Here is a 262,225-nt window from a genome sequence, read left to right on the forward strand (position 1 = left end):
CCTCCTCCAACATAGCCTGAGTGCCAGTCGGTTTATGTACTGTTTCCAACTCCTTGGCATGATAGCAGAAAGTGAAAGGAAAAGGGAAGGGGATATCTAGTCAGTTACATAACTGAATGCATTCAACTGAAATGTGTCATCCGCATTTAACCCAACCCCTCTGAAATCAGAGAGACAAACATACGGGCACTCAGGCTACCTCCAATATGTCCGTTATAAAACTGTAAAGATCTGAGAAAATCATTTGTACACCATAGTTAAGAATAAAACGGCTATTGAATGATGTAGTAGAGCATTACTGAACAGCGTGGAGTACGGATCACCTGTGTAGCAGAAAGATCATCCAAAAGTTCTGAAGTTATTAATATTGTCTATTATTAAGACAAAAGTGATATTCTTTATTCCAGGATGTTGACAGTATAGCACATTATAGTTTTAGAACTGAGTTTGTAACATCTAACAACTTCAGTGTCACAGGTTAGCAAAAGTAAAAATAACTCATTTTCAGTAAAAACCCATCTGTTTTTGATTTTCAAACCATTTTAAAACCTATAACCCCAATATCAGACCCAGTTATTGTAAAAAAAATGAAAATAAAAAAAATAAGATTTCTGTCATTGTAGATTTTAGTTGTGCAGTTATTAGTTACAAGAAGTTGTAACAATTTCCTTGACACCCAGCTTCATAACACACTATGACAGGGTCATGACCATGTCAAAATATGTCAAAACAGCTGAAATAACTTGTTATAATATGGTCATAACACTGTCATGACACATTTTGTTGGGCCTTTTTTAGGCCTGTCATGTATTGCGTTATTTTATGGCTGGTTGTGACACCTACACAAGACTGTAAAAACCCACACAACCTACCACACAATGCTAAACATTTCACTACATCATAGCCTATGTGTCAACAGTATGTTTCTGATATATATTTTTAAATTGACCATATTAAATGATCATTGTAATTGTGCACAAGTTGATGTCAGACATGCACCTACCCCTATGCTCTGTTGCTGATGAATGGGATGAATTCAGGAGCAGATTTCAGAAGCAGGACAAGACACCCTCTTTTTGACTGGTGACTTATATAAGGGCATGTTTGTGATAGGCATATTTGGCTTATATGATTATGATGGTCATAATGCTTCATGACAGTGTCATAAAGTGTATGTTCTACAAGTTATTTAAAATATGATTTTTTTAAAAACATGACTGAAAGAATTCATTACATCAAAAACAAAGGATTTAAGAGACAAACTTTCAAACAAAAGGAAACTTCTTTGCAATTAAAATAATTATTGCAGGAATCATAACCAGCAATAAAATAACACAATATGTGTCACAACAGGTGTAAATATATGGGTCATAATAGTGTTATGACCATATGATGTCATCTTATGTCAGTCTGTCAAGTTATGTAAGCTGTTATAACATATTATGACATAGTTATAACGTGTTATGACACTGGGTGTCAAGTTAAGTGTTACCCAAGAAGGTATCACCAGATAATGCTGTTTTAGAGAAATGTGTCTTTGTGGCTGGGTGCACATTACTTTGACTCAAACTTCTAGAAAAGTTTTCTGTCTTTCTTTTCCTGTCTCTGCTACTCTGCTGTAAAAACAGACAGACAGACAGAGGTCAGTGAATAAGATGACTGAAGCTAATACAGCATATTCCACTGAAAAGACTTAAAAACAAATCATTTTTTTTAATCATAAAAAAAAAAATGCTACCCCCTTTTTTCTCCCCAATTTCATGGTATCCAATACAGTCTTGTCTCAACGCTGCAACTCCCGCCATCCACCACCCAACCAAGCCACACTGCTTCTTGACACAATGCACATCCAACCCGGAAGCCAGCCTCACCAATGTGTCGGAGGAAACACAGTACACCTGGCGACCTGGTCAGCGTGCACTGCGCCCGGCCCACCACAGGAGTCGCTAGTGCGCGGTGAGACGAAGGATATCCCTGCCAGCCAAGCCCTCCCTAACCCGGAAGACGCTTGTCGTCGCCCCACGGGCCTCCAGGTCGCAACCGGCTGCGACAGAGCCTGGGCTCAAACCCAGAATCTCTAGTGGCACAGCTAGCACTGCGATGCAGTTAGCCTTAGACCACTGCGCCACCCGGGAGGCTGACTTGAGCCAAATCCTACCTTGAGATACTTCTGTATTTGTGGTGTGTGTGGACACCCCTTCAAGTGAGTGGATTTGGCTATATTAGCCACACCCGTTGCTGATAGGTGTATAAATCAAGCACACAGCCATGCAATCCCCATAGAAAAACATTGGCAGTACAATGGACCTTACTGAAGAGCTCAGTGACTTTCAACGAGGCACTGTCATAGGATGCCACCTTTCCAACAAGTCAGTTCGTCAAAGTTTTGCCCTGCTAGAGATCCCCTGGTCAACTGTAAGTGCTGTTATTGTGAAGTGAAAACTTCTAGGAGCAACAACGGCTCAGCCGCGAAGTGGTAGGCTACACAAGCTCACAGAACGGGACCGGCGAGTGCTGAAGTGCGTAGAGCGTAAAAATGTCCTCGGTTGCAACACTCATTACCGAGTTCCAAACTGCCTGGAAGCAATGTCAGCACAATAACTGTTCGTCGGGAGCTTCATGAAATGGGTTTCCATGGCCGAGCAGCCGCACACAAGCCTAAGATCACCATGCGCAATGCTAAGCGTCGGCTGGAGTGGCATGAAGCTCGCAGCTATTGAACTCTGGAGCAGTGGAAACGCGTTCTCTGAAGGGATGAGTCACCCTTCACCATCTGGCAGTCTGCCGGACGAATCTGGGTTTGGCAGATGCTTGGAGAACGCTACCTGCCTCAATGCATAGTGCCAACTGTAAAGTTTGGTGGAGGAGGAATAATGATCTGGAGCTGTTTTTCATGGTTCAGGCTCCTTAGTTCCAGTGATGGGGAAATCTTAACGCTACAGCATGCACTGACATTCTAGAAGATTCTGTGCTTCCAACATGGTGGCAACAGTTTGGGGAAGGCCATTTCCTGTTCCAGCATGACAATGCTCCATGCACAAAGCGAGGCCCATACAGAAATGGTTTGTTGAGATTGCACAGAGCCATGACCTCAACCCCATCGAACACCTTTGGGATGAATTGGAACGGCAACTGCGAGCCAGGCCTAATCACCTAACATCTGTACCTGACCTCACTAATGCTCTTGTGGCTGAATGGAAGCAAGTCTCCGCAGCAATGTTCCAACATCTAGTGGAAAGTGTTCCCAGAAGAGTGGAGGCTGTTACAGCAGAAATGGGGGGACAAACTCCATATTAATGCCAATGTTTTTGGAATGAGATGTTGGAGATGTCAACAGCCATGTTCAATGTTTCCACATACTTTTGTACATGCAGTATATCTAATAGTAACTCAAACTTGTGTACAACATAACATGCATTCATGTCAACAGGGGATTGTTGAGAAAGTTGACATTGGTGTTTCAAAAACAGACAACTAGAGAGACTGTAACGATTCTCCTCCTCTTCTGAGGATAAATAGGAAATATTGGAGCAATGCGCAGCGTGGTACGTGTCCATGTTGAATTTATTAACACTGAACACAAAAACAAAATAACAAGGAGAACGAACGAAAACGAAACAGTTCTGTCTGATGAAGACACAGAGACAGAAAACAATCACCCACAACTAAAATGGGGAAAACAGGCTACCTAAGTATGATTCTCAATCAGAGACAACGATCGACCGCTGCCTCTGATTGAGAACCATACCAGGCCAAACACAGAAATACAACATAGAAAAAAGAACATAGACTACCCCCCCCCCAACTCACGCCCTGACCAAACTAACACAAAGACATAATAAAGGAACTAAGGTCAGAACGTGACAGAGACATTCACCTGTTTGATTAGTGAGAGAGAAACCTAATGCCTTTTGGATGAGTTTGAACCATCATCAGAAGCTACAAGGAAAACAGACACAACAACATTGTAAAATGGGTACAGTCTAACACAATACATCCAAAGTCAGATGATAAATAATGAACAACTACAAGATGAAGCATTTTCTTTCAGTTTCAGTGATGACGTCAGAAGCAGAATAAAGGCATCCACTTACTGTTGTCCTGAATAAATCCTGAAACAGAGATAAACATGCTGAATATATTCTGATGTTGAGGGTTCAGTTTCAATGTTTAGGGTTTGATCACCTGTCAGCCTTTCACACAGTGTTCTGTTCTTCATCTCTGTTCTGTTCCTGCTCTGTCACACACAGTGTTCTGTTCTTCGTCTCTGTTCTGTTCCTGCTCTGTCACACACAGTGTTCTGTTCTTCGTCTCTGTTCTGTTCCTGCTCTGTCACACACAGTGTTCTGTTCTTCGTCTCTGTTCTGTTCCTGCTCTGTCACACACAGTGTTCTGTTCTTCGTCTCTGTTCTGTTCCTGCTCTGTCACACACAGTGTTCTGTTCTTCGTCTCTGTTCTGTTGCTGCTCTGTTACATTAAGATCATGTTTCTAAACAGAACAGCGTCTCAAATAACATCACTCCTCTGCTGAGCTGAGTGTATGCTGTTCATTATTACAAAATATCCTACACACAGCTTCATGGACTTCCTGTAAGGCTGTGTAGTCAGTCCCTGAGTGTATAAAGCTAGTAGGTGAAGTCTGACGCCTGCTGCCTGACCTGGGAAGTCCCTAGACAGCAACAGGAGATAAAAATCTGTATACAGCATTGTGTTAGTTCTGGTCAGGCCACAGGAATAAGAGCTGCCAAAACCTTGCTTTGGTCATAAAGCTGCTGCTCACTGGGGGGAGGGGTCACAATACATATAACAGGAAGTAAAAATGGGTGTCTCTGAAGCCTACTGAATTAAGTCATGCAGATGCTGACACTCAATAACACCTATGGTGCACTTTGTGTGTTGTGACAATAAATTATGTTATTTTGTGTCATCACAATCTCCATATAATACATTAATTACAGCTTAATAAAGTGATGTCATTTGACTGTTCTAGGTGGTAACAGAAACTCAAGAAAATCTAGAGAACATATATATAGCCTGATGTAGTCCTCCTGTCTGGTGATGATCTACACAGGACACACTACAGTACACATGAGCTCAGGTAATTCATGATGACATTCCAGAGGTCAGGTAGTTCCTGCTAATTTCACGCTCATTGCATTGACCAGAATGTACAAATACACAACATGGTATTAACAATCAAATTTTATTGCTGAAAATCCCTTTTACATAATAGAAAAACATGGTAATCTGCCGTCATGAATAGTTTGTGGTATATTTTGAATCTCTTGTGGAAAATAATAGATAATGTATGTAAATAATTAATTGAAATAATTTATGTAAATAATGAATGTAAGTAATTATGTAAATAATGTTTGCAAAAAAAGAAACAAGCAGTACTGCCATATGATGTCATCTATAAATATGGGTGAATGCCGATTGTTCTCCAAACGCTGACGAAGCTTCCGCCTAAACGTGTCCATTTGTTCCGATCTCTGCTGCTAAAAAATGCATGAAAACTTAAAGAATATTTCAGTGACGGCGGGTTTTTCCTATATTCAAGTACTCATAAGAGCTGTGACGTCGGATTTGAGCAGACATGGTGTTCATCATGAGATGAAATATCCTATTGTTCGGTAGCACTTTTTAGCTGGCCTCACTGTCCTTCAATAAAGGTCCTCTTTTCTCTGCTTCCTCCTGTATGAGAGAGAGAGACACAGACAGACAGACAGACAGACAGACAGACAGACAGACAGACAGACAGACAGACAGACAGACAGACAGACAGACAGACAGACAGACAGACAGACAGACATAAAGAGACAAACATTTGGGTAGATAAAGGAAAGATTGAGATTTGAGTTGCAGAAGGACGGACAGACAGACAAGCATAATCTAATAGGAGTACAAACCACTTGATGCCACTGGACCTTTATAGATACAGTACATTACCTGTTTGATTAGTGAGAGAGAAACCTCAAGTTGTATCTGGTTCTGCTGTGTCATGGAGGGGTTGGAACCATCATCAGAGGCTAATACAAACAGAGGGAGCCAAATAGTTAGACTCCTTTAAAAGCTGAATTAAGCATCAACACTGTACATCCCAACCCACGCCAGGTTCAAATAAATGTGGGCTTCTCCAGGCTTCTTCAACTCCATATGTGACACTAAGACAGCTTGAGAAATATTTGTAATGTACTGTACTCATCACATATTATTTATGTTGTTGCTCACCTGTACTCTTCCTGTTCCACATAATAAATGTAATTATGGGGACGAGGACTAGGAGGATGACAGCTACCACTCCTACTCCAATAATGATGGGGACATATTCAGAAGGCTTGACTGAGTTGAGGAACAGACACCCATGAACACACAGTGAATATTACAGTAAATTATGTAATTCTCTGTCATAATGTAAGATGTTATTAATCTTACCACTGTTTGTTTTTATCACAGACTGATTCAGTCTGATGGCGATGATGTTCTCTTTGTGCTCAACCACACAGGTGTAGTTGTTGTTCTCCCACTTCTCAGAGTCGATTGTGAGGTGGGCACTTTTCTGGAAGGTTCCATCACCGTTGAGGAGAATCTCTCCATGCAACACATCTTCATGCTGTTCTTGCCCATCTTTCTGCCAGGACACCATGACTCCACTGGGGTAGAAACCTGTAGCGTGGCAGGTCACTGGAGAGGAGGGGGTCTTCTGGAGCAGAGACACTGAGGGAGGGACTGGAGAGAAGTAAGGAGAGGAAGGAAGAGGGATCGAAATATGAATTCAAAATAGCATCTAGCATTGGGGAATGATGTTGTTGTGCCTCAAGCCGGAAACAACCGGTAATAGGTTTTGATTGAATTGGATGCCATGTGTCTCAGACAGTGTCTCTGTACCTATCTTCTTCAAGACGCTGCTGGCGAAGTCCACATACTTCTTCAAAGTGTCAATACACTCCTTAGTGAAGTACCATTTGAGATAGTGCAGATCCTTGCTGTTGTCGTCCCACTTCTGTTTGATGGTGTCTGCCTGCTGTACGGAGGTTATCCATCTTACGGTCTTCATGTCTAATGAAATGAAATCCTCACCATCGTATCCATAGTGATGGAAATAATCTTGCAGTTCAGTCTCATCATTCCACTCACAGCCGTACAAGTTCTGGATTGTGTGAACACCTGAGAAAGAGTGAGAGAGAGGTCTATCTTCAGTAAACCTTTATTACATGGGCAACGGCCATATAATACTAGCTATAAACTGCTTTATTCATTTATGTAAGTGTGTGTGTGTGTGTGTGTGTTTGCATGCACGCCCATGTGCATTCTGCTACCTTTTGACTGGGTTTGGTTAAACTGCTTCTTTGCAAACGTAATAAGGTTTTTGAAGCCTTTGTATTGGTTAATCAGGGGCTCATTGTAGAGATCATTGTAGTATTTTCCTGTCTTATTCATCCACTCAGCGTCGTTGACCAGTGTCTTGGTGTTGCTGCCAAAGTGCACAAACTGTTGGTCGTCCAGCAAACCCACCACCGTGAACTCTGGGAAGTCAGTATCACCTGAGACTGCAGTGTATAAGTATTTCAAAGAGTGGGGATCTGTGAATAAATTATTAGAATTATATGATTGATTATGTAATATCATATAGTATGGAGCTGTAATAGAATATTATAATTATATGATTGATTATGTAATATCATATAGTATGGAGCTGTAATAGAATATTATAATTATATGATTGATTATGTAATATCATACAGTATGGAGCTGTAATATAATATTATAATTATATGATTGATTATGTAATATCATATAGTATGGAGCTGTAATAGAATATTATAATTATATGATTGATTATGTAATATCATATAGTATGGAGCTGTAATAGAATATTATAATTATATGATTGATTATGTAATATCATACAGTATGGAGCTGTGAATATAACATTATAATTATATGATTGATTATGTAATATCATACAGTATGGAGCTGTGAATATAACATTATAATTATATGATTGATTATGTAATATCATACAGTATGGAGCTGTGAATATAATATAATAATTATATGATTGATCATGTAATATCATACAGTATGGAGCTGTGAATATAGTACTATAATTCAATAACGTAACATAGATGATCTGCATGTCTTCTGTCATTTCTGACATATTTGTAAAACCCCTATCGTCAATTGATTGAATACCTACGGCTCGGCCTATGTTTAAACACAGATCCTCACTCTACAGTGAGGAAGTACTGACCAAGTAGTTTTCTGAAGTTCAAATAACTAGCAACTTGATTCTAGCAACATGATTCTAGCAACATGATTCTAGCAACATGATTCTAGCCACATATCTGTACTGACCTGCAGACGTTGAAGGAATCCAGAGAAACAAGAGACAGAAGGAAATCATTTCTTTATCGGTTTAGATGAGATTGAATGGTAACGCTGGGTTGAACAACACAACTGTATACTTTCTTTCACTATTCTCACCATCATGGCAAACAAACAGGGTCATAACTTGTTAATGTTTAGCCATCAAATGTAATCTTTAAGGAGTGACAAAACGGTGCATACAAGACCTTCCGTTATTCAACATGATGAGTCACTTGACTTTTGTGTGTCTCTGTCGCTCCGGGGTAAAGTTTCCACAAGGTACAGATCTAGGATCAGATTACCCTCCCACAATACTGACCTTAACTGAAAGAAATATCTGACCCTGTATCAACTTCTACCAACTCCCTCTGGCATAGTCCATCTTTATTGTCAACAGAGAACTGGCATTTGATTGGGCACACACCAGGAAGTAAGATGGCCAGAGCAGAGACCGAGCTTGCCTTGTTTATCAGATAAAAGTCCCAGGTCATGGAATCCTTCTGGCCACCTTGTTTCTCTGCATTATTTAAAAAACAAATGTTTACCTTTATTTAACTAGGCAAGTCAGTTAAGAACAAATTCTTATTTTCAATGACGGCCTAGGAACAGTGGGTTAACTGCCTTGTTCAGAGGCAGAACGACAGATTTTTACCTTGTCAGCTCGGGGGATTCGATCTCGCAACCTTCCGGTTACTAGTCCAATGCTTATGATCCAATAGGAAATGCTAGTAAATGTAATTGATTATTGAGATGTTAAATGATGATACTGATGAATAAATAACATTATAGCTTGTTTATAGTTATAATATCTATATGTCTCAAGCTATATCATGGATGGTCAGTCCTTAGATCCATAGCTCTGTCTATGAATTTGAGAGTGGTAACATTTCTCCAGGCCCGCAGCTTTTTACCAAAACAGGGACATGGAAGACCCCTTATTGTTTCTACTGCTTCATATTGTAACCTGCAGTACGTTATCTATGTTAGTGCAGTATAATGAAAAGACTGGCTCCTACTACCCTGACCAAGGGATTTTGGTCTTGCTGGCAAAGGCTATTTCCCTGTCGGTGAAATCAAAGGACTGAAGGCTCTAGTTCAAAGACTAGGAATCACTTACATACACCCATGTTAAAATGTAATATTTTGTATATCTTTCTTTTTGTTGTAGGAGACACCTCATAACGGCTAAGATCAGGGATACCCTTGTGTCTTATCATGAACGGGGTATGAAAAGGAGGCAGTCAGCCTTGGTGACGGAGGCTGCTGCTGCTAGAGGACTACATGTGTCTGTAGTTAAGGTATGAAATGGAGGGAATAATGAGTTTTTCCAGAGTATTCCTTTTTTAGTCAGAAAAATATGATATATTCCTCAATCAAATAAGACTGTTTCCTTCTGGATTCTTTTTTTAAAGGCGTTTTAAAGTAAAAGTATTATTTAAAAGCGATATTATCTGCCCAACGACATCTTATTTTTAATTTTTTCCCGATTCACTAATAATAATTCATTTTAATTTGCCGGATGCCTTTCAGGACACTCAAGGACATCTTACATTAAAAGTAGGCCTACATAAAATTAAGTGTGATGCATGAAGTCATAAAATCAAGTGCATCAATCAACAGTGGAATATAACATCTAAACAATCTCAAATCAAAGGACCAGACAAAACAGGACAATTAAAAAGAGAAGGGAGGGGTTGGGAAGAGGATACAAACACGGGTTAGGGTAAGGGTTTGGTTTAAGGTGGTAGGCTACCCGGGTTAGGGTAAGGGTTTGGTTTAAGGTGGTAGGGTTGGTTTAGGGTAAGGGTTTGGTTTAAGGTGGTAGGCTACCAAGGTTAGGGTAAGGGTTTGGTTTAAGGTGGTAGGCTACCCGGGTTAGGGTAAGGGTTTGGTTTAAGGTGGTAGGGTTGGTTTAGGGTAAGGGTTTGGTTTAAGTTGGTAGGCTACCCAGGTTAGGGTAAGGGTTTGGTTTAAGGTGGTAGGCTACCAAGGTTAGGGTAAGGATTTGGTTTAAGGTGGTAGGCTACCCGGGTTAGGGTAAGGATTTGGTTTAAGGTGGTAGGGTTAGTTTAGAGTAAGGGTTTGGTTTAAGATGGTAAGGTTGGTTTAGGGTAAGGATTTGGTTTAAGGTGGTAGGGTTAGTTTAGAGTAAGGGTTTGGTTTAAGGTGGTAGTGTTGGTTTATGGTAAGGGCTTGGTTTAAGGTGGTAAGGTTGGTTTAGGGTAAGGGCTTGGTTTAAAGTGGTAGGGTTGGTTTAGGTTAAGGGTTTGGTATTAGGGGGTAAGGTTGGTTTAGGGTAAGGGTTTGGTTTAAGGTGGTAGGGTACCCGGTTTAGGGTAAAGGTTTGGTTTGGTTTAAGGTGGTAGGGTTGGTTTAGGATAAGGGTTTGGTTTAAGGTGGTAGGGTACCCGGTTTAGGGTAATGATTTGGTTTGGTTTAAGGTGGTAGGGAGGTAGGGTAAGGGTTTGGTTTAAGGTGGTAGGGTACACAGTTTAGGGTAAGGGTTTGGTTTAAGGTGGTAGGGTTGGGAATAGGAGCTAAATGGCACCCATGGTAGAGAGGAGGAATGGGGGGGAGACATGGAGACCAGCAGTAGGAGAAGGGGAGGGAGCAGGAGAGGGCATAGACTGGGAGAAGATCAGAGAGGTAGGTGGGTGCCAGGATGTAGAGGGCTTTGTAGGTGAGGAGGAGTGTTTTAAAGTTAATACAGGATTGTACAGGGAGCCAAAGTAGATTGACGAGGATTGGTTTGATGTGTTCTGTTGATCTGGTGTGGGTGTGGATTCTGGCAACGGAGTTCAGAACCAGTCTATTGATGAGTTTGATGGGGATCCGATGAGGAGAGTGTTACAGTGGTACTGGGTCAGGAAGTAACAAAAGCATGGATGAGGGTGGTTTTGGTGGTGGAGCTTGACTGTGAGCGGCGGAGCCTGGAGATATTGTGGGGGTGGAAGAATGCTGTCTGGGTGCTGGTTTTTACGTGGGGTTTGATAGAGAGGGAACTATCCAGGGAGACACAGAGGCTTTTGACTTGTGTTTACAGAAGGACTGGGAAACCATCTACGGTGATGCTTGGAGAGAGTGGATTTGAAGCGGATGAGCATGAGCTATGTCTTGTTGATGTTGAGTTTGAGGAGGTTCATGTCTTGTAGGCAGCTGATGAGGAGGTGGGAGGGAGGGAGGGAAGTGGTGGGTTTGGTGGAGAGGTAGAGCTGTGTGTCATCAGCATAGTAGTGGAAGTAAACTTTGTGATGTTAGATGATCTTGCCCAGGGGTAGGGGGTGTATGGATTTGTCTGACAATAAGCATTCATGGTTGAGGAAGGTTTTTGAACACTACTGAGTAATTAACAGGGATGAGGCCCATGGTTTGAATCATAAGTGAAACGTATTCAGAAATCTATTACTCAAAACGATGAGGTTCACTACAAATCGCTTATCAATCCATAATCATTTAGCGGCAGTGAGATGGATGCCTATACACTGTATTAATGACAGTGTATCTAGTCACAGTGCATCAAGCTGCCCTCAAACCTAGATATCTAGTACACAGTAATAAATGTTGTATCAACATTGTTCTGAAACATGTTGGTTGTTCTCTAACAACCAATACCAACTGTAATTACATAGCAGTTATTATGTAAGTACAAAGTACCAAAGCATATTCATCCAGCCCGGCACTATCACACCTGATACAGCCTAATGCAATGAGTTGTATCTGATGTGCCTGAGATGGATTTCAAATAGACAGCAGATTTATTTTCTGAAGCACCAATATCTTTCGTCACCAATATTACTGAGTCACATATCTATATTCACTATTAGAGCGCTCAGCAATAATATCACACAATCTTCAGCGCTAACGCTCATACAATGATCCTATCACCCACACGCACTTATTAGCTTTCACTTTAAAATAGAAACAGCAATACATACAAACGTCATAGGTTTAGGGAAAGGTGCCCAGGGAGAAGGAGAGTTGATCCTGGCTGGAGGTCATAGGTTTAGGGAGACGTGCCCAGGAAGAAGGAGAGTTGATCCTGGCTAGAGGTCATAGGTTTAGGGAGATGTGCCCAGGGAGAAGGAGAGTTGATCCTGGCTGGAGGTCATAGGTTTAGGGAGATGTGCCCAGGAAGAAGGAGAGTTGATCCTGGCTAGAGGTCATAGGTTTAGGGAGATGTGCCCAGGGAGAAGGAGAGCTGATCCTGGCTAGAGGTCATAGGTTTAGGGAGACGTGCCCAGGGAGAAGGAGAGTTGATTCTGACTAGAGGTCATACTTTTTCCATACTTACTATTCAACTACCAGGCAGCCAGTACTGGAAATTTGGTCTAAGGCACCTCACTTCTCTTGTCCTCTCAAGGCACGCCAGCCTTTACAAATAAGCACCAATATTACAGAGTCACATGACGAGATGCACCTGGGCACAATCCCAGTTAGGTAATGCATGTCACACCAATATAGCAGTCGACTTGAGTATTCCGTAATGTTAAATTAGAGAACTATTTAAAAGTGAATTGTTTTATTACACATGCAGTCTTCATTACATAAAGCATATTTAGGTTAAGCTACACATGACTTAGTCGCTTAAAAGTGTCTGCTTAATGGCATATATTATTAGATAATATTATATGTGGAATATAATATATTTTTAATATTGATACAGTCATGGGTCACGTGTGTTTATAACCTACTGTATCTGGCCTGTTAGTCAGTTGACTATCTGGTTAAATAGTGAAACAACATTGTGTGCTCGCCTTTGCTATGTCATTGAAGAACTGTAGCCTGTGGAGCTGGAGAAAGAGCACCTGCTGTTTTGTACCACCACATCTGTACAATAAATCAGAGATTCGTTCCAGTTTTTATACGTTTTTGTTTGCTATTTTGGGAAGCTGCACTGCTAAAAGCAACGTCTCCTATGGAGCTTGAAGTGGTGAGGGCCAGCCGGGTCCCAGTCGACCTCCAGTGCCCCCTAGACGTATTGAGGGCCAGCCGGGTCCCAGTCGACCTCCAGTACCCCCTAGACGTGGTGAGGGCCAGCCGGGTCCCAGTCGACCTCCAGTGCCCCCTAGACGTGGTGAGGGCCAGCCGGGTCCCAGTCGACCTCCAGTGCCCCCTAGACGTGGTGAGGGCCAGCCGGGTCCCAGTCGACCTCCAGTGCCCCCTAGACGTGGTGAGGGCCAGCCGGGTCCCAGTCGACAACCAGTGCCCCCTAGACGTGGTGAGGAACAGTCTGGCCTTAGCAGACCTCTGGAGCCCCCCAGACCCCTTTCTGCATCCACACCTGATCAGCCGGTGGGTCTACATTCTCCCCAATCATTTGAAGGTCATTTTCCAAAGTCTGTCCAAAAACACGCTTCTGCAAACACATGGCAACTAGAGAAGACCCTGTAGCAACAAGAAAAACAGGGTTGTTGACACATGTTCAGTCGACTAATTACAGTGCCTTGCGAAAGTATTCGGCCCCCTTGAACTTTGCGACCTTTTGCCACATTTCAGGCTTCAAACATAAAGATATAAAACTGTATTTTTTTGTGAAGAATCAACAACAAGTGGGACACAATCATGAAGTGGAACGACATTTATTGGATATTTCAAACTTTTTTAACAAATCAAAAACTGAAAAATTGGGCGTGCAAAATTATTCAGCCCCCTTAAGTTAATACTTTGTAGCGCCACCTTTTGCTGCGATTACAGCTGTAAGTCGCTTGGGGTATGTCTCTATCAGTTTTGCACATCGAGAGACTGACATTTTTTCCCATTCCTCCTTGCAAAACAGCTCGAGCTCAGTGAGGTTGGATGGAGAGCATTTGTGAACAGCAGTTTTCAGTTCTTTCCACAGATTCTCGATTGGATTCAGGTCTGGACTTTGACTTGGCCATTCTAACACCTGGATATGTTTATTTTTGAACCATTCCATTGTAGATTTTGCTTTATGTTTTGGATCATTGTCTTGTTGGAAGACAAATCTCCATCCCAGTCTCAGGTCTTTTGCAGACTCCATCAGGTTTTCTTCCAGAATGGTCCTGTATTTGGCTCCATCCATCTTCCCATCAATTTTAACCATCTTCCCTGTCCCTGCTGAAGAAAAGCAGGCCCAAACCATGATGCTGCCACCACCATGTTTGACAGTGGGGATGGTGTGTTCAGCTGTGTTGCTTTTACGCCAAACATAACGTTTTGCATTGTTGCCAAAAAGTTCAATTTTGGTTTCATCTGACCAGAGCACCTTCTTCCACATGTTTGGTGTGTCTCCCAGGTGGCTTGTGGCAAACTTTAAACAACACTTTTTATGGATATCTTTAAGAAATGGCTTTCTTCTTGCCACTCTTCCATAAAGGCCAGATTTGTGCAATATACGACTGATTGTTGTCCTATGGACAGAGTCTCCCACCTCAGCTGTAGATCTCTGCAGTTCATCCAGAGTGATCATGGGCCTTTTGGCTGCATCTCTGATCAGTCTTCTCCTTGTATGAGCTGAAAGTTTAGAGGGACGGCCAGGTCTTGGTAGATTTGCAGTGGTCTGATACTCCTTCCATTTCAATATTATCGCTTGCACAGTGCTCCTTGGGATGTTTAAAGCTTGGGAAATCTTTTTGTATCCAAATCCGGCTTTAAACTTCTTCACAACAGTATCTCGGACCTGCCTGGTGTGTTCCTTGTTCTTCATGATGCTCTCTGCGCTTTTAACGGACCTCTGAGACTATCACAGTGCAGGTGCATTTATACGGAGACTTGATTACACACATGTGGATTGTATTTATCATCATTAGTCATTTAGGTCAACATTGGATCATTCAGAGATCCTCACTGAACTTCTGGAGAGAGTTTGCTGCACTGAAAGTAAAGGGGCTGAATAATTTTGCACGCCCAATTTTTCAGTTTTTGATTTGTTAAAAAAGTTTGAAATATCCAATAAATGTCGTTCCACTTCATGATTGTGTCCCACTTGTTGTTGATTCTTCACAAAAGAATACAGTTTTATATCTTTATGTTTGAAGCCTGAAATGTGGCAAAAGATCGCAAAGTTCAAGGGGGCCGAATACTTTCGCAAGGCACTGTACATTTCACCTACATTACTGTAGGGGAGGTGTTGTGGGGGCTGTGCTACAAAGTAGTAGCACCTACCTGTTTGTGAATGCAGGGGAAAGGCTATGGGCCATATAACTGCTATGATGTATAAAAAGTCGCATTCTTTGTTTCAGACCTTTGTGGTTTCTACTGGGTATCCTCCCGTGGAGACTTTTTTGGTGGGTCCATTTCTCTTCGCTCCACTGATAACCAAAAGGCCATATATTTCCTCATCGTCCTTGCTGGTTCAGCTAGTAGTCCACTACACCTGTCACTAGTATAAACAACCCCAAAACACTAGAAAGATGAATTATAGTCAAATTAATTCAAATCGAATCAAATGTATTTATAAAGCCCTTCTTACATCAGCTGATATCTCAAAGTGTTGTACAGAAACCCAGCCTAAAACCCCAAACAGCAAGCAGTGCAGGTGTAGAAGCACGGTGGCTAGGAAAAACTCCCTAGAAAGGCCAGAACCTAGGAAGAAACCTAGAGAGGAACCAAGCTATGAGGTGTGGCCAGTCCTCTTCTGGCTGTGCCGGGTGGAGATGAATTGTTTTGTGTATGTAGGCCACATGCTATCACATGCATGTGATGGTATTTAACTGCATGGCAGTACATGTTACTGTAGTATTTTAGTTAATTTCCTAACTATACTATAGTCCTAATACAGACATTTGTGTTACAGACACCCTAATGTCATTGGACATCTCCCAACTTTATGCACATTTCAATTAAAAAAAATATTCCTATTTGTATTTTCATATTTTGGTCGTTAATTTAGTGTTAACAGACAAGTTCTCTGCTTTCTCACTTTTCACTTGCCTCCTCCTTTTTTTTCAGTAATGCCGCAATCAGTTGATTTTATGTATATATCCTATTCATTATATTGTAAAACAAAGATTATTTGTTTTTGTTGGCATATAAGTATTCATATTGCTCATACCAACTGAGCCATATGTTTAAAACTGTTAGCCCTGTCATCCGTGGTCCAGACAGAATGACATTTACTGTAAACGTTTCTTATAATCATCTTAGCTGACTAAATTCTGGAAGCAGTAGGCATATCACACATGCTGTCACGTCCTGACCTTAGTTCCTTTTTATGTCTCTATTTTAGTTTGGTCAGGGAGTGAGTTGGGGTGGGCATTCTATATTTTGTGTTCTATGTTTTCTATTTCTATGTGTTTGGCTTGTTATGGTTCCCAATCAGAGGCAGCTGTCAATCGTTGTCTCTGATTGAGAACCATACTTAGGCAGCCTGTTTTCCCACTATTATTTGTGGGTAGTTGTTTTCAGTCTCTGTGTCTGCACCAGACAGAGTTGTTTCGTTTTCGCTCGTTCTCTTGTTTTGTGTTCAGTTTTAATAAATATTAACATGGACACGTACCACGCTGCATATTGGTCTGACCCTTCCTACTCCTCCTCAGATGACGAGGGATATCGTTACACATGCATACTACCTTTACTCCAGTCACTGTCCTTATTGTCATTACTTAAAGGACTGTGAAAACAATGAAAATATATTTAGGGATACAAAAAACAGATATGAATCATGTGTTGATCTATTGTGATGGACGTAACATCTTCCTTTCCCAATCCATTGGCTAATTACATTAAACTGCATGTTTCTCACATGATGATTTAGGATGTTAACTAATGGGCTGTAAATGATGACCTACAATATCTACATCTCACCAGATAAAGGGTGTGGTGGAGTGTTCTTTCATGTACTCTAAGTGTTCTACTTCAGCTAGAGTGAGGTCTAGCTGTCTGTCAGTCATAGGTCTGTGTGCAGGAACATTCATGTGTCTTCCTGTCAACATTTAATGTGGTGTACACCCCAGGCCTTTATTAACACCCCAGCCTTTAATAACACCCCAGGCCTTTATTAACACCCCAGGCCTTTATTAACACCCCAGGTCTTTATTAACACCCCAGGCCTTTATTAACACCCCAGCCTTTAATAACACCCCAGGCCTTTATTAACACCCCAGGCCTTTATTAACACCCCAGCTTTTATTAACACCCCAGGCCTTTATTAACACCACTGCATATTTTTATTTTAACACCAGTGGTAAACAATCCACCCAAAATTTCTTGTTGGAGTGGCATGCCTTCGCTAACCCTTGTTTAATGGATTGGTTAGCTCTCCTGGTAACCCCATTACTCTGGGGGTGGTAGATAGACACAAACATCTGGTCCACTCCCATCATTATGGCTTCCTGCTTCATTACATCACCAGTGAAGTGGGTACCATTGTCTGCAGATAAAACCTCAGGTATTATCTCCCTCACTAGTAGCTTTGCTACTGTCTTAGCTTTAGGGTGTGTGTTCGGAAATGCTTCCACCCACCTGGTGAACCTGTCAACAAGGACTAAACAGTATGGTCCTTTTGGCGTAGGGAAATTACCTGGTTTCAGAGGTGTTCCTTTCATGCACGTAGCACATCGAAACAGAGACTGTTTCACATGCTGAGTCAAATTTGGACAAAACCAATCCAAAGAAATTGCGTATCCCCCCTTGACAAATCTTCCATACCATGTGCCACTTGGCAAACAGAGGCAATAAGCCAGACAGTCTGTCTCCAAATTTTAGAAACGGTGTCAAGTTTACAATCCCGCTGTTGCCATACCAAATGAGAACCACCATTCAAAGCCTGTTTAGATGACAAATCATCAGTGTCTTTCCCAACAGTAGCAGAGAAGAACATGGAGTGGCTATGACACTTTGAGGCAGCCAAATTAGCAGCCTCATCTGCCATGGCGTTACCCAAACTCACACAATCTTTCCCCCCAGTGTGACCAGCAACCTTCACAATAGCCAAAGCAGAGGGCAGCATCATAGCCTCCAAGAGATCTAAAACCATAGTTCTATTACGAATAGGACTTCCACATGCATTGTGAAAACCCCTACTCCTCTAGACACCACACCAGGAGAGACAAACCCCTACTCCTCCAGACACCACACCAGGAGAGACAAACCCCTACTCCTCTAGACACCACACCAGGAGAGACAAACCCCTACTCCTCTAGACACCACACCAGGAGAGACAAACCCCTACTCCTCCAGACACCACACCAGGAGAGACAAACCCCTAATCCTCCAGACACCACACCAGGAGAGACAAACCCCTACTCCTCTAGACACCACACCAGGAGAGACAAACCCCTACTCCTCTAGACACCACACCAGGAGAGACAAACCCCTACTCCTCCAGACACCACACCAGTAGAGACAAACCCCTACTCCTCTAGACACCACACCAGGAGAGACAAACCCCTACTCCTCTAGACACCACACCAGGAGAGACAAACCCCTACTCCTCTAGACACCACACCAGGAGAGACAAACCCCTACTCCTCCAGACACCACACCAGGAGAGACAAACCCCTACTCCTCTAGACACCACACCAGGAGAGACAAACCCCTACTCCTCCAGACACCACACCAGGAGAGACAAACCCCTACTCCTCCAGACACCACACCAGGAGAGACAAACCCCTACTCCTCCAGACACCACACCAGGAGAGACAAACCCCTACTCCTCTAGACACCACACCAGGAGAGACAAACCCCTACTCCTCCAGACACCACACCAGGAGAGACAAATCCCTACTCCTCCACACACCACACCAGGAGAGACAAACCCCTACTCCTCCAGACACCACACCAGGAGAGACAAACCCTTACTCCTCCAGACACCACACCAGGAGAGACAAACCCCTACTCCTCCAGACACCACACCAGGAGAGACAAACCCCCTACTCCTCCAGACACCACACCAGGAGAGACAAACCCCTACTCCTCCAGACACCACACCAGGAGAGACAAACCACCAATCCTCCAGAAACGACAACACGAGAGACAAACCCCTACTCCTCCAGACACCACACCAGGAGAGACAAACCCCTACTCCTCCAGACACCACACCAGGAGAGACAAACCCCTACTCCTCTAGACACCACACCAGGAGAGACAAACCCCTACTCCTCTAGACACCACACCAGGAGAGACAAACCCCTACTCCTCCAGACACCACACCAGGAGAGACAAACCCCTACTCCTCTAGACACCACACCAGGAGAGACAAACCCCTACTCCTCCAGACACCACACCAGGAGAGACAAACCCCTACTCCTCCAGACACCACACCAGGAGAGACAAACCCCTACTCCTCCAGACACCACACCAGGAGAGACAAACCCCTACTCCTCCAGACACCACACCAGGAGAGACAAACCCCTACTCCTCTAGACACCACACCAGGAGAGACAAACCCCTACTCCTCTAGACACCACACCAGGAGAGACAAACCCCTACTCCTCTAGACACCACACCAGGAGAGACAAACCCCTACTCCTCCAGACACCACACCAGGAGAGACAAACCCCTACTCCTCTAGACACCACACCAGGAGAGACAAACCCCTACTCCTCCAGACACCACACCAGGAGAGACAAACCCCTATTACATAAGCAGAATCAGAGAAAATTGTAACCCTTATCGACTGTTCCTGTAATTATCAACCCCATGAGTGAGGTGCCACTTACGTTCTGGAATGAGTCATCAACTACACGGTGCTTTTTCTAATTTCAGACTTTTGACCTTATAATTTGATGCGCTGCACAGTGGGACGAAGATCATCCAGACTCAGCGGTCACTCACTCCGGCAAGCTCGCCAAATGTTGTGCGATCCTTTGCATGGGGGTGATGTATGTTTCCTTCAACAATCAGTCTTCCAGATAGATGACATAGACACAGTAACCTTGGTATAAAACTCTTTAGTCATAAAATTGCAGACAGAGTTTCACACACAGAATACCTCAGTAGTCTATAGTAAAGATCTGTGTGGCGAAACAGGAGACCACACTCTTTATACAACCTACCGTCAATCATATCTTAACATTGTTGCATTGGATTAGATACAAAGTATCTAAGATGAGAAAAACATGTCTAGACTGTGGTTTCTCACTCTACTATATCTGCCTTGACCCTGGGTGACTATCAGCAGGTGCAGATGATTCTCAGCCTGAGAACTGAAGCAGTACATCTCCATTACCCAGTACTTTTCCATCATTGCGCATTGCAAGCATACAAAGGTTATCACATATATACAGTAATTATGGCACTGGTGTAGCCCCACACCCAACCCCCAGGGTAACCTCCAACAATGTTACAGTGGAATTTAGATGTAGGCTACAGTATAGTCACATGGTATGATGTTAAAATATTAGAGAAGCACATTGGTCGGAACAACGTCTAGCCTCTTAGTGAATGTCTCAATGAAAAAACAATCATAACGTATGAGAAAATTGTATTTTGAAATGCAAATACTATTGAATCTGTAGGCAAATTTCCATAGTGATTCTGACATCAGTGGACCTGCATGAGGGGTGTGTCAGATGAATGTAGGGGTTTTGAAGGGGCTGTATGTTGTAGTCCTACTTTCCCTGATGATTTACATGGGTTTGACAGATAGACAAGAAGTCAGAGAAATATACAGTAAGCAAGCAACCTCAAAAAAGAATGATAAAGACAAATTATTGGCCTAACATCCAAAACATGCAGCTGCACAACAGTATACTGGTAGTCCACTTTCCATTATATTAGCCAACAGTGGTGGAAAAAGTACTCAATTGTGATACTTGAGTAAAAGTAAAGATATCTAAATAGAAAATGACTCAAGTAAAAGTGAAAGTCACCCAGTAAAATACTACTTGAGTAAAAGTATTTGGTTTTAGATATACTTATGTATCAAAAGTAAAAGTATTTACCATTTCAAATTCCTTAAATTAAGCAAACCAGACAGCACATTTCTTTTTAAATTGACGGATAGCCAGGGGCACACTATCACACTAAGACATAATTTACAAACCGGCATTTGTGTTTAGTGAGTCTGCCAGATCAGAGGCAGTACAGATGACCAGGGATGTTCTCTTGATAAGTGTGTGAATTTGGCAATTTTTCTGTCAAAATGTAACAAGGATTTGTGTGTGTCAGGGAAAATGTATGGAGTAAAAAGTACATTATTTTCATTAGGAATGTAGTGGAGTAAAAGTACAATTTGGAAAAAAATATAAATAGTAAATTACAGATACCTTCAAAAACACTTTAGTACTTTCAAGTATTTTTACTTAACTATTTACACCACTGCTTCAGGCCAATATGTTTAATTGATTAGAAACAGGGAACAACAGTCGATCTTATTAAAAGGCAGACTTACCTTCAAATAGCCTATGCAACAGCCTATCGGCCTATGCGATAATAAGCACATAGTGGAGTTTATTGTAGGCGCAAGGATGCGACAGGTGCATCTATCTGCTTGGGCTCTATAGGCTACAACTTGACGTTGACCTACGTCTATATGTCAACATAGTCTATATTAAACCCAAATAAATAAGTGCATGTTCTAACATGTATGGTGATAGGCTGCTAGCATCATATACCGATACAGCATATAGGCAATGTATGTGCCTGGAGAACGTGTACATTTGCTTGAGCCCTACTTGTCCTTAGCAAACATCTGCATGATAATGAATTCAGTGCATCATTGTCAAGCAATATCTTAAATAGACGTAAAGCCTGTGCTAATGCCCCTGTATAGACTATAGGGGGTTTAATGGCCACACATATAATATAAAGCCTAAATAATTATTTTGTTTTGTTTTTTCAGGCTCAAATGTCGATATAATTTAGATTTTATATATACACATGTACATACTTGTTTGACCTATTATTCAGCTTTTGACACTCTAAAATCCTATGTGCTTATCAAGCCAGATCATTTAAGCAAAAACTGACTTTCTTGTCTTTTGGTACAAATACATCTTTGGGATGACTCTGAGGTAGTTTTCCAACCCCATAACCCTGGTGCACATGGGGGGGATAGATTGACATATCATAACATAGCTGCATCTGAACGTTCACTAAGGGACACTTATTAAATAATGTCTTCAGAACAGCGTTGAAGGAAACTAACAAGGTGATAGAGATCAACCCTTACCTGCTGGGGACCATGTCTGGTAGTGCTGCTGACTGCCAGTACTGGGAGAGACTGCTGGCCAAGGAGTGCAGGTCTGTTGAAACTTGTCTCTGTTGGATTGAGTCCCGCTATACAGTTACATGGTGTTGATATCACAATCATTGATGCCTGTCTGGGTAAGTATGTTTGGCTGTCAAGCAGTGGCATGTATTCATGAGTGCTAAGGGAGGCCAGTCCCCCCCCCCCCCCCACATCACATCAAGACAAACACTTACTTTGACAGGAGAAAACCTTGAATTGTTGCACCTCGTTGTGTAGTGTGGGAGCAAAAGGTACATATAGGGACAAACATAATACTATTGAGCAAAGAAAGGTGTACATTAGACCACAAGAGGAAGAGGACACACAGGAAAAACAGGAAACCAAGAAATTACAGACGTAATGGCCAAAGCCATAAAATGCATAAATGTTTAGGGTAAAATGCATTGTCTATTGTATAGGACAGGAAACCAAAGCAAGGCCATGAGAGCATAGGACAGCTGGACATACCGAGGTCAGAGGGACACACAAAGGAGGGGGTCAGGCAAATGACCAACGGATGGACTATAGACATAGGACATATATTTTTAGGACAGGAAGAGAAGAGACACATAGTCTACTGGTCCTAATAAGGACAGACATACCAAAGAACACACCAAGCTAAACATAAGGGGCCCATAGGATAAGATGGGCATGTATTATTTTTGGGACATGAAGAGGTCCTGCCACCATTATAACTTAACTGAAAGCAGATATGGGCGTTATTGGGCGTGAACAAGCAGGAAGCACAGATTGAAAGATAATGGTGGCAGATGGACTGAGGGAAGTAACTTAATTTGCATGTGGGATGGACTCATATGTTGTATGTGTATAAATACAGAGCCAGCGCTCTGGAAAAGTGTGTGTTCCGCGGACCATCTAGGCTTCTGATATGTTTGTATTAAAAGCCTATATTGAATTCACAAGTTCTTGTAAGTGTTATATTTTGAAACGATCCTCCACGACACTAGCTAGCTAAAATTGTCTCTTTCCTAAATTAGCCATGGGAATTTGGACTGATGGTTTTACTTAATTCTCCAAACTGGACAATGATTATAATGTAAATTCTGATCCAACCATAAATTCATACATTGTGCCTCTGGCCTGAGAGGACGGATGTTCCGTATCAAATCAAATCAAAGTTGATTTGTCACGTGCGCCGAATACATGCTTACTTACAGGCTCTAACCAACAGTGCAAAAAAGGTATTTGGTGAACAATAGGTAAGTAAAGAAATAAAAACAACAGTAAAAAGACAGTAAAAAATAATAGTAGCGAGGCTATATATAGTAGCGAGGCTATATACAGACACCGGTTAGTCGAGCTGATTGAGGTTGTATGTACATGTAGATATGGTTAAAGTGACTATGCATATATGATGAACAGAGAGTAGCAGTAGCGTAAAAGAGGGGTTGGCGGGTGGTGGGTGGCTGGACACAATGCAGATAGCCCGGTTAGCCAATTGGCAGAGGTTACTTTCACTGATTGGTCGGCCCAATTGAGGTAGTATGTACATGACTGTATAGTTAAAGTGACAATGCATATATAACAAACAGAGTAGCAGCAGCGTAAAAGAGGGGTTGGGGGGAGGCACACAATGCAAATAGTCCGGGTAGCCATTTGATTACCTGTTGAGGAGTCTTTTGGCTTGGGGGTAAAAACTGTTGAGACGCCTTTTTGTCCTAGACTTGGCACTCCGGTACCGCTTGCCATGCGGTAGTAGAGAGAACAGTCTATGGCTGGGGTATTTGACAATTTTTAGGGCCTTCTTCTGACACCGCCAGGTGTAGAGGTCCTGGATGACAGGCATCTTAGCCCCAGTGATGTACTGGGCCGTACGCACTACCCTCTGTAGTTTCTTGTGGTTGGAGGCCGAGCAATTGCCATACCAGGCAGTGATGCAACGCGTCAGGATGCTCTCGATGTTGCAGCCATAAAACCTATTGAGGATCTGAGGACCCATGCCAAATCTTTTTGGTTTCCTTAGGAGGAATAGGCTTTGTCGTGCCCTCTTCACGACTGTCTTGGTGTGTTTAGACCATTCTAGATTGTTGGTGATGTGGACACCAAGGAACTTGAAGCTCTCAACCTGCTCCACTACAGCCCCGTTGATGACGATGGTGATGTGCTCGGTGCTCCTTTTCCTGTAGTCCACAATCATGTCCTTAGTCTTGGTTACGTTGAGGGATAGGTTGTTATTCTGGCACCACCCGGCCAGGTCTCTGACCTCCTCCCTATAGGCTGTCTCGTCGTTGTCGGTGATCAGGCCTACCACTGTTGTGTCGTCTGCAAACTTAATGATGGTGTTGGAGTCATGCTTAGCCATGCAGTCGTGGGTGAACAGGCAGTACAGGAGGGGACTGAGCATGCACCCCTGGGGGGCTCTAGTGTTGAGGATCAGCATGGCAGATGTGTTGCTACCTACCCTTACCACCTGTGGGCGGTGAGTCAGGAAGTCCAGGATCCAGTTGCAGAGAGAGGTGTTTAGTCCCAGGATCCTTAGCTTAGTGATGAGCTTTGAGGGTACTATGGTGTTGAACACTGAGCTGTAGTCAATGAATAGCATTCTCACATAGGTGTTCCTTTTGTCCAGGTGGGAAAGGGCAGTGTGGAGTGCAATAGAGATTGCATCATCTGTGGATCTGTTTGGGCGGTATGCAAATTGGAGCGGGTCTAGGGTTTCTGGGATAATGGTGTTGATGTGAGCCATTACCAGCCTTTCAAAGCACTTCATGGCTACGGACGTGAGTGCTACTGGTCTGTAGTCATTTAGGCAGGTTGCCTTTGTGTTCTTGGGCACAGGGGCCATGGTGGTCTGCTTGAAACATGTTGGTAGTACAGACTCAATCAGGGACATGTAGCTCAATGTAGTAGGCTAATGTTAACTAGCTGGATAATCATTTCCCATGCATGAAAGGAAGTTAGTCTAGCGAGCAAGCATTTTAGCCAGGTAGACTAGGACAACAAAAACTAAAAGTGTATGACAGGGTGATCGACCGTTTCGTCAACATGAAACAGAGGAGGATGGCATTGGTGTTTCTCTACAAGTAGGGTGTTTAACTTCTACACACACACAAACATAAATCAGTACCATGGACAGCCACATAATGTTTAGCATATGTTGATTGTTTTTAGAATATTTTAGTTGTCACTGTATTAGACTAAGCATGGGTGATTTAATGATGTTGAAGTTGAAATGGTCCTGGAATAGTGGAGGCATCTCCTGTTTTCTTTGCAACTTGTTCTAAATAAATAGTTGTTCACTAGTCCGAAAATGTTGGAAACATTAACTTGCTTGACCATGTTGTCGGTCATGTAACTGTTAGTACATGCAATATGCTTTATGGACTTCACTGGACAGAGGTTACTTTCTAGTTTTATGATGAAACAAAGATTTGGTTGAATTTATTCTGCCACTGTGTCTTCTTATTGTCTCTGCCTTATACGTGTATACAGTGGGGCAAAAAAGTATTTAATTGTGCAAGTTCTCCAACTTAAAAAGATGAGAGAGGCCTGTAATTTTCATCATAGGTACACTCCAACTATGACAGACAAAATGAGAAAAAAATCCAGAAAATCACATTGTAGGATTTTTTATGAATTTATTTGCAAATTATGGTGGAAAATAAGTATTTGGTCACCTACAAACAAGCAAGATTTCTGGCTCTCACAGACCTGTAACTTCTTCTTTAAGAGGCTCCTCTGTCCTCCACTCGTTACCTGTATTAATGGCACCTGTTTGAACTTGTTATCAGTATAAAAGACACCTGTCCACAACCTCAAACAGTAAAAAAAAAGTTATATTTCATCTTTTCAAGTGGGAGAACTTGCACAATTGGTGGCTGACTAAATACTTTTTTGCCCCACTGTATATATCACAGTCGCAAGGCATATGAACTGACAGGTTATAGAGCAAACAATGCAATCATCACACAACATAGGTTGTAATATGGCTTTTTTTCCTGGCTTGGCTTCCCTGGTGATTTTACCCACACACCACTACTGTGGATGAAGAGAAAATGAACCAATCAATTTCTATACATTCAATACAAATACATGGGAAATAAAGTAAGCACCGCATAACCATACCAATATCAACCAGTAACTCTGTAGTTACCATCTACTTAACGTGTTGGCCATAATGCTTATCTAGACTAGCCCTCTCCTGTATTGAACTTCTTGGTCTTAATGCCTTCATGTCTCTGGAGTGTTAAAATGTATCTGGAAGTAAACCAGTGTTTTAGCACTCTGACTGCCTTGTCTCATACAGTGACTGACCATCTCTTTGTGTCTCAGTCTGTACAAACTGAGGAACAAGCAGAGGATCTCAGTGTCTGCAGCCTCTAAGCTGCTGTGTAACATGATGCTGGGATACAGAGGCATGGGCCTCTCCATGGGCAGCATGATCGTTGGCTGGGACAACAAGGTACAGGGTGGGAGGGAGGAATGTGTGTGTGTGTGTGTTTATTTGAAAGCCTTGTTCTATAGCCTACATTTTCATCTTCATGGTTCCCAACATTTTTTAGTATCATTGAAGTGTCAGAACTGATCCACTGCTACAGGAAGGGCATGTTCTGATCCCAGATCAGCCTTCACATCTACACAGACACTGTGTTCTGATCCCAACACTGCTCCAAAGAAAGACAGTTTCAAACTGCATACTCTTGCCTCAATTGTTTAACCTGAAGGTCTTACATGCCTAAAAATGTTTGTATCTCAGGTTTACATACAAAATAATACAAAATGCTCTGAGACCAGGTTGATTCAAATGTACAGCATATGATAATCTACAAGTTATTTCCTAGTGCCAGTTATTGGAAAACATTTGTAGGATTGTTTAATACCGTCAGGGGTGCGTAACTGGTGGCAGGGAAGTCAAACGCAGGAGTACAGAACTTGGTAAATAGCCAGACATGTTTAATATACATAACTATCGGTATACAAAAAAAAAAAAACACATGGGCACCAGTCACAGAATGCACACGTGCTACAATAAACAATTCCCGACAAGGACATGGGGGAAACAGAGGGAACATATACATGTAATTAGGGAATTGAAACCAGGACAAAACAAATGGAACTTGAAAAATGTATCGGCAATGGCTAGACGACCGGTGGCGTCGACCGCCGAACACCGCCTGAACAAGGAGAGGAACTGCAGGGTAGCCTAGTGGTTAGAGCGTTGGACTAGAAACCGGAAAGTGGCAAGTTCAAACCCCTGAGCTGACAAGGTACAAATCTGTCGTTCTGCCCCTGAACAGGCAGTTAGCCCACTGTTCCTAGGCCGTCATGGAAAATAAGAATTTGTTCTTAACTGATTTGCCTAGTTAAATAAAGGTTAAAAAAAAAGACTTTGGCAGAAGTCGTGACAAATACATACCTTGACTTTAATTTTCTCTTTAAAGTGGGATGAGAGTAGTAACTTGAAGAGGTTCAGTCAAATGCTTTAGGTTAAGGTTAAGTAGAAAGTAAAATGCAGTCCTTATTGTTCTTATCCAGCATATCTGCCTCTTAACAAACTGTTTCCTGAAACACAAATACATGCCCCAACCAACCAACCGGATGTGTTCACCCAGATATATTTTGGTTGGCAACATGCTTTTGTACAAATTCTACAAACCAAATGTTTGCGCTATCAAAGGACTTTTACTGTGACATGTTCTAATTAGGAGCTTACATTTTTGGAATGAATTTGCCATAAAACCTGATGTGGCCTATTCCTCCTGTAAAATGTTCATTTTCTCAGTTGATAAATGAGTCACTGTGGATATGAATAGTGTGGCAGTAGTTACATGGTGAGCATACTATAGTTCCCAATGGGTTATTATAAAGAGAATTACATCCCTTACAGAAACTACATTCCATAAAATGGGCTACTGTTGATACTGAAGACTATTGTTAGAGTTGCGTCAATTCGAATCTGGTATCAGGATAAATATGACATTGAGTCACCAATTGTATACTATGTATTTTTTATTAGCTAAGCAATAAGTGGTAAATGTAATTTTCGTATATACGGGCTCTCTGTCCCACCTCGCAGGGCAAGCAGAGAACTGACAAGACGTATGTAAAACAGTATTCTTTATACTGTGATAGACAGTTCCAACCCGTCTGTTGGCCTATCACAGTAGAGACTGGGCGTGGTTTAAACTCACCCAGCCTATTATTGATTGTTGTCGTACGAGCTGGTACCAGCCCTCGGGCGCTCCAGTTGATAGATGTAACTTGCTGTGTCGAGTATCTATGCGCTCATTCCCTAGATACCGTTATCACATATCTGGTTTCTGTTATTGTTAAGTTTGAGTTCTAACAAAAACAGTCTGTGGTTTGCTACACTACGTTCTGTATGTGTCCGTTTTTATGTTATTCTGTATCATGAGAAAGGCCCATGGCCTTGAAACTGTTAACAATGTTTCAAGTCAGCTATGTTGCATAACACATACAAACATCCACACAAGCCAACAGCAGATAATATTCAATCATATATATGGTAATGGGCTATAGTGCATAACACAGAAACCTCATACTATTTAAAAATGTACCAACATTTATGTAATCGGTTGCCAGGCAGGATTCAGGTTTTGATAGCACTGTTCATTTCACCTCTAGAGGGCCAAAGTACTGCTAGTGCTGTTTTCTACCTGGCTGTTTATTGATCAATAAATAACATTGATTCATTCGTAGGCCAGAGTTCACTCACCTGTTTTCCAGGTCTGAATCAGTCACGGATTAGAAGAAAATAATGAAAACAAGCAGTGCTGTGGAACTCCATACAAGTCAAGTGCCTTACTCAAAGACACATCGGCAGATTTCTCACCTAGTCAGCTGCAGTCAAGAGCACAGTATGCGTTAAAAAAATAAAAAACGCAGTATAACTGCAGTTCAACTGTTCTGCAAAATCCCAGTCAACTGCAGTTCCATTGTTGAAAGTGCAGTACTTTCGGTTACTTGCCCGAAGCACTTAACCACTAGGCTACCTGCCGCCCCATCAACTTCATACAGGTCATCAAAATATACACCTTCCTAATATTGAGTTGCACTAACTTTTGCCCTCAGAACAGCCTTAATTCCTCTGGGCATGGACTCTACAAGGTGTTGAAATCATTCCACAGGGATGCTGGCCCATGTTGACTCCAACGCGTCCAACAGTTGTGTCAAGTTGGCTGGATGTCCTTTGGGTGGTGGACCATTGATACACACGGGAAAGTGTTGAGCATGAAAAACCCAGCAGCATTGCAGTTCTTGACACACTCAAACCAAACCTGGCGTCTACTACCATACCGTTCTAAGGCACTTAAATATGTCTAAAAAACCCTCTTTAACCTGTCTCTTGTCACTTACAATACATGTTGACTTGCCCCATCACCAACTACAGAAGGTACAGTCAAAAATGTGTTATGCCACATCGGGAGTGGTTCTATGCCCTCCCAGGCCCACCCCTTCCCAGTCATATGAAATCCATAGATTAGGCCCTAATGAATTTATTTAAAATTGATCAATTTCCTTATATGAACTTCAATTCAGCAAAATCTTTGAAACTGTTGCGTTTATATTTTTGTTCAATATACAGTGCCTTGCGAAAGTATTCGGCCCCCTTGAACTTTGCGACCTTTTGCCACATTTCAGGCTTCAAACATCAAGATATAAAACTGTATTTTTTTGTGAAGAATCAACAACAAGTGGGACACAATCATGAAGTGGAACGACATTTATTGGATATTTCAAACTTTTTTAACAAATCAAAAACTGAAAAATTGGGCGTGCAAAATTATTCAGCCCCCTTAAGTTAATACTTTGTAGCGCCACCTTTTGCTGCGATTACAGCTGTAAGTCGCTTGGGGTATGTCTCTATCAGTTTTGCACATCGAGAGACTGACATTTTTTCCCATTCCTCCTTGCAAAACAGCTCGAGCTCAGTGAGGTTGGATGGAGAGCATTTGTGAACAGCAGTTTTCAGTTCTTTCCACAGATTCTCAATTGGATTCAGGTCTGGACTTTGACTTGGCCATTCTAACACCTGGATATGTTTATTTTTGAACCATTCCATTGTAGATTTTGCTTTATGTTTTGGATCATTGTCTTGTTGGAAGACAAATCTCCGTCCCAGTCTCAGGTCTTTTGCAGACTCCATCAGGTTTTCTTCCAGAATGGTCCTGTATTTGGCTCCATCCATCTTCCCATCAATTTTAACCATCTTCCCTGTCCCTGCTGAAGAAAAGCAGGCCCAAACCATGATGCTGCCACCACCATGTTTGACAGTGGGGATGGTGTGTTCAGCTGTGTTGCTTTTACGCCAAACATAACGTTTTGCATTGTTGCCAAAAAGTTCAATTTTGGTTTCATCTGACCAGAGCACCTTCTTCCACATGTTTGGTGTGTCTCCCAGGTGGCTTGTGGCAAACTTTAAACGACACTTTTTATGGATATCTTTAAGAAATGGCTTTCTTCTTGCCACTCTTCCATAAAGGCCAGATTTGTGCAATATACGACTGATTGTTGTCCTATGGACAGAGTCTCCCACCTCAGCTGTAGATCTCTGCAGTTCATCCAGAGTGATCATGGGCCTCTTGGCTGCATCTCTGATCAGTCTTCTCCTTGTATGAGCTGAAAGTTTAGAGGGACGGCCAGGTCTTGGTAGATTTGCAGTGGTCTGATACTCCTTCCATTTCAATATTATCGCTTGCACAGTGCTCCTTGGGATGTTTAAAGCTTGGGAAATCTTTTTGTATCCAAATCTGGCTTTAAACTTCTTCACAACAGTATCTCGGACCTGCCTGGTGTGTTCCTTGTTCTTCATGATGCTCTCTGCGCTTTTAACGGACCTCTGAGACTATCACAGTGCAGGTGCATTTATACGGAGACTTGATTACACACAGGTGGATTGTATTTATCATCATTAGTCATTTAGGTCAACATTGGATCATTCAGAGATCCTCACTGAACTTCTGGAGAGAGTTTGCTGCACTGAAAGTAAAGGGGCTGAATAATTTTGCACGCCCAATTTTTCAGTTTTTGATTTGTTAAAAAAGTTTGAAATATCCAATAAATGTCGTTCCACTTCATGATTGTGTCCCACTTGTTGTTGATTCTTCACAAAAAAATACAGTTTTATATCTTTATGTTTGAAGCCTGAAATGTGGCAAAAGGTCGCAAAGTTCAAGGGGGCCGAATACTTTCGCAAGGCACTGTACAAAGCATGTAGAAGTCTGTCATTTTTATAATAGGTACACTTCAACTGTGAGAGACGGAATCTAAAACAAACATCCAGAAAATCTCTCACAGTTGAAGTGTACCTATGATGAAAATTACAGACCTCTACATGCTTTGTAAGTAGGAAAACCTGCAAAATCAGCAGTATATCAAATACTTGTTCTCCCCACTGTATATGCCAAATCGGCATATTCAGAGGTGATGCGCACGGTGGAGACCTGGTCTGGACTTTCCACCGTAGTAGCACCGACGGAAACTCCTAAACACCTCCCTAGCACTTTCGTGACCACCCCTTGAGAGCCCTCTGTTGCCACGAAATAGCGGGGTCATGACAGGCCCACCAGGGTAGGCCCAGCACCACGGGAAACGCAGGAGAATCAATAAGGAAAAAACAAATTCTCTCCTTGTGACCCTCCTGCGTAACCATGCCCAGTGGAGCGGTGGCCTCCCCAACTATCAAGGGCGTGCACAGGGATGGGCATATCCACAGGAACAATGGGGATCCCTAAACTATGGGCAAATGCTCTGTCAATAAAATTCCCAGCTGCACCTGAATCTACGAGCGCCTTATGCTGGGAATGCGGGGAAAACACAGGAAAATGTATAAACAAAAACGTGCGCAACAGGGGGCTCTGAGTGAGCCTGGTGCTGACTCACCTGGGGTGACATGATAGTGCCCTGTCTGCCGTCTCCACTCCCAGAAGAACCTCCACAGCACCGACCAGCAGTGTGCCCTCTGCGGCCACAGATGGTACAGGGAATGGCCCTTCCTCCGGTCGCCCTAAGCACAGCTCCTCCCAGCTCCATGGGCGTTGGAGCGGTGTTGCTGGGGGATGGAATTGACAGACCCCGATCCGGACGTCCGCGGGTAGCCAGCAGGTTATCCAGTCGGATGGACAAGTCCACCAGCTGGTCAAACGTAAGAGTGGTGTCCCTGCAGGCCAACTCCTGACGGACGTCCTTGCGCAGACTACACCGGTAGTGATCGATCAGGGCCCTGTCGTTCCATCCTGCGCTGATGGCCAGGATCCGGAAGTCCAAGGTGAACTCCTGTGCGCTCCTCGTCCCCTGTCTCAAGTGGAACAGACGTTCACCCGCTGCTCTACCCTCAGGTGGGTTGTCGTGTCCGAAAGCGGCGGGTGAACTCTGCGTAATTGTCCAACACCGCTTTTCCTTCCCCCCATACGGTGTTGGCCCACTCCAGGGCTTTCCCTGAGAGACAGGAGATGAGGGCAGACACACTCTCACATCCCAAAGGAGCCGGGTGGATGGTTGCCAGGTATAGTTCCAGCTGGAGTAGGAACCCCTGGCATCCGGCAGCTGTCCCATCATTCTCCCTCGGGAGCGCGAGCCGAATCCCACTGGGACCGGGTGAAGGAGGGATGAACTGTGGTGCTTGTTGTAGTGGTGCTGGTGGAGGCGCTGGCAGAACTCCTACTCTCTCCCATTGGTCCCTCGTCTGCAGCACGCGATCCATGGCGGTGCCAAGATGTCGCAACATGGTCGCATGCTGCTGGATGCGATCCTTGACCGCAAAAGGGGGGTTGTCTGCCATTTACCGACCCCTCCTGTCTCAGCCTCCAGTATTTATGCTGCAGTAGTTTATATGTCAGGGGGCTAAGATCAGTCTGTTATATCTGGAGTATTTCTCCTGTCTTACCTGGTGTCCTGTGTGAATTTAAGTATGCTCTCTCTAATTCTCTCTCTCTTTCTCTCTTTTTCTCTCTTTCATTCTCTCTTTCACTCTTTCTTTCTCTCTCTTTCTTTCATTATTTCTTTCTTTCTCTTTCTTTCTCTTTCTTTCCCTGACCTGTTCACCGGACATGCTACCTGTCCCATACCTGCTGTTTTCAACTCTCTAGAGACAGCAAGAGCGGTAGAGATACTCTGAATGATCGGCTATGAAAAGCCAACTGACATTTACCCCTGAGGTGCTGACCTGTTGCACCCTCAACAACCACTGTGATTATTATTATTTGACCCTGCTGGTCATCTATGAACATTTGAACATCTTGGCCATGTTCTGTTATAATCACCACCTGTCACAGCCAGAAGAGGACTGGCCACACCTCATAGCCTGGTTCCTCTCTAGGTTTCTTCCTAGGTTCTGGCCTTTCTAGGTAGTTTTTCCTAGCCACCGTGCTTCTACACCTGCATTGCTTGCTGTTTGGGGTTTTAGGCTGGGTATCTCAAATCAAATCAAATCAAATGTATTTGTCACATACACATGGTTAGCAGATGTTAATGCGAGTGTAGCGAAATGCTTGTGCTTCTAGTTCCGACAATGCAGTAATAACCAACGAGTAATCTAACCTAACAATTCCAAAACTACTACCTTATACACACAAGTGTAAAGGGATAAAGAATATGTACATAAAGATATGAATGAGTGATGGTACAGAACGGCATAGGCAAGATGCAGTAGATGGTATCGAGTACAGTATATACATATGAGATGAGTAATGTAGGGTATGTAAACAAAGTGGCATAGTTTAAAGTGGCTAGTGATACATGTATTACATAAAGATGCAGTGGATTATATAGAGTACAGTATATACATATACATATGAGATGAATAATGTAGGGTATGTAAACATTATATTAAGTAGCATTGTTTAAAGTGGCTAGTGATATATTTTACATCAATTTCCATCAATTCCCATTATTAAAGTGGCTGGAGTTGAGTCAGTGTGTTGGCAGCAGCCACTCAATGTTAGCGGTGGCTGTTAAACAGTCTGATGGCCTTGAGATAGAAGCTGTTTTTCAGTCTCTCGGTCCCTGCTTCGATGCACCTGTACTGACCTAGCCTTCTGGATGATAGCGGGGTGAATAGGCAGTGGCTCGGGTGGTTGTTGTCCTTGATGATCTTCCTGTGACATCGGGTGGTGTAGGTGTCCTAGAGGGCAGGTAGTTTGCCCCCGGTGATGCGTTGTGCAGACCTCACTACCCTCTGGAGAGCCTTACGGTTGTGGGCGTAGCAGTTGCCGTACCAGGCGCTGATACAGCCCGACAGGATGCTCTCGATTGTGCATCTGTAGAAGTTTGTGAGTGCTTTTGGTGACAAGCCGAATTTCTTCAGCCTCCTGAGGTTGAAGAGGCGCTGCTGCGCCTTCTTCACGATGCTGTCTGTGTGGGTGGACCAATTCAGTTTGTCTGTGATGTGTACGCAGAGGAACTTAAAACTTACTACCCTCTCCACTACTGTCCCATCGATGTGGATAGGGGGGTGCTCCCTCTGCTGTTTCCTGAAGTCCACAATCATCTCCTTAGTTTTGTTGACGTTGAGTGTGAGGTTATTTTCCTGACACCACACTCCGAGGGCCCTCACCTCCTCCCTGTAGGCCGTCTCGTCGTTGTTGGTAATCAAGCCTACCACTGTAGTGTCGTCCGCAAACTTGATGATTGAGTTGGAGGCGTGCATGGCCACGCAGTCGTGGGTGAACAGGGAGTATAGGAGAGGGCTCAGAACGCACCCTTGTGGGGCCCCAGTGTTGAGGATCAGCGGGGTGGAGATGTTGTTACCTACCCTCACCACCTGGGGGCGGCCCGTCAGGAAGGACGATATGTACAGCGCTTTGTGACATCAGCTGATGTTAGAAGGGCTTTATAAATACATTTGATTGATTGATCACGAGTCACTTTAAACAATGCCACTTTAATAATGCCAACATATCTTACAGTATATACATATGAGATGAGTAATGTATGTATCTTATACCATCTACTGCATCTTGCCTATGTGTTAAAGGAATTAAATTTCTCTATGTTTTAATACCCAATTCAAATTAAACACTCTGTCAATTCATAAAGATTTGTAATTCCCTTATTTTATAGTAATAGACAGAGCCCAGTCTTAAAGTCAAACAGCAGAGTTTATTCACGAGAGTACTCCCTACGATACAGTTTACCACAGGTTATAAACTTAAAATAACGTCATTAGTTCCAACACCAACCCGTGCCATCTCCGTTTCTAGTACAAAGGCTATATCTCAAGCTTTCCCACATCCGCCTCCCTACCAATTTAATATAATTTACGAGTCAAGGTTTTCTTGTGTAGATAAGCATTCTAGCCGGTCTGAAGATATAGTTAATTCATTTCTACCAAGGAACAGACAGTCATTGTTCTAAACTCTTGACCACATTCACACACATTATATTCAGTACTGGGATCAAGAAAGAAAACTCATACACATACAGAATAGTGTTCTGATTAGTACATATACAGTAACATAATAGTATTCGGATTAGTACATATACAGTAACATAATAGGATTCTGATTAGTCAGTCCTGATTGAAATGTATACATAATTAGTCATCATTGATAAAAATTCCCTTAACACTATGCTGCTTGGCCATTGCTCATCCATATACTGTATTTATATGTACATATTCTTATTCCATCTCTTTAGATTTGTGTGTATTAGGTAGTTGTTGTGGAATTGTTAGATTACTTGTTAGATATTACTGCACTGTCAGAACTAGAAGCACAAGTATTTCGCTACACTCACATTAACATCTGCTAATGTCTAGATAGTGATGCAAATCATTTTTCATGGTCAGATTAGTCATCACTCGGTTTGAGGCTGTTCTCCATCTTTACTCTGTTGCTGCTGTCTCTCTGTTACATTATATGAGTGTATCTAAACAGAGCAGCGTCAGGCAGAATAGAAACATACAGTAAGTGTACAAGCATGTGAAATATAAGTTTGACCTGTATAATCAGTTTTGGAGTTGCAAAAAATAATTGCCAACATAATTTATTTTGAGAATAAATGCAACAACACTTGCAAGGACATAATGTGATGTGTGAATAAATTAAACACCTGCAAACATGTAACTTGATGTGTGAATAAATTCAATAAGATTTTCAAGAATGCAACTAAATTTGATAATGAATGCAAGTCAAATTTGACTAAACTTGTGAGTGTTGGATGTTCTTTTGTGAATCAAAACAACATTTGCCGATGTTGACGCTTTGAATTTTGTCACTAATTTCAAGTTCCAGGAAGATGGCAGCGAGTGCAGACGGAATTAAAGCTTGTTCCGAGTAACCTTAACTTTTATCCCTGTCCAACTTACTTAAATGTAACAAAACTCAGTTTATAGTAAATACAACAGTTAAAAAACACCTTATGGAACAGCGGGGACTGTGAAGCCGCACAAACATAGGCACAGACAGATGCATACACACGATAACATGCGCACTATACACACACGTACACATGGATGTTGTACTGTAGATATGTGGTAGTGGTGACTCCTGGAGAAGAAATGGAGGAATCTGGACATTCGGTTGATTCAGAAACTCCAGTCCTGCACCCAAAAAGACACAGAAATAATTTTCTTTGCGCGAACTCCAGTTCAACATAATCAGTGCTGTCTCTGCAAAGATAAATGAAACTGCTTGTTCTGCGTGATTTCCTGCGAGGCAGGAATGTCAGTGTCCGGCCATGGCCAGCGAAGAGCCCGGATCTCAATCCCATTGAGCACGTCTGGGACCTGTTGGATCGGAGGGTAAGGTCTAGGGCTGTTCCTCTCAGAAATGTCTGGGAACTTGCAGGTGCCTTGGTGGAAGAGTGGAGTATCATCTCACAGCAAGACCTGGCAAATCTGGTGCAGTTCATGAGGAGGAGATGCACTGCAGTACTTAATGCAGCTGGTGGCCACACCAGATACTGACTGTTAGTTTTGATTTTGACCCCCCCGTTGTTGAATCTTGTTATGCTCATACAAATATTTGCACATGTTAAGTTTGCTGAAAAAAATGCAGTTGACAGTGAGAGGACATTTCTTTTTTGCTGAGGTTACATCTCAATTGTCAGTAGAAACCACATTTGTTTAAGCAAGTCAGCCATATCAGCTATGTTTTTTATAAAGGCAGTAAATGAGGCTGAATTAATTGTTTCACTGCCAGACTCATTTGTGCTAGAAAGAAAGCTCTGCTGTTAGGACAGCTTTATGTAGGCCCTGTTACAGTGATGCTTGTACGAACTCACACACAGCAAGCAGAGGTAAGGGTAAATCCAGATTTTTTTATATTTTAAAACATTTTTTATTTCACCTTTATTTAACGAGGTAGGCTAGTTGAGAACAAGTTCTCATTTGCAACTGCGACCTGGCCAAGATAAAGCAAAGCAGTGTGACACAGACAACAACACAGAGTTACACATGGAGTAAACAATAAACAAGCCAATAACACAAACAAGTCAATGACACAGTAGAGAAAAGAAAGTCTATATACAGTGTGTGCAAAAGGCATGAGGAGGTAGGCAATAAATAGGCCAGAAGAGCGAATAATTACTATTTAGCAGATTAACACTGGAGTGATACATGAGCAGATGATGATGTGCAAGTAGAGATACTGGTGTGCAAAAGAGCAGAAAAGTAAATAAAATAAAACCATTATGGAGATGAGGTAGGTAGATTGGATGGGCTATTTACAGATGGACTATGTACAGCTGCAGTGATCGGTTAGCTGCTCAGATAGTTGATGTTTAAAGTTGGTGAGGGAAATAAAAGTCTCCAAATTCAGCTATTTTTGCAATTCGTTCCAGTCACTGGCAGCAGAGAACTGGAAGGAAAGGCGGCCAAATGAGGTGTTGGCTTTGGGGATGATCAGTGAGATATACCTGCTGGAACGTGTGCTACGGGTGGGTGTTGTTATCGTGACCAGTGAACTGAGATAAGGCGGAGCTTTACCAAGCATAGACTTATAGATGACCTGGATGACCTTTATTTAAAGTCTTGACAGAAACAAGGCCACAGCACAAGAGTGCACTAAACAAAACATAAGGCAACCAGGTGCACAGAGAAGGTAATCAAAACCAAGTGGAACCAATAAGTAATCATTTGGGCAACCTGGAAACTAGAAAACATGGCAAAGGTGCCCTCCAGTGGTCACCCAAGGGAACAACAATCAAACAAACAGAACCTGTGACAGGCCCTAACAATTTGTGGGCACCTCTTGTCACCCTTATATTGCAATTAATTTATTGTTTATTGTTGTGTTGTGTAATGTCTTTGCTGGTATGCATCTCAAACATTTTTGAGGAGTTTGCCCCACCAAGATGTACATGCTAAAATCCCCACTGCTATTTTGTAGCAGGGTAGCCTAGTGGTTAGAGCGTTGGTCTAGTAACCGGAAGGTTGCAAGTTCAAATCCCCGAGCTGACTAGGTACAAATATGTCGTTCTGCCCCTGAACAGGCAGTTATTGTCATTGTAAATAAGAATTTGTTCTTAACTGACTTGCCTGGTTAAATAAAAAAAATTGTCCTCCAAATGACTTAGTTCTGGAGGAAATTCTTAAAAGTCTTCTGAGAAAATATCCATCCAGTCAGATTATAGTTGGGGATATGGTTTATTATAATGAGACTGATAGATTGCCACATAGGCAACAAATTGGTGAATTTCTGCCAAAGCCTTAACTGACATATGGAGAGTTGAAAACCCTGGAGAGAAACAGTACACATAGAGTAACAGTGATAGTTCACTACAATGAAGAATGTGGGTGATAGATAACCTCTCGTCTTGAGTCCAACACAGTAATACTTCCTCCAGTCCTGATGGATCATAAAGTCATATGGCTGACTAAGAATGTGCAGTAATGATAATAAATGGTTATTGGAAATTAAATAACTTATTGCATGATGATTTAAAAAATGTGATTAAGAATCTAATTTCTGTTTACTGGAATTTAGCTATCTCTAATGCAGAATACTGGTAAATACTGGGAACTGCTGAAATGTAAAATCGCTCAGCCTATATTACTTATGGGATACGGCTTTCTTTAAGAAGGATATGTGAGGCAGCTCTCTAAGAAAATTGCGGATATCACAGAGATGGAGCATCTTTATCTTAATGAGAAAGCTAAATTGAATGATTTACAGGATCAACTAGATACATTTTATGAGGGAAGGGCTAGAGGAGCCTTCACAAGATCCAGAAAACAATGGCTTGAAAAAGGCAGAAAAGAACAGTAGATACTTTTTTAATTTGGAAAAGAGGTGAGGGGAAACTACAATGAAATTGTAGTGAAATTGCCAGCTTTTCACAAGCAGGCTTTAATATGGTGGGCTTTGCTGTATAAACACAACTTTTCACCTCATAAATGTTTTATATGGAATAATGGGTCAATATTGCATAGAGACAATATGTTATTTTACTGTAACTGGTTTTCAAAAACGTTGTCCCTGTCAGCCAATTAGTTAGTATTAGTGGGAATCGTAGAGATAATTTATGGAAAGATACAACTTTGAGGTTTCAAGCAACTTCTTAGGGCTACAATTTCCGGTGAAATTGGAGGGCAGGCAATTCAAATAAATAATCATAACAATTATGGATATTAAATATGTAGGTACACACAAGTGTCTTATATCGGTTAAAAGCTTAAATTCGTGTTAATCTAACACAGAACCAAAACCAGTTGCGCGCGTGCTCCATTGTGCATACATTTATTTTGTCCCCCACACCAAACGCGATCACGACACGCAGGTTAAAATATCAAAACAAACTTTGAACCAATTACATTAATTTGAGGACAGGTCAAAAAACATTAAACATTTATGGCAATTTAGCTAGCTTGCACTTAATAGCTAATTTGTCCTATTTAGCTAGCTTTCTGTTGCCAGCTAATTTGTCCTGGGATATAAACATTTAGCTGTTATTTTACCAGAAATGCACAAGGTCCTCTACTCCGACAATTAATCCATACATAAAACGGTCAACCGTTTCTAGTCATCTCTCCTCCTTCCAGGATTTTCCTTCTTTTGACTTTATATTGCGATTGGCAACTTTCATAAATTAGGTGCATTACCGCCACCGATGGGCGCTCAAGATGGCGGCATGAGAGGGTGTAACATTTCTAGCTGAGGAACAATTTTATGGTTTTCTCACAAAGTTTATAGTTTAATACTGCAGTTGCAATTTGTTTAAAAAAAAAATTATAACTATACAATGTAGCTATTTTGAATAATTTTGTATATACACAAATATTTTTTTTTAAGTGACCGGGATTACACAATAAAGTTGGGGATTTATTTCCATTGTTAGCCCTATTTTTCACGTAAATAAATATACAATTACATAGATAAAGTACCTTTATAGAGATAGAGACAAAAAATGCTCAATCTCCAGATGAATATGAGGGGAGAGTTTAAGTACAATTTATACGAGCTTGTTAGAATGGTAGTTTATTCTTTAGATGTTTGGGACTGCTGGTGAACCATGACGTGCAGGCATAATCTGTAACGGTCGTCGTGGCTGGAAGAAGGTGAGGACCAATGCGCAGCGTGGTAAGTGTCCATATTTTTAATAACGAAATAGAACACTGAACAAAAACAACAAAGTGAACGAAACGAAACGAAACGAAACGAAACGAAACGAAACGAAACGAAACGAAACGAAACGAAACGAAACGAAACAGTTCTGTCTGGTGCAGATACAAACACTCAACAGAAAACAATCACCCACAACCCAAGGTGAAAACAGGCTACCTAAGTATGGTTCTCAATCAGGGACAATGATAGACAGCTGCCTCTGATTGAGAACCATACCAGGCCAAACACAGAAATCCCAAATCATAGAAAAAGGAACATAGACTGCCCATCCCAACTCACGCCCTGACCGTACTCAAACAAAGACAAAAACAAAGGAACTAAGGTCAGAACGTGACATAATTAAAGTAACACTGGACTAGCGCACTTGCCAGAGTCTTTTGGGTGTCTATAGCTAGGTTTTCATCCAGTTGGTGACACATTTTCATGTGAATATTCTAAAATCTTTATAAAAACAATATGCCACTTCAGAGTGTCCTTTAGGAAAATTTGGTGCCGGACAACATGACCGGTTAGATTTTAATTTAACGAACATTTGAGAAATTCTATGGACATCCATATGCAAACGTTTGTAGCCTAGTTCTTAGGGGGGGTGGGGGTTAGGCAAAATTCCAACCACAGTAATTGATAAAGCTATACCAATTTAACAAATCACAAAAATCATTAAAATAAACAAAAATGCTATTTCTTCATGTGGAATAAGTTAGTACACCGCTACCTTTGCCATCACATAAAATGTAAAAAAAATGTGAATAATGTGAACCCAAACAGGTGCAAATGATTAGAAAATTATTAGAGAGAAACTTGGGGAGGATCCAGCCTTCCATAAAGATTATAAACTTGTTCTGGTTTGGTCTTAACCATATGGGTGTGTGGTAACACATCATGACAAACTCAAAAGACCTATCCAAGGCCCTCTGAGGAAATATTATTGATGCCCGTGAGTCTGAGAGGGGTTACAAATCCATTTCCAAGAAATTCGAAGTACATCCTTCCACTGTTCGACAGATCATCTACAAATGGAGAAAATTCCAGACCACTGGCAATCTACCTAGGACAGGTTGATCCCACCAAATTCAGCCCAAGAGCTGATCGAAAGATGCTCATAGAAGTCTCTAAGAACCCCAGGGTAACATCAAGGGATCTTACAGGCCTCTCTGTCCACAATCAATGTCAAAGTGCAAAAGTGGGAGCAGGGGCGTCTATTGATAGATGCCAAGGGAAGCCAATTTACCCAACGTTTTTTTACCAATAAAAATATATCTTTCGTCTCTCTTGTGTTTCATAATTTTCCTTAAATTCGCAAGAAGCTAAATTGATCTCACAGGAGAAAGCATCCGAGCGAGCAAAATAGCGTCCCTCTGTTTCTCTACGTGTAGGCCATCTATCTGATGCTGTCTGGTTCAAAAGAGTATGACATTGTTGCCGCCCGTAGCATTGAAGGCAAGAGAAGCCAGCTAGCATCTCGCCTCCCTTGATAAAATAAGTATAAAAAATGTGCCAATCAGCATTGAGCTCTACAGTGAATGGTCCTGGGACAACAACAAAAAAGTGTCAAGAGAAGCCAGCATGGATTTGTCGTCACTCCTATCAAATCCCATTTAGAGCATATGTCATTGACAGAAAAACTTGAATTATTGCATCTTGTTATGTTGTTGTCCTCCGGTGGCTAGCTAGTCAGCTAGCTAAAATTGGCCCTTTCCTAAATTAGCAACGGGTGGAGATAGGGATTTGAACTTGTGGTTTTACTTAATTCTCCGTACTGGCCAATGACAATAATGACGATTCTAATCCAACCATTAATTTATACATTGTTGTGCTCCTGGCCTGAGAGGATGGAAGTTCAATATGTATGTCACACCCTGATCTGTTTCACCTGTCTTGTGATTGTCTCCACCCCCTCCAGGTGTCGCTTATTATCCCTGGTGTACAGTGGGCCAAAAAAGTATTTAGTCAGCCACCAATTGTGCAAGTTCTCCCACTTAAAAATATGAGAGAGGCCTGTAATTGTCATCATAGGTACACTTCAACTATGACAGACAAAATGAGAAAAGAAAATCCAGAAAATAACATTGTAGGATTTTTAATGAATTTATTTGCAAATTATGGTGGAAAATAAGTATTTGGTCAATAACAAAAGTTTATCTCAATACTTTGTTATATACCCTTTGTTGGCAATGACAGAGGTCAAACGTTTTCTGTAAGTCTTCACAAGGTTTTCACACACTGTTGCTGGTATTTTGGCCCATTCCTCCATGCAGATATCCTCTAGAGCAGTGATGTTTTGTGGCTGTTGCTGGGCAACATGGACTTTCAACTCCCTCCAAAGATTTTCTATGGGGTTGAGATCTGGAGACTGGCTAGGCCACTCCAGGACCTTGAAATGCTTCTTACGAAGCCACTCCTTCGTTGCCCAGGCGGTGTGTTTGGGATCATTGTCATGCTGAAAGACCCAGCCACGTTTCATCTTCAATGCCCTTGCTGATGGAAGGAGGTTTTCACTCAAAATCTCACGATACATGGCCCCATTCATTCTTTCCTTTACACGGATCAGTCGTCCTGGTCCCTTTGCAGAAAAACAGCCCCAAAGCATGATGTTTCCACCCCCATGCTTCACAGTAGGTATGGTGTTCTTTGGATGCAACTCAGCATTCTTTGTCCTCCAAACACGACGAGTTGAGTTTTTACCAAAAAGTTCTATTTAGGTTTCATCTGACCACATGACATTCTCCCAATATTCTTCTGGATCATCCAAATGCTCTCTAGCAAACTTCAGACGGGCCTGGACATGTACTGGCTTAAGCAGGGGGACACGTCCGTCACTGCAGGATTTGAGTCCCTGGCGGCGTAGTGTGTTACTGATGGTAGCCTTTGTTACTTTGGTCCCAGCTCTCTGCAGGTCATTCACTAGGTCCCCCCCGTGTGGTTCTAGGATTTTTGCTCACCGTTCTTGTGATCATTTTGATCCCACGGAGTGAGATCTTGTGTGGAGCCCCAGATCGAGGAAGATTATCAGTGGTCTTGTATGTCTTCCATTTCCTAATAATTGCTCCCACAGTTGATTTATTCAAACCAAGCTGCTTACCTATTGCAGATTCAGTCTTCCCAGCCTGGTGCAGATCTACAATTTTGTTTCTGGTGTCCTTTGACAGCTCTTTGGTCTTTACCATAGTGGAGTTTGGAGTGTGACTGTCTGAGGTTGTGGACCGGTGTCTTTTATACTGATAACAAGTTCAAACAGGTGCCATTAATACAGGTAACGAGTGGAGGACAGAGTAGCCTCTTAAAGAAGAAGTTACAGGTCTGTGAGAGCCAGAAATCTTGCTTGTTTGTAGGTGACCAAATACTTATTTTCCACCTTCTTGGTAAAATAGCCCTTACACCACCTGGAGATGTGTTGGGTCATTGTCCTGTTGAAAAACAAATGATAGTCCCACTAAGCCCAAACCAGATGGGATGGCATATTGCTGCAGAATGCTGTGGTTGCCATGCTGGTTAAGAGTGCCTTGCATTCTAAATAAATCACAGACAGTGTTACCAGCAAAGCATCCTCACACCATAACACCTCCTTCTCCATGCTTTACGGTGGAAAATATACATGCAGAGATAATCTGTTCACCCACACCGTGTTTCACAAAGACAGTTGGATCCAAAAATCTCCAATTTGAACTCCAGACCAAAGGACCACATTTCCACCGGTCTAATGTCCATTGCTCGTGTTTATTGGCCCAAGCAAGTCTCTTCTTCTTATTGGTGTCCTTTAGAAGTGGTTTCGTTGCAGCAATTTGACAATGAAGGCCTGATTCACATAGTCTCCTCTGAATAGTTGCTGTTGAGATGTACCTGTTACTTGAACGCTGTGAAGCATTTATTTGGGCTGCAATTTCTGAGGCTGGTAACTCTAATGAACTTATTCTCTGCAGCAGAGGTAACTCTGGGTCTTCCATTCCAATGGCGGTCATCACGAGAGACAGTTTCATCATAGCGGTTGATGGTTTTTGCATCTGCACTTTAAGAAACGTTCAAAGTTCTTGAAATGTTCTGTTTTGACTGACCTTCATGTCTTAAAGGGATGATTGACTGTAGTTTCTCTTTGCTTATTTGAGCTGTTCTTGCCATAATATGGACTTGGTCTTTTACCAATCAGGGCTATCTTCTGTATACCCCCCATACCTTGTCACAGCACAACTGAATGGCACAAAAGCATTAAGAAGGAAAGAAATTCCACAATTCACTTTTAAAAAGGCACACCTGTTAATTGAAATGCATTCCAGGTTTTACTTTTTTGGTTACTACATGATTCCATGTGTGTTATTTCATAGTTTTGATGTCTTCACTATTATTCTACATGGTAGAAAATAGTAAAAATAAAGAAAAACCCTTGAATTAGTAGGTGTTCTAAAACTTTTGACCGGTAGTTTATATATAAATATATAGGAATATATATATATATATGTTATTATAATATTTTATGTTAATGCTATTAATATGCATCTTGTCAGTCTCAGAAACATAAAAAGCTGACTGGCAAATTGAGACACTTTGGACAAAACACAAGTGAATAGCCAATGATCGACGACGTTACTGAATGACAACCAACCAATGGTAGGCATGAATGTTCTCGCGCTGGGAGAAATTTCGGTGTCGAGCGCGTAAGTTGACTATCATTGTTTTGTCCATAGCTAACCGTATAACCACTGCCTGAAAACAGTAGCTGTATTATATACATCTGCATTTCATACATAAATATAGTCAAAGTATTTGTTTACATGTTGTCTTTGTCACACCGATACCATATTACCCAGAGATGTTGGCGCTTTCCTGACCAGCCAGCTAAAGTTAGCTTGTTGCTAACTAACGTTAGCACGCTAGCTAGCTAGTCAACAGCACACACAACAATGGTTTTTGGAGTGTTGCTGCAGTTGAGGTTGACAGTAAACAATCTGGTAAATGTGGTATTTTCCTGATAGGTTTCAATCAGCGCCTTCTCGTTTAATCACATAATACTTCTCCACTTTAGCTGTTAACGTTACGCGCTAAGTAATTAAGTTAGCTAGCAAGAGTTCCTTACGTTTAGCTAGCTAAGTTAGCTAGTTAACGTTACTGACTGAGCTGATGGTCCGTGTACAGTCTATTTTCGTTGTAGATAACGTAAGCGTACAAACAATGTTTGTTCTATTTGTTGTGATTCGTGCGTGTGAAAAAAAGAAAGGGGTGGAGATTGCATTGGATAATGTGTAGCAAGCCCTGGCCTAGCCAGAGCTATCCAGGGGTGTTTGTGACTGTGCCTGATCCTGTGTCATTCTCATATTGTAAAAATGGTTGACCATAAATGTAACAAAACGTTGAAGGGCGTAGGCCTTGCATTAGATAGACTCACTAAACCAACACCTTGTTATTTGAACTACAGTAGGAATCACTGAACAGAGCAGGATATAGGCCTAGGTTTCAGATTGCATGACAGTGATAACAGTGCTATGTTACTTTTGAATTTGCCTGAGGCATCATTTTAACACCATTGTTTTTGCCTTTCCTCAGCAAAGAATAGTCCCTATCTGATGGCGGTTGCCTCAGCAGCAGTGATGGACAGTATTGTAATCCTTGATGATGATGAAGAGGAGGAGAGGCCTCAGCCTTCTTCCTCCACCACCTCCTCTAAACTCTCAGCCAATCAGCGTACTCCCCCCAAAATCCAGCAGCCCGCTCCTACTCACATCACCCAATCTCCTTTCGCCATGGTGAAGAAAGAGAGCCATGTTCTTCAAGCAGAGAACCAGAAGCTCTTTACTGAGGTAAGAGGGTACATTAATGGATGGATAGTGGGGATGATTGGTACGGTCACACTACAAATACATGAGTTGCGCTGCAACACTGGCAAGCAACACTGCTAATGTGACTGAGTCTTTGCTGGCTATTAGTTCATCACAATGTTGTCAGATCACTGAAATCATAACGTGATTGTGCGTGATACTCTCGAATTTGGAACTTCTTAATCAGTGTTTTTCGAATCCCATAGTGTGTGCAAGCTTCTTTTCCAGCCCAGCACTAACACACCTGATTTATAACTAATCCACTAACTTTAAGCCCTTGTATTGAGCTGGAACAGAAGTCTGCACCCACTCTGTGGGTCCATCCTGGAGCCCCCCCGCTCCGGCCCCGCCCCCCTGTCCCAACCAGTGCAAAGATTGAAGAACACTCCTCTAAACCTCTCTCCCTCGTTCACTCCCTTGCCTCCATTTGTTCAGTTTGTAGATTACTGCTCGGCCCAAACGCAGGACTGCCCCGAGGTCATGACCTTCCTGCACGCAAAGCACTCCAAGGCGTCACCGGACTTTCTGTCCTCGGTGGAGTTCCGCAACACGCTGGGCCGCTGCCTGACGCGCGCCCAGGCCAGCCGCACCAAGACCTTTGTCTACATCAACGAGCTGTGTACCGTCCTCAAACAGCACTCGGACAAGAGGAGGCAGAGTGTTGTGAAGGTGGGGCCTACCGCTGGGGAGATGAAGGAGGAGATGGAAGAGGAGGCACCGACAGAGGAGCTACCGTCTACCTCAGGGCAGCAGGAAGAGGAGGAGGCGTTGGAGGACGAGAAGGAAAAGAAGACGAAGAAGGCTTCCCGGAGACAGGTCAGCAGTACCATAGATGGACAGTGTCCATGAGTTCTCTATAGCTTTATCCCCATTCCTTTTCTTTTGAAAGTGTGCACTTGGTCACCCTCAAGGGTTTAAAAGCATTGTATTGGTCTAGATGAAATATACCATCACTCTCGGTCTCTCAGATTGCGTACCTGGAGAACCTGCTGAAGATGTACAATGATGAGATCCGGCGGCTGCAGGAGAAGGAGCTGAGCGTCAACGAGCTGGAGGAGGAGGACTCCAGCTATATCCAGGAGCACAAGCTAAAACGAAAGGTCAGATCACCAAGGCCAATCGCTCAGTTGGTTGGAGTGTGGTGCTTGTAAAACCAGAGGTTTGTTTGATTCCTGCATGAGCCACATAGTAATACATGTGTTAACTGTACGTGGCTTTGATAGAAGTATCTGCGAAACGACTGTTTTTTGAGTCACTGAAAATCTCTCTCTCTCTCTCGTATAGATGATGAAGATCTATGATAAGCTCTGTGAGCTGAAGGGCTGCAGCAGTCTGACAGGCCGAGTGATCGAGCAGAGGATCCAATACAAAGGGACACGCTACCCTGAGGTCAACAGAAAGGTAACCAACACGTGACATAATCAACTGACTCATTGTTTGACAACCCAATGCTTTTTGACCACTGTTCATTTAGTTAAATAGACTACGGGTGAAAATGAGCTTTATAACTAACCAAGTAGGAGAGAAATCAAGGAAATAAGTATAACTAGGAAATAAATGCATGAAAACATAACGATATACTCTGACCCTTTCCCACCTCCAGATTGAGCGTTTCATCAATAGTCCCGAGGCTCAGCTGAATCCCCCCGACTACACGGACATCCTGCAGCATGTCCGTCGGGCCAACGAGCGCCACGGCCTCAACCTCAGCAGAAAGCAGCTGACCCAGATCTCCCAGGATGCCTTCCGCGAGACTGGAAACCGACTGCAGGAGAGACGCCACCTCGACATGGTCTACAACTTCGGCTCGCACCTCACAGACCTCTACAAACCCGGTAAGAGAATGTAGTATACACACATCTCTACATTCCTGGTTGTGTGTGTGTGTGTGTGTTATTCTGTCTTTCTGTGTCAAAGAATAAAGAGAATTACACACTAGGGCTAGGAATTGCCAGGGACCTCACGATACGATGTCAAATCAAAGTTTATTTGTCACGTGCGCCGAATACTACAGTGAAACGCTTACTTACAGGCTCTAACCAATAGTGCAAAAAATGTATTTGGTGAACAATAGGTAAGTAAATAAATAAAAACAACAGTAAAAAGACAGTGAAAAATAACAGTAGCGACGCTATATACAGTAGCGAGGCTATATATAGTTCGAGGCTACATACAGACACCGGTTAGTCAGGAAGATTGAGGTAGTATGTACATGTAGATATGGTTAAAGTGACTATGCATATATGATGAACAGAATAGCAGTGCTGTAAAAGAGGGGGTGGTGGGTGGCGGGACACAATGCAGATAGCCCGGTTAGCCAATGTGCGGGAGCACTGGTTGGTCGGGCCAATTGAGGTAGTATGTACATGAATGTATAGTTAAAGTGACTGTGCATATATGATAAACAGAGAGTAGCAGCAGACAAAAGAGGGGTTGGGGGGCACACAATGCAAATAGTCCGGGTAGCCATTTGATTACCTGTTCAGGGGTCTTATGGCTTGGGGGTAAAAACTGTTGAGAAGCCTTTTTGTCCTAGGCTTGGCACTCCGGTACCACTTGCCATGCGTTAGTAGAGAGAACCGTCTTTGACAATTTTTAGGGCCTTCCTCTGACACCGCCTGGTGTAGAGGTCCTGGATGGCAGGCAGCTTAGCCCCAATGATGTACTGGGCTGTACGCACTACCCTCTGTAGTGCCTTGCGGTCAGAGGCCGAGCAATTGCCACACCAGGCAGTGATGCAACCGGTCAGGATGCTCTCGATGTTGCAGCTGTAGAACCTTTTGAGGATCTCAGGACCCATACCAAATCTTTTTAGTTTCCTGAGGGGGAATAGGCTTTGTCGTGCCTTCTTCACGACCGTCTTGGTGTATTTGGACCATTCTAGTTTGTTGGTGATGTGGACACCAAGGAACTTGAAGCTCTCAACCTGCTCCACTACAGCCCCATCGATGAGAATGGGGACGTGCTCGGTCCTCCTTTTCCTGTAGTCCACAATCATCTCCTAAGTCTTGGTTACGTTGAGGTATAGGTTGTTATTCTGGCACCACCCGGCCAGGTCTCTGACCTCCCTATAGGCTGTCTCATCGTTGTCGGTGATCAGGCCTACCACTGTTGTCGTCTGCATACGTAATGATAGTGTTGGACTCGTGCCTGGCCATGCAATCGTGGGTGAACAGTGAGTACAGGAGGGGACTGAGTACGTACCCCTGGGGGGCTCCAGTGTTGAGGATCAGCATGGCAGATGTGTTGTTACCTACCATCAGCACCTGGGGGTGGCCCGTCAGGAAGTCCAGGATCCAGTTGCAGAGGGAGGTGTTTAGTCCCAGGATCCTTAGCTTAGTGATGAGCTTTGATGGTGTTGAACGCTGAGCTGTAGTCAATGATTAGCATTCTCACATAAGTGTTAGTTTTGTCCAGGTGTGAAAGGGCAGTGTGGAGTGCAATAGAGATTGCATCATCTGTGGATCTGTTTGGGCGGTATGCAAATTGGAGCGGGTCTAGGGTTTCTGGGATAATGGTGTTGATGTGAGCCGTTACCAGCCTTTCAAAGCACTTCATGGCTACGGACGTGAGTGCTCCGGGTCTGTAGTCATTTAGGCAGGTTGCCTTTGTGTTCTTGGGCACAGGGGCCATGGTGGTCTGCTTGAAACATGTTGGTAGTACAGACTCAATCAGGGACATGTTGTTAATGTCAGTGAAGACAACTGCCAGTTGGTCAGCACATGCCCAGAGCACACGTCCTGGTAATTCATCTGGCCCTGCAGCCTTGTGTATGTTGACCTGTTTAAAGGTCTTACTCACTTTGGCTACAGAGAGTGTGATCGCACAGTCGTCCGGAACAGCTGATGCTCTCATGCATGCCTCAGTGCAGCTTGCCCCAAAGCGAGTATAGAAGTGATTTAGCTCGTCTGGTAGGCTCGTGTCACTGTGCAGCTCGCGGCTGGGCTTCCCTTTGTAGTCTGTAATAGTTTGCAAGCCCTGCCACATAAGACAAGCGTCGGAACCGGTGTAGTATGATTCAATCTTTGCCCTACATTGACGCTTTGCCTGTTTAATGGTTAGTCGCAGGGCATATCAGGATTTCTTGCAAGCTTCCGGGTTAGAGTCCTGCACCTTGAAAGCGGCACCTCTACCCTTTAGCTCAGTGCGAATGTTGCCTGTAATCCATGGCTTCTGGTTGGGGTATGTACGTACAGTCACTGGGGACGGCGTCCTCGATGCACTTATTGATAAAGCCGGTGACTGATGTGGTGTACTCCTCAATGCCATCGGAAGAATCTCGGAACATGTTCCAGTCTGTGATAGCAAAACAGTCCTGTAGTTTAGCATCTGCTTCATCTGACCACTTTTTTATAGACCGAGTCACTGGTGCTTCATGCTTTAATATTTGCTTTTAAGCAGAATCAGGAGGATAGAGTTGTGGTCGGATTTACCAAATGGAGGGCGAGGGAGAGCTTTGTACGCGTCTCTGTGTGTGGAGTAGAGGTTATCTAGAATTTTTTTCCCCCTCTGGTTGCACATTTAACATGTTGATAGAAATTTGGTAGAACTGATTTAAATTTCCCTGCAATAAAGTCTCCGGCCACTAGGAGCGCCGCCTCTGCGAGTGGTTTCCTGTTTGCTTATTTCCTTATACAGCTGACTGAGTGCGGTCTTAGTGCCAGCATATGTCTGTGGTGGTAAATATACAGCCACGAAAAGTATAGCTGAAAACTCTCTAGGCAAGTAGTGTGGCCTGCAATTTATCACAATATACTCTGCTTCAGGTGAGCAAAATCTAGAGCAGGGGTGTCAAAGTCAAATGGACGGAGGGCCAAATAAAAAAATCAGCTACAAGACGAGGGCCGGACTGTTCGAATGTTCATTGAAAAATTTTTAAATGACGCATATAGTCTAGTGAACCTAATTGAACCTACTGAAAACCTAACAAATATATTACAATATGATCAGATAAATAAAGCAATATTTTCTTATGGCTCTGTCAGTAATCTTTAATTTTCAACAGACACAAAAGACAAATTTCCTTTATATAAATATCCCCATAACATGAACATTAAATGAAAGAAACCGGTATTCAAGGCACCATCAGTAGACTATATTTTCTATTTTAGCAAAAGTGGGCTAAATTTACTTCAAAGAAAAAACAATAATAGCAATTTTCTATCATCCACTCAACTGAAATATTTTTAAAATATAATTGGATTGAAATACAAAAAAATAAAGTGCAAAAATCTATTAATCAAAAACAACACTTTGTTTAAGGAGAAGTAACATGCAGTGAAAACAAATATTAAATTTTAACTTTTAAACTTGAACTGAGTAAAAACTCTAAATATGTGATTGCACAGTAATGTTCACTTGTTTGAGGTTGAGGGTGATACTTGGTGGTGTCCCATCTTTTCCACAAGTTCATCAATGTTCGGGGTAAGGCTCTGAGCTGAAGAAATCCTCAGAATTGAGTGGAGGTGTTCAGCAGTAAGTCGACTTCTGTGTGATGTTTTGTTCAGGTTCATCAAAGAAAACAGTTGTTCACACAGGTATGTGCTGCCAAACATAGACAACGTTTGAGCAGCCTGGATGCGCAGCTGGGGCATTGTGCCGGGGAGGAAACGGGCGAACTCCGCAGCACCCACTGCCGCATATTTTGCCCTCAGTGCATCATTGCATTGGAGGTCAATCAACTCCATTTGGAGGTTTGGTGGTGAGCTTTCCACGTCAACAGCAAATGGGTTACCGAGCAGTTCCAACCTGCTTTTTTGTGCTTCAAAGTCAGCAAATCGGCGTCGAAAGTCAGCGGCAAGCATACCTATTTTATCAGCCAACTGTGTGCTCGGGAACGCACTGGTAGAGAGCTTCTCTTTCATGGTCTGGCAGCTGGGAAAGTGGCTCAAATTTTCTTTCCGCATCTGCGTCTCCCACAGAGTCAGTTTGGTTTTAAATGCCTTCACTGTACTGTACATATCAGAGATGACACGATCCCGACCCTGCAGCTGCAAGTTTATTGCATTCAGATGACTCGTAATGTCACACAGAAAAGCCATTTCACACAGAAACATTTCGTCTCGGAGTTGTGTTGTGTCTTTCCCTTTGCTGTCCAAGAACAGACAAATCTCCTCACGAAGCTCGAAACATCTTTGAAGCACCTTTCCCTGGCTTAGCCATCGCACCTCTGTGTGATAAGGCAAATCACCATGCTCCGTTTCTAACTCCGTCAGAAATGCCTTGAACTGGCGGCTCTGATAAAGTTAACTGTGCGCGTGATGATGCTCATTACATGCTCCATTTTCAAGGCTTTACCGCACAACGCTTCCTGGTGTATGATACAATGATAAGCTGTCAGCTCACCTGTCGCGTTTTCCTCTTGCATCTTTTCCCGTATCTTCGCCACCAGTCCGCTCCTGTGTCCACACATCGCAGGTGCTCCGTCGGTTGTCAAACCCACGAGTTTTTCCCAAGGCAGCTCCATCTCATTTACACATCTTGACACCTCTTCATACAAATCATGCCCCGTAGTTGTGCCATGCATAGGACGTAAAGCCAAAAACTCCTCTGTCACGCTTAGGTTGGAGTCCACTCCGCGGATGAAAATTGACAACTGGGCAATGTCAGAAATGTCGGTGCTCTCATCCACAGCCACATGCAATAAAATCTTTTCCCTTTTTCACAAGCTGCTCTTTTAGATTGATGGACAACTGGTCTACTCTCTCGGCAATGGTGTTTCTGCTCAGACTCACATTTAAAAAGAGTTGCCTTTTTTCTGGGCAAACTTCGTCACAAACTTTAATCATGCAGTTTTTGATGAAATCCCCCTCCGTAAATGGCCGGGCTGATTTAGCGATCTCTTCTGCCAAAATAAAACTGGCCTTGACAGCAGCCTGGCCTTGTGATTTGGCTTTTTTGAACAGAGCCTGTCGAGATTTGAGGCCTCGTTTTAATTCCTCTGCCTTTTGTAGCCTTTGTTCCATGTCCATATTCTTGTTTTTGTCCGCGTGTTTCGTTTCATAATGTCGTCTCAGATTATACTCTTTCAGTACCGCCACACTTTCTCCACACAGAAGACACACAGGTTTTCCAGCTACCTTCGTGAACATATACTCCGACTCCCACCTTGTTTGAAACCCCCGGTTCTCAGTATCCACCTTCCGTTTTGCCATTTTTGATGGGTATCTGAAAGTTAATTTTACTGTGATGCTGACGACTGCTGTGCCAATAAATATTGAAATGAAGCAGCCTACTGCTCGGTGCGTCACCTTTGCATTGTGGGAAATGTAGTATTGGTGCGTGTAAAAGATCTGCGGGCTGCCGGCTTGCTGCGGGCCGGTTCTAATAATAAATCAAGATCATCCCAGGGGCCGTAAAAAACCTTCTTGCGGGCCGGATGTGGCCCGCGGGCCTTGACTCTGACATATGTGATCTAGAGATTTCGTGCACCAGCTGTTGTTTACAAATATGCACAGACCCCCCCCGTCTTACTGTGCTGTTCTATCTTGCCGGTGCAGCATATATCCCGCTAGCTGAATATCCCTGTCGTCATTCAGCCACAATTTCGTAAAACATAGGATATTACAGTTTTTGATGTCCCGTTGGTAGGATATTCGTGATCGTACCTCATCTAATTTATTGTCCAATGATTGCACGTTAGCGAGTAATATTGACGGTAATGGCAGCTTTCCCACTCGCCTCCTGCGGGTCCTCACGAGGCATCCCGCTCTGTGTCCTCTACCTGCGTCTCCTCCTCTTGCAAATAACGGGGATGTTGGCCCTGTCGGGTGTTTGGAGAAGGTCCTGTGCTTCCTGCTTGTTGAAGAAAAAATCTTTGTCTAATCCGAGGTGAGTGATCGCTGTCTTGATATCCAGAAGCTCTTTTTTTCCGTAATATACGGTTGCAGAAACATTATGTACAAAATAAGTTACAAATAACGTGATAAACTCCCACATAATAGCACAATTGGTTGGGCATAAAACTGCTGCCATTTCTTCCGGCGCCATTTTCTTTTTCTTCCGGTGCCATTTATGTATTGCAAGAAGATACTGTGTAATAAAATCAATCTGATTTTCCAAACATATTGTTCACCATCTGTCTGCAGCAGAGGGACAAGAGAGAGCCACGAGAGAGTTTTGATCAGTCATGGAAATAAGTGCTGAAAACCAATTGGCTATTTAAAAATAAGATGGAGAACCAGCTAGGATGGAAAAATACTGGAGTTTTGGTGCAGGTACAGCCAACTAGTGGAAAAATAATATTGTGATATTGTCAAAACTATACGATATAACGTAAAAAAAAAAAGGTAATATCCCGATATGTTGCTGTATCGATTTTATTATTTAAAAATAGCTGTAACACTCTTCATTCACCAAGCTGTGAAAACCTGGTAGTTGATACAGTGACAGCAGTATGCACCAGTACGTTGTCTCTACCTTCTTGCCCTTTGTGCTGTTGACTGTGCCCAATCATGTTTCTACCATGTTTTGTGCTGCTACCATACTGTGTTGTCATGTGTTGCTGCCTTGCTATGGTGTTGTCTTAGGTCTCTCTTTATGTAGTGTTGTGATGTGTTTTTTTTGTCCTACATTTATTTGAATAAAAAATAAATAAAGATCCCAGGCCCCCGTCCCTGCAGGAGGCCTTTTGGTAGGCCATCATTGTAAATAAGAATTTGTTCTTAACTGACTTGCCTAGTTAAATAAAAGTAAAAAACAAAAATGCATTTCGGGTCGAACGTGGGAAAACTATTTAGGAAGATTTGACTACAAAGTTACTAACTCCCACCATTTTTTGTCCCGCTTTCATTTTGCCCACTCTTACCAGCAACTGACCCTGCCCTGTTGGACCCCACGTTGGCCCGTAAGCTGCGCTCTAACCGGGAGGTGGCTATCTCCAGCCTGGAGCAGGTCATCTCCAAATACGCCTTGAAGCAGGATGACACGGAGGAGGAGGAGAGGAGTAAACGGATAGAGAGAGACAGGCAGAAGAAAGAGGTAAGAGATGTAGAAGGAGAAATGTGGTGTCAATTCTGTAGTGGTCACCTGTTATTATCAGCCAAAGCTTTTCCAAATCTGCTTTAAAAATGATTTTTCCAACAATTGATTAGACACATTGAGTTATAAGTGAAATAATCTATCACAATTCCAGTGGGTCAGAAGTTTACATACACTAAGTTGACTGTGCCTTTAAACAGCTTTGAAAATTCCAGAAATGTATGTCATGGCTTTAGAAGCTTCTGATAGGCCAATTGACATAATTTGAGTCAATTGGAGGTGTACCTGTGGATGTATTTCAAGGCCTACCTTCAAACCAGGAAGTTGAAGCTTGGTCGCAAATGGGTCTTCCAAATGGACAATGACCCCAAGAAAAGTTGTGGCAACATGGGTTAAGGACAACAAAGTAAAGGTATTGGAGTGGCCATCACAAAGCCCTGACCTCAATCCTGTAGAAAATTTGTGGGCAGAACTGAAAAAGTGTGTGTGAGCAAGGAGGCCTACAAACCTGACTCAGTTACACCAGCTCTGTCAGGAGGAATGGGCCAAAATTCACCCAACATATTGTGGGAAGCTTGTGGGCTACCCAAAATGTTTGACCCAAGTTAAACAATTTAAAGGCAATGCTACCAAATACTAATTGAGTGTGTGTAAACTTCTGACCCACGAATGTGATGAAAGAAATAAAAGCTGAAATAAATCATTCTCTACTATTATTCTGACATTTCACATTCTTAAAATAAAGTGGTGATCCTAACTGACCTAAGACAGGGAATTTGTACTCGGGTTAAATGGCAGGAATTGTGAAACGCTGGGTTTTAATGTATTTGGCAAAGGAGTATGTAAACTTCCAACTTCAACTGTAAATGAATGACTTGTGTCACCCCTCGGCACCACTCACTGTCTGTTCTGTGTGTCAGTCATTGGCGCAGGAGGCCACCACAGCCGATGACAATCCCTTGACGAAGGGAGAGGATGATTGTGAGGAACAAGCTGAGGAAGAGGATGATGAAGACGATGAGTCGTCTGATCCAGACATCGAGGAGGAGATCCAGGCCAGCAAAGCACAAGCAGGGCCAGGTGATGATGATCATTTGCATTTACATAGCACCTTTCTCAAATTGTTTTAACACGGTTTGGCCTGGGTTTTGGCGACAACATAGATAGATAAAATAAAAATCTAGTTTCAACTGATTTGAGTTTTATTTTTTTCAGAGGAGGAGGAGGACAACAAGGTAGAGGCAGCAATCGAGAGTGAAACCGAGGTGGATGGGGGGAGTGACGGAGACCAGGATGGAGGAGAGAAAGAAGAGAACGCTGAGGAGGACACAGACTCTGTGACGAGAGGAATCAGCCCCGTCTCCCGGGGTGACACCCCGCGGATCTCCTCCTTAGTCGACCAATCCCCCACAGACAGCCCCAGCCAATCGGAGGCGATGGAGGCCGACAAGGGGAACGAATCATCCGATACCAACTTGAGAAAGGAAGACGTTGTTTCCTCCAATCACATTTCGGCTGTCTCTGTAAGCACTAGTGTGGAAACTAAGGACTCCTCAGCCTCCCCCATGGCGGCGAATCAGGTCTCTTTGCCTCCGTCACCAGTGCTGATTTCGACCAATGAGGACTCCTGCACGGTCATCACTGAGACGAGGTCAGCAAATTGCAGCCCCAGGCCACCCAGTCCCAAAGACACCTCCAGAGGCAGGAAGAGAAGGAGGAAAGAAGAGGTGGAATCCAGGAAGCTTCACAACGGGGATCTAAGGCACCACAATGGGAGGTGAGTCTAGCACCCACATTTAATTATGTTTAAATAAAGTCCATGGACGATATCTATCCATCTTCAACTGTAGAGACTTGAATGAATTAATTATCTCTCTCTCCATCTGCAGTCAGAGTGACATCCCTCTGGACATGGGCGTGGTGACCAGTAGCCTCCTGCAGGCAGACTCCACCAGGGCAGACACTCCCACCCAGGAGATGGTCACCAGCTCCCAGTCCACCCCGCCACCGAAGAAAAACAAGGTGAGAGTAAATTATATCACTACACATTTTTCCCCACGTATGCTCAGCACATCGTACCCTTGCACTGAAACACGTCTCGCCCCTCTAAAAAAAAAAATACATCTGTCACCTCTGTGTGTCATGCACATGCTCCGCAGCCATGACATGTCACTAAAAACCTTTGTTTGTACAGTATGCAGACCTCTTACCAACGTCCATTTTGTGTCATTTTCAGGTCAACGTGGCCACCCAGTGTGACCCGGACGAAGTGATCGTCCTATCGGACTCGGAATAACCTCTGCCCCCACCGTTCTGGGTGTTCACGCTTCCCATTACTAGTCTGAAACCAGGTCTGTTTATGCTGCACAAACAGATCTGAGACCCGGCTATCCCACTTGACTTCCAAACTAGTGCCTGCTAATGTGAACTCTTGAAAATGTACGCATTTTCAGACGGGAGAGGGCAAACCTTTCACTACAGATTTTAAACTGGCGACGGACGTGGTAGTTTACCGCCAATGTTTACATTCATATTTATATGCCAATTTTATTTCCCAGTGTCTGGATTGAGCAGGGAGGGAGCAGCATCACGTCAGGTAATTTTTTTATTTTAGCTGTAAAAATGAGTTCAATTAGATATTATTTGACCTGTTTTCTTTGATTTTTTTTTTGTGTCTATTATTTTAGATGGGTGAATGAATGGGTGTCTGGGGTTAGTATGCTAGAATGCTGGCAATAGAAGATGAACGAGTTGAACACAGGAGTACTGTAAACTTAGATTTATACAAGGCCAATACAGGATCTACATCAACTTTGTCATGGATCATTTGTTGTACGTTTGTTGTTGCTGTGTCCACATAGTGACACCTAGTGGCCTGAATGCCGCTATTTCACCCAAGTAATATGCAATCGCAATATGTTGTCAGACTGGCCGTCAGTTTAATCGTGTTCAAGATGCCAAACGAATACAATTAAGCAGATGCGTTGCCCTAAATGACCAGGTACAGCTTTGCATTAACGTGAACTGTAGAGCGGTGTCCTACTTAATGCAGACATAACCCCCACATTGACTTTGCAGAAATAGTTGTGTTCAGGGTGATGGACTACACCTCCAACAATGCCCATCTCAGCATGTAGTAAGGTGGTGTTTGGGTTGGTTTGCATCAAAGGAACGTTCAGAATCGCTCTTGCTTGAGACTGCAAACAGTGGTAATGATTAATCAAACTCAATATTTTTCAAATCTCCCTAAGCTGCTTTGGTTGGATTCCCTTGTTTTTACCAATTCAAATAAGATTACGGGGGAAGACCGCTTAATTGTTATCCATTTTTCCTTTTAGTACACTGAGAAGCAAAGGGCACATTTCCTTTTAAATAAACTTTGATAACGCTCACCAGGTGCTTTGTGGGTAAAGGCATAAGGTAAAGTAAAACATGAATTGTACATTTGGAAAACAAGAAGAGTGACATGCTAATACAGATTACAGAAATGAACTTTGAAGACAATTTTTTTTATTGAACCTTTATTTAACAAGGCAAGTTAATTAAGAACAAATTCTTATTTACAGTGACGGCCTACCGAGAGCCAAAATGCCCCCTTGTGAGGACGGGGATACAAAATGTAGGACACATCACGACAAAAGTGAGGCCTAAGACAACACAACATGGTAGCAGCCCAAACATTGTTATGCACAGACGACAGCACGAAGGACAAAAAGGTAGAGAACGCATCACGGGAAGCAGCCACAAGTGTCAGTAGGTGTCCATGATTTGAATGTAGCAATGGAGATAACTGTCCAGTTTGAGTGTTTTTTTGCAGCTCGTTCCAGTCGCTAGCTGCAGCGAACTGAAAAGAGGAGCGACCCAGGGATGTGTATGCTTTGAGGACCTTTAACAGAATAAGCATCAACCAGCGGGGTCTTGTGATGGGTATACGGAGATGGCCAGTTTATAGAGTTCAGTGATGTGTCCTATAAGGAGCATTGGTGGTAAATCTGATGGCTGAATGGTAAACATTACATCTCTGTAATCTAGCATGGGTAGGATGGTCATCTGAATCGGGGTTGGTTTGTCAGCTGGGGTGAAAGCGATTTATTATAGAGTAAACAGTCTACATTTAGCAGCTTTTGGTATTTTATTAGGATTCCCATTAGCGGTTGCAAAAGCAGCAGCTACTCTTTCTGGGGTCCACACAAAACATGACATAATACAAAACATTAATAGACAAGAACAGATTGGATATGTGCTGAGGGGACAGTACCGTCTAGCCATACTCCCAAGTACTTGTCATGCTTTACACCCTCAGAGGTAGTCATCACACCAGTGGGGAGAGGAGCATTCTGACCAAACCACATTACCTTTTGTTTTGGAGGTGTTTAGAACAAGGTTAAGGGCAGCGAAAGCTTGCTGGAGACTAAGAAAGCTTTGTTGTAGAGCGTTGTAGATCTGAGGGGCCAGCTGAATATAAGACTGTATCAAGACAACTGAAGGGCTTTAAGAGAAGTTGAGATGTTTTTTTCTGAAATAGATCACACAAGCACAGCTTGCTAAATTACACCAGTTTTATTTTTGCCTTTTGATACAGATTAGTAAAGATAACATTGATGTACTTAGACATTGTTACCGTAGGCCAAGAAAGACAACTCCGGCTCTATAAGCATATGCAACAACAATCGTGTTCAATATCAAATAAAATGTAACCCAAAATATGCACTATTCAGAAGATGCAAAGAACAGTAGCGTTGTGTCAGACCTAGTGTGCAGCAGCTACAAGCTTTCTACATGTTTCCTTTGATGAAAAAGGTATTTGTCCTGCCATAAAGACGACAACTGAATAACTGCTGCTAAGCCTCAAACAAAGGTACGAACTTTTGAGATTTGATGAAAAGGTGCTACAGTACATGAAGTTGAATTCCTTATGTGGTGTAAATGCTATGAAATGCAGCCAGGCAAGTTATTGAACAGTCAATGGAATTCCCTTTCAGTCCCACACAAATAGCAGCCAACTTGACTATTAACAGGGAGTCTAGACTTCTTTCTTTTGAGCCTGTGACTCACACCTGTCAATATAATACTCACTATTGACCAGAAGCACTTTATATCTATATACAGTGAAGTCTGAAATTAGACAACCTTGATAAAGATCAGCAAAAATTACAATTCAAATACTGAGCTATATTGTATGTAACAAGAAATGGAAATACAATTGCTCAGAGAAATTGCTTTTTGTTTAATACATTTTTTACCCTTAGAGAAAATAAAGTATACCTGTTTTCAATACCTCACCTTGTGGGGATAATGGCACTGAGCTGTTATCAAAAAAATGCTATGAGTTGGAGAACACATTGGGAGGGATCTTAGACCATTCCACCATACAGGATCCTTCCAGATCCTTTGTCTGCATTTATGGACTGCCCTCTTCAATACAAACCACAGGTTTTCAATGGTTTAAGTCTGGAGACAGATGGCTGTTGAAATGTTAAAAAATAAAAATAAATTAACCCTTACTTTGTGGATTTTGATGTGTGCTTGGGGTTATTGTTTTGCTGGAAGAGCCACTTGTGGACACGTTTTATATTCCTGGCAGAGGCAACCAGTGGTGGAAAATGTCCCCAATACTCATACTTCAGTCAAATTAAAAATACCTGAAATATGAAAATGACTAAAGTGAAAGTCGCCCAGTAAAATACTAGAGTAAAAGTATTTTGTTTTAAATATAAAGTAAATGTAATTGCAAAAATATACTAAGTATCAAAAGTAAAAGCACAAATCATTTCAAATTCCTTATAATAAGCAAACCTGACAGCACCATTTTCTTTAAAAAAAAAATGTATGAATAGCCAGGAGCACACTCCAACATAATTTACAAATGAAGCATTTGTGTTTCGTGAGTCCGCCAGATTGAGGCAGTAGGGATGTTCTCTTGATAAGTGTGTGAATTTAACAATTTCTATGTCCTGCTAAGCATTCCAAATGTAATGTACCTTTGGGTGTCATGGAAAATTTATGGAGGTAAAAGTACATTATTCTCTTTAGGAATGTAGTGAAGTAAAAGTTGTCATTAATAGTAAAGTACAGATATTCACAAAAAAAATAAAGTACTTTACATCACTGGAGGTAACCAGGTTTTTGGCATACATTTCCTGGTTCTGGGTAAAGTTCATGATGCCGTGTTACCTTAGTCTGTCTCCGGACAGCACAGACAACGGATATCAAGGATTTGTATGGAGGAATGGTCCAAGATCCCTCGTAACGTGTTCTCCAACTCATAAACCATTTTAGAGAAAGGTTCAGTGCTGTTATCCTCGCAAGGTACTGAAAACAGGGGTGTCAATAAGTTTGAGCCCTACCTTTTGAGAACGAATACTACTTGTTAAACAAAATCTCTCTCTGAACAATTGTATCAGTATGAAATCATTTCCCAATTATTTGGGGGGGATACAATATAGCTCAGTATTTCAATTACTTTAAACAGTCATTTGTTGCTCATCTTTATCAAGGGTGTCAATTTCTAACCTTACGCCCACTGTATGCTATAGTAAGGCAGTCAAATGACATAAATTAGAGTTAAATAGTTTGATAAATCTATCTTTATATACACTTAGTTTAAGCTCACTTCAAATCAAATTTCATCCATCAAACTGCTGCAAACACGAGCTACATCTTTCATACATTTTACCAATCCTGACCTAACAGATACACTGAAAACAACACGTCCTTCTCTTGGATCCAGACCAGTTTTTTTCTCCTGCAGAAAAATACATCCAGAGCCTTCATAGAAGGTAAAACCTGGGTTAAAAACATACAGAATCACGGTGGATACTTCTTTGTTTAGCCACCCTACTGTTAATAGTAGTCATTGTCTCAAGGCAAGCGTTGGAATTTGGCAGTTTGAGTGAGGAAAGATCTGTAAGAAACCTAATCTCCAGACTAATGCTTTTGTCTACCATCAATACTTATGAGGATTACTTGTAAAAACGCACTATACACTGTATAGTTTTGCACCTATCGTAATGGTAACAGATTAGTAACTGATAATAGGATTATATTTACAGTAATACTGTACCACAACACTGAAATTGGATAGTGGACACATCACCAGTGTGAAACAAGATGGCAGTACTGCAAGTGTCTTCTTCAGACACTTTTACTTGAAATGCACATTCTCTGGCTGAAAAGGCGTATAATATCATAGGACACATCACTTACAACAGCAACTTTCCTCTCGAACTCTAGTTAACATTTTGCCAAAGCTGTCATTGGTGAGTTCTCTTGATTTTTGGTTTTCTTGACATAATGTGCCACTAAACAGTCATACAGAGAATAAACTTGAAATGTAAGAGTATACTGAACTAACTGTACAATGGTCCCAAGCCATTTGCCAAAGGGGGCACTTTCCAATGGTCATTGGAATGCCTCTTCAAAGCCTCTTGTCTTAACCAAACGGGTGAACAACACGAGTGTTTAAGTGACACTATCATTAGCACCAACTTCACACACTTCCTCCTCACACCCACCTCGGCTGACCCCCAGACCAAACACAGATGAACCTTGACCCTGCATCACGCTCTGAGAGTTGACCCCTAAGAGCACTCCAGAACTGGCCATGGTAAGGCAAGAGACCGCATTACTGCTGCTACCTGTACTGGAATGATGTGGGGACAAGACAGAGTTCCCATTCCTGCCACCAACGACACCGTGACCGGCCTCGCCGGTCGAGAGAGGGAGATGAGGGAGATGCTGTGGGGAGATCCCATCAGCGCGGTCGGACCCTCCCCCATCCTCGCTCCTGCCAGCCGCTCCGCTCCGTCCCTCGCAGTGGGAGCGGTGCCGCATGAAGCTGTCGCGCCACATGAACTTCTTGCCGCAGCCGTGGCAGTCGTAGGGCTTGAGCCCCGTGTGGGTCTTCATGTGCTCCGTCAGGTGGTGCTTCATCTTGAACTTCTTGGCGCAAACCGGGCAGTTGAAAGGCCGCAGGTCCAGGTGCATGTTGATGTGACGGTCGCGCATGCTCTTGTGGGTGAAGGTCTTTCCACAGTGGCACATGAACACCTTCCCTGAACTCCCGCCACCACCCCCGTCCAGTCCATCTAAGCCACCGCCCAAACCCCCCTGTGCTGACAAATGGACTGCTCCATGCTCCAGGTTTGGCCCTTTAAATGGTGCCCCAGCCATACCACCTCCCATTCCTATGGGTTGAGAGGAATCTAGAGATGATTGTCTGTACATGAGGATCTGGTTGCCTTGCATGTCTATGGGAAAGAGCTGAGCTCTAGCAGCAGCAGCAGACTGGACTTGGCCTAGTAGGGCTGAGACGGTTCTGCCACCACCCTGACCAGCGCTGTCATGAAGGTGCTGTGGGGGAGTCTGGTCCATCAAACCACTGTCAAACTTGAGGTAGTCTTCAGAAGACTGGCAGTAATCCATCTATGAGAGAAAGTGATTCAGTTTGGTAACGATCCAAAAATACAGAAACTGACACTCATTCCAAATGCACCAACCAAATACAGTTGTCCTCCTGATAAGTTAGAATGGTAATTAGCCACGTCCACTGACAAACATATTTTGCATCAAGGGTTTGACTAACCTGTGTCTCCATCTCATGGTCCGCTTTGCTGCTCAACTCTCCAGACAGAGTCCTAATGTTGGATATGTTGAACGTCCTCTCCCTCTCCCTCAGCATCTCCAACTCTCTCTCCTCTTCCTCATCTGGTCCTTCCTCACCCGACACCACGATCAGGTCATCGTCCTGGGGCCTCTCTGTTTTTACCACCACCCACTGCTTCCGGGGCATGATGCTGGGCTGGCTGTATGTGGGCCGCTTCTGGAGAGGGGAGGCGTCCCCGTCTTGGTAGGACGACACCCCGAAGCTGTCGCTGACTCCAACCTCTTGGTCTGAGACAGAGGCCGTCGGCTTCCTCCTGCTGCTCCCTCGCTTCCTATGGTATAGGAGCTCTTCTTCCTCTTCTTCATCCTCTTCTTCGATGAGGAAAGCCTCTTCGCCCCCAGAAGGGGTGCAGTAGCTGGGGGTGGAGTTCACGCCTCCCTCCCCTGCAGCTCCAGCGGCCGCCGCTCCCCCTCCGAAGTTAGTGTCTCTGGGGCTGAAGTAGTTGGTGCTGCTGGGAGACTGGCTCTCACTCAGGGACGGGCGGCTGGGAGGGGGAGGGGCTGGCTGGGTGTTGCTTCCCCCAGCTTGGGCACTCCCAGCCCCTAGGGAGCTTTCACTGCTACTGCATCCAGGGTTCCCCTGCGCTCCCCCAATGACACCCTGGATTGCACTACCACTCCCCGTCACCCGCCCCTCTTTGAGGAGCTCTGTGCACTTGTCCACGATGTGCCACATCTGCAGCACGCTGCCCACGGTGAGGTAGTTGACGATGTCTTCGCGGAGCATGCGCAGCTGGCCCGTGTAGGCACAGCTCAGGACGCTCTCGAACGCCAGTGGGTCCATGACGGCAGGGATGGAGACAGTGGACATGTTCTTCAAGAGCACCTGGGGGGAGGGGGTTGATGAGACCGTTAATGATGGTTGGCAACATCAATGCACAGGATCAAAGTTATTGATGTAAACTCTCACGTCAGTGTAGCAAGTTGCAATCGGCCTTGGATGAAAACCATCTAGATGAGACACAATCAGTGGCTGTTAGAGTTCAACTATACTGAACAAAAATATGCAATATGCAACAATTTTACTGAGTTACAGTTCATATAAGGAAATCAGTCAATTGAAAGCCTGGCTCCCAAGTGGGTGGGCATATCAGAGTTTGGCACCCCTCCTCAGCTCATGAAACATGGGACCAGCACTTTGCATGTTGCATTTATATTTTTGTTCAGTCCAGCTATGCAACGTCCCAGCAAACAAAACGACACACACCTGGTCGTGAAAGTAGGGTGAGGATGCAGCTAGCACACAGCGGTGGGCCTTGAACACCTGCCCCTGGACCTGGATGGAGAGGTCACAGAGCTGGCCCTCCTCACGCTGCCTGTTCAGGCTGTCCAGTACAGACGCCTGGGAGCTGGGGAAGCACACCTGTACCACCGAGCCAGAGGGGGCACCTGAGCTGCTGCTGCTACAGCCCTGCCCCATGGACAGAGAATGCATCTAGGCTTTTGAAGAGATGGAAAATGTAGTTTGTGAAGGAATAATTCATTACAAGACGTGGTGGATGAATAGTGTATATCCTTTCATTTACTTACACAAGTAGCTAACCGTTTTCCCGAGATTAACCCTTAGTGCTTATTACTGCCTACAAAAACAAAAAAAAGTCAACCACATTCCCAAAACAGTCATATGAAATTGCTCTAGTTGGTCAATCAACCAATCAAGACCCCTTTTATGTAAGCTTTAAAAATCACTACTGATGCTTTCTTATAATGCACTGACTCAAATGTATCTGAATGACAGACACCACCTTGCTTGAGACTCAAAAACATTTACGAACACTGTGGGGGAAAAAACAATATTGTTGATAAATAATGCAACAGCCTACAGCAACTGGCAGTAGACAATTAAAACGTGATGCGTAGTAGTCTTTATTTTGCCACATGCATAGCATATTGTAATGCAATTAGTTACGTTAGGTAGCTTAGCACATTCTTGCAGTCAATCAATTCTGCTAACCAGCCAGCATTTGTAGCTAAATATAGCGAATAACAAAGCAAGCTGGTTTGTCAGCAGTCTGCGACGGTGGACATGCATTGAAAAGGCAGTGTTGTGAGTTTCTCTCATGACAAAGCATAGATAAGTAGCTTCAAGCTCTCAATCATGAGAGCATAATTTAGCTACAACTAAAAACTGCCTTAAATGTCTCTCTAGCTAGCTAACGTTAGCCTGCTAAAATGTATCTAGCTAGCAAGCTAAACACCACTTACCGTTTAAAGAATGTGCACCTTTGAAACAATTATGTAAAGCCAGACTCTCTCTATCCTGACAAGCTATTGTCTCTCCGTTGATTACATATACATTTCCAATTATATGATTTGTTTCCCATCATATTTGGCAGACAACCCGTCATGCACCGCCTTTGACGAAATGTCAGACATACTGACCAGCCGACTTAAACCAAGCTATGACAAATACGACCTCTTGTGGCGTTTAGTCAAATTGGTAAAATGTTTATTAAACCATAGAGGTGTATATAATGACGAGATGCTCATGTCTCCACCATAGACTGAAAGGCAGGACACAAGTTTAGGACTGCATATTAAACCCAAAGAAACGTATTGGGCTTATTCTAGACATAATTTGGCGAGAGTGAGCGCTCTCGCTTCGACTTTCCCACTAGGGCGGCGCACAATTGGCCCAGCGTCGTCAGGGTTTGGCCGGAGTGGGCGGTCATTAAAATAAGCATTTGGGATCGGCGTTCTGCTTGGCGGGACGCATAAACTAACATAGGCTACTGTGATTAGCATGAGGTTGTAAATAACAAGAACATTTCCCAGACTTATTTGGTATGGGCAGAAAATGTAAATTATTGTTAAACTACACTGTCCTACACTGTCCAATTTACAGTCACTCCATGCTATTGTTTGAGGAGCATGCAAATTTATGAATTTGAAAATGTATCAATAAACCAATTAGGCACGTTTGGGCAGACTTCATACAACATTTTGAACAGAAATACAGTGGTTCATTGGATCAGTCTAAAACGCTGCATACAGTAGATGGCAGCAGAGTACAAAATCTAAATTGCGCCTAAACTACTATGTGATTTAAATGGCCTTTCTCTTGCATTTCAAAGATGGAACAAAAAAAGGGTATGCTTTTTTTTCTTTGTATATTTTACCAGATCTAATGTGTTATATTCTCCTACATTAATTTCACATTTCCACAAACTTCAAAGTGTTTCCTTTCAAATGATATCAAGAACATGCATATCCTTGCTTTAGGTCCAGAGCTACAGGCAGTTAGATTTGGGTATGTAACTTTCAGAGAATATTTTTTTTAAAGGGTCTGATCCTTATTAATAACCGACTTACCGAGTTAATTTTTTTTAAAAATGTAATGAAGTATTTCAGCTTAACATCTGCAACAGATCTGGAATGCAACATTACCAGGGGCGGCAGGGTAGCCTAGTGCGTTGGATTAGTAACCGGAAGTTTGCAAGTTCAAACCCCCGAGCTGACAAGGTACAAATCTGTTGTTCTGCCCCTGAACAGGCCCATTACATAGGCTGTCATTGAAAAGCTGTCAAAGGACACCAGAAACAAAATTGTAGACCTGCACCAGGCTGGGAAGACTGAATCTGCAATAGGTAAGCAGCTTGGTTTGAAGAAATCAACTGTGGGAGCAATTATTAGGAAATGGAAGACATACAAGACCACTGATAATCTCCCTCAATCTGGGGCTCCATGCAAGTTCTCACCCCGTGGGGTCAAAATGATCACAAGTGAGCAAAAATCCCAGAACCACACGGGGGGTTCTTGGAATGAGCTGGGACCAAAGTAACACACTACGCCGCCAGGGATTCAAAATCCTGCAGTGCCAGACGTGTCCCCCTGCTTAAGCCAGTACATGTCCAGGCCCGTCAGAAGTTTGCTAGAGAGCATTTGGATGATCCAGAAGAAGATTGGGAGAATGTCATATGGTCAGATGAAACCAAAATATAACTTTTTGGTAAAAACTCAACTCGTCGTGTTTGGAGGACAAAGAATGCTGAGTTGCATCCAAAGAACACCATACCTACTGTGAAGCATGGGGGTGGAAACATCATGCTTTGGGGCTGTTTTTCTGCAAAGGGACCAGGACGACTGATCCGTGTAAAGGAAAGAATGAATGGGGCCATGTATCGTGAGATTTTGAGTGAAAACCTCCTTCCATCAGCAAGGGCATTGAAGATTGAACGTGGCTGGGTCTTTCAGCATGACAATGATCCCAAACACACCGCCCAGGCAACGAAGGAGTGGCTTCGTAAGAAGCATTTCAAGGTCCTGGAGTGGCCTAACCAGTCTCCAGATCTCAACCCCATAGAAAATCTTTGGAGGGAGTTGAAAGTCTGTGTTGCCCAGCAACAGCCCCCAAACATCACTGCTCTAGAGGAGATCTGCATGGAGGAATGGGCCAAAATACCAGCAACAGTGTTTGAAAACCTTGTGAAGACTTACAGAAAACGTTGCCAACAAAGGGTATATAACAAAATATTGAGATAAACTTTTGTTATTGACCAAATAGTTATTTTCCACCATAATTTGCAAATAAATTCATTAAAAATCCTACAATGTGATTTTCTGGATTTTCTTTTCTCATTTTGTCTGTCATAGTTGAAGTGTACCTATGATGAAAATTACAGGCCTCATCTTTTTAAGTGGGAGAACTTGCACAATTGGTGGCTGACTAAATACTTTTTTGCCCCACTGTGTGTGTGTGTGTGTGTGTGTGTATATATATATATATATATAAATAAATTACCTCAATAGCGGTTAAAGTGTCCTACATGTCAAACACGGGAGGTAGAGCAGTTCTCTGATTAACCTGTAGTGGAGGTTCAAATCACTTTGCAATATATGTTTTCTTGTCTCATACACCAGAAACGTGCAGTGAAATGTGTTTTTTTACAGGGTTAGCCATGGTATATAGTACAGCACCCCTACAGCAATACTGGTATGCATTTGTACACACTAGTGATGTGCAGTTTTAACTACTTTTCACAGACTTGAGTCATGATTAATTTTTTCTGACTGACTCGTTCATTTTAGTCGTTAGTTTGACCTGCTAGTGCTGGCCGCAGCGACTCCAACAGCAGGGTTGATACACCCTCCCCCAGCTCAGAGGCTCAAGACGTGCTCCGACCACCAACTAACAGTCTGTCATATGCACGCAGAAAAATACATGTTTAGAACTGGTAATGGACCGAATGGTGTAAGGATGACTGCAATTCATTGATTATTGAATGTTATAATGGACACAACTCCGTTCAACAAACTCAAAACAAATCCCTGGAGGGGCTGCAGTTCGCAAATGACTGTGTCCGCCACCTTGCATGCTGCCCAGACTCCTTGAGCCAGCCAAATGCTACGCCACGCCCACAGACGCTAGTTTCTTTTCGGCATCATGAGAAGCATGTTGAGAACGACAGAGCGGCAGAATAATTTAGTGCGAGTCGTGAGATTACTTTTCACAAGCAATGCATTCTGCCAAGAGTGGTTTACAATATAGTCCGGCTGCGGCCAAAAACTAGACCTCGTTTCAAATGTACCAAGAAATAATCATATTTGTATGCCTAGCAATCAAAAAATCTACATTGTTTAAAGCACACATTTACAAGTCAGTCACAAATGACAGCTCCAATAAGCTCCCTATGGTGAAAGACATATTGAACGAGAAGCTCGTGGAATCATGACTCTTTCATGTTCAGGTCATCATTCGCCATTCGTTATTTTTACGGAACATTTCGAAATGATCCAGTCGTGAAAACATCACTAGTACATACCTATACATTAATTCTAGACAATTCTCCATGTCTCTCTGGATAAATGCCATCTAAATGAGGTAGACTCAGCAAAATTACATTGCCACAAGCAGCACCGCAGATATTGTGATGAGTGAGATGCACAACTTCGCTTTCACACAGCATCTGTGCATGTGCATGGGCTCGCTTCACGCTTTTACAACATGGTAGCCACAAGACCAAAACAATTGACCCCCTAGGAGGGTTTTTTTCTGCATCTACATCATATTGCTGAGTCTACCTTTAAATCTAAAATGTACAAATACAATACATCTAACAGTCAAATTTAGGCTAATATGGGTGTTGAAATGACCACATGTTCAGAGTTGACCTTCTGGTAGGTCAGATTGGTGACAGTGACCTCGTTGTAGGCACTTTTGCGAATCTCGTGCTCCGGTCTCTTGTCGGCCTTGCCAGTGTAGAGGAGATCACGCAGAGTTCCATTGAAGATCAATGAAACTGGCACTAAATGTAAACTGGAAAAAATGAACAAGAATCCAGTCAAAAAAGTGAAATGTTGCAAGTACCATGCATTCACACCAGCATCAACTCATTCCACTTCAATGGGAAATACATCATCTGAAAAACAGAAACGCATTGATACAGTAAATGTCAAATGAACCAGTTCAAATTCCGTGCTCAGTGTAATAGAACTGTTTCAGCTGAAGAGACAGCTACCACGCATACTGATGAAAACCAACGGCATCATCACTACCTGCCATCCCTGCTCCCGTAATTTCTTGGAGGCCTGGAAGATCTGCTGCACGGCCCGGGGGATGACCTCACGCATGTCCTCCGTGGTGTAGATTTTGTCACTGCCCGTCTGGCCGTAGGCCAGCAGAAGTAGCCGTCCAGGGCTGTCTGCACCAGGAGGTAAATCTCCTCAAATACATCCTGTTGCTGTGTGGAGGGCCCAAACGCCCGGTGTGAAGTTGTTGCTCTTCTGGGTGTCTCCAGAGCGCCCTATGTGAGACTACATGGAAATGGGGGCGTGATAAGGAAAATAAATTCTGCCGTCTTTGACACTTGCAAAGTAAGATTGGAGGACCACACTGAAAAACATACCATACATACCATACCAAAAAACTATATTATATAGTGACTTATTTCAAGATTGTGCTTCAGGTGTGTCATTGTTACCTCCACAGTCTTGGCCAGTGTGAGAGCCTTGTTGTCGTGGGACGGGAGCTGAATATGGTCAATCTGCCCACCGGTCTGCAGGGGGCGCACTCTGCAGAACACCGATGTTTCCCTATAGAAATAAGAGCAGTCAGAGTCTTATTATTTTGAGAAGAGCATTGCAACGTTTTGTTCCTATTATGAACTGAAATGGACAGGGGTCTATCCAACGAGAACATACAGTATGTTTGAGAAAAAAAACGAATTCAATAGGCTCGGGAGATTGACAATTTCATTGTATGCAATCCTATCTTCAGGGCATTGAGCATTCGCCCTACTGTATGACCCACTTGCCTTGCCTTGAGCTCTTGGATTGCGTTGTGGAGCTCCCTGCGATCCATCTCTCCACAGTGAATCACCACTGTCTGGCGGGTCAAAGTCTCCTCCAAGTTGCAGACCGTGTCCTGGGTCTCCCTCAGGGTTGTCTAGCAACGGGAAAGAGTGGAGCCCTGCAGAGAGCTGGGTCTGGTACGAAGAGAGAAGTCAGACATTGATCCAACAGACGCACATAAAATATATATATATATATATAGGGCTGCAAAGGGGGTTCTGGCAAAGAGACGTAATGGCAGTGGGTTTGAATGAGGCTGGACAAAATGATTATGCCAGACTTCCTTCCTATTTCTGACCAAGGAGCAGAGGCAAGACTGCCTCATCCAATACAGCTATACACCATTCATCTCATGTCACAGCAGTCAAGGTGATCAGTTGTCACAATGAGTAGGCCTGCGTGCTATTTCCCTTCTTGTGTGGGAGAACAAGTTTTGTCAATGTGTTTTTTGATAGCTTTATTTTGGCTGGATTAAGTATGTTTATCCTGTCACGTACGGGATTTATAAATATATTCCCCCCCCCCTTGTCCAGTTGGTCGGGGCATTTCACCTTTTTGGGTTGTAGTCTGCCATAATAATCCACCGAAGAAGATGTTCTACCTGCACATTGTGAAGCTCGGCCTTCAGGCTCTTTCTCAAGCCCAGAAGAACATTGTGCTCCTCAGTGAGGTTGTATAAGGGTCTTCTCCAGGGAGGCCTTCTCACTGGCTACAATGGTCAGCTGCTCTTTGACACCAGACAGGGTAGCCAGCTCCTGCTCATAGTGGCTGCAACACAGACCAAAACTGGCTAAGATTCGCAAACACACCAAAGGGACCAAAAGTGTAACATGTAGTGATACTATCATGTTATTATTACTGCACTACTGGCTAAACGTATGCATAAAGTTATGACTGGTATAGGACTCAAGAAAGGTGAGAAATCATGTCAGCTATACGCCCACTTGTTTTGCTAAATCAACGCTTGCCTCTGACGTTCCTTACGCAAAATAAGTCACTCTTTCCCATGTGGTTACAATGCCCTTTCCCATGCCACTACACCCATTTTCACATAATGGTCCACCCTATGCATGCTCCATGGTACTGCTCCATGTACCCGAGCTGAGTGTGGAGTTCTTGTAGCTCTGAAGTCAACTGTACTTCCATCCGTCTGCTTTTAGCTACAGACTCCTTCAGACTCTCGTTCTCCTGGTCTACCGTTTTGACTTTGCTCTGGTAGTAGGACATCTTGTCCGCCCTGTCAGTAACTTTTCCCTTGAGGTCCCATGCAGGCCGCCGTGAACAGCTGCTGTTGGTGCTAAGTAAACACATTCAACACCCTCATGTCTTAAGATATGGAAGGGAATGTTTGTGGATACAAGATACAGAAAATGTTAAGGACTATGTGGAAAAAACAGAGACTAGGGTTATAGCTATTGCTATATTATACCTGTTATAGTGGTGGATGCAATGGGCGGCTTCTGAAAACCCTTTCATGGTATAGGAAAAAAATATATTATATATAAATCTCTCACACACACACACACACACGAAATGATAGCAAATACGTAGGGCTGTCCCAGACTAAAAAAATCTTGGTCGACCTAGAGTCGTCTGTTATTTCTACCAATCATGTGGTGTATTTTTCCATATATAGACATCCTATGTGTTTTAATCAAGTCAACTATATTCACTGAGTTTGTCTGATGCTTTAAGCAAACAGGTGGATTAAATCATTCAAAAAGACACACAAATGACTAGCTGGAGTCCGGCCTGCAATTTATTTGATTGTGCTGGGCCAGGCATAGACTTGCTGCGCTGTATTGAAATGTAAAAATACACAGCGAGTGTCAGTGACTAGCACCTGTTGTCTCTCTCTGTGCTGCAGCGACCACCACAGAACATCAAAGTGTTTATCACTCGCTGTCCATTTTGCTGAAGCTGCAACATAATTGCAGCCATTTCTGACTGGAAAGTTCTGTTTCCTAAAACCATCATTTGTTTAAAAAAAACATGCCCTATTCCCTCAACACTTGCTCTCTTTACGTGACACCTGTATGCATCGTATGCACCAGACCAAAGCCCTAGTCACACGGGACTAGTGTTAATAGAGAACGTTGGTTGTCATTATTACTCCAGAATGTCCGTTATTCCAGAGGACAATTTGGACGGGATTAGTGTTTTTTTTCCTTCTCCAAAACTGCCCCATGTAATCCTTTATTTTCCCCCAATAAATTGACAGTAATGACGGAAGCCTGGAGGTTTTAATTCTAGGCTTGAAGATACAGTATTTCAACATTTTCAGGTGATGGGGCCACACTGATAACTCCAGCTTGGATCCCAAGTGTCTAATCTAAACCATACCAAACCATCTTTCCTATAGTGTCGCCATAATATTTGAATTGATGAAGTGTGATCATAATCATTGGGATATTGTAGCGATCTACAGTGCGTCCTAAATGCCCCCCCCCCCCAGCCTTCAGATGTGAGCTAAACAGTACGTCCTAAATATCCCCCCCACAGCCTTCAGATGTGAGCTAAACAGTGTAATTACACTTGTGATGAGCCAAGGTAAGGTGCTTGCTAGCATTAATCTTATAAAAACAATCAATCAATCTTAACATAATCACTAGTTAACTACACATGGTGGATGATATTACTAGTTTATCTAGCTTGTCCTGCGTTGCATATAATCGATGTGGTGCCTGTTAATTTATCATTGAATCACAGCCTACTTCGCCAAACGGGTGGTTTAAAAAGCGCTGTTGTTGCACCAATGTGTACCTAACCATAAACATCAGTGCCTTTCTTAAAATCAATACACAAGTGTATATTTTTAAACCTGCATATTCAGTTATTATTGCCTGCTAACATTAATTTATTTTAACTATGGAAATTGTGTCACTTCTCTTGCGTTCTACGCAAGCAGAGTCAGGGTATAGGCAGCAGTTTGGGCTGCCTGGCTCGTTGCGAACTGTGTGAAGACCATTTTTTTATATTTAAAAATCGACCGATTAATCGGTATCAGCTTTTTTTGGTCCACCAATAATCAGTATCGGTGTTGAAAAATCATAAATTGGTCGACCTCTACCAGATACTGATTGTTACTTTGATTTTGACCTCCCCTTTGTTCAGGGACACATTATTCAATTTCTGTTGGTCACATCTGTGGAACTTGTTCAGTTTATGTCTCAGTTGTTGAATCTTGTTATGTTCATGTTATGTTCAAATATTCACACACATTAAGTTTGCTGAAAATAAACGCAGTTGACAGTGAGAGGACGTTTATTGTTTTGCTGAGTTTACAATTTCAGTAGCACATCTTACACGGATGGCCTGTGCCACCCCCACAGCCTCCACAGTGATTTTTTCTCTACTGCTCGACTAAAGAAATCTCGATCGACCAAACAATCACCAGTCGACTAAATTGGGTCAGCCCTACAAACAAGACAGTAGACTGGTACGGCTAGCTATAAATATATTTATATCTTTCTCAATACACAGCACCTCACCTCTAGACGGAGCAGCAGCTATAGTGGCTGCTCTTGTGGGCCGAATCAGTTTGACTGCTAAGAGAGGAAGGGAAGGAGCAAGAGACCTAATTTAAAAAAATAAATAAACCACATACAGGAATTACAGAAAGACTGTGCTAAAACTATAAGAAACAAGAGGTGATGACATTGACCAAGCCAGTCAATTAAGTGTTTGAGAGGACCAGTCACTAACAGCTCGCTTGAGTGGAGGGGGCCTCTTTGTTCCCATCGCATTAACTGCCTGTCTCCTCTTTGGGTCAGAATCAACCCTTCGCATCTTTTTCTAAAGGAGGCATTTTTTTTTTATATGGACACATTGGAAACCGGACACATCTAACTGTTTGAACTGTATAAAGTATTTTAACATGTTTGTCATCAGTGCCTGTATTACAGTTTTGCAGAAGATAGCCACACCTGAACAGGTTGTTGGTCAGAGTTCATGCTTTCACTGCTGTTGCTAGAGGAGGACTCTTTTACCAGACATGACTGGTAGGCGGCAGAGGGAGGAATATTTGTTAGTGAAATATATATATATATATATATATTTTTTAATCTAATGTTACAACGTGATAACAGATTGCAGAAGGCACTCCATTTAGCTACTTGTTTTTCTGTAGTTGTCAATAGAGAAAGAGAGAGTAAACTGACTAGTTCCTGGCCTAAGCTTGATGATATCCAAAATCACCCAATTCACCCAACGTTAGGTTGATAGCTAGCTAGTTATATCAGAGTCCCACTCACCTCTTTATTCACATGACTTGCATTTGTATGTACCTAAACAGAGGGGTCAACATGTAACGTTAACCATAATGGAATCAATGGCATGACATAGGGCTAGTTAAAAAGAAACCATTGGCTCGTTAACGTTAGCAAGCCAAGTAGAATGGTGGGTTGAATTACGAACTGCAACTTCGTATAGATTCATGTAGCTAGAGATCCATGTTTTAGTTGTGTGAAAATAGCAAGCTAGCAGGAGTGTAGTTTACTATAATAATATGTGATTAGAGCACATATGTCAGAGTCAAGGCCCGCGGGGTTTTTTACGGCCCCTGGGATGATCTTGATTTATTATTAGAACCGGCCCGCAGCAAGCCGGCAGCCCGCAGATCTTTTACACGCACCAATACTACATTTCCCACAATGCAAAGGTGACGCACCGAGCAGTAGGCTGCTTCATTTCAATATTTATTGGCACAGCAGTCGTCAGCATCACAGTAAAATTAACTTTCAGATACCCATCAAAAATGGCAAAACGGAAGGTGGATACTGAGAACCGGGGGTTTCAAACAAGGTGGGAGTCGGAGTATATGTTCACGAAGGTAGCTGGAAAACCTGTGTGTCTTCTGTGTGGAGAAAGTGTGGCGGTACTGAAAGAGTATAATCTGAGACGACATTATGAAACGAAACACGCGGACAAAAACAAGAATATGGACATGGAACAAAGGCTACAAAAGGCAGAGGAATTAAAACGAGGCCTCAAATCTCGACAGGCTCTGTTCAAAAAAGCCAAATCACAAGGCCAGGCTGCTGTCAAGGCCAGTTTTATTTTGGCAGAAGAGATCGCTAAATCAGCCCGGCCATTTACGGAGGGGGATTTCATCAAAAACTGCATGATTAAAGTTTGTGACGAAGTTTGCCCAGAAAAAAGGCAACTCTTTTTAAATGTGAGTCTGAGCAGAAACACCATTGCCGAGAGAGTAGACCAGTTGTCCATCAATCTAAAAGAGCAGCTTGTGAAAAAGGGAAAAGATTTTATTGCATATTCCTTGGCTGTGGATGAGAGCACCGACATTTCTGACATTGCCCAGTTGTCAATTTTCATCCGCGGAGTGGACTCCAACCTAAGCGTGACAGAGGAGTTTTTGGCTTTACGTCCTATGCATGGCACAACTACGGGGCATGATTTGTATGAAGAGGTGTCAAGATGTGTAAATGAGATGGAGCTGCCTTGGGAAAAACTCGTGGGTTTGACAACCGACGGAGCACCTGCGATGTGTGGACACAGGAGCGGACTGGTGGCGAAGATACGGGAAAAGATGCAAGAGGAAAACGCGACAGGTGAGCTGACAGCTTATCATTGTATCATACACCAGGAAGCGTTGTGCGGTAAAGCCTTGAAAATGGAGCATGTAATGAGCATCATCACGCGCACAGTTAACTTTATCAGAGCCAAAGGTTTGAATCACCGCCAGTTCAAGGCATTTCTGACGGAGTTAGAAACGGAGCATGGTGATTTGCCTTATCACACAGAGGTGCGATGGCTAAGCCAGGGAAAGGTGCTTCAAAGATGTTTCGAGCTTCGTGAGGAGATTTGTCTGTTCTTGGACAGCAAAGGGAAAGACACAACACAACTCCGAGACGAAATGTTTCTGTGTGAAATGGCTTTTCTGTGTGACATTACGAGTCATCTGAATGCAATAAACTTGCAGCTGCAGGGTCGGGATCGTGTCATCTCTGATATGTACAGTACAGTGAAGGCATTTAAAACCAAACTGACTCTGTGGGAGACGCAGATGCGGAAAGAAAATTTGAGCCACTTTCCCAGCTGCCAGACCATGAAAGAGAAGCTCTCTACCAGTGCGTTCCCGAGCACACAGTTGGCTGATAAAATAGGTATGCTTGCCGCTGACTTTCGACGCCGATTTGCTGACTTTGAAGCACAAAAAAGCAGGTTGGAACTGCTCGGTAACCCATTTGCTGTTGACGTGGAAAGCTCACCACCAAACCTCCAAATGGAGTTGATTGACCTCCAATGCAATGATGCACTGAGGGCAAAATATGCGGCAGTGGGTGCTGCGGAGTTCGCCCGTTTCCTCCCCGGCACAATGCCCCAGCTGCGCATCCAGGCTGCTCAAACGTTGTCTATGTTTGGCAGCACATACCTGTGTGAACAACTGTTTTCTTTGATGAACCTGAACAAAACATCACACAGAAGTCGACTTACTGCTGAACACCTCCACTCAATTCTGAGGATTTCTTCAGCTCAGAGCCTTACCCCGAACATTGATGAACTTGTGGAAAAGATGGGACACCACCAAGTATCACCCTCAACCTCAAACAAGTGAACATTACTGTGCAATCACATATTTAGAGTTTTTACTCAGTTCAAGTTTAAAAGTTAAAATTTAATATTTGTTTTCACTGCATGTTACTTCTCCTTAAACAAAGTGTTGTTTTTGATTAATAGATTTTTGCACTTTATTTTTTTGTATTTCAATCCAATTATATTTTAAAAATATTTCAGTTGAGTGGATGATAGAAAATTGCTATTATTGTTTTTTCTTTGAAGTAAATTTAGCCCACTTTTGCTAAAATAGAAAATATAGTCTACTGATGGTGCCTTGAATACCGGTTTCTTTCATTTAATGTTCATGTTATGGGGATATTTATATAAAGGAAATTTGTCTTTTGTGTCTGTTGAAAATTAAAGATTACTGACAGAGCCATAAGAAAATATTGCTTTATTTATCTGATCATATTGTAATATATTTGTTAGGTTTTCAGTAGGTTCAATTAGGTTCACTAGACTATATGCGTCATTTAAAAAATTTTCAATGAACATTCGAACAGTCCGGCCCTCGTCTTGTAGCTGATTTTTTTATTTGGCCCTCCGTCCATTTGACTTTGACACCCCTGGATTAGAGTAACTAAAATTAACTGGCTTACTTTACAGTAAGTAGCTAACTAAATAGCCAACCTCAGTTGGCTAACTTTACACACCCAGCAAGTCGTGATAAAGCTGAGGGAACGGCAAAACCATAACAGACATACAAAATTCAACAGGCTTACAAACATATAAACAAGACATTTCACAAATTTGAATTGAGCAATATTTACTTACCAATCAGCGCGTTCACACTGGTTTCGCTACAGACACCACACCCGTTTGAATTTACACCGTCCAATGTAATTGGTTGACTTTATAACATCCCGTTACAGGAAACACAATCCCGCCTTCATTTTGCTTTACTACCCAATCCAATGTAAATGATAGTCGTTCAGGGGATGGGCAATTTTTTGCCAATTCCATTCCCAATGCAGAAAATCAATTGATCAGATCAGTCGTTGGATCAATGAAATGTATTCTGATATCGAATATAAAATAGAAATATAGCTCGGAATCATCAGCTTGGCTCTATAAAATAACAATATTCAATTAAATATGGACATATGAGCAAAATTAATATGGAACTTCGGTCAGATACAGTCAAGAAGGAATTGAGAGAAAACAAAAACAAAGATGGATTCACACAATCACTTTCTAGTCTACATTTGAATTATTACGTAAACCAGTTTTCATTATCTGTTTGAACTCATTCAAATCTAGCTTTTTTACCCACAACATTTCCACAACACATTGGCAAACTTTTTTGGGGGGAATGAATTATTATGATTATTATGTTATGGATATAAAATACTATTAATTTTCACAATGATCAAAACCTACTGGACCTAAAATACATTGTTCTCTCATCATGTACTGTTCCCTAGCAAATACTGTTCACCCATTATGTTCCCCCATCAGATAGGCTATACTATTGTTTAAGATACCTGTATACCCAATAACAACTTTTCACTTCCTATCACATTATGTTAGAGCTGTTGTTAGGGAGCTATAACAGGGATCAAAGACCAGGGATCAAAGACCAGGGGCTGCATATGTACTGTTTGGGTTGCATATGCACTGTGTCGGGTGGATGCACCCAGAGTAGTATTGGTGAGATCCTCCCTGGAAACTCCTAGTCTTTTGAGCCATCAGAGGAAAAAATGTTTGGAGTTGGTTTCCTATAGATTGCCAGCAGCCATGCCAACCCACCCGCTGGGTTGCCCCTGAAGCTAAGCAGGGTTGCTCCTTGGGTGGGTGACCTGGGGCAGGTATTCTATACACAGTAAGGTTATTATGGGTTGAGGTCTTTTGGTGAAGGTGGTTTTGCATTTGGATGGGTTTAGTGATATTTTGCTGACTTGGACCCATGTATCCCAGGCTATTTAGGGTTGCCTGGTGCGTGGTAATGTCTCAGCAGAAATTAAGCAGGTTAAGGCCATCATGTTCAGCTGTTGTTCATTTCACATGCAGCAATGTCAATTATGGCCATGATGGGGGAACAACAGTAGGCCTTTATGATGGGAAAACAGTATCTGATAGAGAACAGTATATTGTAGCGATCCTCGCTATATGAGCCATGGTACAATTTACACCAAGTGGGTTGACCATATTGGGGCGATGCTTAGGGTGTTTGACTTTCATGCCAGAGACCAGGATTTGTTTCCTGCTCTTTGCGTTCACTACATTGGTGTCAGAAGTGGGATGGTGGCCGTTGGGTCATCGTAACACACAGTCCGGGACATGAGAGGGCTGAGTCTAGTCGAGTTAAGGGGACGTGGCTTCCCGTTCAGAGAGGGCAGTGTAGCAATCCTCGCTATATGAGCCACATTACAATTCCCATCAAGTGGGTTAAACCCATAGACTCGATGCGGAGACCAGGGTATTCACGCCGGAGACCAGGGTGCACTTCCCGCTCTCTCTGTTCGCTGCAATATAATGGGGGAACAATATCTGATGGGGGAGCTTCTTCTTTTTTTCTTGCACCTTGTTGGAAACTGGACCAGGATTCCAGTTTGGGGACCAGTGTCTTTGCCTGTACTGTGGCATACCTGTATTAGCCATCATTGATAGTGGAAGGCTACCAACAGTAAATTCCATATAGTCATAAATTAAACTAAATATTCATATAATATATGATTATATACATTTTAAGAGTTCTGTACAGGACTCCAAGGACCGGAAATCAATGTATCGGCACCGGAAGTGTAGAGCGGAGCAGACCCACAAGAGGGAAAAAGAAAAAAAATCTAGTGGAAAAAAATCGGCGAATCTGAGGGTTCAGGCGGATTTGGACTGAGTTTCCGAACTGTCCCGACCCGCGGGACCCCCGGGGTTGAGAGGGAATCGACAACACCGGTAATTAACATCGAGTTATTACTCAATCGTTAATTATTTCTGTGTGACAGAGCAGCTCATACGAGCTGCTGCTTTCCTCTATCTGGACAGCCGGAAGTCTGCATGAAGCTGCGTCTCGCACAGGGGCATTGGCGTCGACGTTTTTTTCTGTGTTTTTTTTATTCGTGAGGTTTTTTTTGTTTTTTTATTTTCTCAGTGTGACGAACAGGGAGAGGGATGGAGGCTTAAGGGGTTGTGGCATTGTTGTTTTCAAGCGGGAGTTTATTTGTTTATTGTCGACTTTAAAAATAGGCCGCATAGTAGCAAGCTAGCTAACAAAAGCTGAAATTAATGGAGGCAAGTTAGCTAGCCAGCTAACCTCAAGGAGCTAGCTAGCTTCTACGTTAACTAACTAGCTCAGATTTCACTCCTCTGTTGTTGCTAGATAATTAACTCGCTAGTTAACATCAATAGCAGTCTATCAAGCTTGCCACCAGACATTTAGCTGAAAGAAAGGGTAGGCGAGTGTTTTATTGTAACGTTAGGTGACGGTCGGCGGCTATCCCGTTGGCTGGCAAGCTGTCTTGTGTGTGTGTGTGTGTGTGTGTGTGTGCGCCCTGGCCTGGGATAGGACTTACTATAACTTGACAGAACTCAATGTTCCACTTCAGAATGGTTAGCAGACACCTCTCTGTTGCTGGTGTATTGAGTTAAAAAATCTACAATAAATAACTTCCACTGTTCTACACCTACTAGCTGGATGATTTTCAATGACAGACTTGACATTCATTGTTCCTTAATATTTATAGTGCCCACTCCATGCGTGGCATATTTAAATATTTCTGTTAAATATTCTATTATGTATGCAATATAATGTATCCCTCATTTTTTGTTATCTCATCTGTAGACTGTTATAAGTTTTAAGTAGCCATTGATGAAACATACTTTCTTGTACACCCCCACTACTGCGCTCTGCATGCATTTACTTGTATGTGAATAATAACATGCCATTTACAATCCTGACCAACAGCAACACTCTGTCCGGGGGCCACAGACTCTTACATACAATATGGCTCCATACAATATGGTTCACACTTTTTTTAAAATCTTAGTTAAATTATTGGCAGTGGGAAAAATGCATACCAGTGAAGAAAAAACATTTGTATCATTCAACGTTCCCCATTCCCTTGAGAAAAACTATTTATTTTACTCAACTTCTTGGATATGCTTAGCAGTTGCAAGAGACCAATAACTTTTGCCAGACATCAGTTGAGATGGGCATGGTCTCATTTCAATTGACGACAACGAGCGAGCAGGTGTTTGTTTATAAGTCATGTTGCTTTTCAATTACAGAAATAATGGAAGATTCCCATTTCAACTCATCATACTTTTGGTCTCCCGTTCCTACAGTACAAGGACAGGTAGAAACCTTATTACTGGACCTTATCTTGAATTGTACATAATACATTTTAGTTGGCACTAATAATGAGCTTACACCTTAGGTGAGGATGGAAAAACATAAAATTCACTGTAATTCATGTGTAAGTAACAAAACAATGAGCCTCCCTAAGTGATAACTTCTACCCCTCCTCTCTCCCACTTCCCTTATCAACCTCTACCACCTACTTATTTCCCATTGGCATCTCACCCATTCTCTCTATTGCCTGTCTTTCTCTTTCCCTCCTCTCCTTTCCTATCCACCTTCCCCCTCCACTATAGATTGAAAACGCCATGTTCCTGAACAAGATGAAGGAGCAGTTGAGTCCAGACAATAAGGGTTCTCCATCGTTCCCTCACTCCTCGCACTATCCCACCGCCATGCTCACCATGGACGCTGGAGGCCGGGTGGTGCCCAAACAGGAAGGTGGAGGCGTCCAATTGAACGCCATAGGTGGGCACCTGCACCAGCCGCACACCTCACAGAATATCACGGTGGTGCCCGTCCAGTCCGCGGGCATCATGACGGCAGGTGAGAAGACGAAACACCAGTGTCCGTTTGTCTGGCGATCCTCTGTGGTTGTTCTATGTGTATCTCTTCCCTGTTTCTGTCTGGCTTAATCATGTTATAGTGATGTCTGTCAAACGTTCTCTGTATTTCATTGGGTGTCTAGTAGTGTGTGCCTCAGCTCTCTCTTGGAGGGGCGTGGTGCAGTCAGGTCACAGTCTCTCTCTCCCTCTTAGCGGGGCTAGTGATAACCACTCCCCAAGGCACCCTGGTCTCTCAACCCACCTCCACACAATCTTTTGTGTCCGGACCCCCTGCCACCACCATGATAGTGTCCTCACTGCACCCCACAAACACAGGTAAAACCTCCACCCCGTTCCCCCAAACCTGTTTACCTTCCCCCCCCACATTGTGATAGGTTGTGTGCCTGAGCAGCTTGCAAACCTGTCCTGGCTTATCAACAACCGTAGCAGACTCACTGGCACACACTCACATACACACATACTGTACATTCATTGGAGCATTAAAAAAATATGGTTGATATGGGCTTGCCCAGCAAGGGGGGAACCACGTTCTAAAGTATTTTAGACTCAACACTCACACACAGTAACACACTCATTGCTGCTTGAGCTAACCCCTGCAACGCGTTGCCAGCAGCCAACCACTAACCCATGACCTGATCCAGCCCCCCCCCACCCTCTGCGGTGTGAGCGAGAGGGAGCGAGCCGGGTAGTGAGCTCCGTGTGTTGAGTGTGTTCTCTTCTCTCGGTTTCTGTCAGAGAGCAGCCAGCACTCCTCTCTCTACTTCTACAGCCACAGTGAGTACCCACCTCCATCTCCCCTCCACCCTGCCCCAACTAGCTGACTACTCCCTCCCCATATGCCATCAACCATCCCTACTGCTTAGCAGCAAAGCCCTGCAACCGTAGCCCAGGTTCAGTCTTGTGGTTGTGTTGTGTTTACTTGCACTCTGAACTGTTTGATTGCTGGTTTGGATATGCAGTTGAGTTGCTTTCTAAATGACTTGTCTGCGTGGAGGGTACTGTACTAAACCACAAATTACCTTTAAGTCCCGCGGTGTAAGCTCGCAACTTTTAATGGAGGAACCACTGTACGTCTTATGTTTCAGTGATGGGGTCATATGTTGTAGCTTAAATCCTTTAAAAGATAGAGCCACAATTGTAGTGAGAAAACAGAAACCACTCTGTTTATTACAACCTCATCTAGCGGCTATCGGAGGTTACTGACGTAACCCCAGTTCTATGAACCAAGTGCAGTTGTTTATTTCAGAGTTTCTTTCGCCACACCATTTTCAAATCAGGCGACCTCCTAGTTTGAGAAGCGCTGCTGAAAGGCCTGTTATAAGCTGCAAAGAAAATGTCTTGGATGTAATGTTTTACTGGACTTAAGCTCACACTATAAATCTCACAACATATTATGAAGATGATCAGATCTGCGACCTATTGATGGTCTAGTAGAGTTATCTGAGTGTGTAAGTCCAAGACTCCAAAAATGATATCTGAAAGTCTAGGAATATGATCTGATGCACATCCACTAATGGTCCTAGCAAGTTATCTGGAGGACCAATGGAGTGATCTGGAGTACACCGCCATGTTCTCTGGTGGTGCTATTCCATTCATGAATGTGATCATCCAAAGATTGATCAAAACCATTGTCTTGGATTAATGTCCAAAATATAAAAAACTACAGTTTCTGGCCCATTCAAAAAGCAAAATCTATTTTGTTTAGTTGTGTAACTGTGCAATGCTGTCGAAATAGGCAGTTGAGTGTAAACTTATTTTTGCAGCGATGAAGTCTGTCAGGTATTTCAGTATATGGGTGTTGTGACATTACTTTCATTAATCTGTTGACTGTTATTTATCGAATCAACTAACTATGTTTAATTGTTACCCGATTTTAAATGAATCATGTAACAATTAACTCATTAGGAATTTGGGGCACCACGAGAGCGGTTGTTTAAAGAGTTACCATCTCCCGAATTAAACTCTAAAGGTCTTTACCTATCAAAACCATAAAACAGTCAACGTATTAATCATAACCTCATATCATATCATCATTCTTCTTTGAAGACAAGCTAGCCAGGGGTGGCAGGTAGCCTAGTGGTTAGAGCGTTGGGACAGTAAGTTTGCTGGATCGAATCTCCGAGCTGACAAGGTAAGAATCTGTCATTCGGCCCCTGAACAAGGAAGTTAACCCACTCTTCCCCGGTAGGCCATCATTGTAAATAAGTATTTGTTCTTAACTGACTTGCCTAGTTAAATAAAGGTTAAATAAGAAAGTAATTCTGAACAGTCGTAACCTCCTGCATCTGCAAAACCCCAGCCTTACTTATGATTCGGTACTACACAAATTGGTTTAATTATCATTAAGTTAGCTGGTAAATAAATAACACAGGATAAACATACACACTTACTACATTAGGAAAAGGTCCCTAGCGGACTGACACAACCTATGGTGGCTTGTTTCAAAGGAGATGGAATGGAGGGGGAGAGAGAGAGAAAGAGACACTTATCGTTAATACATTTTAGGAACTACTCTCACAGTAATCATATACTTTGCACACGAACTGCCGCCCGTTTGGAGTAAGAAATCATGAATGTATTTACATGTGAATGCCTTCGTTTGCCGTTTATCTCTCTGTCTGAACCAGGCCTCCTTAGGAAGGGTGTTGGGCTTTTCCTCGGCACGCTTGTAAGGCTCTGATTGTCCAAAAGGTGTTTCTCTGTTCTCTCATTTTCTCCTGAAGCTTCTTTGAAGATAGGCTAGCCAGCCGTGTCGATGGTTCCAGTGCTGTGATGAGAGTAGCGCACTATGGTGATTTGAAAGAATAGTCCCACTTAAATTCACTTTCGAAGAGATTTTACTCCGGACAGCTAATCAGCCGTACCAGTGATTGTCCGGAAGGTGACGTTATTGTTTCAACCTCGTGTTGAGATTCAGGGTTCAAACCACGTTAGACGTGGGTTGCAACCCCTGGTCTTTCCTGGACTAAATGTTAATTTCTTTACCAATCCTTTTATGAACTCATGTCAAAAGGGATGGTTCTGTCAAGCTGACATGCTGTCTGACCTCACTCGGGGCGTGGCTACTTACTGTGCAATGTTTATTCAAGATAAATTATCTCTTATGGCTCCTAAAATCACATTCCTATCTTAACAAAAATACATGAATCGTTTTTCATATTTCATATACAAAGTAGAGGATGGAGACTTCGTACATGTAGTGTATATACAGTGCCTTGCGAAAGTATTTGGCCCCCTTGAACTTTGCGACCTTTTGCCACATTTCAGGCTTCAAACATAAAGATATAAAACTGTATTTTTTTGTGAAGAATCAACAACAAGGGGACAATCATGAAGTGGAACGACATTTATTGGATATTTCAAACTTTTTTAACAAATCAAAAACTGAAAAATTGGGCGTGCAAAATTATTCAGCCCCTTTACTTTCAGTGCAGCAAACTCTCTCCAGAAGTTCAGTGAGGATCTCTGAATGATCCAATGTTGACCTAAATGACTAATGATAATAAATACAATCCACCTGTGTGTAATCAAGTCTCTGTATAAATGCACCTGCACTGTGATAGTCTCAGAGGTCCGTTAAAAGCGCAGAGAGCATCATGAAGAACAAGGAACACACCAGGCAGGTCCGAGATACTGTTGTGAAGAAGTTTAAAGCCGGATTTGGATACAAAAAGATTTTCCAAGCTTTAAACATCCCAAGGAGCACTGTGCAAGCGATAATATTGAAATGGAAGGAGTATCAGACCACTGCAAATGTACCAAGACCTGGCCGTCCCTCTAAACTCTCAGCTCATACAAGGAGAAGACTGATCAGAGATGCAGCCAAGAGGCCCATGATCACTCTGGATGAACTGCAGAGATCTACAGCTGAGGTGGGAGACTCTGTCCATAGGACAACAATCAGTCGTATATTGCACAAATCTGGCCTTTATGGAAGAGTGGCAAGAAGAAAGCCATTTCTTAAAGATATCCATAAAAAGTGTCGTTTAAAGTTTGCCACAAGCCACCTGGGAGACACACCAAACATGTGGAAGAAGGTGCTCTGGTCAGATGAAACCAAAATGTAACTTTTTGGCAACAATGCAAGACGTTATGTTTGGCGTTAAAGCAACACAGCTCATCACCCTGAACACACCATCCCCACTGTTAAACATGGTGGTGGCAGCATCATGGTTTGGGCCTGCTTTTCTTCAGCAGGGACAGGGAAGATGGTTAAAATTTATGGGAAGATGGATGGAGCCAAATACAGGACCATTCTGGAAGAAAACCTGATGGAGTCTGCAAAAGACCTGAGACTGGGACGGAGATTTGTCTTCCAACAAGACAATGATCCAAAACATAAAGCAAAATCTACAATGGAATGGTTCAAAAATAAACATATCCAGGTGTTAGAATGGCCAAGTCAAAGTCCAGACCTGAATCCAATCGAGAATCTGTGGAAAGAACAGAAAACTGCTGTTCACAAATGCTCTCCATCCAACCTCACTGAGCTCGAGCTGTTTTGCAAGGAGGAATGGGAAAAAATTTCAGTCTCTCGATGTGCAAAACTGATAGAGACATACCCCAAGCGACTTACAGCTGTAATCTCAGCAAAAGGTGGCGCTACAAAGTATTAACTTAAGGGGGCTGAATAATTTTGCACGCCCAATTTTTCAGTTTTTGATTTGTTAAAAAAGTTTGAAATATCCAATAAATGTCGTTCCACTTCATGATTGTGTCCCACTTGTTGTTGATTCTTCACAAAATAAATACAGTTTTATATCTTTATGTTTGAAGCCTGAAATGTGGCAAAAGGTCGCAAAGTTCAAGGGGGCCGAATACTTTCGCAAGGCACTGTACTTTTCAAGTTACAGTATTTCCTTTATAACCTTTTTAATGACATCACAAAATAACAACCCATATGACATTATTATTCTTTAGAGCATCTCTGACCATTCCACACGTTCTATGTTAACGTGTTAAGAGTTTCTGCGGGAAAACGGTCTCTGGAGACAAATTAACATTCCTGTGTGAATTTTGGAGAGGGAGACTCTAGATCTCCTCTCCTTTAATCTACAACAGGGTGTGAGGTGTCAACCACCCACCAGCTCCCTTCTCCCCCCTCTGTGGTTACTGTCATCCCTTGCCAAGCCGATATGACCCATTCGGATCCTCACAGGACAGTCATGACATGGGTGAAGAGATTAAAATGCCTCAGTGTTATGGGGTTATATACCACTTACACGTTGTTGCTTTCACCATTGCATACCAGGAGACATCGTTTTGGATGATACTCACCAAGAAGAGGCCCAAGGGATATGTAGCGTGGTGTTTAGTGTCTTTTAAACAAAGCTGTATCCCCCCCGTTCTCTCCCCTTCCCTCTATCCCTCCTTTCCCCATCCCGTTTTTTTGTACCTGTTTCAGGCAAGAAAGAGGATTTGGTCATCCCTCCTGCTGTCATTCCAACGCCCGGGAAGCGGGGCAGGAAGAAGAAGTCAATGATGTCGAGGGCGGGCGCCACCCTCCCCCCAGGAAGTGATGCGTTGATTCTGGCACACCTGGCTGCTGGGGGACAGGTGATTGAGAGTCTAAGGGATGTCACATAAGAACTAAGCCTCTACAGAAGTTATGTTGAGTATTATGTTGTGTTTAGATCAACTCCCCAGTCAATCCAATCCATAGTGATAAAATATGTTAAGGCTATGTAATGTAGTGTCATTATTTCAGGATTAGTGAAGCAAAGTGTTGTTTATAAAAACAAATATTGTTTGTTTACAGCACCACACTGCCGACCATTATGACTTATCAAATGATGAGGATGAGCATGGGAACAAAGATGGGACCAAATCATACAGGTAGATTATAGGCTTTGTGCTTACATACTTTTTACCCCTTAACTCTCACAATTTGTTACCCAAGTTGAACCTGTAATGTATTCCCCATTCAACGTATCCCCGTGTCTATACAGTATCTCTGTTCTTCTTGTTTTCTCTCCATTTCCACCACCTGCCACTCTCTCATACCCATATTCCAGGTGCCGGATGTGTGCGGTGACGTTCTTCAGTAAGTCGGACATGCAGATCCACGCCAAGTCTCACACGGAGGCCAAGCCGCACAAGTGCCCCCACTGCTCCAAGTCGTTCGCCAACTCCAGCTACCTGTCCCAGCACATCCGCATCCACAGCGGGGCCAAGCCCTACACCTGCTCCTACTGCCAGAAAACATTCAGGCAGCTCAGTCACTTACAGCAGCACACACGGTACTGCTGCCTCCCTGGCGTGTGTGAGTGTGTGTGATGATTGATTTCAGGGAATAGGTGTGTGACTGCAGAGTATAGGCCGTCACACAAGAATTAAGGGCTGGTAGTAAAGACTATCATTACAAATTCAGGGATATTGATACCAATGTACCTTTCCACATTTGGCTTTGGATTTGACCCTTACAATATGAGTAACTACTCTGCATTAGATACAAGGGTTTTTATTTTGACAATGCAAATAATACATTGTTACCCCCAAGAATACTGATTTAAAAACGTCTTATTGTACTTCATCTATGACTGCAGATTTAGAATAAACAAGCCCAATAGTGATGTTTCTGGTGACGTGTGACAAAGCAGCACCACCTCTTTCCTCTCTTGTTGAAATGTCACCACTTTTCTAAGCAGAGTGTGTGCTGTTTGACATGTTTTTTCTTGCCAAATTGCTTTTTGTGAAATTTGATGAATTTGTTCAGTTATGTCCTTGCTTCTGTTGATTTCTTTGCGTGTGCCCTCTTCATTTTGTGGTATCCATCTCATCCTTATCCCTCATTTGACTTTTCTGACTGTCTGCTTCCTCGCTCTCGGTTCCACACGTTCACTTACAGTACCAGTCAAAAGTTTGGATACACTTCATTCCAGGGGTTTTCTTTATTTTTACTATTTTCTACATTGTAGAATAATAGTGAAGATATCAAAATGATGAAATAACACATATGGATTCATTTAGCAACCAAATAAGTGTTAAACAAGTTCTTCAAAGTAGCCTAACTTTGCCTTGATGACAGCTTTGCACACTCTTGGCATTCTCTAAACCAGCTTGAGGTAGGGATGGTATACATAAGATATTTGGTAAAAGACCAAGTCTATATTATGGCAAGAACAGCTCAAATAAGCAAAGAGAAACGACAGTTCATCATTACTTTAAGACAAGAAGATCAGCCAATCTGGAAAATGTCAAGAACTTTGAACGTTTCTTCAAGTGCAGTCGCAAAAACCATCGCTATGTTGAAACTGACTCTCATGAGGACCACCACAGGAAAGGAAGACCCAGAGTTACCTCTGTTGCAGAGGATAAGTTCATTAGTGTTAACTGCACCTCAGATTGTAGCCCAAATAAATGCTTCACAGAGTTCAAGTAACAAGCACATCTCAACATCACCTATTCAGAGAGACTGTATGAATCAGGTCCTCATGGTCAAACTGCTGCAAAGAAACCACTACTAAAGGACACCAATAAGAAGAAGAGACTTGCTTGGGCCAATAAACACGAGCAATGGACATTAGACCGGTGGAAATGTGGTCCTTTGGTCTGGAGTCCAAATTGGAGATTTTTGGTTCCAACCGCTGTGTCTTTGTGAAACGCGGTGTGGGTGAACAGATGATCTCTGCATGTGTATTTTCCACCATAAAGCATGGAGGAGGTGTTATGGTATGGGGATGCTTTGCTGGTGACACTGTCTGTAATTTATTTAGAATTCAAGGCACACTTAACCAGCATGGCAACCACAGCATTCTGCAGCGATATGCAGTCCCATCTGGTTTGGGCTTAGTGGGACTATGATTTGTTTTTCAACAGGACAATGACCCAACACACCTCCAGGCTGTGTAAGGGCTATTTGACCAAGAAGGAGAGTGGTGGAGTGCTGCATCAGATGACCTGGCCTCCACAATCCCCCGACCTCAACCAAATTGTGATGAGTCGGACCGCAGAGTGAAGGAAAAGCAGCCAACAAGTGCTCAGCATATGTGGGAACTCCTTCAAGACTGTTGGAAAAGCATTCCAGGTGAAGCCGGTTGAGAGAATGCCAAGAGTGTGCAAAGCAGTCATCAATGCAAAATGAATCATTTAACACTTTTTTTTGGTTACTACATGATTCCATGTGTTATTTCATAGTTTTGATGACTTCACTATTATTTTACAATGTAGGAAATAGTCAAAATAAATAAAAACCCTAGATTGAGTAGGTGTGACCAAATTTTGGACTGGTACTGTACATACAAGCAGGAACATATGGAAGACAGTGATACCGTATATAACCATTACCAGAGACATAGACAAAGATTTTTGACACAACGTTCAGTGCTAGGTTAAAAACAAAATGTGTAGGGGAGGTCAAAAAGCACAGTTCAGGCTTCAAGTGTAGTACAGATTGAGTGCCGTGGTTGTATTCAAGAGAGATCACAGTAAGTGTATGCGTTGTTTGCTATCTTGGAGGCTATTGTTTTTATGTGTAGTTTGCAGATTTTGGGGGGAATTAAAGTTGCTTATGTTATTGACAAACACAATCTGAAAAAGTAGTTTTTATGCGTTTGGTAAACTAGAAATAATAGAGGTCCAAGCATCGATCCCTGTGGAACACCACATTTGATCTGAAGAGGGGTTAACTTCTTTGAAAGTGACAGATTGCATTCTTCCTTTTAGATGGCTGGAGAACCATAGCAAAGACTAATAAGTCACGTCCACCTTTGGGGAAAGGATGTCATTTTGGGTAAACTATCCCTGAAAGAGCATCATAACGTAAATGCTTTTATTTCAGACAAATAATATGGCTCTATCTGTACATTTAGATATTCAAAGACTACATCTTTCCATATTGAGTTCTTCATTTTATTTGGATGCCTTTCCCTGACACTTTCAGTTCTATCTGTGCACCATCTCTACAACCAGTCTTTGGTTTCTTGAATGTTTGAGGAATTAAATAAATTGCTTTTCCCTTCCTCCCACCCTCACTGTTCTGTTAGAATAAAGTGCTCCCCTTGCCTTCTCTATTGCATTTCCTCCCTCACATGCCCCTCACAGTTTTTTGCCTTATGTTTCAAGAGAAAGGCGAGCACATGCCTTCAGACTCAAATGTCTAAGTTGTAGGCCTCTGTAGAATTACCACACAATATCGTTAGCACACCATAGGTGGAGAGCGAGAGAGAGAGAAAGGAAAGGGGGACTGCCTGCTGTCTGTTTTCGTACTGTGTTTTGCAACTCAGACACAGCAACAACAAAAAAGTGCACACTGTCAATCAAACTGCTCTAAACTTGATTTGGGGTGATTTGATTATGATTTGATCTCAGGATAATTTGTCGCTGATTTGATACATTATAAATCTCTCTCTTTTTCTCTCTCCATCTCCCCATCCCCTTGTTAGAAACCACACTGAGGGCAAACCGCACAAGTGTCCCCACTGCTCCAAATCGTTCTCCAACTCCAGCTACCTTGCCCAGCACATCCGCATCCACAGCGGGTCCAAGCCCTACACCTGCTCCTTCTGCCAGAAAACATTCAGGCAGCTCAGTCACTTACAGCAGCACCACAGGTAAACACTACTAAACAGGGACAGTGGGCAGTCACGTCATCACACACCCTCTCTAGTTCCATCTACTCCTCTTTTTTTGCTTTTTTCTCTCTTTCCTTCTCAATCGTTGAATCTCATTCTTTTATCTTCTTTCTCAATTTCAAAACAACCCACAGAGTTATTTAATAAAGTGTTTAGGATAAATTGATGTGATTACATTTCTCATTAAAGTTTGCTACATTTTCTAGCTCCTCCCTCATGTCAGCATCAGTTTGGACATGAGGCTGTTGCCAATATACCCTTGCCCTTACACTTTGACATCTGAATGGACTGGTTTGATTTACCAGTAAGTATTATGGTGGAAACTCTTATCTATGAGGGGCCGTAAAGAAAGACCATTGGATAGTGTGGTTGATTTGGGATTGGATCTCTCTCTTTCCATCTTTCCTGTCAGTTCCTTGGAGTGAGTGACACTGTAAGGAAAGTAGTCAGGCTACTGGGGTTTTCGGGGAGCTGTAGTTCATTACAGACTGTGTTTCACTTCCATAGGATCCACACGGGGGATCGACCTTACAAGTGTATCCATCCTGGCTGTGAGAAAGCATTCACTCAGCTGTCCAACTTACAGGTAGGCAGGACTTCTACATCCAATTCACAAGTCCAATAGATCTCAAATTTGGACAATAATCATCTCAAGTTCAATTTATTTGGTTGTAAGTTTCTCATAGCAAAAATTCACTTATCTTTAAATGAATTATGTACAGTTAATAACATAAGCATAATGATATGATGTAGGCATGATAACGTTATAGTCACAATAATCATAATGTATTAACTCTTAAATTGCTGCTTACCCCAGTCTCACCGCCGGCAGCACAACAAAGACAAGCCGTATAAGTGCCACAACTGTAACCGCGGTTACACAGATGCGGCCAGTCTGGAGGTGCACCTGACCACTCACACGGTCAAACACGCCAAGCTTTACTCCTGTGGCCTGTGCAACCGCGCCTACACCTCGGTACGCCTGCCAATCACCCTAAAACCTCTACCTCCTCCTCAACTACATGAAGTCCCACCCCTTTTAAAAGAGTCACACCCACTTTTGCTTTCTAGATGCGGGGCCTCCCCACTTGTGAGGGGCCTGGTGAATGAAAGTGGTGTTCAGCAATGTCATATTTTAGGGGAGGGGCTAGAGCATTGTGAGGGTGGAGATTAATTCATTGTATGTACTTCTTTCAGTAACTGCAATATTAGATTACTTGAAGGACTACAGTACTTCAGGTTACTGTAAGTTGGTTGGTAGTGAAAACAGTTGAACAACCAGTAGAAGAGTAGATGAACAAGTACACGCAGTAGTTTGGCTTGATGGTAACCTATAGTGTTGTATAGGACTGTACGGGTTGGCGTTTGGCTATGTAGTTAAAAACACTGCTCCCCCCTCTACTGTAGTTTATATACGCTTGGCACATATTTCCTTCCAGTAATTTGCATAGACTACAAAATGCCTGAGTTTGTATGTACAGTTGAAGTCGAAGTTTACATACACCTCAGCCAAATACATTTAAACTCAGTTTTCACAATTCCTGACATTTAATCCTAGTAACAATTCCCTGTCTTAGGTCAGTTGGGATCACCACTTTATTTTAAGAATGTGAAATATCAGAATAATAGTAGAGAGAATGATTTATTTCAGCTTTTATTTCTTTCATCACATTCCCAGTGGGTCAGAAGTTTACATACACTCAATTATGTATTTGGTAGTATTGCCTTTAAATTGTTGAACTTGGGTCAAATGTTTTGGGTAGCCTTCCACAAGCTTCGCACATTAGGTTGGGTGAGTTTTGTCCCATTCCTCCTGACAGAGCTGGTGTAACAGAGTCAGGTTTGTAGGCCTCCTTGCTCGCACACGCTTTTTCAGTTCTGCCCACAAATTTTCTATTGGATTGAGGTCAGGGCTTTGTGATGGCCACTCCAATACCTTGACTTTGTTGTCCATTTTGCCACAACTTTGGAAGTATGCTTTGGGTCATTGTCCATTTGGAAGACCCATTTGCGACCAAGCTTCAACTTCCTGACTGATGTCTTGAGATGTTGCTTCAATATATCCACATAATTTTCGTTCCTTATGATGTCATCTATTTTGTGAAGTGCACCAGTCCCTCCTGCAGCAAAGCACCCCCACAACATGATGCTGCCACCCCCGTGCTTCACGATTGGGATGGTGTTATTTGGCTTGCAAGCCTCCCCCTTTTTCCTCCAAACATAACAATGGTCATTATGGCCAAACAGTTCTATTTTTGTTTCATCAGACCAGAGGACATTTCTCCAAAAAGTACGATCTTTGTCCCCATGTGCAGTTGCAAACCGTAGTCTGGCTTTTTTATGGCAGTTTTGGAGCAGTGGCTTATTTCTTGCTTTCAGGTTATATCGATATAGGACTCGTTTTACTGTGGATATAGATACTTTTGTACCTGTTTCCTCCGTAGCATCTTCACAAGATCCTTTGCTGTTGTTCTGGGATTGATTTGCACTTTTTGCACTAAAGTACGTTCATCTCTAGGAGACAGAAAGCATCTCCTTCCTGAGCTGTATGACGGCTGCGTGGTCCCATGGTGTTTATACTTGCGTGCTATTGCTTATACAGATGAATGTGGTACATTTAGGTGTTTGGAAATTGCTACCAAGGATGAACTAGATTTGTGGAGGTCACAATTTTCTTCCTGAGGTCTTGGCTGAGTTCTTTTGATTTTCCCATGATGTCAAGCAAAGAGGCACTGAGATTGAAGGTAGGCCTTGAGATACATCCACAGGTACACCTCCAGTTGACTCAAATTATGTCAATTAGCCTATTAGAAGCTTCTAAAGCCATGACATCATTTTCTGGAATATTCCAAGCTGTTTAAAGGCACAGTCAACTTAGTGTATGTAAACTTCTGACCCACTGGAATTGTGAATTATAAGTGAAGTAATCTGTCTGTAAACAATTGTTGGAAAAATGACTTGTCATGCACAAAGTAGATGTCCTAACCGACTTGACAAACTATAGTTTGTTAACAAGAAATTTGTGGAGTGGTTGAGAAACAAGTTTTAATGACTCCAACCTAAGTGTATGTAAACTTCCGACTTCAGCTGTAGGTGCTGCCAATCTCTTGCATTTTGTCCCCAAGACCCGCTGCATAGTAAGAGTTCACTGCACTGTCCACCTCCCTCACCATCTTTCTCCCCACTCTTCTCCAGGAGACCTACCTGATGAAACACATGCGGAAGCACAACCCTGACCCCCTCACGGTGGCGGCAGCCATCGCCGCCCAGCAGGCTCAGGGCCACACCCCCGGAGGAGGGGGCAGGGGGAGGGGCCGTGGGAGAGGAGGAGGCGGGGCAAATGCAGTGGGTGGTCCTGGAGGGGCGGGCCAGAACCCGGGGCAGAACCAGTCCCAGAACCCCAACAACCCACAGCAGGGCAGCTACCCACAGACGGAGGGCGTGCCATGCTCCTTTGACCTGCACCAGTACAAGACGGTGTCGGCCGGCGAGATCCAGTACAAGCCAGTCAGCGTGGCTGATCTATCGGCCCATAAGGACCTCTGCTTGACCGTGTCCACCTCAGCCATCCAGGTGGAGCACATGAACTCATAGAGCAGGAGGATGGACAGAGGGGAGGAGAGGAGTTTGGACAGAGCAGAAGATAGACAGAATGGGGAGGGAGGGAGTTGGAGGCTGGTGTCACTTTAAATGGGAGGATAGGCTCATTGTAATGGAATAAATGGAACTGTGTCAAACACAATCAATGTGTTTGATTCCAGCTATTTCAATGAGGCCGTTCTCCGATTTCTCCTCCCACCAGCCTACACTGACAGGGAGAAAGGACTAAGTAAAAGCGACACTGCCTTGTGGTTGGCGAAGGAATGGATGGAAGAATGAGGTTTGGCGATGCAAGACCCAATCAGAGAAGGAAAGGAGGGCGTGAAGAGGAAACCTGAGATGAAGAGGAAGTATGGGATATGTAGTCCAGTATTGAATGAAGAGATGATCTATGAATGGTTCAAAGAAGGCACTTAAAGGAGAAGACATCGAAAAGAGATGAGGGGGGGGGGTGGGCTGATATAAAGAAGGCACTTGATCAATCTTGTATTTTTACCCTCATGGTTTCTCATTGTTTCACTTATTAGTTGTATGTATATTATCATATGTATGTATTTTTCTACCAACGACGTGGTGAAGTAAAAAGATTGTGCAAGGAAAGTGAGTGAGAAGAAACATCAAGAAACAGAGCAGATTTTGTATTTAAGAATGATCATTTTCTATATTCCCAACTCATTCTTGCAAAGCAAGGGGTATGGGGGAGAATGGCAGTTTGTGTTGAAACAATGAGGTACTTTTAACAGGTTTTTTTTTTTTTTTTTACCTTTCATACAGAGTATTAGTACCTTCGTTATTCTTATTGTACGCAACTATCAATGTTATCCTCATTATTATCCATTGGAAGATACTGTAATCTATGTAGATATGCAGTACCACTCAAAAGTTTGGACATGCCTACTCATTCCAGGGTTTTTCTTTATTTTTACTATTTTCTATATTGTAGAATAATAGTGAAGACATCAAAACTATGAAATAACACATATGGAATCATGTAGTAACCTAAAAAGTGGTAAACAAATCAAAATATATTTAATATTTTAGATTCGTCAAAGTAGCCACCCTTTGCCTTGATGACAGATTTGCACACTCCTGGCATTCTCTCAACCAGCTTCATGAGGTAGTCACCTGAAATGCATTTCAATTAACAGGTGTGCCTTGATAAAAGTTCATTTGTGTAATTTATTTTTTCCTTAATGTGTTTGAGCCAATCAAGGTATGGGTGGAATACAGAATGGTGGTCCTATTTGAATGGTGGTCCTATATACAGATGGTCCTATTTGATAAAAGACCAAGTCCATACGACAGTCCATCATTACTTTATTAAGACATGAAGGTCAGTCAAGTGCAGTCACCAAAAACCACCAAGCGCTATGATAAAACTGGCTCTCATGAGGACCGCCACAGGAAAGGAAGACCCAGAGTTATCTCTACTGCAGAGGATAAGTTCATTAGTTACTAGCCTCAGAAATTTCAGCCCAAATAAATGCTTCACAGAGTTTAAGTAACAGTCAAATTGCTGCAAAGAAACAACTACTAAAGGACACCAATAAGAAGAAGAGACTTGTTTGGGCCAAGAAACACGAGCAATGGACATTAGACCGGTGGAAATGTGGTCCTTTGGTCTGGAGTTCAAATTGGAGATTTTTGTTTCCAACCGCCGTGTTTTTGTGTGACGCGGTGTGGGTGAATGGATAATCTCTGCATGTGTATTTCCCACCATAAAGCATGGAGGAGGAGGTGTTATGGTGTGGGGGTGCTTTGCTGGTGACACTGTCAGTGATTTATTTAGAATTCAAGGCAAACCAGAATAGCTACCACAGCATTCTGCAGTGATACGCCTTCCCATCTGGTTTGCGCTTAGTGGGACTATGATTTGTTTTTCGACAGGACAATGACCCAACACACCTCCAGGCTGTGTAAGGGCTGTTTGACCAAGGAGAGTGATAGAGTGCTGCATCAGATGACCTGGCCTCCACAATCACCTGACCTCAACCCAATTTGAGATGGTTTGGGATGAGTTGTTGTTTAACACTTTTTGGGGTACTACATGAGTCCATGTGTGTTATTTCATAGTGTTGATGTCTTCACTATTATTCTACAATATAGAAAATAGTCAAAATAAAGAAAATCCCTGGAATGAGTAAGTGTCCAAACTTTTGACTGGTACCGTATATAGAAGTGACTTTTTTCATTCAAAAAAGGGAATGATGTACTGCCTCTGTAAAGAAAAAACAGAGATCTAAATACATATGAAAAAGAAAACAAAATAACTTCAAAAGTATGAATCGTTGACATGTATTTGTAACCCGTCCAATCACAGAGCTCTATTCTGCTCTGTGTATTTATTGAGCTGGCTTGTGATTGGCCGGTGATCTTACGTATACTCCTTGTACTTCATTATGTGTCTTTTGAAATAACACAGTTCTCATTATTCTTATTGTTATCGCTCCTAATGCCGTTATTAACTACCCTTATGCTACACTCGCTGTATATGCACATTACACATTCATATGAACAGGCTGTTTCTCCTCGTAAGGACAATAAATTGAGACAGTCGAGATGACGATCTTTCTGTCCGATTCACCTTTTCCTGCATGCCGTGGCCAGTCAGTTTGAAGGTATTGTATCAATGTACAGTACACAGGTAAATTATACATTGAAATAGTGTAGAATATTGTGTATGCTAGGTTATTGTGTTAGGGACCCTAATTTGCCATTAGTGTCCCCTGTGCCATGCCCATTTCACAACCTTCATACACACAAGCACCAAAGAAGACGAGGGTTGTGGTTAATAGAATCAAAGGAATTCTGTATTTGATATCATTTAAGGGTATATGTTTCCTACAATATACAAATGTCTAAGGTTCCTCATGACACTAGTGCACAGCCATTTGAAAACAATACAGAGACACATTACCATTTTGGCAAGTCTTCAAAAACAAAGTAAACAACACACTATTCTAATATAACTCAAAGAAAACGACATGAAACCAGTCCTGGATACAATCTGCTTGCCATGGAATTCATCTCATTATTTTCATTAAATGTATAGTATGTCACTTTTTCCCAAGCTTGGTTTGGTTTTCACTGAAACATGCCATTTAATAATATATAATACAGCAACTGTTGGTATTATTTCTTGGTAAAACAAGAGGCAACCATGAAAGTAGATTATGTCCTGGTTATAGTAAGATGCAACACAGAAACAGGGTAACATTGTGTTAGTCAGGATAAGGAGGTTTGATTACTCTTGTCTTGTGATGCAACTGAAGGTAAACGCTTTTTGACAAAGCCAGGCCAAGACGCTGAGCTCAGAAGGTTCTTTAAGAAAGTATGATACATGTGACAACTTGACATAAACAGCTGATTTTAGATATGATTTTCTTATCTTTGAGTACAGTACAACATGTTTTAAGCTAAATTGAACACACATTTTAACATACTTCACTAAAACAGGTACTGTAGAGGCATTTCTACAGTAATTACAACATCCAAAATATCCCTTATTTTGATGCTTTGGACATATTTTGAACCTCTGGTTCAGTCCCTGGTTTGGTTACTTATCCATAGCAGGAGTACCTGTTATGGGTCATGCCTTCAGGCTCCTGAAAAAATTACATATAAAAAAACCCATAAATAAATACAACAACAAAAAAAATCTATGAAATTAAATATACAATTCAATACATTACAGACTATTCTGTGTAACATCATCAGTACATAAGATGCGATCTTGTGTGGTGATGATGAGGTCAAGGGTGACAGTGTGTGGGGGATAAGGCAAGTTGGTTGTCGGCCTCACTTCCTATACTGAATCAGTCATCTCACTAGACCCGACAATGCCATGAGACACACAGGGCTAGCACGCTGTGCTATCTGGAGGATTTCCATTGAACATACTGATCTGAGACATTGATTGGACGATAAGATAAGATAGTACTTTATTAATCGCCCAGAGGCGAAACTTGATTGCACCAGCCAATGCATACGGGGATGAGGAATGACCACTTGCCTTTCCTTTGGTGAAATGCAGTGTCATGAAATACAGTGAGTATACAAAACATTAGGAACACCTGCTCTTTCCATGACATAGACTGACCAGGTGAATCCAGGTGAAAGCTATGATCCCTTATTGATGTCACTCGTTAAATCCACTTCAATCAGTGTAGATGAAGGGGAGGAGACATGTTAAAGAAGGATTTTTAAGCCTTGAGACAATTGAGACATGGATTGTGTATGTGTGCCATTCAGAGGGTGAATGGGCAAGACAAAAAATGTAAGTGCATTTGAACGAGGTATGGTAGTAGGTGCCAGGTGCACTGGTTTGTGTCAAGAACTGCAACGCTGCTGGGTTTTTCACACTCAACAGTTTCCCGTGTGTATCAAGAATGGTCCACCAGCCAACTTGACACAACTGTGGTAAACATTGGAGTCAACATGGGCCAGCATCCCTGTGGAACACTTTCAACAACTTGTGGAGTTGATGCCCCAATGAAATTAGGCTGTTCTGAGGGCAACAATGGATGTATATTCTGTATGTGCCATGTACTCAATGCTTGTATATCATGCTGTTATGTCCATTAGTAGTACAATACGACACAGCTAGCTTTAGTTTGGGCTTCAAAAGGTTTCCAAAAAGAGAGTACATGCTTTCCGAATTTCTTCTTTTTACATGACACCTCCTCTCTTTCTACTTCTGACGACAATCAACATTTTTCTAACTGAAAATCGCTCCCTTTATTATTAATTATCACAGCTACTATTTCCGTTGATCTGAGGACCACCTTAAGAATAATGTAGCTTCAATGCTAACAGTACATCTCAATTAACATAAATAGTACAGCTTGACATTACAGTACGTAGCGTTAGGCAGAAGTGCAATAATTCCAAGATTATAACGTCATATTACATTTTGACAGCTATAACAGAGCAGTAAACCAGTCCCCTAGCACTCTGGACAAAAGTAATGCAAGTCACATTTGTGAGAACTGCTACATAATCTGCTTGACTAGAAGGTCCTTTCTGACGAATATTGATTAAATAGGATAATTCAGTGTGAGAAAGTACAACGAAAACAACATCAAAAACACGCACGTTGCGTGTCGTAACAGTGACTGTAGACACACATCAATGGGAAAGCACACATTTCACAGATAGAAATCCATAGAAAATAATCATATATTGAGAAACAAGTTGACTGGCCTATTCAGACTACTTCTCCCAAGAGCCTTTGCAGGTATAGATTAGAATATTGGATACTTTGAATGGTGAATATTTTTTACATTCATTGTTACTCAAACTTAGTGCCCACAGAGCCATGACATTTTCTCTTAACCAATTACATTTTGTCAGACTAAAACGACAACCAGTAACATTAAAAACAATGAAAGACTGAAACATGGATTTGGTCAGGTCCCCTTTTCTTCTGATGAGTAAGACCGAGCGCTGAGAATGAAAATACTGGATGGACGAGTTGATTGCGCGCTTGCATTGAACTCGCCAGTTAAGATGCACTTAGGGCTTGGCAGCAAGGCAGTGGACACAGGCAGTTAGGAGGAGGAATCCAGGGCCAAATAGAAAACGGGTTAGAGGTGAAAGGTGAGACAGGCAGAGAAAAGGGGCACTAAGACACATGGAAAGAAGAGGGGATCGATAGAAAGGGTTGATCATAGAAGCAGATATGTCGTTGGCATAACGTACTTGAGGAGAGAAGGTACGGCTGTGACAGTAGACACATACGCAGACACTACAGCCAGGCAGGGGTATGATGATAGGTCTACCTGAGCACCCGGGGCCTCTCCTCAGCCCATACGAGTCGCCACCTAGAGGATGGAGGGACAGGTTGAGAGAGAGGAAGATGGAGAGACAGAGAGCGAGAGGGTGGGGTTGGGGGGGGGGATTTGGAGAGAGAGAGAAAATGAAGGAGTAAGGACTCACAAAGTAGGAGCTAGCCAACTAGGTTTACCAACAATACAAACATTACTAACCTGCAGTCGGCATGCTATGCTATCTTGTACATGGTACTTACGATGACACATACTAACCTTTAGCATTCTTCATAAACCGTCAAATGAAGAGTTATACATGTACATGCGTGTTTGTCACAGTTATCTGGCAAGTTATTCATATATCCTATCCTGTGAAATATAACTCTAGAGCGTTGGGCTAGTAGCTGAAAGGTCGCTAGTTCGAATACCCGATCTGTTGATATATCCTTGAGTTAGCCACTTAACCCTAATTTGCTCCGAGGGCGCTGTGCTACCATGACTGACCTTGTAAAACAACACATTTCTCTGCACCTCTCCGGTGTATGTGACAATAAAACATTATTATTATCATTTTGGGGGGTAACAACTGGTATAATTAATTGGAGACCGACTGAGAATGTTGTTACGCAGACAAATAGAAGTCATCTTGTAATATAATACATCACGCACATCGTTGGTTAGGCCGTCTCACCTGCGAGATGTTGATTCCGGTCAGTTTCTCCACCGCCGCTGGTAGGCGGGTCATGATGTCTAGCACCTCCCCTGTGAGCTGGGCCGCGCCCACCTCGCCGCCGCCGCTGGATATCATGGTGATCTTCTGAGCCTGCGCCAGAGGCCTGCTGATCTCTTCCGCCATCTAGAGGAGGACAGAGGCACATACGAGAGGTGTCCGTCCAGTTTCTATGCCCGGTGATCGGATTTTGGGCTCTACAACTATGTGCACAAACTAACTTTCTATCAGTGTTATGACTTTTTCATGCAAATATTCGATTCCATGCAGGATTTTACGCGATCGTTAAACGTCCACATCTCATATGTGTATTTGAGCTCCGTCTCTTCAAAGGTTTGTTTCTCACTAGTGGTAGTTGCTCCAGCAGCATGTCCACCATGGCTCCCTCCTTGTACTGCTGGAAGGCTTCGGCCTTCTTGGCCATCTGCTCCGCCTCGGCTCTCCCCTTTGCCTCCACAGCAAAGGCCTCCGCATCTCCCTTAATCTGAGAGAGAGAGAAAGAGAGAAGAACATTTTGTTATGACGGTCAAACTATGTTGTTCCAGCCTCCTTGGGTGTAACTTATCGTAAGTTGACTGCAATATTTAGTAGTATTGATTTGAGCAAGCAAAATGGCTTGAGTGTGGTGAACGTGGACTTCTCCTATTACCATTAAAGTTCTCTCTGCTTATACGAGTCACAGACACAAGAATGAGCTGCTTTTAGGGGTAAAACAAGCTTGAAACAGTAACAGTCCTATACTAACAATGTCGTTTTCAGAATCTATCTCGAACAATGTGATGCTCACTCACCCTAATGGACTCTGCTTCAGCCTCTGCCTCCATGATGAGCTGTGCACTGTGGGAAGAGAAACATTTATTTGATCTCATACACCTTGGTTGGCCAGTGAGGTATACATTACGGATATAGTACATTGTACATATTCAGTATAGTTTGTATATGTGTTTTTTTTTGTCTGTCTCATACTCCATAGAACGCATTAATTATCTAGTATATTTTCATTGTCTATGCAATACATCTTTCACAAACTAAAATATATAATTTGTGAAAGGTCTTTTGGAGACCCTGTGGCCGTTACTCACCGCTGGGCCTCGGCCAGCTTCTCCAGGCGGTATCTCTCAGCCTCAGCGGGCTTCTTGACCTTGGCCTCCAGCTCCTTCTCCCTGCGGGTGATCTCCTGCTCCTGGAGCATGATCTGCTGAGAGCGCTCCACCACCTTCACCTGCATCTTCTCCTCCTCGATGCGCTGCTTGGTCTTGGCCACCTGATAGGGTTCAAACGGTAAGACCAAGATCTCAGTGGCGCTCTTTGTGACCATTTTTAAGAGGTTATGTTTGACCTCTATGTGGTTTTTGTTGTTGTTGAGTATTCCGTGTTTTACTTTTGTGTTGTTTTGTTTCAATTGGTTTGGTGAGATACTTTCCATTTTGAGAACAAACAAATAACGAGATTGGGTGTGCAGTACAATACATCCGTGTCTTAGAGTAATATCATGGACATACCTGTAGCTGGTAGGCCATCTCGGACTCCGCCTTCTTGGTGTTGACTTCGATGTCATAGGATGCTTTCTTCAGCTCATAGTCCCTCTGAGCCTTGGCCATCTGGATCTCATTTACATACTGGGCTGAGATCTTCTCCTGCATGGCATGGGCCTCCTACAGTGAGAGACACAGAGAGAGGGGAAAAAGAAACAAGAGGAGTTTGGACGAGGAAAGGTTGAGATGGAGTACCAGGAAAGAGAAAAGTATTGTATCTATTTATTTCATCTTTATTTAACCAGGTAGGCTAGTTGAGAACAAGTTCTCATTTACAACTGCGACCTGGCCAAGAGAAAGCAAAGCAGGGCGTCACATACAACAACACAGAATTACACATGGGATAAACAAACGTACAGTCAATAATACAATAGAAAAAGTCTACAGTGCCTTGCGAAAGTATTCGGCCCCCTTGAACTTTGCGACCTTTTGCCACATTTCAGGCTTCAAACATAAAGATATAAAACTGTATTTTTTTTGTGAAGAATCAACAACAAGTGGGACACAATCATGAAGTGGAACGACATTTATTGGATATTTCAAACTTTTTTTTAACTCTGAATGATCCAATGTTGACCTAAATGACTAATGATGATAAATACAATCCACCTGTGTGTAATCAAGTCTCCGTATAAATGCACCTGCACTGTGATAGTCTCAGAGGTCCGTTAAAAGCGCAGAGAGCATCATGAAGAACAAGGAACACACCAGGCAGGTCCGAGATACTGTTGTGAAGAAGTTTAAAGCCGGATTTGGATACAAAAAGATTTCCCAAGCTTTAAACATCCCAAGGAGCACTGTGCAAGCGATAATATTGAAATGGAAGGAGTATCAGACCACTGCAAATCTACCAAGACCTGGCCGTCCCTCTAAACTTTCAGCTCATACAAGGAGAAGACTGATCAGAGATGCAGCCAAGAGGCCCATGATCACTCTGGATGAACTGCAGAGATCTACAGCTGAGGTGGGAGACTCTGTCCATAGGACAACAATCAGTCGTATATTACACAAATCTGGCCTTTATGGAAGAGTGGCAAGAAGAAAGCCATTTCTTAAAGATATCCATAAAAAGTGTTGTTTAAAGTTTGCCACAAGCCACCTGGGAGACACACCAAACATGTGGAAGAAGGTGCTCTGGTCAGATGAAACCAAAATTGAACTTTTTGGCAACAATGCAAAACGTTATGTTTGGCGTAAAAGCAACACAGCTGAACACACCATCCCCACTGTCAAACATGGTGGTGGCAGCATCATGGTTTGGGCCTGCTTTTCTTCAGCAGGGACAGGGAAGATGGTTAAAATTGATGGGAAGATGGATGGAGCCAAATACAGGACCATTCTGGAAGAAAACCTGATGGAGTCTGCAAAAGACCTGAGACTGGGACGGAGATTTGTCTTCCAAGAAGACAAAGATCCAAAACATAAAGCAAAATCTACAATGGAATGGTTCAAAAATAAACATATCCAGGTGTTAGAATGGCCAAGTCAAAGTCCAGACCTGAATCCAATCGAGAATCTGTGGAAAGAACTGAAAACTGCTGTTCACAAATGCTCTCCATCCAACCTCACTGAGCTCGAGCTGTTTTGCAAGGAGGAATGGGAAAAAATGTCAGTCTCTCGATGTGCAAAACTGATAGAGACATACCCCAAGCGACTTACAGCTGTAATCGCAGCAAAAGGTGGCGCTACAAAGTATTAACTTAAGGGGGCTGAATAATTCTGCACGCCCAATTTTTCAGTTTTTGATTTGTTAAAAAAGTTTGAAATATCCAATAAATGTCGTTCCACTTCATGATTGTGTCCCACTTGTTGTTGATTCTTCACAAAAAAATACAGTTTTATATCTTTATGTTTGAAGCCTGAAATGTGGCAAAAGGTCGCAAAGTTCAAGGGGGCCGAATACTTTCGCAAGGCACTGTATATACAGTGTGTGCAAATGAAGTAGGATAAAGTAAATAAATAGGCTATAGTGGTAAAATAATTACAATTTATCAATTAAACACTGGAGTGATAGATGTGCAGAAGATGAGTGTGCAAGTAGAGATACTGGGGTGCAACGGAGCAAAATAAATCAAATAAATAACAGTATGGGGATAAGATAGTTGGATGGGCTGTTTACAGACTGGCTATGTAAAGGTGCAGTGATCTGTCAGCTGCTCTGAAAGCTGGTGCTTAAAGCTAGTGAGGGAGGTATGAGTTTCCAGCTTCATTGATTTTTGCAGTTCTTCCAGTCATTGGCAGCAGAGAACTGGAAGGAAAGGCGGCCAAGGTAGGAATTGGCTTTGGGGACGACCAGTGAAATATACCTGCTGGAGTGCGTGCTATGGGTGGGTGCTGCTATGGTGACCAGTGAGCTGAGATAAGTTGGGGCTTTACCTAGCAAAGACTTATAGATGACCTGGAGCGACGAATATGCGACGAATATGAAGCGAGGGCCAGCCAACGAGAGCATACAGGTCGCAGTGGTGGGTGGTATATGGGGCTTTGGTGACAAAACGGATGACACTGTGATAGACTGCATCCAATTTGCTGAGTAGAGTGTTGGAGGCTATTTTGTAAATGACATTGCCGAAGTCAAGGATCGGTAGGATAGTCAGTTTTACGAGAGTATGTTTGGCAGCATGAGTGAAGGATGCTTTGTTGCGAAAAGATTAGATTTAATTTTAGATTGGAGATGCTTAATGTGAGTCTGGAAGGAGAGATATATGTATATATATTTATATATATATGGGGGATTGTAAATTATGCAGACAATTACATTGATGGAAACTATAATCTATCTGCAATATTCAAGTTGGTCTACCCCCCCCAAAAAATCAAGTAAGAACGGATAAGGAAAACCAAGCAATAGAAAATATGATGGTGAATTCCGAAATAAACAAGAGCAAGGTAAAGGATAACGGGTTGAGGGAGAGAAGGTAGAAAGAATGAGAGACTAGAGAGAAGGGAGAGGTGGCTCACCCTGATCACAGCATCCCTCTTGAACTGGGCCTCTCCGATGCGGGCGTCTTTCTGCACCTGGGCGGTCCTGGACTTCCCCAGGGAGTGGAGGTAGTCCTGAACCACAGAGAGGAAGACGACAGCATGCTTTTAGTTTAGGGTCGATTATTTACCTGGCATCCATCTAGTGTCCATTATTTACCTTTTATTGGAGCATCTGCGGAAAAATGGAGTCTCCATTGAAAGTAGAGAGAGAAAGCACACCTGGTCATCGTGAACGTCTTTGAGCGTGTAGCTGACCACGCTGATGCCCATGTTGACCAAGTCAGACGAGGCCACCTTGAACACCTCCTCCGAGAACTTCTTGCGGTCCCTATAGATCTCCTGATGGGGGAAATAACAGAGTTAGGGCCTATGTTGATATACCTTCGTTTGACAATGAAAAGATGCAGTGCTCCCTCTCCATCATGCTACTATGTAGTTGAACACATAGCCAGAAATAGATTTCCATATGACTATGGTTCGACTGTAAATATATAATACGGTTTGATTTGTTGTTTGTTATGGTCTGTTTGTTATGGTCTGTTTGATTTGTTGTTTGTTATGGTCTGTTTGTTATGGTCTGTTTGTTTTGGTCTGTTTGTTATGGTTTGTTTGTTATGGTCTGTTTATGGTCTGTTTGTTATGGTCTGTTTATGGTCTGTTTGTTATGGTCTGTTTATGGTCCGTTTGTTATGGTCTGTTTGTTATGGTATGTTTGTTATGGTCTGTTTATGGTCTGTTTGTTTTGGTCTGTTTGTTATGGTATGTTTGTTATGGTCTGTTTATGGTCTGTTTGTTATGGTCTGTTTGTTACGGTCTGTTTGTTATGGTCTGTTTGTTATGGTATGTCACAAGCCATTTCTAGTATGCAATGTGCTGTTTTGCGTGTGGTACATATACTACCGTTCAAAAGTTTGGGGTCACTTAGAAATGTCCTTATTTTTTAAAGAAAATCACATTTTTTGTCCATTAAAATAACATCAAATTGATCAGAAATACAGTGTAGACATTGTTAATGTTGTAAATTACTATTGTAGCTGGAAACTGATTATTTCTTATGGAATATCTACATAGGCGTACAGAGGCCCTTTATCAGCAACCATCACTCCTGTGTTCCAATGGCACGTTGTGTTAGCTAATCCAAGTTTATCATTTTAAAAGGCTAATTGATCATTAGAAAACCCATTTGCAATTATGTTAGTACAACTGCATACTGTTGTTCTGATTAAAGAAGCAATAGAATTGGCCTTCTTTAGACTAGTTGAGTATCTGGAGCATCAGCATTTGTGTGTTCGATTACAGGATCAAAATGGCTAGAAACAAAGAACTTTATTCTGAAACTCATCAGTCTATTCTTGTTCTGAGAAATGAAGGCTGTTCTATGCGAGAAATTGTCAAGAAACTGAAGATCTCATACAACGCTGTGTACTACTCCCTTCACAGAACAGCGCAAACTGGCCCTAACCAGAATAGAAAGAGGAGTGGGAGGCCCCGGTGCACAACTGAGCAAGAGGACAAGTACATTAGAGTGTCTAGTTTGAGAAACAGACGCCTCACAAGTCCTCAACTGGCAGCTTCAATAAATAGTACACGTAAAACACCAGTCTAAATGTCAACCGTGAAGAGGCGACTCCGGGATGCTGGCCTTCGAGGCAGAGTTGCAAAGAAAAAGCCATATCTCAGACTGGCCAATAAAAATAAAAGATTAAGATGGGCAAAAGAACACAGACACTGGACAGAGGAACTCTGCATAGAAGGCCAGCATCCCGGAGTCGCCTCTTCACTGTTGACGTTGAGACTGGTGTTTTGTGGGTGGGCCTCTGTACGTCTATGTAGATATTCCATTAGAAATCAGCCGTTTCCAGCTACAATAGTAATTTACAACATTAACAATGTCTCCACTGTATTTCTGAACAATTTGATGTTATTTTAACGGACAAAAAATTTGCTTTTCTTTCAAAAACAAGGACATTTCTAAGTGACCCCAAACTTTTGAACGGTGGTGTACATAAAGAAATACCCTCTAATAAAAGGTGACATTATGTACAGTCGCCTCATATTAAACAATTGATCTCAAATCCAAAATGCTGGAGTATGGGGCCAAATTAAAAGTTTTAGCTTCCCTGTCCAAATAAATGGGTAGGGGAGTGTATCTCTAGCCATAGCTCTTGGGTTTGGTCATGGCTTTAAAGCATTGAAATCAGTGATATGCTATAATGTGCTGTTTGTTTATCTGTAACTGCGGATGTGGCCAGTAAGAGTGCTATCCAGTTAACCTCATGCAACCGTGAAGAAGGCAAATGGTGCCAAAATGTTTCTATATTGCACTAAAATGGGTGAGCTGCTATAATGTAGCCTGATCCCAGATCTGTTTGTGACATCTTGCAAAACAGATGTTCTACAACAGGTTGGTCAAAACAAGCATTGTGATTGGGTCCTCGGCAGGTACTCGACTTCGCCTTGGACCAACGACCGCAGCACGGCTGTGCTAAAAAGGTCAGGTTTACCTCCACAGTCAGGTGGGCAATAATGGCCCTCTGGTGACCCTCCAGCGTCTCCAGGGCGATTTGGGCGATCTCGCCCTCCGACTTCCCCATGAACATCTGACAGGCTGCGGCCAGCATCTGCTTGTTCTGCCCCTGGATCTTCATCTGGAGGGAGGAGAGCACACAGGTTAATAGATCATTAGGGCACGCAACCGAAAACATTTTGAAATGTTTTGAAACAGAAAATGTGCATTTTATGAGCAAGTTCAGGTAGTCCCTCCCTGTTTTAGTCTGTTGTTGGTGATTAATGAGCATGACTCAGGTGTGCACATTGCTAAACAAACAGAAGCATCTGCTGTATACTACCCGACTACACAGCAGTAGTAGTAGTACTAACACTCCCAACAGGCAAGGTTACTCAGTTCTGTCCAAAGCACAAGCGAGTGAGGTATTTCATCATTTAAGACCCGTGTATAAATGAATGATATAAGCAAAACAGTTGGCGTGTTTTAATTAGCTACTTGATACCTACTTACTTAAAGAGAGCCTTTACGTTTGTGTTCAAAACTGGGGCCATTATTGCCCACCTGACTGTGGAGGTAAACTTTTGAGCACAGCTCTGCTGCGGTCGTTGACACAAGGCTTAAAGGTGATGTAACAGAATAGTGCCGTTACATTGGCTCAGGAAGAAATGGAGACAGAGAAAGATGGAGAGACAAACCTGGGCAATACCAGTGACCGAGATGGGAACCCCATGCCGGGTGTAGACTTTATCACTCTTCACGTTCAGCGTCAGAGTGTTCAGGGAGATCCTGGGAGAGAGGAGGGGAAATGAGAGAGAGAGATAGTCATTCCACAATGCTGTAGTATGATATCCCAAAACAATGGCAAATGGCAACGCACGGCCAATATATGTGTTTGCAGACGTGAACAGGAAAAGAGACCACACCTCTGGATCTTCTGAACACAGGGAAGCACAAACACTCTGCCTCCAGAAATCATTACTGGAGGAGAACGGCAGAGCCCTGAGAAACAGAGAGCGAGAGCGAGAGAGGGAGAGGAAGAGAGCGAGAGAGGGAGAGGAAGAGAGCGAGAGAGGGAGAGTGAGAGAGAGAGAGGGAGAGCGAGAGAGCGAGAGAGAGAGGGAGAGCGAGAGAGAGCGAGAGAGCGAAAGAGCAAGAGAAGGAGAGCGAGAGAGCGAGAGGATGGTGAGATACGCATGCGAGTATTACTACCATCTTAGAGCTCTTTAATGTAATATGTTTATAAATGGAGAATAGAATTGTATTGATTAGAGAATGGACCTGACACCACCATAGCCTCATTTGGACCACATGTGTAGAACATGTTTTTTTCTCCCTCAGATTCTAGAAATACAAAAAAATACACACACAAAATGTAATTAAACAATTTCATATACCAAGCTTCAATGCTTGGCAATGGGCCAGACAGTGGTCTACTTAAGAGTCGTACATTGGCATATTGCTCAAGCTTTTATAGCTTCATTCATCAGTCATGCTTGACAGCTTTGACTGAAATCTATACAGTAGGCCTAATAATAATTTCATATAGCTACTGTAAGTAACAAATGTGACTAAACGTTTTCTATATTTCAATTCAGATTTAATCCGAATTTGAGCTGGTAGTCAGTATTAGAACTATTGTGATCTTCTCCATGAAAATCCAAGGGGGCAGGAGCCTTGAGAAAGTTCTCGAGACAACACTGACTGCTAATTTAATTTGCGTAAATGTTGCGCATCATCACTCAGGACATTTTGCTGATAAAGAGCATAGAAAGACAAGCTAATATATGTATCAACAAATGTATCAACACACATGCAAATAGGATATAAATAAAACATGCAAGGGTGTAGCAACTCGTTACCAAATGATACAAATGTGTCCAATTCCACTATCCCTTTTGCCAGACCCCACTGCTGTTTACATACATTGCAATCCGAGATGCTTCAAATCAATCGAATGATTAGGCGAAGTATGTCCAATCACTTACCAATTTGACAGAATGAACTAATGCAGAATGCAAATGTATAGATAATTGTTTTTGCTCTCAAAATACAGAAGCGTTATTCTTGCTATCGTCTGTCCAATGACTGTATGTATATATGAAGCGTTTGTCCCGTTATAGCCCTTCCCGTCAAAAGAGTCTATCCATCGTCTCACGCCCATTACAAAATGTGCTGTCGCCATCTGGTGTTGCGGTGGTGAATTTAATTTCATTCAGTGATCAGTGTGAAATACTTCAGTATTTAGGATACAATATCGAATTACTTAGCTAGATCAACAAAAGTATTGCATTTCTGCTCTTTAGTTGCACTTTTTTATTTGTTGTTTATTTGATGTGACCCCGCCCCTCTGCTATGAAAAGCCAACTGACATTTACTCCTGGGGTGCTGACCTGTTGCACCCTCTATAACCATTATTATTATTATTATTTGACCCTGCTGGTCGTCTATGAACATTTTAACATATTGAAGAGCGATCTGGCCTTAAGGACCATGTACTCTTATAATCTTCACCGCCACAGCCAGAAGAGGACTGACAACACCTCTGAGCCTGGTTCCTCTCTAGGTTTCCTCCTAGGTTCCTGCCTTTCTAGGGAGTTTTTTTTCTAGCCACCGCGTTTCTACATCTGCATTGCTTGCTGTTTGGGGTTTTAGGCGTGGTTTCTGTATAAGCCCTTTGTGACATCTGCTTATGTAAAAAAAAAAAAAAAAGGCTTTATATATACATTTGATTGGTGTGGAGCTTAAATGTGTTGCTTCATACAACCACCCCGTTGAATATTTGTCTTATTAAGGCCTCAGACGCAGTGGCCGGGGTAATCAGCACAGCAGGTGGCATGGTTACATATATATATATTTGGCCATTGGATGTTATAACCAAACAGCAGAAGATAGTATTCTGCATAATCATTATATCTGTTTTCAACTCAAAATGTAGGATGATGAACATCATTTTGGACTTATTGTAGTAAGGTTATCAATATGTACGTCATTTGTCTTGGCTGATCTGATTTAAGGGAATCAATTGCTGTACATAATATCACTGTTTTATTGTTTTATTCTAGGAACTATTTTCACATCTAATCGGGGGGGGGGATTATTTTCCAACAATACCTTTTTGCATTAATAGACTATTTTATATGAGTCTTACAGGATTCGAGGCAAGTCATACAGTTCATGATCATCTAGATTAGAAAATATTTGATAGCGAGTGCGCTGACTCCATGTCCTGCCAGCTAAAACAGGGCAGTAACAGGACGGGACGCGGCACTCCCTCTCTACTTCCGGCCCCTTTCTTTACGGTAGAGAAACCCCGTTGATTTTCTTTCCTCAGCCAATCAAGATTGGGTTTCCGAAGTCCTTGTCCAATCATTAGCGCAAACTTCGGGTTGGCCACTGTCCAGACTTTTACATTTGTTGTCCCGCCTTACTCAAAGGTGGCATCCACATATTTCACAGTTGTGAGTGTGTCAACAGCGTCGACATAACAGCACTTCAATTTATTCTCTTGTATTTTCTATTACTACACGCTTACAGAATGAGGGAAATTGTACACATTCAGGCCGGGCAGTGCGGTAACCAGATTGGGGCCAAGGTAAGAATCTTAAAAACTTAAACGAACAATGTCTAGGCTTACATTTGGGAATTAATAAATAATGCATTGTAAAAACTATTTGTTTCTTCTCAAAAAGTTGTATTCTAGGCTATGGGTATTTTAAGTTTTTAAAAATCCACTTTGCCTAAATGTTAAACATTCAATGCAGTATATTCCGTTATGGTCTCTTTTTTCTAACATGAGGCCATTTAAAGTTCCCAATGGATGAAGAGTGCCGGAATGAATATGCCTTTTGTTGTCTGTTTTTCAGTCCAGTTGTAAAGCTTCTACGTCGTTTTTGTTCTTTTTGGGATATACATTTATCTTTTGCCAATGTAAACTAGTCTTAGAAGAAAGCACAACTGGAAAAACGCTGACAGTTATTTTATTATGGTAAGATATCCCCGGGGCTATTGAGACGTGATTTCGCTGGGCGTCTGTCTGCTTTTTCTGCCACGCTCATTGTTTCGTGTCTGGAATAGCCTTTTCTTCAATAGACTACGAAAAAGAGATGTCTAAAATGAAGACTTTAAAACACAGATGGAAAAAAAAACTAGACATTTATATACAAGACACTTAGTTCTAAAGTTATGACACGGTAGAAAAACTATAGCTTCACAAAGGCTAGTTCACCCCCCGCGGTTTACAGATGTTGACGCGCAAAGATTGCATTTTCGAGACTTTTTTTTTGTGGTTTGACAAGTTTACATTTCCTATACTTTTAGTCTCAGTAGACTATGTGTATTCCCTTGCATTACACATTTAGTTAATTAGGCTATGTCTCTAGATAGCCTCCTATAATACTATTGAGTCATCTTCAGGCAGTGGCACGAGTCAAACTTTAAACATAACTTGTAAAAGAGTAATGGGCTTTTTACAACAAAAACGCATGCCCTGTTGCGCATTGACACGTCGCATCTTGGCTGACTACGCATAATAGACCAGTAAAATAAACCATTATTAACGCGATGGTGATTTAAAGAGAATAGCGGGGACACTACAGCTGTCTTATTTGGGCTGAATCAACGTCCTTTTTAATTTAAGGGGAAAAAAGGGGAAAGTTGCTGAAGCAGGCAAGGGAGAGATCGGGCTCCCGAGTGGCGCAGCGGTCTAAGGCACAACATCTTAGTGCAAGAGGCGTCACTACAGTCCCTAGTTCGAATCCAGGCTGTATCACATCCGGCTGTGATTGTAAGTTCCATAGGGCGGTGCACAATTGGTCCAGCGTCGGTCAGGTTTGGCCCGGGGTAGGCCGTGATTGTAAATAAGATTTTTTTTTTGTAAATAAGATTTTTTTTTTGTAACTGACTTGCCTAGTTAAATAATAAATATAAAACGCCAACAACTGTGAAGGGGACTTCTGGGGAGGGATATGAGCAGGCTGTGGACTATGAGAGCGCATGACATCGTTTAAATGACTCATGCTTGTGATAAGGAGTCGAGTACACACTTAAGTGTAGCCTATATGTTTTTATCCACAACTTTAGTTCTTTTACACAAACACCATTTGGCAACACCAGCCATGTCCAGTGGGCCAGTGAAACGTCATCAACATAATGTAATATCCACAAGGCCTCATTAACTCTCTTTAAATATTCTGTCTATACCAAATAGCTACATAGGTCTATTCAGGCCTACCCTTTGTGGTGAATGGAATTCTGATGGGAAACAGAGTGTGTCAATAGGCTGACTTGGTAGCCCTAACTTGTTGATGTGTTAAATCCGAATGTGTATTACCAGACAGCACGGTGAACAAGAATGGGCCATTTCACTAATATTTCTTGATAATCAGAGGGGTTCAAGAATAGATGGTAAAGTGGGGTGAAAGCTCAAAGAGGTGTTTCATATAGAACAAGGTTCTCGCTCTCTCTATTTCAGATTAGGGTCAGTTGAGTTCGCATCAATCTGTCCCAGTGGGCTAATTCCTCTGGGATGGTTCTACTTTGCCCGCTCACGTGGTAGCCTACAGAGTATTGCTTCTCTCCCTCTCTCTCTTGTTCAGCCGTTTATAACACGTCTTCATGGACGGTAGATATTCTAACGTAAGTATAGAGTTGTTTTAAGCAGCTCTTTACGCCCATCTCTTGAGCTGGTCTTCCACTCCAAGACTAGATGTTTCTCCACATTACTCTAATCCCTTGTTGTTGCTGCAGCCCTCCCAGGTCAGAAAAGTGACATCAGTAGTAGTGACACGACCATGCACGCATGGATGTGTGCAGGCATCACATCCACACTCATGCATCTACACACACTTCTTAGACTTCGCAATACCGCACACACACCATAGCTTTGCAGTGTGACTGCGAAGCTGAACTAACGAATACACCGAGCACACCACAACTGTCCTTGCACTGTACGTTGCACAAGGGGGGGGGGACTCTGTAGCCTAGCTTGAAAAGCACCAATTCAGCTATAGAAATGCGATTTTGAACGTGCTGCTCAATGCCTTGTGACTGCGAAGGCAATTATTTCTTGGATTTGCCTCTATACTCCCTGAGAGAATTCTCAGGGAGTGTTTTTCTCCACCTGTGGTAGCTGGGAGGTCAGGAGCACACATCTGTGCCAGGATAGACAACCCAACTGGATAACATTTTGAATAGTTTGGGAATTATGTTGTGTATTGAATATCCATATGGTATATGTTTCAACTTAACATAATAGAGTGTCTTGCATGATGTTTTGTATGTTTTGTGTTGTAGAGGATACCTTGTATGGTATAGGGTCTTGTTCACCTTTACAGCAATAGTCATTTTTTCATGACATTTCTAATGTAATAATATAGTAACAACAATAACCAAATGTACTACCACTAGCTTCCCAACCACTTGACCTCACACCACCCCACATTCTGTTGGTAGTTCAGCCACTGAGCGCAACCTGCACTTTAGCAGTGCTGGCCTGTGCCAATTCAAGCCTCTCGGTTGACATGTCTCGACCTTTTTAGTTCTGGGAGGTGATCAGCGATGAACATGGCATCGACCCCACAGGCACCTACCATGGAGACAGTGACTTGCAGCTGGACAGGATCAGTGTCTACTACAACGAGGCTTCAGGTAGCACATCTCTACCCTCTACAGTTACAAATAACTTTTCAACCGAAGAACATCTTTGGTGCTTACACAGACATGTACATATATGCATTTATTCTATTGAAATTGAGATTCATTTAAATTCTATCCATAATGTAACGTAATGGGTGAACATCACAATGTGGCAGGGGATACTGGATAGGGTCACACAATTCGTGGACTAGTGGTGGTGTACAGGACGTGATGTATTTTGTCCTCCCCCTGGTGGACAGACAGGAGCTCCTCTCCCCTTGACATCAAATAACCCATTGTTCCCTGCAGTATTGAGCTGGTGTGTGTCTCTCTATCGTTGTCTCATGGAGGTGGCAAGTATGTACCCAGAGCGGTCTTAGTGGACCTGGAGCCCGGCACCATGGACTCTGTCAGATCCGGACCGTTCGGGCAGATCTTCAGACCAGACAACTTTGTGTTTGGTAAGGAACTAGAGGGGGTTGTGTTTAGCACTGCTTGGACATTGAAGGGACATATCACGTTTAGTTGGCACATAGGATAATGAAACACAAGGGAAAAAGTCATTATGAAACAGTCCTGTAATTTCAGGTGTTTGAGGTCTTTATGTCCCTCCTTTCCTCTGATGTTTCTAGGTCAGAGCGGTGCAGGAAACAACTGGGCAAAGGGCCACTACACTGAGGGAGCAGAGCTGGTGGACTCAGTCCTGGATGTGGTGAGGAAAGAGGCTGAGAGCTGTGACTGCCTCCAGGGTTTCCAGCTCACCCACTCCCTGGGTGGGGGCACTGGCTCGGGCATGGGCACCCTGCTCATCAGCAAGATCCGTGAAGAGTACCCCGACCGCATCATGAACACCTTCAGCGTGGTGCCCTCCCCTAAAGTGTCAGACACTGTGGTGGAGCCCTACAATGCCACCCTGTCAGTCCACCAGCTAGTGGAGAACACAGACGAGACCTTCTGCATTGACAACGAGGCTCTCTACGACATCTGCTTCCGGACCCTCAAACTCACCACGCCGACTTACGGAGACCTCAACCACCTGGTGTCGGCCACCATGAGCGGAGTCACCACTTGCCTGCGTTTCCCCGGGCAGCTCAACGCCGACCTCCGTAAACTGGCCGTCAACATGGTGCCTTTCCCCCGTCTCCACTTCTTCATCCCCGGCTTCGCCCCCCTCACCAGCAGGGGGAGCCAGCAGTATCGTGCCCTCACCGTGCCTGAGCTCACTCAGCAAGTGTTCGACGCCAAGAACATGATGGCCGCATGTGACCCGCGCCACGGTCGCTACCTCACTGTCGCCGCTGTCTTCCGTGGCCGCATGTCCATGAAGGAGGTGGACGAGCAGATGCTCAACGTCCAGAACAAGAACAGCAGCTACTTCGTTGAATGGATCCCCAACAACGTCAAGACCGCCGTCTGCGACATTCCTCCAAGAGGCCTCAAAATGGCCGTCACCTTCATCGGCAACAGCACGGCCATCCAGGAGCTGTTCAAGCGTATCTCTGAGCAGTTCACCGCCATGTTCCGCCGCAAGGCCTTCCTCCATTGGTACACCGGAGAGGGCATGGACGAGATGGAGTTCACTGAGGCAGAGAGCAACATGAACGACCTGGTGTCTGAGTACCAGCAGTACCAGGACGCCACCGCCGAGGAGGAGGGAGAGTTTGAGGAGGAGGCTGAGGAGGACGCTTAAAGACGGAGTGAAGCAACACGAGCAAGGAGGAAGAATGACGAAAAGTCCTACAAAAAGTCTGAAAAAAATTCAAAATACCACAAAAAAGTGAAAAACAAGAAAAGTACGAAAATAAAATCGGAGGAATACTATACGTAGCTGAGAAGAGGAGGAGCCCAATTGCACACCCATAAATGAACACAATCATGGAGAGGTCTAGGAATTTAATTCCATTAGACAATAGCAAGGCTTTGAAACAAGATTATCTGAAAGAACATCAGCAAATTTGTGTGTACAGAACATTTTAGTAAATGTTTACACATTGAACTAATTTTCAAATAGAAGCCATTGTTATTTTAGGTCAAGCCAGTTCGTCTATATGTCCAAACCCTGCTATAGTGTCAGGTATTGTTGACATCTGTACTGCACTATGAAGGACTGAAACTGCAACCTTCTTGCATGTTTAAAAAAAATGGTTTTGTTTTGATCCTTGAGAAAGTGAAAAGCAAGGTGCCTCCGGGGAGAAATAAAAAGGCATTTTTAGAAAACCTCTCTCTGTTGTTATTATTGGAAGGAAAATATTCATATTAGTGTGGTATAATGAAGCAAAAATACACTCACAAGGAATCTATAAGAAACACTTACTGTAACACCGTTGCATTGCAACATTTTGAAAATCAGGTCAATAGAAACAAATAATAAATCAATAAACTGTTGGGCAAAGAAAATAGTCAAATATAATTATAGAAGAGTGTGAATATGAATAAGCACTTGAAAACAGCAGACAACCCCAAATGCTCTTCCAAAAATATTGTTACCTTGTCCAGCACTAGATTAGAATATGTGGATTCCTCAACCTGGATCTGTGATGGGGCCCAAAAAAGGCATAAGCAGTGACAGACAAATCAGATTGTATTTGTCACATTGTACTTCTTAAACAACAGGTATGGAATTGGAGTATCCCTTGGCTCCATTGATGCTATTACAAACAGTTCACCAGCAGCGGGGAAAGAACTCAGGAGGAGAAGGGGGGGAAAGAGTCAAAACGGATAAAATAAAAACGAATTAGGTCGTGAATGGAGGGTCATTTTGAATTTGTTTAATTCATCAGTCACCACTGTAACTAACCCACCTATACGTGAGAAATTGTAGCCTACACGATATCTAAAGTTGTACAATTATATTTATATATATATTCAATTTGTTGGTACTTTCCTGGAATAAATGTGTTATATTTGTTGTTATTTCATCAAACATCAAGGCAAACAAGATGTGAAGTCATAATACCATATCATAATCCCACATGAATACGAGTGGAGGCATTCCAGAGCCGAACATCCGGATTCTAACGAAATGGCACGAGCTCCACCGATCATTAACAGACCACAAACCGATAGCTACCGAAGCTCTCCAGATAATCCCGATTCGTAACACCATTGAAGTCCCTTTCTTTGACGGGTTGGGGGTGAGGGAGAGGGGGAAGATATTAAGAAGGAGAAAACAAACATTTTGTAGAAAACCTTACTTTTTGTACCCCGTAAATCCCATCTGCTGTTTTCGGATCCAAGCCTGTCTGAAAGGTAATTACCAGCAATTATGATGCATCTATATATATTCAGTTCTACTGGTTTTTTATTTCATCGAGAAATGTATGGGTTAAATTTTGCAGTTTTTTCGTTTGCTGGCAGGTTATCTGGTTGTTTTTTATGCATGTCTAACAGCTATATCTAATATGGGTCATTTAGGGCGTGATACCGGTAATGCAGCAGAGACGGGTAGGAGGACAGTAATTACCTTCATCTTCACCTACAAAACATAAAATCTCATGATTATTTTACATGTAAAGAATAGCACTTCCCATAAACAAAGGCTAATAATAGAACATTTGAAACGGGGACAATGACTATTGTTGGGCACCAGGCAGCATTTCATAGGCTATTTATGCTATTTCGAAAGCTTAAACGGCGTCTCTGCACCTTCAGATTCTAGCCTATATCCTTACAATGAACACCAGAACAGACAATATGAGGAGGGTTCGTTTTTTCTAGGCTATTCTTCTCCCCATCAAAGGTGCAGTTTATTATAGGTCTGGGAATAAAAAAGACAAATCATAAGCCTATTACATTTGATCCACCCTCCCCCTCAATCGTTTATGTAATTGATGAACGAATGGTAAGTAGTTGAATGTGAAATTGGTTATTCTTCAATATTTGTTTGACGTCCTGCCCAATGCGTTCATGCGTGGACACCCTGCCAGGACACCCAATCGTTAGGCTACGTTTAATTAATGGGAACGACAGATGGCAAATTTTGCATAGTCGCTAAGTAAGTGTTTGGTCTGGTCACATACTCAATGTACTGAAGAGAGAATACAGGTTTTTCAATGGCACTTGGTCTTGTGCGAAGGGGTGAACGGGGGACGCGAGAAAGGGAGCCTTTGTGCGCGTGTGATGCGCGCAAAAAAAAGAGAGTGCGAGCGTTGCCAAAATCCACATGGATGACAGAAATCGTAGCTGGAACGAGAAGGGGTCTCCCCAGGTCTTCCAAATTCCTCAGTGCAGTATATTCCTCATCATTACCAAAGCTGTGTTTTATCATGTTGGGATAGCCCATGCAGCGAAGCGTGACACGCCCTTGTCGCACCACGGGTGTACAGACTGCACACTGTTTTACCGCCGAGCGATAGAAATTGAAAAAAAGATGCCGCGCGCGCGAGTATGTGAGGAAGAGCGACACGGGATGTGAAACTGAAGAGATACAGTTGAAGTCGGAAGTTTACATACACTTTGGTTGGAGTCATTAAAACTCGTTTTTCAACCAATCCACACATTTCTTGTTAACAAACTATAGTTTTGGCAAGTCGGTTAGAACATCTACTTTGTGCATGACACAAGTCATTTTTCCAACAATTGTTTACAGACAGATTATTTCACTTATAATTCACTGTATCACAGTTCCAGCGGGTCAGAAGTTTACATACACTAAATTGACTATGCCTTTAAACAGCTTCGAAAATTCCAGAAAATGATGTCATGGCTTTAGAAGCTTCTGATAGGCTAATTGACATCATTTGAGTCAATTGGAGGTGTACCTGTGGATGTATTTCAAGGCCTACCTTCAATCTCAGTGCCTCTTTGCTTGACATCATGGGAAAATCAAAAGAACTCAGCCAAGACCGCAGAAAGAAAATTGTAGACCTCCACAAGTCTGGTTCATCCTTGGGAGCTATTTCCAAACATCTGAAGGTACCACGTTCATCTGTACAAACAATAGGACGCAAGTATAAACACCAAGGGACCAGGCAGCCGTCATACCGCTCAGGAAGGAGAAGTGTTCTGTCTCCTAGAGATGAACGTACTTTAGTGCAAAAAGTGCAAATCAATCCCAGAACAACAGCAAAAGACCTTGTGAAGATGCTGGAGGAAACAGGTACAAAAGTATCTATATCCACAGTAAAATGAGTCCTATATCAACATAACCTGAAAGGCCGCTCAGCAAGGAAGAAGCCACTGCTCCAAAAGCACCATAAAAAAGCCAGACTACGGTTCGCAACTGCACATGGGGACAAATATTGTACTTTTTTAAGAAATGTCCTCTGGTCTGATGAAACAAAATAGAACTGTTTGGCTATAATGACCATCGTTATGTTTGGAGGAAAAAGGAGGAGGCTTGCAAGCCGAAGAACACTATCCCAACCGTGAAGCACGGATGTGGCAGCATCATGCTGTGGAGGTGCTTTGCTGCAGGAGGGACTGGTGCACTTCACAAAATAGATGGCATCATGAGGAGGGCAAAATTATGTGGATATATTGAAGCAACATCTCAAGACATCAGTCAGGAAGTTAAAGCTTGGTCGCAAATGGGTCTTCCAAATGGACAATGACCCCAAGCATACTTCCAAAGTTGTGGCAAAATGGCTTAAGGACAACAAAGTCGAGGTATTGGAGTGGCCATCACAAAGCCCTGACCTCAATCCCATAGAACATTTGTGGGTGTAACGGATGTGAAACGGCTAGCTTAGTTAGCGGTGTGCGCTGAATAGCGTTTCAATCGGTGACGTCACTTGCTCTGAGACCTTGAAGTAGTAGTTCCCCTTGCTCTGCAAGGGCCGCGGCTTTTGTGGAGCGATGGGTAACGATGCTTCGTGGGTGACTGTTGTTGATGTGTGCAGAGGGTCCCTAGTTTGTGCCCGTGTATGGGCGAGGGGGCGGTCTAAAGTTATACTGTTACATGGGCAGAACTGAAAAAACGTGTGCGAGCAAGGAGGCCTACAAACCTGACTCAGTTACACCAGCTCTGTCAGGAGGAATGGGCCAAAATTCGCCCAACTTATTGTGGGAAGCTTGTGGAAGGCTACCCAAAAAGTTTGAAAGGGTTCTTCAAAGAACCCCTTTTATTGGATCCTCGAATAACCATTTGAGAACCTTTTGGGGTTCATTTTGAGAACCTTTTGGGGTTCAAAAGAACCTTTTGGGGTTCATTTCTGAACTACTTCCCCTCACCTATTATTATAATTAACAATAATAATATGCATAACAATAACAACAATAACACAATATTTTAGTTGTCAGTGTTAATTATGATTTTAGAGGCAAGGCAAAATAAAAAATGTTCAATATGAGGTAAACTCCCAGAAGAGTCCCAAGTCCAATGGGTATATCCTCTGGCGTGTTGATGTTAATGTGTTGATGTTCTCCGTATCCATAGCCAGAATGATTTTGCAGTGCATGGTGATCGAACATGTTTCCTGTTATATTCATCAGAGGTGTAGGGAGGGTGAAGTCTGTGAATCCCAAAAATAGTAATTATACAGATGATTAACAAAACATGCATACGACAGTGTTCATACCTTGGTTTTTGTGGTAGATGTGAATGAAAAAACTGTTTTGATAATGGTATTCATATGCACATCTTGTCCATAATGTAGAGGCCTATGGGATATTTAGACAGTTCTGTAATTTCTTCATTTATGCCACTGAAAGAGGCAATGCTTATTAAACAGCACTCTGTGTTCTTTCATGGTTGTACACTAGGATCCTTGGAGCCACTTAGATCCTCCCCCTCTCCTACTCCCCATCTCCTGTCGCTGTAGGCAGAATGGTGGCTCAAGCCTAGGCTCATGTCCACTCTAGTCTAATAGTGGTCAGCCTCATCACACAAAAGAGCTGACTAATGCCCTGTGGAACTACACACCACTCCTGTTAATTAACCTCAGGAAATGATGTCATTACCATGGCAGACTCCCAGTTACAGTAGAATTTACTAGGAGTAGATTATTACATTTGAGCTCTGCATGTCCAGATTTAAACTATTCCTTATTATGTTTTGTTAATCTCCATACTGTATCTCTACAATTTAGTTTGAAAGGTATTTGTATACTGTGCATGCATGTACAATAATTAAATCCATATTGTGTTTTCAGAGATTCAATCAAGATGAAAACAATTGGTGTTGCCGTGTTTGGAGCCGTGTTCTGCACTGGTAAGCATATTGGCGGGTTAGTCACCAGTGATTTAGGTTGAGAGGCTGAAAGAGCATAAAGAATGTTTGACACAGTCACATGATTATATCAGATTTGATTCAAATGAGTACAAAATGGTTCGAGTCATTTAGTATCTGCTCCTTTTTTTTTTTCCCCCCTCACTAATTTATGGAGGGTTTGATGTTGACAGCAGTTCTATTTTTGCAGTGAGAATGTAGGCCGTTTACATTGCAAACGTTTTGTGATGTTTGCCAAGTTTAGTAGTTTCTCATCCAGTAGTACAAATGATTTCTAACTTCTTGAAGGATCTTTGTAAACATTGACAAAGAACGTAAAGAAATGCTAAAAAAAACCTATCTTCTACTTTACAGTTCTGACTGCATCCCTGAAAGGTAAAGTCACGCATGATCTACTGATTTTTTTCAGTGACTGTCAAAACCTAAAGATGAAGTGTGAATACCATCAGTAACTTTACTCTGATTCTGACATATTGTTCCTTAAACTCTGCATACCCTTGTCAATCTCTACCTCTTTTACATTCTCTCTCTTCAGTCAAAGAAGAACACAAGATTGCTTTTTTCGGCGAGGATGTGCACATCCCACTCCCATCCCTAGTCAGCACTGATGTTCTGTTCAAGCCCGCCTCCAACCGGACCGCCGAGGTGGTCCTGATGAGGGACGGGCGGGTGGTGGGCCACCGGGCCCAGCTCAACTCCCTCAAGCACCTCATCCTGGAGGATGTGGGGGAGGAGCACGAGGGCATGTACGTGATCAAGAACACCGAGGCGCCTGCCGATGTCAAACACATCATCCTCATCGTCAGGGGTACTGTTCTTCTTCTTGCTGCACAGTTCATTCATCTTCAGCTCTTCTAATTCTTCAAACTTTTCTTCTCAACGTTGCAAATCGACTTGTTTCTATACTTCTTAAAACCACTGTTTATCCAACACATTCACTATCTAAGGTTGTATCCTAACTGTGTAACCCTCAGAGGCAGACGTCAATCGAAATGAACGTTTCTTTGCATTATTGACGTAGTTGCATTTGGTCTGCAATCGATTACGATCATTGTTCTGATGCGAATGCAACTGTATAGGAAGAAAATACTCCCAAAGAGCCCTGAGTGATAGTGCTGTGCTGTTGTGTGCTCTCTGGCAGATTGCGCGCTGGAGCAGGTGGTCAAGTACGGTGAGACATACCACATCCCACTCAGTGACATCTTGGGCCCTATCACCCTGGAGTTCAGGTCCAGTCAAGCTCAGGCCAATCAGACCACGGAGCCCCCGGCAGTGGTATTGCTCAACCAGACTTCCACCCCCCCAGAGGAGTACAAGGGTCGTCTGAGTGTGTCCGAGAAAAGGGTGACTCTAGGCATGGTGCGGGGGACAGACGAGGGAAGCTTCACAGTACTGGACCGCGATGGGAAAGTCAGGGGGAGGTCATGCCTGAACGTGAAAGGTGAGATGAGGAAGACCACAGTCCGAGAGGCAGTGGTCAATGTCCGAGAGGCAGTGGGCAATGTCAGAGGGAGATAATGCTTGATCTAGGGGGTTTGAAATTGTGGTTAGTGGTGTGGGTAAAATAGGATTGACAAAGCTTGAAGACACAAGTCAAAATAAGAGCAACCAGAATTATTTGACAACCTTTTCTCTTTCCACTTTGTTCCAAAGAGCACCAGAACTTCGTCCACCTTTCATATGGCAGTACTTTGAAGATCAACCTGTTTGTGGACCACACCAAAGTCAACCTCATGTACACTCCAGACTGGGACCGGAAGGACCGGGTCATACTAGAGCAAGGAGAGCTGGTGGTGCCGTTGGACCCTTCACTGGACGGCAGGCTGACTGTAGAAGGCTCCGTGTGCATTCTGGAGAGGGTCCGGGTTAGTGACATGGGCCTCTTCAGAGTGACAGACCTGTTGGGGTTCCCTGTGACCAACATCTACCTGGAGGTGGAAGGTAAACCGTGGGTCAGGGAGGAGACTAGGGCTTTAACATATAGATCCATCTATCACCTCTATTAATGGTCTTTCCTTTCCCTTTCTTCTTCTTGTCATCGATGGCACTGTATATTTCACTCTCTTGTTTTGATGTTGTAACGCTCCACATTCGCCTCTCATCCATCTTTCCTCTTTTCTTTGTGTTCCTTTCTGCCTGCTTGTCTTTCTCATATCTTCCTTATCATATTCCTGTCCATCCTCTACCCTTATGTCTTTCCTTTCTCCATCCTCTCTCTCTTCTTTTCTCTCTCTTTTAGCCTATAAGTTACCCACGCTATATGTTGCAATCCTCTCCTTACTGGGCTTCCTGGTCCTCCTCTTGCTGGTGTGTCTGCTCTCCTGCCTGATAAATGTGCGCCGTCGGGCGGAGAAGGCGCGGCAAATTGCCCTCATCGCCCAGCAGGCGGGCAAGGGGGATGGAGATGCATTCGTCAAGGTAACTCACCCTAACGCCTCCTCAACGGGGGGGAAAACGTTAAGACACCATGATCCAACCCCTGTACTATAGTTAAACAGCATCTGCTTTATCATATATGTATGCTATTCTCACATCGAAACACTTCATTTACGAACAATTATCGGCCATTTTCATGTATTTTGGAACCCTGTTACAATGATTCCAGGCCTAATATACTCGTAGACCATCGCACACTGCGACAATGGCTCAGTATGATTCCAAAATGATAACGCCATATTCCTATTACACAAGTCGCAGATTGCAAAGTGATTGTAAGATAAATAATGGTGATGGTAAGACCTCTTAAAGGGATAGTGAGACATTTTACAAAATTACCTATTGGCTTCCTTACCCTGTATGCAGTCTATGGACAAGGTATGACAGCAATTCATGCTTTTGTTTTGTTTACCTGGCCACTGTTTCAACTGCCAACCCTTTAGCGTCAGTGGCACAAACCCAATGCAAGTCAATGGGAACAACATTAGTATTTTCCGCTCTTCATGTCCCATCCATCCTAAAGTATCTTCAAATTGGTTTTGAAAATGAATGTAGTTACTCAGAGATGATTTGGACATGAAGCGGGAAAATTGTAATGTTGTACCCATTGACTTGCATTGGATTTGTGCCACAAATGCTAAAAAAGTTCAACCAAACCAAAGCATGGGTTGCTGTCATACCTTGTCCATAGACTGCTTACAGGGTAAGGTAACCAGTACGGGATTTTGTAAAATGTTGCACTATCCTTTTAAGTATGGTCAACGAAAGATGCCAGTGTACATCTAACTGTATTTGTGTGTGTTTGTGTGCACCTTTGCCTGTCCCGCTCTCTTTTCCTCCAGCAGTGTGCGTTCCTGTGTTCGTCTTTAGTCTTGACCTATAAACCTCCGATAATTAGCTTTAATTAGACTTCAGGTCCTAATTTACTTTGATTAATTTGCTGGAATTCACCAAGGAACGAAACCGGTCTGCCCAATGTCGGCTTCCTGCATGTGTGGTGCTTTGAATCACACAAAATGAGATCACCCATATATCATCAGTCATCACTCTCTCCATATGGCAGATTCCATCATAGTTGTACTTTCAAGTGTTTTGTCTGCAGCCCACAATGTTGCCATTGTCCACCCGTCATCTTAATCTCAATTGGTCCACACAATAGATGTCGGCCTAATTACAAATTGGGGGTAAAATCTAGTTAACGTTTTGCCTTTGCGTTACGTTTCTCCCTCTTAAAGGAGCCTCCGACGGAGCCTCTGCTTGGTGAGAGAACTGTGTTCTGGCTTCATTCCGTAGTGTTAAGTGGATGAATCTGTATTGGTGTTTGTACTAACGCTCAGGGGATGGTCATAGCGTCACTACGCTGTGTGGGCCTCCTACCACCGTCAGTGATTATTTGTCTGTGCCATCCATTCCTCACCCCTCCCTCCTTTCGCCAAATCTCCAAACGGACAAATAACTGCCGCAGTTACTTATTCATGATAACTGCAGTCCTAGCCTCAGTGCAAATAAGCATACAGATGCAGCCGTCCAATACGATTCAGCTATTCTCAAGCACACATGCACATGTATTGTTGTTGGAGGCGGAGTTACAAGGTAAACATGTATTTATGTGTACGTGTGAGTTTGTGCTGATGTGTGTGTGTGTGTGTGTGTGTGTGTGTGTGTATTTGCTGTGCATTTGTCTAAGATCGGGGCAGTAGCGATTAACATATTAATTGGGATGGTGATACTGGACTAGATCTACCACTTGTTTTCTTGATTATATGCTGTGGTGCGTTGCGAATTGCAGGATTTTTACACGTAGTTAGTAGCACACATACAGCACATGCAGAGTACACAGACATAATGTGGGATTAGGCTGTATAGTACACTGGATTAAGTTGCCACCTGGACTAAGATTATCACAGCCGTACACTCTGGTATAATAGCAATTAGTGTTCTCTAGTATTGGAATACTGTGGAGTGAGTGTATAGACCTACACATTAATTACTGCATCAAGAGCATTGTGCATTGGATGGGTTTCCTGGACACAGATTACTCCTGGTCTAAAAATGCATGCTCAATGGAGAATCTCTGTTGAGGGTGATTTTTAGTCCAGTTACTGTCTTAATATGGGTTTGGGAAGCCAATTCAAGCACTGTAGTAATTATTCAAAGTTCGCGGCACTGTACATCCATGTAAGATCTTATTCTTGATTACAATTATTATTATTATTATTGCTTAATCAGCTACTAGCCCAACAGAATTTGTGTCAAAGGTGTGCCGTTTCTATGTTTGTTCGTCTTTGTCTGTGTCTATGTGTGTGTCGGTGTAATTTGTGTACACCTGATGCTATACATTTTTGTGTTTGAGCGTGGTGTACCGTAGATAATTGACATGTATTGAATATATTGTGACATGATGTGAGGGGCCTCTACTGTTCTAATCCCCCTGTAAGGTGTTCCCTCTGGAGGTTTAGACCAAACTATTCAAATGCAGCGAGGCTTCATGTCCCACTTCATTATGGATTTAGCCATAGATTTCTGGAGACTAAGCGACAAACCTGGACAGCTTGTCTGATTGGCTTTGCGGTCGCAACAGCAGTTTCCGGCGTGTTCCGACATGAAAATCGATTGATCTACCTCAATCTCTCTCCTGACGCACTCTAGTATGCGATTCCCTGTCCCTCAAGAACGATGGTTCCCTGAAGCCTTTTCCTCTAAACATCCAGGGTGTTATTTTCGAGCCAACAACTCCAGTCTCTCAATGTGTCACTATATATACACCCGATGATCTTATAAATCCATATAAGAGCTTCGCGTGCAGTACATGTGCTTTTTGTGTGCCAACTCCTATTTACCCGTATGTATTCGTTATGACTCGCAGCGTACATGGTGAAGTGAACCTGTGATTGCTACTGTAATGTGCTTGTCGCGGCTTCCTGCTAAAATACGACCCTCGTGTGTTGTCGTCGGTAGGTTGTTCAAGAGGCCTATACACGGTTCGCTGAGGAATCCACTTTGACGTCTACGTGGGACAACAGCAATGCTACAGAGAGCACGGAGGTCACCATTAAGGTAAACAGGGCTCAGGGACACATAATGTGGTGGGAAGTGGTCTACCGGTGAGCATGTTAAGGTGCAAGAGGAAAACACATCCCACCATTATAATTGCAGATGTTCTAACTGTAGATGAACAAACATAAATGAAGGGGTAATGTGTCTATAAATAACCAGTCTCCACGCCAAGCAGTACCTAGACTACATTTGCAGACACATACGAAATTAATTATTCATGTTCCACGTTACTTTCCTCCCACAGGGTCTGGAGGTATCCAAAGCAGGTCGCTACCACACTCTCTCCTCGGACAAGAACTTCCTGGAGATGAGCGACTCGGGGGTAGAGTTCAACTCCTCCACCCTCCCGTTGGACAGCGAATGTGAGACGGACGTGCCCCAGACCTTCACCTCCCACAAGCTGCTCCTCAACAACTCTGACAGCGTGGCCGCCACCATCATCCCCGAGGGAGACCAGAGTGCCAACCGGACCCCCGACTCGGCCATGAGCCCCAGCTACGTGACCCAGGCCCGGTCTGAGGCCGACGCACCTGAAGAAGACCTGATGGGTGTCACCACGCCAGAAAGGGCATCCAGTGGCGCCGAGCTGTCTGCAGCACTTGAGGCAGCCGATAACGCTATCAGCCCGTCAGTTCCCAATGCCACTGCAGAGAGCACCACCACCTGAGCGCAAACCCACCGGACACCCTGACAATCTTTACTCTTCAGCCTCAATTACTCCCCCCCCCCCCCTCACGCAGACATAACCCAAATCCCGATCACTGCTTTTATAAACTAAAACTACACAAAAATGCTTGGTGTAAAAATTGCCAGTCTAAATGCACTTGACTTAATCTCTAAAGAAAAAATACAAGACCCTACCTAGCTCATTAGAATATATTGATTCTGTGCAAACAGGAAATGCATGTGTAACAGAGTTAAGAACGTACCGTAAGCTCACCACAGCTAGCTTGAAATGTCGCGGATGGAGCCATCCAACTGATACCTTTTGGGAGGCTCAACACGTTGGAACGTTGTCACGCAGGGCGGTCACGTGTGTTGCGAAGCAGAGGATCACTGGTTCGAGCCCAGTATGGGGCAGTCGGACAGTGGAGGAAGCTAAGCTGTTAGCAGCAGACTGACCCCTGTTACACGTGCATTTAAATTAGACTTAAAAGCCAGGATTTAGCCTTAGCTGGCCCAAGAGGCAATTTATAGTATTGATGACTGCATAGTGCATGCATGCCTCTTTGGCCTAAGAACCAGAGACAAAGATAATATCTAAGATAACTTGGTGGACTAAGGGAAAAGGCATTATGATGATTCATGAAAATACATTAAGAGTACCATGCAGCCCAAAAGGAATGAGTGCACACTGATATCTGAGTAACTTTTTTTTATACCCCTGTAAAAATGAATCCCAGAATTCTTCTAATGACAAAAATGTAAACATTTTTGACAGAGCGAAAATATATTTGATCTATATTTCTTATTAGCATTGAATGCTCTTACCACCAGTACTGTATGTGGGGACATAGACATAGCAGCTGTATGTGGGGACATAGACATAGCAGCTGTATGTGGGGACATGGACATAGCAGCTGTATGTGGGGACATAGACATAGCAGCTGAATGTGGGGACATAGACATAGCAGCTGAATGTGGGGACATAGACATAGCAGCAGTATGTGGGGACATAGACATAGCAGCTGTATGTGGGGACATAGACATAGCAGCTGTATGTGGGGACATAGACATAGCAGCTGTATGTGGGGACATAGACATAGCAGCAAATTATATGATATATGGTAATAGACCAAATTCATTCTACAAATAACATTGTAATACTAGATTAACAAGACCAATAATAACAACTTTATTTTTTAATACATCTCAGTAAAAAAAATGCTTCTGACAAACATAATGAGTATCTGACATAGGCCTATACCGCTACAATTTCATTACATCCAGAGAGACACTATTAACAGAAAGTACAGGCATGGCATTAGGCTTTGGCACCAACTCAGAGAAAGCGCTTGTCTCAGCATATAGCCTCTATAGAATAGCAGAGTTGGAGAGCTAAAACCCCCAAGATCTTCTTACATCATTCTTGCTAACTGACACAAGCTAGTAGATTGAATAACACCATGCTATGCAAGAAAGCTAGTAGTGTCCCTGAGCATGTAACAAGGTGTCCAATCTCTGCCACTTTTGATGACATAATCCCAGCACAGTAAATGTTTACTACATCCCTCATCTTGCTAAACAAATGACCTGGAACTAATACAATGGGAACTTCACATCAGGTCATTCTAAACCCCTCCACATCACGTTTCTCATTAGAACCCCAGCCACTGCAGAACAAGCCTTGGAACAGACTTCTAGAACTTCTCTGACAGATGGGACATGACAATGATCCCTTTTGAAGGGACCTGAACGTTTGGATCGCTGCCCTTTAATAAAGGCAAGTAAGTAAGGCAGACCTATGGAGAAGGAATTACATGCATGATGTCCTTTTTCCTTCCTATTTTGCCTGACTCCATGGCCCTGTTAGCCAAAAGGAACTGAACGCTGAATTGATAAATGCTAACAATTAAGCCAACTTACTTTCCTGACAGACTGAAAACACTGCTTACTGAGTGAGACTGGAGCGCCAACAAAGCCAGCAAGTTATTAAGATTCAATGTATTTGCTGCTGCATTCATCACTGTCTTTATGGGGGAAGGTTTTTATGCATTCTCTTTTAACACAATATACATTGCCAGAGTCACTTATTTGAACCACACATCCCACCCAGAACCTCTAAACGAATAACAGTAGCTGCTTCATCTCAATTCAGTGCAGCATCTTTTGCAAACGCGTTGTATTTCAGATAGGCGAGGATGAATGACTAGACTACAATGACGCGGCAAAGTCACAATGCAAAATAGAACATCGTTCTTATCCAGCATCGTGATTGCCGAACTGCTTAAATTTCGTGATGATTGTATTGTCTTAAGTTCTATTCGAGTTGTAACCCAGATCTATTCGATCTGTTCAGTCTGAACAGGAAAAACACAGAACCGTTCGCCGACCATTCAGATAACATCAGTCCATTTGCTGCAAATATACATTACAAAGACATCCACCCTCAGTCCATTTGCTTCAGAAACAGTATATTATTACATCCATTACAACATCTGACAAACCATTCCACTAAGGCCTCCCATTGGTTTCAACTCTAGTCCAATCAGGTTCTGCATACTATTAACGAAGGCATTCTGTATGTCGATAATAGGTGGGTGTATAGCTGACCATGTTAAAAATGTCAAAGCAAAGGTAATGAAGGGGTGTAACAGTCCCAGGCATTCTGGGACATGGTGTAGTTGTTGGTGGGGGACAGCATCTGCTAGCAATATCGCTGCCTCGTGTTGTAACCGATTTAGGATGTCCGTGAAAGGAACTCAAGAGAGTAAGTCAAACATGATTGGTGTCAGAAAGAAAAAGCACAAATATAATTACATGAGAAAAAGTCCCCGTGTAACAAACATTTTTTTAAATGTTTATTTTATTTTATTGCAGCTGTTGTAAATAATAATACCTGCAAAATACAAGTATAATTCTACTTTGCTTTTTTGTTTAAAATGAAGGTTTAATTGTTTTGCAACATAAGAATACTGGACAGCATAAATATCTTATGTATAAATGAATCATATCTGATGTAGCTACTTCATCGTTGATATTCTATCGGCTATTATCTTGGTTTTGTGGAGTATTACAATTTTATAGATGTGTGTTAAATTGGTGCTGAATTTGCACTGATTAGATTAGGATGGATAACAACGTTGACTAAAGACAATGTAAAAGCCACCTAATCTTTAAAGCTATCCCTTCCATATCAGGTAACAAGCTACTGAATCCATGGTCTGGGGAGGTATATTTGACCCATTCCTATTTTAGCTAATTGACTTCTGATTGAATCTTGAGCAATATCCGTGCTGTAGCACCAAAATTATTATTATATTTTTTAACTGGGTAAAAAAAAAAGTATATCTACAATTCATACACACATACTATACCTTACAAACATTACCCAAAGCTCACTTTCAAGCACCCTTGTATATAGCCTAGATATATTGCATGTGCATCGCCAATACTGTTTCTTACTGCAAAGTTATGCAACATTTTATATCCCTGAATTGCGTCTTTTATCCTTTCACTAAGTTCACAGTAGATAGATACTGATACACATAATATATGAGATGCCTTAGACTGAGTGGCTGAGAAGACGTAATAGCAGTAAAATGCCTATTTTTCTGTCTCCCGTTCTCTTCCGCTCTCTGTTGCATCACATATCATCTACCTATCACGCGATAGTATCAGCACCTGAGAATGTTTTTGGAAAAATGCTTGACGCGCTTGAACATTTCGTCAGAACTCGTAGTATCACGACTATAACTAATAATTTTGTTCATCTTATGCAGATAACTGCTGTCATAACTGTAGTATTCCCAAGAGCTACTGCTGCATGCTGACCTGTATATTGCCTGTGAGACAGCAGGAATACTGTACTATTTAAATTGCACTGTAGGTTCTATCCTGTTGGTGTCTGTTCATGCAGTCAATGAGGTATTCTCAAATGTCAATATTACTATGGCTAAAACTGGAATAATGTACACCTCGACCCGCAAAAGCCATGACAAAATCAGCTCTGCAATTTTCAAGTGTACCAGTTTCCTTCTTTTTTTTAGGTTCATTGGAATGGGTAGTTTATTACTATGATGTGACGACGTAGGAAAGGTTAAGAATTAAGAATAAAGGGAGAAAACGTGTCGGAATGCTAGAAAGAGAGGTCAAGTTTTTTGTAGACCTGCACCTGCATTAAATTCTATTTTCTTAATATTGATGTCAGCCTACATGGTATGCAAGCAAATGGTCACCCAGGGGGAGAGTAAAGTCTTGGGGTGACTTTATGCTATATACAGGAAAAGAATGTGTGATTTTGACGACAAAGTTTGACCATTCATTATTGAGCCTACCATGTATGTGCATCCTTTAAACAATACTCAGTAGTATTTAGTATTCAGCAATATATGTCCAGTTTACCTACTTCAGGGTTGAGTTCACTAGCCCGAAGTACATAGTTGAAATCAGCTGAAGGATTTACCTACCTGGCAGGTTTATTTCAGATCCCTTGGTGGGAAAATGTCAGATATATTCAGGAAAACTGCTTCTGCAAATTAAACGATGCATGCTAACCTTGGTTGTTATTATTGCATTTGATTGTTTTGTTTAATTTAAAATGAATGACTTTCCAAACTTGTCTGTTAGGTTTAAGTCCAGAATTCTTACTGTTGGTTCCCTAGCTATATTATCATTGACTTTTATAATACTTCGCTATCATGTAGAAACAACTATGCCCTTGTATGCTATAATTAACCATTTATAAAATGTAATACTTTTGGCATCATGCACAGAATTTTTTTTATGTTTTTTTTTTCTGTAATGAATGAGCAATGTCCATTAAAGGATTTTGAAGAGATAGCAATGGAAAAGGATGCCATTATTGTGTCTTGTGTCAGTGCCTTGTCTGCAATATATTCTTCCAATATAAGGACCAAAAATATTAAGCTGAGGTAAACTCACTAGGGAACCTTGGTGTAGCAGGATTGGGAAAGTCATTTCCATAATGAAGTCAAATTCTGGAAGAGAATCAAGTTTCCTCCTGTAATGTGCAGACATATGGCCTACTGCAGGTGTAGCTACAGATTGTAACACCAGATGATTTTTGTTGTCTATTACTGGACGTTACAGGTTTGCCTACATACAAAACTATACCAACAATTTTTTTCGATGAACCTGCATTTGGCGATACTGTCTTCATTCTCGATTCAGGAAAACAGGTATCTTATAAATGTCAGTGTCCAGTTGCAGGTGGTTCTACAAACACCAGAGAAAACTCAAATAGTAAATCCATGATTTGTATCGAGTGAGATATGCCTCTTGCATGTATCTTTATTTTACTTGCACTGTCGCCTAGAAACTACTAGTTCCGGCAAAGATGCGTGGCAGCTAAGATGGTGAGGAACCTTTCTTAGTTTTATTTTATTTTTTGCAGAACCACCTGCAACTGGACAAGGACATTTATTTTTTTCAGAATAGAGAACGAAGAGAGTAGGCCTATCGCCAAATGCAGGTTAGTTGAAAGATCTATGGAGCAGTTTTGTATAGGAAAACCAGTAACATTTAGTAATGGACACCAAAAATCTTTGGTTATATAACATTATCTGGTGTAGTAGGCCTACAATCTGTAGTTACAGCAGGTGCTGCAGTGCACTGTTCTAACTAACTAAACTAACTAACTAAACTAACTAAAAGTTTCATATGAAGTAGCAGGGCAGGTAGCTAGCTACCTCTGTGCAGTGACTGAGTTTCATAAAACTGTGCCATAGCTGTGAGTGACAGCACGGAGGCGGGCGGAAGTGGCGTGGAATCTCGCGCAAGAAAGCCCGGCTGGCGCGCCAAATTTCAAAGGACTTCCTGGGGAAAAGAACGCGAAAACCTCTGTTTAGCAAAGAACGACGATTAAATTGGACATAAGTCAAAAGTGATCAAAATACAAAAGTATATCCACAGTTTTAAACAATCGGCACCGTTAGCATCATATTTAGGCAGTGGAAGAGAATTCAAGTGCACCAGATTCAACCCACGTTTGTGGAGGTAACGTTATGACTTTCAATGTGGATTACAGGAACTATCCAGCTGTCTACGCCTCGATTGTGAAATAACTTTTCCTAGTAGTGTATTTTGAGTTCCCAATGATATGCGCCTCTTAATCGGTGTAACGATATATTACAGTTTGTTCACATTTGTAGAGTCATCTTTGCAAAAATAGTCGTTGTAATTTAGCTAGCTAACAAAGGTGATTCACTTGCTGGCCCCTGCTTTGTCCCTGTGCCATAGCATGGCACGAGCTTTGGGCTACACGAGCAAATCACGAGCACTGTCTGTCAGGCATCCAGTAACGTTAGCTATTAGCTACCTACATGCAATTTGAGTTTATCATATAACAATGTGCATCATATTTGTGAGTGATCATAACGCCAAGGTAGCACCTACTACTGTTCAACTACATGTAAAAGTCTATTTTGATGCATATTTTTCATTTATGTGACTTCTCTCAGATCCAGATGAATGCACTAGATGGGGCAGGGGTGGGCAAGTTTGATGGGGGTGGGGGCCACAATCTGAACTCATCATGAGGGGGCCACAGTGGCTCATACCCACCTATACCAATCCATGCAGTCAGAGCTGGCCCTAGCCTTTTGGGGTCCCTAAGTGACATTTTGTTGTAGACCTGGAGTTGCCATCCAGACCTGGAGTTTTCCCGGACTTAAAGGCTTTAATTGCGTCAATAAGTTCCTCCTCTGTAATTTAGCCATCACACGAGTCTTTCTGTACAACTGTTAATTTTCCATTATTAATAGAAAAAGGATCCTTACAAATAACTTCGGTTAGGAGAGATGGAGGAGACTGAAATGAACAAATATGCTTAAATTACGTTGCTTCTGCTTTAAATATATAGTTTGGTGAATCATGGGCATGCTGTCTTAGAATTTCCCTCTTCTTTTCAGATTGAACTACCTCAAGCTGCCAGTTCTAGCCCCCAGCCTTTTAGTGTCAATTTCTGAACTAGTTAGCTTAGTCAACTGTAACCATTAGCATTTACAACTGATATTTAGAGGACGTTACTCAGCAACTAACCGTGCAGGTTATAGATTGTATACAATATAGGTTTTAACTTTCACTTTTAAAACAAGAGTTTTAATGTTTACTCTGTTCAAATTCATTCAACACCACATACTAAGAACAAAGCCTTTACCAGCATTACAGACGCCTTTTTTATCACATTTACTGACTTAAGTGCTATTTAAGCCATTGAAAGCTCTATGTAAGAAAGTAGCTGTTACTGACTGGGGTGGGGATCGGTGAGTCGTGGCCATGCTGTCCGGAGTCCAGCCGTGTTTCCAGCTGCTGAGAATCGGCTCGTCCTCCACAGATTTGGCCCAGGACCTGTACACGTTCCGGCCGGCGCTGACCCACTCAGTGTTTCGGCTGGGCCGTGCGGCAGAGCTGTGTGATGTCACCCTGGACTCGACGTCCGTGTCCCGGATCCATGCCGAGCTGCATGCTGAGAGGGAGGTGGAGGGGGCGGCCGAGGGGGGCTGGAAGGTGCAGCTAAAGGACCGGAGCAGCCATGGTGAGTTCCACACCATCCCACATGATTACAGTGCACTTTTTTATTTATTTATAAAGAAATATCTACATGTTCTAGAACTACACACACTTGTGTTTAGTTTCCTTAGGTCTCATTCATCTCTATTCTACAAGCCTTTCATCTAATGAGCTTTCTCCCCCACCTTCCCATGCCAGGTACCTGGGTGAATGAGGTCCGTCTGCAGCCCAGTGTCCAATGGGAGCTCTCAGATGGCGACACACTCACCTTCGGCTGCCAATCAGAGCGAGGGAGCCCAGAGTTCTACTTTCTCTTCCAGAAGGTTAGCGTGCGGCCGTTGGACTTTGACGCCATCACCATCCCCAAGGCCGGCACCTTCTCCTCCGACCTGAAGAACCGAATCAGAACGAGCCTGGACCGCAAGGCGGTGGCCAACTTGGATCTCTCCACTTGGTCAATCAACAGGGCGACTGTCATTCTGAATTCCATTGGAAGCCTGAGCAAGATCAATGGGAGTCCTTGGACATTTAAGAGGAGTGACGGCAGTATCACAGACCCAAACTCCACCTCCCCGCCTTTCACATCCTTGGTCCCGCCCTCCACCCCTCCTCCCTTCCCGCCCACTACCTCTGTGGTCTCATCCAAGTCACTCCCGGCATCATCCAAGAGCAGGCGCAAGTCAGCCCACACTGTACTTCTGGAGGATGACAGCTCGGACGAGGCCAGGAACCACCGAAGCGTGAAGGACATCCAGAGAGGGACGAAGAGAAGACGCCTCTACAAGTCTGAGTCTGAGGGTTTCCACGCTTCTTTAGCCAAAACGGACCAGGATGTACGACGCCAGTTCGAACTGAAGCCTGTGCCTAAACCGATTGCAAACGGTCACGCAATCGTCGCTAACGGCAAACTCAACCACGTATCCTTCAACATCAATCAGAGGCGGGAGATCGACCCAAACCATCAAAGGACTGGCCCAAATATGAACGTCTCTGTGTTTCGCCAGCAGAATATTTTTCCGCCGCCATCTTCTGGGAGGGGAAGGCGACGGGCTCACAGCTCCCCAGTGTACTCCCCTATGGTGGTGGGAGGAGAGAGCTACTCGCTGGTGTCCCCGTCCCTTAGGATCTGCAAAGAGGAGAGAGCACGGCCAGGGCAGTTTGCCAGATTTCATGTCACCACTGGGTGAGAATGCCCTCATGTGACAGCATCCAAACTACAGTGATATTTCTCTATCGTATCATAGTCATTTTTTTTTCATTTTACATTTTCCTTCCCTGTAAATATATATGCTCCGTTCTCTCTTCACATTCTCAAATTATATATTTTTTGGTGAAATCGAGTTAATATATTGAAAGTCAAATGTGACACTCACACCTTGCTTTTCTCCTCTCTCCAGCAAGCGGCGGGGCCGACCAAGGAAGCACCCTCCTCCGCGGCCCTCCCTTCCCCCTCCTTCCTCTTCCTCCTCTTCCTCCACATCCTCCTCGTCCTCCTCTTCGAGCTCCTCCTCGTCCTCCTCAGAAGACGAAGAGGAGGGGGTGGTATCCCAGGGGGTGGAGCCCTGTGCCGCGCCTCGCTGCCGCCTGCCCCAGCAGGACACGGTGCAGTGGGTCCAGTGTGACGACTGCGACGCCTGGTACCACCTGGACTGCCTGCACTGCGACCGCAAGAACCTCCTGCTGGACCCCAACGCAGACTTCCACTGTGGCTGCTGCTGATACAGCGGGAGTGGGTCACAGCCCCTAAACTAGAACACACTTAAATGCCTTAATCATACCACAGGGAACGTGGGGCTTGTTTATGGAGAGAGGAAAAGTATGAATTTAAAAAAGAGTAGATGTTGTACAGTGTTTGTGGAGGTTTTTAGCTGCGACTTCAGGCTGTCATGGACAGTGGGGTGGGTCTCATCTACGTGATAGTTAGAGGCGGTCCTAAACTTGAAATGTTTAAAAGTATTCATCCACGTTCGCTCTGTTTGCGCAGCTGTTTGACAAATAGAGTGACAGCTAGGACTCGGGTTAGCAGTGGAGACCCTGGGGACTGATATGAACTGTGTTGGAACTATTTCAGCCACACAAGGGCTACTCTCTGGTGTACAGTATAAGTCTGGGAAACAAGTAGATGCACAGTGACAGAGAGCAGGTTTATAACTTCATGTGCTAAGTACTTTGATATCGGGTTGTGAATAACCCGCTGTTGATTGGGGCAAATGGAGGTGGTATTGGAGAATTCACCGAATTCGTATCTGCAGTTACACAATATGCATTGCAATACTCTCATCACACACACCAAAAATAATCGCGCAAGGATATGCTTAGCTTGGTTCTATCCTGTTGAGTAAAGATGTTTACGCAAGGAGGAGCATGGGTTTTCTGTGTTCCTACCGTCTAGTAGTTGTTTTAATCTTCTCTTAAAGACTTTTGATATGAGAATTCAGATCTATAACACACAGACTTGTTTTTTTCGTCTTCCAATTAACGTAAGCTTTCTGGTGACTTTGATTTCCGTCTCTTAACAGTGTACCGTATGCATATCTGTCCATAACACACGTCGATTTAGAGAAACTCCACCCAGAAACTAGTTTGGTATTTGTCCATTGTTGACATAGTCTCAAAAATATTTTGCTCGTCAGCAATCCCGTTTTCAAGATATGTCACTTCTAAATGACAGATCATCCCCATATGATGCATTCTGCTTTTTTCCAAGATGAATCATACAGGGATGATTTCTGTATTTTGAAAGTTACATATCTTGGAATCTTTATTCAACTAGGTAAGTCAGTTAAGAACAAATTCTTATTTACAACGACAGCCTCCCGGGGAACAATGGGTGAACTGCCTTGTTCAGGTGCAGAATAACAGAGATTGGGGCAGCTTGGAGATTTGATCCAGCAACCTTTCAGTTACTGGCCCAACACTAACCACTAGGCTACCTGCCGCCCCTTGATTTCTGGTCAGGAAAACATGTCAACAATGGACTAATTAAACAAATACCAGAAGATTTGTGGGTGGAGTTTTCCTTCATCAAGTTGTAGAGCAGACATGACCGACACTCTTGAGGAGCTTCCCTTGTGCAGGGTTTTGTTCAAGCCCTATAACTCACCTGATTGTAGTAATCAGCTGCTCCTTGATCGGCTGAAACAGGTGAGATATAATAGGACTGGAGCAAAAGCCTGCTCACCCATTTCATCTCCAGGAGTAGGGTTTGCTCACTTGGATGTCTCTCCGATTATTGGTATTTGTCTTGAAAGTTAACCAGGGAAGAAATAAAAGGTATTTCAAAAATGTATTGATGGAATATATTTTTCAATCTGTAGTTCGCAAGTCCGTTCTGTTCACCATGATGCTTATTTGTGAATGTATAACATCTATTGGCTATTGAGTTACCAAGTGCCTGGATAAAAACGACTATATTGAAAAGAAACTAGCACAGCGGGGATCTCGACGCAACAGCTTCACAGATTTCATGGAGCATCAAGATCGCCCGTGTGTGCTGAAGCTTCTTTTCAATTCACCATGATATTACCATGACTCAGACTTCGGCCCTCTGGGGGTACATATCCATCTATGGCTCTGGGTCCTGATAACATTCTCTGGTCTTTTATAATAGGTTTTCATCCAGATTTTTTTTCTCCAATTGGAGCATGTCTGCTCTCAGGTTAGTGAGGTGTGCCCTAGAGCCCTGGTTAACGTGATACCAAGTCAGATATGTGCAGACAGACTCACAGACGGCCATGGAAACAGATTACAGAGGGGGGAAACGCCGCCAGACCCTCATGGGCGAAAATTACATTGTCCGTGTTTCCATGGCAACACATTTTTTTTGGGGCCAGCCAAAGCGGCAGACAAGTGTTACTTCTGGAACCTTGGAGGGGATTGGAAATGGGACAGTAGTGAGAAGAAAATCTATGTGGCTCAAATAATTGTAGTCTGAGGGAAAATACCATACTGTTATTGGGAGGGTGTTAATGAGAATATTGAGCTAAAAAGCTATTTTGCGTTTTTATTTTTCACCAGCAGAGGGCAGTGTTGTTCCGTTATATGGCTGTTGACATCACTTATAAGTGCCTGGTATAAAACTACCAAAGTCTGGATAGATTTATGAAGTCATTCCCAATTATTTTCACTGAAAATCATATGTTTTCATTACACAATTCAAAGAGAATTCAATATTGATATAAGTTACTGCGAGGGACAAAATAGGCTTGGGATGGATGGATTACAGTATACTTATTGGCACAGAATATTATCAGACACCCCAGCCAAACAGGTCCAGATGAGAGAGTTTGACCCATACGTGCTCTGGTGCCTGAGAGGTGTGGTGTGACTGACACACAGGCTTACTGAGGCCTAATGGGATCACTCTGGAGCAGCTGCCACTTCCCCCAAGATCCTGTCTGCTTACTATTTCCTCCTGACCCCATCCTGACCCCATCCTGACCCTGATTCGGTGGGCCTCCAGCACCAGTCAGAAGAGGAGGGAAAACCCTATTACGCAATAGTACAGCCTGAGAGGTAAGTGCCTGGAACACAATGAGCCCACCGTTCTTAAGCCTTGTGTTCAATTTAATGAGTGTATCAATTACAGTCAAACAATATTAATGGGCCATGAAAATAAATGTCTGATAGCATTATAGAACTCGGCGCTATAATGCTTCCAGTTAAAAGTTGTAACTCTTTCTCAATAATTAATCAAACACGGCCAGTAAAAACAGGTTCTAAGAGTACGGTTCTAAAAAGTTTAAATAAATGACGTTTAGCAGAACCGAGGGGAGAATAATTGTTTTACTTATCACCACAGGCGGGCAATGGGATAGAGATATTTCATTCATACATTCATGGCCATGTTTCATGGTCACAAAATTGTTGTCAAATTCTTAACTTGGGTTAAAATCAGCCTGAAACACATATTACACGTTTTTAATTGGCCCGTTGTAGAGGGATGATCATTCCACATGACCAGGCTTTATGTCACAGATAACCAACTTTGATGGACGGCCCTGATGTCAGAGGGAGGGGAGAGGAAATGTGGCAGTAATTGGACATGACATTTTAATGGCGGCCAATCTGTCGTTCGGCTCATCAGAGAGGCTTTAACATGCTGCCTGAGCATACAACACATACTGTACTGGTATCACAACATGCAATGAAATGACCAGTCACACACACACACACACACACACAAAGGCCATCACTCACACAGCAGCATCTCACAGTGGGTGGCATGCTTCATTCTCTGAACTCAGTCCACAGGTGGTGAACAGAACAGCCATCAGTCTCCAGTCCATCCGAATCTCAAAGCAAGTGGGCTTGTATCTGCACTGTAACATCTTGATTGATCTAGGGGTCGTGAAGTTAACATCACAAAGAGCAGGTCTCCCGGGTGGCGCAGTGGTCTAGGGCACTGCATCGCAGCGCTAGCTGTGCCACCAGAGACTCGCTGCCGGCCGCGACCGGGAGGTCCGTGGGGCGACGCACAATTGGCCTAGCGTCGTCCGTCTCTCCCGAGCCCGTACGGGAGTTGTAGCGATGAGACAAGATAGTAACTACTAACAATTGGATACCACGAAATTGGGGAGAAAAAGGGGTAAAAAAACCATCACAAAGAGCAGTGGATTATAATTCAAAACAATTTGGCTGTATCAAACCTCTAGCGTTTGAGTGATCTGGGGTCGTGAGGTTAACGCCCCTAGAATAGTTATTATCGTGAATCTTAATATGAAAACAAGATTGTATTTAACTGCACCTATGGGGTCAATGCAAAACAAATGTATGTTTGTTGTCATCAACAGGCTCCCATCTCACTTTCCCCACATGGCTATTTCTGAGTCATAACAATTGAGTTGAGACTCCGTGGATAAAAGTAAATGGTAGCAATGGCAAAGTTGCTTTATTGCAGGCTGTGAAGGAGTGCCCACTTAGTCTTCTTCCACAAGGGTAAACCGCTGTTGAACTGCCAATTATGTGATACACTTGCTCAGCATCCGCTCTGCTGCTTACATAAATGAGTATTCGTGTCTCAATCCATTCTCAGTAATTGTTTTAGCTAAGTCTATATGTGATGGGAGTAAAATGCCTACTATTTAAAATGGCAGAGGGGCCAAGCAGCGGACATGTGTCAAGTACAAGGGATGTAAAACCCACAGGCTCTCTCACACTGGGAGAGAATGTGAGGAAATTAAACCGGACTGGCAATCTCGCCAGACTCACACATCTAGCCAGCCAGCCCCTGCCTCAATGAGCTCTCCCCCCTTTAATCTGTCCTCCAAGCATTGTTTTCTCCCCCTGGGGAGCCGGCTTTCTATTTATGGAGGAGTGTTGAGCGGATGTGAGACGATCAGAGCGCCTGCCTGCCATTGTGTTTGCGTGTGAGCTGTGCATTGTGGATGAGGAGTGGATGAGCGGACACACAAACAGGGGCCAGCGACACCGTACGGGGAACAGAACAGATGCAAAATGAAACGTGGGAAAAAAAAATGGCAAAACGTGGAGAAACAAGACGCACCAGATGCAACACCGACTTCTAGGAGAGGCTCTCTCAGCACGAGGACAAAAGCCTCTCTGTGTGTGTCACATGAATGTATACACTTCAGGTGAGACAAATGATACACACACACACACACACAAGGGCCTCAGTATATATTCACAAAAACACAGCTACCACCCTTGTGCCTGAAACTCAAACCCACACAACGTCTTAAATCCGGCAACAAGCGTACTGGAAATAAAAGAGCAGGGAAAACACTAATTAACTGTAAACAAAGTCCACGGTACTAAACTAATGAAGGTATTCACGAGTCGGAGAACACCAGGGATGAGGTGGCGGAGACACCGAGAGAGAAACAGATAGCAGAAGAAGACTAGAAAAGAGTGGGAGAGAGAGAGAGAGAGACGGGAGAGAATGAAAGATAGAATGAGAGCGGGAGGGGAGGAAAGAGAGAGTACTTCAGGAGGGGTGAGAACCCTTCCTCCCCGGGGCTCCATGTCTCTCCAGCCCTTTAATGTCTTTAATTAAAGCGAACAGAACTATCTGCTGCTCCTTTGGAGTACCATTACTGAAGCAACACTTAGCTACAGCTCAGCTAATAGGGGAGGGGAAAGGGAGAGGGTTCAACTCTAATGATGGCATGAAAAGAAAGGGGGACGAAGGAAGTCATCGCGGGGAGGGAAACGATGGCGGGAGGAGGAGGGAGATGTGAGATCAACACTTCAACAAAATTAAGCAGGCCGCCACGGCTAAGACTTACGGCGGGCAAACGTGTCGCTCCGCCTGACACACGATCGCATTAAGCGACAGCTTGTTTAATCAATCGGGTTCCTCTGGGCCAATCTCTGGCCACAGGGGCAATTTCTCAAATGGCACAGACATGGTCGGGCCGAGAGAGGGGGGGACGGAAGAGGCTACCAAACATCAGGTGCATTTACTGTAGTCGTCTCTTTTGATGACATGGTTTTACCAAATGAGATTTTAGATGGGGAGTTTGTTTTTCAGAGGTACTATAGGCATGGTCTTTCTGTTGGTCTGCATGTCACAGTGGCCTTCTTCCAGAATGTTGGGTTGAGCCATCAGTGGTGCCATTCAGACAATTGGCAGAGTTTTGGGGACAGAAAGGCACATTTTATTAGTTGAAACAATGCATTACTTCCGTGTTTAAAGTTCACCAGCACATCTAAGACAATATCTAGCGGTAGTTGGAGGTAATAACTTTGTTGCTCCCCCCACTTGGTCTCTATGGAGATGACCTTAACACAAACCCTAATAAAGCCCCAATAAACCCCAGGGCTAAAGTTAAGAATCATTTTTGACTAAGACCCTTTAAACCTACATTTGTGCCGGCTAGATGTTGCAGATGCCATGACCAGCCCAATCGACCCTTGGTTGAGTGATGGTGAACATTGCCTCCATTTTGCCCAGGCACAATGATGGCATCCAGCTCAGCTCTGGTCTCCTGCTGTTTGTTGTGTTCAACCTCCAATCTCAGCCATGTCAGCAGGCTCCTTATCGTGATGGACAGCCACCTCTCGCCCACCGCTCCACATGTTTGTAGATTGAAAGATTATCTGGCAACCTGCGGGTTCGCTTCCCTCTTAGAAAAACATACAAATCTATATCCACACAAATCAGATGGCAACCATATGGGCCTTGGGGCTTGTTGGAATGGGAGTGAAAACGGAGGACCACATATACAATTCATGGACTCCTGTACAAAGGAAACAATGAGTGAGAGAGCACTTTGCTAGCTTGCCTAGCTCCAGTGGTGGAACAAAGCATCTTGGGTAAATAACACAATAGGTGTCTGAGCTGACAGCCAGATAGGGGGTGGTAGTTGATTTATATTCCTGCCTGGAAGGAGATTGAGGAGCCAAGGCCAGGACGACCTGAACGCAAGGCGATGGATGTGGCCGCAATTGCATCAAATTGACAACAGATGGCACACTGTAGTTGGTAATTTGTATGCTGTGTACACCCACACACGGGGTGGTCACTAGTTTAGAGGACAGAAGGTTTTCGATGCTCCACCACTATTAATTATTTGATTGAGAGTATTGCTAAGACAGTGAGTCAGCTGGTGAACACTATGATAATGAGCTGCTAATAGCAGAGTATCTCACAGCTTGTGGCCGTATTAATCACAGGGCCATATTCTGAGGCAACATTCTCCTCTGAGCGACATGTATACATACATACATAAGGAGGTTATGACGGTGTGTTTATGCATAGATATTGAAATAGGTGTCATCTCGGATACAAGTTGAGAAATTACGTTAGGACGAACAACACCAGTCTATAATCATCAATAGACTGAATACCACATGTTGTGCAGCTTGTTGATGATGAAAATCAAGCAACTAATTGTCAACTGCTCCTTATTTTTTTTGACTAGTTGCCCTTATTGATATTATTGGTGAGTGCCTTTGATCAACAGAGGATTTAAATGAATATATGTATGCACTCAATTCTGTAAATCGCTCTGGATAAGAACGCCTGCTAAATGACTAAAATGGTTTACTTTTATTTTATTTTAATGAAAGACAAAATCTTATGAAACAGCTGGTCAGCTTAATATTTATTCTGCAAATATTATTTTGAGGACGTTCCTGAATTGCATAGTAATGAGTGTTGGTGGTGATCAATTTAACGGAAGCATTTTGATATCTATCTATGCTGCCTTTCAACCTGTGGTCTCGGCATATACAGTACATATTAATTAATCATTTGTTCCCGCTCACTCAAAATAGCCCAATTATCCACTGTGTAGCCCACTACTGTGATATCATTCATGTCATATCATACAGGGAAAAATGTATATAAAAGACAGCGAAAATGGATCTCTATGGAGACCTATATTTATCCACAAACCACATAGGTCAGTGGAATAAGAAAGAATGTTCTCTATTGGAATAATACAAAACAATAGTTTATATGCTTTCCTATGTTGAAGTTTTACAGACACATTTATGTTCTTAACTTCTCAGATCGCTTTGGTGGTTTATTGTGACATCACAATCAATCTCCCAGAATGCGTGGGAATGCTGAGTGGAACACTATTGTGACTTTCTTCCCGTTCAACAGTAACAAACACCGTAGACCTCTACCTGTACGCGATACGTCCGCACCACACCGGGAGGGGTTTTGAATGCTGTTGTGCGACTGTCAAGAGGCACTGTAATTTGAAATCGAGGAAATAAGACGTCGGACTGAAGAGCAAACGGTCCGTACCCGTAACTTACCGATTCCGGTCTGTTTTGCGGTTTATTTCTATTAGATTTCCCCCCTGAGAAATCAGTCAAGGAATATTCATTGCGTTCTGGTGTGGTGGTGGGGATTTCATGTCCACCCCGTCTTTTTAGAATGGCGAGAGAATACGCTAAACATTGCCCCGCATCACCAATGAAAAACAGTTTGTTGGTGACAGCAGCGATCCTTCTGATTATTCAAGGTAAGAAACATGAACATTTACTTATATTCTGTCATCTCAGGTTATTTTATTAGCCTACCGCTCTCTGCGTGTTCTTTCTCTGTTACTATGGGTCACGTTCATTCAAAGGTTCGGTATCGGCAACCGACGTGTGCCATATAGAGGCATCCACCGTCCCATGTGAAAAGCATGCACATTGTGTGGTTCACCCACACGGTCATACACGATTTCAGGGGTGACGGTGGTGGATTTCTCAAGACCTGTTGTGGAAGTTGACTTGTACACAATACCGCCTGGTTCCTTTTGTCCCGAGTTTTGGTACACCATGTTATGCGTGCAAGGTGTGGCCTCCCGGGGTATTTATTTCTCAGAGCGCTTAGACGGCAGGTGTCAGGTGATTGTTCTGAATCACCTTACCGGTGTGCATGTTCCGTTTCTATCCCCCCGGTTGATTTCTTCTGGTCTGTTTTGGTTTCCTCAGATCTGTTCAGGTAACACGTTTCATTCAGACAATAGTGATCTAGCTGATCATTTACACGAGCAGAAATGAAGTCAGAAAATGAGAAACAGGGTGTTGCTGTACAACAGTCAGCCAATACGAATGGTTGATGGTCGTTTTGTGTGGTGTCCTCTATCGTAGCCCCAAATCTTCAATGTCAAAACTGTACAATTTAAGATGGCAACTGGATGAAATACAAAGGAAGATGGCAACTACATATACCCTCAACACTTCTTTGTTTTAGCCTTATAACAATGGCAATTGTCATGTATCCAAGAACTCACCTGCATACAGCACAATTAAAGAGTGCATTGACTGCAAGCCTAACTATCAAAACCTGAGCATGGATATGAAAAGAAAAAAAAAGCATGAGGTCACATACGGTTGGACTGGTGTTTGACCTGAGAGAGTACAGCTGTCTTGTTTGTAGCCTGTTAGGGTTTAGGGCTATTTGACTTTTGAGGGATTTGATGGTTGATCACACAGTGCATGCACAGTGTTGCGTAGCCCTAGTCTATTTGTGTTTACATTTACTGCAGCCGGATTCTTTTCATCGTTATTATGAGTTTCTGGGTAGAGGTTTGCATGGGTTTACAGGTCAAATAGATTTGATTGATACTCCTTTACTGCCAGGCATGAATTTGGGGGATTGAGGTGTCTGTTGCTCGTGTTCTATTTGATAAGTGTTGAATTCAGGCCAGGGTTGTGAGAGAAAAAAAAACGTGTGCTGTCGTGTTTTTTTTTGGAACCCAAAGCATATTCCAGTTCTCTAGGAATTCTTCTTGCTCTTTTTATGCCCATACAAATCCTTACAAACAGGTGTCAGTATAGTAAGACCTGACGGTATGAATTGAAGCGAAACCATATCTGAATGTTTACTATTTCAGAGCTCAAGCAACATTTTTTAAAGCATCACGAATAGACTTAATTTAACAAACACTCCCCCGTCCTATACCCACACCCACATAAAACAATTCCAGCCCTTTCACAGCATGCCCATTCTCTCTCTCTAGCCTATTTTCAGACTGTGCTCCAGCTCCCGTCCGGGCCCTTTGTTGGAGAGGCTTTAGTCATTGGTGAATTAAAAGGCCCAAATACCCCCTCCATCTCCCCACTGAGTTCTGGGCCCCATTGTTTATAGATGTCTGGTTTGTTAGAGACTCTGGCAGAGGGGGTGGGGAACTCAAACTGCGAAAAAGTCCATGCAAGTCCTGAGCGCAACCAAATCAGGCCTCTCGCTGTAGGGGAATTGTATCCACCGTTTCCTTCTTGCATGTAGAGGTTTTCAGGTGTGTTCAAAGACAATAACCAACTCTATTATAACAGCATTATCAAAAGAAAATAATTGTAATTATTTTTTTATTAACAGTAAACCGTCTCCAAGGATTACTGTGGAATAACCCAGATAATCTTACAGGGAAATGGAATAGAACTGCACCCGCATAAATGGGTGAAGAAATGCCGTGACTTAACGAATGCAAATAGAATCATACATGAGTAGTCTTACGGAGAGGAGTAATGAGATGTGTACGCCATAAATACCCTCTCCACCATTGAGTAACTTCTAAATCGTTTGCAGAAAGTTGGTTAGGTCAATACCTCTTGCTGATGCAACCGAGATGGTGGCGGATAAGCTACAGATTTTTTTTCCCATTCTTCAAAAACCTCTCCACCCACCCACCTGCAGTTTGAGATAAAACGGAGGCTAAAGAGATGGATTTCTGAGTGGGCTAGGAAAACAACTCTTCTCTCGCCCGTCCATGTGCCCTCTGCCTAAATCAGAATGTCTGACTTGGCTCCATGCGACTCTCCTGCGTTAAACATGTCATTCTCATTCTGCACACCAACATCTCTCAGCCAGGGTCGGGGTGAAAATGTATTCGCGGCACTTCTCTATTTAAAACAGACAGAGTATAATTATTATTTTTTTCTTTCCGCTGGGCCAGTGCAAGCCTTATTAATTACTTTTATATCCCTCAGCAATTCCGGGGGTTGATTTGAAAATTGTGCCTGACAGCTGCAACACAATGCTTGTCCTCGCCACTTCAGTGTGCTTTCCTTCGAGCACTTCATCACGACATTTAGTCTCAGCAGACCTGGGGACCGCTCTGTCTGGCTGTTGAAAGGCATGACAAAAACACATGCGGATTTGTCTTCACGGTCGAGGTCGTAACCCCTCTATGATGTGGAATAGACGGTCTATGGTCTCTGGTCCGGATCAAACAGGAGCTGAGCACCGTCACGTTTCCCCACCGCTTTTGTATCAGTTCCCTTTTGTTGAGTCTATAGGCAACTTGAACTTGAGGACTAAACACAAATGGATCTAGTTGCTTCCTGTCGAGAGATCTTATTACCACTTCCTTCGCCTTCTGATTTTCATTTGTGCAGCTCCCTCAACCCCAGGCATCCAAGCAAAAAATGGAATGGAATAAAATGACATGCATGGAAAAACGAAAATATGCATTTTTTGCCAGGATGCATTTTTATGACTCTGAGCGAAAAAAAAAAATATATATTTTTTTTACTCAACTAGTGGCAAATGCCCCATGTTGTCTTTGGTAACAAACAAAAACATAAAATGTTGCTTCCATTTTCCAGTGGGTTTGGCAAATGAAACTGACATGCATGTCTAGGCCCGGCAGTCTTAACCCTAGAGTCTATTTCCAGTGCAGACAGAGGCTTTTAGAAATGTGACGAGAGCCTAAACGCCCGGGAGGTTTCTATGGTGATCACTTTTGGGGGGGGGGGGGGGGCTTATATTCGCCCAGTTTTCACACTGAGTGAGTGATTGCCGCAGAGGTTGCTAATAAGATGCATTCTCTTTTCAAGTATGCTCCGTTAAATTTTTTTGCATGCCATTTCTAGTAGGCCCAATCCGATGTACCTGGCGTATAAAATCCAGGCCTACACAAATGTTTAAACAGTTAAGACCGTTTAAACGGGTGGGAAATGTGAGCACATGCTAAGGTGACTTACTGTTTGCAGCATCACACATTCGTACACAGGAGGCTGGCAGAATCATCCAAGCACATGGCACTGAACACAGTTAATCAGACACGGGCATGATCTGATCCAACTGGATAACACCATCTAGCCTCCATATTGAACTCGACACGTTTGGGGGAATTGCCAACCTCTCACTATTCCTGGAACTTTTTATAGCTTCTGGGTTTATTGCGCTGTGAACACTGCCACTCCCTGTTGAGTGTCAGAATGCTTCTGGTTTTCTCGGAATCATCCGCTCCGAGTGTGTCAGAGGGAGCGGGAGGCCTCCTCCTTGGACTGTGTCCACTGGAGACTATGGAGGAAGACACGGGTCCGAGGCTTATGACGGCACGGTAGAGGGAAAACGGTTAAGGCGTTTTAGTGTGTACCATTTCACCGACCCTAGAACACGTGGTAATGGCAGCGACCCTCCACTGACTCTGGTTGTTTTCACCCACTGATATGCAGTACATAACTCACCGCCAGTGGCGCATTCTGGGGAGCACCACAACAAGCCAAGGTGACTGCATGCTATGTAAGGCATGGCAGTAACGCCGTCGTTGGCGCGCCTGCTTCCCCACAGCGCGTTACGCCTCCTTATCCAAGCCCCCCCTGGCCGGCTTGTTTGTTTGGGTGGATTACAGAAGGGGATGGCATGAATTCCTCCGCTCAGGTTTTTGTCTGTCTGTGACTCACGGATGATGCAGGCTGGACTCTGCCAAAGGGAAGACATGGCAGGCCTCCCACCTCCATCATCATCAGTCGCTATCGCTCAGTCGGTGTGTGTCACATGGTGTGGCGCTCATCGCATCGCCCCTGGTGATCAGAATGCAAGCTTCGCCACTGCTGGGGGTCATCTGCCTTTCTGGCTGAATTTGAAGAATTTCCAGATTAGCTTCGCAGCAAGGTTCACAAGTTCATTGGCAGCTGTTTGTGTGTATTTGTGTATGCGGTGGTTTCCGTCCACAGCAAATATACTGTTTGTCTGGAAAGCACTGTAGCAAGGGTTTTGAATCAATGCAGGTTAAGGTTACCCATTCGCTCACTCATCCCATTGCCTTATATGGCCAGTGGAGCGAGACGGCACAATTACGGTGGTTCGCGGGGTTGTTTAACATAATCGCTCTCTCAGCCTCTCTCCTCACTGTTGTCTTTCTCCACTCTTGCATTTATGCTCATAATCCCTCCCTTCCTTCCTCTTTGTCTTCCATCTTCTCGCCCTCTCAAAATCAAATTGTATTTGTCACATGCGCCAGATACAACAGGTGTCGTAGACCTTACAGTGAAATGCTTACTTACAAGCACTTAACAACAATGCAGTTTTAAGACCCCCCTCCCCATTTACAAAAAAAAATATATAATAAAAGTAACAAATTAATAAAGAGCAGCAGTAAATAACAATAGCGTGTGCTCAATCTTTTCTCTTTCACGTCTCCTACTCTCTGTTCAAAGTGCGACCAGGTAATCAGTGAGTAACGGGAAGGTGTTAACTTGTGCCTTTCAGGCATGCAACAGATTCCTTGGCCCGCTCAAAGGTGAATGATAAAGGTTTCATCCAACATTTTCCCAGGAATTTATGCTCCAGCCAGGCATAATGTGCCTCGATAGCAGGAATTGGTTTCTATTGATTGGTTTATTGTTGATGTTCAGCAAGCCCCACAGTCTGCCGAGTGTCTGCTCAGTGCTGAGAAATGCTGTCTGGAATGACACTGTCCTAAAAAAAAACTTTAAAAAAAAACGTACAAAAAAAACGTCTCGCCCTCTTTTCCTGTAAAAGGCTTACCAGCGTGATTACTTGTGAAAAGCGAAATTGGCTTTCTGCCCTCTGTCTTTCTCCAACTCCCGTTCTGTCTCTCCCTCACACATTAAAGCCCGTCCTCTAAGATGAAACCCTGGCACCCTCCATGGCTCTCTCTGTTGCGTTGATCTTTTCTCTCTTTCGTATTTTCCCCCTGAAATCCCTCCATCTCTCGCTGACTCGGTGGCTGAGCGGGTCAGGCATGGTCATGTTTATTTGAGTGCTTATCTGTAATGGTGACCCTCAGACCGAGGCCACAAGCCTCCATCTATTGCCGTGTCTCTCTCTCTCCACCTCTCGCCACGTCCAATCTTTCTCTCTTTGTGCTCGGCCTCTCCAGCCACCATTTCCTTATCCATCCCTTCTCTCTCTCTCTCTCTCTCTCTCTCTCTCTCTCTCTCTCTCCACGCCATTCCTCTGCACACCTTGCCCCCCCCAAGTTCAGACAGCAGAGCAGATTAGTTGGACCGTCTCTCTTCCTCTCCCCCTGCTCAATTCAATCGAGTTTACCGTCTTGATCAATATGCCCTGATTTTGCCAAACTATGTACATAGATATTATCGCACTAAGAGAAGGCGCTACTCGCCCTCCATATCTCGTTCTCGACTTTCCCAGTTCTGCCATAGATTATTTGTCTGCTCCTGTCCTTCTGACACGATTTTCAGCCTGAGTTGTTGAACCCAGATATCATAGTACAAATGGCTGGAAGAAGTGCTTATTTCAACTATCTTCCCCTAAGGACTTCCCCCCCATCCGTGATGTTGCAGCTGTCTCGCTCTACATTGTCCTCGCTGTTCCCTCTCAATGCTGTGTTTGTGTGTGCTCAGAGAGAGAGAGTTCACTGAGAAAAGGCCCCTGCAGTTGACACCCCATAACGACCAAAGATGATTACAGTTAGTATTGTTTGTTCAATCGCTGTTCTCACTGGTCTGTGTGTGCTAATCTAATTTATTTCCTCGTACAATTAATATTTATTTTAAACAACAAAAAAAAGGATTTTCAATAGCGTGCCTCTTTTCAGCACTTAGACCCGTAGCCAAGATGACGCGTCTCCCCATTCATAATAAATGAAGATATATATAAAAAAAGAAAGTATTTCTTCTGCCTGAAAACGTATGCCAGCTCAAACATTGTCTTTGCACCATAAATCAGAACAATGTAGCACAGACTAATTGCAGTGTCGCGTTTGATGATTAATTAACGTGGCGTGTCAGAGCTTCTCAGAACCCCTACTGCTGCCTGACTCAGACTGCAGACTTTAGTAGGGGGAGGGGTATATTGCACTGTGCATATAGGGTGTGTTTGCACTGAGCGGACATTTTTAAAAGATGGCCCGGCGGACCTAGACTGACCTGTCCTGCAGGTACGACTTCCTGCCTGGTGCCCTTTGCCCTCCTGCCTTCAGAAGTCCACAAAGCCCTGCGCCGTGGACTGTGTGACAGGTCATCTGCTGTCCTATTCATCATGTAGTCTATCTAGAAAAATGGAGCCCTGGCCTCTCCAGACGGAATAGATTGCGAATGTTCTCCCTCCCACCATCACTGTGACAGAGCATTGAGAGAGAGAGAGAGAGAGAGTCCCTTTTGAAGCCTGAGTGTTGAACCTGTACGAGACGAGCTCTCCTGCTGTTCTGGAATCTGTTCTCCCCTGCCCCGAACTGTAGCCCTTGGGATTCATTGATGATAAATACAAAAAAAAAAAATCTGGATCCAGATCAACCTTTAAGTGGCTCTCTTTTGTGTTTTATCCTGCGAAACGGCACTCCAGAGAGGAGGCGCCTGTTTTTTGTTGTTGTTTTTTTTGTTGCCGCTCATGAATGGAGTTGAATAGCTACTTTGCTGGGGTTTTGACCCCATTAGACACTCGCTGTTTGTTGCGTCTCCCCCCCCAACACACACAGCCTGTCGCCGCGATCATTAGACCTTGTGTAAATGTTCTTCCATTATGGCGTGAAAGACAAGTGGGCTTCACTCCGATGAGATTCAGTTTCCAACAATGGTCCTTGTGGCACGGAACATCTATATCTAGAATGTACTGTAGCGCCAGGAGCTCGGGCTGGACCTGGTTTAGTAGAAACCATGTTTGTGAAGCTGTATTGTCAATAGGTAAGAGAGACAGGATGCGTAGTACTTCACTTTCTTTTTATAAGGACAGTTCTGTAAGAGCAACGTAGCACTAATTGAACTCTCAAGGCCAGCACGACTGTGGAGAATGAAATGTTATTCATGTGGGTGGGAGGAAAAAAAACATATTTAAGCCGCCCTGTTAATGTATGGAAATAACAATGCTGCTAATGATAGCGCACCGACGAAGTCGAGGCCGACAACGCAATCCCCAGGGACTTCCCAAACCCGCGCAGTTGTCCAACAATCGTTGGTTTTATTTCCTTGCGTCTGGTAAAAGGCCCTGAATTTCGTGACCTTTTCCACTCAGTTGCTAATTATATACCCAGGATGAGAATTGCCACCAGATTAGAAGAGCCGACCATGTTTTTTTTCTCTCCTCTCTGTGAGGAACCTGGTGCTAAATCCGAATGGTTTCCAGTCTTAATGGAGCCTTGACAGTATTGAGCTGTGGGGTCGAATCAGACCGCTCTCCATGTGTGGGAAGAGAAGACGGTGACACATACCAGATAGAGGTCAACGGAGGTCAGACAGGATAAGGTAACGGTGGAGTGGGCGCCGGTATCTCCCTTGGACAGAGAAAGGACGATGACAGGAGAAACCTGAGGAGAATGTGATGCAGAAGACTCTGAGGGGGTTTGTGCCTTGGAGTTGTCGCTGAAGAAACCGGATGAGTGAAGACCTATGGGAAAAAAAAAAAAAAAAAAAATTCTGTCCAGCTTTGCTATTTGCCGTATCGCTGCACATTCTGCCTGTGGAGAGCATTAGTGCGTGTTGCTGAAGACCTCCCCTGAACTAAAAACCACCCCGCGGGCCCCCGAGGGCCTTTTCCTTCCCCGGTTCCCCCCTTTATTGGGGCCTCGCGGTGCAACCGAGCTGTGTTTATGATTACTCTGTGTGCATGGGTGCAGCGCGTGCCAGTATTTTGGGGAGCTGAAGGGGGAGTATTCTGGGCATGCGTCCACGTTCTGCCTCTGGAATCATCTCCCCGGAGTATCCCCCAAACCCCCTCAGGCGCCGCCCGGTTGGCTGCGGCCCAACTCTATTCATTCCTATATCCAGACGCAATGCTTTTTGCTTTTTTTGCCCTTGTCCGCTCTGCGTGTGCTTACACTCGTTTGCAGCCCAAGAGTTTGTCAGCGATTTTCATTAATTCATCATCATCACTAGGCCCGACGCTCCGGGGCAGAGGGACTACTTTATTCCCACTCTGTTGTCCCTCTCTTTTCTCCTGCTCTCTCCCAGAGACGGGCTAAACATGCTGCAGGCTGTGAGCAGACAGAGGGATGAGGAGAGTGAGGGGAAGAGGAGACTGTGACGCCAGCCGCGATTAGAGCTATGACACTCCCCGATTTAAATAGACACCGCCTTGGGAGGGAGCAGAAGAGTAAAGGAGGAGGGGGACGGTGCCTGCATGTCATGCCCACAGGAACGTTTTTGCCCTCAAATGAATTACTTAAGCCGGCATAGATTAATGTACTTTGTGGAAATGTGGCCCTTCTGTACCCCCTGTCTTCATGTCGAAACGCTCCCCTTCCGCTTTCTCTCTCTCTCGCCCCCCACCTCCCCTGTTCTCTCTCTCGCCCCCCACCTCCCCTGTTCTCTCTCTCTCCCTCTCTCTCTCTCTACAACTCCCCTGTTCTCTCCCTCGCTCTCTCTCTACACCTCCCGTGTTCTCTCTGTCTCTACACCTCCCCTCTCAGGGCACCTCTTCACTTCCCTTGACTCAGTGACTGTCAGTTTACCTCTTAAACCCAGCCCTCCATGTCTTATGTTATATTGTATTCTTTAGCTCACTCTGGCACAGACTGCCGGATTATTTGCCTTTTTCAAACCATTCCCCTCTTTAGCAGACATGCTCTCAATCTCTCCTTTCCCCTGTGTTGAAGCCTCTCCTGCACCTCAGTAGGTAATTAGTGTTCACATAGTTGCTCCAATTCGCAGTAACACCTCTCTCTCTGTCTCTCTGTCTCTGTCTGTCTGTCTCTCTCTGTCTGTGTGTACGTACACTGTCTTTCCTTGTCCTCTCTCTGCAAATGAGAGAGGCTGGTACATCACATCCAGGTTGAAGTGCCCTACTTTCCCACACCTCCACCCCATGTTTATTTATTCAGATGTGAACGGGAGGGAAGTGAAGGAGAGCAAATGTGAGGGAGGGAATGCAATGGGCCCTCCATCAGCGCGACCAACATGAAGTGACCATTTCTGGCATTCCATTCTTCATTAGTGCGGTCAGCCTGCAGATAAAATGGTTAAGAGATTACAGATTAAGTTCAACGTAAAGTCAACAATGAGTTAAACCTCAGTGAATGGCACACCGCCTCCGCCAAGCTCATTGCCATTGGGGTAGTAGTGGAACAAGGGAGCCAATTTGGCGTCTCGGGGCAGACACTTTGAATGACTGTGAATGGAACAGTCACTCTATCCTGGGCCACCGTCTCAGTGCTAGTGTAGTATCGCTCAGCGGACACTCCTTCCTTCCAGAACAAATGTGGGCTAATGTGTCATCATATCGCTACGAATCTCCTGTGACACCGCTGCCATTGACCCCGACAGACACACTCGCACACAGACTGTCACTCTGGATCTTTGTCACTCTAGTCGTCTGCCAGATAAGCTGTGCCGCGGTGCCGCCTCCCATCGGCTAAGGCAGCGAATGCTGGAGAGGGTCCATGCTCCGGCACTGTTGGAATAAGCATTGTGACGGCTCCATTAGCCGTGATGGCTACAGGACTTCATTAGACAGTACCTACACTCCGGGGACACTGTAGGGGGGGACCGTGCTGGAGTTAACAGGAACAGGAACAGGCTGACGCTGGCGTGCGCCTAATTAGCGATCACACCGGGAGCCCGAGCGGAGGCCTTGTTTCGCCACACAGGCATCCTCCTGACGAGGTGTCCATAACAGCTGACCCGGAATCAGAAGTACGGCGCTTCATACTGGGGTGCAGGTTTGGCTCGGAGGATGCTCGGCTGAATTCGAAACTGTGCATAGGGAAAACAGTCGGGCAATCTGCCTCTATTTACCCACTGGGATAACGACACACAGGTGTTGATGAATAGGGAGATCTGACAGGAAGAAATCAGAGGAGAGGAAATGGAGGGAAAAGAAAGAGGTGGAGGGAGCTGCGTGAAGAACCAGAATGGGGTGAATGCTAACAGCGAGTAAGAACAGCAGGAAAGAGCGAAACGACCGCAGCAGACGGAAGGAAGTAGTCGGAGAAGGGAGAGATAATGGAGGGAATTGTACTGCCTTAACAGAGGAGATGATCTGTCACTGAGACGGAGGGCGGAACAGAAGGCAGAGAGGTGGGGTGGCCTCATAAGTAATGTAATCGAAGACCGGGGGAGGGGGGAGTGCTAAGCTGACAGGGAAGGTGTCTTCGGTTCTCCTTAATGAGCTGAAGTGATGAAGGTCTGTACTCTGGGAGAGCACATCAGAGAGGGGCGAGACTGGGGTGATGATGAATGGGGAGGCCTGGCGTGGGAGATTTCCACAGAAGCCAGTGGGGAGAGTCGGAGGCTGTTTCGCATCGTCGGAACTGAGCGGCAATCTGTTCAGATGTACTGATCTGACACTGAAACGGATGGACTCAAACGCCCTGTGAATCGACATCAGTAAATTAAAATGATGCAAGGGTTCTTCTACAGCCCTCATTGGTTAGAATTGAATTGAGCTGTATCGGTGCAGAGCTACTGATCCAGCTGACAGTGAAATGGATAGACTCCACACACCCTGTGCATCTCTATCCGTGAGTCAGGTGACGCAAGGATTCTGTGCAGCTGCCCATTGAGTTAGGGTAGAGTGCTGAGTGGGTAGAGGGACGGCTCAGTTGTTCGGCGTGGACCTCGGTTACCAAATAAACACACCAAGATAAAACCGGGAGAATAACAAAACACCATTTTTCGCTTCAGGGGCATTTCCTCTGGTGAAGACCACCCCGCGGCGTGCGGCCATTTGCTCAGCTCACAGACCTTGGCCAGACTAGCATGTTAGACCACACAGAAAATAGACCCGCCTGAGTTTCCTGACCAGTTTGTTTTAGTGGTCTTTTTCTTTCTGCCCGGGTTTTTGATGAATGTGAGGAATCAGTCCCACCGTCATAGTGGTGAAACATGCTGCTACATGAAAAGGGGTCAAGTTCCATTGACTCTGTAAACTGATACCCACGCAGGGCGCATTTACCCAAAAAAAGGTGGGTGAATGTGGAGAGCACCGCTTCACTGGTATTTTTATAGGAGGATGTTTATGTTTAAAATCAGACCGGGTAAAGACCTTGGTAGACCACAGTGACTGAGTACACTTACCGGCCAGTTTATTAGGTACACCCATCTAGTGCCGGGTCCGGGGAATGTATTATAGGTCGGAAACGATCCACAGGGATGTTGGTCCATGCTGACGTGATGGCATCACGCAGTTGCTGCAGATTGGACGGCGCTACACCACCGCCGACCGCCTGTACCGTTGACACCAGGCAGGATGGGGCCATGGACTCATGCTGCTTACGCCAAATCCTGACTCTGCCATCAGCATGACGCAACATGGGCCGGGATTTGTTGGACCAGGCAACGTTTTCCTACTCCTCAGTTGTCCAGTGTTGGTGATTGCGTGCCCACTGGAGCCGCTTCTTCTTGTTTTGTAGCTGATAGGAGTGGAACCCGGTGTTGTCTGCTGCAATAGCCTATCCGTGACAAGGACCGCGTGCGTTCTGAGATGCCGTTCTGCACACCACTGTTGTACTGTGCCGTTATTTGTCTGTCTGTGGCCTGCCTCTTATCTAGCACGATTCTTGCCATTCTCCCTCGACCTCTCATCAACGAGCTGTTTTCGCCCACAGGACTGCCATTGACTGGATGTTCTGTTTGTCCAATCATTCTCTGTAAACCCTAGACACTGTCGTGCGTAAAAAGCCCAGCAGGGTTGTCTGTTTCGGAGGTACTGGATCCTGCACGCCTGGCACCAATGATCATACCACACTCAGTCGTTTAGGTCACTTGTTTTGCCCATTCTAACGTTAAAGTTAAACAGTAAACAGGCCTGTCTGCCTGCTTTATATAGCAAGCCACAGCCACGTGACTCACTGTCTGTAGGAGCGATTCATTTTCGTTGAACGGGGTGGTGTACCTAATAAACTGTCCGGTGGGTATATGGTTTGAGCAACCATATAACCTTGTTATTCTGTTTGTGCGTGCGTCTGTCACGTTTATGATCGCTTTGCATGCCTTATCTGTGCTGTGACAGAGGCTTGGCAAGGTGTTAAAGGAAATGCAGATGGATGGCTATTCTCCAGACTTGGCGGGTTATTTCCTGTTTTGTCTTTTGAGGTGGAGACTGATGTGGTGTCGAGAGAGGGGGAAACACGAAAGCAAGTGACCAAGAGGAAGGACAGACTGAAAGACGCAGTGGATGGGACTGAAGGGAGGCGGGGGGGCTTAGCAAGTGATAAGGTTTCCTGGGGAGAAGCCTGTTTAGAATTAGAATGTTGTCGAAGCATACCTACCAGCTCTCCATTCAAACCTGTAGTCTTGTACATTTTAAGAGTCGTTCTTCATCCTCGTACGCTAGTTTCACTGGTCGGCATATCGACACTGTCAAACTGCCCGACCTCGGATTCTGTACTCACACGTGATCATCTGTATGTGAAGGCATATCTTCGTCATTGCTGTTGAGGATAGAATAATAGCTTTCCAAATATGTTAAATTTAATATGCGATTATCCATCCTTGTATAGGCCTACATGCCTAGAGTCTGTCCCCCCCCCCATCCACCCACCCATGGCAGTCTGTCTGCTCTGTGATGAGCGGGCTGTCACCAGATGTGTGACTGAGAAAGAACAGCTGTTGTTCAGCTTCACAGCTGCTTCTCCTCGTCCACACTGACTCCATCACATCTCCCTGACGACCACGCGTTCCTGGAAATCAGGATCTGGGTTGGGGATCCAATTACCTTCTGTTTACGACTTGTTTACGGTTGGCTTGATTGAGTCATGAAAATATTGATATTGTTGCCGAGAGAGGGGAGGGATTTGAACAGTCTCTCGTCCAGACTAATCTCCCCCAAGGACATTTTGATATGTTTTGATTGAAGGGCACTGGTACAATATCTCGTCTGTGTCTGTGTGTGTGTGTGTGTGAGAGAGAGAGAGAGTTTAGGATTGCTATACAGATGGAACTGAGACGAAAGTTAAGACGTTTGTTGTGGCCAGAGAGTCACCAGAAACCAAAACTGAATTAATGGACTCTTGACGCCCCACCTCATTTAGGTGCATAGTGTGATCAGCTGGACTGTGACATCCAGGGACCTTGGCCACGGTGATCTAAGCAATCACATCTGTCCTTTTATTGAGGAAGAAGTGACTGCAGCTTTATGACCTGCCAGTCGCGTCTGTTTTATTGGAGTCGAGGTGAAAAGGACACTTCTACCGTCTCGTTCACAGGTGCTCGACACGAGGAGTATATTTTAGCCCAAGGAACTGATGCTATTTAATTAGATTTCTCCTGTTATGTTTTTTTTCCCAACCTGACAGATTGTCCCCCGATCCGGGAAATCCAGGGATCAGAGCATAGCCAGATATGAATGTAATCAACGGGAGAGAGAGCAGCCCGGCCCCAGCCCAGGAGCCAGAGATTTTTTTTATTGTATTTTTTTTAATCGGTGTGAATCGCCAAATAGGGCTAAAAGCAGCAAGACCCCTAATTTGAGGACTTAAATCACAAAGCCGGCATTATTTCACGGCCCGCGTGTTTGTGATTTACCGGCCCAGAGTGAAAACTCCTGACACACGGCCGAGAGAAACCTCTACCAGGTTGGCTCTGACGCAACTGAACTCCTGAACCGCTGTTTTACCCTCACGACAATGTCCTTGCTGCGGTTCTAAATATCTAACGTCACCAAATCTATACCTAAGGCGCGTCGATGAAAACACTGGGCAGTGCATGTCAGGTTTGCTATATTGGCAGAAAATGGTGTGCGGCCGTTGACTGCCGTCTGGAGTTGAAACGGAGGTCGTTTCCGTTGAGTAGTGCACTCGCTGCATGTTGCCTCCCATTCAGGGTCGTAGTGTGCCAATACAGTAGTTTCCTGGTGTTCAGCTAACTAACCGATGGTATCATCATCATTTCAAGCAGTTGAGGGTTGACTGGAGCAAAACAGGGAAAGTATCTTCATTAGGGCTAGCCCAGTGCCTGGAGTGAATCAGCTGCTATTTGAATCCACATCGTTTACAAGCCGTTGATGGCCTCCCACCCACTACTATGCTAGGTTGGGGTGGGGGGGGGGGGGAGAGAAAGAAAGCAATTGCGCAATATTTGAGCTGCATTTTGTGCCCGCTTAGGCCAACATCTGCGGTGCGGGGTATTCTGTCCTCGGTGGTTCACGCTGTTATTCCTCGCTGTTATTGGGGTGGCAGGGTAGCCTAGTGGTTAGACTAGACTAGACTTGGACTAGTATCTGGAAGGTTGTAAGTTCAAACCCCCGAGCTGACAAGGTACAAATCTGTCATTCTGCCCCTGAACAGGCAGTTAACCCAGGCTGTCATTGAAAATAAGAATTTGTTCTTAACTGACTTGCCTAGTTAAATAAAGGTAAAATAAATAAAGGTAAAATAAGACCCCCCCCCCATGGAGTACTACAGTTTACAGAGGCTACCAGATAAGACCACTGTACAAAATCAATAACCAGGCAATTGAGCGGATGAGTCTAGAACAACCCCGCAGTATGTTAATCACCCGTTTTTAATGGCTTACTGGCTGAACTGTAACAATGCAGTATGAAATAAACCCAGTCTGAGCAGGACTAATTATTCCTCCAAGGACCTTCCTCAAATGTATTTACATGAACCTTTCCCAGGATCTTTTCATCTGTGTTCAGAAGAGTGATCGGTCTGTAATATATATACAGTTGAAGTCGGAAGTTTACATACATTTAGGTTGGAGTCATTAAAACTCATTTTTCAACCACTCCACAAATTTCTTGTTAACAAACTATAGTTTTGGCAAGTCGGTTACTTTGTGCATGACGCAAGTAATTGTTCCAATAATTGTTTACAAACAGATTATTTCACTTATCACAATTTCAGTGAGTCAGAAGTTTACATACATAAGTTGACTGTGCCTTTAAACAGCTTGGAAAATGACAGAAAATGATGTCATGGCTTTAGAAGCTTCTGATAGGCTAATTGACATAATTTTAGTCAATTGGAGGGGGTGGCAGCATCATGTTGTGGGGCTGCTTTGCTGCAGAAGGGATTGGTGCACATCACAAAATAGATGGCATCACGAGGCAGGAAAATTGTGGATATATTGAAGCAACATCTCAAAACAGGAAGATAAAGCTTGGTCACAAATGGGTCTTCCAAATGGACGATGACCCCAAGCATACTTCCAAAGTTGTGGCACAATGGCCTAAGGACAACAAAGTCAAGGTATTGGAGTGGCCATCACAAAGCCCTGACCTCAATCCTATAGAAAATGTGTGGGCAGAACTGAAAAAGCGTGTGCGAGCAAGTAGGCCTACAAACCTGACTCAGTTACACCAGCTCTGTTAGGAGGAATGGGCCAAAAATCACCCAGTTTATTGTGGGAAGCTTGTGGAAGGCTACCAGAAACATTTGACCCAAGTTAAACAATTTTTAAAGGCAATGCTACCAAATACTAATTGAGTGTATTTAAACTTCTGACCCACTGGGAATGTGATGAAAGAAATAAAAGCTGAAATAAATAATTATCTCTACTATTATTCTGACATTTCACTTTCTTAAAATAAAGTGGTGATCCTAACTGACCTAAGACAGGGATTTTTTACCTGGATTAAATGTCAGGAATTGTGGTAAAACTGAGTTAAAATGTATTTGGCTAAGGTGTATGTAAACTTCCAACTTCAACTGTACTTGGGTTAAGCTGCCTATTTTCATTCGAGTGGATAAGTCTCTTGCCCTTAATGTAGTTCAACGTTTCTCCTCCTGGGTGGTTTTCTTAATGTGATGATTGACTGTAAATGGAGCCCAACCCCCACCCAACCTTCCCCTACCCTGTTCTGTTTCTCACCCTCGCAAAGCGAGTTTATTATTCACCATATTTCTAGTTATAAGATTAAATGTAGATTCAGGAATAAATACCCTTCTAAAACGCTGATTTTAATCCCTATCCAGATAGTTCTTTGCTCCGGCACGTGACAGATATACATTTCACGTATACATACACGTATACATACACAGATATACATTTCACGGCAGCCTGTAGAGAAACATGTCGCAAACTCAGTCCCCAAGGGATACACGTTTTTGTTTTTGCCCTAGAGCTACACGGCTGATTTTCAAATCATCAAAGCTTGATGAGAACCCAAAACGTGCACCCTTTGGGGTCCCCAGGACCGAGTTTGGGAAACACTGCCGTAGTTGACAAACACTCGTTAAAACAACACATTTCACTTAACCTATCCAGTGTATGTGACAATACAATGTCTTTTTTTTCTCCTCCTTTTTCTTAATTGAAAATCATGTAAAGCCAAGGTGGAATTCTGGGAAGTGTCATTTTTGGATGGATTGTGGGACTTGGAGCCCATAGTCTGGTATTTCTGGCAAAGGAACCGGTGTGGGAGCCCTGTAATTGTGGTGGTGTGGCTTTTCTTTATGGCTTTGACATGTGGTAATAGGGAATATCTGGGTTCATCCCACCACAGGGGAAAAAAAAGGCATTGTCCAAACAATGTCAAATGTGCACAAAGGACTTCTCCCTTCCCATTTCTCCAGCTCCTACATATCTTTTCCCTTTCGTATTTGTTGCAAGGACGTAAGGAAGGCGTGACGTCCATTCTTTCAACAGACCTCGATCAAAGACATTTACGTGGGCGGGGTCGGGCTTGTCGTTGACCACTCTAAATAGAGACGATCGTTGACGTGTGACAAAGTCACCTGGCGCAACGCTGTGTAACTGGACTTAATTCACCTTAAGTGCTTTTCTCTGTCAGCTGACGTTCACCCTGCGCTGCCTCTGTTCCATTCACTCATTAACTTCCTGTGCTGTGTGCCGGCAGACAAGCCCCTGACTCTAATGGCTCTCAAATGAATATTGCGGCCCCCGGTGACCGAAGCAGTGGAGTCCGTGGCAACAAGGCATCGACGAGGCTTTGAAATAATAGGGAAACTCGGCATACTCCCCCAATCCACCTATACCCCCCCCCCCCCTTCTCTCTCTCTCTCTCATTTCATTCCTGCCGCACCCTCACCCTCTCCTCCTCCCCATCTGTTTAGTCCTCCTCCCCTTGGTCAGGTGCAGTGTAGATGTTGCTTGTCAATAATTTAAGAGGGAGCGCTCTCTCCTCTTAACCAGACAGATTAATTATTAACTGGGCAGAATGGAGCGCCAAGGCTGCAGGGCTGTGTTTTGGGCTTTTGTGAAGAGGAATGATCAAATAATTGTATATAGAAGTACGAAGACGTACATATCCTACGTCCACATTCATGCATGTTTGATAAGCGTGTCTCTCTAGCCAAATGACTATCTCTTGTTTCCTGTCTGTATGTAGATAGGCTGTGTTTGGGGGGGTATGTTAGCAGGTTTGTGAGAGGGAGCGCTGAGGGCCCACATATACATTTATCACAGGAGGGCTGGGGAGTAGAGCTGTAGCCGTGTTGGTTGGAGAGACGTTCCACAGACGTGATGCATGGCTACTGAACCATTCTGGGTCCTCTGGGAGGAGGATTCACTCCGAGTGGAACACACTGTATGCTATGCAGATCTTGCAATCGCCAGTTCTCTCTCTCTCACACACACACACACACACACACACACACACACATTGAATCTTTTTCATTTTCTCTTTATATAGCTTGTGCACACACTCCATACATATCACCATCCTCCCTTTTACAAGGACAGTCGGGCGGAATAGAAAAATTAACAAGGCACAAAGAGAGGGGAGAAAGTGAGTCGGTGTGTACAAGCAGGAGAGAGGCTTAAGAGGGAATGAACGGCATTGGAGGTAAAGGGAGACGACTTGAGACCCTGGGAGATAAAAGGAAGAAACGCGGAGGATGAAGAGGGGCACACTGACATGGAGCAAAGTGGTGGAGATGAGAGAGAGAGAGAGATGGGGACTGAGGGATTGGGGAATGCAGAGAAGAGAGCGCTACTTTGACCTTGAGATGAAGAGAGAACGAGGGGGAGCGGAGGGGCTGAACAGAAGGGAGGTAGAGCGGGAGAGAAAGGGAGAATTGGAGAGCGAGAGAGCTCGCCGGCAGTAGAGTTGAGAGGATCAGTCTGCTTAGTGTCTGTCCGATCGACAGGAGAGTCCGGGGGAAACAGCTGGAGGCACTCTGAGTGCGTGTCCGTGTCTATCTTTGCGAGGTGTGTCTTTGTCCCTGCACGGTGTGTGTTGAGTTTGTGCTCTGCCCATGTTAAGGTGTGCCTTGTGTGTTTGTATAGAAGAGAGGGATACCAAGGTGAGTGGAAGGACCGAGGGAGACCATAGCTGCCAGGGCCTAATCCTCTAGCGTGGCCCATTTGGCTGTGATCAGTGTACCTGCAAAGCTAATGGATTCAGATGTGGGGGGGGGGGGGTGAATGGGGGCCGGCTCACCGGAGGTCTGCTTTAATATGGCAGAGATGGCATCACTGTACCAACGCTCATCACAGGGGTCAGTCACATAAAGAGTGGCGGGTGGGAAAAGTGCCTTTGCTTTCGACTCATTTCGTGTTCGACATATTCTGGGCTAAAGTACACAGCAGCACTCTATCCTCTTTCCTGCTTTCGTTTTTCATCTATTTTGGTGTTTAAAAAAAAAAAAAGAGAGAAGAAAAATAACAGTGCCCACATGCAACTCACCCATTCTCTCAGCTCACTCTGTAGTTTCTCTGCGCCTATGCCCTCCACCCTCCTCTAGTACCGCCTCTGCAGGCCTTGGCTGTCTCTCTCTCCTCATCTCCATTTCTTTCTCTCTCTCTCCCCCCCTCTCCCCCCCTCTCTCCCCCCCCCCCCTCTCTCCCCCTCTCCCCCCCCCCTCTCCTCCCCCCCTTCTCTCTCTCCTCCCCCCCTCTCTCTTTCCCTCCCTCGATCTCTATTTCTCTCTCTCTCCCTCATTCTGTTGCTCCCTCCCTCCCTTTGTCTTTCTTCCCCTTATCCTCGTTCTCCCTCTTTCCCTCGTTCTCCCTCCCTTTCCATCTTTCTTCTCTTCTTCTCTCTCTCTCTCCCTCTTCATTTTGGCTGCCTGACAACTCAGCCAGAACCCGTACCTGTTCTTCTGTCTCCAATCAAGCCTGAAATAACACGGCTCTTCAAGTGCTTCCAGCAGAGCGCCTCCTCCCTGAACCCTTGTTATTAATTTGAATGCCTTCCCCACTTGCCATTTTCACATCGTTCTGGCAGAAATATCGGTAATTACGCCTATGCGCTTGACTAACTATATTTTTGCTTGTTCGGGTTGTTAAATGTCAAGGGTGCTCCGCGTACAGAACCGACCAAGCCTTTTAAATGAGCCGGACTCCAGGTCGTGAAGCTTCCTCAAATAATTTTTCTCATTTCCACAGCTTTTTCTCTTAACCACATTTCACTTTGGCCAACATTGCCAAATACTGTACATACGAGGTGAGCGTTAGTAAAAGCCATCAGGCAGCAGGGGAGACGTACATGCGTGAAATCTGTAATTGGCCCAGTGTGGATAACACCACTGATTATGGTTGAGGTGGTAATTATTTTTTCTTTCCTGCTCACTGCTGCTTTACAAGCCGGAAGATGCATGTGACGTTGGCTCTGCGTGTATTCCATAGGCTCAAGTCTGCCTGTTAAATGAGCCATGTGACAATAGGCTATCGCTCACTCCCGTTTGCCTAGTGATGTTAATGATCCCTGATGATTCCTGACTAATGCAGTAATGATCAAGGAATATTTCTGAGAAAGAATGTCTACATGAACGCAGTAGACTTGATAACAGGACTATAGAATAACACCTTTTTCATGATATGACGGTCAATACTGCCCAGTAAGAAGCCGGGCCTAATGATTTGGGCTTTCTCTGGTCTTCTACATATGTCTGTCAGCCCGTATTGAACTGAAGCACAGCTCTCCTTCGTGACAGTGCGCTCACTCAGATCTAATACCCGCTTTCTGTTGACGCTGGAAGTCATTGTTTTTCAAAGGAACTCCTGTGGTTGCCATCTCCAAGCTCACACTGAAGTGCTTTTGAACGAAAGACGTAGAGAATCTTAACCTGCCTCCACGTATTCATCTTAGCTTAGCCTGCAGAAGGCACCGGTTCAAGGCGATGCCCATGCCGGGTCTTTCATGCACAGCACCGCTGAGCATGCTCAAAGGTAGACTCGGCGAGATGACGTTGCAACGAGCGGCACCACAGATATTGAGATGAGCGCGATGCAAGACTTGGCTCTCACACTGTCGCACAGAGTATCTGCGCCCGTACACGGCTGCACTCCACGCTGCTACAGTGTGGTAGCTACAGGATCAAAACGGCTGAGAAGTTGAGCCTCGCACTTCAACGCTCGTAGTCGTTGTCGAAATGGACCCACTGTGTTTACTTGCCTGCAACGTCATCTCGCTGGGTTAAACTTTTTTTTAATTTTTTATATATATGTTTTTAAAGATTCACAGTAGTTATACCTTGTTTATCTAAAAGGCTGACGTACAAGGAAATCAGTTTACTGGAAATCATAGAAAGCCATTAACAGGAAATGAGCTGGGTGGTAATTGTGTGAGTCAGAGGCTTCTATTTCGATACTTATAAACAATAGTCTGGTGTGATGATGCAGGTATACAGTGCGTTCGGTGCATCTTGTTTCTCGTGGTCAGAGTCCTTTAGGTGCCTTTTGGCAAACTCCAAGCGGGCTGTCATGTGCCTTTTTTACTGAGGAGTGGCTTCATAAAGGCCTGATTGGTGGAGTGCTGCAGAGAAGGTGAGAAACTTCCAGAAGGACAACATCTCCACAGAGGAACTCTGGAGCTCTGTCAGAGTGACCATCGGGTTCTTGGTCACCTCCCTAACCAAGGCCCTTCTCCCCAGATTGCTCAGTTTGGCCGCACGGCCAGGTCTAGGAAGAGTCTTGGTGTTTCCAAACTTCTTTCATTTAAGAATGATGGAGACCACTGTGTTCATGCACCTTCAATGCTGCAGAAATGTTTTGGTACACTTCCCCAGATCTGTGCCTCGACACAATCCTGTCTCGGAGCTCTACGGACAATTTGTTCAACCTCATGGCTTGGTTTTTGCTCTGACATGCACTGTCAACTTTGACATTTTATATAGACAGGTGTGTGCCTTTCCAAATCATGTCCAATCAATTGAATTTACCACAGGTGGTCTCCAATCAAGTTGTAGAAACATCTTAAAGACGATCAATGGAAACAGGATTTAAATTTTTTTTTTTTATCAATTTCAGAATACGGCTGTAACGTAACAAAATGCGGAAAAAGTCAAGGGGTCTGAATACTTTGTGAATGCACTGTAAGTGCCAAACTGGAAAGGCTGTTTCTCGTTCAGCAATGTGGCCAGTTTGGCACTTATACCTGCGACAGAGAGAGCTTTTCACCACTGTGAATAATATCCTGAAACTGGATGGTTCATTTTGATCCCAGTGATCGAAAGCCAAGTCAACAAACAGATTACCGACCATTTTGAATCTCACCATACCTTCTCTGCTATGCAATCTGGTTTCAGAGCTGGTCATGGGTGCACCTCAGCCACGCTCAAGGTCCTAAACGATATCTTAACCGCCATCGATAAGAAACATTACTGTGCAGCCGTATTCATTGATCTGGCCAAGGCTTTCGACTCTGTCAATCACCACATCCTCATCGGCAGACTCAACAGCCTTGGTTTCTCAAATGATTGCCTCGCCTGGTTCACCAACTACTTCTCTGATAGAGTTCAGTGTGTCAAATCGGAGGGTCTGTTGTCCGGACCTCTGGCAGTCTCTATGGGGGTGCCACAGGGTTCAATTCTTGGACCGACTCTCTTCTCTGTATACATCAATGAGGTCGCTCTTGCTGCTGGTGAGTCTCTGATCCACCTCTACGCAGACGACACCATTCTGTATACTTCCGGCCCTTCTTTGGACACTGTTAACAACCCTCCAGGCAAGCTTCAATGCCATACAACTCTCCTTCCGTGGCCTCCAATTGCTCTTAAATACAAGTAAAACTAAATGCATGCTCTTCAACCAATCGCTACCTGCACCCACCCGCCTGTCCAACATCACTACTCTGGACGGCTCTGACTTAGAATACGTGGACAACTACAAATACTTAGGTGTCTGGTTAGACTGTAAACTCTCCTTCCAGACCCATATCAAACATCTCCAATCCAAAGTTAAATCTAGAATTGGCTTCCTATTTCGCAACAAAGCATCCTTCACTCATGCTGCCAAACATACCCTTGTAAAACTGACCATCCTACCAATCCTCGACTTTGGCGATGTAATTTACAAAATAGCCTCCAATACCCTACTCAACAAATTGGATGCAGTCTATCACAGTGCAATCCGTTTTGTCACCAAAGCCCCATATACTACCCACCATTGCGACCTGTACGCTCTCGTTGGCTGGCCCTCGCTTCATACTCGTCGCCAAACCCACTGGCTCCATGTCATCTACAAGACCCTGCTAGGTAAAGTCCCCCCTTATCTCAGCTCGCTGGTCACCATAGCATCTCCCACCTGTAGCACACGCTCCAGCAGGTATATCTCTCTAGTCACCCCCAAAACCAATTCTTTCTTTGGCCGCCTCTCTTTCCAGTTCTCTGCTGCCAATGACTGGAACGAACTACAAAAATCTCTGAAACTGGAAACACTTATCTCCCTCACTAGCTTTAAGCACCAACTGTCAGAGCAGCTCACAGATTACTGCACCTGTACATAGCCCACCTATAATTTAGCCCTATCAACTACCTCTTTCCCAACTGTATTTTATTTATTTATTTATTTTGCTCCTTTGCACCCCATTATTTTTATTTCTACTTTGCACATTCTTCCATTGCAAAACTACCATTCCAGTGTTTTACTTGCTATATTGTATTTACCTTGCCACCAAGGCCTTTTTTTGCCTTTACCTCCCTTATCTCACCTCATTTGCTCACATTGTATATAGACTTGTTTATACTTTATTATTGACTGTATGTTTGTTTTACTCCATGTGTAACTCTGTGTTGTTGTATCTGTCGAACTGCTTTGCTTTATCTTGGCCAGGTCGCAATTGTAAATGAGAACTTGTTCTCAACTTGCCTACCTGGTTAAATAAAGGTAAAATAAATAAAAAATTTAAGATGTTGATGGGGAGGGGGGCGGCGATGAGGTGCAATCCAAATAGCTCCTGAGAAAGAAAGTCTCTAAATTGAGCTGATTGCTGTTTTTTTCTCTCGGTCTAGTTTGACAGCCCCGGCCCCATTGTCTCCCTGCGGGAGGGGGGGTGGGGGCGGGCGGGCGGACAGGCAGGCAGGCAGGCATAGTCACTTACGTATGCATTGCTCAATCACTCTACACTCAGTATTAGTATGAGTTGTTCCCAGCCACTCCTCACAATCACAGCGCTGGCACAGTTAGATGCACACCCGCTAAGACTGAGTCACCCTATTTGCCCACCCTTGTCGAGCTGACTGGCGACATACTGTACTGATCAATCTGTACTATTCACTGGTAGTGAAAGGGGAGGTGGTTCTGTAAACCTGTAAACCAGAAAATGAGAGGCTGATAATGCTTATTTCTCTCTCTCTGTCTCTCTCTCTCTGTCTCTCTCTCTCTCTATCCATCCACAGCTGCTTCGTGTCAGCGGGTGAGGGTGGAGACGGAGGTGGAGGCGTACCCCACCGAGTCGGTCGACCTCCGCTGTCAGTTTGTCGACGGAGGAAACACCAAGCTCACACAGGTAGCCAGATCTCACTTGATGAGAGAGCCCGCCGCGCACGTCAGCCTTGGCGCGGAGAAAGACAAACATTGCCCTCCGAAATTTCCTCAAAGGGAGAACAGTACTGTGAAGATGTTGTCTAGAGTTTTTTTTTTAAATGTTGCAACATTGATGAACACATTTCTGCATTGAAATTGTTGTCAGTGTGTCTGTTGTTCTTTCTCTCCGTATGCTATATCATACCTCTGGATCTGTGAAATCGACTGGACATGTGGATAGACACTATGTGCATTGACTGCTGTCCTGCAACCCTCTAATTCCTTGTCATTCCTCTTGGATGCAGGTGTCGTGGATATGGGAGCCCACGGAAGGCCAGCGGGACAACATTGCCGTCTTTCACCCCACATACGGCGAGAGCTTCCCCGAATCTCCCTTCACTGGGCGTGTCCGCTTCATCAAAGGCACCTTGACAAGCCCCTCCATTACCATTACCAGCCTGAAGATGGCCGACGCCGGGCGGTACACCTGCGAGTACGCCACCTACCCCAGCGGCAATGAGCAAGGCACCACCAATCTGGTCATGCTTGGTGAGCAGCTGGTGTTTGTTTTCTGTCAGTCTGTGCCCTAATTGCACTCGGCGAAGAGAGGGCTCCGGTGCGATGACTAATGGTGTCCTCAAATGAATGCGGTGTCACGAAACGCATCAGTTCCAATGTGCCCACCTTGTTAAGCCGTCGCATCGATCGCCCCGCTTTCCATCCTCGCCAGCTGAATCGCCCCTGCCTTTCTCTTGCACTCTGTCTTCTATCCAACTCTCAGAGGGATCACACTTCCTGTATGTGCACAACAAATAAAAACTCACTCATGCATTCGCTCCCCATCTCTCCTCTCTTTCTCTCTCTCAGCTAAACCCAAGAATTCGGCATCTCCCGTTGTCGTCCAAGCCAGCACCAGCGGCGAACCAGTGGTCGTGGCCCAGTGCGAGGCTGCCGACAGCAAGCCAGCGGCCACCATCAAGTGGATGGGAGCGGTCGGTGGCACTGAAAACACCACCTCCGTAAAAGGGCCGGACGGCACGGTGACGGTGAGGAGCGAGTACCTCATAGTGCCCACGCCAGAGGACAACGGCAAGGAGGTCACCTGCATAATCAGCCAGCGCACCCAGGACAAGCCCCAGACCTTCCCCATGAAGTTGGCCGTCGAGTGTAAGCGTGAACGACTGGTTTTCGAAACCCACGGCACAAGAATGTTAACCCTCTGAGCCGAAGCCTAGGCATTACTCAAATAACTGTTTGAATAACCATCTTATTAAAAAAAAACACTTAAAAAAATATAGGCAGTATGTTTCAGGTCTCAGACAAGGTTGGGTTATTCATCACACAAGCATGGTTCACAACCTGCATTTCAGAAGCACGTTAGGGCTGGTCTGTGTTTGTTTTAACCTAGCGTGAGACATCAGTCCCTAGTCATCTCAACTCTTGTTGTGAGAACCTCTTCCACTCCTGCACCCCAGTAGGTAATCAGTGTTCACTTGCAGTAACCGCTCTCTTTCCCCTCTCTCTCTCCCCTCTCTCTCTCCCCTTTCTCAGATCCCCCGACTGTGTCCATAGTGGGCTATGATAACAACTGGTACATCGGCCGAACCGACGCTGTCCTGACCTGCCAGGCCACTGGCAACCCTGCCCCCACCACCGTCACTTGGACAGTGTGAGTATCCCTTCCCATAGCTGTCCCAGACCTTTGGAGTATCCATCTTATGACTGTCCCAGATTTACGAAGTATCCGTCTTATGACTGTCCCAGACTTTTGGAGTATCCGTCTTATGACTGTCCCAGACTTTTGGAGTATCCTTCCCCATTTTGGTCTTAATTCACCCGGAGATGGAAGAGTGACTTGAGACAAAGTCTCCCCTGTCTATCCCAGACAACAGGAGGAGTCAGTCGGGCATAAACAATCAATTAACAATTCTATTCTGATCTGCTAGATTACCAATATTGCTTGTCCTCTGGGGCCCAGCAGCTTGCTTTTATCTCTTAATGGGGAACACAAGTATCTCTGCAGCAGTTAAATGGAAAAGAAAACCATATTTAATTTGTTTTTCTCCTCTTGTTGATTATTACCACATGGTCTTTGTTTCGTCTCGTGGCGCTAGACAGATGGCTGTTAGATAGATAGACTGTTGTTGCAGCCGACAGCCTGCTCCTCCAGTAGAAGTTCTGAGTTAGGAAGGGAAATATGGAACAGGAATGGGTTATATGGCTGTGGTTCTTCCAAAATTGTTTATCTCTCTCCTCTCTCTCTCTCACTCCCCCTCTCCCTCCCACACACAGCATGTCAGGTCCTATGCCTGACACGGTGCAGATCAACGCCAACAAGCTGATCGTGCGGAAGGTGGACGAGGCTGTGAACACCACCTTCGTCTGCGAGGTGAAGAACCGGCTGGGAGTGAGCAAGCACCAGGTCACCACAGCGGTCATCGGTGAGTCAAACCCACTGAGCATGTGACAGCTGCCTCCCTACTCCTACTTAATGATACATACACACAATGATACAATCCCACCCACGAGCATATGTGCAACACAGACAAACATTTGTGGACACACACACACACACACACACACACTGGGATCAGAGCTAAACTCCTGCAGGCTGGTCTTTTCCATCATTTACACTGTCAGAGATGAACGTTTACTCTGTCATCTGCTGGGCAGGTAACTGGGTGAAGGTGTGGCTCGTAGGGGTTCTGAGAAGGGTTATTTTATTCATGCGGGGAAATCAGTTGGTGTGAGCCAGTTTGCCGGGTATTCTTTTCTCCCCCCTAACATCCTGAGTGTAGGTCTTTCCCCCCTTCAATTAAAGAGTCCGCTCTTCCTCTGCATGCACTTTCAACAGATCTTTCCTCCTTTTCAAATGGATGTATTCTGAGAGATGCTGCGGTTTCTCCTCTCTCTGTGCCCATGCGTTCCCACATTGATCCAATTAACACGGAGCAGCCTTCCGTTGGCGAGCTTTGACTTTGTTACATTGTGGATTCTGCCTGGTCAAAATGGGCGCAGCCTTTTTAGATCAGTGGAACCAACGCAGTTAGAGCTTGTTCTCGCCAAAGACGACGCGAAAGCTACATTTAGAATCCGTGGGAATCCTTTTAGAGATTTTGAATTGTCTGCCTTTGAGAACAAAGGTGCTTTGTAGGCGCACTCTGCTGAAACGTGTGGGAGGTGGGGTAGAAGTAAGGCTCTGGTGCTGGCAGCGTTGCCTTGTGACTACGGTATCAGGGCTGGCTGGCACTCCCACCAGCCCCACATCTTTGCAAGTACCCAGGAAAACAACCTGGTCCAACCTCCATTGACTTTGTCCTTGGCTTTGAACCCTGTTTCATCCCATGGCAGGATGAGTTTTGTGCGCAGGAACACAGTTGAAACGAAGCAACTTTGAAATGAAACCACTTTGTAGCACACACACAATCAGTTACCTTTTTTGTAAATGTTGACTCATGAATCCTGTTAAAAGCTCTCTCTGTGTTCCCTTTAACTTCTGATGGGGGGGGGGGCTTTTATAACACCCCTTTAAGGTTTGGTTTGTAACGAGGGTGACGAGCACAAAGTCCCTTCTCTGCGTTTTTAAAGAGGCGCGCTCGGTCACGTGACCCACGTCCTCCGAGTGAACACAATAACAAGAGTTCTGCTGACGAAAGGAAAAAGCACCACTCTCTCGCTCGACACTTGCTCAGCGGGCACGTGTCAGAGATTGGCGCGTTAGTGTCGACAAGGCGCCAGCTGGATCTGTCCGTGTAGGGAGGGAGAGCCGGGGAAAACAATAACAGAAAAGTCCCCTAGAACTCTGAGATGACTCCTGCTAAACTTTCAATGGCCTGGCAGGGTGTCGCGACCTCTTTTCTCTCCAAGTCCCCCCCCCCCCCCCCTCCTTAGTGGGTGGTCCAGCTGGCTCGGTGCATGGTGTTATTGTCGCTGTTCACTGGGAACGCTTCTGAAGGGATCAGAAGAACACACACACCACTTCCTCAGGCAAGCCATCCGCTGGACCCACACACAAGCCTCCGCAGGGACAGAATAATAAACGAAGCTAGACCGAGGATATCCTGGCACTGAAATGTCTGCTGACATAAACCCGGGGCTAGTAGCCTACTGTATTGTAGCCTTCGTTCCGGTGACGTCCTCCTCGGGGCTGGGCTGGCTGGAGGCCACTGTTCCCCTTTTAATAAATTGTCATATCTAGATTAATCCATCTCCATTGAGCAGATTTTGTTTCCCACCTCAGTTGTGGCCAAGTTAACCTCTTTGGGATCGTTCGGGACGCTAGCGTCCTACCTCGCCAACAGCCAGTGAAAGTGCAGGGTGCCAAATTCAAAATAGAAATCTCATAATTAAAATTCCTCAACAATATAAGTATTTTACAGCATTTTAAAGATACGATTCTCATTAATCCAACCACAGTGTCCGTTTTCAAAAATGCTTTTCGGCGAAAGCAAAACATATCATTATGTTAGGTCAGCAACTAGTCACAGAAAGCATTGCCATTGTCCAACCGACGAGAGGTGTCACAAAAAGCAGAAATTTAGATCAAATGAATCACTAACCTTTGACGATCTTCATCAGATGACACTCCCAGGACTCAATGTTACACAATACATGTAAGTTTTGTTCGATCAAGTTCATATTTATATCCAAAAACCTTAGTTTACACTGGCGCCATGTTCAGAAATTACTCCAAAACATCCGGAGAAATTCCAGAGAGCCACATCAAATAACAGAAATACTCATCATAAACTTTGATGAAAGATACATGTTTTACATGGAATGAAAGATAAACTTGTTCTTAATGCAACCGCTGTGTCAGATTTCAATAAAGCTTTTACTACTAATAATAAGCATATATTAGCATCTGGGACCGAGTAGCAGGCAGTTCACTCTGGGCACCCTATTCATCCAAGCTACTCAATACCCCTGTCACCAAGAAGTTAAGGGGGTGCAGTGAGAATTGCCAGACCGTGAGGTTTCATCTCTGTGAGGGAGATAAGGAGAGAGCAGGCACATGGCCACGGTGGCTTATCAGAGATTGCCTCGTGGCACCAAGAGAGAGGCTAAGTCTGCCCCCCATGGAGAACCTGGCGGGAAGGTACAAATGAACAAGTTGGAGAATATCTACCATGAACATCTGCCCATTTGCAGAGCTAGTCCAATGTGACCCAGTAACCTTGCCTGAAGACGTGTGTTACAAAGAACTAACCCCAAAGAACTAGCCCCAAATAACTTGCAAAATGTACAAACCTTGGACACCAGCCCTCCAGCTGACTGGGTTATCTTGCAGAGCTTAAAGGGATAGTGTGAGGTTTTTTTCTTTTTTTGCGATTCGAGGAAAAGCCCTTGTTTAACCTAACCGGAGTCAGATGAACTCATGGATGCCATTTTTATATGTTTGCGTGCAGAGGAAGTTGAAGGTAGTTTAGCTAACTAGAACAATGACTAGAAGTCTACTGGAACAGCTAGCATGCACATCAAGTTCATGTGACTCTGGGTAAGTAGAAAAAGGGCTTCGTCGCCAAAATGTTGCACTATCCCTTTTAAGCTCTGCAAGTTAACCCAGTCAGGTGGAGTGCTGAGGTCCAAGGTTGGTCAATTTTAAAGATGTATATAAAAATATATATATTTTACCTCCTTGTCAAAACACAATGAATGATTGAATGAAGCCTGAGGCGTGGAGCATCTGACTAAGAATCTGAGTATATATTTCTGATAGCAATGTGTGTGGTTCAGTGCATTACTTACTAGTCAGGAAGACTTTGTTTGACTTTCATTCAAATGTCAACAACCACCCTGTGCTTCCTTCTGAACTGGGGCCATGTTCTCAATCAGGTCCTCCACCAACCCTACCTCCAGTAGCAACCTGACTTTCTCAGGAGAGACCCCCTCCCCAATTCCACTCTGCCTCAGCCGTTTGACGTCGAAGGACGACCGAACGATACGCCTGCTTTGGCATTCTCGTGCCAGGCGTCTAAAGACCCAAGCAAAGGGCAATGATTGCCTTGCCTGTGAGCGGCTGCATTTCAATTTGAATGATAAAGTCTAATCCCGAATGCTTTGCCGTTGCCGTAACCGCTCACACGCTGCCATTTTGTGCCTTTGTCATTTTCCTCATTTTTCCTGGCTTATAAATGCAACTGCCCTGACCCAGCACAAACAAGCTCCCCTATCTGCATAGCCTCAGGCTGGAGGAGCGCAGCTCTGTAATCCTCCAGGGTCATGAAGCTACCTTTCAATTAGCCAGAGGGTTAGCTCTATGGCACAGCAGATGACTATCTGTCTCAATAATCCCCCATCATTAATCAATGGGAAGCCAATGGAAGACAGAGTGCCCTAAATCCTTCAGGACTAGTACTGGGGATTGCTTTTCCCCCTCTACCCCAGCTTTGGTGCCTCTTCACTCTGTTCTGAGAGAATGAAGTTGAAACCACACACTTATTTCTCTTCCTTCCTTCCTTCCTTCCTTCCTTCCTTCCTTCCTTCCTTCCTTCCTTCCTTCCTTCCTTCCTTCCTTCCTTCCTTCCTTCCTTCCTCGCTCTCTCTCTCACTCTCTCTCTCGCTCTCTCTCTCGCTCTCTCTCTCGCTCTCTCTCTCGCTCTCTCTCTCTCTCGCTCTTCAGCTTCCCCATGAATGATTCACGGAAACACAGAATACCTCATTTTGAGGCAGATTGCTACATTGCTATTAACTGTGTCTGTTTGTTGATCTCTATCAACAGCCGAGGTCTGGATTCAATCATCGCAGCAGATTTGTCCAACTTAAAATGGGTCTCAAAATAAATGTGCCTGTGTTATAGTGCAGTCTTAGCACAGTAGTCACAGAGCTGATTGAGAATCAGTCCTTTATCTAAAAATAGAGACGTTCATGTTATGAATTTATTGAGTCTTAAGACAAGCAGATGCTAACATGTGTACATTATGTATGCGCTGTGGAATTGGTGTCTAAATAAGCCTGGTGGGGGGCTCCCGAGTGGCACAGCAGTCTAAGGCACTGCATCTCAGTGCTAGAGGTGTCACTCCAGACACCCTGGTTCAAATCCAGGCTGTATCACAACCGGCCGTGATTGGGGGTCCCATAGGGCGACTCACAATTGGCCAAGCGGTGTCCGGTTTTGGCCAGTGTAGTCCGTCATTGTAAATAAGAATTTGTTCTTAACTGACTTGCCTAGTTAAATAAATGTTCAAATTAAATGTAAAAAAATAAGCTTTAAGCTAAACCAATCAGATGTGTTTAGACGGTAACCCCATAATATTTGACGGACTGCTGAAGGTTTATATTATCCAGTATGCAGAGTATACACATTAACAGGGTGTTTTAGCCTTTTGCGGTGCGTTTACATCTAGCCACATACCACCAGGCACGGTGAGAATCAATACCCGATCCAGATTCACCCATCTCTGCTCACAGCATCTTTGTTTTTACGATGCAGTCATTTCTTTTCAGTAACTCCTAGCAGAGGCTCATTTCCTCCGAGCTGACGTTGTGGTGGTGTGTCTGAGTGGGAGGGGCCCTCTCGGAGCTACACTAGTTCACCCTTCCCTTGTTGTGTGTATCGACACATCCTAAAAGCAGCCAGCAAGTCCATTTAAGAGTACTTGCCAACTGGGTGAATACAGTCTTACTGCTGCATAGAGACTGCAGCTGGTAAGAAGGCGTGGTGGATGAGGAAGCAGAGTGACTAAGGGGGGATGTCACCGAGGGGGGGGGGATACCTCCTAGCGTTCCTCACCTCTGTAGGGGGGCGAGGGAGCAGCTCAATTAAATTCAGAGAAGAGACAGCTGTGTGTGTGTGTGTGTGTGTGTGTGTGTGTGTGGTGTGAAAAAGAGAATTAAAGAGACAACACAGTGTGTGTGTGTGAGCGAGGCAGAGACTGCTGTGTGTGTGTGTGCGTGAGCGAGGCAGAGACGTGTGTGAGAGAGAATTAAAGAGACAACACAGTGTGTGTGTGAGAGCGAGGCAGAGACGTGTGTGTGTGTGTGTGTGTGTGTGTGAGAGAGAGAGAATGTACTACTGAAAGGACACGTAAAGGTTCCAGATGAAACGAGGGTGAGGTAGTGGCTGTCATTCAGTAAGGCATCTTTTCTCTGCTTTAGTTTCAGCACATCTGCCTGGCGTTCTCAGAAATAAATCATTTAGAAACTCAATATCCGAAGAGAGACCGGGGATTAAATTGGCTGTGGACTAAAATGGAGGAGTAGAAAATACATTTTGCGTGTGAGAGACTTTGTGTCCGCTCCTGTATGGCTGAAAAGAAAGCGAGGGAATTGGAGTGATTGAGGAAATGCCTGGCGCGCTTCCGAGTCGTCTCCTTGAATGTGAAATGATTGAGATTGTCATGGAAACACAGGAGACTTTCAGCGAAAGGGAGAATTTGGGGTTGATGGGACAGGAGATTTGAGGTGAATGTGCATGCAGAGGTTGGAAGGTGCTCTGACCCCCCCCCTCCCCCCCATTGACAGAGTTCACACACGCAGCAGGACTCTGTACATTCACGCTCCACACATTACCTGGAGGGATTTTAATAGACAAGAGTTAAGTGCACCAAGACTGTGTCAACCGTAGGTTATTATTGGATATATACAGTTCTATACATATGGGTACTTTACCTGTACTGTACAGCTAGAACCTGAAATCGTACTCATCATTATTTTCAATATCATCCCACATCCATGCTATTTTCCCTGCCTCTTTCCTGTTTGGAGAATCTCTTTCCTGTTTGCCATTTTGTGATTCTCCGAAACAGGAAAAGATTGTTCAGGTGGTATCTGCTGTTGTGCTCCTCTTCCCCTAATCTCTCTGTCGCGACAGTAATATAGGCGGTGATATAAGCTCGATGTGATCATTTTGACCCCTTTCCGGTTGATTTAGTCCCGACTCCCAACTACCCCTGTCCTATTTCTCCCTGTGCCATGGCTTTGATGCTTTCGCCTCCCCATACCCAGAATTAGATATAGACATCAAGGCCAAGCATCTCCTAAGCCCTCTGTCTTGGCAGGGCATTCCAAGCTGCCCTGTATGAGGTCGGAGTTTGGAATGGATCAAACTGCAGGTGGGCTTCAGCCTCTTATAGCGTTATGTGGCTCTGAGTTGACTTCCTCCATTGGACTAGTTCCTGGTTTACAGTGGGGGAGCGCTCATAGCCTGGGGTTAAACTAACTGACCCATTTGGTGCTGGGGGGGTGGGGGGGCAGCAGTATGTTGATGTATTTCATCATGCATGACCACAGTGCCAGTCATTTCCCTTTTCACTTCCCTATCTCTGTCCCTGTCCCTCTCTCTTGTCCCTGCGTTGTTGTGCCCGATGTACGCCTCGGTCAAAATCTCAGACCCGGGATTCGTCACATCGTGTGTCACAAAATGTGTTCCTCATTTTTTTGGTTTCTCTACCGAAACAAGAGTTGGACCGGCTCAAACTTGGCTCACACCAACCGTAGGACCGTAGAAATGGGCAACGGGGGGCTGCAAAAAAACTGCAGCTAAAGGGGAGGAATCAATCCCAGTCAAATCGCTACAACACTGATCGAGACACCACCACCTCACTGACCGCATCTCACCAGGAGAGCACCAGAACAACAGTACTACTCCTATGGAAAGAGGCCCATTAAAAACCAACCAACCCTCCTCCCTTTCCTCCCTCCATTTCTTTCTCTCCCTCTACCTTTTGCTCCCCTCCTCCCCCCTCTGCAGAGGCCATAGTGGACCCGTCCAACGCGGGCGTGGTGGCGGGGGCTATCATCGGCAGCCTGCTGGCCCTTCTGCTGGTCAGCGCGCTGATTGCCGTCCTGGTGACCCGCAGTCGCCGGCAACGGCGCGGCTACCCCGGCAACGGAGAGCCAGGGGCCTACGGGAACAAAGCCCGCCTCTTCGGCGGAGCTGGCAACAAGAATGGAGGCACTGGGCTCAACATCAATGGGCCCATCTATACGTACCGCGAGAGTGACCCCGGAGCACTGGCCAAGGTTAACGACTTCCACAGCCCGCCAGGCTCCAACCCCACCGCCCACGACATCCTGCTGAGCAGCGAAATGGATGAGGCGGAGCGCAGGAAGTTCGACGCACTCGACGGCAGCCTGGAGGAGGAAGAGGAGCGCTACGACAGCTTCAGTGTGGGCATGGCGCCAGCCTATCACATCCACCGGCGCGACGACGAGATGGGAGGGGTCAGCATTTACCTGGATGACGACATGGAGTCACAGCGGGACGGGTCGGTCATCTCCCGGACTGCCATCTACGTCTAGAGAGGGACGGTCAACCAACAGGGTCCAGGAGGGAGAGCTGAGGACAGGGAGGAGAGTTCACCACCAACCTCCAACCACCTGTCTGGAATGATCCCATCAACCACCCTTCCCCTGCTTACTCTAGAGACATGCTTCGCTTATGATTATTTTCTATTAAAAGAAACCACCACAGAAACAAAACAAGGAGTTGAAACTGTTCTGTAACTGATGGACAAGCAGTGATGACTTGAGGGCGCTGCTGAATGACTAGACGTCTCGAAGTCAGTCAGTCAGTCTACCCCAAAAATCAAACGCTGTATCTCCTCTTCAATGCTGCTTACCGCTCCATTTCAGCTTAGCAAGTGAAACGTGACCGGGTGACCGCATTTAGTAGCCAACTAATCCACGGAACTGCGAACACCGTAAATACTTTTTCTTGGTAAGGAAACGTACCGTTCAATGTCACCTTCATGGGAAAACTTTAGACTTATTTGTAGATGGTCACACTAGTTCTATAACCACTGCTACAGCTTCAAGATGTCCTCCGGTGAACCGCGGTGTGGAGGGCAAGGAACAAAGCTGTGACTTGCTTAATGTGCATCATCACAGGCATTCATACACGGCGTTATGTAATGGTCTTTGTATTGTCAAGATGTTTGGGCCTTAAGGGCCTCGTTGAAGTACGTTTGGCTTTAATGACTATTAGGCAGAGGTTCGTCCCACCAACTTAGTTTCCAACTTTATTTTCAATGCACTTTTCCTTCTTTCTAATGGCTTTGTGATTATTTTCTTTTACATTTGGGAGACCAGCGACATGGTAGACCAAGCTGGGGGTGGGGTTTGAACGAGAGAAGTGGAGCGACCAGATCCGTAAAAAAAAAAAATTCCACCTGAATGTTGGCTCTGTTCATGTTGGTGGAATTTCACCGCTAAGCAGAGGTCAGCGGGTCAGCTGGCACCGTCCGAGGTGTGCTAGCCTACCATGCTTAGGGTCCAAAACCAGCTTGTCTAGTTTGCCTAGGGACAGATAACAGACCCACTGACAGATGGACAGGCACACCCATCTCTAACTGGGCCTCCTGCTCTGCCTGTCAGTTTGACCAATTAGACGGGAGCACCCTCCATTTCCCCGGCAAGTCGATCAATGCGCCGTTTTTTTAATGGCAACGAGATGTTTCGCTGCCGACGCTCGAGGATCAGAGGCAGAGGCGGAATATTTCCCTCTCTGTTTTTACCAGAACAAGCTGTTCCTTCCCCGCATGTTTAATTCAGGAGTGGAAGAAGCATAAAAGTGTTGCGCGTTACCTTGTGCGGAGGGATAGAGAGAGAGGCTGGTATTGAGTATTTGTGCGATTTAATCCAGTTAAACCAAGCTGCACATAAGGCTGAAATTACGATATTTTGCTCCCGAATACAGTAGGAATTATGAGGTGGTATGAGGTAGACTGTCTATGATCAATTATCTACTTAGTCTTAGAAATATTCTCTCTTTTTTTTTAGCAGGGCGGAATACTTAGTAGAGTATTTATATTTGTCATTTTTTTGCTGCGTCTCTGTGTAATCTCTTCTGGCCTTCTAAGGGGGCAGTAACACATTAAATATGCCTGTGACTGTGTGTGGGGGTATTTCTGACCATGTGCAAGGCCCATTAGTTCTAAGCCTGACCGGCATATGTGTTTTCGAGTTCTGAGTGGACCGAATTTGACTCTCTGCCAGACCTGGAACGAGGGTAAGGAGCTAACCCCACCCGCAGTATGTTCCACTGTCGGATTAGCGGCGTACACTTTAAAGCAGCGGCCGCGCGTGGGTATGCTGACGAGTGTGTCAATTGTGCAAGGGTGTGTGTAGCGTGATTGAACAGATTTGTTTCGGCGAGTATATTTTGAGTTGTGTGTGTGTGTGTGTGTATATCCCACAGGCTGATTCACCGCGTAATAGCTCAATATTATGCAGGAGTTGTTTTTGCATAATTTCATACATATGGATTGCTAAACCTATCCTGATTTTATCTCGGAGTCATTCATCACTCATTTCATGCACAGTAACCTCACTGATGAAGGGGTTGGGGGACGGTGATAGGAAACTGCTTAGCACGAGGACCCGCATGGACATGAATATTTCATTGGCGGAGCTGGAGTGACTCAAAGGGCCTTTGGAGTGGTCTCCTGTGCCACCCCTTGACAGATGAAAACTTGATTGGGTATTGGTATCCGGGCCGCTGCTCTGAAAATATTGTGTTCGACGACTCCTCCTTTGCCTTTTTTATCACAGATTCATATCACATTATCAGATCATCACCACTGTGTCCAAATTAACGGTTTGTTTTCCTGATGATGTTTTGTGCGAATGGATATAAGCATTTTAACAGTCTCATGTGAAGTGTTTGGTTGTGTATTTGTTGATGTAAAAAAATCCATTTAATGAAGTAAGTGTGTATTTATCTTCGAGGCTTCCGATAAGAAATGTTATTTAGAAGTGCTGTGTAGATTATGGTAAATTGGTCCATTAACACAGACTACTATTATGGGAATTGGTTGCAAAATAACCAATGAATACAAATGACCTTACTGTAATTACATGTGTGTCAATGCATGTATCTTGTAGCCTACTGGTACATAGAGGTCCATTATATTATCGAGGGCCTTGAACTCTAAGCTGCTCTCACCATCTTCTCCACACAAACACTCTCTCTCTCTCTCTCTCTCTCTCTCTCTCTCTTTCTTCCACAGATAAACTCACATGAGAGCATATAATCACCCTCTCTCAAGATCTGTTTCACCCATAGAATGCGCGCAAACACACACAAACACACACACACACAAATATATTTCCCCGACCTGACACACACCTTGAGTGCAATGCCTCCCATTAGCAGGGGCAAGATTGTTCCTCGTTGGGCTCCATCATCATTCTCCATCTTGCTATTAAGATGAACAGAGAGAGAGAACATCTCTCTCTACAGAGGCTTAACCTTTAATTCCCCATTTCCCTGTTTTTAAGAAGTAAACCCAGCACCAATTTCACCAATTTCACATGGAATAAAAAGCTACGTTTCTGGGATGAAATTACTCTCCCTGTCTAAGGGCAGTGGTGGTGGTCATTTTAAAAAGCCTAATGGGTCACGACAGCCTACAATTCACGCTCGACTCTAATCTCAAGACAACCAAACAAAGCCTTAAATTCACAATTCCACCACATGCAGTATTCCCCGTGTCTCTCGTGTACATAGTATAAATAAATCGTACATAACGTGCAACAAGCATGACTAATTGATGTGGTCATGTTAGCCCAGTTGCTAGCATAATAAGATATTCAATTTATTCGGCTAAATTCTACAGTGGGGTTTTTTTTTATTTAATTTTTTTTTTCTTGAGCACAATATTGACAGGATTATGACCTGGAGAATATGACTAATATTAAAATGCTCCTATATTCCCAGATGTTTGTCTCTCACTACAAGCTGCTAGTATAACAATGTTCTCTGTATCGCCATCTGACATTGTGGGTGTTTCGTTCCAGTTTGTCCTGTCACATTTATTTTTGTATTCTGGTGTTATTAAAGTATGATGGATTTCTAAATATGATTTGAGTCTTGTGTGTGACGTTCCGACAGCGTAGTGGTCCGTCTGTGAATTTGATTGTGTATGTAGCATGCATATCGACAATGTTTTGCTTTAGCCCTTGCGGTTATTAGGTCTGCCTCGATATAGAACTGAAACGATTCTCATTACTACACCGGTGGAGGGTCCTCGGAGGAAGGAGAGAAGGATCATCCTCAGTGAATTTCAGAAAAACAAAATAGTGAAACAAAAAGTTTTCCTTTTTAGATTAAACTAAATATATTCACGTGACCAAATAATTTATTAAAACACACCGTTTTGCAATGAAGCTCTACAGTAGCCTCAGCAGCACTCTGCATGGTAGCACCATGGTTTAGCCAGAGGACAGCTAGCTTCCGTCCTCCTCTGGGTACATGGACTTCAATACAAAACCTAGGAGGCTCATGGTTCTCACCTCCTTCCATAGACTTACACAGTAATTATGACGACTTCCAGAGGACGTCCTCCAACCGATCAGACCTCTTGCTGTATGAACTGGCATGTTGTTCACCCAATCAAAGGATCAGAGAATGAATCGAGTACTGAAAGCTACAGCTAACTAGCACTGCAGTGCATTACATGTGGTGAGTAGTCGACTCCGAGAGAAATACTAGTTGAACAGTTTTGAACAAGAGAGGGAGAGAGAGCTAGCTATATTTCATAGTATATATTCTTTTCACTTTCACTTACTTAGCTAGTGTCAAATTCAGCTAGATCGTTTAGCCTACTCAAACACCCGGCTCTAACCGAGAGGGATGCTATGTTAGCTAGCTGGCTATGGCTGTTCGACACTGGAACTCTCCCAAGTAAAGGTAAGCTTTTGGCTTTATTCATTAATAGCCACCTGGGCTCGCTGGTGTAACTGCTAAACTGATTGTTGCTGACCACACTGTTCTGCATGATTGTAGCGGGTTTACTAACGCCTTAGTTCTAGTAGCTATGCCTATGTTGACTATAACCCGACAACGATGTAGGCTGTGTGTAGCAGTCATGGTATGAAGATTTGGCTTAAAAGCTTAATTTTCGCCTGGTCACAGACCAGTGGATGTGTTCTGCACTGAAGTCCACAAGCGAAGGGAAAAGGTGAGAGGAGGAGAGCACAGATGAGAGAAGGAATTATCTATAGATATTACACAACGAGCTGTTTGTGTGTGTCTGGTATGAAAGTGAACTGTTTGTGTGTGATCAGCGGTGTATTCATTGTGCCGATTCTTTTGTTGGGGAAAAAAAAAATGTTTCTTGAACGGTAGCGAACAAAACGGGGATAAACATACCTGAATTTGTCCAATAGAAACTCTTGTTTGCAACCTTTTGACTAATGATTACACCGTAGATCAGCTAGATGCAGGCAAGACTGTGCATGGTGGTATTGAATGTGTCACTGTCACCATTATTACTCAAAATTCTCTCGACCTGAGCACCTACGTTGGGCTAGTTTGTAGCGACCTCATGATGGGCACAGGGAAAATGAGAGTCATGTAATAGCCTAAACCTATCAATGTTACATTGAGCTGGGTGAATGGAGTATGAAAAGTCATCCAATATGCTGTAATAGTAATAAGGCCATGCTCATAAAAAAATAATCACCCTCCCTCATCTTAAACGGCACCAACCGCCACTGTATTACACAGAGAACTGTCTGTTCTTTATGTTACATTTATCACATTGTTCCACAACATCCCTATCTAGACCAGTGTAATTACTCAGAGTGCTAGAGATATCATAGGGTTATTGATGTGTAACGATGCTATAATAACGTAGCGTAACCATCATGCCAAGACTACTGATGACAATGAGCAGTTTCTCAAGTAGATGCATTGATGGGTTCCCTGAATGAGTTGTTTACAACAAGTGGGCTGGATGGTGTTATTTTTAATGTTGGCTACAGTTCCAAATGATATTGATGGACTTAAATAATGTGTCTTATTCAGACAAACCTGTGGTACTACATTGCCACAACATCCTTGACTGTAGTCTGAGAGAGATCGTTTATGGTCCTCCTGAGGCCACTTTAGGTCCTCGTCTGTCGCCTTGACCATGCCTCTTTGCGGGACTCTGTCAAACCCTTTCTTCATTCGGACCTTTTAACCTTGTTGATCTAATGCAGGCGATTGTGGCATGAATGGCATAGTTTCAGTTAAGGGAACGGTAGTGGAAAAAATAACCTTTTTGAAGATCTCTGAACATCAGGGTTCTCCAACTTGCCCCAGGGTTCTCCAATTTGGCCCCAAAATAGAAAGACTCATGTGATCATATGCAAACGCAAGCAAGGTTTTAGAATATTTGACTATAACATAATTGATCTCTTTGGTCTTTTTGCAGTCTGCAAATGATTTGTAATTCATTATGGTCTGGCCCACGACCATCCGCTCAACAAAAAATTGCCCCGTGGCTGAATCTAGCTGATGATCCCTGCTGTACATGGTGTGGAATAATAGTTTCCGAAAGTCAACCTACCTCAAGTCTGCTGGCATGTAAAGGCTTTGAAAGGTTAGACATTGTGAATGACAAGCAACAAACAATTACCTCAGACAATCTACAATCTTTGGGTGTCAACTGACAAGGTGGAAGGATAGCAATTGTTTTTGGCGGGGCACACAGGCTGAATGCTAAATAATGCACCAGGGCGCATAACGATTGAACTAGACCTCTTTTTATTTTTTTAAAGTAATGGAATGTAGTTTTTCAAAATTGTGTAATCAGGTAGAGCTGACACGCACAAAAAAATGTGTTTGCATATTATTCGATTAGTTCCAGGTTGTTTTGAACAGTGACTGAGATTGAACTTCTTTCCTCACGAGACCTATGTGTTAGAGAATGTGAATTGTTATGGATTTTGTAGGTCACCGTCTATGCTAATTATTTTCTTCATTAGAAAAGACCCTTTATCCCCCGCTATGAATGGAAGACAGGCATGTCAGAATTCCCAGGCATGTAAAAAATTCCATGCCAAATTAGAAATGAATTACAAATTATATTGAAACTGAGATACAAAAACTGTAAAATAAACAGCCTAACACATTCTCCCATGGCATTACTTGTGGAATGTCATTGTTTATACTAAGTAGACCATAAAATTGCACTGGAATGCCGGGAATATTTGAAATAATTTTCCTTGACTCGCCAATAAGTGTCTCGCCCACATGACCTGTAGCTCGTTGTTTACCTTTGGGTTTGGGACCTTAGCCAGAGGATGGCAGGGCTAGCAGAAATGCTTGACAGTCTACTAAGTTCGGGTCTGCCGGCAGCTTGCCTGCCTACAATATATCGACAGGCCACTAATGACTCTGGCCAGTATTAATGGACCGGCAGGGCTGTGGACGGCCGCAGGGGGCCTTTCATTGAGCCCTGTGTGGACCGCCCTGGAGCCTAGCTGCTCTGCTCTCTCACCTTTCCCGCGCCACTCAGGCTGAATGGATTGACATAGATTGTCAGATAAATGGCCTAAAGCGTCTTTTCTCCAGGTCAGTCTCTCAGCGGGATGGACAGATGGACAGGATTTGCTCACTGGTTGACTAGTTCGTCGCCTCCTGAATGTTCTCTCAGTTTCTCATCAGAAACGGTCACATTTGTGTCTGTGTGGCAAGTTTTGCTGTCAGATGTCACAGCACCTGAGAGCTCAAATCAAAATCAAGTAACATTTTATTTGTAACATGCTTTGTAACATGCTACAACAGGTGTAGACGAACAGTGAAATGCTTACTTTCGGGTCCTTTTCCAACAATGCAGTAAATATATGGTGACACGAGGAATAAATACACAGTGAAAACCAATAACGAGTAAAAATAACATGGCTATATACACTGAGTGTACAAAACATTAGGAACACCTTCCTAATATTGAGTTGCACCCCTTTGGCCCTTAGAACAGCCTCAATTTGTCGGGGAACGGTCTCCACAAGGTGTCAAGAGTTCCTGGCCCATGGTGACTTCAATGCTTCCCACAGTTGTCAAGTTGTCCTTTGGGTGGTGGACTTTTCTAGATACACGCGGGAAACTGTGGAGCGTGAAAAACCCAGCAGACACACTAACCGGTGCGCCTGGCACCTACTACCATACCCCGTTCAAAAGCACTTAACTACTTTGTCTTCCCCATTCTCCCTTTGAATGGTACACATGGTACACATTTCGCAATCCATGTCTCAATTGTTTCAAGGCTTGAAAAATCTACACTGATTTGAAGTGGATTTAACTGGTGACATGAATAAGGGCTCATAGCTTTCACCTGGTCAGTGTCATGGAAAGTGTTCCTAATGTTTTGTACACTCAGTATTTTTTGCAGAAGTTTTATCCAAATCGACTTACAGGCGCAAGTAAGGTTACGGTCCTTGATCAAGGGCACATCGGCAGATTTTTTTTCACCTAGTTGGCTTGGGGATTCAAACCAGCGACCTTTTGGGTTACTGGCCCAACATTCTTAACCGCTAGGCTTCCTGCTGCCCTATACAGGGAGTACCAGTACCAAGTCGATGTGCAGGGGTACGAGGTAATTCGAAAAACAGCAGCTGCCAGGAAAAGCCTACAGTAATGTGTGATACCTGTGTGAAAGATCACATGTCCCTCGCTGTTTTTGTGAAATTAGAACATGCGTTACTTAAAATAAGCCTTGTGACTTCATCAGCAGTGGATTTCACATTTTGCAGGTGTGGCGTCTTACGCGTGAACCTGCGCATGAGGGAAAACTCAGAGCGAGCTTACCTCGGTGAAGCACCTTTTGATAAGGCAAATGTAGCAACAGGATTCAATGTGTTTTCTGAGGTGCTATGGCTTACCATCTGACCTGGAATCAGCCTCCACTAACCTCTCACAGTGGTTACCTGTCAGTATCTGAGGTGATGTGGGTGAAGCTAATTGATCCTAGGACCGTGGGTAATGGACAGTCCAGTGATAGCTTTCCAGCTGATCTGGAATCAGCATTTACCAACCACCCACAAAGTGGCCACCGGTCGGTATGTGGTGTTATGCGGTCTACAGTAGCTAATCCTAACTGATCCCAAGGCAGTGGGTAATGGGTAGCACTGGCTTGCTAGCTACAATGACATGGTTCGGAACAGAGAAGCAAGGAAGTGACACTGAGACAGGGAGAGGAAGTTGACCGTGGGCACTTGGAGACTGGACATGTCATTTTTGGTTCGGCTCTCTGCACAGCGGTGACAAAAGCCAAAGGGTGAGAGATACCAAACGGCTGCTCTCTTTCTCTTCCCTCTCTGGCTTGAAAAGATAAGACCGACACCCCTGAAATGCACCACTGCACCATCGCTTCTCTGGAGCCCATCGTTCCCTGCGAAATGATGGTCGGAGCACCAGTTATCGAAACCTTTTTATGTTGGCTGCAAAGTGATAGTCATGCTCAGTGCTGCACCAATGCTCACAGCAATATAATGTCTAGAGGGCTTTAAACTCACTACCATTTCATATATGTTTTCTCCTCCGTCCAGTACACTATCTTAAGCTCACGATTCAATTTTATATTATTTAAAGGGGGCAATCTGCTTTTGCGGATATCTTCAGAAAGTATTCATACCTTATTCCACATGTTGTGCTGCGGCCGGAATTCAAAATGTATTTTTTTTTGTTTTTTTTTTGTCATGTTTATTGAAAATGCCGACTTGATTGGACTCTGGCCAATTTCAATTGTTTGGACATGATTTTTTAGAAAGAAACACCTGTCTATATAAGGGCCCACAGGTGACAGTGTACAGTATGTCAGAGCAGAAACTATACCATGAATTCCAAGGAACGGTCTGTAGATCGCTGAGAGAGAATTGTGATGAGGCGTATACAGTGCCTTCGGAACGTATTCAGACGCCGTCACCTTTTCCACATTTTGTTACTTTAGTCTTATTCTAGAATTGTTTCAATATTTTTGTTCTAAACACAATACCCCATAATGACAAAGCAAAACCAGTTTTCTTTTTATACATTTTTGGTAATTTATTAAAATAACAGATGCAGCACTCCATCGCCCTCCTTCTTGTTCAAACAGCCCTTACACAGCCTGGAGGTGTGTTGGGTCATTGTCCTGTTGAAAAACAAATGATAGTCCCACTAAGCGCAAACCAGATGGGATGGCGTTTCACTGCAGAATGCTGTGTTAGCCAGGGTGGTTTAGTGTGCCTTGAATTCTAAATAAATCACCGACAGTGTCACCAGCAAATCACCCCCACACCATAACACCTCCTCCTCCATGCTTTATGGTGGGAAATACACATGCGGAGATTATCCGTTCACCCACACAACACTGCGGTTGGAACAAAAAATCTACAATTTAGACTACAGACCAAAGGACCACATTTCCACCGGTCTAATGTCCATTGCTCGTGTTTCTTGGCCCAAGTCTCTCTTCTTCTTATTGGTGTCTTTTAGTAGTGGTTTCTTTGCAGCAATTTGACCATGAGGACCTGATTTCACAGTCTCCTCGGAACAGTTGATGTTGAGATGTGTCTGTTACTTGAACACTGAATCATTTATTTGGGCTGCAATTTCTGAGGCTGGTAACTAATGAACTTATTCTCTGCAGCAGAGAACTCTGGGTCTTCCATTAACAAGGCACACCTGTTAATTGAAATGCATTCCAGGTGACTACCGCATGAAGATGGTTGAGAGAATGCCAAGCGTGTGCAAAACTGTCATCAAGGCAAAGGGTGGCTATTTGAAGACTCTAAAATATATTGATTTGTTTAACACTTTGTTTTGGTAACTACATGATTCCATATGTGTTATTTCATAGTTTTGATGTCTTCACTATTATTCTACAATGTAGAAAATAGTAAAAGTAAAGAAAAACCCTTGAATGAGTAGGTGTTCTAAAACATTTGACCGGTAGTGTACGCTAAAAGTTTGGGGTCACTTAGAAATGTACTTGTTTTTTAAAGAAAACTCTAGGCAGCGTTGCAAAGAAAAAGCCATATCTCAGACTGTTCAATAAAAAGAAGATGGGCAAAAGAACACAGACACTGGACAGAGAATGGCCTCGAACGCCATTATCCTGGAGTCGCCTCTTCACTGTTGACGTTGAGACTGATGTTTTGCGGGTACTATTTATTAATGAAGCTGCCAGTTGAGGAATTGTGAGGCGTCTGTTTCTCAAACTAGACACCAATGTACTTATCCTCTTGCTCAGTTGTGCCCCGGGGCCTCCCACTCCTCTTTCTATTCTGCTTAGAGCCAGTTTGCGCTGTTCTGTGAAGGGAGTACTACACAGCGCTGTACGAGATCTTCAGTTTCTTGGCAATTTCTTGCATGGAATAGCCTTCATTTGTCAGAACAAGAATAGACTGATGAGTTTCAGAAGAAAGGTCTTTGTTTTTGGCCTTTTTGAGCCTGTAATCAAACCCACAAATGCTGATGCTCCAGATACTCAATTAGTCTAAAGAAGGCCAGTTTTATTACTTTTTAATCAGAACAACAGTTTTCAGCTCTGCTAACATAATTGCAAAAGGGTTTTCTAATGATCAATTAGCCTTTTTTTAAATGATAATCTTGGATTAGCTAACACAACGTGCCATTGGAACATGGGCCGCTGAAAATGGGCCTCTGTACGCCAATGTAGATATTCCATTAAAAACCTGCCGTTCCCATCTACAATAGTCATTTACAACAACAACGTCTACACTGTATTTCTGATCCATTTGAATGTTATTTTAATGGACAAAAGGACGTTTCTAAGTGACCCCAAACTTTTGAACGGTGGGTGTATGTAAATTTTAGATATTTCAGTATTTCATTTTCAATACATATGCAAAAAGTTCAAAAAATACATTTTAATAAATTTGGAATTCAGGCTGTAACAATAAGTCAATGGGTATGAATACTTTCTGAAGGCACCGTTTATCCATTTTTGTACTTTGAAATGGATGATACATACAGTGAGGGGAAAAAAGTATTTGATCCCCTGCTGATTTTGTACGTTTGCCCACTGACAAAGAAATCCAGAAAAACACATATCAAAAATGTTATAAATTGATTTGCATTTGAATGAGGGAAATAAGTATTTGACCCCTCTGCAAAATATGACTTAGTACTTGGTGGCAAAACCCTTGTTGGCAATCAGAGGTCAGATGTTTCTTGTAGTTGGCCACCAGGTTTGCACACATCTCAGGAGGGATTTTGTCCCACTCCTCTTTGCAGATCTTCTCCAAGCCATTAAGGTTTCGAGGCTGACATTTGGCAACTCGAACCTTCAGTTCCCTCCACAGATTTTCTATGGTATTAAGGTCTGGAGACTGGCTAGGACACTCCAGGACCTTATTGTGCTTCTTCTTGAGCCATTCCTTTGTTGCCTTGGCTGTGTGTTTTGGGTCATTGTCATGCTGGAATACCCATCCATGACCCATTTTCAATGCCCTGGCTGAGGGAAAGAGGTTCTCACCCAAGATTTGATGGTACATGGCCCTGTCCATCATCCTTTTGATGCGGTGAAGTTGTACCCCATTGACAAGATCCTCCTGTGTAGTTGAGGGCTGATTCCTCACCGTTCTCATGATCATTGCAACTCCACGAGGTGAGATCTTGCATGGAGCCCCAGGCCGAGGGAGATTGACAGTTATTGTGTTTCTTCCATTTGCGAATAATCACACCAACTGTTGTCACCTTCTCACCAAGCTGCTTGGCGATGGTCTTGTAGCCCATTCCATCCTTGTGTAGGTCTACAATCTTGTCCCTGACATCCTTGGAGAGCTCTTTGGTCTTGGCCATGGTGGAGAGTTTGGAATCTGATTGATTGATTGCTTCTGTGGACCGGTGTCTTTTATACAGGTAACAAGCTGAGATTAGGAGCACTTCCTTTAAAAGTGTGCTCCTTATCTCAGCTCGTTACCTGTATAAAAGACACCTCGGAGCCAGAAATCTTTCTGATTGAGGGGGGGGTCAAATAATTATTTCCCTCATTAAAATGCAAATCAATTTATAAAATTTTTGACATGTGTTTTTCTGGATTTTTTGTTGTTGTTATTCTGTCTCTCACTGTTCAAATAAATCTACCATCACAATTATAGACTGATCATTTCTTTGTCAGTGGGCAAACGTACAAAATCAGCAGGGGATCAAGTACTTTTTTCCCTCACTGTATATCCATTTATTTTTGAAGAACATAACTTTATTAGGATCCATATTAGCTGATGCCATAATGTCAGCAAATCTTCCTGGGGTCCCAACACAGAACTAAAAAGAGATTGCAAACGATTACCATTTACAAAAAAGACATAACAATCATTTAACAAGTAGACATTAGAGAATTAAAAAGCTGACAGGTAATACATTTAACATTCAGTAGAATTTCGAGTAATACTAGTATCTCCCCAGTCATATGGTCGATCCAGTAGATGTACTTTTATTGTTTTCTTGAAGGTGGATTTACTTTGTGCCTAAGAAATGTGAGTTCAGTGATGGCTCTGTATAAAACTCAGTATAAAACTGTAGATGTGTCCTTGGTGGTATCAGATGCCTTGAATTTGCCTGTCTGGTTTGGTGGTTATGCTTGTTGCTAGTATACTGAGAAATACTGTAGTTTCTCGAAAAAATATAACACTCCTAAAGAAAACTGGATAGTAATGTTAAACGGGAAGCTATGAGAGATTCTGGTGCATTTTTGGTTGACGCTAATTCGTGTAGAGCAATGAAGAGCTTCTCTGGCAGCCCTGTTTTGAGTGAGGTAGAGATTTTTAGTATTTTTTTTATTTTTTATATACAGTGCCTTGCGAAAGTATTCGGCCCCCTTGAACTTTGCAACCTTTTGCCACATTTCAGGCTTCAAACATAAAGATATAAAACTGTATTTTTTTGTGAAGAATCAACAAGTGGGACACGATTCTGAAGTGGAACGACATTTATTGGATATTTCAAACTTTTTTAACAAATCAAAAACTGAAAAATTGGGCGTGCAAAATTATTCAGCCCCCTTAAGTTAATACTTTGTAGCGCCACCTTTTGCTGCGATTACAGCTGTAAGTCGCTTGGGGTATGTCTCTATCAGTTTTTCACATCGAGAGACTGACATTTTTTCCCATTCCTCCTTGCAAAACAGCTCGAGCTCAGTGAGGTTGGATGGAGAGCATTTGTGAACAGCAGTTTTCAGTTCTTTCCACAGATTCTCGATTGGATTCAGGTCTGGACTTTGACTTGGCCATTCTAACACCTGGATATGTTTATTTTTGAACCATTCCATTGTAGATTTTGCTTTATGTTTTGGATCATTGTCTTGTTGGAAGACAAATCTCCGTCCCAGTCTCAGGTCTTTTGCAGACTCCATCAGGTTTTCTTCCAGAATGGTCCTGTATTTGGCTCCATCCATCTTCCCATCAATTTTAACCATCTTCCCTGTCCCTGCTGAAGAAAAGCAGGCCCAAACCATGATGCTGCCACCACCATGTTTGACAGTGGGGATGGTGTGTTCAGCTGTGTTGCTTTTACGCCAAACATAACATTTTGCATTGTTGCCAAAAAGTTCAATTTTGGTTTCATCTGACCAGAGCACCTTCTTCCACATGTTTGGTGTGTCTCCCAGGTGGCTTGTGGCAAACTTTAACCGACACTTTTTATGGATATCTTTAAGAAATGGCTTTCATCTTGCCACTCTTCCATAAAGGCCAGATTTGTGCAATATACGACTGATTGTTGTCCTATGGACAGAGTCTCCCACCTCAGCTGTAGATCTCTGCAGTTCATCCAGAGTGATCATGGGCCTCTTGGTTGCATCTCTGATCAGTCTTCTCCTTGTATGAGCTGAAAGTTTAGAGGGACGGCCAGGTCTTGGTAGATTTGCAGTGGTCTGATACTCCTTCCATTTCAATATTATCGCTTGCACAGTGCTCCTTGGGATGTTTAAAGCTTGGGAAATCTTTTTGTATCCAAATCCGGCTTTAAACTTCTTCACAACAGTATCTCGGACCTGCCTGGTGTGTTCCTTGTTCTTCATGATGCTCTCTGCGCTTTTAACGGACCTCTGAGACTATCACAGTGCAGGTGCATTTATACGGAGACTTGATTACACACAGGTGGATTGTATTTATCATCATTAGTCATTTAGGTCAACATTGGATCATTCAGAGATCCTCACTGAACTTCTGGAGAGAGTTTGCTGCACTGAAAGTAAAGGGGCGGAATAATTTTGCACGCCCAATTTTTCAGATTTTGATTTGTTAAAGAAGTTTGAAATATCCAATAAATGTCGTTCCACTTCATGATTGTGTCCCACTTGTTGATTCTTCACAAAAAAATACAGTTTTATATCTTTATGTTTGAAGCCTGAAATGTGGCAAAAGGTCGCAAAGTTCAAGGGGGCCGAATACTTTCGCAAGGCACTGTACGTGCCTAATGAGATTAGTTCAACTGTCTTAACCAATCAGAACTTGAATTATAAGCTTGTTATACTCTCCTGTTTGTTAACAATGTAATTGTAAACCCACCCTATCCCTTAGCTGTTTCCCAAAACAGTGGTGAGGTGCCACTTTATTGTTAGAACTGTTGAGTGCCCCTTTAAATCCACCGCCATGATGTTTTCTCCCCCATCCAGAACACTATATTTAGAGTACCATTACATTTATATTCTGTCCCCCAATTAACTTTCATTATTTATTCACCAAGCTATGTACAGAGTTTAGTTTCAAACCGATTCTCCAGAGGCACAATAGTGCCGCACTCCATTCCCTCCACTTAAGTTTATGTCCCTCGCAAGCCTCCTGGGTCATCAGCCCATTGCTCCATCCGACAGACCACAATAACCCTGTTTCCGTGGCGTCTCTTCAATCCAGCCATGGTTAATTGGTGTTCTTAGAGTGGTTGGTAACAGAGATTGGCGACTCGCTCCACGGAAGGAGCGCTATGCAACAGCGCCTCTGGTTCTCCAACATTCCGCTAGTCCTGTATGAGTTTTAGTATGTGTGAGGAAGGGGATATTCTTGCGCCTAAGAATAGATCTGTGAGACGGAAATGATTTTGATGCGAAGTGGAGGGTGTGTGCGCGATTGTGTGTGTTTATGTGTGTGTGTGGCTCCAGGCATTCTGCAGATAATTCCGTGTTTAATCCAGCACTTTCCCCGCCAGCAATGATTCCCAACAGGCAGCTCCCACTCCAGAGTTGCGCTAGATCATAACCAGGAGGAGAGATGGAGAGGAAAAAATGACTCGCTTCTGTACGTTCTGGGTTGATTTTCCATTGTAGGTTTTTTTCTTCTAATCATCATCTCTGCAGAGGGAATCAAAGATGGGTTGACTAGGGAGTGTGTGTGTGGAGGGGGGTTGCTGATTGATGTGTGTAGGTCTGTTTGTAGATTTGTGTGTGTTTGTGTGCGTGGGTGGATGATTGGGCGTGTGTGTATAGGGTGTGTGTTTTGTCTCATTCTATGTATGCGTTGTACTGAACAGAACGTTTCTACAGTTTTGTGGGAATGCCTATTTTATCATTTGAGATGTTTTTGTGGGAATGCCTTTGAATTTGTTTGTTCAACATCTTATCAGCTTCTAGAGAATGTGAGGATGAGTTTGAACAAAAACAGCTTGGATTGTTTATCCTATACCTTTCCATCAGAGAGAGCATCAAGAGAGAGAGGGAGAGCTTTTCCATTCCTTAAATATGTACCTACCAATTCAGTGCGTGGTGAAGAGCCACTCAACCCCTCTGTCCATTCTCATCTCTCATCTCTCTCTATCATCCATCTTTTCACCTGTCTTTCTCTCGCTCCTTTCACCGCCTCGCCCTGTCACCTTTCTCTGTGTTATCAGTCACTCTCACACTCGTCATTGTGCAGATCACCATATTGCTTCATATCTTGTCTTGCTCTCTCTCATTTTCTCCATCCATCCATCCGTCGACCTCTTGAACACGCTCACTCACGTTCTCATCTTGAAGACTGGGGAAATGGAGGTATTGTCATGTCAGTCTATCCCCTCTCCATCTCTCATCCAGCCGACGGATCATATCTCGTTGTCAGGATCTTCACCCGGGAGATCAGTTTAATTTGTCTTTCATCCCTCCCTCCATCTTCGTCTAGCCACTGCCTCTGCCCGATATAATGGAGTCTCGTATCCGCTTTCACATCACTCAATCCACATCGTCTATCTTTATTTGGTTAACTCACGGTACACGTGATTGTGGGAGTGTACACGCACGTATGTACAGTAAAACACATAAATATTCATACACACATTCCCTCTTACTCTTCCCCTTCTCCGTTTCATTACCTTTCTTCCTCTGTTTTCCCCATCGCTCTGTCTTGCGGACAAATACGCCCACGCTGTCTCCCCCTCTCACACAGCAGCATCACTAACAGAATCCAGTTCATCATGTCTACGCTTCTCAAGGCCTCTTCCCTCAGCACACATGGAGACATCTTGCCACTACCTCTCACCGTCTTTACCATCTTAATAAACGAGTCCATCCTATGACTCCCATCTCTCTATTCTTCCCTCTCTGCCGTTGACCCAGCTGTCACTCCTTCATTCTATCACCCGTCCAAGACTCCATCCATCCATCCATCCATCCGCTTGCGTTAGCCTGACGAGTAGAGACGGCGAGCCGAGCGTGGCTCACCTGCTCGGCCTGATTACACACGAAATCCTGAGTGGGCGGGTTCGGCCCCGCGGTCTCAAAGCACTGACTGCTGGGTAATGGGCACCCATGTGGAGCCGCGCACCCAGGCGAATATCCATTAGAAGAATTGTCGGACCTTTTGTATCTCGGTTTCATTGTCAATTCCTTTGAGGAGGAATGGGGTTATTGCTTTGTCTTTGTTTTAGGTACACAAACGCACATACATTGTATCTATCTTACATCTTTTTCTGTCTCTCTATCATTCTTCACCCTCTCTCTCTCTCTCTCTCTCTCTCACCCCGCCACTGATCTATATGTCATGACAGTCGTTACTGAGAGCAACAGCAGACTATACAGTCTCCCCCTCCCCCACGGACACAGTAACTAATAGGGAAGTCAAACCATGCCTCTATCCACAATTAATGACCTGTTGTCCCCATCACTGGGTGGCAGCACTGTAAAACCCCTATATTTTACTGTCATTTCTACCCTTTCCGTTGTGCCTGCCTTGTACCCTCGTTATTACGCCCCACGACCCATTTCCCGCTGTACTGGCGTCAGTGTTGTGATATGTGCCCTGGCTTCTGTCTGTCGTGGGGATGCCATCTGAACGGGCTGGCAGTCTGGTTGTCGCTCTCCCACTGGGTCGCCACTCGCCTGGCAGAGCGCGTCTCGCCGTTTGCTGTGTGTCACCCATAAAGAGGAGGCGGGAGAACGACCTTCAGGCCAGAGGGAATTTTAAATGGTGCGACGGGGGATCTTTATCACTATGTTAATGCTATACTCAGTTAAAGCTATACAATATCGTACAAAATGCTTTAATTCAATTCGAGGCCCAATCTATTCAATATGACTAGGGAGTGTGATCAGGATCTGGTTAATACGAAGTGTGCTGTCCATAGTTAGAATAACAATACTATACAATACTAGCTTTAATTAAATTCAAAGCTCATCAATCTATTCAATCAAATTCAATGTAGCCTGCAGTGCATGAATCCTATACAGTAGAATAACAAGATTCCTGTAGCATAGAACATGAGAAGGGCTCAACTCAAAATGGACTATTGTCAATGTTCACTGTTTAACAGGTGACTCTTTTTTTTTTGAAGTACTGTAGAAAATCATCGAGATCAGCACAATAATACAGATCAGTGTCAAACTCATTTCCCCGAGGGCCGAGCGTCTGCAGGTTTGTGCTGCTCCCCTGGACTTGATTGAAGAATTAAGGTCACTGATTACAAAGAACTCCCCTCACCTGGTTGTCTAGGGCCTAATTGAAAGGGGAAACCCCAAAACCAGCGGACACTCCTTGTAATGAGTTTGACACTCTACCCTGGGGCTGCATACTGAAGAAAACAGACCTTGTGCAGAAATTACGACATTTAAAAAGTCTTAACGTTATCACCAGTTCATATTTTTTTCTAGTTACATTGTTTTGGCAGCACAGTAAAAATGTAGTTTTCTCGCATTGGGGGTCCGAATGACTGATTTGAGCATTGTCTGCAAGGCCATATGAGGCCAATGGACCCAATGGACAAGTCAGTGAATTACCACACATATTCAAACTGCCATGTGGGTCTATGGGTCTCTGTATCCTCTGTCCCCTGGGTTTCCCTATGTCATACCCGTTGTTGTAAAGGAATTACACCTTTATTTAGCTGTGTGTTGCTGTATTCCGTGGAGTGCTTGTTTGTCCGGATCATGTCTTGGACCAAGAAGATTTGCCTTCGGGTCATTGGCGTCTTGCCCTATGCACTTAACGGCACGGAGATGATTACTGTAGTGCCTGCTGGGATTCGCATCACTGTGTGTGTGTGAGAGTGTTTGTTCTGGGGGAAAGCAGAGTCCACAACGGTCAATCCTAGCGCTCTGTATATAGCTTGTGTGACATTTGGAACTCCCCCAATTCTGTTTATTTAACACGGGTCCTCTGTGCATTCGGGTATGTTCACAACACACGCCTGAACTTGCGTTGTGTGCTCAGAGCGTCTTCAGTTTGTTCAGCGCATAAAGGCATTGCCATACGCAGTGTGTGAGCACGCTTTATTAACGCGCATATGCTCTCCATGCCGACGATAATCATTTGCGGTGTGTGCTCAGTGTTTGTTGCGTGTTGTGCACATTAAAGCTCTTACGTTTATTCAACGGGGCGCGCCGCCGCCGTGTGTGCTGGTTTGGATTTCCCATGTGTTCAGGCACTTTAGCCAAATGCAATGTGCCGCATATGATTATAGGCCCAGAATTCAAAAAGCCCGTTTCAGTGTTTTCCCATTCTCTTGCGCGCTCTCTCTCTCTTTCTCCTTCTGTCCTCCCCCTCTCTCTGTGTCTCTCCCACTCCTCTTCATTCTTTCTCTCTCCTACTATGAATAATAGAACAACCTGCTGCTTGCCATGAAATAGCAAAAAGCCCAAGAGTGTTAATGCTTTTGGGAGCCTGGTTCAGTCAGTGTGTTGATGTGCCGTGTTCACTGGGAGGACGGAGGAGGCTGTGAGCTCCTGCTCGCTTTATTCTGTGTACGTGTCTGCTGCTGTATGTACAGTAAGCAACGTGCGCTGTCGTGTCTGCGTGCTGCCGAACAACCAACTTCATTTGTATGTTGCGTGCGCCCCTGTGTGCGCGTTTTTGACAGTTGAACAGTACTGTGTCTGTTTCTGCTGTGTGTTGAGGATTCAGGATGGACTAGTTTTCTTTTCATACAGAGGCTGTGTGTGTCTACAGCGTGTAATAATTGTGTGTGCGCTCTGCTGTGTGAGGAATGACCAATGCAACCCCTTGCTGTGTGCATGGGATCTATTGTACATTCTGCATCCATGCCTACGTCTGTCCGTGTGTGTCCCACGGTTCTGCATGCATCTCACACACCTTGCCATGTTAATCAGAATCCATGTTAATATTCAGTGGGGGGGGTGTGACTGAGTGTCATGGGGTGTGAAGATGGGGGTGTAACCAGTCGTCGTCGTCGTCGTTGTCGTCGTCCCCCCCCCCCCCCCAGTGCACCATGCCAGTACCCCATCATCATCTGTGTGGAAGGAGACCTACATGACATTGGTGGAATATACACACACAGATCCACACACATTCCACACACGGCAGATGGGAAAGAGAGACATAGATCGGAGGAGAGTGAGAAAAAGAGGAGGATGGAGACGAGTGAAGCACCCGGACAGCTGAGAAGGCCAGATGGAGAGAGTAAGAGAAATGGAGAGAGATCGGTGGAGGACTACAGAGCGCTTGGTGTGACCTGAGGGGCCATTGGGGGCCGGTGTGGGCTGCTGCTCACATTTCCCCAGTTGGTGAGTTATCAACCCCCCCCCCCCCCCCCCATCCCTCTCCCCCTCCTGACTCCCAACACATTTCTCCTGATTCCCCTCCCTCTCCACCCCCCTCTGTGCTCCTGACTGAGTAGCCCTCTCTCCTGTAGTCACTTTCTAGCAGTGGAAAACTGGCTCCGTCTCTGGGGAGGCTTCCTACCCTCTGCCCAAGGGCTGTGGAGGAAGAAGGGGATGTGTATGTTTCAACTCTGTTGAAGGGCTGTGGAGCTGCAGAGTTATGCTCTGTTGAATAGGGCTTGCGTGTCTGTGTGTAAACTGTAGATATTTAATTGTTTTTGTGTCTATTCCATCTCCCCTCTGCTTTGTTGAGTAGCGGTGGAGATGGTGTGCTTGTGTGTGTAGCCGTATCTCTCTCTCTCACTGTGTGTGTGTGTTCCATCTCGCCTCCGTCAAAGGGTTTCTGGTGTCCGCTCCTCTCCCTCCTCTACTCCCGCCATTGGCTGCCCCTGAAAGGCTCCAGTCTCCTCCTAGGCCTTAGCGTTAGCTCTAGCTCAGCTAGGCTGCCTGAGCACGGAGGCTACCGCTAACATGGCCTTGAATATAAATCACTGTTTGTTTCATGTCGGATACCTTAACATCACATTCCTTCTAAGCCCAGTTGTCATACTTGACACCAGCTCACATTCCTCCAACCAGGCAATAAAACTTGTTTTATTTGGCACATTAGCCACATGGTAGAAAATCAATAGTATTTTTATTATGTAGAGAGGACCATTGTATTCAAGAAGACCTCGGTTGTGTTTGTTGTAAGGGTGTTGGAGCACATTGTATTACCATTGAGCTGGGAAGAGAGCGATGGTGAGAGGAATGTGCAGGATTCTTTCATGACTTTTGGCCCCAATTATGCTAAGGCACAGAAATTGCATACAGAGATTATTCTATAAAGACTGTATGACTCATTATACAGCACTTGTGCCAGATTTTATTTCACAAACTGTAAAAGAGGGCTATGAAGAGCCTGTGATCGTTTACGTGGGTTAAAACCCATTCAAACGTAGCAGTTATGCACTATATATGCAAGGCACGCAATGCAAATGCCATCTGGTGCATTCCAAATTCATTCCTATTTAAGTGCAGTGCACTTAAGTATTGTGTCATTTTTTGGTAATATCCCCATGTTTTTTTGTGTTTTTTTTGCACTGTCAGAATGTAAGCTACAGTAATGTGTTTGTTACACACAACCAGTCAAACTATTTAGGTCAACGGTATTACAGTGTATAGTAGGAAACGTGAGGTTTCCCTGCGCCAGTGTGTTTTTTGTTGTTGTAAATGTATGATATTCACTGGAAGTGTGCTGTGTATGGTCCTGTATGGGTCTTCTGTTGCAGTCTTGATGTTTAGGGCTGCAGCCCAGTGGCTGGCATTGCACGCTTGTTACCAACGTGCTACGTAGCCCCGAGGCGGTGTATCTGAGCGTATGTTTGTGTGGGTGTGTGCACCTGTGTAGGTGTTTGTGTGTCGTCTCCCCAGCGTTAGCACTCCGCTTGCCTCCGGTATCCACAGGTAACCGGGTTTGACATGCTTCAAAATCCTCGCTTTGGAATGCCAGGGTTGCGCTAACCTGCCAAGATGTCAGGGAGATAGTTTTGCGCCCCCTTATGCATAATTCCCCCCCCCCCTCCCAAATGACAAGACCCATTAAAATGCGTTGTGTGTTTTCCCATGTGCATAGACAGGAGAGGATTGTAATTTCTAGATTTTTAGCACACAAGGCTTGGCAGTTGAGGCAGGTTGTACGTTAAAGGTGTATTTCCAGTGAATTACACCTACACACACAGGATGTCTTCCTTTTCCTCTTTGGAACCCCCCCCCTGCTGTTTTGAGCAACATCGTTGTCTTTGCAGTCTTGAATGCTTTTATCTTCCTACTTTAGTGACACGAGAAGGTGACGGTGTATAAAGCTACTTTAATTAGGCACGGTGACACTGGACAGCACAGTTTATTGTGTTAATGACCCTGTTGATTTAAGGTGTGTGTGTGTGTGTGTGCACCATATGCATAGGTGTGTGTGGCAGACCTGGGAAGAAAATAGTTGTATTTTGTAGTTTATTTGAAAGAAAATGGAAAAAAAAGGATCATACTCGAGGTAGTGAATATAGTTTATATAGAGTTTCAACTAAAATACGTACATTTTCTTTGATATTCAAATACAGGTCTCAGAAAACCAAATAATACTTGAAGTTATTTGAATATATGCAAGTTATTTGAAAACAAAATGCATATATTTGATGGCTGACAAATATTTTATGAAGAACCAAGCACTACAGCAGTTACATAAATTAGTGTAAATATATGACCAATAGCACTTGGTTTGGAGGCCTCTCTCAGATATGAATCTTAATCGCCTATAGCCTAGAATTAAATGCATGAGGAACTTGGAATCACCAAAACGTTAGAGTGAACCACTGTTGCAGCTTCCAAATGACTAACAAATATATTTTCCGAATGAGTGAGACACAACGTAATACACTGACACGTGACATCAAATTCTTATGTGTCGTAATTTTGTGATTATTACAATAGCAACATTGTTGTTACATAGGACTTTGGAAATTGCTTTTATAATTGTTGAATAAGGAAGTGGAATAAGGAAGTCACATCCTCTTGTGTACAGTACTTATAAAAACTCTCAGGTCATTAAGCAATTAAAATGCATTTACCAAGTGTTATATGTTATTTTATTACACAGGCACAAGAACAGTTTAATGTTAAATGTTACTGAGAATGCTAACACATACAAAATACTGCTTTTAAGTGTCTAAAGGAAACGAAATATCCCAAAACAGTGTTCTTTACCACAGCCAAGGTTGGAGGAAAATCATGTTAGTTGTGGTTTGAGTAAGCTATCCCTTTAAAGATGGTATGGTGTGTGTTTGAAACACTTTCCCTACCATGGACAGAAGTTTGCAGTTGTTTTTCCTAAGCATCCAACTTGCTGTTTGCAAATGGCTTTGGAATTTCTCTGCAGTATTTTCAGGTATCATTCAATTAATTGCTGCTTTCAACATCTTCAGTGGCGTACAGTCGTTGAGCGTCACAACTTTTTAATGTATCTGTAAAAAATATAATTGGTTATTTCGTTTGACTTGATGATGTGAACCTGGGACAATGAACATTCAGAAGAATGGATATTTACAGAATGTTCAGATAGAAATGTATAGTGTAGATCAGAAATGACTGTCAGATTGGAATAGTATAGGAGAGATAGCGTTTGCTATTCATTATATTTCTACCTTCAACAGAGTTCCAGATACAGCCCTGCCATTCGTTGAAAGCAGAAAATCTAATGGTTTCTGAAAATAGTCACTTCCTGAGATCTGTATTCAAATAGTTTTAAAGGAGTATTAATTTTGGGGGGAATGTATTGAAATAGTTGCTGTCACCTCCAAAGTAAATATTTGTCCCCCCACCCAAAATACACTGCTCAAAAAAATAAAGGGAACACTTAAACAACACAATGTAACTCCAAGTCAATCACACTTCTGTGAAATCAAACTGTCCACTTAGGAAGCAACACTGATTGTCAATAAATTCCACATGCTGTTGTGCAAATGGAATAGATAACAGGTGGAAATTATAGGCAATTAGCAAGACACCCCCAATAAAGGAGTGGTTCTGCAGGTGGTGACTACAGACCACTTCTCAGTTCCTATGCTTCCTGGCTGATGTTTTGGTCACTTTTGAATGCTGGCGGTGCTTTCACTCTAGTGGTAGCATGAGACGGAGTCTACAACCCACACAAGTGGCTCAGGTAGTGCAGCTCATCCAGGGTGGCACATCAATGCGAGCTGTGGCAAGAAGGTTTGCTGTGTCTGTCAGCGTAGTATCCAGAGCATGGAGGCGCTACCAGGAGACAGGCCAGTACATCAGGAGACGTGGAGGAGGCCGTAGGAGGACAACAACCTCAGCAGCAGGACCGCTACCTCCGCCTTTGTGCATGGAGGAGCAGGAGGAGCACTGCCAGAGCCCTGCAAAATGACCTCCAGCAGGCCACAAATGTGCATGTGTCTGCTCAAACGGTCAGAAACAGACTCCATGAGGGTGGTATGAGGGCCCGACGTCCACAGGTGGGGGTTGTGCTTACAGCCCAACACCGTGCAGGACGTTTGGCATTTGCCAGAGAACACCAAGATTGGCAAATTCGCCACTGGCGCCCTGTGCTCTTCACAGATGAAAGCAGGTTCACACTGAGCACATGTGAAAGATGTGACAGTCTGGAGAGGCCGTGGAGAACGTTCTGCTGCCTGCAACATCCTCCAGCATGACCGGTTTGGCGGTGGGTCAGTCATGGTGTGGGGTGGCATTTCTTTGGGGGGCCGCACAGCCCTCCATGTGCTCGCCAGATGTAGCCTGACTGCCATTAGGTACCGAGATGAGATCCTCAGACCCCTTGTGAGACTATATGCTGGTGTGGTTGGCCCTGGGTTCCTCCTAATGCAAGACAATGCTAGACCTCATGTGGCTGGAGTGTGTCAGCAGTTCCTGCAAGAGGAAGGCATTGATTCTATGGACTGGCCCGCCCGTTCCCCAGACCTGAATCCAATTGAGCACGTCTGGGACATCATGTCTCGCTCCATCCACCAACGCCACGTTGCACCACAGACTGTCCAGGAGTTGGCGGATGCTTTAGTCCAGGTCTGGGAGGAGATCCCTCAGGAGACCATCCACCACCTCATCAGGAGCATGCCCAGGCGTTGTAGGGAGGTCATACAGGCACGTGGAGGCCACACACACTACTGAGCCTCATTTTGACTTGTTTTAAGGACATTACATCAAAGTTGGATCAGCCTGTAGTGTGGTTTTCCACTTTAATTTTGAGTGTGACTCCAAATCCAGACCTCCATGGGTTGATAAATTTGATTTCCATTGATCATTTTTGTGTGATTTTGTTGTCAGCACATTCAACTATGTAAAGAAAAAAGTATTTAATAAAAATATTTCATTCATTCAGATCTAGGATGTGTTATTTTAGTGTTCCCTTTATTTTTTTGAGCAGTGTAGTTACTTTCCATAAAGCATAGTTAAAACTATCGTTATCCCAGATCTGGTGTGTGGCCTGCAAGTGCTCTGTGACAGATACCATGTGCTTGAATGCATAATTAGGTGCGACAATGATTGCATGTGGCCTGAAGTTTTTTGTTGATTAACAGAATTGTCTGTGTGTGTGTGTGGTATACTCCTGGTTGTGTGTGATAGCGAGAGCAGCCTCTAAGTATCTGTCAGAGCCCATAGACGTCCACGTGTTACTTCCACTAGTGTAACTATCTCTGACTCCGACTAGAGTATTTCAAACGGCTTCCATTTTACCACGCCAGTAGTGTTTGTGTGTTTCTGTCTGGGGCTCATCTTCCTTCACGCTAGCCTAGCCACCACAGTAATTAGGCCGTATCATTAGTAACCATTAGCATCAAGCACTGCTCATAAACCAAGCGTCAGCGCTCCGATTAACAAGAGCTGTGACCTTTGACCCCAAGACTCTGATGACGACGAACGTTGTACATACAGTAGTAGATTTTTAAATGGCCCAATGATTCCATGGTTTACTGCTCTCCGGAGAGAGTTCTGACAGAACTAGTGTGTCTGAATGAATTGGATGGCTTCCTCAGAAACGCTCATCCTTCGTATCCATTGCTCTTAGTCAGACCGAGAGTGCCAAACGGTATGAGGAGCGCTGTGAAATGTCCAACGGCAGTGTTAGCTAGTCTGCAGATGTGTTCCAGAATCCATCAATCAAATGTATTTTAGAAAGCCGTTTTTACATCAGCAATTGCCACAAAGTGCTATACAGATACCCAGCCTCAAACCCCAAACAGCAAGCAATGCAGAGGCAGCAGCAGCAGAGTGGCTAGGAAAAACTGTCTAGAAGGAAGCAACCTATTTGATTTATTTCACCTTTTTATTTAACCAGGTAGGCCAGTTGAGAACAAGTTCTCATTTACATCTGCAACCTGGCCAAGATAAAGCAAAGCAGTGCGACAAAAACAACAGCACAGAGCACATAAACAAACGTACAGTCAATAACACAATAGAAAAAAAAATCAATGTACAGTGTGTGCAAATGTAGAAGAGTAGGGGAGGTAAGGCAATACATAGGCCATAGAGGCAGAATAATTACAATGTAGCATTAACACGAGTGATAGGTGTGCAGATGATGTGCAAGTAGAGATACTGGGGGTGCAAAAGAGCAAGAAGATAAATAAGAATATGGGGATGAGGTAGTTGGGTGTGCTGTTTACAGATTGTCTGTGTACAGGTACAGTGATCGGTAAGATGCTTAGAGAGGGGAACCAGGCTCCGAGGGCTGGACAGTCCTCTTCTGTCTGTACCGACCATGTATTTCACTTTTTAACAAAAATAATGTTTTACCTTTATTTTGTCCGGCGGGTCAATTAACAAATGATCATTTACGCTGATGGCAGTACGTGAACAAAGTACATGTTCTTCTCGAGAATCCTCGTCTTAATGCAGTTTGATCGGGGCTAATGGGTGGCTACTGTTTACTCTCTGAGGCACTCAGTGTTTCTACCGAGTCTTTCTCCTCCGCTGCTTAGTTTGCAGCCCAACATAATGCCTGCTGCGGTGCCCACTTAAAGAAGTTAATGCTTCTGGCTGCCGCCTGGGCTTGTGTACAGTAACATTATATTATGAGTGTGTGTGTTTTGATTTATGTGTCTATATAGAGGTGTGTTTGTGTAGAAATAACGGCGTTACTCCTACCCTGACGCCTGCCTCATTCATTAACACTACTCCTGAACATCAGTGTTCAGTTACGTTAAGCCACCAGAAACCCGAGCTGAGATGATCTGCGGTATATAAAGAGAGAAACCCATTCAGCAAACGCAATGGAGTCTCCGCTATTGGTTACTGCCTTTTTAGATATGGCTTCTGATTCATTAGTATGCAGTCGTTGTCATACGTGTATAATTACCACAAAGAGAAGGAAAAAAAACACTTATTCTTCACACAGGAGAATAGGTGTGGCTTTCACCGAATGTGTTGTGATGAAAACGAAATGCTTGTATGAAATTATGCACAGTATGAAAAGACTTGGATGAAATTATTTGGACGAGTTCCTTCTATTCAGTAGAACCTTCCACAACATGCGCCGTGGCAAAATAGTGTAATATATTTTCCAGTATTGTTTTGATGCTGTAAACCGCCATTCAGATTGCTGCATGCTTGCTGGTAATTAACAATAACCTAGTAAGTCCTCCTTACCCCAGCCTTCACCATAGACAATGTGGTGAACCATTAAGATACAGTATAAAGGTAGATAAAAAAAATGGATTGGCATTGACAGTTCTATATACATTCGATACACTATATTCTATAATTCAGTGATAACTCACTTCCTCTGTGTATAACAGTCATTGTTGTCAGAAAAATGGAGGTGTTGTACAGGTACTGTACATCAGCTCAAAGCCATAGACCTGCACAGATCCTGTATCTGTGTCCCATGTGTAGGCTATGACTGTTGGTCTTTTCCCGCCTACATGATAACAGCTTCTCACTGCTACTATAACAACAGACTCACAATATGAGTACTTCCACCAGACATTAACTGTTTTTTTTTAAATACAAAAAAAGATTTGTTGGTTTCGCAGAAGTCATGAATACAGTTCTTTCTCGTTTTCTCTCTCCTGTTCCTTACGCTTCTCTCTCTCAATTCAATTTAAGGGACTTTATTGGCATGGGAAATATGTGTTAACATTGCCAAAGCAAGTGAAGTCGATAATATACAAAAGTGAAAAACAATAAAAATGAACAGTAAACATTACATCTACTGAAGTTCCAAAATAATAAAGACATTACAAATGTCATATGTGTATATACACACAGTGTTGTAACAATCTGCAAATGGTTAAAGTACAAAAGGGAAAATAAATAAACATAAATATGGGTTGTATTTACAATGGTGTTTGTTCTTCACTGGTTGCCTTTTTCTTGTGGCAACAGGTCACAAATCTTGCTGCTGTGATGGCACACTGTGGTATTTCACCCAGTAGACATGGGAGTTTATCAAAATCGGGTTTGATTTCGAATTCTTTGTGGATCTGTGTAATCTGGGGGAAATATGTGTCTCTAATATGGTCATACACTTGGCAGGAGGTTAGGAAGTGCAGCTCAGTTTCCACCTCATTTTGTGGGCAGTGTGCACATAGCTTGTTTTCTCTTGAGAGCCAGGTCTGCCTACGGTGGCCTTTCTCAATAGCAAGGCAATGCTCACTGAGTCTGTACATAGTCAAAGCTTTCCTTAAGGTTGGGTCAGTCACAGTGGTCAGGTATTCTCTGTTTAGGGCCAAATAGCATTTGCTCTTTTAAAAAAAAATCTTTCCAATGTGTCAAGTAATTATCTTTTTGTTTTCTCATGATTTGGTTGGGTAGAATGCCCTTCTTGCCTTGTCTCTCAGATCATTCACAGCTTTGTGGAAGTTACCTGTGGCGCTGATGTTTAGGCCAAGGTATGTATCGTTTTTTGTGTGCTGACCCAAACCGCTCTAGGGCAATGGTGTCTAGATGGAATTTGTATTTGTGGTCCTGGCGACTGGACCTTTTTGGAACACCATTATTTTGGTCTTACTTAGATTACTGTTAGGGACCGGGTCTGGAAGAATCGGTGCAGAAGATCTAGGTGCTGCTGTAGGCCTTCCTTGGTTGGTGACAGAAGCACTAGATCATCAGCAAACAGTAGACATTTGACTTCAGATTCTATTAGGGTGAGGCCAGGTTCTGCAGACTGTTCTAGTGCTCTCGCCAATTCGTTGATATATTTGTTGAAGAAGGTGGGGCTTAAGCTGCATCCTTGTCTCACCCCACGGCCCTGTGGGAAGAAATGTGTTTTTGCTTATTTTAACCTCACTTATTGTTAGTGTACATGGATTTTATAATGTTGTATGTTTTTCCCCCAACACCACTTTACATCAATTTGTATAGCAGACCCTCATGCCAAATTGAGTCATAGGCTTTTTTAAAATCAACAAAGCATGAGAAGACTTTGCCTTTGTTTTGGTTTGTTTGTCAATTGGGGTGTGCAGGGTGAATACGTGGTCTGTCATACGATAATTTGGTAAAAAGCCAATTTGACATTTGCTCAGTACATTGTCTTCACTGAGGGAATGTACGTGTCTGCTGTTAATGATAATACAGAGGATTTTCCCAAGGTTGCTGTTGACGCATATCACCCGGTAGTTATTGGGGTCAAATTTGTCTCCACATTTGTGGATTAGGGTGACCAGTCCTTGGTTCCATATATTGGGGAAGATGCCAGAGCTAAAAATGATATTAAAGAGTTTTAATATAGCCAATTGGAATTTGTTGTCTGTATATTTTATCATTTCATTGAGGATACCATCAACACCACAGGCCTTTTTTGGGTTGGAGGGTTTTTATTTTGTCCTGTAGTTCATTCAAAGTAATTGGAGAGTCCAGTGGGTTCTGGTAGTCTTTAATAGTTGATTCTAAGATTTGTATTTGATCATGGATCTGTTTTTGCTGTTTGTTTTTTGTTATAGAGCCAAAAAGATTGGCGACGTGGTTTACCCATACATGTCCATTTTGGATAGATAATTCTTCATTTTTGTTTGTTTAGGGTTTTCCAATTTCCCCAGAATTGTTTAGTCTATGGATTATTAAATTATAATGAGCTGATTTGACGTGCTGTTCCTTGGTGTGTTTCTGTATTTTAGTCATTCTCAATTTCTTTTAGGTTTTTGCATTCTTCATCAAACCATTTGTCATTGTCACTCATTTTCTTTAGTTTTCCGTTTGTAATGTTTTAGATTTGATAGGAAAGCTGAGAGGTCAAATATACTGTTAAGATTTTCTACTGCCAAGTTTACACCTTCACTATTACAGTGGAACGTTTTGTCCAGGAAGTTGTCTAAAGGGATTGAATTAGTTTTTTTGGGGTAGGTTTCCACACCACATTCCTTCCATCTATAGCATTTCTTAATATTACTCCGTTCCTTTGGCTATGATGCCTCATGATTGAGTATTGCTCTGTTCAAGTAGACTGTGATTTTGATGTGATCTTATAGGGGTGTCAGTGGGCTGACTGCGGAAGCTCTGAGAGACTTTGGGTTGAGGTCAGTGATAAAATAGTCTACATTACTACTGACGAGATGAGCTATAGGTGTACCTACAATAGGAGTTCCCTCAAAGCCTACCATTGGCTATGTACATACTCGTCGTGCGACAGAGCTGCAGGAGTTGTGACCCGTTTTTGTTGGTTATGTTGTCATAGTTGTGCCTAGGGGGGCATATGGGGGAGGGAATGCTGTCACCTCCAGGCAGGTGTTTGTCCCCCTGTGTGCTGAGGGTGTCAGGTTCTTGTCCGGTTCTGGCATTTAGGTCGCCACAGACTAATACATGTCCCTGGGCCTGGAAATGATTGATTTCCCCCTCCAGGATGGAGAAGCTCCATTAAACACACTCCAGCCGTGGCCTCGCAGGACCTGCCCTTTAGTTCCGCCGTGGCTAGCCATCCCAGAGACCTTTACCGTCGTTAGCGTAGCAAAACTTTGTGGCTTGCTACACTATTAGTGGTTAGCGGCTAACAGCTAACAGACCGTCTCAGACCGATGCACTCAAGGGAGCTCATTTTTCTCTCTCTCCATAAGACCATTTTGCCCTTTTCTTTCTCTCGCTCTTTCTGATCTCTCTCTTTCTCTCGCTTTCATTCTTTCAATCCCACTCTCCCCTCCAAACCACAGTCCGGGAAAAGCAAATTAGATGCTAAAAGACACAAATGGGGGTTAAGTGCACTCTGGGCTTCTTCCTTGGAGTCAGCACATTCTGATCTGTCCATTCTCTGAAAAACTCTGTTGTGGTTTGTTGGAGAAGGGGGGGGGGGGGGACTTACAACAAGAGTTTTTACAATACTGGAACAGAGAGGAGATGGATGAGTGTGTAGGGTAGAGAGGAAGGGATGGGGGGAGGCATTTTTGGAGGATGATGAAGCGCCTGGTTCCCGACAGTCAGACTAAGAAAAATCAGATGTTAGTCCTGCAGGGGGTGTGTGTGTGTGTGTGTGTGTGTGGGTCTGTCCAATGATAACATCTCCAGCTGCAACAAATCAGTCACACATAAACAAGCTGCAATTGTATTTTGTGGGAAGAAAGCGGTGGCCATTATTTTTACTGTTAGCGGAAATACCTGCATACCTGAGGTGTCTACACACAATCCATGGCATGTTGTTAAACCCCCCCTGAAACAGTTCCTAAACACAGAGAGGCTCTCAAAGTATAAAGTAAAGGGGAAAAGGCTTGTAAATCAGGAGAGTTTCAGCCTATTAAACCGTGTTTAGCTTCGCATATGTTCCCTGTGTCATTGTAACTGGCAATGTTTATATCAGGGACTGATACTGCATATAACAGCAGGGAGAGGAGGAGACTTTGGAAGTGTGTGTGTGTGTCGACCATCTTTGTGTGTTTCTGCTATCCTTGTGTCCCTTTGTGTCTGATTGTGTGTGAGGGGGAAGGTCACTCAGTGAGGGACAGATGACCGATAGTGACCCAAGGACAGCCGGGGGACGTGGTGGAGCCCTTAGGCTGAGAGAAGGGTAAGACTGTCTGCCCAGGGCCAGAGGGCCAGCAGTGGCTGGATAAGAGTGTGGGCTGTGATTCGCTGTGGCACTGGATGGCAGGAAGCATACTGCTCCCTGCGGAGGGGGTGTGGATGGATGGATGGATGGATGGAGGGAGGGAGGGAGGGAGGGAGGGAGGGTGCTGAAGGGAATAGTGTCAGTCAGCGGGGCACACAACCGCATAGATATATCTATATAGATAGGTGTGTGATAGGTGTGTGATATATATATATATATATATATATCACACACACACACATCTATCTATGAATGACACAGGGGACAGTAGCATGTACTGACACATACAGACAGATGGATATAGCTGCACAATCTGACAAACACACACGCATGCAGTGTCACTGACTGACCTCAGCTTAATCTCCAGATAGTTATTCAAATGCACTGGGACCAACTGGGGCGAGATCTCAGTAGATTAGCTGTGGCTCTGCTTGATGCTACTTGGCACCAGCAGCAGTGGCCACTAAGACACGCTAGTATAAATGCCTGTTGGTCTGGAGACACCCAGCTCAGTGGAGCTTAAACCTTCTGCTTCATGCCCTTCTGAGCCCCCCCCCCCCCCCCCACACACACACACACTGCTCTCTTGACCCGGCAAGAGCCCTCCGTGGCTCCGCAAACACCCAGTCCTCATTACGTATGCGGAAGGTTACCAGGTAATAAGCGCCATGGCGGCAGCCACGGCCCCGAAGCCCAGCCCTGGTCTACTTGACCCAGATGAGTGGCAGTCGCTCGATACGTGACCTGTTTTAAGGCAAAGATCAGGGGACGTGGGCTACGCTGGAGCCGAAATGAAGCCTCTGAAGTGGGTGTTGCTGTCTCGCGCCTCTTTGACCTAGTTTAATCCCTGGGAATGGAATGGTTGGAGGCGTTTGCAACGATGATAAACTCATTTCGGCATCATTTTCGTAGAGAAACACAATTTTCTGGTCCAGTCATGCTATTTGAGGAGGTGAACTAGGAGAGTGTTTTTAATCCACTAAGTGGCAGACCGAAACACGGGGAGAATTGACCGGCCTGGAAAAAAAGAGGGCATCGATGGCATTTGATAGTTTTGTATAAAAGCTACACTTTTAAACCCTAAGAGAGAGACACACAAACTTACACATGCAGAAAAGGGGGATACTTAGTCAGTTGTACAACTGAATGCATTCAACCTAAATGTGTCTTGTGTATTTAACCCAACAATCTGAATCAGAGAGGTGTGGGGGGGCTGCCTTAATCGACATCCACGTCTTCGGCGCCCAGGGAACAGCGGGTTAACTGCCTTGCTCAGGGGCAGAACGACAGCTCTTTATCTTGTCAGCTCGGGACTTCGATTCAGCAACCTTTCGGTTACTGGCCCAACGCTCCTACCCGCCAGGCTACCTGCCGCACGGGTGTGTTTGTGTGTGTTACCATGAGGTGTCACGATCCAATGACTTTTGGATCAACTGTCATCCCTGGCGGTGCTAAAGGTCTTTGTGAGTGTGTGTTGCGTTGTACAGTTCACTGGTGAGCAATGGGGTAAGATAAGATGTATGCTTGTGGGATGCTAACGAACCCATCAGTGAAGCACTCCTGTCCTCCAATCAAAGATGGCCCTGCAAAGTGGATTGTGTGTGTGTAAGAAGGAGGGAGGGCTTGGCTCGATGGTGCAGGCGGGAAGCCGGGAACACACTAGGTCACTAAGATGGTTGGGGAGAGAGGAAGAGGGAGGGACGGAGAGTTGGATGAAGAAAGAGAAAGGGAGGGGTAAAGAAAACACTTAGAGGAGGTGGAGGTTGCTGTCAGTGGTAATCCTCTTTTGGCCTCTAAGCACAAGGCAGTAAGGAGCCGAATAATGTTTCCCCCTGTCGACAGATTTTCAACTTCATATCTCCATTATCGTTATCTTTGTGAAGCTTTTAGTCTTCTCTCTCTCCCTCCCTCTCCCCCTCTCCATTCTTTGTCCTTTCCTTCACTCATTCGCTCCCCGTCTAGCTCCAGCACTTACTGTACACGTTTTTAATGGTTAGTTATTAAACTAAAGGGTAATTATGTAGTATTTGAATGTATCCATTTTTGAATGTATCAGTTTTCAGTCAGCTAGAGGAGGCACAATGGTCCTAAAAGGGCTCTGTCTGCCTGTGTGTGTGTGTGTACCTCTGTGTCTGACTAAGAGCGAACATTTCAGAGCTTTACTTGCCAGTGAAGGGAAAGTGAGCAATGGAGCGCGAGAGAGAGAGATGGAGAACGAGCGATAGAGAGAGATGTTCCAGTTGGGAGTTTTGCGGAGGAGTGTAGCAGCAGAATGCCAATGGCGATGAAGGCCCGGCCGACTGTGAGTGGTTGTTTCACTAGTTGTTCCTCCCTGTCACTTAAACCGTATCCCATGGAGACGGAGGACCTTTAAAGTCTGCCTCTTGGCCCCACTGCAGGGCCTTCGCACCCCTATCACTCTCTTCTGCCCTCCCTCCTAGCACCATCTTTCCCTCTCTTCCCTTCCATCTCTCTATCCCTCCATCCTCCCACATCTATTTATATATGAGACACATTAATATGTGACTGTGTAGCATGTGATGGAGGTTCGGGAGAGTCTCATTCTTTCAATCTGGGCTGACAGGATAGCATCACACACTCAATGCCTCCCCCCCTTTTGATTCAGTTGGTAAAAGCTAGCTATTCTGTGTGTGGTAAGTGACTCAACTGAAAGAGATATGCTGTAGAATATGTTAGGATGACTGGCTAGGTGTGCGTCTTAGTGTGTATGTGTGTGTGTGTGTGTGTGTTTGCGAGTGCTAAGAGGTTTGTCTATTCTCACCACATCTGTTATGTGAGCTAATAAGTCTTCATTGAGATCCTCTCCACTCCACCACACCCCATTCTTGTATCCAGCCTGAAAAAAATCTGTTCTCATTCCTTTCTCTTTCTTACCCCCCACCCTGTCTTGGCCCTTGTTCTCTGCCAAGCCAAACCTGTGAGCATCGGGGTGGGTGTGTATCTTTACCCTCCTTTTTCCAGCCATTCCAATCCTCTGTTTCTCTACGTCCTTCCCTCAGCCCACCCCATCCTTCAAACAGGGTTATATTCATTAGGCACTGAACATAAGAAACAGGGATGGGACTATCTGGACTTGAGCAATAACAACAGCTTGTTTTTAGTTTTTCGTCAATGCTTTTAAGGAGTTCTACTGCTGTTTGCCCTAATGAATACAACCCAGTTAATTTCCTCCATGTTAGACTGCTTGTTTTTGATGCAGTAACTAACATGACTCATTATTTATTGAAAATACAGTTTATCAGTGGAGAACATCAATGGTAAACGCTGCGAATGTAAACTTTGATATCCAGCACATCAGATAAACGGCTAGGATACCCACAGAGGGATGCCAATAGGCTGGGGGGGTGGGGGGGGGGCTTCTGTCTGTATAGATTACTGTGTGTGTGTCCACGTATCCAGCTGTGAGAATGAGAGAGAACAATTTAGGACCGAGACAGCCCTGGCCACCACTCCATCTTTCTCTCTCTCTCTCGATCCCTCCATTTAATGTTTTCGTGATAATGATTGGAGCTGGCCGGTCTCTTTTCAGTTGTGACTGGCGTTGTTTGTATGAGGGTGCATCTCTGGATGTGTCCCCGGTCGTAGATTCAGCAGACTCCTCTACACACACACACACACACCTAACAGATGCGTGGGACTGCACCACTCCCAGTGGAATCACCCATATTTGGAATCTTTGATATGGATGCAAGCCTAGCCGGAGGGAGAATCGACAAAGTAATGTATGTTCTCACTCACTATCAGCAGTGAGACTTTAGCTTGGCAACTGCACACCATGTGGCCGCAAAGAGAAAGTACACCATTATTATCCTCAATGGGATCTTGTCGCCCCCCAGTGGCCATCTGTGGAAACTGCAAGCTGGTTAAAACCAACATAATGAGAGGCTTTTACATTCAATTTAGACGCCTCACTCAGCCTCAGTGCCCTCTGGAAATCACAAACACAGACATAATTGAGCAAGGAGGCGGAGGTCTACTTGGAACATCGTCGGATGATAAGATGTCTGGCAAGGATTAAATGCCTAACAGAGCTGATTTCCTGGGGTGTATTCAGTGATGAGAAAACGTTCTGGATGTTGCAGATAGAAATAGAATGACCAATCATATCTGTTCTCTGCGATACATATCTATCCGAATGTTCTAGAACATCCTCCTGAACAGGCCCCTGTTCTTCAGTTCAGCTGTTTTTATTTAGAACTTCTGATTTGGATTCTGATTCGAACACATTTTCCCAGCCCTTATCCCCAATTCAAATGACACATTCATTTGAATTGGACTAAATCCTAAGTCCTCCGCGTCGTCTTCTCTTTCAGAGCAGCGTAAGATTACAGCAGGGCCGTCAACGGCTGGCATCATCGGAGGCATCGTTGGTGTGGTCCTCTTCTTGCTGGCGATCGCCGTCGCTGTCATCATTCTGGTCCGCAAACGCAAGCAGAACGCCATGAATGGGGAGTGAGTATTCCGCTCCCAGCAATTGTTTCTTTCAATATATGACTTAACAAATACCTATCTTTCCTCCAATCAATTAAGTTTTATTCAGTCCAAAATGAATCTGTTAGGTATGGACAAAGTTTGAGTTTGAGTTTATTTTTATTTTTACAGGGACAGTGCACATTAATCAACGTTTCAGTAAAAGTGCCGGTTTTAGCCAGCCGGCTAATTTTCAACCGCAGTCCCTGGGCAGGTTATTAAAAACAATTACAATATAGACAATAGCAACATAGAACAAGCAAGACATAGCAACATAGGACAAGTAAGACATAGCATACAGACAGAGCAACATAGGACAAGCAAGACGTAGCATACAGACAGAGCAACATAAAACAAAAAGCAGCAAGACAAAATTCATAAAAGTAACAAAGTGTTTCCACACCTCACAAGTGAGCAGCACTAACCTCTTCTCCTGCCCCCTCTTCTCTCATCCAATCAGTGGTCCTCCCAAGCACAAGCCCCCTCCCCCTGTGAAGGCCGGCAGCTCCACTGAAATGGTGAGGGGTCCACGTCCCTGTCATTCAGGGCTCATTATTAGTGAAGGCCATAAACAAAGATTACGTATGTAACCACGGTTATGTGAGCTATTGGATCACTCCAATATGGTATTCTTCTGCTATGCAGGATACATTCTGAGTAAGAATTTCAGATTAGTCCCGGATACCGATTAGTGCTGCGGCCGACCCCCTTAAATAGCTGCTGCCACAGTACTCCCACCTCGTGTCCTCTTCAAATGGCGCAGTATATCACCGAAAAGAGGATTGGAGTGATCCAATAGCTGACATAACCGTGGTTACATACATAACCTTCGTTCTGTAGCACTATATTGGATCACTCCAATATGGTATCACAATAACAGATTCATCTGTGAACTAGGCATGGCCAGACAAGAGTAAAATTGCATAGGACTGAAATCAGGGCAGTCATGGTTACTGTGTCCCTCCTTCCCCCTTCAGGGAAGTGGAGGCAACACACAACACGGCCGTCCTGACCTGGTTGGTGGCAGCAACATTGACTCGATAGTATCTAGCAAAAGTTCTAGATGACGCCCAACTGGCCGAGGCGCAAATGTCATCAAGGGGAAATCCTCAGCGCAAGGCCCACGATGTAGCTGCTACTCTAGTGGAATGCGCCACTACAGCAGACGGAAGAGGCCGTCCGAACGGCTGATATCCTGTAGTAATAGTGTCCACATCCAATGTGAGAGTCTCTGTATTGTTAGGCTCTTCCCCAGAACTCTCTGACCATAACACACGAACAGCTAATCCAACTGTTGTATTGTCTTAGTCCGTGTAATGTAAGTTTCCAGTGGCCTCACCGGGCACAACACACTTGGGGAAAATCTTAGCCCACCCGCAGCCGTCGGAGGTACGTATGTGGACAAATGTAAGGGCCGATTCACATGCCTGTCAGACTGGACCATCGGCAAGAAGGAGAGCTGGGCCGGATGGCAACATTCCCCTTGTCTGCACCCATTTGGAAACATTCAGCACTCACTAACTCTCTTAGTGGAGGTAATAGACAACAGGAATGCCACCATCATGGATGGGTGCTTCAAAGACGCTGACCTGGGGGCGCAAGTGCTGACACCACCACATCAAGGTCTGTTTGGCACCGAACAGGCCTTCGCTGGAAGCAGACGTCTAGCTTCCTTCATAAACTTGGAGAGCAATGGGTGGCCGTGGGTCCCTCCAGGCGATCGTCATAACATGCCAAAATTGCGGCCAAATACACTCTCAAATTGGATGACTCTCGGCCTGCATTAAGCAGTGATTGTAAAAAGTATAAAACCTTTTGTATATCACACGACTCTGGGGCAACATTATGACCCCCACACCAGAATATGTCCCACCGCATTTGATATAATACGTTGGTCAAGGAAACCCTGGCGTTCTGCAACGTGCTCACCACATTGTCCTGAATGCCTAAACTTACACATTTACTTCTCTCGGGCCAAGCCCAAAGCTGGAGGCAGCGCGGATGCCACGGTATCCCCCAAGCCTGAGTGAGCAGGTCGGGTCTCAGTGGTAGTTGCCATGGGGTCCCAGAGAGGAGTGACAACAGGAGGCTGAACCATGGTCGTCTCAGACAGGATCAGGAGCAGCCGGTGGCCCTTCAAGCTGACCCTGTCTAGCGTAGCTATGATTAGTGGAAATGTTGGGAACGCATAAAGTGTCGTTGCCGGCCAATCGTGAGCGAGGGCATCCAAACCCAGAGGGCCTGACATAGAGAACCAGCTGGGACAGTGAGTGTTCTTTTGAAATGCAAACAGGTCCACCTGTGTTCTCCCGAACAGCTGTAGCACCACCTGAGCATTTAGACTCCACTCCCCTTCCGCTGGGCCATTTCTTGAAAGCATGTCCGCTGCCCGCAGTGACACTTAGCGGGTCGGAGCCCACAGTAAGAGCTCCAGAGCCATTTTGTGGGGGTGCCGTCATCTCAGTCCCCCCTGTTGATTGATATAAGCCACTACTGTGGTCTTGTCTGATCTGACCAGGGCATGCTTCCACTCCATGCAGGGCAGGAACTGTTGGAGTGCCAGGCGAACTGCCCTGAGCTCCAGCACATTGATGTGCTCGCCACTCCACTGGGGGCTCCTGCGTCTGCTCGCTGCCATGCCTGTGAACACTGCCCCCCAACCCGCTAGCGAGGCATCGGTGCACACTAGCTCCCTGCGGTGGACTCTGTTTAGTGTCACACCCTCCAACAGAAAGGAGTGAGTACTATTTCAACAGAGTCCTCCCTTACACATGCATTCTTTGAATTCGTAAGCCAGTCCTTTAAAAGCAAACCGGATTTACTTCCAGTGATATTGATGAACAGGAACATGGAAGTACGCATCCTTCAGGTTGAGTGTGGTGAACCATTAGCCACTCAAGATTGCTTGCAACGCCTGTGCTGGCGTGAGCATTTTGAACTTGAGCTCCTTTAAACATTTGTTGAGGCCGCTTAGGTCCAGGATCGGCCGAAAGCTGCCGTCCTTTTTCGGAACTGAAAGATGTGGAGTAAAACCCACTTAGCCGTCCTAGCGGCTCTACCTTCCTGATTTGCGTCCTTGTTCATGATCGAGGCTATCTCCAGCCGGAGTGCCTCCTTCCTCACCCCATCTTCCGTAAAATGCCAGTTCCCATTTTCCTGCCCCTGTTGTCTCGGCTTTGGGAGGAGGGGAACCAAGACGTTGCTGGAGCATCCTCGAGACATTCCATCCCCTGCCTTCCAGCTCCTTCAAAGTGGCGGCAGTTGGGCGCACAGTTGCCAAGAACTCCTGCAAAGTCTCTGTCTTTGAGCAGTTTTGTAGTCTGCTGTATGATGTTGCCAATCCTTGGCCCAAAGGTGGAACCTGGCATGAAGGGGAACTCCAATAATGTTTTCTGAACTGGCAGTGGCTGTTTAGACTGCCAGCCAAAGATGGTGGTGTGAAGTCACCACTGAAGTCAAATTCTTGCCGTTGGCATGTGTCAAGTCTGTCTGGAGCATAATGAGTAGCCTTGACACCTCTGTGGCCTCCTTAAGAAGCTTGTGACCACCCCCTGGGAGGCATAACATGATGAAGAGGGTGCTGAAAATGCTTTGCAGCCATTTATTGCTTACTCTTTCAGGTCCTGGTTTGAGGCGATGCACCTTGCCAATGATCTCCTTGTCAGGGAAGATCATGGCAGCCACTATGTCATCGATCACAGGATGGTGTTCTAGCCCCAAGGAATCTGCATCCCTTAGGTTAGTCCACGGCCTGGTCTGGTTGTCGAAACAGAAGCGCCCTCCAATCTTATTCCTGTATTCGCGGAGAGCAAAAGCGAACTTGGGGCAGATGGGGATAAGGAGCTGCTCAGATGGTGCTTCTTCCAGCTTGATATCAAGGGTGTTAGCCACTCTACCTGAAAGCTCCCATGTTTCTTCCTTCACCACCGGAGGTGCCTCCGTAACAGCGCTCCCAGCTACAGATGGCGCTGTGAACTGGGTCGATCCCTGATCTGCTTGGAACACTGAAGCACTGTCACCCAACTCGTCTCCAGGGTGGAGAGGTTTGTCGCCATCATCCCATCGTAAAGCGTCCACTTCCTCCCGCAGACTTTGCACCTTACGTTCAAGGCAGATCAACTCCTCAGCCATACTGAGTTTGCTGGTGGTGGGGGGGCGGCCAATAGGGTGCTTCTGCGACTAAGCATTAACCGAGAAGGGGGGAATACGGTCATCAGATGGGGAGGACTGGACTGTACATCTCCTCCAGGCGCGCTAAGCGCATGCGTTCTCCAAGGGCGGCGCAGACCTGTCTACTATTGGGTTCACCATCTGCTCTCTGTGGGTGTTCGAGCTAGCTGCTCCAAGCTATTGAATAGCTGTGGGTATACTTCTGCGCTTATACACTCTAACATAGAGTTCCTACCAAGCAAATCCTATCTGGAATGAGCCGCGAAAAGGAAGAGGTGGGAGTAGTGTGGCTGCAGTTATTTAACCTCACTAGGGTACGTGGGACGCTTACGCTCCCATTTACGCAATAAATGTTTGTTTTGTTCGATAAAGTCCCTGTTTATATCCCAAAACCTCTGTTTTGTTCGCCCGTTTTGTTCAGTAATCCACAGGCTCAAACGCAGTCACAACAGGCAAACTAAAAATCCAATTAGTATCCGTAAAGTTCGTAGAAACATTTCAAACTATGTTTATAATCAATCCTCAGGTTGTTTTTAGCCTAAATAAACGTTAATATTTCAACCGGACAATAACGTCGTCAATATAAAAGGTAAACAAGAAAGGTGTGCTCTCGGTCGCGCGCATGAAACATCTCTGGGACACTGTAGGGTCCACTCGTTCAGAGTGGTCTTACTCTCTCATTTTTTAGAATACAAGCCTGAAACAATTTCTAAAGACTGTTGACATCTAGTGGAAGCCATAGGAAGTGCAATTTGAGTCCTGGATACTTTATTTTGAGCCCTGTCAATGGATACTGTAATGGCAATCAATAGAAAACTACAAACATAAAAAAAATCCCACTTCCTGGATGGATTTTTCTCAGGTTTTCGCCTACCAAATCAGTTCTGTTATACTCACAAACATTATTGTAACAGTTCTGGGAACTTTAGTGTTTTCGATCCAAATCTACCAATTATATGCATATCCTAGCTTCTGGGCCTGAGTAGTAGGCAGTTTACTTTGGGCACGCTTTTCATCCGGAAGTGAAAATAGTGCCCCCTACCCTAGTGAAGTTAAGGGAGTCCGTCACAGCACTACCCGGTACATGGGACTAATCTGAAATTCTTACTCGTAATGTATCCTGCCGAGCAGAAGGATACTTTATTGTAGTGATCCAATATAGTGCTTCATAACCACATGCGGTAGTGCAGTTCTTAATTGGGATAATGTCTATTGATCGGAGATGAGTGGCCCAGTTAACCCGACTTTGACCTCTCCACTACCCCACAGCTGAACAAGCCTGTCACTGACTCAGTGCTGACGGAGTTGACGGAGACCCAGCCTTTCAGTAACGTCTACTACGAGACCAGCGGAGAGCCTGTCACGGTAAGGGGACATCCCCCAAACTCTAGGTCGTGATCATTAGGTCACACCAGAAAACAAAAATGAATGTTTCTTGTTGTATTTAAGTCCAGGTAGTTACTCCATGTTTTAGTCTGTTGTCTGCCATTGGATGCCTAATGAACACAATCCTGGACTCTCTCCTTTTTCACATAGTGCTGCTTAAAGTCATTGATTTACTACCTGTAGGCTACTTTATATTGACATGTCCTTTACACCTGTCCTTTACAACTTGCTGCTTTCTAGACTCTACAATCAGTCTCAATCTACTTTATCGTCAGATCACTCACCCCTTTTAACTATATTATAACATTCTCTCTCCACGGTACCTCAACAGCTTGACTATTTAGAAAAAATTGAGCCTATTGTGAAACTATTGCGAAATGCATGGTCCAGGAGTGGATTTTGCCTACCATATCACATCTTGAGAGTTGTTGTTGCTGGTTCAACCGAGGATCTGTTGATGTTACAGGATCTGGATGCGTGCGACGATGACGATGATAACACCGTTGGCGGTGGGGCTGCTAATGGCGGCGGCCCTGCTGTCCTGGAGGACTCGATACAGTATGCTGATGTCGACGACACGCTAAATGACGAAGCCCTGCCGCCGTACTCTGACGCGGACGATCACCATGTCGACGAGCCGCCGTCGGCCACTGTGGCCCGCGGAGAAAGCTTTGTGTCGGCAGCCATGTATGTTTAGCAGGTGACGTTTAGGTCTCCATAATGACACAACAACAACACCGTGCCTCTACTCGGTTACATTGAACAGCACAGAGTCCGAGCAAGGCTCTGGAAAGATCGGCACAACTCCAGCCTCCCGATGTGGTCAAATCCTAAATGCAGTGTTTCCTACTGTTGTGATTCGGGCAAGGTAATATCACTGGAAACATCGTTCAAAAAATCACCAGAAAATATCACCCGAAACTGGTTGTTTGAAAGTTGCAATGTTACACCGTCCAGTAAGCATCCTCAGACCAAAATGCCATTTTATGGCAGTATGAACAAAATGAGGTTGTCACTGTTTCATAACATTGCAACATGACTCACGTTTTGGGTTCAGTCTAAATTGCAAGAGCTGGTAATACTGCATTATTAGGGTAACGAAATGTGACATCTTGGTTTACAGCAAAGCACACAATGCACACACAATTATCAATGCGCTCGTAATTCCCCCCCCCACAGGAAAGATTACTGCTTACATTTAAGTCAAATTAAGTTCAAATTATAAGGATTGTATTTTCAGAGTGTCAAAATACACGGCCTGTGTTGGAGAATACTGCCATTAGTACCATTTTATGTAGATGAAGTGGTTAATATGCTCTCTAATATATGCTGTATATTTTACACATAGCAAAATATGTATTTTAATATTTTATATTTTAGTCTTATTCTAAAGCCTTTTATGTACTGAAACACAAATGTGCAAAACATCATCGATGAACAATTATGTGAGACCGTGTCATGTTGGTCAACGATGTCAAGGTGAACCAAATTATCAATGAACACTGTAAATAATATTATATTGATGCTTAATATATTGCCGGTTAAATGTGTGCACAAAAAATAACTAGTGTAGTTGGTTCCAGAGCCTCTATGTATAGGGGTGTCAGTTTCCGTGTGAAATTGAAAGAAAAAAAAACTGTACATTTTACTTTAACGGGTATTGAAGTTAATGAATATAAAAACGGTTTTGTGGATTTTAGTCCTTATAACTCTGCATGGCATGATCGTGGCTCGTTTCAAAACAGTTGGCTCACTTTTCCCAAGGCTACTTGCAGACACCAGGCTTTATACTTTTTCAATGTTGTCGATGTCTTTGCAGTCCTCCATTGTATCGTCTACTTCAGGCACAACACATCGATGTAGAGCAGCGGGGTGGTTTAGGCCGTACAGAAGGCGCACAGCACGACTTGAGATATCTTTTGGCTGATACATAAGTCAGTCAGCATACGACTTACGTTCTTTCCACAGAGTGCTTACTGCAGGGTGCAATAAACAGAAAGTTGAGTCGAACTCTTGCTGAGTAATGGGAACACATCATTGGTTCTGCGTGTTCCAAAGAGCTTGAGTCGCAAAATTCCACGAAGGCGTTGATCTGTCAGTGTCACCTCGACAGACACCGAGAGAAGCAAGCCTGTACTAAGTACATTAACTTGTTAGATAAAGACACAAAGAAAAAGACAGAAACATGAACAAAAAGCACATGTACTAATGTAGATATGTATGTAAATAAATAGATGCTATAGACACTAATGATTGATAGACAGATATAGAAAAATAGATGGCTAAACGTAGACGGACGGGGTAGACCGACAGATATACGGACACATGGAGAAATGGATCACAGTAACTGCCTACCCCACTGTTCTATACTCCATCACAGTCAGTGCATTACTTAAATATTATCGTTTTTTTTTTATGTGACAATCACTTTGAAAGCAACTGTCATTGGCTTTTGGTGGTGATTTGGTCTCTATGGTTTCTTTTGAAGGGAATGTCTGCATGCTGCATGGAACTATGGGTAGCTCAACTTCTTCTCTGTGCAAAAAGAGTCACGCTGCCATTTTGAAAACATATGGCTGTGGGCGGCGGGCTCGCATAAAGTGCTGCAGTATCAGACAATCACATCTGTATTTTATAGCCCTTACACAGGTCAGAGTTCAAAGGGAAATTAATTGTTCATTGTTTGGTTTTATAAACTGTGATTCCATTTATTTCATTTTTTTTGTGTATTTTATGTATTTCATATTGTCATCAAATATATTATACTGTTTTGTGTATTGCCTATAAAGAAAAAGACTCAAAATTGAAGATATGTTGATATATTGAGCTTAAAAAAGACAATCATTGGGACCCCTGGGTTTGTTATTATCAAAGACCAATGAGTCAGCAGTCTGTTTAGTTTAGTTCTGTTGTTTTATGCTCAAGGCATCTGCTAACTACTTCTCGCTGCAGCAGGAGATGCTGTGTGTGTTTGCCAATAAATTAGCCTCCTCCCCAATAGGTTTGATGCCAAAAATACAAACCGTGAAGGTTAGCGATAACACTCATCTGAATCCGGTCTTTTTCCTTCTCTGCTTGTTTGGTTATCTCACATTCGTTGTTGCTTTTTTTTTCATCACCAAGCCAGACGTGCCTTCGTTACTTTATTTTTAGCTTGTTCATTTACACATTTGTTTCTCTTAGAAAATAAAGACGAGATTAAAAAGAAACATGGGGTAACCTCTGATTGTGGAAAGCCAAACACTTGATATTGTGATTTATTTCTTTTTCTTTCTTTCCCTTTAACTGTTTTTTTGTTTTCTGAAGCTTTTTGGGAAACGTATTATATGTTTACGGATCATTGTCTTGTTCAATAAAATGTCAACTGAAGGCCCTGAACTCGCTGTATTCTCTTAAACTTATGAGTCACAATGACCTCCAGGCTTGAGCCCTTTAAGGCTCCTAAATGACCAACCAACATCAATCAATCAATCAATCGAATGTATTTATAAAGCCCTTCTTACATCAGCTGATGTCACAAAGTGCTGTAATTAAACCCAGCCTAAAACCCCAAACAGCAAGCAATGCAGGTGTAGAAGCACGGTGGCTAGGAAAAACTCCCTAGAAAAGCCAGAACCTAGGAAGAAACCTAGAGAGGAACCAGGCTATGAGGGGTGGCCAGTCCTCTTCTGGCTGTGCCGGGTGGAGATTATAATGGAACATGGCCAAGATGTTCAAATGTTCATAAATGACCAGCAGGGTCAAATAATATTAATCACAGTAGTTGTCGAGGGAGCAACAAGTCAGCACCTCAGGAGTGAATGTCAGTTGGCTTTTCATAGTCGATCATTCGGAGTATCTCTACCGCTCCTGCTGTCACTAGAGAGTTGAAAACAGCAGGTCTGGGACAGGTAGCACGTCCGGTGAATAGGTCAGGGTTCCATAGCCATAGGCAGAACAGCTGAAACAGGAGCAGCAGCACAGCCAAGTGGACTGGGGACAGCAAGGAGTCATCAGGCCAGGTAGTTCTGAGGCATGGTCCTAGGGATCAGGTCCTCCGAGAGAGAGAAAGAGAATTAGAGAGAGCATACTTAAACTCACACAGGACACCGGATAAGACAGGAGAAATACTCCAGATATAACAGACTGACCCTAGCCCACAGACACAAACTACTGCAGGCTGAGACAGGAGGGGTCGGGAGACACTGTGGCCCTATCCGACGATACCCCCGGACAGGGCCAAACAGGCAGGATATAACCCCACCCACTTTGCCAAAGCACAGCCCCCATACCTCTGGAGGGATATCTTCAACCACCAACTTAACATGTGCTATTGACAGCATTACATCCTGTGGCACTATAATGTCCAGTGGTAACTTACACTGATTGCCCTTCGTTGCCCTGGACATGTATGTGCCTGTTTCCATTCTATGTCCAGCACCCAAGTGATATAGCCTAGCCTGAGATCTAGCGCCACCCATTTGTTAACCTCTGTCTTAATTAGTGATATACCTGCGCATCTGACGAGATGCATTCAGAGTGCAGAGATTGCCCCATGTTAAGAGTAATTAGCTCAAGTAAAGGAAAATAACATGTTTGAATGGATTGTGATGGAAGATTATTAAATGTTACTAGCAGCAGCTACTCTTCCTGGGGTCCACACAAAACATGAAACAGAATTACATAATACAGAATGACATAATACAGAACATCATTAGACAAGAACAGCTCAAGGACATAACTACATACAATGGGCTTTTCCTGGTTAAATAAAGGTTAAATAAATACTAGGTAGAAAGTGAAAGAGGGACAGAAGGAGAATGGAAGATGGCGTCCTCTGCTGGTTCACACTTGGATCAGCACCACAGATAACATTTTGTAAGCTCCTTTCATCTTTAGCTCATTAATGAAACCGCTCACGACTTTCAAAATTTGATTCCCTGTCTTGCCTAAATTACTCCTAGTTTTGACGAAGAGTTTAATTAGTCTGCTGACACCAGTTAATCAATGCTATCATGACTGAGGATACCACAGGAGGTTGGTGGCACCTTAATTGGGGAGAACGGGCTCGTGGTAATGGCTGGAGCGGATTCAGTGGAATGGTATCAAACACGTGGAAGAGAAATGAACATTCAATTCTCTGGCAACAGCTCTGGTGGACATTCCTGTAATCAGCATGTCAATTGCTCCCTCAAAACTTGAGACGTCTGCGGCATTGTTTTGTGTGAGACAACTGCACATGTTAGAGTGGCCTTTTATTGTCCACAGCATAAGGTGGACTAATCATGCTGTTTAATCAGCTTGTTGATATGCCACACCTGTAAAGTGGATGGACTATCTTGGCAAAGGAGAAATGCTCCCTAACAGGCATGTAAACAAATTTGTGCCCAACATTTTAGAAAAATATGCTTTTTGTGCGTGTGGGGACATTTCTGCAAACTTTTATTTTATCTCATGAAATATGCCAGCAACACTTCACATGTTGCATTTATATTTTTGTTCAATATATTTCTGCTTTCAGTAATCTGATGAAATGTGATCATTTTCAGCTAGTACAATGTCCAAAATATCAGCCCCCAGTGCACGATTCAAAGCGGCAGCCACTGTCACAGTTTATTTTACTCTCGCCATGGCAAATTACAGTATATCTGAGGGTTACGTGTGTAAACAGATCCTCTGGAGGCTCAAGCACAGACAAATTCAGGAGGATTTAGCCGGTAAAAGTGTTAGGCATCGCTAGGCATGCTGCTTGTGGAAATTGTTGTCATTTTTGAGCTGCCTTAGGCAGGCATGCATTCACGTGTTGAAATGCATAAACACATCAATCACAGTCATTCCCGCAGGGGGTGGTCGGGTAAACAAAGAACTAGTAACAAACCTCTACACGATGGCCTTTAAACAGATTAGTAAGCGTTAAAGGTGCAGTCTGTCAGCCTTGTTTTGGTCGACAGGTGAGGGTTGAGGCTGGGGAAAATGTAACCACTCCAACGCATCTGCAAATTCATAGACGGCCGCTCTTGCTGCAAGAACTAAGAGCCCATGACATCCTCATAATAATTGTAAACCTACTTTAAAGCTAGAAATGGTTTACAAAGGCAGTTTACAATGGATTAAAACAATGTTTGGGACTTGATAGAAGACAGCTGTGCTAAGCTCACGAGGCAGCGTAGCCTAGTGGTTAGACGATGGCCGAAAGATTGCATGATCGAATCCCTGAGTTGACAAGGTACAAAATCTGTTGTTCTGCCCCTGAACAAGGCAGTTAATCCACTGTTCCTAGGCCATCATTGAAAATAAGGATTTCTCTTGTCTAGTTAAATAAAGGTAAAAAAAATGTTTTTAAAATGTACAAATTATATTTGACAATCAAAGGGTAATTAATTAAAATAATGGATAACAGCTATACATATCACAGATTGTAGATTTGAATGAGAAGGGAACCAATAGGCAGCTAATGCTACATCATATCCCTTGTGGTGGAGATGAAGAAGAAAGTGTCTGACATCAAAGCACCACCAATTATGGTTAGAGCGCTTAGTGATGGAGATTAAATATATTCTCCCAAGTACTACCAGTGGATGTATCAGTAAGTAGGCCATGAGTCAAACAACGCCTCTTCCTTCTCTGATCCACAGGTCAACAAGTTGACAACAAAGTTGACAACTACGATCAAACTTATTCCTGCAGATTAAAAAAAAAAAATGCTTTGCTTTGGGCTTTAGCTTACTGCTATTCCAGATCATAGTTGTGCCTGGTCTTCCTTTTACCTTAACATCCGCCTTCCATTAAACTTCACACATTATATATAAAATAATGCATTGATTTGGTAATTAGGGGATTAAACCACTGTCTGAAATGGTTTGTCTGGTGTGTTGAAGTGATATATGGGGGCAAAATGTTATTCATTTGATATTCTCACTGTTAATATTTTTCAGTCAAATCGTTCTTGTTTGTGACACCAAATAAACTCTTCGTTAACATATTTTGGCATGACATTTAAAAAAAAATGCTAAAAGGGAGACAATGATTGATCGTTTTTGGTATGGAAATTGCAATATTAGCTATTTGTGGCAGTGGTTAATTTAACTAAAACAAAGATTTCTGTCTTTCCTTGTCCATAGCTCTCAAGGTACGGAAAGTATTCAGACCCCTTGACTTTTTCAATTTTTTGTTACGTTAGAGCCTTATTCTGAAATGTATTTCATATTTTTTCCCTCATCAATCTACACACAATACCCCATAATGACAAAGCGATAACAGGCTTAAAAAAATAAAAAACAGAAATACCTCATTTACATAAGTATTCAGACCCTTTGCTATGAGACTCGAAATTGAATTCAGGTGCATCCTGTTTCCATTGATCATCCTTGAGATGTTTCTACAACTTGATTGGAGTTCACCTGTAGTAAATTAAATTGATTGGACATGATTTGGAAAGGCACACACCTGTCTATATAAGGTCCCACAGTTGACAGTGCATATCTGAGCAAAAACCAAGCCATGAGGTCGAAATAATTGTCCGTAGAGCTCCAAGACAGGATGGTGTGGAGGCACAGATCTGGGGAAGGGTAACCAAAACATTTCTGCAGCATTGAAGGTCCCCAAGAACACAGTGGCCTCCATCATTCTTAAATGGAAGAAGTTTGGAACTACCAAAACACTTCCTTGGTCAGGGCCTTGATCTCGAGACTTATTGGGTACAGAGATCCTTGATCAGGGAGGTGACCAAGAACCCAATGGTCACTCTGACAGAGCTCTAGAGTTCCTCTGTGGAGATGGGAGAACCTTCCAGAAGGACAACCATCTCAGGCCTGAATGCCAAGCGTCGCGTCTGGAGGAAACCTGGCACCATCCCTACGGTGAAGCATCGTGGTGGTGGCAGCATGCTGTGGGGATGTTGCAGAATGGGACAAACTCCCCAAATACAGGTGTGCCAAGCTTGTGGCGTCCTACCCAAGAAGACTCGAGGCTGTACACCCCAAAGGTGGTTCAACAAAGTACTGAGTAATGGGTCTGAATGCTTATGTAAATGTGATCCTTTTATACTTTTAATAAATTTGCTAAAATTTCTAAAAAACTGTTTTTGCTTTGTCATTATTGGGTATTGTGTGTAGATTGATGAGGGGAATAAACAATTTAATAAATTTTAGAATAAGGCTGTAATGTAACAAAATGTGGAAAAAGTCAAGGGGTCTGAATACTTTCCAAATTCACCGTATACATAAGTACTTTTGCTGCACCATCCTTTTAATAAATACAACTTTTTAAATGATTTGTATTTTTTTACAAATACATGTAATCTTATAATGACTTTTCCATTATACTGAATTCCAGATCAGAGGAGAAACGTGTTACCCAGACAGGTCACCAGGGGGAGCAGTTAAGTTGCAGTGATCAGCACAATGTTGGGCGCATATAAACCGTTAACCATTAAGAGGGTGGTGACTGGTTCATCTTCATACCTCATTCTGTAAATGAAAATGTCTGTATGGAAACAACTGAAGGTCATACAAGGCCGAAAAGCTTTTATTTCAAGACTGTCAAACACTCTTAAGAATCATTCTGGTGATTCACAGCGTACTGAGCTATGAGAGGTCCAGGGTTCAAATCCAGATGAAATAGTAGTTTCTTGCAGAAAAACAAATGTCTACAATGTGTTATTGCACTATTGGTACACTGTGTTCTGTGGGGAGAAAAGCTGAGACTGGCCCACCATCTCAAGGGATTAACTACTGGCATTAAATCAGAGTTACCTTGACATTTGTATATTGCTTGTGCAGTGGGAACTAAGGGGCTTCACTCCCCCCCCCTCTCTCTCTCCCTGTCTCTCTCTCTCTCTTTCTCTGCCTCTCTGTCTCTGTCTCTCCCAGATTTATGGAATTCTTTATGTGGTCTATTTCAAAGGGTATATTCAATATTGGTGCACAATTTCTACTTAAAATATCAAAGAGTACTTATTTTGTGGACCCAGTTGTACTAATTATGAGCAAATTAACACAACTGATACTTGATCAGTGCTAACTACCTGCTGAGCCCCTTGGGTCTCTCACCTAAATCAGCCATTTTAACTGCCTAACACAATCCCAGAATTATCTCTCTCTGTCTCTCTCTCTTAATTGAACCAGGTGTCTGTCTCTCCCTCTCTTGCCCACCAGTTCCTCTTTCCATTAATTCCCTGGTGCCCAATGTGGGGCAGAAACGGCGATTGCGATCCCCAATGGACACAGCCCAGCAACAGGCTGGCCCATAACATCCAATCAGAGCGCTTGGTGGCTCTGACTCACCTCCAATGGGAGCGGTGGTCCTGATTTCAGCCTGTGAAGGTGAATGCTCAGAGGTGTGATCGTTCACCTCCTTGGTCCATCTAGCCGACTGAGCTGAGCTCACCGGGACTGGGCCTCATGCCTTAACATCGCATTGAACGTACCAAATGACACTTGTCTGGTAAAATGCCACTCTTCTTTGAGTAACCTATTCTGTGGTGACAATATCCCAGGTGGAGAGAGAAGAGAGAGCGAGAGAGAGGAGAGATGCTGGATAGTGTGACTAAAGCCATTCCCACAAACCCACTTGCGACCTACATGCGAACCACTCCACCGAACTATTCTACCACCAAACACTTCTTCCCGCTCCTCGCTCATCTACATATCAGCTCTGCTGCTCATCAACCATTTTCTGTCATCCAGAATGACGTCCCTAATTTCCCTCGGCTTCCATTTCCTTCCATTTTCAATTGTAAGGGTTTAAGCAATAGTTATGGAATGTTGCATCTAACATTCAGTCTACAGTAATAGTTTACAATCGTGGACAAGACACTTCTTTGTCACCCCATGGTAAACGGATGTGAGGAGACTATCTTCTTGTTCGTACCCGTGTGTGTGTTTCTGATGTGGGGCCTGCTGCCTGCAACTTTGCCAAGCTTTGTGTACCAGCGTTACTAACCCTGAAGTCAGTGCCAGTAAACCCACGTCACGTGACCCCGCAAGACAAGGTGTGGTTGCCAAGCAACCGCCATCCCTCGCCCCTTCCCAGTACATGGGCGGATGGATCCCAGTACATGGCGGGATGGAGTGATGGGGGTGGGGGTGAGACAGAGGTGTATTTATAGAAGCAACATGGCAATAGAGAGGGAATTATGTGTTGATGCTAAAAGGAAACTCACCATCTATCTCTTTTCCTTTATCCCACTCATTCCGTTTCATTCATAGGTTGGAGAAAGGAGAGAGGGGGTGAGAAGGGAGGAAAGAGTGATGAGCACAGAAATCCGACAATAACAATGATCGTGTGAAGGTAACAGTACCACAGAAATCCGACAATGACAATGAACATGTGAACGTAACATTACCACAGAAATCCGACAATAACAATGAACGTGTGAACGTAACATTACCACAGAAATCCGACAATAACAATGAACGTGTGAAGGGTAACATTACCACGGAAATCCGACAATAACAATGATTGTGTGAACGTAACATTACCACAGAAATCAGACAATAACAATGAACGTGTGAACGTAACATTACCACAGAAATCCGACAATAACAATGAACGTGTGAAGGGTAACATTACCACGGAAATCCGACAATAACAATGATTGTGTGAACGTAACATTACCACAGAAATCAGACAATGACAATGAACGTGTGAACGTAACATTACCACAGAAATCCGACAATGACAATGAACGTGTGAACGTAACAGTACCACAGAAATCCGACAATAACAATGAACGTGTGAACGTACCATTACCACAGAAATCCGACAATAACAATGATCGTGTGAACGTAACATTACCACAGAAATCCGACAATAACAATGAACGTGTGAACGTAACATTACCACAGAAATCCGACAATAACAATGATCGTGTGAACGTAACATTACCACAGAAATCCGACAATAACAATGATCGTGTGAACGTAACATTACCACAGAAATCCGACAATAACAATGAACGTGTGAACGTAACATTACCACAGAAATCGCAAAGTAGCACAATTCTGAAAGGTATGGCAGAGGTGTTTTCCCATTAAAGGTCCTGTCATATAGTGTGATTTGCACCACGGCTCTTGGTTCCTCTACTGTTAAATTAATTCTGTGAGAGGAAACCATTTTAGATAGGGTTTTAAAATGAAGTGCCAGAGGGTACAAATGCGTATCCTGTTGTAATTAGAGCTGGTCTTATCTGGTATGGGAGTAATAGATTGATAGTGCGGCTCTGCAAGCTGAGCTGGGTTGTCAGGGTGATTGACTGGTGCTTGTCACCCATTTCTCTGCTTAAGCTGGACCCATCGGGCTACAGTGAAACATGCAAAGTACAGTCCTCGGTAGTGCTATGTGTTAAAGATATACCATGGAAGTTAATTGTTGGCACATTTTGGCTTGAAGGTTTGCTGTGTGGTTTATATGCATAATCCATGTCTTATCTCATGAAAACACACAAATCCTTAAGCATGGGTGGAGCGACGTGTGCCTTTTTCTCTCCAATGAGGACAATTTTGCCCGGACAATATTTCTGTCCATTTAGAGGACCCCTTTAAGCTCTAGAGCATCCCCAAAGGCAAAAGTACAGTATTGCCTCTAAAACAGTTTCCCAAACGACAGTGGAAGGTTAATCCTTGATCGTGACAGGAGATTGGGTCGTGGCTACCGATATTGGCGTTCTTGATTCGGTCGGTGGCAGGAAGATTCCAGAAGCTTTTGATGGGTCAGAGCACAAAGCATTTTGCGAACCACAGTGTGACAAATGTCACCACAATGAAAATAGACAGGGCCATCATCATGGATGGAATGACAAACTCGCAACAGAGGAAGTCAAACCCTGTGTGTGGATATACTTGACAAAAAAAAGGGCGACGCATAACAGGGATGGCACAAAAAATGAGAGATAGATATGTTGAAGAAAGACAAGTCTGAAAGACTGTAGACTGATATAGGCAGACTCTTATAAACAAGAATCACACCCCATAGTAGGGAGACCTACTTCACACAGGAGACAGACAGACAGTTAGACACACACTATCAATACCCTGATAACGCCCTTACACAAGACAAATCTCCAAACATTGTTTTCCAAGTACAGCTAGTGTTTCTTCCCCATTAGCTCAGGGAGCCATGGTTCATCTCAAGGTTTTGACCCAACAACACTCCGCTGCTCGCTCCAATGGAGCTCCACATTGACGGATGGGTGTCTTCCTGAGGAAGGTCGTCCCATGTCTTCACGAAACGTGTCCCTGAGCGCATGAAATACATATTTTTTTAGAGCAGGAGAGACAGGAGAGTGTGATTTTGATATTCTTGTAAAAACAATACCAAGTTGATGATTTTATCCCCACTACAGAATCTGAAGAGTGCGTTGGTGTTTTTTTTGTGGTACTTTCTACTGTACCTTTTTATTGACGTTCTAGTACATGATCCCGACTGGTGCAGCGGTCTAAGGCACTGCATGTGGCATCACTACAGACCCTGGTTCAATCCCGGGCTCTATCACAACCGGCTGTGATCAGGAGTCCTATAGGGTGGCGCACAATTGGCTCAGCGCTGTTAGGGGTGGGATTGTCCGGGGTAGGCCGTCATTGTAAAATAAGAATTTATTCTGAACTGCCTGGCTTGCCTTGTTAAATAAAGGTACAATTTTAAAAAATGATGTATTTGTTATTTCAGGGTATTGCATCTTTTAGATACCCTGAAAGGGCTTATAATGGGCTTATAAGACACTAGATATTCAACACGTACAGAATAGTTCTAGCTCTATTATACAGTGTGAACACTATCTCCTGGTGTCTCTGTCACTCCCCATGGTGAGTGTTATGCAACATTGTCATGGAGGCAGGCGAGGCTTTCAAGAGAGTGGAAGATAATGGAGAGGGGGGGGGGATGGATCGAGGAGAGAGGGAGTGGCAGGGGGAGACCATAGCTGTTAGCTGTCACACTTTCCAGCTGCATCCCACTTGTCCTTTCTTATCTATATTTATCTCTCTCTCCCTCCTAATCTCTCTCTCTCTTTCTAACTCCATCATCCATCACTGGCTCCCTGGTCTCTCTCATTCTCACACATCCTGCCTTTCTCCTCTCCATCAATGTAGTTGGCAAGGATGACCCTCATCACAGGAGACCCTCGGCGATTGGCTGATGCTGCCAACTGGGCCTTAAAGAGACTGTGATGCTCTTTTATTAGATGGCGGACATGTGGAATTGTGTTGGGATCCTCAGAATCAAGGTTCTCAATGGCTACAAGGTTCGGGGGCAGCTCCTCACTGTCAGAACCTGATTCCTGACTTTCATACTCAGACTCATAGTCAGAATTTTAAAAAATCTCTTGAATTTCCACATCTGTGAGTTGTCTCCTTTTGAAAGACATTGCTAATGCTACAGCTTAGCTCACTAGCTACATACATGAACAACAACACTGAATGGCTCAGAGTGGGAGTGAGAGGTTATGTGATTGACTGCCGGCACTCGCCACTTGTATCAATAAATCACTGTCAGAAAGTGTTTTGTGTGGTAATTATTTATATATTTACTGTTTTATTCACGTTTTCAATTAGGATGACAATTCTTGCATAGATTGTAATGGGCACAATATTATGTGTTTAAAATACTTTTTTGAAGGTTGTACTGATTATGAGCTAAGCTAATTCCAGCTGTGGAATTGTTTGTTGCCATACAATGCATTTTGGGTTTCACGTAAGCATCTGTTGGACCAAAGATGTTATAACAAAATGAGGTGAGTAAGGGTTCACTCATTTTTTAGGTCTTGCGGAAATGAATGGTGGGATGTGAACGATGGTAGATGACACCCTCCTTTGAACATGCTATAAACAGATCAAGCTCATCTTGTCTCCTCTTATTATCTTTGGTTTCTGTGAGAGAAGAAATCCTGGCAGGGCGAAGAAACTACCCATCATTGGATTACTTTTGATTTCTAGAGAGTGTTTTACTCAATTATTTCGATCAATGGTGAGCTCACCCGTGATATTATAGATAGTCATTTCTATTAGCTAATTCATATTGTAGTTGGCAGCATACCTCAATCTTTCCTCAGTTAGCACTAGGACAAATGTAGGCTACATTTTTCCAGTTTGGATGATTGTGTTATATACTTCTGTCAAAGTCTGAATATTGCATCCAAAAATAAAGTGCTCACATTCTGGACATAACTTTGTAAGGACTGTGTTAGTGCAAAATGTTTCTGAAAAAAGTCTGGCCAGCTGGCCGTTCTAAATAATCGTTCTAAATAATCGTTCTAAATAAGCGTTCTAAATAATCGTTCTAAATAATCGTTCTAAATAAGCGTATCTAAATAAGCGTTCTAAATAATCGTTCTAAATAAGCGTTCTAAATAAGCGTTCTAAATAAGCGTTCTAAATAATCGTTCTAAATAAGCGTATCTAAATAAGCGTTCTAAATAATCGTTCTAAATAAGCATTCTAAATAATCGTTCTAAATAAGCGTTCTAAATAATCGTTCTAAATAAGCATTCTAAATAATCGTTCTAAATAAGCGTTCTAATCTCACCGGTTTGATTGTACGCTCACAGGGACCACTGTAGAATGATCACACCCATGTGTTGGTACGTGTGAAAAGGTTAAGTGTCCACAGACCATTTCAACTGCTTGGAATACAGAAATACTGTTCAATTACTCTAACTTTTGATGTCCAAGTGTCTCTCTGTGTTCCACAGTTACATTCCAACCTCGAACACTACAGAGCATAGAGGCCGCTGTTTTTATGACCGCCTTAAAGTGGCCCCCTCCCCCTCTGCGGGAGAGAGAGAGAGTGCACTGTAGAGCGGACCCACTGCAACCTGATCCTTCAGATCTTCACAGGAGAGTTATGACACTGATACTCTGCTTTGTTAGAGATGATCCAGTCACTGATGACTTTGTTTTGTACAACGCCCCTCGTGCCCCTCTTCACCACAAACAACTTCAGTGATGGCAGTCTCAGAATAAAGTATGTAGCGAACGGCAGAGCAGCGGAATAATTTAGTGTGAGTCGTCAGGCTACTTTTAACATACACAATATATACAAAAGTATGTGGACACCCCTTCAAGTTAGTAGATTCGGATAGTTCAGCCACACCTGTTGCAACCTCCATAGAAAAACATTGGCAGTAGAATGGCCTTACTGAAGAGCTCCGTGACTTTCAACGTGGCACCGTCATAGGATGCCAACTTTCCAACAAGTCAGTTTGTCAAATTTCTGCCCTGCTAGAGCTGCCCCGGTCAACTGTAAGTGCTGTTATGTGAAGTGGAAACGTCTAGGAGCAACAAAGGCTCAGCCGCGAAGTGATAAGCCACACAAGCTCACAGAACGGGACCGCCGAGCGCTGAACACTCCCTATCTAGTTCCAAACTGCCTCTGGAAGCAACGTCAACACAAGAACTGTTTGTTGGGAGCTTCAGGAAATGGGTTTCCATGGCCAAGCAGCCGCACACAAGCTTAAGATCACCATGCGCAATGCCAAGCATCGGCTGGAGTGGTGTAAAGCTCGCCGCCATTTGACTCGGAGCTGTAGAAATGCGTTCTCTGGAGTGATGAATCACTCTTCACCATCTGGCAGTCAGATGGATGAATCTGGGTTTGGCGGATGCCAGGAGAAGGCTCCCTGTCCGAATGCATAGTGCCAAATGTAAAGTTTGCTGGAGGATGAATAATGGTCTGAGGCTGTTTTTCATGGTTCGGGCAAGGTCCCTTAGTTCCAGTGAAGGGAAATGTTAACGCTACAGCATACAATGACATTCTAGACAATTCTGTGCTTCCAAGTTTGTGGCAACAGTTTGAAGAAGGCCCTTTCCTGTTTCAGCAGGACAATGCCCCTTGCACAAAGCGAGGTCCATACAAAAATGATTTGTCGAGATTGGTGTGGAAGAACTTGACTGGCCTGCACAGAGCCCCGACCTGAACCCCATAGAACACCTTTGGAATGAATTGGAACACCGACTGCGAGCCAGGCCTAGTCACCAAACATCAGTGCCAGACCTCACTAATGTGTGGCTGAATGGAAGCAAGTCCTCGCAGCAATGTTCCAACATCTAGTGGAAAGCGTTCCCAGAAGAGTGGAGGTTGTTATAGCAGCAAAGGGGGACCAACTCCATATTAATGCCCATGATCTTGGAATGAGATGTTTGATGAGGTGTTTTTTTTTAATGTAAACTTTATTTAACTGGGCAAGTCAGTTGAGAACATATTCTTGTTTATAATGACAGCCTAACAGGGAACAGTGGGTTAATTTTTACCTTGTCAGCTGGGGATTTGATTCTGAAACTTTTCGGTTACTGGCCCAACGCTCCAACCTTTAGGCTACCTGCTGGTAGCAGGTGGCCACATACGTTTGTTAAAACCTCTTACTTCTACCCCCTCCTTTTTCGAACATTCTGTTAAAAATCGCGCAACTTTTCAGCGTCCTGCTACTCATGCCAGGAATATAGTATATGCATATGATTAGTATGTGTGGATAGAAAACACTCTGAAGTTTCTAAAACTGGTTAAATCACGGCTGTGACTATAACAGATCGTGTGTTTCATTGAAAAACGCAAGAAAAACTGCCCTCTGAAAGCTAAAAATAATTTCCATAAGTCACTTTCATGGGTTGTTAAAAGAGGACAACATTTAATATCGACCTGCATGCAATTCATACAAATTCCACACGATGTCGCCATTTTCGTCATTTTCAATTGAATTTTTTGTTGGAAAATCCAACTATCTGGCTTCCGTTTCTTCCAGTCTCCACCAGGACGCTGTAAATGTGGACATTGGCAGCCATTGATTTGCAGACGAGGAGCTATTGAATATACATCGCCCTGTAATCATTTTGATAGATTATAAACGTTTACTAATACCTAAAGTTGGATTACAAAAGGATTTCGAAGTGTTTTGTGAAAGTTTATCGTCGACTTTTTTAATTTTAAAAAATGACGCAGCGTTTAAAAACAATGTTTTTTTCTGAATGACACAGCTTCCATAGAAAGCTATTTTGGGTATATATGGACCAATTTAAACGAAAAAAAGACCCAATAGTGATGTTTATGGGGCATATAGGAGTGCCAAGAAAGAAGCTCGTCAAAGGTAATGAATGTTTTATATTTTATTTCTGCGTTTTGTGCTGCGTCGGATAAGCAGAGTCTTTGTTTACGTCGCATTCAGGCATTTTGAGGTGGTGCATGCTATCAGATAATACCTTCTCATGCTTTCGCCGAAAAGCATTTTAAAAATCTGACTTGTTGGCTAGGTTCACAACGAGTGTAGCTTTAATTCAATACCCTGCTTGTGAATTTTGATCAAGGTTTGAGTTTTAACGAGTACATTTAGCATTTAGCGTAGCGCATTTGCATTTCCAGGTGCCTACTTGAGACATATGCGTCTCAAGTAGAATCAAGAAGTTAAATGTATTCTATGTCTATAAGCTTTCTGACAAAGAGGGTGGAAGGAAAGAGAGTGAAAAGGAGACAAGAAGGTAGAGCGTTAGGGCCGTTCTTGAATTACTGTGGCATTTGGGCATGGAATTCTATTTAAATGTCTTTGGGTAGATCTTCCCATTCTAAATAAACTAATATGGTAGCTTAAAGGGCAATTCCACCACTTTACAACCTCATTTTGTATTATCTCCAGCACAATACCAGTGTCTTTGCCCGCTTTGAGGACAATACAGTGCCACTGACACGGCCCGCAACCAAAACCTGCGAACTCTCCTTCACTGCAGCCGACGTGAGGCGACGTGAGGAAAACATTTAAACGTGTCAACCCTCGCAAGGCTGCAGGCCCAGACGGCATCCCCAGCCGCGCCCTCAGAGCATGCGCAGACCAGCTGGCTGGTGTGTTTACGGACATGTTCAATCAATCCTTATCCCAGTCTGCTGTTCCCACATGCTTCAAGAGGGCCACCATTGTTCCTGTTCCCAAGAAAGTTAAGGTAACTGAGCTAAACGGCCCCGTAGCACTCACTTCCGTGATCATGAAGTGCTTTGAGAGACTAGTCAAGGACCATATCACCTCCACCCTACATGACACCCTAGACCCACTCCAAATTTCTTACCGCCCCAATAGGTCCACAGACGACGCAATCGCAACCACACTGCCCTAACCCATCTGGACAAGAGGAATACCTATGTGAGAATGCTGTTCATCGACTACAGCTCAGCATTTAACACCATAGTGCCCTCCAAGCTCGTCATCAAGCTCGAGACCCTGGGTCTCGACCCCGCCCTGTGCAACTGGGTACTGGACTTCCTGACGGGCCGCCCCCAGGTGGTGAGGGGGGAGGTAACAACATCTCCACCCCGCTGATCCTCAACACTGGGGCCCCACAAGGGTGCGTTCTGAGCCCTCTCCTGTACTCCCTGTTCACCCACGATTGCGTGGCCACGCCTCCAACTCTATCATCAAGTTTGCAGACGACACTGCAGTGGCAGGCTTGATTACCAACAACGACGAGACGGCCTACAGGGAGGAGGTGAGGGCGCTCGGAGTGTGGTGTCAGGAAAATAACCTCACACTCAACGTCAACAAAACAAAGGTAGACTTCAGGAAACAGCAGAGGGAGCACCCCCCTATCCACATCGATGGGACAGTAGTGGAGAGGGTAGTAACACATCACGGACAAACTGAATTGGTCCACCCACACAGACAGCGTGGTGAAGAAGGCGCAGCAGCGCCTCTTCAACCTCAGGAGGCTGAAGAAATTTGGCACAATACATAGCTTCAGGCTTTTATTTTGAAAAATGAGCCTGAACGTCAACATTGCGTCAGTGGTCAGCTGAAGTCTCTCAGAGTGTTTGGTGCGTAAAGGACAAATGCGGCCATTGTTTCTCTCTTTCCTACTAAGAAGCTATATTATCGAATAGATATTTGAAAAACACCTTGAGGACTGATTATAAACAACGTTTGCCATGTTTCGGTCGATATTATGGAGCTAATTAGGAATCTTTTTTGGCGTTGTAGTGACTGCAATTTCCAGTCAATTTCTCAGCCAAACATGAAGAACAAACGGAGCTATTTCGCCTACAAAAATAATATTTTTGGAAAAAAGGAACATTTGCTATATAACTGGGAGTCTCGTGAGTGAAAACATCCGAAGCTCATCAAAGGTAAACGATTTAATTTGATTGCTTTTCTGATTTTCGTGACCAGGTTGCCTGCTGCTAGCTAGTCATAATGCTATGCTAGGCTATCGATAAACTTACACAAATGTTTGTCTTGTTTTGGCTTTAAAGCATATTTTCAAAATCTGAGATGACAGGGTGATTAACAAAAGGCTAAGCTGTGTTTAAATATATTTCACTTGTGATTTCATTAATAGGAATATTTTCGAGTAATATTTATGTCCGTTGCGTTATGCTAATTAGTGTCAGTTGATGATTACGCTCCCGGACCCGGGATGGGTAGTATCTTAACATGCAGGATCGTCTGAGACCAGCCACCCAGACAGCTGATTAAACTGAGGAGTAGTTTTGTCTGTAATAAATAATCGTTTTGCCTGTTTGTGGAGAAAAACATATTATGATTTGCTGATTTTGACTCCCCAGTGAGTGGACCTGGCTCCCAAGTGGGTGGGTCTATGCCTTTCCAGGCCCACCCATGGCTGTGCCCCTGCCAGTCGTGTGACATTCATAAAATAGGGTCTAATTTATTTATTTAAATTGACTGATTTTCTTATATGACTGTAACTGAGTAAAATTGTTGAAATTGTTGTGTTTATATTTTTGATAAGTATAAATTGACTAATACAAAGTGACACTTTGGATTTAGACACACCAAATTATGTATGACATACTAAAAGGGTGTGATTAGCTAATAATTGTATTTAAATAGATCCCTACCCCGGTAACAGTTTGCCACTGGAGAGAATGCTCAAGGTCCTTGAATATCGTTGTTTATCAGTGATTATCAAGATGGTGACACCAATGATAAAACTTACTCATTATAAAAGTAACAAACATTTTGTTTTTATAGCCTTCTTTGTTTTTATTGACTTATACAATATATTAAAAACTTATTTTCGCTGTCTAGCATTCAAGATAATAGATATCTATAAATCCCCAAAACATGTCACTACACCTCTACACATCACCAGTGGGACAAGACAATTTGTTAGCCCCAGTAGTTTCTACAATGAATACAAATATATGTTTTGCAGTTTAAAGGACTTACACATGTTTTCTTATTAAATAACAGTTAAATATTTTTGTCATACATTTTTTTGTCATTTTAAAGTGATTTTAGGGACAGCATTTAACACCACATTTCAAGATTTACCCATTAGTGATTGAGCCGAGACTCATTGCAAATCATAGACCCATTTCCTGGCTGCTTAATGAAAAGTTGTTTGCGTAGTTCATCAGAAACCTCTTTGTTTACTTAGCAGTGGATACGATTACCTGCAACTTCAAATGCAGCTCATGCAAGTTAACAAAAATCATATGGTAATCATCTTCTACAAAACATCACAGGTGTCATCAGAGGCTTGATTACCTAGCAAGCTAGCTAGCCAGCGATGCAAGGTAAAACTTCCCAAATATAGCTAGATAAAGCCAGAAGAATAATATACTTGTTGAACATAGCTATAGCTACCAGTCTTGCATGTTTTCATGGTCATCATTCACTCACTGTTAAGTTTGTTCAGACTATAGATTCAGCTATCCTGCTACAGGACTTTCTGGGGCCGGGATGCGCGAACGTGACGTTTGCTTGCAACAACAACAAAACAACTCTTTACAATTGCTCTAATTATCTCTAATAATGTTCTAGACGGTATAAAAAAAAGTAATTCATTAAGAAAATTGAAAACGGTCAATTACTGCAGTATTACATACAATACAAATCAAAACTGAGTGGCCAATGAAGAAAGAAATCTAAGTCTACATCATCTCCTCTACAGTCTTGTGGTCACTTAGTGTTTTAGTCATTACATTTTAGCACACTCTTATCCAGAGCGACTAGCAGGCACAATTAGGGTTAAGTATCTTGCTCAAGGGCACATCAACAGAATTTTCGCTTAGTCGGCTCAGGGATTCAAACCAGCAACCTGTTGGTTACTGGCTCAAGGCTCTTAATCACTAGGCTACCTGCCACCCCATTACAGAACCCGAAACTAAGGTAACTCAACCTCTCCTGAAACTGAGCCGAATAGACTACACTGGAAAGGTGCCCATGAATCTCCTGGACCAAACTCAACTGCCCAGTTGGAGGAAGAGTCTATTACAGCTCAAGTCAAGTGTGAGAATCGAATGCTGGAATGTCAGAACATTACACCAGACAGGTAAGCTGTCACAACTAGCCAGAGAGATGACAAGTCTGTGAAAGCAGACGGAAACCCAAACGAAGAAAACCCACACACACGGAGTTGGACTATATCTGTCAAAAGATGCAGCAAAGAGCCTCATTGAGTGGGAGCCAATATCTGCAAGAGTCATCACAGCCAGATTTATATCTAAAGGGTGGAACATTACAAGCATACAGTGGGCATGCTCCAACCAACTCAGCTGACTTTGAAGAGAAAGACGCCTACCATCAACAGCTACAGGCAGTAATTAAAAAAGCACCAAAGCGACATGAATGCAAACATCGGAAAAGACCATGACAACTGGAAAGGCACAATGTGGAGAAAGGGGGTCTAGGACAGATGAACGAGAATGGTCTTCTGTTCGCAGACTTCTGTGCTCTCGACGAGCTGGCAATCGGAGGATGTCTTTCCCACACAAACCCAACAGGAGCCGAAGCCACCCCCATCAGAGACAAATGAGGGAAACCTTCTTAGCAAAGAATCCCAACAACTGTAGCGCACACTTTGAGGAAATCCTAAACAGGCCTCCACCTGACTTAAGCCCAGACATTGTGGAAGCAACAGAAGACCTAAACATCAACTGTAGTTGGATATCTGAGGAGGAGATCAAGCAAGCCACCAAAAAGCTGAAGCGCTCCATGGTACCAGGAAATGACCAGGCAAGTACCAACATGGAAGACAGGTTTGATTATTACAATCCCCAAGAAAGGCAACATCAGTGAGTGCAAGTACTAGAGAGTAATCATGCTCCTCTCAATCCCTAGCAAAATCTTATTTCAGATAATCTTGGATAGGATTCTAGATACACTCAACAAGAGGCTCAGAGAGGAACAAGCTGGCTTTATGAAAGACTACTCATGTACAGACCACATTGCAACACTCAGGATAATCTGTGAAAAGTGCACTGAACGACAGACACCATTTCACATCAACATTGTAGACCTCGAAAAAGCTTTCGATAATCTAGACAGAAATAGTCTATGGAACTATGACACTATGGCGTCCCTCAAAAATATGTAAATCTGTGAATCTGATCAGGAGTATGTATGAAGGGCTCACTGGCCAGGTCATCTCCAACAGAAAACGTTTAGACTCACTTCACATCAAAACTAGAGTACGCCAAAGCTGCTTACTATCCCTTCTGCTTTTATTTTTAACCCCCTTTTCTCCCTCAGTTTCGATCTTGTCTCATCACTGCAACTCCCCAACTGTCATGGTTTCTCCTGGCACCAGAGGGCGGCAGAGACCGTCCTAGAGACTATTATTGGACTCGGGTGTGTCTTATTATTTCACGATTGTGTCCCTGTTAAAAGAGGTGTGTTTTCTGTCGCTCTTTGCAGAAGCTGGAGTTGTTTGCGGCGTGCGTTACGTTCCTGACTGAGTTTTCAAGACTTAGTGAGTTTGTTTTTTTAAGTGTACTGTGATCCTCCGGCTACCGTATCTCAGTCAAGTATTATGTTTATCCTTACCCACTGATTCCTCGTCTGGTCTCTTCTCTGCACCTGAGTCCAACCTCACCACGTCACACCAACGGGCTTTGGAGAGGCGAAGGTCGAGTTATGTGCCCTCCGAAACATGACCTGCCAAACCACGCTTATTAACCCGTGTGTTGGAGGAAACACTGTTCAACTGACGACCGAAGTCAGCCTGCAGGCATCCAGCCCACCAAAAGCAGCGCGATAAGCCAAGTAAAGCCCCCCCAGCCAAACCCTCCCCTAACCCAGTTGACGCTGAGTCAATTGTGCGCCGCCCTATGGAACTCCCGGTCAGAGCTGGATGGAACCCCAGGCTGTAGTGACGCCACAACACTGCGATGCAGTGCCTTAGATAGCTGAGCCCCCCGGGAGGCCTCCCTTCTGCTGTTTCTAATAGCCATCAACTGGACCATGGAGAGAACCACAGCCCACCAAAAAAAAGGGATCCATTGGAGCCCATTCACTCAACTGGAGGACCTGGTTTTGCAGAAGACCTGGCTCTGGTCTCTGAAAGTCACAAGCAAATGCAACATAAAACAGATCGACTACAGGAAAACAGCAGACAACTTGGCCTCAAAATAAATGTGGGAAAGACCAAGATACTGACAATAAACACCAAATCCCCTGAATAACTCACCATAGATTGAGAAACTATTGAAAATGTTCCTGACTTTCTATGTTGGAAGCAATCTCAGCTTGGCATGCCTTCAGGACTAGGTATCCCCCTTTCCCTTTTCCCAAAAGCAATATAATATACTATAATATACATTTACTGCTTAATATCTTAGCCTGGGGCCTGGTTTCTACTTATCTTATTACAAAGCAAGGAAAGAATGTAGTTTGTTGCTAAATGCAGAAGTCTAGCACACTAATGGCTGAAATAGATGACATCATTGAGATAGACTGTTGATGATGTCCTATTTTTAGCTCAAAGACTGAGGTTATGAATGATTTTCACTTTAGGTATCCTCTGTCATTTCCATAGAAAGATTCCTGCTATTTTTGTGCTCCCCAAGATATCAAAATGACAATGTCTAATAGTAATTTAAGGGGTATATGTGGCAGTAGTAGTAGTACTGGTGTTGATCTTAACAGTAGTGGTATGGCACTGGTAGTGTTGTAGTGTTCAGTAATAGTAGTAGCAGTAGTTGCTGCAAGCACACAAGAACATAGAGAGAGAACATGTTTCCCATGCCGATAAAGCCCCTTGAATTGAATTGATAACATTAGCTGTAGCAGTAGTAGTAGTCATAGTAGTAGTACTGGTAGTAGCAGTAGTAATAGTAGCACTGGTAGTAGTATTAGTAGTAATAGTAGCACTGGTAGTAGTATTAGTAGTATAGTAGTAGTGGTAGTAGTAGTAGTAGTAGTAGTACTGGTGTTGATCTTAACGGTAGTAGTATGGCACTGGTAGTGTTGTCGTGCTCAGTAATAGTAGTAGCAGTAGTTCCTGTGTTAAGTTGTGGCACTCGTCTCCAAAACTGAGCATCATTCTACTGCACTGTCAGTCTCATGTGGGTGGGCTGGCCAGAGCATATTTCTCTTCCTCCTCATCCCCTCGTCTTCTGTGTGATCTTCCCATACTGATCAGCCACTTCACCCTGAACAGTACCATATGCAGCCCTTATTCTCACATCTCAAGGAGCCTATGCAACACAACACGTGTGTGTGTGTGTGTGTCTGTGTTCTCCCTTGCCTTCCCTGGAGGATATGTCAGTGCTCTGTGGACAAACGATAATGATATTCAGAGGATGCATGATGTCTCTCCTAGCCTTAACCTTAACCTTAACCCCAAACCCCTAACCCTAACCCTAATGTATGTCCTGGCCCTAAACCTCTAATATTAATTGTAACCCTAACCCCTAATCCTAAAATTGCTTATTTCGTTGTGGGGATCAGCAAAATGTCCTTTTGGTCCCCACAAGGATAGTAAAAACACACACACCTTATCCTCAGTCAGACACCTGCAATTGACTGCAAAAATAAATGCATTCCCTGTCTTCCTCCAAATCGCTCGCTTCTCATCCTCTCCTCCCTCATTCCTATCACCTTCTGTCACAGTTTTCACATTCACACCAATCCCCCCCCCACCTCGTTCCCACTTTTCTTTTTTCTCCCCTATCTCTCTGTTCTCTGAGTCATCCTTAATGTGGCTTTCCTGCTCCATTCACAGCGTCCCTTCTCCCTGTCCTCCCTTGTTTTTCTCTCTTCCGTCCCCATTTTGTTTGATGACAGCATATGTGATCTCATCTGAGATTGTGTCAGGCATGCAGCACCCTGGATTACAGTGTTCATATTAAAGCCCCCCCCCCCCCCCCCCGAGCCACATACAATTAAAGATAACCCACAGCTATGTCCTAGTAGAGTCACATGTATAGACACAGTCACGTACATTGTCTTAGACATAACATGTCAATGTCAATACCCACTGACAAGTCATGAAACGTGTGTGCATACTTTGCCTACTCAAAAATGTCTGTGGTTATGCTTACTATACTGTACTACAGTGCCTTGCGAAAGTATTCGGCCCCCTTGAACTTTGCGACCTTTTGCCACATTTCAGGCTTCAAACATAAAGATATAAAACTGTATTTTTTTGTGAAGAATCAACAACAAGTGGGACACAATCATGAAGTGGAACGACATTTATTGGATATTTCAAACTTTTTTAACAAATCAAAAACGGAAAAATTGGGCGTGCAAAATTATTCAGCCCCCTTAAGTTAATACTTTGTAGCGCCACCTTTTGCTGCGATTACAGCTGTAAGTCGCTTGGGGTATGTCTCTATCAGTTTTGCACATCGAGAGACTGACATTTTTTCCCATTCCTCCTTGCAAAACAGCTCGAGCTCAGTGAGGTTGGATGGAGAGCATTTGTGAACAGCAGTTTTCAGTTCTTTCCACAGATTCTCGATTGGATTCAGGTCTGGACTTGGCCATTCTAACACCTGGATATGTTTATTTTTGAACCATTCCATTGTAGATTTTGCTTTATGTTTTGGATCATTGTCTTGTTGGAAGACAAATCTCTGTCCCAGTCTCAGGTCTTTCGCAGACTCCATCAGGTTTTCTTCCAGAATGGTCCTGTATTTGGCTCCATCCATCTTCCCATCAATTTTAACCATCTTCCCTGTCCCTGCTGAAGAAAAGCAGGCCCAAACCATGATGCTGCCACCACCATGTTTGACAGTGGGGATGGTGTGTTCAACTGTGTTGCTTTTACGCCAAACATAACATTTTGCATTGTTGCCAAAAAGTTCAATTTTGGTTTCATCTGACCAGAGCACCTTCTTCCACATGTTTGGTGTGTCTCCCAGGTGGCTTGTGGCAAACTTTAAACGACACTTTTTATGGATATCTTTAAGAAATGGCTTTCTTCTTGCCACTCTTCCATAAAGGCCAGATTTGTGCAATATACGACTGATTGTTGTCCTATGGACAGAGTCTCCCACCTCAGCTGTAGATCTCTGCAGTTCATCCAGAGTGATCATGGGCCTCTTTGTCATGTTGTGTCTTGTCTCTGTCCTTTCCCTTCACCCTGTCTCCCTCTGCTGGTCGTTGTTAGGTTACCTTTTCTCCCCCGCTTTCTCCCAGCTGTTCCTTGTCTCCTCTAACTACCCATTCACCCCGTTTCCCACCTGTTCCCTTTTTCCCTCTGATTAGGTCCCTATATCTCTCTCTGTTTCTGTTCCTGTCCTTGTCGGATTCTTGTTTGTGTTTCATGCCTGAGCCAGACTATCGTCATGTTTGCTGTAACCTTGTCCTGTCCTGTCGGAATCTGCCGGTCTATCTGAGCCTACCTATGTTTGGTTATTAAAGAAGCTCTGTTTAAGTTAGTTCGCTTTTGGGTCCTCATTCACTCACCATAACAGAAGAATCCGACCAAGAATGGACCCAGCGACTTCGGATCCTCTCCACTCAGCCGTCGGGATCCAGGGAGCGATGCTAGGCAGACACGAGCAGGAAGTGTCTGCTGCTCGACATGCCGTTGAGACCCTGGCCACCCAAGTCTCCAACCTCACAGAACAGGTTCACCATCTCCGCCTCGATCCACCGGCCACTTCCAGGGCTTTCGAATCTCCGGAGCCCAGAATCAATAACCCGCCGTGTTACTCTGGGGAGCCCACTGAATGCCGCTCGTTCCTCACCCAGTGTGATATTGTGTTTTCTCTCCAGCCCAACACTTACTCCAGGAGCACTGCTCGTGTCGCCTACGTCATATCTCTCCTTATTGGACGGGCTCGTGAGTGGGGCACGGCAATCTGGGAGGCAAGGGCTGAGTGTACTAACCAGTATCAGGACTTTAAGGAGGAGATGATACGGGTTTTTGATCGATCTGTTTTTGGGGAGGAGGCTTCCAGGGCCCTGTCTTCCCTATGTCAAGGTAATCGATCCATAACAGACTACTCTATTGAGTTTCGCACTCTTGCTGCCTCCAGTGGCTGGAACGAGCCGGCTTTGCTCGCTCGTTTTCTGGAGGGTCTCCGCGCCGAGGTAAAGGATGAGATTCTCTCCCGGGAGGTTCCTTCCAGCGTGGATTCCCTGATTGAACTCGCTATTCGCATTGAGCGACGGGTTGATCTGCGTCACCGAGCTCGTGGAAAGGAGCTCGCGTTCTCCGTTGCCCCCCTCTCCGCATCACTACCATCTTCCTCTGCCGGCTCGGGAGCTGAGCCTATGCAGCTGGGAGGTATCCGCATCTCGACTAAGGAGAGGGAACGGAGAATCACCAACCGCCTCTGTCTCTATTGCGGTTCTGCTGGTCATTTTGTCACTTCATGTCCAGTAAAAGCCAGAGCTCATCAGTAAGCGGAGGGCTACTGGTGAGCGCTACTACTCCTGTCTCTCCTTCAAGATCCTGCACTACCTTGTCGGTCCATCTACGCTGGACCGGTTCGTCAGCTTCCTGCAGTGCCTTAATAGACTCTGGGGCGGAGGGCTGTTTTATGGACGAGACCTGGGCTCGGGAACATGACATTCCTCTCAGACAGTTAAGGGAGTCCACGGCCTTGTTCGCCCTGGATGGTAGTCCTCTCCCCAGGATTCAGCGTGAGACGCTACCTTTAACCCTCACTGTTTCTGGTAATCATAGCGAAACCATTTCTTTTTTGATTTTTCGTTCACCTTTTACACCTGTTGTTTTGGGCCATCCCTGGCTAGTTTGTCATAATCCTTCCATTAATTGGTCTAGTAATTCTATCCTCTCCTGGAACGTCTCTTGTCATGTGAAATGTTTAATGTCTGCTATCCCTCCTGTTTCCTCTGTCTCTTCTTCACAGGAGGAGCCTGGTGATTTGACAGGGGTGCCGGAGGAATATCACGATCTGCGCACGGTGTTCAGTCGGTCCAGGGCCACCTCTCTTCCTCCACACCGGTCGTATGATTGTAGTATTGATCTCCTTCCGGGAACCACTCCCCCCCGGGGTAGACTATACTCTCTGTCGGCTCCCGAACGTAAGGCTCTCGAGGATTATTTGTCTGTAGCTCTTGACGCCGGTACCATAGTCCCCTCCTCCTCTCCCGCCGGAGCGGGGTTTTTTTTTGTCAAGAAGAAGGACGGGTCTCTGCGCCCCTGCATAGATTATCGAGGGCTGAATGACATAACAGTTAAGAATCGTTATCCGCTTCCTCTTATGTCTTCAGCCTTCGAGATCCTGCAGGGAGCCAGGTTTTTCACTAAGTTGGACCTTCGTAACGCTTACCATCTCGTGCGCATCAGGGAGGGGGACGAGTGGAAGACGGCGTTTAACACTCCGTTAGGGCACTTTGAATACCGGGGTCTTCCTTTCGGCCTCGCTAACGCTCCAGCTGTCTTTCAGGCATTAGTCAATGATGTCCTGAGAGACATGCTGAACATCTTTGTTTTCGTTTACCTTGACGATATCCTGATTTTTTCACCGTCACTCCAGATTCATGTTCAGCACGTTCGACGTGTCCTCCAGCGCCTTTTAGAGAATTGTCTTTTTGTGAAGGCTGAGAAGTGCACTTTTCATGCCTCCTCCGTCACATTTCTCGGTTCTGTTATTTCCGCTGAAGGCATTAAGATGGATCCCGCTAAAGTCCAAGCTGTCATTGATTGGCCCGTCCCTAAGTCACGCGTCGAGCTGCAGCGCTTTCTCGGCTTCGCGAACTTCTATCGTCGTTTCATCCGTAATTTCGGTCAGGTGGCCGCTCCTCTCACAGCCCTTACTTCTGTCAAGACGTGCTTTAAGTGGTCCGTTTCCGCCCAGGGAGCTTTTGATCTCCTCAAGAATCGTTTTACATCCGCTCCTATCCTTGTTACACCTGACGTCTCTAGACAGTTCGTTGTCGAGGTTGACGCGTCAGAGGTGGGCGTGGGAGCCATTCTTTCTCAGCGCTCCCTCTCTGACGACAAGGTCCACCCATGCGCGTATTTTTCTCATCGCCTGTCGCCGTCGGAACGTAACTATGATGTGGGTAACCGCGAACTGCTCGCCATCCGGTTAGCCCTAGGCGAATGGCGACAGTGGTTGGAGGGGGCGACCGTTCCTTTTGTCGTTTGGACTGACCATAGGAACCTTGAGTACATCCGTTCTGCCAAACGACTTAATGCGCGTCAGGCGCGTTGGGCGCTGTTTTTCGCTCGTTTCGAGTTCGTGATTTCTTATCGTCCGGGCTCTAAGAACACCAAGCCTGATGCTTTGTCTCGTCTCTTCAGTTCTTCAGTAGCCTCCACTGACCCCGAGGGGATTCTCCCTGAGGGGCGTGTTGTCGGGTTGACTGTCTGGGGAATTGAGAGGCAGGTAAAACAAGCGCTCACTCACACTCCGTCGCCGCGCGCTTGTCCTAGGAACCTTCTTTTCGTTCCCGTTCCTACTCGTCTGGCCGTTCTTCAGTGGGCTCACTCTGCCAAGTTAGCCGGCCACCCTGGCGTTCGGGGTACGCTTGCTTCCATTCGCCAGCGTTTTTGGTGGCCCACCCGGGAGCATGACACGCGTCGTTTCGTGGCTGCTTGTTCGGTCTGCGCGCAGACTAAGTCCGGTAACTCTCCTCCTGCCGGCCGTCTCAGGCCGCTTCCTATTCCCTCCCGACCGTGGTCTCACATCGCCTTAGATTTTGTCACCGGACTGCCTTCGTCAGCGGGGAAGACTGTTATTCTTACGGTTGTCGATAGGTTCTCTAAGGCGGCTCATTTCATTCCCCTTGCTAAGCTTCCTTCTGCTAAAGAGACGGCACAAATCATCATCGAGAATGTTTTCAGAATTCATGGCCTTCCGTCAGACGTCGTTTCGGACAGAGGTCCGCAATTCACGTCTCAATTTTGGAGGGAGTTTTGCCGTTTGATTGGGGCTTCCGTCAGTCTCTCTTCCGGCTTTCACCCCCAGTCTAACGGTCAAGCAGAACGGGCCAATCAGACTATTGGTCGCATCTTACGCAGTCTTTCTTTTCGCAACCCTGCGTCTTGGTCAGAACAGCTCCCCTGGGCAGAATACGCCCACAACTCGCTTCCTTCATCTGCGACCGGGCTATCTCCTTTTCAGAGTAGCCTCGGGTACCAGCCTCCGCTGTTCTCATCTCAGTTCGCCGAGTCCAGCGTCCCCTCCGCTCAGGCTTTTGTCCAACGTTGCGAGCGCACCTGGAAGAGGGTCAGGTCTGCACTTTGCCGTTATAGGGCGCAGACTGTGAGGGCTGCTAATAAGCGTAGAACTAAGAGTCCTAGATATTGTCGCGGTCAGAGAGTTTGGCTCTCCACTCAGAACCTTCCCCTTAAGACGGCTTCTCGCAAGTTGACCCCGCGGTTCATTGGTCCGTTCCGTATTTCTCGGGTCATTAATCCTGTCGCAGTTCGACTTCTTCTTCCGCGATACCTTCGTCGCGTCCACCCGGTCTTCCATGTCTCCTGTATTAAGCCCGTTCTCCGCGCCCCCGCTCGTCTTCCCCCCCCCCCCCCCCCCCATCCTTGTCGAGGGCGCACCCATCTACAGGGTCCGCAGGATTTTGGACATGCGTCCTCGGGGCCGTGGTCACCAGTACCTTGTCGATTGGGAGGGGTACGGTCCTGAGGAGAGGAGTTGGGTTCCCTCTCGGGACGTGCTGGACCGTGCGCTGATCGAGGATTTCCTCCGTTGCCGCCAGGTTTCCTCCTCGAGTGCGCCAGGAGGCGCTCGGTGAGTGGGGGGGTACTGTCATGTTGTGTCTTGTCTCTGTCCTTTCCCTTCACCCTGTCTCCCTCTGCTGGTCGTTGTTAGGTTACCTTTTCTCCCCCGCTTTCTCCCAGCTGTTCCTTGTCTCCTCTAACTACCCATTCACCCCGTTTCCCACCTGTTCCCTTTTTCCCTCTGATTAGGTCCCTATATCTCTCTCTGTTTCTGTTCCTGTCCTTGTCGGATTCTTGTTTGTGTTTCATGCCTGAGCCAGACTATCGTCATGTTTGCTGTAACCTTGTCCTGTCCTGTCGGAATCTGCCGGTCTATCTGAGCCTACCTATGTTTGGTTATTAAAGAAGCTCTGTTTAAGTTAGTTCGCTTTTGGGTCCTCATTCACTCACCATAACACTCTTGGCTGCATCTCTGATCAGTCTTCTCCTTGTATGAGCTGAAAGTTTAGAGGGACGGCCAGGTCTTGGTAGATTTGCAGTGGTCTGATACTCCTTCCATTTCAATATTATCGCTTGCACAGTGCTCCTTGGGATGTTTAAAGCTTGGGAAATCTTTTTGTATCCAAATCCGGCTTTAAACTTCTTCACAACAGTATCTCGGACCTGCCTGGTGTGTTCCTTGTTCTTCATGATGCTCTCTGCGCTTTTAACGGACCTCTGAGACTATCACAGTGCAGGTGCATTTATACGGAGACTTGATTACACACAGGTGGATTGTATTTATCATCATTAGTCATTTAGGTCAACATTGGATCATTCAGAGATCCTCACTGAACTTCTGGAGAGAGTTTGCTGAACTGAGAAGTAAAGGGGCTGAATAATTTTGCACGCCCAATTTTTCAGTTTTTGATTTGTTAAAAAAGTTTGAAATATCCAATAAATGTCGTTCCACTTCATGATTGTGTCCCACTTGTTGTTGATTCTTCACAAAAAAATACAGTTTTATATCTTTATGTTTGAAGCCTGAAATGTGGCAAAAGGTCGCAAAGTTCAAGGGGGCCGAATACTTTCGCAAGGCACTGTACTGTCCTACTATTGTTTGACACTCGTGCTATGTACAGTGCATGGTATGGTTGTCTACTAGAGGTCGACCGATTATGATTTTTCAATGCCGATACCGATTATTGGAAGGCCCAAAAAAGGCCAATACCGATTAATCGGCCGATTTTTATTTATTTACTTGTAATAATGACAATTACAACGATACTGAATGAACACTTATTTTAACTTAATATAATACATCAATAAAAATCCATTTAGCCTCAAATAAATAATGAAACATGTTCAATTTGGTTTAAATAATGCAAAAACAAAGTGTTGGAGAAGTAAAAGTGCAATATGTGGCATGTAAAAAAGCTAACGTTTAAGTTCATTGCTCAGAACATGAGAACATATGAAAGCTGGTGGTTCCTTTTAACATGAGACTTCAATATTCCAAGGTATGAGGTTTAATTTTGTTGTTAATCTAGTATTTATAGGACTATTTCTCTCTATACCATTTGTATTTCATATACCTTTTGACTATTGGATGTTCTTATAGGTACTATAGTATTGCCAGTGTAACAGTATAGCTTCCGTCCCTCTCCTCGCCCTTACCTGGGCTCGAACCAGGAACACAACGACAACAGCCACCCTCGAAGCAGCGTTACCCATGCAGAGCAAGGTGGCAGCTGGTGGCAAAACGCACTAAAGTGCTGTTTGAATGAATGCTTACGAGCCTGCTGCTGCCTACCATCGCTCAGTCAGACTGCTCTATCAAATCATAGACTTAATTATAACATAACACACAGAAATACGAGCCTTTGGTCATTAATATGGTCGAATCCGGAAACTATAATTTCGAAAACAAAACGTTTATTATTTCAGTGAAATACGTAACCTTTCGGTATTTTATCTAATGGGTGGTATCCCTAAGTCTAAATATTCTTGTTACATTGCACAACCTTCAATGTTATGTCATAATTACATAAAATTCTGGCAAATTAGTTCGCAATGAGCTAGGCTGCCCAAACTGTTGCATATACCCTGACTCTGTGTGCAATGAATGCAAGAGAAGTGACACAATTTCACCTGGTTAATATTATATTATATATATTATTATATATATTATATATTAATATAATATTGCCTGCTAACCTGGATTTCTTTTAGCTAAATATGCAGGTTTAAAAATATATACTTCTGTGTATTGATTTTAAGAAAGGCATTGGTGTTTATGGTTAGGTACAGTCGTCCAACGATTGTGCTTTTTTGCAAATGCGCTTTTGTTAAATCATCCCCCAGTGTTGCATCGATTATATGCAACGCAGGACACGCAAGATAAACTAGTAACCATGTGTAGTTTTAACTAGTGATTATGATTGATTGATTGTTTTTTATAAGATAAGTTTAATGCTAGCTAGAAACTTACCTTGGCATTCGCGTAACAGGCAGGCTCCTCGTGGAGTGCAATGAGAGGCAGGTGGTTAGAGCGTTGAACTAGTTAACTGAAAGGTTACAAGATTGGATCCTCCGAGCTGACAAGGTGAAAATCTGTCGTTCTGCCCCTGAACAAGGCAGTCAACCCACCATTCCTAGGCCGTCATTGAAAATAAGAATGTGTTCTTAACTGACTTGCCTAGTTAAATAAAGGTATAAAATTATTATGATTTGTTTTTAAATATTAATAAAAAAATCGGCAAAATCGGCACCCAAAAATACAGATTTCCAATTGTTATGAAAACTTGAAATCGGCCGTAATTAATCGGCCATTCCGATTAATCGGTCGACGTCTATTGTCTACCATCATGTATGTGAATGGTTAGGGTTGTGGTTGAGGCTAGAGATAGGATTGAACCAGGATGTGGACATGAAGCTAGGGTTAGGATTAAGGGTTAGGATTGAACCAGGACGTGGACATGAAGCTAGGGTTAGGTTAAGGGTAAGTGTTAAACCAGGATCTGGACATGAAGCTTGGGTTAGGGATAAGGGTTAGGGTTGAACCAGGATCTGGACATGAAGCTAGGGTTAGGGTTAAGGGTTACGGTTGAACCAGGATATAGACATGAAGCTAGGGTTAGGGTTAAGGCTTGAACCAGGATGTAGACATGAAGCTAGGGTTAGGGTTAAGGGTTAGGGTTGAACCAGGATCTAGACATGAAGCTAGGGTTAGGGTTAAGGGTTGAACCAGGATGTGGACATGAATCTAGGGTTAGGGTTAAGGGTTAGGGTTGAACCAGAATCTGGACATGATGCTAGGGTTAGGGTTAAGGGTTAGGGTTGAACCAGGATCTGGACATGAAGCTAGGGTTAGGGTTAAGGGTTACGGTTGAACCAGGATATAGACATGAAGCTAGGGTTAAGGATTGAACCAGGATGTGGACATGAAGCTAGGGTTAGGGTTAAGGGTTAGGGTTGAACCAGAATCTGGACATGATGCTAGGGTTAGGGTTAAGGGTTAGGGTTGAACCAGGATCTGGACATGAAGCTAGGGTTAGGGTTAAGGGTTAGGGTTGAACCAGGATCTGGACATGAAGCTAGGGTTAGGGTTAAGGGTTAGGGTTGAACCAGGATCTGGACATGAAGCTAGGGTTAGGGTTAAGGGTTAGGGTTGAACCAGGATCTGGACATGAAGCTAGGGTTAGGGTTAAGGGTTAGGGTTGAACCAGGATCTGGACATGAAGCTAGGGTTAGGGCTAAGGGTTAGGGTTGAACCAGGATCTGGACATGAAGCTAGGGTTAGGGTTAAGGGTTAGGGTTGAACCAGGATCTGGACATGAAGCTAGGGTTAGGGCTAAGGGTTAGGGTTGAACCAGGATCTGGACATGATGCTAGGGTTAGGGTTAAGGGTTAAACCAGGATGTAGACATGAAGCTAGGGTTAGGGTTAAGGGTTAGGGTTGAACCAGGATCTAGACATGAAGCTAGGATTAGGGTTAAGGATTGAACCAGGATGTGGACATGAATCTAGGGTTAGGGTTAAGGGTTAGGGTTGAACCAGGATCTGGACATGAAGCTAGGGTTAGGGTTAAGGGTTACGGTTGAACCAGGATATAGACATGAAGCTAGGGTTAGGGTTAAGGGTTGAACCAGGATGTAGACATGAAGCTAGGGTTAGGGTTAAGGGTTAGGGTTGAACCAGGATCTAGACATGAAGCTAGGGTTAGGGTTAAGGGTTAGGGTTGAACCAGGATCTGGACATGAAGCTAGGGTTAGGGTTAAGGGTTAGGGTTGAACCAGGATCTGGACATGAAGCTAGGGTTAGGGTTAAGGGTTAGGGTTGAACCAGGATCTGGACATGAAGCTAGGGTTTGGGTTAAGGGTTGAACCAGGATCTGGACATGAAGCTAGGGTTAGGGTTAAGGGTTAGGGTTGAACCAGGATCTGGACATGAAGCTAGGGTTAGGGTTAAGGGTTAGGGTTGAACCAGGATCTGGACATGATGCTAGGGTTAGGGTTAAGGGTTAAACCAGGATGTAGACATGAAGCTAGGGTTAGGGTTAAGGGTTAGGGTTGAACCAGGATCTGGACATGATGCTAGGGTTAGGGATAAGGGTTAGGGTTGAACCAGGATGGAGACATGCAGCTAGGGTTAGGGTTAATGGTTAGGGTTAAACCAGGATGTAGACATGAAGCTAGGGTTAGGGTTAGGATTGAACCAGGATCTGGACATGAAGCTAGGGTTAGGGTTAAGCGTTAAACCAGGATGTAGACATGAAGCTAGGGTTAGGGTTAAGGGTTAGGGTTGAACCAGGATCTAGACATGAAGCTAGGGTTAGGGTTAAGGGTTAGGGTTGAACCAGGATCTGGACATGAAGCTAGGGTTAGGGTTAAGGGTTAGGGTTGAACCAGGATCTGGACATGAAGCTAGGGTTAGGGTTAAGGGTTATGTTTGAACCAGGATCTGGACATGAAGCTAGGGTTTGGGTTAAGTGTTAGGGTTGAACCAGGATCTGGACATGAAGCTAGGGTTAGGGTTAAGGGTTAGTGTTGAACCGTGATGTAGATATGAAGCTAGGGTTAGGGTTAGGGTTAAGGGTTAGGGTTGAACCATGATGTAGACATGAAGCTAGGGTTAGGGTTAGGGTTAAGGGTTAGGGTTGAACCAGGATCTGGACATGAAGCTAGGGTCAGGGTTAGGGTTAAGGGTTAGGGTTGAACCAGGATCTGGACATGAAGCTAGGGTTAGGGTTAAGGGTTAGGGTTGAACCAGGATGTAGACATGAAATTAGGGTTAGGGTTGATCCAGGATGCAGACATGAAGCTAGGGTTAGGGTTAAGGTTGAACCAGGATGTAGACATGAAGCTAGGGTTAGGGTTAAGGGTTAGGGTTGAACCAGGATGTAGACATGAAGTTAGGGTTAGGGTTGAACCAGGATGTAGACATGAAACGTCATGTAGATCCTTTGAGATGGGGATCATGACTGAACATGTTTTCCACCAGATAAGTTCTATTCATATCTCCCTGTCTTCCTACTGGGACTGATTATAAAACATAATCTTGTGGATGGAGGTTTAATTGCCTTTGTTCCATAAAGAAGACGCCTTTCAAAAAACAGTGCAGCGGAGGATAGGAGATAATTACACTTTCAATGGATCTCTCCTTCACTCTCGGGCTCACTCACTCTATTTCATTCTCTCCCTCCCAACACCTCTCAAGACCCCTCCTTTTTCCCTCCTTCCACTGTCTCATCTGTTCCATTTCCTTTCATTTAGTCAGCAGTCTGATTAGGAGGCAAAGTCACCTGACAGTCATTGCCATAGCGACCAAGTTAAGTTTTTCCTCTCCTCTCATACTTTCACTATAGATCAAGTCAAAGAAAGAGATGAAGAGAGATGATAAGGATCATGTGGTCTGGGATTTGTTTTGCTTCTACACAATCTAATATGACTCTTGGAACCTCTAGCATGGTATTTCATAATTTCCCTAGTGGAAATTCCGCACATAGAAATGTGGGGGCCTTGTGTGTTGGGAAGACGGCCGTTATAGCAGCCCTCTATCGCTCTACTACCTTTTGAAACAGTATTTACGTGGGTTATTGCTTTGTAGTTACCATAGTGTCTCTGAGGGTTCAGGAAAAGGTAGGCTCAATTAATCAGAGGTCGTTGACCCTCTCACACGGTGCAACGGCGAAAGATGTCTCAACCTAGGACTCAACCTGACTATTTCACTGGTCTTGAAAACTGGCGGACGACCAGCAAATCCTATCAAAATCATTACACCAGCTTAGGCAACACGGTATGCCCATTATAAGACATTAGTTCATGTTAGTTCTCCACAAATGTCTGAGACGTTCTCCTATTTTCACCATCATAAAACCAAGAACTGTCCAGTCTGATTTATACTGTCCTCTCTGTTATATAAGGTAGAGTTCTCCCTCCCTTTCCTTACCTCCCCTCTCATACTTTCACTATAAATCAAGTCAAAGAAAGAGATGAAGAGAGATGCAGAGGAGCATGAGGTCTGAGATTTGTTTTGCTTTACACAATCTAACATGACTCGTGGAACCTCTCGCATGGTATTTCACAATTTCCCTAGTGGAACTTGCGCACATGTTGAAAGCCTTGTGTCCACCAGGAACATAGAAACAGTCTGAACCATACTGTCCTCTCTGTTATATAAGGTAGAGTTCTACGTGGTCTGTCTGATCATGTTGACCCCTTAACTTTTCCCACATTTTCTTACGTTACAACCTTATTTTAAAATGCATTACATTGTTTTTCCCCCCTCATCAATCTACACACAATACCCCATAGTGACAAAGCAAAAACCAGGATTTTAGAATGTTTGCAATTGTATTGAAAATGAAAAACCAAAATATCACATTTATCCAGACCTTTTGCTCGGTACTTTGTTGAAGCACCTTTAGCAGCTATTACAGCCTTGAGTCTTCTTAGGTATGAATTTAATCAATTTTAGAATCAGGCTGTAACGTGACAATGTGGAAAAAGGGAAAGGGTCTGAATACTTTCTGAATGCACTGTAGAAACAGACAGAGACAGAGAGATATAGAGAGAGGGTCAGTGAAAATCCAGACCTAGTCTGTTCAGTCTGTGTGTGTGGACCTGCTTAACTATACTTTATTCATCTTAAATATTCCCTATTACACACACAAAGAGTTACACAGTTACACAACACACACACACATTTGTGCACATATAATCACAAAACACAAATCCCTTTGTTCTTTCCAGTGGCAAGACACTCCAGATATTCACCCGGGTTTGAAGGTTCCAAAAACAAAACTTGAACTCTCAACAGCTAGTCTGGGTACCAGTCGTTTTAGTTAACATTCATTCCACTCCTTGCCACTCCTATTATTTGCCAAAGGCAAGGAGTGGCACGGAGTGGCAAGAAGTGGAATGTTAGCTACAGAGACTGGTGCCCAGGCTACTCAACAGCAGGTGTTGGATTCAAATAATACACTTGTAA

General features: G+C 43.9%; 9 protein-coding genes and 1 pseudogene across 19 annotated transcripts; 6 read left to right on the forward strand and 4 right to left on the reverse strand.

Annotated features, from left to right (window-relative positions):
- Nucleotides 1-5,184: 5,184 nt before the first annotated feature.
- Nucleotides 5,185-8,583, reverse strand: LOC139391640 (DLA class I histocompatibility antigen, A9/A9 alpha chain-like). 3 transcript variants are annotated; one of them, XM_071139027.1, is made up of 7 exons: nt 8,359-8,583; nt 7,320-7,583; nt 6,889-7,167; nt 6,436-6,729; nt 6,232-6,342; nt 5,950-6,029; nt 5,185-5,694 (listed from the first exon to the last, which is right to left on the reverse strand). In XM_071139027.1, the coding sequence occupies exons 1-7, from the start codon at nt 8,405-8,407 to the stop codon at nt 5,644-5,646; spliced, it is 1,128 nt and encodes a 375-aa protein (XP_070995128.1). In that variant the 5' UTR covers nt 8,408-8,583; the 3' UTR covers nt 5,185-5,643. The 3 variants fall into 3 exon arrangements, with proteins under 3 accessions (XP_070995128.1, XP_070995129.1, XP_070995130.1); XM_071139028.1 differs by having other exon boundaries at nt 5,438-5,694; nt 7,320-7,550; nt 8,359-8,523; XM_071139029.1 differs by lacking the exon at nt 5,185-5,694 and having other exon boundaries at nt 5,992-6,342; nt 8,359-8,523.
- A 37,055-nt stretch (nt 8,584-45,638) lies between these two features.
- Nucleotides 45,639-59,323, forward strand: LOC139391819 (death domain-associated protein 6-like). The gene is made up of 11 exons (XM_071139386.1): nt 45,639-45,698; nt 46,585-46,838; nt 47,292-47,672; nt 47,825-47,956; nt 48,141-48,257; nt 48,460-48,691; nt 55,666-55,835; nt 56,756-56,915; nt 57,051-57,612; nt 57,725-57,857; nt 58,072-59,323. Exons 1-11 carry the CDS (start codon nt 45,662-45,664, stop codon nt 58,129-58,131), a joined length of 2,238 nt encoding a protein of 745 aa, XP_070995487.1. The 5' UTR covers nt 45,639-45,661; the 3' UTR covers nt 58,132-59,323.
- Nucleotides 59,324-59,339: 16 nt separating this feature from the next.
- On the reverse strand, nt 59,340-66,891 carry LOC139391820 (zinc finger and BTB domain-containing protein 22-like). Of its 2 annotated transcripts, none has more exons than XM_071139387.1 (4): nt 66,705-66,891; nt 65,707-65,939; nt 64,420-65,325; nt 59,340-64,259 (listed from the first exon to the last, which is right to left on the reverse strand). In XM_071139387.1, exons 2-4 carry the CDS (start codon nt 65,932-65,934, stop codon nt 63,297-63,299), a joined length of 2,097 nt encoding a protein of 698 aa, XP_070995488.1. In that variant the 5' UTR covers nt 65,935-65,939; nt 66,705-66,891; the 3' UTR covers nt 59,340-63,296. The 2 variants fall into 2 exon arrangements, with proteins under 2 accessions (XP_070995488.1, XP_070995489.1); XM_071139388.1 differs by having other exon boundaries at nt 62,107-64,259; nt 65,707-65,934; nt 66,705-66,878.
- A 2,933-nt stretch (nt 66,892-69,824) lies between these two features.
- LOC139391955 (carboxy-terminal kinesin 2-like) lies at nt 69,825-76,226 on the reverse strand (annotated as a pseudogene).
- Nucleotides 76,227-81,108: 4,882 nt separating this feature from the next.
- LOC139391679 (zinc finger protein 384-like) lies at nt 81,109-98,991 on the forward strand. Of its 7 annotated transcripts, XR_011629597.1 has the most exons (13): nt 81,115-81,263; nt 82,596-82,663; nt 82,962-83,211; nt 83,424-83,546; nt 83,967-84,005; nt 88,636-88,787; nt 88,990-89,066; nt 89,246-89,470; nt 92,615-92,782; nt 93,311-93,389; nt 93,621-93,779; nt 95,999-97,637; nt 97,671-98,991. XR_011629597.1 is itself a non-coding variant. In XM_071139114.1 (12 exons), the coding sequence occupies exons 2-12, from the start codon at nt 82,601-82,603 to the stop codon at nt 96,395-96,397; spliced, it is 1,734 nt and encodes a 577-aa protein (XP_070995215.1). In that variant the 5' UTR covers nt 81,109-81,263; nt 82,596-82,600; the 3' UTR covers nt 96,398-98,991. The 7 variants fall into 7 exon arrangements, 5 of the variants coding, with proteins under 5 accessions (XP_070995215.1, XP_070995219.1, XP_070995217.1 ...); XM_071139114.1 differs by having other exon boundaries at nt 81,109-81,263; nt 95,999-98,991; XR_011629598.1 differs by lacking the exon at nt 92,615-92,782 and having other exon boundaries at nt 81,121-81,263.
- A 1,328-nt stretch (nt 98,992-100,319) lies between these two features.
- Nucleotides 100,320-112,061, reverse strand: LOC139391680 (flotillin-1). The gene is made up of 13 exons (XM_071139119.1): nt 111,916-112,061; nt 111,209-111,271; nt 110,854-110,929; nt 110,626-110,716; nt 109,926-110,069; nt 107,641-107,760; nt 107,398-107,493; nt 104,404-104,556; nt 103,984-104,165; nt 103,693-103,738; nt 103,248-103,385; nt 102,863-103,027; nt 100,320-102,225 (listed from the first exon to the last, which is right to left on the reverse strand). Exons 2-13 carry the CDS (start codon nt 111,249-111,251, stop codon nt 102,205-102,207), a joined length of 1,275 nt encoding a protein of 424 aa, XP_070995220.1. The 5' UTR covers nt 111,252-111,271; nt 111,916-112,061; the 3' UTR covers nt 100,320-102,204.
- Nucleotides 112,062-113,246: 1,185 nt separating this feature from the next.
- Nucleotides 113,247-118,780, forward strand: LOC139392438 (tubulin beta chain). Its single transcript, XM_071140419.1, has 4 exons — nt 113,247-113,522; nt 116,467-116,575; nt 116,914-117,024; nt 117,196-118,780. Exons 1-4 carry the CDS (start codon nt 113,466-113,468, stop codon nt 118,251-118,253), a joined length of 1,335 nt encoding a protein of 444 aa, XP_070996520.1. The 5' UTR covers nt 113,247-113,465; the 3' UTR covers nt 118,254-118,780.
- Nucleotides 118,781-119,733: 953 nt separating this feature from the next.
- Nucleotides 119,734-132,730, forward strand: LOC139392439 (uncharacterized). Its single transcript, XM_071140420.1, has 9 exons — nt 119,734-119,812; nt 123,655-123,713; nt 124,086-124,106; nt 124,267-124,539; nt 124,873-125,172; nt 125,385-125,672; nt 125,971-126,149; nt 129,126-129,224; nt 129,469-132,730. Exons 2-9 carry the CDS (start codon nt 123,668-123,670, stop codon nt 129,889-129,891), a joined length of 1,629 nt encoding a protein of 542 aa, XP_070996521.1. The 5' UTR covers nt 119,734-119,812; nt 123,655-123,667; the 3' UTR covers nt 129,892-132,730.
- Nucleotides 132,731-135,818: 3,088 nt separating this feature from the next.
- LOC139392361 (transcription factor 19-like) lies at nt 135,819-139,208 on the forward strand. The gene is made up of 4 exons (XM_071140294.1): nt 135,819-135,902; nt 136,817-137,442; nt 137,616-138,600; nt 138,815-139,208. The coding sequence occupies exons 2-4, from the start codon at nt 137,184-137,186 to the stop codon at nt 139,134-139,136; spliced, it is 1,566 nt and encodes a 521-aa protein (XP_070996395.1). The 5' UTR covers nt 135,819-135,902; nt 136,817-137,183; the 3' UTR covers nt 139,137-139,208.
- Nucleotides 139,209-146,968: 7,760 nt separating this feature from the next.
- Nucleotides 146,969-227,324, forward strand: LOC139392233 (poliovirus receptor-like). Of its 2 annotated transcripts, XM_071140072.1 has the most exons (10): nt 146,969-147,358; nt 171,500-171,609; nt 171,932-172,175; nt 172,494-172,793; nt 173,178-173,295; nt 173,919-174,067; nt 218,243-218,381; nt 218,860-218,917; nt 223,839-223,934; nt 224,422-227,324. In XM_071140072.1, exons 1-10 carry the CDS (start codon nt 147,271-147,273, stop codon nt 224,650-224,652), a joined length of 1,533 nt encoding a protein of 510 aa, XP_070996173.1. In that variant the 5' UTR covers nt 146,969-147,270; the 3' UTR covers nt 224,653-227,324. The 2 variants fall into 2 exon arrangements, with proteins under 2 accessions (XP_070996173.1, XP_070996172.1); XM_071140071.1 differs by lacking the exons at nt 218,243-218,381; nt 218,860-218,917; nt 223,839-223,934; nt 224,422-227,324 and adding an exon at nt 181,318-185,426 and having other exon boundaries at nt 147,065-147,358.
- The last annotated feature ends 34,901 nt before the right edge of the window (nt 227,325-262,225 follow it).

Source organism: Oncorhynchus clarkii, chromosome 32 (genome assembly GCF_045791955.1).
Source record: "Oncorhynchus clarkii lewisi isolate Uvic-CL-2024 chromosome 32, UVic_Ocla_1.0, whole genome shotgun sequence".
NCBI lineage: Eukaryota > Metazoa > Chordata > Actinopteri > Salmoniformes > Salmonidae > Oncorhynchus > Oncorhynchus clarkii.

Excerpts from the sequence above, each read along its gene's own strand:
- LOC139392233 (XM_071140071.1), top strand. The coding sequence starts at position 147,271 with ATGGCGAGAGAATACGCTAAACATTGCCCCGCATCACCAATGAAAAAC. Across the intron at positions 173,296-173,918 it reads ACCACCGTCACTTGGACAGT|CATGTCAGGTCCTATGCCTG; the intron begins GTGAGTATCCCT and ends TCCCACACACAG. Across the intron at positions 174,068-181,317 it reads GGTCACCACAGCGGTCATCG|AGGCCATAGTGGACCCGTCC; the intron begins GTGAGTCAAACC and ends CCCCCTCTGCAG.
- LOC139392361 (XM_071140294.1), top strand. The coding sequence starts at position 137,184 with ATGCTGTCCGGAGTCCAGCCGTGTTTCCAGCTGCTGAGAATCGGCTCG. Across the intron at positions 137,443-137,615 it reads AAAGGACCGGAGCAGCCATG|GTACCTGGGTGAATGAGGTC; the intron begins GTGAGTTCCACA and ends TTCCCATGCCAG. Across the intron at positions 138,601-138,814 it reads AGATTTCATGTCACCACTGG|CAAGCGGCGGGGCCGACCAA; the intron begins GTGAGAATGCCC and ends TCCTCTCTCCAG.
- LOC139391640 (XM_071139027.1), bottom strand. The coding sequence starts at position 8,407 with ATGATTTCCTTCTGTCTCTTGTTTCTCTGGATTCCTTCAACGTCTGCA. Across the intron at positions 7,584-8,358 it reads GATTCCTTCAACGTCTGCAG|ATCCCCACTCTTTGAAATAC; the intron begins GTCAGTACAGAT and ends ATTTATTCACAG. Across the intron at positions 6,343-6,435 it reads TGTGATAAAAACAAACAGTG|TCAAGCCTTCTGAATATGTC; the intron begins GTAAGATTAATA and ends TCCTCAACTCAG.
- LOC139392439 (XM_071140420.1), top strand. The coding sequence starts at position 123,668 with ATGAAAACAATTGGTGTTGCCGTGTTTGGAGCCGTGTTCTGCACTG. Across the intron at positions 125,673-125,970 it reads CATCTACCTGGAGGTGGAAG|CCTATAAGTTACCCACGCTA; the intron begins GTAAACCGTGGG and ends TCTCTCTTTTAG. Across the intron at positions 126,150-129,125 it reads ATGGAGATGCATTCGTCAAG|GTTGTTCAAGAGGCCTATAC; the intron begins GTAACTCACCCT and ends TGTCGTCGGTAG.
- LOC139391820 (XM_071139387.1), bottom strand. The coding sequence starts at position 65,934 with ATGCATTCTCTGTCCATGGGGCAGGGCTGTAGCAGCAGCAGCTCAGGT. Across the intron at positions 65,326-65,706 it reads CACCCTACTTTCACGACCAG|GTGCTCTTGAAGAACATGTC; the intron begins GTGTGTGTCGTT and ends CCCTCCCCCCAG. Across the intron at positions 64,260-64,419 it reads ACCATGAGATGGAGACACAG|ATGGATTACTGCCAGTCTTC; the intron begins GTTAGTCAAACC and ends TTTCTCTCATAG.
- LOC139391679 (XM_071139114.1), top strand. The coding sequence starts at position 82,601 with ATGGAAGATTCCCATTTCAACTCATCATACTTTTGGTCTCCCGTTCCT. Across the intron at positions 89,067-89,245 it reads GATGGGACCAAATCATACAG|GTGCCGGATGTGTGCGGTGA; the intron begins GTAGATTATAGG and ends CCCATATTCCAG. Across the intron at positions 93,780-95,998 it reads GCAACCGCGCCTACACCTCG|GAGACCTACCTGATGAAACA; the intron begins GTACGCCTGCCA and ends ACTCTTCTCCAG.
- LOC139391819 (XM_071139386.1), top strand. The coding sequence starts at position 45,662 with ATGTTCTCGCGCTGGGAGAAATTTCGGTGTCGAGCGC. Across the intron at positions 45,699-46,584 it reads GAAATTTCGGTGTCGAGCGC|CAAAGAATAGTCCCTATCTG; the intron begins GTAAGTTGACTA and ends GCCTTTCCTCAG. Across the intron at positions 57,858-58,071 it reads CGCCACCGAAGAAAAACAAG|GTCAACGTGGCCACCCAGTG; the intron begins GTGAGAGTAAAT and ends TGTCATTTTCAG.
- LOC139392438 (XM_071140419.1), top strand. The coding sequence starts at position 113,466 with ATGAGGGAAATTGTACACATTCAGGCCGGGCAGTGCGGTAACCAGATT. Across the intron at positions 116,576-116,913 it reads CTACTACAACGAGGCTTCAG|GTGGCAAGTATGTACCCAGA; the intron begins GTAGCACATCTC and ends TGTCTCATGGAG. Across the intron at positions 117,025-117,195 it reads ACCAGACAACTTTGTGTTTG|GTCAGAGCGGTGCAGGAAAC; the intron begins GTAAGGAACTAG and ends TGATGTTTCTAG.
- LOC139391680 (XM_071139119.1), bottom strand. The coding sequence starts at position 111,251 with ATGTTCTACACATGTGGTCCAAATGAGGCTATGGTGGTGTCAG. Across the intron at positions 107,761-109,925 it reads TTGCCCACCTGACTGTGGAG|GAGATCTATAGGGACCGCAA; the intron begins GTAAACCTGACC and ends TTCCCCCATCAG. Across the intron at positions 102,226-102,862 it reads CCGGAATCAACATCTCGCAG|GTGGCGACTCGTATGGGCTG; the intron begins GTGAGACGGCCT and ends TCCATCCTCTAG.